Raw genomic sequence first — 287,045 nt, 5'->3', positions numbered from 1 at the left:
TGATGGATTTTCTGATTGCAAAAATATTTCTATATTTCCTGTAGGTGATATTAATGGTCCGATTAGGTAACTATGTCTGTTTTCTCACCTTTTTTTGGTAAAAATAGTCAGATATATTTTTTAAGTTTGGAGAGCAAATAAAACCTGATAATGTATTTTTCAGTATTTATCAAGTTATAATATCAACAAAGAAGCTAGCAGAAGATAGCTTTAAAACATTAGCACTATATGATCAGAAAGAATCTTTAAGGAAGAAAATGCCTTATTTCCTCGCTGCAACTTTTCCCGCCTCGCACATCACTGCCAATTCGCATAGGATTGTGATAATCAAGGAGGGAGAGGAAGAAATCAATAGCATAAATGCTAGCTTGTTAACAATTGGCACGTACCATTTATACACCAGAGCTGTTATTTTGGCAAAGGTTTGAAACTTTTATTTCAACCTATAGTTCAATAAAATATTTTTTGTTTTCTTTTTATGATTTCTTAATGATTATGTCAACTTTTTAGCTATCTTTGTGCGACAGGGACGTTCTGATAGATGACTTTAAAATTTTGCGCTGCTAAAAGCGAATATTTTGATTTTTTTTTTATATTACAACAGGACGTAAATTGCATTTGTTCTTATAACTTTAAGAAAAATAACTTGGAAACAAGGTGGTGGCATCAGTTATTTATCCCTGTTTTTGGTTACTAGGGACCCCTAAGCTAGACCAAGCCATCTGTTTCTATTTTAAGCTCCACACAAAAGCAACAACAAAACAAATTTCAGAGCTTTTTAACAAACTAGTGGTTATTATTGTGATATGTTATATACATTAACACAATTAATGCAAGGAAGTAATTTTTTTAAGCAAACCACCTGATTAAAATAATAGAAACTCTACAGTAGTTTGTGTATAATACAAATACTGCTCAATTCTTAATTAACAATTAAATTGCGTTATTCAGGATATCTCACCTCATTTTGGTACTTCTACATATTTTGGAAAGTCTCAACATGTAGTGATAGGTATTTATATTATAAATAATTCTAAAAAAGACACATTTAATGGAGAATATTGGAAAAGCGGAGTAGTGAACCTTAATACAAAATTTTTATTTTTTAGAGCGAAAAAGTTTAAAAAATCCAAGTTTTAAACCAAATGGTTCCTATGAAAAAAAAATTATTGTGGATTTAGTTGAAGGTCCGCAAGAGACTATGTAAGTCAATTCTAAGTTGTAATGTTTAAAAATTATTTACTTATACAATAATAATTGTTTATTTACAATAGATCATATCAAGTTGTTGTTATGAAGATCAATAAAACAACAGTTGTAAGAAGGTCCACCTCTTCTTACACAGTGTTTAAATCATACTTAGATGCTGGATATAACGAACCATACATTACTGCTGAATTTAATATGTCTATGTTTAACAAGCTTAAAACATTTGAAATTGGTAAGTTTAATTTCTTTTGTAATGATATGGCAAATAGATAATGTAATGATATGGTTAATTTTATGCCACTATTTATGCTCAATATTTCGAAAAGGAAACATTCTAAGTAGGTGCATTGGTAATTTCTAATTTTCCTCTCAAATATTTTTCCCTTTCTGCTTGTTCAAGAGCATGTAGAAATATTTTAACTCAATTTTAGTCCAAAAAGAAAGCATATAAATTTATGTATAAGTGAAACAAATCTTAAAAGATAGGGTCCCTGTCCATACTGTGACACGTCTACTGCAGAAACTTAGAAAGTACAAATTTATCTTGTTTTTTGTTTTCACTTGCAAGTAAAAGTGTTTTTTATGGAATTTCTCTTTAAAATTATTTTCTAATATAATTTTTTTTACACTAATTTTTTAACCGAAATTTTAGTTGTGGAATTAGCCATATACATTGAGTGATGTAATTTGTGTTCAAACATATAGGTGATGATCTCTATTATACTTCTCAAAGTAATACTCGCAAAAGACGCTCAATCGATGAGCCTCATTACAAAAATATACCACTAGTTGCAAATGAAACGTATGCTTTTTATCAAAGAGTAATTCTCCCAGGGGTGAGTGCATTTGATCAAATAGCACTTTCTTGTAAAACTTGTCACTCATGTCTTTATAATAATACGCTGTATGTTACAAAGATGATTTTACTGTAAAATAACTGTTTTACAGGATACATGCTAATAACAATTTAAGGATATTGAAATGCATGGCTTGTATATCATGTATAAAATTTTGTAAATAATAGTGATGATAATGATATAAGAACTATTGTTACATAACAACGTCAACAAAGCAGGACATTAATCCTTTGTCAGATTATTAAAGCCATAGCATTGCACTAAAAACTGGAGGGCAAATAACTTAAAATGGTTAAAATAACTGATATGTCGTTCTACATGAATTTTTAGGGGACATCTGAGACCAAAATTAATCAAATTTTCCAAAGCAGTGCTAACCCACTTAATTTGGAACTGACAATCATCAAAAAATAATAAAACCATTTCTTTCGACGTTATCAAAATCCATTTTTATGTTTTCCTTTGAATGCAGTTAATATTTCAATAAGCTAACTAGTTGTCACCATCTTATATAGAATAAATATATCACTAAAAATTTATTACAGGGTAATTACTATACAAGTCCTTGGTCACAAGCGTTCATTGCATCAGATCGCCCAGGTATGCACTACTAATTACGAACTGTCTTTAACAAACCTAATTACACTTAAAGATGGTAATATGATAAAATCTTGTTCATTCAACAGCTCCAACCAATGCTCCTAAAGTAGAGAATCAATCAAGTAATACATCGTTAATTGTTGGTATCATTTGTGGTCTTATTGTGATTGCTCTTGTGGTGGTATTGTTTATTATAATCAGAAGGTAAACAATTAAGTTGTCTTTTTAATTCTATTATAAACGACTTACATAGAGTGATGTTTTAATGAGGCTAACCAGTACAGCAGTAGATACAAAAGATAAACAAATCTCTGATATCCTTGAAGTGTGATTTTATAAGAGAAATGTTTTTTTTTTAAATATTTATTTTTAAAGCAAAAAAATTTTTGTTGATACAATGAGAGATGAAAAAACCTGCACATAGAAAAATGATAGGTCTATAAATTCAACATAAAGTTGGAAAAATACTATCCAATTAGTCTGTAAAAATGTTAAACAATAATTAATTTTTAGTTAAGCTCTTTCTCACTGATCTGATTTGCCTTTACAGCACTTGCAGTTGTGGCTGACAAGAAGTTCATTCAATCTAACTTTTCTTAACTTATAGATGTGCAATTTTTTTAAATTACCTCAATTTTCAATCTTTGTCATGCTTTTTACTGGGTCAGGAGTGGTGACAGTTTGCCATACTATTTTTGAAACTAAACTCTCATTTTTTCCTCTAGTGAATTATTTGATGATTCAGTTGAGGATGAATGTTTTACGTAAATCTAAATTTATTTACTTATACTAATTTATTTTTAAATATCTCTTGATAAATATAAATAAAATTTGTTACTTGTCAAAAAAGGAGACAAGCACTTTCACCTTTAGACAAAACTTTAAATGTTCTTTAAAATTGTAAGTAGAAAGGCCTTGTTTGGACTTGATTTCCTTTTTTTAAAATACATTTTTACTTGCCCTTGCTTTTGCTTACCCTTATAAAACTATATAAAACTGCACTGCAGTTTCATATATCAACTGTATAAAAGCTGTTGTATAAAGCCTAAACATTGCCACTGTAAAAGTCAAACCTCCAAGAGATATTGATACTAGCGTTGATTCACTTGATAATTGTTTCGAATAAAAACAATGCCTTGTTGGGGGCATTTTACCAGGATTAACATTGGTGGCAAAAGTAACCTTGCTTTCTTGTGGTTCAGCTAGTTTAGCATGACTTTATAATGTAGTAGTGGCAGCCTTTAGAGGTCGTAAGAAGATTAAAAGAATTCAGAAACCATGGGTTGACCAAGATAAGAATGTCAAATTATTTTTCTCAGAATCACTATTATAAAGTAACTAACTGTTTTCCGTGGAAAAATCCACTGATTCCTCATTTAATTCATGTAACAGATATACCTCCATCAAAAAACAAACAATACAGTGTGAATCTTAAATCTGCATTATTATATAAATGACCAAAAAAATTGAAGATGTCAAAAATATGCTGTATAATGTGACATTTCAAATCTAAATCTACTAAGATTACTTGCCCTGACCCTCTGACAATGCAAAAACTATTAGGAAAGAAGTTTACCAAAGCATTTCAAACTACATCTCACCCATAGAATTTAAATCATTCATACAAAAAAAGCTGATGAATGTCAAACACAAATCTTTGTCAATGTATATATTAAAGTTAGTTTATTACAAACCCTACCAAAGTTGACACAAAATGTGGAAAATAAACACTAAATTGTGCCTCTGCAAGAAATTTTTATTTAGGTGTAAAAATGGATTGCAAGGTTAAAATTTAAAATCTCACATAGTTTTCTGTCACGAATGTTCACATAAAATATATATAAGAATTAAGAGCTTGTATAGTGTGACACTAAACTACGTAAACTACGTAAATTTTCCCCATAATGTCAAAAACCTCTGTCAAGTTAGAATTAAAAAAAAGCACAAGTTACCATGTATATGTACAGTACTCCCTCAAAAAAGTTTATATAAACTTTTCTTAAATTACACGAAATGTCATAAACAAAAACATTTGAGTCAGAACATCTAGAACAACAAAAATTAGTACACTTAAGCTACCAGAATTACTACATGTTAAATAAAAATCGTTTTGTCATGTTGCATGCAACCGATGTAAGTTTAGTTACACAAAATGTGAAAAATGTTATTTGCATAAAAAAGTAGCTAATAGGTGGTCAGTTAAATATAAACTAGGTAGCTAGGTATAAAGAACATGGCTACATATTTATAAATGCCTAGCTAGCTAGTGGTTGTTGATGTGATTGTTGGCTTTATGATGCTAGCTAACAAACATGTGTCGCATCAATATTATCATCAAAACTAAAAAAAAGCATAAACAAACTTTACAGAAGCCTTTCTATACTTTATTTTTACACCTGTATTATATATATTTATGCTCCTTTTTAAATGTTTTAGTAAAAATTTATTTTGAAGGAAAGAGTAGACAATGCCTAAAAGAACAGCCATCTTTTTTGCAAACACAATTTTCGTTACTTTGTGTTTTAACAAACTTTTTACGTTTGTTTTGATCGTCAGTGGAAACTTGGAATTTTCAGCAAATAAAATTGCTTTATTTTGATCACGTGGTTTGATTCATCCAATTAAATTTTTTATTTTGATCACATGATTTTTAAACACAAACAAACAAACACAATCACAAACTTGCGGCATTTCTTGACAAAGAAGACATATTTTTTTCGGCGACATCAAAGAAAAATAAGCACATCCACTCTGCTTGTCACAGAGACACGGAACTGGCATATTATTATATACATTTCTAAATTGCTGAACAATTTAGAAATGGAGCACTCATTGGGTACATAGGAAGTGCAGCTGTATTGAAGGAAGGTTAAGAGCTGACTTTCAGTTTGTATGCAAGTGTTGCGAAGGTAAGATTATGAACAATAAAGTATTTCCAGCTTTAATGATGTACAACGGTTGCTCATTAGAGATAGTTGTACTTCTGTTATTTAGATATTATGTTGAGTAGTCAACGGGGTGTTGGAAGAAGTGTTCTTGCAGGATAGGTTTTGCTTGTAAAACGTTCAGAGAGTTAATTCCTTTATTGACTAGCAAAGTCTTGTCAATAGACGGCTTGCGTTGTGACGTCATTTGTTTACATTTCTCGGACCTTGTGGAAGCTGGCAGGATAAAAAACAGCGAGCGCCTGCGCACGTATAGAGCTTTTCTAATTCATAGGCCACCAAATTCACATCTTCCAAGGTTTACAAAAAGATACGTTCGCCGAAATTAACCGGCCTGTTGGTCGTTGCTGCTGAAATAACTAGGACGCCATGTGGTCAGATTCAAGTTTTTTTCTTTCGCTTGATAAAGATGAGAAAACTTCTTATATAAAAAAGCTCACCCTAGCCAATGATGAGGTATTACCAGATCCTTATACCTTAAAAAGAGACTGGCAAAACGATCCAAAGTTTTCACCAGATATAACATTATCCATATGTACTTAGTGAAAAGTCCTAGTAGTGGTATCACTCACGAGTCAATGAAGGCTTTTAAATCATTGGATTCATACAACTTTTTTTTATGTGGTCATGTACAAGACGTCTATTATCATAACATTGATGCAAAAAGCGAATTTTGTTACATTAAAACAGAGGTTTGTTTGCCTTTGCTATATTGTTAGCTTTTTATTTTTTATGACTGCTCCCCTTAATGCTTTACTTGCATTTTAAAGGTTTTACCAAGTCAAAGACAAGGCAAAAAACAAAAACTATATGAAGTATGGGTTGCATTACATAAGAAGGGTGGCTGGGTCCTTACTGCAAACTGCACATGCATGGCTGGGTAAGCAGGTTATTAAACATTGTGTATATACCTTATTAGGCAACCTAGCTCTAATACACTACATTTTGTTTAGACTTGGTTCAGCATGCAGCCATGTTGGGGCTCTATTATTTAAGCTGCAAGCCGGTGCATTATTAGGAATAAACAAAATTGCATGTACAAGTAAACTTTGCGCTTGGAAACGCTCTAGACGATTCGCAGAACCAGCTCTTATGACTGAGATAGACTTCAGCAGACCAAAGCAGAAGCAAACAGTACCCAAAGAAAAAAAAGTTGTGTCGGATAGAATGAAGAAGCCTTTTTCTTTCAGGGATCCCACACATTTAAATAATGAGTTTCATAAGCAAAAATTAAAAGAACTTTATACAGTAAATCCAGATGCTGCAATTCTTACTAGCCTATACGACAATGATCCAGAAGATTTTACAGTTACCAATAGTGAAACTGACACTGCTGACGAAACCGAATTATATAGCATTCCTGAACCTTTAACAAGCCTTTTTAAGCCACAATTAATTAATAATAATCCTGAAGAAATTCAATCAGAGTGAAGAGAGCTTTATTACGAAAACAAAAATGGCTACTGTGACAGTCAGTACAAAAATTTAACGAAATTTACAAGAGAACAGCGCTTGTCAACAGCATGGCAAATTCATAGAGCAGGTAGAATCACAGCATCTGTCTCAAAAAGAGCATATAGTTTAAACCTAAATAATGAAAATTCTAAAAAAAAATTTACAGAATAAATCATGCAATATTCTACAAATATAACTGTAAGAGTACAACAATACGGTATTGACATGGAAGCAACTGCTAGAAAAAAATTTGTTGAGGTGTTCACAAAAAATCATGAAAACGTTATTGTAAAAGAAACTGGTTTACATGTGTCAGAAGAATACCCATTTATGGGAGCATCACCTGATGCTCTTGTTTTGTGTAAATGTCACAGCTTAGGTGTTTTAGAAATAAAATGTCCTTAGAAATACAGCTCAGGTTTGGATGATGTTGAGTGTGATAAAACATTCCCTATTGATTCGGATGGCAACATGAAAACAAATCATCAGTATTATTTCCAAATCCAACAGCAAATGATTGTTACAAACACAAAATTTGGTTACTTTTTTGTGTGGAGTGATAAAAATTATAAACTATCCAATGTTCCTCAAGACACAAAAATTTTGTAAAAAATTAATATCAAAAATTGAGCACGTTTTTTTCACAATGATTTTGTCAGAAATTGTGACACGAAGCATGGATCAAGAAAGTAACAAGACAGAAAAGCTGTATTGTATTTGCAAAAGACCAAGCTTCCTACCAATGATTGCATGCGATGGCAAAAATTGTGCAATAGAATGGTATCATTATTGCTGTGTAAATTTACTCCGTGCACCTTCTGGAAAATGGTTTTGCGAAACATGCAAAAACAAAAAAACATTACAATAAAGAACCTATTGTGCAACAACACTTTTGTTAATGTTTACTAACACACATATAACTGACATAACAGAATCTATTAAGTCAATTTGCGATATTGGAATAATTGACTGCAGGATACGAAACTTTCGAAGTCTTCCAATAACACGTTCTACATGTATACGAACATTGGAAATTTTCCGGGATATCGCCACATCACTTGCACTCATTTGTGCTTTCCCACATGCAAATTTAGGTATTTTCAAGTAAGCACCCCTAGTAGCAAGATCTTGTGCTATCGTAAAACCACAATCAGCCAGTATACAATCGACATGCTGCAACTTATCAAGAAATCCACTTTGTGTTGTTATTTCCTTATCAGAAATTCGACCACCATAACCACGTGACAAAAAGCTAACAGCCCCAGCTGGTGTTATTCTGATAAGATATTTCATTGTGCAAGTATTTTTGTAGTTGGACCATGTTTGTGCACGTGCATTATATTATATGGTCGTTCAGCAAAAATTTCAGTGCAGTCAATTATGCATGTACAATTCTGAAAATTTTTTTTAAAGCTGTTTGGCAAATGACGTCGCAAGGCTTCTCTATCAGGCCATATTATTAAATGGCATGTCTCTCTAGATGTGATAGGGACCCATCTACGATATATTCGAGAAGCTACTGTCTCGCTCAAGCCAAAACGATAAGCTAAATCTTTGTTTAATAGACCCAGTTTTAGCTTCATAAGCACCAGCAACAAATGATCATTATGAGAAAGTTTCTCGCTAAAATATCTCACTTTTCTAACAAAAAATGACAGAAACCATTCAAATAAAGCAGGCGTGGTAATCCCAGTATAAAAATTCAACATATTTTCAGCAACCACAGTATCATAAGAAAATTTGGTGCTTGAAGCATTTTCTAAAGGTTGAACCACATCATTCTTAAGTTCTAATAATTCCACCCTAGCTGCAGATAACTCTTTTTTAATGCCTTCTTTTTCCTTTTGGAGACTAAAAATTTCTTGCTGCAATTTTTCCAATGTAACTTCAGTCTGTGAAGATTTTGTACACAGCTCTGCATCATTTTCAACATTGTCTACACCTGTATCAAAGTCAGCATCAGTGTCAGTGTGACTAGATGTAGAAGACATCCTTCTTTTTTGTACTCACTCAAATCTGTGTAGCTTTTGCTGCTGAAACACTTCTTTTTTGTATCCGAACTTTGATGGCACGTTATCTGGATGGTGTGGGTCTTTAGATTTTTCTCCTGGAATATAAAAAAAATTTGCTAAGACTTTTTTGTGGCTCATTTAGTTATTATAGATACTAAATAGCTAGCTAGGTTAGCTAACATTAAAGAGTTTAATTTTATATATCTAGCAGCTACATCTAAATAACTAGCTGGCTATATGGATAACATTACTTTTGTTGTTAAAAATTATGTTTTATATAAAAAGGTATTTTTATTTACCAGATATAAAATGCTCACTGCAAATTCTTGAGTTATCTATTTGTTTTCTGTCCATTTTTCTCTCTTTATTGCTTGTACCCAAAGTTGACGTAGTTTCTTGCTTTCTTCGTTGTGACTGAACGGTATGCGATAAAATTTTAATTTTCCACCTTTTTTTCTTTTATTGGAGCAGCCTACTGCACAACAAGAACCAGGCATTTCTTCAAATATAAGTACAAATAACAACCAGAACCTCTTGTTTTCACTGGTGCTACTATCCTGCCACCTAGTGCGCATGCGTTCGGTTCCGTAAACACGCAATCCATCTATTGAGCTTAAAGTTAGGTTGTATGAGGCCTGTGTAAAAAAGTGTCATGTTGTACGGTACATGGGCAGTGAAGCATGAAGATTGATCTGTAGTGTCAGTCTGAGAGACAGAAACAGTTCAGATGAGCTAAACACCAGGCTAGGTATCTGTATCATTAAAGGTGTTATCTAGATAAGAAGATTGAATTCATTGCAACACTTGAAAAGAATGGAGGGAATAATTGGTAAGAAAGTGTAGACTTAATAGGGGGCAAAGCCCCACCTAGAAAGAAAGGAGATAATAAGTACAGACATGATGCAGAGGAATGTAAGTTTAAATCTAACACAGTCTAGATCAGATTGGAAGAATGTTATTATTATACCCCATCCAACGTTAGGCTGAGAATGATGATGATGATGATGACTCTGATCTGGTAAAAAATATGTTATAAACAAATAATTCTAATTCTTGTATGCCTTATATCAAAGTAGAGCCGGGGATAGAAAAAAAACACTTAGATTTTTAATAGTATTTGAAAAAATGAATAATTTGCTTCTGCTATTTTTAGGTAGCAACTTTTAGCCTATCAACTTTATAGTTCTTATGTGAATCCTGACCACCTAAAACTTTTTTTCTGATTTATTTTTAAACATGTAGGACGGTGGAATGTTGATTGTTTATTTTATTGCAAATTGAAGAACTTCTCTAAAATTAAAACTAAATTGGTTTTGTTGTGTTTTATTTCGATTTACAACTTGTACACATTACAATTGTTTCAGATGGCGAAGGAAGTCTGATCAACAAACACCACAAGTATTGGATCATTTGCCTATGACTTGCTTTGATGAAGTGGCAGAAAATGCATACTCAACTATCAAAAACAATGAATCTGGTCCTAAGAAAGGTATTCATTGGTGGTTTTATAGTAGTTGTTTTACATGCTTCCTAGATGTAAGTGAAGAAAAATTGAATATGTTTTAGGCATAGTTGTGGAGTCAGAGTCTTATTACAATCTGCCGGCAAAGCCTAAGTTTTCACCAATACCAGTCGCTGATTTTTCATCATTTTATTTACAAAATAAAGATGATAAAAATTCAGATATTGTGAAGCAATTTAAAAGCGTTCCTCTTGGTCAAATACATGCATGTGAAGAAGCATTGCGTAACAAAGCCAAAAACAGATATCAAAATATTATTGCATATGATCATACAAGAGTGGAGCTTCCACCAATGAAAAATGAGAAATCAAATTACATTAATGCAAATTTCATTCAAGGTTACTCTGGAAAAGTTACGTATATTGCTGCTCAAGCACCTAAAAATGAAACGATATTTGACTTTTGGAGAATGATTCTTGATCAAAAACCTTCGGCAGTTATCATGTTGACCAATTTAAAGGAGGGTGATAAACCCAAGTGTGCGCAATATTGGCCAGAAAAAAAGAGTGAAAATTATCATGGAATCATAGTTGAAGTTACAGATAAGCAAGAATTTGCTGACTATGTTATTCGTAAAATGGCAGTGACGCATTCTGAAGTGCAACACAACTTCTTCCACATGCACTTTACATCGTGGCCTGATCATGGCTGCCCAGAATTCCCTACCATGTTGTTAAATTTTTGTCACCGTTTTAGAAATATTGTTTCATACGATGATCCATCACAAGTTGTTGTTCATTGTAGTGCTGGTGTTGGTCGAACTGGAACGTTTATTGTTATTGATGCGATGATCAAGTTAATTAAAGAGCAGCAAGTAGTAGACATCTACAACTATTTTGAAAACATTCGTCAAGATCGTTATCAAATGATTCAGACTGCTGATCAATATTTGTTTACCTATCATGCTATTTACGAAGTCATCAGTTGTGGGTATACAGGAGCTTCTGTAGCATCTTTTCCATTGTACTTGAAAGATTTGCTTACCAAAAAGACTTCTGCTGGAAAATTTTTAATGGAGGAAGAATTTCTCAGATTAAACAGCGTTACTCCTGTTTTTCCAGAAAGCTATTATGCCACTGCTGTGAAAAACAATAACGCTGATAAAAACAGAACAAATATTTTACCTCGTATGTTATTATGTTTTTGTTAACTTTACATTACTTCCTAACGTTGCATTATATGTTAATAAAGTTCTGTTTTGACATTTCATTCTTTGCTTTTGCTGCTAAAAGTTAATGTAAAAGCATTCGCAATAATGAAAAAAATATAATAATGTTTTTGTAATCTGTTAGTTTGGTTTCTATCTAATGTTACTTCCAAACAAGCAGATGCACTTTTAGGAGTGAATGCCATTTCTACAAACATTTTTTTAACAAACAGCAGGCAAAAAAGTTTATTTATAACAGACATATCTCCTTCGTTTTACAAAAAAAATATGGACCTTAAATCTGGACCACTCCTTTTCCAATTTTGCCTTATTCTTTTTATTTGCGTTATAAAAATCATAATAAAATTTTCTTCTCAATGTTATTATACATATTTCATCAACAAAATGAATTAAATCAGCGTTAGTTTACCTGTAATGAAAACGTCCTCGCACTAAATACTCAATATGAAAATGCAATTTAATGCCAGTTTTCTATTTTTTTTAGGTGAAAGTGCCTTGCTTCATACTTCAAGGTATATCAATGCTGTTTATATCAATGGATATAAAGCAAAAAATGCCTTGATAGCTACACAAGCTCCATTTGATGACACAGTGCAAGATTTATGGCAGATGGTGTTAGAGTGTAACGTTACCACAATAGTCATGCTTCATGAACTTAATGAGAATGGCTCTATTTACCCGAAGTACTGGCCAGCAGATAAGGAATTAAAGTTCAATAACTTAACAGTAGAACTGGTCACAGAGGTTGAAATAGGTGATATTTCTCAAAGACGTTTTGTTGTACAGGGGAAAAAGGTTAGATCAGTAATTTTTCTTAATTTCTTTTATACTCTTTTTTTTTAAGATGTTGAATATAAATAATCAATTGCATGTAACCTTTTTATTACCATTCAACAAAATATAATTTTGTTTTGTTGCAATAGGGGAAAGGCAATTTGTTTAGTTGTTCTACAGGCCTGACTCACCATATTTTTCCAAAAAATTATGGAGTGATAATCCATGACCTATTTTTATCAACCAAAGTTAATATTAAATATCTTTATTTGTGGTTGTTCTACATCCCATAATTTCCTTTTGTTTAATTATTTGTGTTTCACAAATACTTATAAAGTTTAATTAAACACTGCTTAACACTTCTTCCGAGATCATATTCCCTGCCTGTAGAATAACAAATTAATTTATCTTTGCCTATGTAGAACTTCTTGTAATGGTCTAGTGCTGGCCTGTGATGCTTGTAACACTAAAGAGCCTGATACTAATCCCTTTACTGCAATACTTTTATGAGTTTAATTTTTCTTTAGTTAAAAGCAACAGTTAATTTTTTGCATCTGAGAAATTGGAAAAATCATGATATTCCAAACACTAATGTAATTATTACTTTGATTGGAGAGGTTCTGAAATCACAACAGGCTTTTGGAAATGGAAAAATATTGGTAATATGCAGGTAAAAGTAGAAGCATACTGTATTGATGCAGTTTTTCAATATTTTCTTGTTGCAGTTTTTGGAGTTTTAAAATTGATGAAAGTATATCAAATTTTCCTTGTTTATCATAAGTTTATAATCTTGTTTAGTGATGGTGCAAGTCGCAGTGGGACGTTGATAGCTTGCATGAACGCATTAGATCAACTGAAAGTTGAACAAGATATTGATGTGTTCCAAACTGTACGAAGAATGAGATTGGTCAGACCAGAATTTGTTGAAAATCTTGTAAGTATAATACTTCGTAATGCGTATTAGACTACAAACTAATTTTCTAATAGTTTAGTTCTTATCTATCTAGAGGCAGTATCAGTTTATTTACACAGTGCTAAATCAGTATTTGGACTCATTTGCTACATATTCCAACTTCAACTGATATGTGATGATTATTCAAATTGTTCTTAATTTTGAATTTATTCGTTTTTAGTGTATTATTTTAATTTCTTATTTGTCTAAGTGAATATCAAAATTGGATAAGAGAAAAACTGGAGGTTTTTTTTTAGGGAAAAATACTGTTTTAAATAATATTTTAATGGTAACCCATTGTTTACTTATCAAGCTTAACAATGCCTGATTGCAGGAGTTTAACTAGTATTTGCATTCTTGTTTGTTGATCACAATAAGTTGGTTGAATTTTTTTTAGCAGTATGTTTTGTAGCATTGATGTTACCATAAGGCAGTAAAGCAAACTTCGATTCCATCACGTTAGAACAAGATAAAATCATTTTACTTCTATTTTATTTTAGTAATTATTTTTAATATGAACGTTGATGCTTCAGTATTCATTTTTGTGATGTCTATTTCCTATTCTGTAGCCAATGTTACTATATTTTTTACAGATAATAAATTTTTATGCAACTATTTTTATAAAATTTTATAATTTGTTCATATTTTAATTAATATATTGTAATTTCATTGGAAAAGATCTAATTTTTTTAAAAACCACAAGGATTGTCTTTATATTTGTGTGAATGCAGTTGATTTTTATTGTTTTATCTATATCTATCTGTATATCTGTTATTTTATATCCTTTTAATGATTTTTTTCTAGCATCTATAAATCCAGCATAATATTTTGTGCGAATGGCTACTTTTTTGTTATTTTTCCTACAATTTGACAAACTGCAAGGGGTTTACGTGTAGATCAAGTAAACACCATTAAAAATGGACTAAAGACACTTTCTATTTTACAATCTGCATAATGGCCCAGGAAAATTTAAAACAGAAAAATGAGTCGCGTTGACATAATCTAAATAAATACCGTTAAAGGTTTTGGATGTAACCCAAAAAATAAGTTTTAAATCCTCTATAAACATTGACAAGTTAAGAGTGTGTGGCTAATATCTTTAAAGTTTAGTCCTCCTGTCTATATTATGTCAGTAATTGGAGACTACTGGATTTCAAGAAACAACTTTGTGATTTTTTTATATTGTTTTTAGTAACAATTTATTCACTATACAGGCCTATCAATCAGGGGAGAGCAATTGCTCTTGCTCATGCAAAGGCTCTCCCAATTCTGAGAAATAAGAAACTAACTGAGCCATTAATTGCTCCCTCAATTCCTAAAACGTTTTTCTGGCTGAGCAATATCAATTCATCTCACATGGAAATCAATGTTATCTTTCTTATTATTTACAGTAAAAAAGAACCAAAATAGATAAATAAAAATAAAATAAAATAGATTAAAAAGACTTTGTGAAAATATGTGTTTATAAACTTATTCTATTTATTCAGCCCAATGTAAATTATTGTAACCTTGGGGGAGCGATTTATTGCTCGGGTGTTATTTTCTTATTGATAAGCCTGACTATCATTAAGCAGTTTACTACTTTCTATAATATTTACTGTTTATAGTTCAATATTTTGCTGTTTGTCAAAATTTGTAATTACTTTGATAAATTTTACTTTATTAAAATAATAAATACATAAATAAATTCGAGTTTCCTGATACAATTTTGGGGATCCAAAGTTTTAACCATATTAGCACCAGGGAAGGGGGAGAAATGGCACTTAAAGTGGCTGTCACCTCTTTGACTGAGCATAACATTCTTTTATCATGCAAGTGAGCACTAAAATTTTGTGAGTTTTCCTAATTTTGTAAGGGCTTGTTTTGAAATTTCAAAAAGTACTGACATGCATGTATGAGTGTTGTAAGATGTTGTATTGGTTATACAATTATTTGTTACATATATGTTGGTAACCAGCTGGTTACTAAGGTTTTGCTAAGGAGATATATGAATCCTATGGATAAAATACAAACCAGATTTGAAAGAAATATCGATCAAGCAAAATACTGTGATTTGTGATCCCAGTGACGTCATTATATTGTTTTCCTTACCCCAGACATCTTTAAATGCTACTAATGACATAAACATCAATATTCCTGGAAAAATTAATCTTTTTACTTTTAATTGTTAAATTTTGAAACATTAAAATTGATTTTTTATATGAAATCAACTTTTTGATATTCAGTCATTAAATCGCATCAGTAATCCCTTATTATTCAAATTTATTGTAAAATTAGGAATATGGCCTATGTTAGGAATGTGCGACGTTGTTTTTGATCCGTGTGATATCATAAAATTAATTTTTTTCATTAAATCTGTTTGTATTAATACTTCGTACAAGTATGCCAAATTTTATTATTTCTAGACTTGTTGCCTGCAGGCACTTTATGCTTGTGCTACACTAGACCAAAAAAGCTCGGTATTGATTGGGTTAACAAATCTACATTTTTTGCTATAGTGATCAAATAAGTTTGATTAATAGTAAAAAAGATTTTCGAATTTTAGTGTTTTTCCTTTTAAGCAGAAAATTTAAGAGGTGTGGATAAACACAAGTATATAAGGTCAGTAATCATGTGACTCAATTTGAATATATGCCCTGTACTATGGTGAATATGCATTGTACCTAAATTCAGTTGTTCTTTTAATCTGGAAAAGAACTTTTGTGACATTTCAATTCAATTTTGTTGATTGGTTTAAAGTACTTTCATTTTAACCATTAAAGGATTTTGATATCAAAAAGAATATTTTTAATTATACTTAATATTAAATGCTTTTTTAGTAGAAAAGTCTGGTGTAAACAAAGCATTACATGGACAAAAGTAAAGTATATATTTTATTATATTTTGTGTCTAAAGATCCTTGAACCGTAACAGTAGAAAGAAGAAGTTATCAAAAGACTGTACTTTCTCTTTGTTTTTTTTTTCTTTAAGATGTATTTGCCAATGTTTGTCATGTTCTCCTTTATTTTATCTTTTTTCAGGTAAATTACATATGGCAAATAAATTGGTTATAATAATAGCTAAGTATAAAGCCTATCTGCCATAAAAAAGTTGATTTCAATAAAAAAGATTCCTTGACAACTTTTCAAGCTCTTTCATGTGAAATCAACTTGTTTATTAACTACAGATAAACTATATGAAACTTAATGAGTCATGCCATTTAAATAAACTTCTATTTTTTAACCACAAATTATCTCATCAGTAGATTGGCAATTGCTTTGCATTTTTTAAATGACTTAACCTTAAATTATGATGTATTTTCCATGCATCATATTCCTAATTGCTTTTTAATGCATCAAAGTTTTACTTGTGTGTTGAAGTTTAATGAAGACACAACAATAAGAGTACCATAGGTTGATCAATGTATAGTTTTTTGTTTATGTAAAAAAACAAGGTTTTCTTACAGGCTATGTAAATAATTTTTGGTTGGGAATAAGATTTATTGTTTTGAAGACTCATTGCAAATTGATGAAGGTAGATATGCTTGTAGATTTAATATTTTGTCAAAGAGATACTTTCTTTAAAAACTTGTTTTCTTTTAGCTGTGAAGTTGTATACAATGTATGTTGTCACGGAGATTAATATGTATTATCAGACTGAAGGCATCATGCTGGTTTTTAACTTCCTTCTATGAGTATTTACAAGAACTAATGTTGTTGTTTGTGTTTGGCTGTTGTTGATACTGGGATAAGCATGGCATGTTATCAAAGAAAATCATGAGGTAATTATGTTTCCACAAGTGAACTTTTGACTTGGTTAAGAATAATAGTCTACAATGTTCTTTCTATTATACTTTTTAAAATGTATTGTATAGGAATTTAAATAACTTTTATGTTTGACAGTTATCCTCAGACATAAAATCTAGGTTGTTGTTGAAATTTTTTAATATTTTGTTTTACTGGAGTAGTGTTAATGTCTTAATTTTTTTACATTGAAAAGAATCGTAATAAAAAAAAAAACGAAAGTGATACTTGTCAGGTTTGTTTACATTATTATGTGTATTTAAGATAAGTATTCAGTTTAAGAACTGTCATGCCACTCAGTTAAGCAAGCTTTAATGTTTTTAAAAAGAATGTATAAAATATAAAGTTTTTTTTATCTGGCGATATTACTTGGTATACATTTTTATAAGATAAAATAATAACACACCATTATTAAAGTAAAATACCAAGCATAGATGGTAAAAAATCAAAAGATTAAAATATGAGAGAAGCTTTTCGTAAAAACTATTTACATCATCAGTCTCTATGTACAACTAATCTATTTTACCGTCTATGCTTGGTATTTTATTTTTATAAGAAATTGATGATTTTTTTCTTATAGCATAAATGTTTATGTGATGTGGTATAATCAATGAAACTTATGATTTTTAAAAGGAATTTTATATTTGAGATAAGAATTCGAAGCTTAAAACTCAGTTGCTTCTAACACATAATAAATTTGTTTTCTTGTTAAGTGCAAGCAACTACAATCTACAGTATTTCCATGCAGAATAAGTAAAGTGTATTGTTATTGAAATTCTTTCACTCGGAGAAAGCTTTTTAGAATGACTCGATATTTTATACTTCTTTTTTTTAAAATTTGAACTTCACTTCTCCAGCTGACCTATTTTTAAAACGAAATTAATTCAGGGATATAAGTGGCTGTTAAAAACTTTTGATTTTGGATAGTTATAAGATATTGTTGTCCTTTATAATGATCAAAAAGTTTTTAATAGCTTGATTTTAATTAATTGGATATTTTCAGTCTAGCCAATTATTAACACCCTGCACAACTTTTATCTTAGAAAGCCATTTAAAGTTTGTAGAACTGTGTTTTGAAACCATAACAATATAACATTTAAAATATATTTGTAAAGGTCAACTGATTAGCATTTTTCTTGTTGAACGCAAGGACAAGAAAAATGTTAATCAGTTGGCCTTGATGCGAAAGCTGATTAACCATTTCCTTTCTAAAAACAATATACTTTTTTATAACTTGTATAATACACTAACAACTTGTAATATGCACAAATAACTTGTAACATACACAAAGCTTACTCTACTTCAAACCATGTAGTTTGTTTTACATTGTGGTATTTTATGTTAGTTTCGTTGATACCACTTGATCAGAAAACAGCTCATTAATTTTTTTGAAGCATCCCCTGTATATTGAATGGTTTCTCTAGAATGTGTCTTCATCTTCAAATACACTGTATAAGTTATAAAAGTAGCCCTTATCAAATTATCCAACTACCTATGCATAAACTTTAATTAATCACGGTTGTAAAAACAGCATGGAAATCTCCTGTTGGCAGCTACTTTTTGGCTTTAAAATATAAAGAAATTTTGTTTTATGGCAAGGCTCGAAATTAAAAAAAGGCATTTTTAATTAATTTGGAAAAAAATGTACAAAAAACCTATACTTTAATACAGAGTTTGCAGTTTCACCTTACTTTTTTTACCGCAATGTAATATTTTGTCCCATACAATAACAAAAACTTGCCACTGAACACTGGTTTCACTTTTACGGATTTGAAAGGAACTTTAAAAGTTTAATCAAACATTCAACTAACACTCTTTTGGTAAAAACATGGAAAATAGCTTTCAACTTGCAGAACTGAATCACATCCATTGGGTAACGTATAAAAAAAGCTTACCAGTATTGATTTTGTATTCCTTTCTTTTCATAGCCCTCAGGTGTTCTTGATTCTTAATAGTTGTAGAATGGATCTTAAGATGTGCTGAAACAATATAAAATTAAGTTTAAACAGACATTGATGATTTGCATCTTTTTTTCTTCTAAACCTCCTTGTATAAATTTGCTGTTTTTTAGGTCAATAATGATTTTTGTTTTTAAGATTCTACTTTGTTGGAATTATGTTTTACTTCTATCAAACGGTAAGCAGAATTTTACTCACTGTTGTGGGACATTTTGAAAATTTTGTTCCACAAACTTCAACAAGAAGCAATTTCTGCTATCCAACGCACATGAATTTTCTTGTTTATAATCTGTCCGCATATGCCGATGACATGATCACGGGATGTGTAATCTATTAAAAGGCCTAGATACACTTGTATAATAACATTAGAATATTTTCTACAGTATAGTTATAATCACATTATAAACTTATTTTAAGAAATTATATTGGTATTAAGATATATTTAATAATATAATTATGATTATATTATAACTTTTTAAATAAAAACTGGGGTGATGACATCAGTATTTTTTTACCGCATGGGTAACTAGGTACAACCTGCGACCAGACCACATGATCTTATGCATTATTTTGATTAGCATTTCAGGTGCTATATAACAGAGGCAGCTGGTTTTTAGAAAACATTGTTGTATTTTAATGGATTTTTGTTGGCACTAGTAAAATAACTGTTCATTAAAACCTCATGACCCTGTACATTTGTATAAACAGATTTTCATACTATACACAATGGATGCAATAGGTAAATAAATTTTGGATAACGTTTTGGTGCACATGACAGGGCTTTTGCTGATGTTAGCAAAAATTTTAAAACCCTTAAATTTTTTTTAAGCATTCGGGAAAAGCATGTGATCATATATATTGGTCAGCGTTTTAAATTACACAATAGAGGCAACAAACTCCTAATTTTTTTGTTATTTGGACAGGTCATTGCTGATGTCATCAAAATTCAAATTTTCATTGTTATCCTACCCCAGTGGATATTTGATTATAGATTTTACACAAGTGCATTCCGGCCTTTAGGAAAAACAGGCGACAGGTGTGTCTGAGCTATTTATTATCCGCTTCTGTTCTTGTTACACGAAATTTTCAAACTTTCTCTAACATGCAAAGTAAATCGTAAAGAATTTTTTAAGAATAATGGCATATTAATTTAATATGAGATTATGAATTGACCAAAATATTAAAGTCAAAATAGTATTTTTCTTCAACTTTCAGAATAAATATCGAAAAATGCTTTTCATTATTAACTTCTCATGTGCACTTCAACATTTTAAAGAAAACAAGAATGTAGAACATTAAGGTCAACAGGAAAATCTAGTACTTACACATTAGTTTTGTTCTTGATTATTTACAACTGTAGTCCAGTAAGCAGTCAAATTGCCCAAAGTTATCAGTAGATAAATAGACAATGGAAGTCAGACAATTTAAGATTGCATTCTTTTTTTTGTGGCAATCTGCTGCAAAAATTTTAGTAAGAATCAAACAACTTTACTTACCCATCTACATATTAAATTCATTTTGTTGTTTTTATTGATTATTGTGCAAAATATTATACCATTTTGTGTTCTTTTTATACAGCATGTTTGGATCGTATTCCCCTGGGAATGTCTAATGGTTATATTAATTCCAACCAGATTACTGCGCATTCATCATTCAACGATGTTTATTTACCTTTCCATGGAAGATTATTTTCTTCAGTGGCATGGTGTGGGGAGAGTGGGACATATTTAGAAGAGTATAAATTACAATGGTTTCAGGTCTGTCTTTAACTGTTCACAAGTTAAGTTTATAATTTTGATGTCAACAAATTTGCAGAGTGGAGCTTTTAACCTACCAGGAGTAATTTAAAAGACAATATTCTCTTATCTTTATTCACATTCTTTGGGTCAGTAAATGGCATGTGATACTTTCAAACCAATTATAGGTTTATTTTTAAGGATAAGCATTATGATTTGAGGGAAAACATGTTGTTCACGCTGTCAGCTCTTCACAAATAGCGGTCGAATCTTCATTGTCTAATTTAAAAACCTGATATATTGTGTGGTTTTAGGTGCATATTTCCTAATATAGCTTAACTTTAATACAAATATTGTAGTTCTTGTTTAAGAGAGTTTGACTGTGAAACACTCGTGTTTTCCTTCAACTGAAAGTTGTACCACTTGACATTCCAAAACGGAAGAATATAAATATTTCTTTTTAAATCTACATGCATTCAGTGAGTTTTTTTTAAGCATCTGAAAACTAATTTGTCTCCTATTGGGTGACAATAGTACTGTACTAAGCTAGTTAAATGTTTTAGAAATAAAGAATAAGGTTTTTATTTTAGGTTCGTTTTACCCAAAACACAAGAATCAATGGGATGGCTATCCAAGGTGATCCAAATTATTACCAAAATTTTATCAGAAGATTTAAGCTTCAGTTTTCGACCAATGGAACTAATTGGCATAAATTTGACTATGGCAAGGTTAGCTATTTATTTTTCAAAATTATAATGAAAGATCATTGTTTAATTTAATACTTGAAAGACAACAGATAAGTTACAGTTATGGACTTAAAAGAATTATATCGTCAGTCTTACTTTTGTGGTATGTTAACTTTTGTTTGTATGTCAGAATCATATTTTAGGAATTTACAGCAAACGTTGATAACATTAATGTTGTATACAACTGGTTTACTACACCAATGATTGCTACATATGTTCGTTTGTATGCAACACTTATAGAGAGACATAATGATTCTATAGCTCAACCGTGTTTAAGAGTGGAATTTTTTGGGTGTTCAAAGAGCAGTAAGTTGGTCATCATTTTGTTATTTCTCTTTATGTGTAAAGGTTTAGCTTACTTTCTCATCTTCATGCATACCAGACTGGCAAAGTCCTGTATGTCTTTTATAAAACGTGCAGATATAACGATAGATTGAGGTCTTATTTGATCCAATAAATTCGTACACAGGTTGCAGTTATAGATATTATTTTATTGACAACATTAATGATCCATTTACATCGAAAAAAATCACAAATTTGTTAAACCCCAGCCTTTTGTGTAGAGCTTGAAATGCTGACCAAAATTATGCTTTTGCTGAACCGTTAAGGAGATATACCCCTATATCTTAAGAGAGTTGGATAATGTCATCAGCCTATTCATACACTAAACCTCATTGACCTTAAGGAATTTGCCTCTGGAACATTAAGTCTTTTAATTGCTTCAGCTGTCCTATTTCACATTTCCCTAATTTCTACCATTCCTCTTAGACACTTTTTTGCCACTGGGTATGTCAACTAGCATCATAAAGAATTCACAACTAACACAAAGTACTGGAGCTAACGCAACAGCAGCAAGATTATTTTATCCTGGAATAGGGTTGTATAAACAGTCAACCTTTCCAATGTATTTGCAAGTTGATTTTGTGACAATTAAAGCTGTGACTGGTATATCCATGGAAGGTGTATATCAAGCTTTTAAAAAGCATTTTGTTAAAACGTACAAATTGAGCTACTCAAATGATAGCATAAACTTTATCAGATCTAATCAGGTTAGTGTCAATTATCTAATCCTATTGGGTTTTGACCTATTAAAAATGCAGCTAAGTGTGTAAAAATTTCAATAACATGTTACTGCGCAGAATAAGAAACAGACTAGGAGTTTTGTTTATGGCTAGACTAAAGGGGCATACAGTGACTTCCTGTAACACTTTTTATTTTGTTAATTCACTTTAGGTTTTTAAGGAAAATACAGAGGTATCTGCAGTTTTTATTCCTTTATGGCAACCAACACTAATGAAAAATATGAGAATAACAGCAATTAGCTGTGCAGGACATTGTAGTATGAAGGTTGAAATTTATGGTTATGATTTAGGTATGAATTTTATTTTATGTTTGTACAACCCTTAAATGTTCTAATAATTATGGAATTTTCTTTTTGTTTTAATTTAGAATGTTCACAGATTATGAATTTGAGTATATCTGTGAATAATGGTGCATCTAGAACAAATATGAATATTGACAGTCCAACTACATGGTGTTTAAAAGGCATTTCAGATTATGTTAATGTTACGTTTAACAAACCAATAGTGATCTCTGGAATTGTTTTGCAAGGAGATTCAAATACAGATGGCTGGGTGAAAACCTACAAAGTACAATATGGTGTGCGTAAAAATCGATTCCTTGAGGTAATGGTTTGTGCTATAATACACTATTAAGAATAATCATATATGATTTGTCATATATTTATCAAACCTATGATATTTGGTCATTATGATTAATCTTATACAAATTTTTAAAAACTCGCACATGTTTAACTTATATGATTAATTAGAATTCAAAATACCAACTCCAGAAAGTGAGCAATACAAAAAATGAAACTTTTAGCGTATCTTTATATTCGTTGCTATAAGTTTTGAGGAATTTGCAAGTAAAAATATATCAAAACTATATAGGAATAGCAAATTTTATTTCAGAAATTATTGTATCAAATAAGCATGCTTATTGTTGTATATTTGTTGCTTTTCTCTAAACACATCTCACTAGCAAAACAAAGCTTTCTCTGCTTTATAGCCAGCATGCAACCTTTTTCTTTTGTTTTAATTTCTTTTTTGCCATAAACTACAATAACCATCACTGCAAGAACCGCCTTTTTGTCCAAGGTTGTTTATTTTTGGCTTTCCTCAGGTATGTCAGATATGATTAATTATATAGTGTATATGAAAGAAAGTTTGTGATTTTTTCTTAATTTCCATTTTAGTATCAATGCTAACCTTAATGAGGGCCAAATTCTGCTGCCAAACATGTTTCCTAATGCAGATGTCTGTGTTTTGATAGCTGCTACAAAATAATTATTTGACATATTTTAATGGTGGCTAAAAGAAACAGTAAAGAAAATTTTTCTTGAAAGGTTAATGAAAAAGGAATATTCAAAGCTTTCCATATTTAAGATTTTATATGTTATACTTTAGAATCTAATTGGTGTATCTGAACGAATATTTCCATTATCTGTAAACTGGTTAAATCCTCACGTCGTAACCAGTTACTTGTATATCATTGCGACATCTTGTAACCATAATAAATGCTGTTTGAGATTCCAATTGAAAGGATGTCAATTAGGTATAAGAAATTTTATTAGTGGGGGCTGTTAGCACATTTATACTTCAGTTTTTGATAAAAGCATGAAACTTTCGACAACATACTATTTATCACACATGAAAAGGATTTTCTGAGGAAGACACACTCAAATGTCATGTGATTGCTGACGTCAGCATTTTTTATCTTTGTAAGGAAAATTTTTTAAACTTAGACTTATAATATGCCAATTGATAGGATATTAAGTGGTGATTAATTTGGAATAGAAAACATGGGTTGAAAAAAGCCTGGAAACGAGTTATATACAATATAAGTCATGTTGTCGACAGATTTTTTTTGGGAAAAATATAACAAGAAAAAATTATTTTAGCAAAAATAAATCAATGCATGAACATTTAACATAGCTATAAAACTGTTAAACAATCTCCTCTACAGAAACATGACTCTGTGCAGTTTAAACTCAAGCTTTTGCAGTAACATTTGTTAGATGTACATTTCTTCTTGCAACAGTATTTGATTGGCTCTTTGCAACCATTCGATACTTTCCCGATGGTGATCCAGTATGGTGTAATACTGGAAAGCTGCAAAAATAAGAAATAAAATTAAAAAAAGAATCTTGTCTCTTTCCAGTGTTTATAAACTGCCTATTTTATTTAAAACTCTTTGAAAAGTGAATATAATAAGCAGAGTATATAAACAAGCATATAAAACATCATAATGTCATTTTAAGTCTTAAAATATTGTTTTTATACATGGCCAATGCTTCCGTTACTCCTATATTTTTTATGCAGTTTTTGTTTCCTTTACCAGCAAATACAGCAACAGTGTTCACATCCAGTAACAGCATACCAAAACTTGAAGTATTAACACTTTTTATGTGCTAACAGCCCCCACTAATAAAATGTTTAGTCTAGCAAAAACAAAAATTATCACAATTTTAACTTACGCTGCTGTAAGTAATGTAATTTTTTTTTATTTTATCTAATTTTCTGTAGATCTCAAAAAGCCTCATTCCATAAAAGCAAGTTTGTCTTCATCTACAATCACATTTACTTGGAAGGCATCGACTTCACAACCTCTCTCAGTCAAATATCATGTATGTATTTGGTATATGTTGTATGTAATTTCTGTTTCAAGACCAATATTGTTTAATGTATAAAATGGCAGAATTTATAATTTTTAATTGACTGAATTCAGATAAGTATTTATTGAATACGTCTTCTTGTAACTAGCTTTTGATTCCGAGTTGGTGTATGTCGGGAGAGTTAATTTTAGCAACAACAAAAAAGGAATTTGCAAACCAGCTAAAGAAACTTTTTTGCAAGAATTTAATTTTACAGATCTGTATCATTCCAAATATTTCTGTTCTAAAAAAAATCTGATATTTAAGTACAATAATTAAAGGTGGTGTATTGTTTTTTCAAAGGACTTTATGTATGGATTCTATATAGTTGATTTTTTTTCTTAGCTTGCAATATCAGCATCTAAGGATTATGAACATAAACACAACTTTTCTTTTCAAACTATCAACACTACCACATCTGCTTTAAGTTTCAACGTTTTTAATGTTAACGTTGCAGCAGCTCGTGTTCAGATTAATATTACAGCAGATATTCAAGGCGTTACAGAATCTGCCGCACCGTTCAACTTTTACATTCAACCAAAAAGTAAGTTAGTAAAAATTAGCAGATTAAAAACATCTTGAACATATAACTTATTTCATTATTTTGTTTTGTTTTGTTTATTTTGTAGTTGTTACTTTTCCTGCCTACCTAATTTTGCAATTTAGTTATGACAGAGAAAAATTTATATTTAAGATTGTTTCTTTTAATATTGGCTTTACTAGAACCACCACCACCTGGATTTACTAAGATTAATTGTTTAAATGAAACTAACAACATTACGAGTATCACATTATATCGCAACATTACGTGTATAACATTGACTTCTTCGTCAGATAGTAATGGACCAATCAGGTAAGTTAGTTACAACCTCATTACGTTACAAAACTAGTGTGTAGATTTATCAAGATTTGTATTGTATATAGATTTGTATATAGTCTTATATAGTCTTATATAGTCACCCTAATGTTTTCAGTATGCCTAATATAGCTTTTATTAACTAAATTAATCAATCTGTGTGCATATATGAGGAACTAAACAACTAGCTTAGTATTTTAATATTTGCGCTACCTATAATTCTTTCTTTTGACTCACAAAAAAGATTTGTTTCGTATTTTCAAAGTCATTTGCCATATTTGCTTTTTGGAACCCGCCTATGCAATTCATGGTACATCATTATGAAAAACTTAAGGTTAAGTGTTTTGATGGAAATCATGTTTGTTTATTTTTAAATGAATTTTGTATTTGTCTTTCGAACATTTGCTTACATTTTCAGTCACTGTTTTTGTTTTGTTTTAACCTGTGAGTTTTGGTTAAATTATTTTTTTATTATTGAGTTGGATACCAAATGACTTATTAACCGTTAGCTTATCTGTACGAGAAAATATAGACCTTTGTTACTCAAACCAGAGTTTGATCCATATGTCATAAACTCTTTCTATATTCTCCAATATAAACTGGCTATATGGTTAATAAGCCATTAAAATAACAGTATTTTGACTATAACGACTGATGATACAACATTGATTTGTGTAGCTATTACGAAATTGTGATATCAACTACGAGAAAGTCTAATCTACCAACTCAGCTAAAAAAACAAAAAGAATCAGAGTTAAAGAATCTTGATTATTTTCTTGCTGCTATGGTGTATGCTGATGATCTGTCACCAGATGGTATAAAATATTACTTTGTGGAAGGCAAAGAGTACGTTGATGGCTTAAATGCAAGAATATCAACCATGGAGAAGTATTACCTGTATGCTCGAGCTGTAATATATGGAAATGTGAGATTTGTTTTTTTTATATCAGCAGTGTTGCTTCGCATATTAACTATTGTAATTATTTTTTTAATAGGATATCTCAAAACATGGATTTGACAATATCAGCTACTTTGGAAATTTAACTCAAGTTACAATTGGTAATTTTCTCTTTATAATTTCACAGAGAAATTACTATGTAATTGCACCTTTAGATGTTTTATTAGGATCTTTAGCAATTAGTCTGAGAAGTTACTTTCTGATTTCTTGTATTATTTTTTCTCATTAATCAAAGTGTGCATAATAAAACAAATTGCCGCAATGAGAATGATATAGTTGCATCTGGCTTATAATTTTTTTATTGTTTCTTTTGTTTATATTTTGGGTTACCACCTGTTGTTTTGAAAATAAAAAAAGGCAAAAAAAACCGAATAGATGTATCAGGATTTAATTTTTGGTCAATATTTTTCTGGGATTCGCCCCCCCCCCCCCCCCCCCCCACCCCTCCCTCAATAAGTTTTCATTGGGAATTTCAAATTGAATCAAACTTGGCAACTTATAGTGCATCACACAAGAAATAAAATGGCAGCAATAAATTGCCCGAAAATTCGTTTTTTTCCGATTTTCAGTTAAAATCGGTAAAAATCGGGAATCGGATTAATCACGCATCAAAAACATGGAAAATTATTCTCCTTTATGAAACAAAGTTGTATTGTAAGTTTCAAGTTTTAAGGATAATCCTAACAAGAGTTATTATATTTGCTCCATTATAAGTGTTTAAAAGTAGCGATTTTTCATTCTGCTATTTGTGAAAATAGACATTTTATCCCTATTTAAGAAATGACGAGAACAAACATGTCAACATTTCTGAAAAATATTGGTATTAACTTAATATTAATATGGTATTGGTATTGAAAGAAAATCAATTTTTTTTCAGAACTTAACATTAAAACTTCAACATTTTCACCCTTGTTAAAATTAAAGCAAGCAAGTTTAAATGGTACAAGACATCACTACTGTTACTCATCTCAGATTTTCAATTCCGATGCACGAATTACGCTACATGTTTTATGTTTTTTAAATGCTTCTGTTGCTATCTCTTACTGCAATATGTCAATATCTGTTTAAGAACAATAGAGGGAAAAAGAAGAAAGTGACCATCCACTATTTTTGTGACTTGTGGCTTTGTGGTAGAGAAAGTTGCTTTGAGTGCAGAAGGTCTTGGGTCCAAATCGCGACAAAGTCATGCCAGAGTGATAAATTAATCCTTTCTGCTGAAAGTTAAGCATGGGAATGATCACAGGCGGTTGTCTAGTGGAGTTGCTGTTGTGCTTGCACACTTTCATGATATAAATAAGAGGATAGTTCATGAAGAACAAATGGAGACTATCCTGGGTTAATTATAAGAATAATAGACAAGTGACTTTTATAAAAAAATGCTTCTATAACAGCCACAGTCTAAATCTTGCACTTTTGCTGTCTTGACCAGTGTATTTATATTTCACTACAGCGAAATAATTTGTGTGCAGTAACTGAAAGCCATCGTCATTAACCAGATATTAGATAAATGTGTATCAGCATTGAAAATCCACCTTTTGTATTTCTTTATTGGTTTTTTTTTGCAACTACCATGCAAGCACATTACATTAAAGTTCAGTCAGTGAGTCAAATAATAAATTTTAAATATGATTTCAATTACCAGATGGTTAGCTATTCTAAAAAAATATGAATATGAAACTAATTTACTTAAAATCGAGTTTAACATTTTTTTTTAGAACGCGATTCCTTAAAGTTACTTGTGCCAGAGATATTTGTCAGAAACAAGACTTCAGTTAAGCTGGTCAAAGGACCGTCAAATTTAAGGTAGATATTTATGTTCTATTCTTCTTCCAATCTGTAAAAAATTCAGCATATTGCAGATAATATTTTGCATTTCAACGTTATTTTTCCTAACTAGAAGCAATGTACTTTCATTTTATGATTGTGATTTTAGGTATATGTATATTGTCATCATGAAAATTAACAGGACAGTATGGCAGGAAAAGGAACCATTGTTGTATAAACAAATTAACTTGAAGACATATGAAACAGCAGATTATGACGAACCATACATAGCTGGTGTATTCAACAAAAGACAGTTGCTTACTGTTGGTGATTTTGTGTTAGGTCAGTTAATATTTACCGTTATTAGACCTTCTTGAGTTTTAAATAATATTAAAATATAACTATAACCCAAAATCAAAAATAAGAATAGTCATTTGCTTCAAAAATTAAAGCAAACTGAAAACATCAATGACTTAAATTTTAAAACTAAAATGTTCCTGTCTGCCTCCATCTTTACCTTCCCACTCAACACTATGTCTTGAAATATATTGACAATATATTCACATTGTACTCTATACAAATTTTTAGGCCTAAACAAAAATGCGTGTTTGGGATTATTTTGAATTGGTATTTCAGCTTTGAGCTTAAGAATTTTCTGAAATTTTCTCTTATAGACTTACATAAGCCCCTTCAGACACAACCCATCTCTTCCTATTTAAATTTCAAAATAACTAATACTTGTATTAAAATTTATTATTGTTTTCTTGTGTTACTTTTGCATCAAAACATCTAGAAAGACAACATGTGCTTGATTTAGTTTGCTAGTTTTTAAAAACAAAAGTTTATGCGGAATAAAGTATACTGGAAGTGATTTTGTTTTTATTTCTTTACCTTTCGCATTTGGTAAATTCTGGGAAATTATTTTCTATGAAAATGTAGCTTCTTTATTGCTCAAACCTTGGGACAAATCAACAAAATATGTACAAACCAAGTTGGCTTTTGTTTGACAATGGCAGTGACAGTGTCGTTTTGGGGGACAAAAAACAGAAAACTTTCTTGAAGTGGAAAACAGCCTTTACTATAGCATCACCAATTTAAAAAGCTCCACAGCAAATTTAGGGAAGTTCTGTAGTGCTGCGAAATAGAAATCATAACAACAGCCAAAATACTACCTCATAACAAGCTATTTGAGCATTTTTATTTTGTTCTATTTGACTGCTTAATTTCCATTTTTAATTTAAACGTCTGCATTATGCCATTTTTAGTGTTTTTTTTTCTTTAATTTCGTGATCTAGCGATAGCTTACAAATTCTAAAATTTTTAGGAGATAATTCAACCTATACGGTATCCACAAGTCATGCTTGGAAAACGAATTTGGTAACGGAGTATAGAAATGGTCCTTTAGTTGATGGAGAAACGTATGCTGTATTTCAGCGAATACAAGTGAAGGTAATATGAATACTTTTTCATTAAAAATTTTAATTAATAAAAATATATCAAACTTTCTTGTTTGTATTGATTTTTAAACGAGAAGTTTACCTAAAAATTTAAGTCAAAATTTGAAGTTTCATTTCGCACTTTTAACAAGAAAAGCTAAAACTTTGCTTATCATTGAAAATTCAGTCAAAATCTCCAGCCCCTTAAATAAAAAAAGCTGCCTCAAACATGATTTATGACGTCAGTGTATTCAGATAGTTGTTCCTGTAAAAAGAAAACTGCAAGATTCAGTCCGAATAAACCAGGTGAGAACGCGGCTAATGTTCGAAGAAAACACAACATTCAGGAAGTGAATTATTTTTTTTTGAGATTTTATTGAAAAATATTTTTTGGGTAACTTCACCTTTATCATTATTATAAAACTGTTTATGCAGGATAGCCTCTGCAGTTCTATTGGTATTGCTATAAACGAGGGTCATGCGAAGAGGGTCCGTAGTGCAAGTAGACGACTGTCTAAGATATCAATCTTATTTCCATGCTGAACGCTAAGCAGAAAGGATATATTCACACTTTCATAGTTTCTGGCATGACTTAACAAAGACCTCCCACACAGTAGACCTGTAAACCTACAATTCAAAAGCCTAACAGAAAAATAAGCATAACAAACGCTAATTCAGTCTCAGTTTATTACTTTTTATTACTTCTTATTTCTAAACAAATTTCCTCTTTTAAATGTTTTTCTGCCACAATTGCCAACTTGGAATAAACAATGCACTTAGTAAGTAAGTGTACCCATAGGTAAATCTGTCAAGTAATTCATAATATTTCATCACCTCTTGTGAAGGGGGGTTAAGTCTTTTTTCTGAATTGGAATCTATTCAAATAAGGGAGATAGGGACCACTATGGATTACAGTGTTTTCTCCAAGGAACGAAAAAGCCATGTTATACTGGATTAATATCGTATTTGCACATCATAACCTAATTGTAAACAACTAAAAAGTTAAACTATTTTTGCTAACTGTTTATTCCCTATCACTTTCACTATTGTCACTTCCTCTGACTGTTATTATAATAACAATATCTACTTTACTAAGTACATTTAAGGTAAGCAAAGATGATGTTCTTGCTCCTTATTCCCTGTCACTTTTACTATCTATTGGGATCAATATTATTGAGATTGTTGAGAATTATTCCTTCAGTTGACAACTTTACTTGATATTGTAGGGACATGGTTTTGGAAGCACAAAGGCTGGTCAATCTCTTTTTAGTTAGAAAAAGCAACCAACATTGAACCTGAACGATTTTTTCTCTATCATTTATTTCTTCATGACATTCTGCTAACTTCTAAACAGTACTAAATACTTCATTTTGTATATTTGGGGAAAGTGCTCTGGGTACTGATGAAGTCCCATGCTGTTGATTTTTTTTTTAATTTGACTTGATTGAAGCATTGTTATGTGTTTTGAAAGGGTACTGTTAAGTCATTTAAAGCATTTTAACCTTCTCTTCTTTTGGTTTCACTACGCTGGTGATGCTGACAAAAGAACTTTATGATGGAACTTTCTGGTTACATAAACATTTTTAAGGTTATTGTTTGTTAGCCTCTAAATAGATTTACCAAAGAAAAGTTTTAAAGTCACAAGATTCATAGTTGACCATTACTTTCACCGTGGCGTTTAACTATCAGACATTAAAAAGATGAAAACAAATCATTTTTTATAGTGTCAGTTTGGGCTACTAATTTGTCTTTTCACTGTGCTAGTTATTTTCATGTAGAAATGGAACAATTTCGTTTTAAAAGGAAACTAATCAGCAACCAATTTTATCCTGCAGAATATGACTTTGATATGAATCTATTTATAAATTGTAAAACAAAAATATTGATTTACCTGAAAAATACTAACTCAATTTGGACATATAGAGAGATCAGCCTTTTTTTATTCTGAAATAGTAATATGAAAGTGTAAACCATTTTCATTTTGATCTATGGTGTTTGCAGCACTTGGGAAGCTAATGTGCAGGTTGCATTATACCAATACACCACTGTTTCTATAGTATAAGCTGAAACCAGTTTCGTTAGGCAATGGCCTCTCCCAGGTGTAAAGAGTTTAACAAGTGCAACACACTAGATTGTTTGGTTGGTACTTAACCTCTGTGCATCATTTGGTAATATCTCGTTGATACATGTTAGTAGAAAGGTGAGTTGCAAGGGAAATACACCTTGCCTTCCAAGTATGTTTCAAAGGCGTGGTATCCTTGCCTTGTTTACAACATGTGCTAGGAAGATTACATCGGATAGGGCAGTCGGCGGAGCAATTTCCCAGCAAGTAAGAGGTGGTGGGTTAAGTCCCACTCAATCTGTCATCCTTGCAGCACTTGGGCAGTTGATTCGCAGGTTTACTTATACTGATTTGTGCTTTTCATTGTTTCTTTTCTCACTTAAAATAACTGTGAAGAGTATTCACATTAACTTGATTGTTCTTGAATACAATTATAGTGCTCCATTATAAACAAACAAAACATTTGTTGATTGGGAGAAATTTGTGAAAAAAACCATGAAAATAAGAACAAAATGAGCCTTAATTTTAAAGTCGTGTTCTTACTACTAAAGGTGAATTGATTAACATAATGACACTTGTTTGCTCGTCCCAGGCCTCTTAATTTTTGGCTGTTGACCCCATAACTTGGGATCTGCCTTACAATTCACCTTCATAATATCTATGCGTTGATAAAGTTTGAATGCACGTCCCTCCACAGGTTTAAAATTACTGATGACAAAAAATGTCAAAAATTGCTATTACTTAAATATAACATCATAATTTATGCAACATAATTAAATCTAAAATTATTTAAACGTGAATATCTATAATAAAGAATATCGAGAACGAAAAAAGCTTTTTAAAAAATTTAAAAAGACTTGTTAACCAACTTTTTAAGCTCCATAATATAAGCCGAACATCATTTTATACCTCAGGTTCCCTTTAAAACAGCACACAGTTATTACTAAATATCTGTGTAATGGCACGCATTTATTGATGGATAGTTAGACACTTTTATATTTTATTTGCCTACCAACCCTATTTTAAGGACTCAAATGACTCCACCAAGTGAATTCCTGTTTTTTCTGATGGGTGAATTACCACGGATTTACAGGCTTAGCATGACAATCACTAACAATGTATGCAATTTCTACGCCCTATGCTGTTTACTGGCACCCCTGTTTGTATATTTTACCAGGAGCAATGTCAGCTCTAGGGGTGCCTTCCATACTTCATACTTGTCACATATTATTTAAACGTCATTTTTAAAAAACTCCTGCCCACACAACCCCCCCCCCCCTCCCATCCCTTCACAAATTCTAAAACTAGAGCCACAACCTTAGAATTACTTGTTATAGAGCAAAAAGCACAGGACCCATGTGTTGAAACCAGTCAATAATATATCCCATAAACTTCAAGTTTGGCAAAAACATTTAGCACAATAACATCCCTAACTATTAAATCCTGTGGTATGTTATTTTTCACAGTCATAAACTCCACCTTGAAACATCCGTCGTTATGTATGGCAGAATGAGTATGAAAGGAATCAGCTCACTACCAGACTGACTAAAACAGAAAAATATGCCTCTTGTTTTTTATTTGAACTATCCATCTTGTTCGAATTTTTCCTGAAAAGCATTGGAAACGAAAATAAGAGACAACACTTAAAATCTCCTTTAGTAAAAAACACTCTTGATGATGATTCTTGAGATTAACTGATAATAATTATGATCAACCCTTCTTGCGCTGCCTTTATGCGCCTGTTGAATCTTGAATTACCTTCTTAATATAATAAATATATTTCGGCTAAGCTAAATTGAGTAGTAAGAGCAGTCAGCCTCAGAATTTTTTTGGTTCTTGTAAAAAACGTGTAATAATTTTAATTAATATTTATTGAAACAATGCATAAACCTTTGTGTTTTAAAAACGAGATAAAGTTGAACATATTGGTCTTTATGTGCTCAACTCCATGATGATATATTTTTGCTAAAAGTATATCAGGAAAACGTTAACATGCGTTTATGCTCCAGGGTAGATTTTTTTGGGGTGTTTTTTTATTAAAGTCTATTAACTGTGAATCCGAAAATGCGTTGATGCCTTATTAATGGCAAATTTATCAGTATTTCTGATAGCATTTTATTGAGATTATTCAGCTCTGCAGTTTAAGAGTTATAGTGTGTTCAATTGATATAATAAAGGTGTACTCTTAAAAAAAGTTTACTTTGCGTATATAGAAATCGGATATTAATTATTAATTTGTTTTGACAATTTACTAAAGGTAATTGCAGAAATCATTGTTTTACTTTAGGATGTGTTGTCTTCTACAAGATGGTCTAGATTATTCGTTTACCATAGCAATTGTAGGTACTTTGTTTGTTGCAGGTCTGTTGTACAAAAAAGAATTCCGAAACAAAACAAAGAATGAATGACAATAGGCTTAATAATATAAGAAACATGTTAATATATGAAATAATTTCGTACTCTAATTTATGTGAGGTGTAATACCATGCCGACAGTACCTATGGATATGCAACTTTTCTTCTTGAATTGTTTTTCTCCCAGAACAACATATTTAATCTTTGGCTTTGACTTATAAGGCATTCACTAAAGTCAAGGAAGTGTCCTAGTCAATTACAGTGTGAAAAATTACTTGTTAGTTGAATGTTATAATACAAATATCAATTGCTTTTGTCTATCAGTTAGCGTTTACAAGTATGCATGAAATGCAAACTTTATTTTTAGCTCCAACAAATTACTCTCCTCCTTCTTCAAATCTCTTATTGATTATTGGCATTTCAGTGGGTGCGGTTACTGTATTAGTCATATTGGCAATAGTAGTTTTCGTTAGGTAATGGTTATTTTTAGCTTTTGCATTTAAAAAAGAAGATCAAAAAGTAAAGAGTCTTGTTTTTTTGCTTGATTTTATATGAGTTACTAGAATAGCATCACAATTCACTATTGGGAGAGTTCTGTGTAAGGGTTAGGTACAACATCCTGCATTTAGGCTATTGATTATTTTGTCTCATCTAATTTTAGGTTTAGGAAATATACTATTTCAAATATAGAAGAGATTGATAGTGATAGTAAAGGGAACAGTATTCAGAGTAAACATAAAAACGACATAGTTTTGAATTACCGGAATCTTGTAAAAAACGACCAAGACAAACTTCAAGAATGCTGTAAAGGTATTGAATTAAAAATTTTCTCATTAAATTAGGATGAAAGTCAGTATGTATGATGTGCTCTGTTTTTATTATTTTTAGAAGTTGATGTTGATGTCAAAAATTACATATATTACCAAGACATGGAAATAAAAGTTCAAGATTGCAATCACCAAAATCATGACAATGCTGATTTACAAAAGCATGGAGATTATTATGAAGGTATTAGGTTACATTTTTTTTAAGGTCGACATGTAGCATTTAGGGTCCATTTTTTTCAACTTAGGAAACAGTTACCACATGTACCAACAACACTTATCAGAGCTGATAAAAAGGACTGATATCTGGCCACAAACACTGCCACATTAGTTCGCCATTTTAAAAATGGACAGTTCAAAAATAAAATAATTATTTTGTTGTTATTTGCATAAATTATCTGAATACATTAGTTTGTAAACAAACATGGCCGAGTTGCGCACGAAAAAATGGATTTGTGGTACTTGTAGCCAGATATTTTGTGGAAAAAAATGGACCCTTACTATTATACTATTATTACTTTAAGAAGTCAAGAATGTTGACCAAAGTAACATTTATGAAAATGCGGTTATGGAAGTTGAATATGAAAGTTGTGAAGATTTTGTCAGCCATAGTCTAACCAATAAAGAATGTTACGAAGGTACTAGTCATTTTACATGTCTTAGGCTTGCATCCTTAGCAAAAGTAAAAATTTTGACTATTTATCATGCATCCTTAGCATAAGGTGTATTACATTTGTCTTTTCTAACTTTAACTTTCTGCGCTTTCTGTGTCACAACTTGGTTTAGCATTACCAACTGACAAGATATAGGTATTATGAAGTTTTTTAGCTCTGTTAAGACCAGATTTTTTGATATTGGATAATCCTTTTTTATTAAGGGACTTTCGCCACATTTAAAGAAGAACTTCACGCTTATTCCAAAAATGTATTACACACCTCCAAATACATTTTGAGGTGCAAAATATTATATGTTGGGATTGTTTGGATTTACTAAATTACTAAATTTTCTTGAAATAAGCCATTTAATTGCAATAAATTTTAGGAACATTTTAGACCAAGTCAACCTGTCTTCATATTTTAGGTTACACGGTTAAATTTAACCTTGTACATTGTTATATTATAGTTCTCAAAATAGGTTTGCTGCGAAACAGTGCCTACTGTAAACCTGTAGGTTAGATAAAAGTAATTTTGAGGTCTACAAATTAGTCTAAAAGAAAATCTGCAATATTTTGTCCATGTCTTTAACTAAAAATTTTCAGAACCCCTTTTTGTATGTAAGCAGGGCAAAACATGTATGGATTCCTTTTGACTCTTTTTGAAAAATCCGCTACTTGTTTTCCTGATCATGATTTACATTACATGCGAACAGACAAAATATGACTATTATTACAAGAATTTTCTGTTTCCAATAAAAAGTCTTGTTTTTTAAAAGTCACTCAACGATCACTTTAGAAGTGAAAAAGTCAGAAGTCAGAAAATTTAGCTATTTTAGCTAGCTACTGATGTAGCGTAATGTCACTCCATTAATCCATATACCATCTGATATACTATATCTGTGTTTTGTACAATATTTGCAATGATTGTTGATAAATTAAAGATATTATTTCGGTTTTTCTGTTCAGTATTCATATTATTGTGGAAATTTTATCATTTCTTAAACATAATAGTTTCGTAGGCGCCCACTAAACTATCAAGAAAAATGATTTTCCACAATAATATTGTTGATAAAGGTTGTTAGTGATGAATTTTTGACCTAAAAAATTAAGGGAGTGTTTATGTCCATTATATTTTTGTTTTTAGTACAAAAAGTGTGAAGATTTTGTTATTACCCATTCCTTAAAATCAATAAAATTAACATATTTTTTAGAAGTTGATATTGCTGATAAAAGTGATGTTTATTATCAACACATGAATATTCAAGATGGGGAGTATCAAGATCTTATAGCCAGTGATTTGAACAATCAAGAATATTATAAAGGTCTAAAATTATGTCTTTTGAAAATTGTTAATCTAATAATTTCCAAGATAGCACATGCACATGTTTGGATGCACAAACAATAGTATAAGCAATAGCAAAGCATTATTCATTATTATTATTAAACATATATTTGGCATCCATCAATATACGATAAAAAATCTACAAATCTATAAAGACTGAAGAAATGCTAGTGGCAAACAAATAGAGTAGGATCGGAAGGAACTAAGCTCAAATTAAAAAACAAAGTGCACAAGTAAGCGGAGATAAACTAAGAGAAGCAATGAGGGAAAACAAACAAAATGAGAAAATAGAAAATCTTCATTATGAAAAGTTGATTTCATTATGAAATGTCAACCTAATGTGACTATGAATTATGTTGCTATATTTTTCTTTTTTCTGATAATTTTTTTGTTTTATTAATTGTGTCTTTTTAAAGAAAACAACACAAAAAAGTTAAAAATTAAGGTGGCATTCTTCTTGACTTTAAATCATCAAGCTTCAGTGAAATCTCTCTATAGAGGACACCATCAGGACGTCATAGTGTCTGCTATAGGGAAGGTGTTCGCTACATAGATGTTTGCTTCAAATTGGCCTATATTGCCTCGAAACCCTGCTCTGCAGTGTTAATGTATAGTAAAGTCGACCGTAAAGTGTGCCATTGTTAGATTGTTTTTGGGAGACAAAGACGCCGAAAGACTATATATATTTCAACGATGCCATCTTTGATTTATAAAAATAAAACAAAATCAGACTTTACAAAAAAATTCAGATTCTGGTTTATCTTAGTGCAGACAGTTAATATTTTAAAATTGTAACAAATTGTATAGACAGACTTCTTACAAGACTTTTATATAACCTATTGTTGGGCATGTCTGCTATAGAGAAGTGAGATTTGAGAGAGGTGGTTAAAACAAATTGGGACATTGAAACGACGGCCAATGTAGAAAAGAATGCTACGCTGTGGTCATTAAAAAGAACAAAAACTATATAACAATCGTAAACGTGTGCAAAAAATTAAATTAAATAAATATAATGGAAATCTCATTGCGTTCTTGTTAAGAATCACAAGACTCTCCTTTATTTCGAGTATATAGTCATGTGGTTCTTTAAGAACAATAGAGGAGTCGTTAAAGTTAGCGAGGCGATCACACTCCATCATAATGTAGAGTGTTTTTGCCAGCCATGTTTTTAGTAAAAAAACCTGTAGAAATTTCGTTGTTTGTTCCTTAAACTGAATCGTGTAAAATCAGTAAATAGCCTTTATGTTTTTAGAATTTCATCTTGCTGAAAAACATGATAATTATTATCAAGACATGGGCATAAAAATTCAAGAAGCCCAGTATCAAGATCTTGTGGACAGTGATCTAAACAATCAAGAAAGTTATAAAGGTATTAAATTGAGTATATTTTTTGAAAACAAATGTCAATGTAATAATTCTGACTTAATATTTAAGAGAAACTTAACCCTTCAATTAAATTTTCTAATGGTAATACTGCAGTAAAAATACCATTTTCTCATCATCATTTAAAAACAAGAAGTGATAAAAAAGTTCTACTTAATTTCTATCAGTTATGTAATAGATGTACAATTATTAAATTCAAAATGGTGCAAAATGAGATGAAATGTGATGTTGTAGTTTATCTTTTTAATAAAAAAATTGGCACTTAGAAGTAAAAATGTGAAGATATGTTACGGCTATTTATAAAAAGTTTGGCATTTTCTGCACATAAATGCAAAGTCTGCAGTTAAATAACATGCAACATTGGAACAACAGCACATTTTTGTAGAGCCAGAAATTTCCATTATTTTTCACTGACAACCATTAAACTTTGAATCTGATTTCAGGCTACCTGCTACAGTAGCGTTGATAAACTTGAACACTTCTGGATAGAAATTTTTTTGTTTCATATGTATTCGGATTTCTCAAGCTGATCACGAGTTATGGCAAATAGACAGAATTTTAGCATTTTGACCTTGCTGTAATTCTAATTTGCCTCCGACAGAGTCTAAACTTTTTACTGAATATCATATGTGAAGTAAACAAACAGAAATGAAAATTTAACTGACCTTTTTTGCCGGCTTTTTTACCGGTAAAAAACTAACTATTAGGACTCGAATGTGCAGGGTGACATTTACCAGTAGGATTTAAAACAATCACATATATATTGTGAAGGTTATATATTTTTTCTGTATGTTAACGGTATGCGTTTTAAATTTACATTTAATGCTTATGATATCTTTAGAACTTGAAAATTGTAAAAATCGCGTGCATTATGAAGACATGACTCTAACAGCCCAGCATGAACCTATGGATAAGGTGGAGTTTTCAAAATTTTTTACCATGCAGTCAAACTGTGACTTCGAAGAGATTAAAAAACAAATAGATTTGTCAATAAAGAATTATGAGTATTTTTACTTCCAAGATGATGCTACAGCTGTGAATGAAGTAACTGAAATTCCATCGGATGATGGTCAAATTGGTTACAGTATATTTCAACATGTACAGACAGATAATTCACCTGATATGTGGAAAATTGTTTTCCAAAAGAAGTTTCAAATTGTTGTTCTTATCAAACCATATGATGTTTTACGATCACGGAAAATCCTTGATTTCTCAGTAGGAGAGTCAAGAAAACATGGAAATTATAATATATATTTGCATGAAACGAAGGTACTATCAGATCACACAATTGAAGAGGTAGAAATCCTCTATGGAAAGCTGAAACATAGATTTTGTTTATATGAAATTATGGCATTGCCGTTGAAGGAGTATATTGATGCGACAGAATATTTAATGAACATATGCAGATCCTTAAAGCAAACAGCTCTAACCTCAAGCAAAACAAAAATTTCTTTTATTGACATTTCTGGTTGTGGATTTGACATTATTCTGATTATTGTCATTCAAAATTTGATAAGAATGAAAAAAGAAGAAAACATTGATATTTATAACACCTTCAATATGATTATCCGTAAAGTTCCTTTATTGAATGTCTGCTTTGAACAGTATCTACTGATACATAAGGTGGTTTGGGAAATCATAACACATGGTAACAAATATGTGTTACTTAGAAAGTTGAAAGAAGAATGTAATAAAGGTAAGAAGGATATAAAAGGAAGATGTGTCATTGAAAAAGAATTTAAAGAGTTAATTGATTTACAAAAGTCAATCAAAACAACTCTTATTGCTTCCTCAAGTCCTTCTAATGTCTCAAAAAACCGTTTTCCAGAAATAGTTGCATGTAAGTATTTAAGTATTTGACATTATTTTTGTTTCGTTTTTTATATTCAATTTGAAACCACAAAAAGTTCTGTATTACTGGTTTAAAAAATATATTACTTTCTTTAGGTGACAGAAAACGTGTTATTCTATCACAAAGATCAGATTACATAAATGCTGTGTATGTTGATAGTTATGAAAAAAGGAATGCTTTTATTGCAACACAAGCTCCATTAAAAGAAACCGTTCTGGATTTTTGGAACATGGTTGCAAAGGAGAATGTCACAAGCATTGTAATGTTGTATAATTTCAACGAAGGAAAGGATGCCGAGTATCCTGTGATTTGGTTAGTTCCAAATGATAATCTCGAAGGAATCTCAGTTAAATTGGTTTCTGAAGCATCACATGGTGTTATATTACTCAGATATTTTCTTTTAACACTAAAACAAGTATGTAATTTTCTTTTCGGTAAAACTTTCAGTTTTAATTTTGAATGCTGCTCAATGTAAAACCTCTTAAGAAATGCTATTTTAGCAAAAAGAATTTTTCTTAATTTTTACAAGAAAATTTTATTTAATATTGTATCTATCTCTAAAAGGTCATTCTTTACTTTAATTTGCGCAAGTAATTTATAAAAATAAAATTTAATTTTTGCAAGAACTACATTTCGTTAATTTGGCGGAAAATAAGTTTCATTACCTTATTCCTCTTTACAGCCCGTTGTAAAAAAAAAACACATAGATATTTTGCAAACAAAACTTGGGGAGAAAAAATTAAAGCTGCAGCATATGGATATCGTTGTATATTACTTTAAGTCAACAAATAATATCGAATTTCTTTGAGTACTTTTACTTTTTTATTTTCTTTATTTTTTTTTTTTTGGGGGGGGGGGAGTGGGAGAGGGGGGCTATATAAAAGGAGGGGGTTGAATAACTTTTTAAGTCGCTGGAGGAGGGCTAAATACAGGGAGCAGGCTAAAAAGAGGAATAAAGGTAATTAATTTCTCAAATAGCAAGTTTCCTAATAGTTTTCGCAGTAGCCAATTTTTGCAAAATTGCTGAAAATTCACAAAACTTCCCATGAAAATTAATTTCCTTAAGGTAATTTGAGGCACACAAAAATAAAAGTTGTTGCACTGATAAATGTAAATTGGCTGGCTGTAAGTAATGGCGAGTATGGTATTGACTTTGAAGTTTAACTTTCCACAGATAATATACTTTGAAGTATTTCTTGAACTTATGCATGAGAATGTTAGTAAATACTGCCAGTAAAATATAACATTAACTTACTAATGACAAGCTACTAACCACAACTATCTTAAAAAGATGAATCACTATTTATTTATTTTGCATGGCCCTTCTTGTGTGGATATAAATTTATTTTTTAAAACGATGCAAACCATCAACAAAAACCTGAAGAAATCATATTTGGTGACGTTTATAAAGTAATTCCGAAATAAAATTTCCAATTTTTTTTTTTTTTTTTTGGGGGGGGGGGGGTGATTTTGCATGCTGTAAGAACTCTAAGATGTTACATGAATTGGATTTTGACTCTTGGCTTAAACTCACATATCAGAAAGATTCAAGCTAATGCAAGTTAGGGTGAATACTGTATGTTAAAGTTAATATAAATTACTAGATTGAAACTAGGATTTTGAGACAGCTAATAATATTACCAACTTATCAAAACATTAATTGTATTTTTTAGGTTATTAACTAATAATAGTAATATGCTAATAAAGAAAGGAAAAATTTAACAAAGGCCTTATTATTAAAGGTATAGTAATAGGTTTAGCATTTAATGTGATTATTAATTCACATGAACATGTGAGTCAAAGAATAACAGTAAGTATTAGAAAACTTATTTATGCTTTACAATCTTAGAAAGAATTGTTGAGACAAGTGGCTTTTTGTCATTTTTTAAATATAGACAAGCTGTCAAATACTTGATATTTAGCACAGGCGGATAGCTAAATCTGCTAGTCACATTTTTTGGCACTGCTGTACAACAAAATAATCCACATCAGGGCGTACAAGGCCTCGTCTTAACATCTATATTATAATACCCGTATACGTCTGTCTGTCTGTCACGCAAAATGGTAGCTTAGCTGCGTACATAGCGAGATGCACGCAATGCTGTATAAAAAATACGGGAAAACCCATGGATTTTTCCACGGTCTAACGACTAGTATTTTCACACTGTTGTATGTTACACTGGTTGTACATTGTAAAATTTCCCTTTACCCCAACCCATGTAAGTTTGATGGCAATTACACACTCATATGAACATTTCGTTTTATGTGTTAATTATAATTTAGACAGGTTAGAAAATTGTATATTGTTTACATGTATGATATATCTAACAGAACGTGATATTCACTATTACACTTATTACAGCTTTTTGCAAAAATAAGAAAAAAACCTTGTCATTGTACTGTATCAAACATGTAACATTCTGTTGACTAGAATATGCATTGATAAAAGTATTGTCACTTGGGACATGTTTTTTCTCTTAATATTTTGTATCCTGTGTAATGAACGAGATACTAATTAAAGAATTCTATTTTCTTGAGTTTGTGCTAAAAGACACAGAGTCATCAGTCTGTATAAACACCTAGCAATCTTTATTTTCACTTTAAATTTCGGGATGTCTAATTTGTGTCATACAAAAATTATTCAGTAGAAATTTAAATGTTGCACAAATTATAATAATCCTATTATTTGTATGTCAACTAGGTAAAACGTTACGTCAACATTTTCCAACTTACAAATTGGTCTCTTACCAAACTTCCAAGCGTTAAAAATGTTATATCGCTAATTGGTGAACTTGAAAAGTCTCAGGAAAGACTTGGTGGTGGTACCGTCGTAGTAACATGCAGGTATAGTGCTTTTGCTTAACAAATTGCATGTCCTTCTTTTTTGCTGAAAAATCTTGCAAATCTTTTATTTCCTCTTTTTTAATATAACTATTGTATTTCTAAACTAGACATCATTCATCTTATTTTGCTGTAATGTTTATTTTGTTATATTTACAAATTTCAACAATGTATCACAACATTCACAAAAGTCACGCATTGTCATTTTATATTACTTTTGTGTATAGTGATGGTGCATACCGAACTGGAACATTTATCGCTTGCAAGAATGCACTGGATCAATTGAAATTGGAGAAAGGTGTTGATGTGTTCAATATATTAAGATGTATAAGGCAAAGCCGACCAGAATTTGTGCTGAATAAGGTATGAAATAATAAAAGTACTTTTAAAACTTTAAGAATTGATTGCGTGAAACAGTCGTAAATAGTTTTCAATAAATCTGATAAGACGTAGGCAAATGGAGCGTTATCTTATAAAGAAAAAGGGGAAAAAATAAGACAATTACTTTAGTTGTTGAGTTATAATTGTTTATGCTTTGTACAATATGGTTTGACGTAAATAGTCTAAATGACGAAAACGTGCAGGATGATCTGCTACTTATATATAAATGTTTAAAATGAAAAAACAATGCTTAAGATCTCACACTGAAGTGTTTAAAGGTAATAAATTTTACCTGTATGTGTTTGTGCAAATAATTTTTTTAAGGTGAAGATATAATTTGGGTTTTTATGTATTCAGTATTCATATTAATATTGGAGATTTATCATTTCTTAAGCATAATAGTTTAGTAGGCGATGTTTTGGAAGATACTTCTCCCATTACCAGGCAAAGTATAATGATGTTGGACATGTATTTGTTTATATTCTCTATAAATGGATGTCCAACATAATTTTACCTTGCCAGATGATGGAAAAAGGATCTCCTGAATTGTTACCTAGTAAACTATCATATTTAAGATATAATAAACTCTCAACAATAATATTAATTTTTAATTTGTTTGTTTTAGCATCAATATGGCTTTATTTATGAAGTTGTTAGCACAATGTTTTGAAGAGAGTGTTCGTACCAAAAAAGCGACATAATTTTCATAAAATGTTGTATGTTCACGACTCACAAGAAACATAGGTGTTTATATACGTGAGAAAAAGCACGATATTTTTTGTTTCAAATTTTAAGTAATGTTTTAGATAATATTTTGTGATTCGTTTGCGTTGTCAAATTTTACTGAGTAATTATCATAGGAGCATAGTTTCCTACGTGGTTAACTACGGACAAGTATACCTATCTCTAGTTGTAACACTTTTTTTTCCACAGCCTATTATTTTATTGGGAAAGGGTTCAGTTTTTTCTTCAAGCAACGCTGTTGAACATTTCTTCATGAACTAAATATAAGTTCATGTGATATTTAAATTTTACCCCAGAATTTTTTAATCATTCTTTATCACCATTTTTTAGTACATTTACCTTTTCATTATTCTGTAAACTATTGGAAGGAAATTGTATTATTACTTCAAGTTTATCTTAATACATAAAGATTATCTAATGTTCAACTTGAAAAATTGTAAAATCTAGTGGTGTTGGCATCACTGTTTTAAGAATGTAGTTATTAAATATACGTATACGCTTTAGTAAGTTCTAATAGGAAAACGATTTTTAGATCATTTTATAATAGAATTACTTACACATAACATTTTTATGAACTATAATTTTTTACGAGATGCTAGAATTTTTATTTAAAAGTTTGTTTCTTTTTGACCATTGTTGATATGTAATTAAGATGCAACACCCCTTAGTTTTTGTTACACAAGCACTTTTTCGCATTGTAATAAATAGTATGATGGAAATGATATTTCTTCACTTTTAGTGCAAGGTTGTGGTTGCTCTAGTTAAAAATTTTCATTTGCCCTCAAAGATATAACTACAATGCAATGGCTTCACCAATCTTACTTAACTCATTGACGTCAGTCTAATGCATTCACATTGTGCCGCAATGTCAGAAAAATTAACAAATAGGACATATATTTTTCGGCTACATCGAAGGAAAAAATATATCCCCTTTGCTTGTCAAAAACATACGGATAGATAGAATGTATTGCACTTTATATCTCATTACATTGTATACCATCTTGCTTTATTTGTTAAAAAAAATGTGCTACAAAAATTTGTCTTACTGTTAATTGTAAAAATTTATGTAATGCTTAGGGTAGATAGAATTAAGATTTAACATATTTATTTTACAGTATGTATATTAATATTGAAACGTATTATCTTAAATATCAAAATATTTTCAAGATTTTGGTATAACTCGTGAATTACAGGTATTTTGTTTTATTTATCTCATTTTACCGTAAACATGCTCGGATACAATATTCTACAACAAGAATATTATTTAATATGTTTCACTACTGTCAATAACTATACATGCCTTGTTCTTACATATCGCGTTTTTGAATTTTGTTTTATTTGCGTTTTTTAGAGTCATGAAGAATTGTTTCTGTAATATGTGGTTAGTATTATTTTGTTAGTTGCATCACCCTATTTATCACCTGATTCTTAGAAGACCTTTATATTACAACTATTTTTAAATTATTTTGTACATAGTTGTCAAAATGTTTAATAAATTTTTTTGTCAGTATGTGAAGATCGCACCTCTCTTGGCATATGGAATGGTCTAATCAAATCCATCATATAGTACTTATTATAAACCATAAGACTATATTCTGGTAGAGCATGGTATGGAGGTAGAGGGAGTAATGTGGGAGATAACAAACAAATGTAGTTTCAGGTATTATTTAGATTTATTCATTTTGTGGTATTACATCTGGTATTTCATCTGGTATTTTGTTAAAGCCGTGTAAAGCTGTGTAAAATAAGGTTTTTTTTTATTGAAGATAGTGATAGCTAACTAGCTGACTTTCTATCTTAGGTGTATTTTGATAAAAGAACAAGTATTAATAGAATTGCTATCCAAGGTAATATCAAAAAAATTAAACTTTTCATTTTTCAAGACTTTGGTCGGTTTAAGCTAAAAAATATTAAAAAAACATTTCAGCGTAAGCATTCTGGTCAAGAATGGAAGAAAAAATCATTTGCAACTGCTGTGCATGCTTTGTTTGGAACATAAAATTTGTTAACTGTTGACAGTATAGATGTTTCATTCTGTCTAACAAAAATTAAATCACTTTTAAAAGTTCTTGGTAATCGAAATTAGGTTTGATGTGATGAAATATAGGAAATCCTTTTTCCCTTTTATTTTAGCTATTTTTGGCATTCTGTCTTGATGAAATGAAGTCTTTTTTTCCTTTTATTTCAGCTATTTTTGGCATTCTCTCTTTTTTTCATAAGTTCATTAAGAAATGCTGAAGGTAAATAAAAAAAGGCTAATAAATTATAATATATCATAAAGACTTGCAGCCCATTGAAAACAATATTTCAGCTTATCGTAAATTTAATCTGGTTTTTTATTTTATGATCTTAAAAATATTGAACCTATTAACATACATAGCATCAATGTTTGTGAATTCATATTATAATTTTTCCCTTTAATTCTTTTAGTTTCGTAATTACAAAAAACTACACTGCAAATTTAAGTAAAGGGAGAACTATGCATGTGACGCACTGAAAAGATCTCATAAAAGTGAACTTTATGAGTAGCACCTATTTAAGTTAAAAGGCTAAGAAGAATCTTTTTAATGCTTTTTAATGTGAAAGTCATAGAAGAATTTGTTCGTTTTTCATAATTTTATTTAAATAACATCTAATTATTGTTGGTGAGTTTACTTGCAACAATATATAAGCCAAATTAAGACTCCACTTATATGTATATGTGATGCTAATGCTGTTCCTGTTCAATGTTTGAACCATTAAAATGACAAACAGATAAAATATTTAATAAATTTACAGGAAAAAAATCATGCAATTATTGGGTTTTGTAGTTTCTTTTTGAGATTTTAAGAAAAACTGCCAAACATCTTACTAATGTTTTATTATGATACTGAGAAATGCTATTTTAAACTCTTTTTTTATTTCGTTTAGAATTCACATCACATTGTTCATGAACTTGTTGGCACATTGTTTGGAAGACTATTGGCATAGTTGCATAATCATATTATATTTTATATGCAGAACTTCAAAATGACAAGAAACGCAACTGATTTATATATGTGACAGAAAACATTGTAATCTTTTGTTAACATTTGGTATAATTTTACATGACATATTTTGATTTCAACTTCATATTAATTTTACCATCCAGTCTTTCTGACTAAATTTTTACTTAGTTGTCCTGTGCCAAAAGTAATTAATAAAAAATCTCAAAAAATAATGTAAACGTTGAAATTCTGGAAAACCTGAAAATTAATTATATACCTTTCCCATTTTTGTATCTAAACACTGTTGTTATAAAAGTTAGTTTTAAATAATTTTTTAAATAATTCCATTTTTTTTATTTTTTTATTTCGTTTAAAATTCACATCACATTGTTCATGATATTGTTGGCACATTGTTTGGAAGACTATTGGCATAGTTGCATAATCATATTATATTTTATATGCAGAACTTCAAAATGACAAGAAACGCAACTGATTTATATATGTAACAGAAAACATTGTAATCTTTTGTTAACATTTGGTATGATTTTACATGACATTTTTTGATTCCACCTTCATATTAATTTTACTATCCAATCTTTCTGACTAAATTTTTACTTAGTTGTCCTGTGCCAAAAGTAATTAATAAAAAATCTCAAAAAATAATGTAAACGTTGAAATTGTGGAAAACCTGAAAATTAATTATATACCTTTCCCATTTTTATATCTAAAGACTGTTGTTATAAAAGTTAGTTTTAAATAATTTTTAAATAATTCCATTTTCTTAAATTTTTTTTATTAACCTTATTTTCAAGGTATGTCATCCTGGAAATCTATTTTCAAAATTTGAATTTTGATAATCACCGAAATTAATGCTCTACAAAATGTGAAAATTTCACAGAATGTGTCAACTGAAGAATTTAGTCTTCTTAAGCAGTGTGTTGATATGAAATAAAATAACATTTTTTGTTATTTGAAATACTATTTCTCTTATTTATTTATTGTATTTTCTATTGCATTTATTTGTTATTTAAACCCCAGCACATAGTCATTAAATTTTAAGCACGCTTTGTTTTATATTGTAATAAATTGAATTTATTTTATTGAGTAATAGAAGTTAATAGAATTACCCAGTTACAGTGCAGCTACTTTTTGATGCATGGTATCACTGACAATTTTTTATTTTCAGTCCTGGAGCTGACTTGTTTATGTTTTTTGTTACTGTTTTTTGTTTTGGTTCTTGTTTTTGCACTGAATGAATTGGACAACCCCTAAAAGGAAGTTAACACATTATTATAATGACACCTTTATATATTTAGCATTTCAAGTAACTGTTTTTTAATAAGGCTTTATGGGTAGCTATTTTTCAACCAATTAGTCACCATTAGAACCCCAATCGTATTAATCACAAAAGTGAAAAAATGTGCGTAAATTGTCGTAAACTACAATCTTGTAATATGATTGGTTAATTAAAAAAATCAGCTATTTGTTGTGTGTTTTTAAACTAATTTTAGTTAAGTAATTTAAGTACGCAATTTGGTAATTTCTCCCATACTATTTTTCTTTATCATTGAGTGTTGATTTTTTACAAATAATATGCATACTATCAATATTTCAATTCCATTTTTTCTATGTAGTTTGAAACAGCTATAAAAAACATATTTTGATGTATACTACTTTTAGTTAATGGTATGCATGTAAAAATCACAAAATATTTATGCTTTATGCATTGTTTTTCAGCCTATGGCTAACTGTTTTACACATATTTTGCCTGACTGTAATGTATTCAATTGACATTCCTCTGGACAGAAGAAAAATTTCCAAATAGGGAGAAGTTGGTCAATCCTTAACTAGACCAGTTTTTTGGAATTAAAAACAATAGACAATTTAATGCATTAAAATATTCAGGAAGAGGTTGTTTCTCCTTTACTTTTTCTTTTTCTAAGAACAGACCTGAACACAAGTATTTAAACTTCCACTATAATAATTTTGTAATCATCGGTATGTTTTTATACATCGTTCATAACCAATCTGTTTTATTTATTTTTTCAAAAAGATATGCGAAACATGTTACGTTGTATTATGCAGTATGGTGATAGACAATATAAAATAAACCCTTTTTGTCTATATTATAGTATGTATATTAATATCAAGATGTGGTGCAACATTTAAAAGACATTCAAACGATTTTTGGTGTTATTACAGGTAAGTTTTCTAACATTGTTTTTTTATATCATATCGCCACGCGTTATGATACAACAAAGAATGTAATTTTATATTGTGGAACATTCGATATATTTATGTGATTTCAACATTAACTTTTGACCACTTAGCATGATTACGACCTTCATGCTTTATGTCTTTTACTTCATTCGCTTCGTTTTAGAGAGATGAAGGACTTTGTATTAACAGTTGTATTCTTTTGGAGTCACATTGGCGCTGTATTATGTGGTTTGTACTATTTGTGTTCTATATTTACAGTAGTTAAATTGTTCATATAAACAAAAAAAGATTGCTTAAAGGAGAACTAACGATTAATAACAGCTTGCGTCGTAAGTCTGCGGGAATGTAAACAAACACATTTTAAATGAAAGAAGCGAAGAAATGCTAAACTGTGCCTCCTGTGATTGTCTAAGAATAACGTTATTTATCGTGTTCTAAAATAAATATCTTTTGCAGAATAAAATAGTGTTTCACCGTTTCACATAAATATAGGTTTTAAGTTTCAGACATGAATTATTACTTGAAAAAAGTATGTATTAGCTACGTGTATTCGAATTTATTATGAATTTTTTATTGTTTTATTTTTGTATCAAAATATTTTGAAAGACCACAGGTGCTTCATTTAATTCATTAAACTTCAAATAATTATGTTCAATAAAGTGTACTGGAAGTAATTTTGTCATAGCAAAACATAACAAAAACGGTCTCAAAGTTTTTCTCTTTGTGTATCTACTTTCTCAATTTTGGAAAATTAATTATTGTTATGATTTTGTTCTACTGGAATTTAGCTTGTCTTCTTTATTGCTCAGACCTCACAATAGATTTTAATCACTCTGAGAAGACCAAGAAGTGAGTGAATCTTTACAAATCCTGTTAAGCTATGCACGCCGTGATATGTTACAAATAAACAAAATATGCACGCAACAAGTTGACTTTCGTTCGATAATGGCGGCGACCGTTGATGTTTTGGGGGGACAAAATTTGAACCGAAAAAATAAAATAATAAAAAAAATTGATGCCATGTTGTTTCCATGATATGTAAGGAATGTTTTTATTACAAAAAAACATATATGCAACTTTTTTCGTTAGTTCTCTTTTAATATTTAAACATATAGAGATAATATACGTTTCTTTTAAAGTGTGGTTTCCTTTGTGTATTCCTCATGCTGAAACTACATGCAATGTTTTCTAACTCTCCATTTCCAATTGTTATTATTCGGCTAATATTCTCACAGACACGTCACGCAACTTGTTGGATAAAAAGGAAATAAAATAATATTGACACGCCGTTACGAGAACATATTACAACCATTGGCAATTAGTAATTTTTTTAGGCAATTGTAACAACTATATAAGAAGTTGCTTTTATTGATAAGTTCTTCCTGTATGCCTGATGATCGTGAAGACGTAAAAAAATTTGGTTGTATACTTGGTTGTATTGTTTTCAAACCAACCAAAGCTTATGATTGTATAAGTTATGCCACCTGTTGCCTTCATTATGTAGATCCTTGAACGCTGATCAAAAAATGTATAGAATTATGTGCTTTTGACGAACTGTTGAAGAGAGATATTGAATTTTACCCGTCCGTTTCAAACTGGATGGGTTAATCTAATTTTGGTCCCTGGTGATTCCTAGTCTCCCACGCAGGAGATGACGTCAGTTATTTCCCCACATTTCCAAGCTATTTGGCCTCAAAGTTAAAAAATGCCCTGCAATGGCTTCACTAATAATAGTTGAATGTTATTGACGTCAAACCAATGTATTAAATTCAACATATATCTAATTTGTTGGCAAACAAATAATACATAAAAAATCCACTTTGCCTGTCACAGACAGACAGGACTAATGTATTATTATAATAAGCTAGTTGTCTACCTGTGACAAAAATTCACATATAGACACTGAAGTATTAAGAATCCCTGTGGTGATTTCAATAAAAGCCTGGATTCTTTTTCTCATAATATAAACAACTTTTTACTTTTTGCTAACATTTGTGAATTTTTGTAATTTATCTAAACTTCGTACCCATGACTTGCATAAGTAAATTTTTTAATTATATAATTATAACATTCCCTGTGATTTTAAAACTTGACATTATAAATTAGAATACAATCGGCAAATTCTTAGCCAATGAAATTATTTCATTTTATCGCATAACATGTTCCAGCTGATTAAGATTGTAAAAAAAGTTTTTTAAAGTACAGAACATTAGGCACTTTTAAAAACTGGAGAATTACTATAATAGACTAGTTATCTAACCAATGGAAAAATCCGATGAGACTGAAGTCTCAAAAATCTATTTGTTAATTTGATCTTTATAACAACATTACTGTCGGTAACTTTTCCCGTGAATTTATTGATAACAAGGAAAAAAAGAAGTTAAAGAACAATAAATGTTAATTACCCGTGTATATAATATATTTTTCAATTAAACAAAGGATTTTTTAAATAAAAATAAAAGTTTATCAAATGTGACATTTTAAATGCTTGTCAAACGCAGACATAGAGTGTATAAGATATTACTTTGCATGCAATTAGTAGTATTTACTTGGAAAGGTAAAAAATAACAAAATCATCAAGACGTTTAAAAAAATTTTTACTGTTTATTTTTGTCAGTTTGTAAAGACCGTACCCCTCTTGGCATGTGGAATGGCTTGATAAAATCAAATCAAATTTCTGCTGAATCATCATATAGTCGGGATTATAATCCAGCTCAAGCAAGAATATATTCTTCTAAAGCATGGTGTGGAGGTACAGGGAGTAGGATAGGAGATTATAAAACAAAGTGGTTTCAGGTACCTTTCAAATTGATTTATATTTAATATTACGTTTTACCATTCTTGATAATGTGGTGGAAAACCTTGCAACATAAAAGGTATTTTAAGAAAAAAGTCGCATTGATTAACTTCCACCTATTTTAGGTCCATTTTAATACAAGGACAACAGTTAATGGAATTGCTATTCGAGGTGATCCAGGTGGTTCTAGTAATTACGTAACAAAATTTAAACTTCAATACTCAATTGATGGAAACACTTTTCAAGACTTTGGCGATGTGGGTTTTTTTTTTTCAAAATAAAGCCTTTTCATAGTGATTTAATATTAATCTTTTAATCATCTGGGACAAACATGCTTTCTTGTTAGGAATTTGCAGGAAACAGTGACAATAAAAATGTGGTGTACAACTGGTTTACTACATCGATGAGTGCTACACATGTTCGTTTGTATGCAACACAGATATTTAGAAGTTGGGATGATCAAGCTCATCCATGCATGCGAATAGAACTTTATGGTTGTTTACAAAACAGTAAGTAAACTTGATATTAAAAGCCAGAGTGTGTATAGATGGGTTGTTCTTGTATAAATTGCCTTTTCTCCAAATTTTAAAAAACTATGTATATTTGAATTTTTGTATTAATTTCATCTAATAATAAAATATTGCATCTAAACTAATAAAACTGCAAATTAACTATTCACATCTAAAATGTTTTGGTTTTTACGTCATACACTCTTTTTTTCTGTATATTCTCTGATCTTATTATGCTCGTTTGCACAATTATAACTTTTTGTAAAATACAAGTAAAGTTGTTTGTCGATTCGTCAAGGTTTTAAGTATGTTAAGTATGATTCAAAACTTGCTAAGCAAAGATTTAATTGAGATTATGGTTCTGTGGAATTAAGGTTACTTCTTATATTTTGGTCTTACTGGATCTTGTTAAATGTCAAAGCTGAACGAAGCAAAGATGTAATTGACATTATAATTCTGTGGAATTAAGGTTACTTCTTATATTTTGGTGTTACTGGATCTTGTTAAATGTCAAAGCTGAACGAAGCAAAGATTTAATTGACATTATAATTCTGTGGAATTAAGGTTACTTCTTATATTTTGGTCTTACTGGATCTTGTTAAATGTCAAAGCTGAACAAAGTGGAAAATTTTAGACTCAACATAAAATAATTTAAACATTTCATTGTTTCTAAACTTCGACTTATCAAATAAATATGGTTGTTAAAGTCATGTCATAATAAAAAGTGTGATGGGTGTAATTTATTTATTTAGACATTCATTTACCACTCGGTATGGCACGCACTATCATAACAAATTCGCAATTATCAAGAAGTACAGGTTATAATAAAGAAAATGCAAGATTATTTCATCCTGGAACTGGGATGTATAGACCGGATAACAATCCAGTGTACTTGCAAATTGATTTTTTTAAACAAAAAACTATCACTGGTATATCCATACAGGGTTCATTTGGAAATGGTATAAGTAACCAGAACTTTGTGAAAAAATACAAACTGAGTTATTCATATTATGGTACACAGTTTAGCCAATTAAATCAGGTTTGTATTAGTAAAACGTGAATTAACTTTCTGATGCATGTCATGAGGTAATTTTTAGTTCGGTTGGGTTAAATCAATTATTCTCACCTAATATTGAAATTTGTTCAGTATTTCTGGGTGCTACAGATGTTTCCTTGCTTCTTTAAAGTTTTTGTTGCCCACGTTAGCACATTGTAGAAATTTAAGCTAACTAGAAGTTAACATGGAAAATATGAGAATAACCAACCAATGAAAATTTGTTTCTTAAAAAATTCATGCCAGCCAAAACAACCTAATATAGTCTTCTAGTGGCTAAGCTAAATAAATTATTGAAAGCTATACTGGTCTGTCATTATTTAATCTATCAAGCAATCGATCAACCAACAGGAGCACTTGAAGTACACATAAACCTCAATCTATTTTTAATTTTGCAGAATAAATCGAAAGTTTCAATGGCAAATGCATAAAAATTCATATGATGATGCGTTCTTACTTTAATAATCATGTATTAAACAAACTCGCACTAATCAACTCATATAACTTATAGAAGATTGCAAGCCCTACGTCTTTTCCAATAATTTTATATTGCAGAATTAATGTGATGTTAGTTTATATTTAGGTTAATATTTAAATTACCGTGCTACCTTATTTAACTGATTGTGACCACCCATTTCGTTGCCAGATTTTTTTCCTAAAGAATCCAAGTCTTTTAGACAACTAACTGTACTTACACTTTCCCATCATATAATATGACCTACTTTTTATGCAACATTTATCAAGTGTTTTTTTTTGGCAGACTTTTCCCCAAAAAATCCTCATTATTGACCTGTTTTCGAGTAGTCCGTCAGGTATGTATATTTTTCTGCTTATCAACAAAGGACTTAAATTGCCTATGTTCTTTTAAAACCAACTGTTATTGTCCTTCGAAGTTTGCAATATAGCATTGTTTAACCAGTCCAACTAATTTTCGAGATTTTTAATAGAAGTAGGTATATTTTCACAAGATTTTTTTTATGATAAAGCCATCGTAAAAGCAAATACGCTTGGTTTTTATGATGTTGAAGCAAGTGAAAAGGCTGTTCTCTGGGTGATTTTTTTCATATTTTCTTTTCTGTACAAAAATTGAGAGAAAAAATGAGGTTTTCAAAGTAATAATTGTTTTCATGCAGTGGTAAATCAGTTTTGTTGGCCTCGCAGATTTTTTGCTGTGGTGTTTTTTTTACATTTGTTAAATTTGATTCAATAACACTTGTTGACTTTAAGCACACAATAAACAAAACACAAATAATAATATTTTCTTGCGTTAAACTTTTCAACACACATCGTTTAGACATTTTTGATGTTCAGAAATTTAAATTTCACCCACTTGTCTCCAACATAACAAGAATATAAATAGCTTGGTCGAGTAAAATGCAACCACACGTGGGTATATTATGGAAGGGCGAAGCTAAGGAAAAAACACAATACAGTATTATCACAATACAATTATAAACCAGAAAACTAATGGTCAGGGTAAGTTTTAAAAATTTATTTACATTAAAACTTGTTTTGGTTTATTTTAAGGAAATTCAAGTAGATGCTAGTTTTGGCGAGGAAATAGTCTTTAACACGTTATCACAACTCACGTTCATCAAAAGTCTCAGGATTCGGCCAACATCTTGTGAAGGAAATTGTGGTATGAAAGTCGAAGTTTATGGTTATGATGCAGGTAAAAATAAAACAGCAGGAATTGCAATAGGGTCCCCTTCAGTTTGTAAGTGACCTCTACTGTACACAAGGAAATAAAAGTGTTTAGTTAAAATAGAATCATTGTATGGTGTAATAATAAATTTTTGTGCTTTGTAGCAGAATAAAGATTTCGTAGCACGATAATAAATTCGACTGGAAAATTTATGTTGCTCCTTTTCGTAAATATTGTAAAAGTAATTTAAGCAAAGTTAATCATATCAAGTGTTGCAAATATTTAATAATTTGATTATTGTGTTGTATGTAATTTTTAATAATATAAATGTTAACACGCCTGCTGAAATTTTAGAAACTCCTTAATTGTTATATTAAATCCCTATATTAACTAATATTTTTTATTATGCTACCCTCTTAACTAAACTTAGAACTGCTGGCATTATTTAAGAAAAGAAATATTGGTTGTAGTTAGTGGTGCTGTCCACGTTAAATTTTTTGAATCAATCGTAAACCAGCAAGTTTTATTAGCCTATAAAACATTTTGTGTAGATATTAAAATTTTGCGTCAATTTTATTTTGAGAAATAACAGTACAATAGCTAAGTGAGAACAACTTTTATATGAACAATTTTTTCTTTAGTATGTTCAAACACTCTGACACAAATGACTATAACTGGTGCATCTGGAAAGAATATTACTATTGACAGTCCAACTGCATGGTGTAAAACACAAGCTTCAACTTACCTTTATGTTGCATTCAAAAGTAAAATAGTGGTTTCTGGTATAATTTTACAAGGAGATTCGAATAATAACGGCTGGGTAAAGACCTACAAGATACAACATGGATCTCCAGCGCACCTTCGCCAGGTTAAAATTGATTTTTTTTTCATTTCAATCTACTGGATATCTTTTTTTTTAAATTCTAGTTACAATGAATTACAAATATAAAGGAGCTATAGAAACACCAAAAAAAAGTCAATATAGATACATTTTAGAATGACAGAAAAATATATGGAATTTTATGTCAGAATATCAATTAAGCTCAAGATGTGATTTCAACAATTCTCTCCTCCACGCAAAAGTTAAAGTTCAAATTGTTATTTAATCTCAAAATTATCTCTAGGGACTGATAATATGAGATAAGCCATCCTTGATTAGCCATTTTTGTTAATAAATTCAATTATTTTGTGAATTTATGTATACGACCCAGCCAGCAAACAGGCTGGCTCAACACAGGTTTTTTTTCATATAATTACATCACAATAGGACTGGCCTTGGTAGCCACGAGGAAACTGCAGAAACACCTTTCCTTAAATAAAATAAAGGTGACGGGAAATGGTGTGTCTCCTAAGTCCAAATTCCAAGGCCTGTATGGAATACAATTGATTGGATTTTAACTTAGCTACATTTGCAGCAGTACAAAGTGAGAAAAAAACTTCGAAAAAGTTTTGCTGCTCAATGATTTGGTCCAAATGTTGCTTCAGATGATTATATAATGCTGAATTGTTGTTACTGAAAAGTTGTCAAAACTTTGTTATAAGAGGGTTTTGGGGGAACAAAAGAATTTAGACAAAAAATTTCTTATGCTGTCCCCCAAGGTACAATAAGTGGAAAATTAGGTTTGGAGTTTTTGATGAGCTATCTTTCATATGAGAAGAATATGCTTCTATAAAATCACTACCGTTTGATTGTCTTATGACGTAACAAAAACAATCTTAAACATTGTGCAGATGGTAATCTTTATTGCGCTGTATCTAAAAATTTAAGATAAATAACTAATTTTTTTACTGTGGTACCAATCCTGGCGTAAGAAATGAAGACAGTTTCAAAAATTACAGTAACAACAATGATGATGAACGTAATTGAGACATGGATAATGAGGAATGCATATAACCAGTTAAACGAAGAAATATAAAGGCAGTTCTGTTCCGCTTATTGATTACGCAAATTATATGTAAAAGAAAAGATAATTTACTTTTCAAAGAATTTAGAAATAATGCTCGAGAGCTATGTGAAACAATAAATGAATCAAATACTTTATTTGCTACAGCTATTAATTTAATGAGTCACGCGTTGTCTCAAATGACAAACTGGTTGAGAAAAAGCAAGTAATAGTCAATCATTCTTCACACTATCATGTCCACTTTAAGAAATTCTCCCCGGAGTATCCACCCCCTGCTTATTCGACCCCTGCCCCTACAATTAAGCACAAAAAGGTACACTTACTCTCAGTTTGACTTTTAATTGGAGCTTAATATTTTGTGACTGTTTTGTTTTTGTTATTTAAGAATTTGAAGTGTTTTTTCTGTTCTTTATTTACATAGAAAACTGTTACTCTTAAAATGTAACTAAATATTAGTAATGATTTTATTTCTTTTCTTTTTATACAAACATTAACCAATATTGTCAAATCATTCTAAGTTTAAAGAAGAAAAAAATTATAGAGAGAAAAGGAGAAGATATTTCGAGGTTATAAAAGCTTTATTTAAGGACAACATCTAACTCATGATTTTGCAATAAAATATACCTGAAAATATTATAATTGTCCAGCCTAAACTAAAAAGATCTTTTGTCCTGATTGCTGACACCTACACAATGATTTCGTCAATGACTTGACTGGTGGCCAATTTGTTCTATTCAGTTTTTTTGAAATAATAACCCACAATTATTTTTTAGTCTAGCCTGCTGTTAAACAGAACTTAAATGTATGTATTAAACATTTTTGAAACAAAACAAGACAAAGTGGAACAGAAGGTCAAAATTTGAGTTAGTATACAAACAGCATAGTCCACAGCATAATCTTAATGTAAACATAGTTATCATGTAAATATCTTTGCACATAGGTTTTTAATATTTCACGAACAGCAAGTTTGGGAATACACTGGGTCACGAAAATGTTTGTTGAAGGTTTCTTTTGACCTATTGCACTCAATTTTAGCAATTATTTCTTCATCCCTGTAACTATTGTTACTCTCGCAAAAATTAAGTGTAATTAATAACGTACACAATGGAACACAATGTCGACTTAAATCGCTTTTTCTTGTCAGGATTTTCCATCTAGCTTTTACAATTTTATACTTTCTTCTTGGGTCAAAGTGATTTTTTGTAAGAATTCTAACTCATCTTCTGAATAATTCAAGGAACTGTTCCTTCCAAAAATTTAGCAGGGAAATTAGAGACTGTTGATGTGTCAGCTTTTTCAGGAATTTTCCAAAGTATAATGAAATCCCTTTCAACAGGCAAAAGTTGATATGAAGGTGGGGAACCTACAAATTGCGCACCAAATCCTGTCACTTCAGAATCAGAAGAAGTAGTGTTAGGTATCACATGTGCATATCCAATATTTTTGTTGAGTGCTTGTAGATCTGCTTGTAGCTTTTTGATAGCGTGTATGTTGTTTAAAACATTGTAATTTAGTCTAGCTTCATAAATTGTAGGTGATATACCTTTTTTCATAACACTGCTATGGGGAACAGTTTTCATAACTGGGTATTTAACTGTCTCTTTATTTCTTGGAACATTTCTTAAAACACTAGTGCAGGTTTTTTCTGTTGGAACTCGTTTTAAATTATTGAGGGAATATTTAGCTAATTCTAGCCATGAGGGATGACATGATTGCAGTAGCCACTCATGCCTGCTGGACAGTTGCATTTTGCATCGTCCACCTCACCATTTCGTCGATTTAAATTACTTCCACAACTCTATGGACTTTTTTCATACTATTATTATTATTATTAATTATTATTATTATTATTATTCTGAATAGTTATACAGGGTATAACCACTTCAGTGTTAAGACACTGTTATTAATGTGGGTCCTGTGTTCGTAATGTATACATTAACTATACACCTACCCAATTTCCCTCACATGGCATGGGTTGACCCGTAGCTGTAGTAAAGACACTTGGTAAGCATGCCCGCGATGTGAACCGAACCACGGACCTTATGATTACGAAGCGAACTCCATAACCACAAGGCCACGCACCACACTAGCCCGATAATGAGCCTTAGCTAAAAATATTTCAATGTCTGAGGTGCAAATAAACTTTCCGAAGAAATGTATCTTTCCTCCTTAAATTTGAGCCCTCTTTCTAATGTCTTTTGTATGTGTAATTTCTTTAATTTACCACATTTGCCGACATGTTGATCAATTTCTCGTCTAGTAAATAATGGCAAAAAATCCAGGGATTTACCCCAACATAATTCTTCTTCAGCGTTTAATTTTACTTCAACATCAACATCTATGTTTTGTAACAACAATTTATGAATATTTTGATTCGTAGGCGTTCAGAGATATTTCTAATTTTGTCAGGCTTCTTGATAACTTGCAGAGTTTGCAAATCCACCTCGCTTGCCGCCATCTTGTTTACAATTCTGTCCATACGGACCTCATTTTGAAACCAAGATAACGACTACATCATTGAATTAGAGAAAGCCGTATTGCTACACGAGTGCCATTAATACAACCAAAAACTTGCACCATTTCAATTTTCAGTTTGACGTAAGAAAATTGTTTCTGCATTTCATTTACATTTGCTGGCAGCGTGATATAGTTTAGTTGACAAGAGGTTGCCTATGGTTGTTTTTAACACTGTACGTTGATCGATATCAAAGCTGTATGCAATCATCCACAGAGATCTTGTGTCCTTTAAAGATGTGGTGTTACAATAACTTTTTTTGCAAGATCCTAAACTACAAGGCGAAACATAAGATTAAAACCTAAATAAGGTTATGTCGAAACATAAGTCAAAATAACATTCAATTATAATACAGAGCTCGATAGTAGAATAAACAAATCAATCATAAAAGCATAGAAAAATATCATTCATATTTTGCCCTTGAATAGGATTCTGCTGTCATTTAATTATTTGATTATAAATTTAGTTTACATTATTTATCCTTATTGCTGGCAATAAAAAAAGAGAGAAAATGTTTATTTTAGAATTTAATTGGTGTCTCTGAACGAATATCTCCATTATCTGTAAATTGGTTAAATCCTTACATTGTCACAAATCATTTGTATATCATTCCAACATCGTGCAGCCATGACAGATGCTGCATGAGACTCCAACTAAAAGGCTGTCAAATAGGTATGATTATGATTAAGAACTCGTTTGTGCAAAAAATATTTCTTTAAATAGATCTTTTAATGCACAAAAATTATTTTAGTTCTTGCAAAGCCTCATTCAATAAAAGCAAGTTTATCTTCATCCGAAATCAGATTTACATGGAAAGCACCAGTGTCTCATCCTCTTTCAGTCTCCAAATACCATGTATGTATTTCAATAAATATTATCTTGCAGAGTGCCTAATTATGCCTAATTATTAGCCATGGGATTTTGAAAGTTTGAATGATGAATTGTTAAATAATGTAAGCCGGTCATTCTAAAACTACCTACTCTATTCGGAGAAAATTTCGCGAGAGAAACTTTCGCGAGTCAAAAAACTCGCGAAATTTTTTGGATAAATTTTCGCGAATCTACAAATTAAAAAATTTTCGCAAGATCAACTTTCGCGAAATCTGAAATTGGAAAGTTTTGGCGAGATAAACTTTCGCGATTCGTGATTTTTTATGTTCTTATAAAAAATGACCTATATTTCTTATGATAGAAAAGTGCTTTTTAACGATGTAATTTTCTTTTTAATGTTATGTAAAAACTTTTATTTACAAATTGGGTTCTATGACAAATTCACAAAACAGATCAAACACATTAGGCTCGTCTTCTTCTAGCTCCCACGCATCGTCGTCATCGTCTTCTTCGCCAGTAACTCGGTTATAAGCCATACATACATTTGAAACATCATCGCTTTTGCTTATTTCTAAGTTTATTCCAATCTCGTTCCCATCACCAGTTGTGCCAAGTGTGGACGAGACAAGAAATTTTCTCGAATCGACAATTTAGAAAGTTTGTACTGAATAAATTTTCGCGAATGGCCAGACAAAGTTTCGCGAAAAAAACCAAAAAATGCGAAATTCGCGAAAGATTCTCTCGCGAAAGTTTCTCCTAATAAAGTATTTTAAATGCACTGTGGTGGCCTTAAATTATTTATTCTTTTTAGATTAAAATTACAGCTTCAAAGGATTTTCCACATACGCATAGTTTGTTCTTCAACACAATTTATACTACTACGTACATATTGAGTTATATACTAGAATATGTAACCTTTGCTGCAGCTCGTGTTCGAATTGTTATTACAGCAGATATTCATGATATAACAAAATCTTCTGAACCGTTTGACTTTTATGTGCAACCAAAAGGTAAGTTGCATTGATTAATAAATAACTCTTCTCACTTAGATTTGTTGTTTTCACTTACTCTGTTATTTTCTGCAGGTTCCTTGTATTAGGGGCTGATCGCATAAAGAGCAATGGTGTAAAATTAATAAATACATAACTCTTAAGACAAATAAGGAATTTTAAATTTTAATATAATATAGTTGTATAACGTGGTTTGTAAAAATTTAAAATTACTATTGACCGCTATTATGCGACTGTTAAAAAAACGCCAGCTAACGTAACCAACAGGCCTGGTTAGATAGGACAGCTCTCTTTATGTGTTTAGCTCCTTATAGCAGTTTTTTCTTGGATGGTTCTAGAATCTCATGAAAAGAAAAAAGGTAAAAGTGCTAGAATATCGTTGAATTTAGATTTTATTATTTTGTTTAGCGATTTAAGATATTGTCTGATTACTTATTAGTGCAAATAAGAATCATTAAAAACACTTGAAAGTTCTAATAATTTAAAGAGATGAAGCAGGGAAATGAAGTAACAAAATACAGTCTTTTTTGTTCATCTTTTAAATATTGATAATCATACATCTCTGTGCAATGAAAACGTTTTAGAAATATACATTTAACATTTTATTATAGTTTTAATCAATGTCCATGTCCGTCAAGGTGTAGTAAAAGCAATTCTTTCTCTCAACTCAAAAAAACGTTAACAAACTGACCCCAGCACCAAATTTGTAGGTTCCAAAATTGTATTAGTCTCAGCATTTTGGCCACATTATAAGTATTCACATTTTAAGGGCATATTTTACACAATGATCAGCAATTAACTCAGAAGTAGACTTTTTAGCAAAATTCGAATCCTGTTAAAACCTTTGATTGGTATTCTTGATAACGAAAAGTTTGTTTCTGTTTTGAATGAAGAAAATTGTTCTGTCACTAGATCCGCCACCACCTGGGCTAGCTACAAGTAGTAATGGAGAAAACACAACGATTGTCACATTAACTTCTTCATCAGATATTCACGGACCAATAAGGTTAGTAGTAATGTTGTATATACGTTGCAATGAATAAAGGGTGTAGCAATATTTGATACTTCCTGGAATAATTTAAATTAACATTTTAATTGCAGTAAAAGAGCACTGTATTTAAATGAAAATGTAGTTTGCTATTTTGTAGCTATCACACAATGCCAGTTTTAATTTTCTTTTTTTTTTTTTTGCTTAAAAAAATCTCTCTTGAATATTTAAAAACATTTTGATGGAGATTTAAAAAAATACTGTACAATCCGAGATTGCGTCTGCAAATACGTTTGATATTGAGCAAACAGCCATCTATCTTACTCCATAAATGTTTCTAATTTTTGAAGAATATTTTAGATTATATACCTGGTTACAAAAAAATTTTCTGTGTTATTTTTTCTTGTTTTTTTTTTGTTTTTTTTTGTTCAATGCGTGTGTGTAACCTTATTCAGTTCTGAAGAAAAAAACATTTAGATCACTTTTTATACAGATTATACTTCTAAACATTTGTTTAAAAAAAGACCACATTTATTTGTGTAGCTATTACGAAATTGTGATATCAACTACGAGAAAGTCAAATCTACCAACTCTGATAAACAATCAAAAAGAATCAGAGTTAAAGAATCTGGATTATTTTCTTGCTGCTACAGTTAAGGACCTTCCAGCAGATGGTATTAAATATTATTTTGTGGAAGGCCAGGAAAATATTGATGGTTTAAATGCAAAAATATCAGTTATTGGAAAATATTATATTTATGCTAGAGCTGTTATAAATGGAAAGGTAAATTTATATATGTTGTTTTATTATTATTATTATTGAAATTATTTACCCAGGATAGCCTCTTCAGTTCCTATTGATACTATCAACGAGAGTTTTATGGAGGGGTCCCAGTTCATCTAAAACTCACATTTCAACTACGGAAGTCGTGAAAGCACAGAAATATCTCAACTAGACAACTGCTTAAGATATCAACCCTATTCTCATGCTGAGCGCTAAGCAGAAAGGATAGATTCACATTTTTCTAGTCTCTGGCATTACTTGACCGGGGTTTAAACCAAGACCTCTCGCACTGGAAGCGAACGTTCTACCATGAGGCTACCAGTTGGTGAAAGTACTAGCGTATTTAAATCGTATATTCATTTACAACAGGACATTACAAAGTATGGTTTCCAAAACATCAATTATAATGGAGTTTTATCTCAAAATGTTGTTATTGGTAGGTTTTATTTTTTTAATTATTTTATAACCCTTACTTTGGACTGAAAACCTTGCCACTTTTAAAAAAAATTGGGTTAATTGCATGTCAAAACTTACTAAATGTTTTAAGTTTCAAGCTCAAAGCAAAATCCTAAGGGAAGTTATTGTGTTTTACTGATTGTGAGGATTGTATAGAAATTTAAAGAGGTAGTTTCCAGTAATGGCTGATATCTTAGGCTCAAGCAGGTGTCTAATAGATAAATATGTAAACTCGGTAAATATCATAGCTATGCAACTTAGCAGTAACATTTGGTTTTATTGATTTTTTTTTCTAATTATTAGAACGCAATGCATTAAAGACGCTTGTTCCTGAAGTTTTGAACCGGACGAAGACATCTGTTGCATTAGTAAAAGGACCTTTAAATTTGAAGTAAATTTTATTTTTATTTTTAGTTGATTTAACTCCACACGGTTCCCGACAAAATATATTGGGATAAGGTGGCAAATTTCGACGTTTGTTTCCACAAGTCGATATGTAGCTGTTTTATACTAGGTTCACGCAATTTAAACTTGTCAAATTTCACTTGTCAATGCTTACGGCGGACTTAAGAGATTATTTGATTAGATCCAAACTCCTTATATATGCTTGTTGTTGCTGACGTCAGCATGACTATTTGTCTCAAATTGTGAGACCCTGGCGTGGATTATGTATTAGAAAGTGAGTGTAGAGTACTCGCTGTTGCATCTGAACAAGTAGCACCAGCGCAGCCTAGTGGCTGCAGAAAATTTAAAATTGATACATTTCATCAATTCCTTATAATGATCAAATTAGTGCCATTGTCTTATATTTTAGTGAGTGTTTCTATCTTGTTAGTAAAATGATAAAAAAATTCTTTAAATAAGATTTTTCTTTAAAAAAAAGTTAAAATCTAAATTTGTATGTTTATAAATGTTCAAAATCCTTTTCTATCCAGTTGTACTTTTTTTATCAGAATTGTTGAAACTTGGTTTCTTTCTTTTTCTACAAAGTATTTAAAAAGCTGTGGTGAAATAAAACAGTGGAATATTGGCAAGGTACTGTGAAACTAGGAGCATGGCTATGGTAGACTAACAATACTAGAAAAATATCTTAAGGGTTAGGGTCAGGGTTAGTTTTTTCCTCTACCTTTCACCCGTAAAATCTTTCTTTTTCTTTATTCTTGAAAATTTTGCATTAAGATGTTGGCGAATAGTGTACACATCTTAAATTTGACCCTTCAGAAATAGTTTTTATTGCACAGTGTAACGGATGTTTAAAATACGTGAATGGAGCTGTAATAATAAAAGATTACTTGTTTATTCACGTTTATTTTGTTTTGAAGAAAAATATTTTTTCGTTGCAACATGAATATTTCAACTTTCGGGCAAAAATCATCTTGATATATTCTTAGCACGGTTGATTGGAAGATTTGAGAATGTAATGGTAGGATACATGTTTATATAAGTTACCAAAGAATAAAGAAACAAACGTTTGCTTATATTCCATTTAGGATGCAAGTAAAATTTCAAGTGAGCATATTCTTAAGGATACTTTTCGTTTGATTTTATCTTGAATAGTCTTACAGAGTAGATTCTTATAAAATAAAAACGCGTGCCAATGTTTACAAAATTTTCAAAACTTTGCGAATTTTGTTGCATGAACACATTTTGCAGTTAAAAAAACAGGACCATATCAGGAATGATGATTATTATTGTAATTCATACAAATATTTGAAAGCACAAATTCGAAAAGGCACTGAAATTAATTAGTTTTTTTAATTATAGTCTCTTATTATATAAAAAAGATGGTTCACTAATTTTGCCAGGTTAAATGGATTATTTGACTTCTGCAATCTGTTATATACATATGTGTAATTTTTTCCTATTGAAAAGATACGTCTCAGAGAAACTCTTCAATTAGTAAGAAAAAAATAGCAATGTATAATGAAAGGGAATAAGCCCTCCAAAACGATAGTAATCTGTGTAACCTGTTACCAACACATTTCTTTAAACTGCTTTATTGTGGAAAGTCATTCTAGTCCACTTTTATCTATTTTAATTCACTTTTTAGATATCATTATATTATAATGATGAAAGTTAACAAAACAACCTGGCAGAAAAAAGAACCAAAATTTTACCAGCAGAACGACTTGAAGACATATGAAACTGCTGATTATAATCAGCCTTACATAGCTGGTGTATTTAACAAAACACAATTACTCAATGTTAGTGAGTTTGTGCTAGGTAATGTGAATAACTTGTCACTGTTGTGATTGAACCTTTGAAGGGGACTGTATTAGTTTTGTGTGTGTTAGAAAAAGGATTTCAAGTAAATGTAGTATAGCCTACGACTCTTTTGTATGCCAAGTTAATTAATTGTGAAGAATTTTATCAATTATATATTCTTAAATTCTTTTATCTGAAAAAAGAAACGATTTCCCTGGAAAATGTACAACTCAAAAATCAAAATCATGACTACTTTTATCAAAGGAAGCATCTTTCGAAAAGTTCAATAATTTTAACTCTATTTCTCGTACATCATGTTGCGGTTTTTCGTATATATAAACCTTCTCGTAGCATGTGAATATTATTGCTTATTATGTACCAAACATGGGAGTGAGTAAAAGAGAGTAAAAACACAAAACACTAAACATAACATCTTACGTTATCAAAATGCTAGAATTATATCAAAAAATTTACATGTTTGCTTAACGCAACGAAAAGAATTAGCATTTTGTGTTTTATGCTCCTCATCACATCCATATTGAATTACAATAAGCAATGTCTAACATAATAAGACACATTGATTTAGGTAATAATATTACATACACATTACCGTCAAAGTCTGGTAGAAGAAGAAGAAGATCCATAATAGAGTATAGAAATGGACCCTTAGTTGGAGGTGAAACATATGCTGTATTTCAAAGGCTTAATGTACAGGTACTGTGAGCTATATATAGGAATTTTTCCATGTAATCATTGATGAATTGATAATGAAAAGACGTGAGAAGTATGTATTTTTCTTCGCTAGGATGATTTGTATTCTACATTATGGTCAAAAGAGTTTGTTGCTCCCAAAGATGGTAAGTTTTGTTTTAATGTTTTAATGCTGTGATTGAAGTGTGCAAAATTAACTACATTCAATCTAAATAACTAAAGTTATCCGAGACCTGGCATTACACGCTGAATGTAGCCCTACAGGATAACTATATTTGCACTCTTTTGGTTGGTCACTGTCTGTTCTACGAAAATTTGTAACCTTAAATATTAGTCAATCGGTTTAAATAATGTATAAATGACAGACAAAAATTCCATTGGATAAACCATGCTTGTCATATAGCTGTGATTAACCTACTTTTATCTGAACATATAGAATAGGTACTTTTTGTTAAAAATAGTGGGATCAAAGGTTGTGCTCATGGTGAAAAAATTTCAGAGTAACTGAACTTTTCATTATGTTTTAGGCCAAATGTTATTTAAGCTTTACCAACATGCAGCACAATTTATCGTGAATCTTAGTTTTAAACATATATCACAATAAAGGCCTTCCAAAAATCAAGAATTGTGTGACTTCTAGCTAAAATGAGAAATAAAGAAAAATGACATGTAGCGTAGTATGTTAGCTAGGGTAATTCCTGGATTTTAGGTCCATTTCTAGGTTCATTTAAGAAGAAGAAAATAAAAGATATTGAAATATCATTATATTTTCAAAAGTATACTGATAGTTTGTATTTACGTGGAAAAAATGTTAGCTGTAGATCCAATTAAACTATAAAAATATAAGATTTAAATTAAAAAATGTATACAGATGGGCAGGTAGACGCACAGAACATACTGGGAATATTACAATTAGGTAGAGCGATTTCGAAAATCCTTATCTATATAGTTTATGTAGTTAACTTTCTATTTTTCTATCTCAACACATGATCTACCAAAAAGGTATTCAACAGTTAAAAAATAAGCTCACACACACGTGCAGCTCTTTTGAAATTTCCGTTTTTAAAACTTTCGATTTTTCATGTCAAATATGTATTTACTTTTCAAATTTAGTTATGTTAGCTAGATATGGTAAAGGTGACCCTACAAGGTGTACTGCATTACCAAGCTGCATGTGGAGTGTTTTTTATTATGGGGGACTGAAGAAGAATTTAAAAGTGCTTAAAACGAGTCAGTAGGACTAACATTTAACCAACGATCATGTTTAGATGGTCTAATGAGCACTTTTAAGTTTTCAGATTCGCTGCTTACATATCAGTTCGATATATGTATTGTTATCCTAGATACACAGGCTGCACCGAAGCCTGGAAAACAAAATCCAACATCATCCAATATTGGGTTAATAGCAGGCATTGCAGCTGCTGGTGTTATTGTCTTAATTGCAATTATTGTTGTCATCATCTTCATAAAAAGGTATTTTCGTTATTTAACTTATTTTAAAACAGGACACACACACACACAAAAAAGTAGAATCTTTCAGTCTTGTTTAGTTTTGGGAGTCTTTACAACAACATACATAATGTATTAGGATAGTATTACCAATACATATATTGGTGTCTTTAATCATTTTATGAAATAACGTGAATTTGACATCAAAATTTTGTTGATAGATGTATTTGAATTGTAGGGTACGTACAAGTGTGTAAATGATTACAACCTGAAAATGGTTTGGAAAGTTAAATATAATTGTAAACATTTAGTGTTTTAGTTATTTTGTAACCTGTGTGTTGATGAAATTTTCATGTTATACACAGTGTATCTTATAACCAGTCAATTATCCATTATTATTTTTTTATGTGAATCACAATCTCACTCTTCATTCAGATAATTCCTAAAACACAGAAAGTAGAGATGTTTTTATTGCAGCCTTTGATTACCAGAAAACAGGCTAATTTAAAATCTAAAAAAAATTTTTGTTGTATAATCGATGCATTCCGGTGCTTGCAGAAAAAAGACAGAGGATGATATTCTATCGAATTTATCCTGGCGTTATTTTAGTTTTAAAATTTTGGTTTAGACGGCGTAAACCCTTGAAGCGTTCTGGTGACGATCGCGATTCTGCAACTTCCATAAAGCTGAAAAGTCAAGATGAGTTTAAAATGCAAGAAAACAATTATGACGAGATTAATGCAGGTTTGTTGCAACTTTTTTTGTCATTTATTGCTAAAAATCTATTTGACTTTGTATCTATCTTTCTTTCCTTTTGAAGGACCGTCAAACGAATCTTACTACAATATTCCTTTGAAACCTAAATTTCCGCCACTTTCCATTCAAGAATTTTTGTCATTTTATTTGGAACAAAAAGATAATGTTAGCTCAGACATTGTGAAACAATACAAAAGTGTTCCAATGGAGCGTTTGCATGACTGCGAAGTTGGTTTGATGTCTCAAAATAAAGATAAAAATCGTTACTTGAACGTCACTGCATATGACCATACTCGTGTTGTCTTGCAGGAAATTACTGGTGAAGAGACTAGTGATTACATTAATGCAAACTATATTCAGAACTACTCTGGAGAAGTTGAATATATTGCAGCTCAAGGACCGAAAAAAGAAACAATTTTTGATTTTTGGCGCATGGTGCTTGGTGAAAAACCTGCAGCTGTTATCATGCTTACAAATATAGTAGAGGATGGTAAGCCAAAATGTGCGCAGTATTGGCCAAAGAATAACGGGAAGCGAGTTTATAATGGTATTGAAGTGGAAGTGATGGAAGTACAAGTATATGCTGACTATGTAATTCGTAAAATGAAAGTGAGTTACGAATATAACAAACATCAATTTATGCATTTGCACTTCACTTCCTGGCCTGACCATGGCTGTCCAGAATACCCCACATTGCTGCTAAATTTCTGCTATAGAGTGAGACAACTCATTCCATATGAAAGTGGAAAGCAACTTCTTGTGCATTGTAGTGCTGGTGTTGGCAGAACTGGATCATATATTATCATTGACGCGATGCTGCATTTGATGAAAACAAAACATCTCGTTGACATATACAACTACTTTGAAAGTATTCGACAAAATCGCGTCCAAATGGTGCAAACAGTTGAGCAGTACAAATTCGTTCACAGTGCGATTTACGAAGCCTTGTGTTGTGGTTATACTGGTGTAGCCGCATCAATATTCCCAGAGACTTTCCGAAATTTAATATCAAAGAAGCAAGGCGGAAAGTTTCTTTTGGAAATAGAATTTGAGCGTTTAAATAGCGTAAATATACCTTTTGGTGAAGGTAACTTCAAAACGGCAATGTTGGAAGAAAATGCCAGTAAGAACAGATACCCAGATATATTAGCAGGTGGGCATTTTGATATTTGCTGTTTGTTACTTAGTACGCTACCGTAAATTACCGATTGAGTGTCCTCAATGTACTTTTGGCACGTATTTGGTTACAGGGTGATGATAGAGTTGTTTTTTGCAAATTAAAGATAGCGTAATAAAAATAACAAATAACAGAATACCAAAGTAATAATGCCAGCGCATTGTGCCTAACCCTTCTTTCCCATTACCTTCTACTTTACATTTTGATTTAAAAATCGCACGAAATGCTATTGTAAAAGTTCAAAAATAACACGTTTGGTTTGCCAATTTATCAAATAAACACGCAGGGTCACGCCCGCCAGGTGTTTGATTATTGGACGCCTAATCGGTGATTTATGGCATTCTAGATTAATGCTAACCACCCTATACGGAAGATAGCATTTGCATGGGATTGTCATTTTTAAGATATTATTGACGAGTGACAACATGAAAAGTTGAAAGCCTTATATTTCTAATGAGAGATGTGCTGCTGTAGATTTCAAGATAGTCCCTAAATTTCCGTTTGTGCCAGCAGAGTTCTCTAAGATTGTGTTTGTTATGGGCAAAATTGACTTCCCTTGCTTTCATAAGATTTTCTTTATAAACAACTTAACTTTTGATCTGGTACTAACTTGATATGCTGAAAATTTATGTTAAATTTGATAAAAAATTTGCTTAATAGTTGCTTAGGAGAGAATGGAAAAAATTTAAGATTATCAAAACCCTGGTCAATAATTACCAATTTTCATCAACAATGTTTGATTTAATATCAACCTTTTACTTAATATCCAAACTGCGTAATTATTCGGTTCAGTATCAGGAAATAGGTGCTGTTCCATAAGTGAGTATCACATCTTATATATATATAAGGATTGTCAACATCAATGTAAGCCCGGTAATGCATTTTCGACACCGCAGCCAGAACATAAATAGTTGCTTGTATGTGATGTTGTTTATACTTGCTTAGAAATCTTGGAGATTTTAGTACAGTTACTGATAAACTGGTTGCTTACAAAACAGCATAACGATTTTCTAGGTGACTTCTTACGTGTATTCTTACCACAAACACCAAATTCTACCGATTATATCAATGCTGTTTTTGTAAACGGTTATAAAAAGAAAGATGGTATCATAGCTACACAGGCCCCGTTAGTTGGAACATTGAATGACTTCTGGGTTGTTGTTATGGAGCGCGATGTGACTACTATTGTTATGTTGAATAGCACAGACGAGAACTATCATAACTTTCCATCATTCTGTCCAGTCCAAGGCTCCGAAGACTTTGGTGCTGTTACAGTGAGGGTAGAATCAAACGCGCGAGTTGGAAATATCAACATGCAGTCTTTCATTGTATCCGATAACACGGTTTGTATTCTTTCGTCTCTATTGTACTTTGTTTTGCCAGGAGAAATTTTCGCGAATCAGGTGTTTACAAATATTTGCGGGAATTAATTTTCGCAAATAAAAGGAAAGAAATGCACAAACTACTGGCAAGACCAAAAATGTAACAGTGTGAATAGTGCGAGTGTAATTGATGATGATTAAAGGGAAGTGTTATTTATTTATTTTAGAGGGTGTTATTTCCCCATCTCTACTCCATTTAACCAGTTTATGCGGACAATATTTTATACCCTAATCCTAGAAATGCGTTGCGGCAAGGCTGCTGAATAAAATTTCCTGATGCCAGTATCGATATTGAAGACCAGACTGACTTTCTATTATTTAAAAAGTCCTGTACAAAATCTAAGAATGTTTTAATATTAAAAATATTTGTAGAGTAATAAAAATTGGATTTTTTCACAAAAACATGAACGATGAATTTTCCTTTAAAAACTTTTCAGAAGTACTACACAGTAGACCCAAAAGATAAATCAGTAAATTTTCTTCTGCTTACATTGAATTGTTAGCTATGGAAATAAAAGCAATCATTTGTCAGAGCATAGTGTCTTTGCTGGAATATTAAAACAAATATTTTCCACAGATTATAATTTGCCACCTAACCCATGCTTCATCTATTTTTTGAGTTTAGACAGAGCGCAAAGTTAATAAGTTGCAACTGAACTGGCCGAATCATGATATTCCTGATTCCAACTCGTTATTAACTTTAATTGGAGAAGTCTTGAAGTCGCAACAATTTTATGGAGATGGGACTATTTTGGTTACGTGCAGGTTTGTTTGTTTATTTGTTTTTGTGCTTCATGTTTGTTTGTTTGAAACATTGAAAACATGTTCATCAATTTTAAAAATTTTTGTGGCCTTCTTGTTTTCATGTTCCATCATGTTTTTTGTTGTATGTACTTTAAGTTTGAAAACTTTCGCTGGCAGAAACTTTCAGTCAAATTCGCAACAATCATGTCGTGAAATTTTTCATATACTTTGACTCGCAAGTCTATGTATGGGAAAAAGTATTCGCGAACTGTAATGTTTCCGAAAAAAAAATGCAATTTTTATTTCTTTCCAAGGAGACAAATTGATTACGCAATTCTTTTAAAACTTTTATAGTTATAAATTGTTAATTTCAATGTTATGCTTAGATAATCAAGGAATGCGTTTTGTGATTAGTGAAAATTAATGCTCGCAAAATGTATTTAAAAGTTCGCAAATCTTTTAATATTGCTTTTTTTCTAGAATGTTCGCAAAATGCAAATTTTTCGTGAATTTTTTAATTTGCAAACATTTCCGCCCGAAACATTTTTTTCCCTTAAAGTATAATAACTCCATTATAAAGAAGGGCTAGACTTTTAGTCTTGCATAAACTGCCTTTTTGGAATTGTTTCCAACGACAAATCATGACATAGCGCTGTCGTGAAAAAAATAAGCACAGTTCATTATTTACCAAACATGTCTTATGATTCTGACTGTGTTCGCTGGATAATAATTGTTGTATTGAAAGACGTCATAATATGTATTTCAGTGATGGTGCCAATCGCAGTGGAACTTTCATAGCGTGTATGAACGCATTAGATCAATTGAAAGTTGAACAACATATTGATGTGTTCCAAACTGTTCGAAGAATGAGGTTGGTCAGACCAGAATTTGTCGAAAACTTAGTAAGCATTTTTTATTTTTCTTATACTAAATTTAATAACAACATCTGGAAGGCCCAATGGATAAAAAATAGAAAACGCAAGCAGTGTTTCCAGTAAGGATTTTTATGAATATTATCAGCAATCGTGAGAAACAATTGTGAGCTTTGTGAGCTCTCTACTGCTTTCATTCTTCAAGTGGATTTTATCATTTTTTTCACAGGGCGTGTACAATAATCTTAATATTTCGTCACATCTTTTGTGAAGTCCCTTACTGCTTCTTTTGGCCCTTCCAAGAGTATTTATCCGCTGCAATCTCTGTCTTTTTTCCAACAATGTACAAGTGCGAAAATACACCTTTTCCGAATTAGTTTTCTTTGATTTACCGCTGCTATTTCTCGACTTTTTTAAACAAAATGAATGTGATTTTTGAAATCCTCACCTAAAACTTATATTTACAAACAAGCTGGTAAAAATTTTGTTCTTGTTGACCTCTGCTTGAAACAGAAGCTTATTAGTATAAATCGAAAATTAAAAAGACTTTGACCGTAACATTACACCACCAAAACAGCATTTAACCCTAACCCTAACAAACATTAAATTCTAAAAATTTTAAAAACATGCAATTCGAGAAACGTGTATTAAACACGATTTTTCCTGCAAATAAAATCTTCGTCTTTTGCGAGAAGACTTTACGCTATTTGACGCCATAATTTGTTTTTTGGTGTAGTTGTTAAAAAAACAATGTTATCCTTCCACTACCACTGTTGAACGCATTGTTCAAAATACGCAAAAGCAGCAGTATAAGTATTGGATTAATAATTGTAATAAATTTGACACTTTCCATGGCAATGTACACCAAGAACTTTTATTGAAGTTTGCGTGGAAATCTTTTAGAGTTCGAAAAAAAGAGTCGCCATCCTGTGTGATAGCTACTGCGCATGTACAATAATTCTCCTTAAAACACAATTTAAATATTGATTGTAAATTGATTGCGATTTCTTTTCTGTTCCACCTTTAAGGAAAGAAAAACAGCTCTTGCCGAAAGTTGGCAGCTATATTATATTATAAATTGAACGAGTTTAAGTATTACAGATGTAAAGATAATTGGATACTAATTACATTACCTTTGTCTTTCTTTCAGCGACAATATCAACTTATTTACACAGTATTAAATACGTATTTGGATTCGTTTTCAACATATTCAAATTTTAATTGACTGTAAAGAAGATATTATGATTGCCCTGTTGCCTTATTTAACTTGACATATCTATATATCAGCAATATCAATGTGGACAGAAATTATTATTAATGTGGACACAAATTATTGTCTTAGTGTTTCGAGAAGGTATTGTATTAATGTCTCTGCCCAGCAAGGCATTTTTCCACCCTGGGCTAGGATATATTTTTAAATATTATTTTTAAAGTAATTTATGTAAAGTTTTGAACTTTTTATTTTTTTCAAATGCATTCGTAACAAACATTTTGTAGGAATTTGAATTGATTGTATTTTTTTAAATCCTTTTAAAAAAAATTACCATTCAATGTTACTTCAGGAAGATTTTTCGAAAAAAACTTTTGCGGCTTTTGCAGTTTCTTGAAAATTCGTAAAATTTTATTTCCGCAAAAACTAAGGTTAGTCGCAAGCCACAAAAGTGTTTCAAATACAAATGGTTTCACGGAATTTCGCCAACACAAAATTCTTAAAAACTAGTGGAAATTAGAGGGAAAATTTTATAGAACCACAAACTGCAAAATTATTACGGTAAAAATTAACCGCAGAAGTTTTTCCCCGCAAATTTGTTTTCTTTGAAATATTATTAACCGTGCTATCCAAAATGATCATTTCCTATTCACGAACTTTTAACAAAATCATAACGTCTGGTAAATTTGAATTTGTAAAATCTCTTGTATTGGCCTGGCCTACACTTTGACAAAACAGATAATAAAAAATTGGCTGGAATTTTTGTCTTCTTTCCATGTCTGGTTCTTGTCATAGTAAAGGGTTAAAGATTTACTAATAATTTTCTTTGAAAGCTGTAACTTTTTTACATTATTTAAAATACTTTATATTAAGTTTTATTTTTTAACAATTTTTAATTTTTTTATACACTCTACAGTTCCATATTTTGTAAAGTAATTATTTAATATTAATAGTTAAAAAATTTTTTCTGTAACGTAAATAAATATTTTTTCTAACTTTGGAGTTTTTTATGTCTTTTTGTGTGTTAAAATTTACGGAAATGAAAATACATACTTGTCTATGGCATCGCATGTTTGAGGTGGCAGTAACCCTTTTTTTAGCTGCCCAAACAACTCCATTAAGTATAAAAAGTTTCTTTACTATTCCTTGATAATATGTACCGTATGAGTTAATCTTCTAATGTTCATGTCATATTAGTATTCGTTTTGCAAATATTTATTGCAAAAACCAGAAATTTGACCTTAAAGATTGTGTTTTCCCCCACTTCAGTCACTTCTCAATTGCAATATTAAAATATTTTTCAATTTAAACGTAGCTCGGATTTAATCCGATTTTGGCCTTATCAGGTTGCTCAGGGGTGCGCTAGTTATATGACAGGGCCGAGCAGTCGGGGTAATTAATGTCTTTAATATTTTTAAAGTAATTTTTATATAGTTTTTAACTACTTATTTTTTTTCAAATACATTCTTAACAAGCATTTTAAATTGGCTGAGCGACAGGGTTTCACAGCCGCTATGCCCCTGTTTATGTTTCCAGCGACTTAATTTCAGATTAAGCAATAAATCTCACGTCAAAACTTTAAAATTAACTGATGTTGATATATACAAAAAATTTCCCTAGAGTCCCCTATTAACACAGATTGACGGAGGAGGAGGAAGAGTCTTCAAAAAAAAGTATTGACGCCAGTTGTGAAAAATCCCTTATTAAATGTCTGGCGGGTTTTACATCTATTTTTGTTTTTCTTCAAATAACTACGTAGATAACTAATTGAATTCTTTTCTCCACGAAAGAAGTAGTCTATCTCGATTTTTTTTTTCACGTCGTGAAGATCCGGCCTTAAATCCTTACGTAAAACCTCCCAATTTATCCTCCCTCTCTCCTACCAAAAAAGGGTTATCAAAAAAAGAAGAAAAACATGAAATCTTGAATTGTCAATCACTGTATTCATCGATTTTGTACTACTGCTGTATTATCTTTGTCAGCTTGTTCATTTATATAAATGTTCAGAGAACAAAGAACGTTAATTTGAGATTGGGAATAATCTTGAATAATCAATGCTTACAGCGTTATTAAAAAGTCTCTTGCTAAAACGATCTCTTTTAACTTCCACAAAGAAAAGAATAAAATACGGAAAACGTGTGTGATATATAAAATGCTTTTGTTGTGTAGACTAGCGCAGTGTGGCTTTGTGTAGTGTATATGTCAACAAAGGGATTTCGCAGTAGAAAAAAAGTGTTATGTCTTCAATATGAGCGTCTAACAGTTATTGATTTCTCCTTTTTTTTAAATCTTTTTATGGATGATATCATCCTTTTAAAAAATTTTCATTTGCATTTTACAAATAAGATTCGTAAAATCAAGAATTTTACATATTATCCAAATTATGATGTCAATGCAGCGCATGACAATTTATTTAAAGGGTATTTTTGTATGCGATATGAAAAACAAAGCAGATTAACATTGTGGCCATAAAGATATAGACTTCCTCGAAAGCAACAGGGCAGCTAACAATACTCCAACTGTCTCATATTTTGAGTTTTTCAAACAAGGCTAAAATAAATCCACTGAACACTACTCGCGAATGATTATCAACTATCTCTTCAGTTTGATGCCTCTACATTTTTCGTTCATTTCTGCTTAATTTCAACAGTCGCTAATTTAATTTTACAACCACCCCCACCAAAAGTATATTTTAGAACCCTCAGAATAGAACTATAATGGTTTTATCATGTTCGAAAAGAAGTTCTTTACCTTCAGTTGATCGAATATTTACATTGTCCAAAAACGTGGTTTCTACATAAACACGTCGTATTTTGATTTCGTGACTTAAAGACTTAGATCTACTCAATTCCTCTGTTTTAGCCTAGCAGGTATAAATGGCTTATAAATTGAAAACAGCAACCTCGGTTATTTGCATGGACCTCACTGCGTTCAATTAATGACGTCACAACCTGGGCCGCTATTTCCCGTAGCGCCTGACTAAACGGTTGATAAGTCATCCATTCTGATATTAAAGTGTCTTGACTATGCACAGCTGTGACGTTTATTCGTGAGGTTTGCTTATACAAATTATTTTTTGAGTGCCGTGGAGATTATGGAGGTTTTATAACAAATACCCTTGGGAAGTTCCGTCAATTATTAAAAAATCAATTAATATTTAGAAAGATAATAGATACTCATTTAATGTTTGATTTGGGAGTTCAAATCTGTTAATTAAATGCCCATTGGAAATAATTAATTTTATATATATATTAATAGCAGTGGGGAATATGGCCAAAAATAATGCTGTGAAGAAATATATGTCGAACTTCGGTAGAAATAGAGACTCTTTATAATTTTTTTGTGAAGCTATAAGAGATGGAAATCCTCAAGATTATAATATTAACATATTCTGTCGCAGCCTTAATTATAGCAGTCCAAAGTGGAGTGATTAAAGTTTCTAACGTTGCTTTAATAAAAGACCAACATCTGCCAGTAACTCACCTTACTAAACAGTTGGAACTGGAAAAAGACGAGTCTGAAAAATCAGAAGTTAAAAAGTTTCAACTAATGATGTACTTACCAAACACGCAAGAGAAAAATTACTGCAAAGCAACTTTAAAAGCAATTCAAAAAAATGTTAAGCTGGAGGGTATCGAAAAGATTCATTTGTTTCGACATAATAAATCCTGCATAGGCAATCAGTATTTACCTCTATCTTCAAAAATTCAACTCCATCAAATTTACGATGATGAAGTTAACATGACTTTTATTTATATCATGAAGTTTATCGCTAAAGAATGTGAAAATAAGAATGTAATTCTTGCAAAGGCGAATATATATTTTACCAATGACATCAATGTTTTTGTCCACGCTGGTATCCATAAAGGTGAAGTGCACATTTTAAAGAGTGAACATCTGGTCATAAATCACCAAACAGATGGATATTACGGGACAAACTACGCATTTATCTTCAAAGGACAGTGGGATCTCACGGACGATTATCCTCGGCATTTAGAAGGATCAATCTTCGAGTTAGATTCACGAAAACTTGATAATGAAGAAGTACTAAAAAAGATGTTTGAGATAAATTTGGGAATGATCTTACATTCATCTGATGTCAAAGCTATTTGCTTGCATTGAAACAAAAGCTTTTTGATTTCCACAGGAAGCATAGCATAAAGGGGTTTAGTCGATAATCGTGAATATCATTTCGCAGAATGAATGTTCGAGATATTTAACATTTCAAAACAAAATAAATTTTTCTTCTATGGAATAATGGCAAAATAAAAACTTTTTCAAAAATATTTTTTAAGAAGGTCCGTTTTTAACGCGAACTATTTTATCTTGTAATCTATTTTATTAAAGCGAGTTGCTTTGAAAAATTTTGTTTGTAAAACATTTTATAGGTTGTACAAACTTAAAATGTAAATAAAAATAATTTTTAAGGTATGATAATTTGAGTTGTTGCGGTCATGTTATTTCGATATTACTTTAGACGTGAATGCATTTGTGCAAAGCGTCTTTTATATATCAAGTACCCTTAGCTGTTTTAGAGATCTGACTTAAATGGAGTTTTCGTAAAAATCTTAAAAAAAAGCAAGCTGAACATAATACAACACAATCATAATTTTTTTGTTACCTGAATGCCAAAAATGGCTTAAAAATTTAAAAGTTTCTGCGCCTTCGACAAAAATGGCATAGTGAAGCGTACAGAAAATAATGCTGGCGTCAAAATTTAATTTTATTTCTACAATATTTGGAATATTAAGGAAAAAAATACATGTTAAAAACGATAAACAAAATGTTGATTTTGTGTCATGTTACCATTTTAGACCAAATTTTTCATAATTTTACACTCAGAACATTGTTTCTCTAAACTGGGTAAACAAACTAAAGCTATGTTCTTTCATGTATATTTTTCCTGTAGTTGCGATAGACAGTGGTAACAAAGTGATGCGAAGTCCCTCATATTTTTGTATATTAACCCAGCGTGTGCTTATTAACCTATGGTTATTTCATTGTACAAGGATTTGACCGTAGTATAAAAACTTTGGTATGTTAATCATTTAATAAAAGAACAAAGTGGTATTTCCAACCATATTCGCATACCAGATTGCAAAAGTTTGAACATACCTATTTCACGCTCGCACGCCAATATTTAAGAAACAGATTGAATCTTACCCCTGGATTTTATTTTTCGCTTTTTGAGGGAGCATAGTTTAAAATTTTTAATTTGTCATAACTTTCCTCCAAGGTCATAAGGAGTATTCAGTCCAAATAAGAAACAAAGGAGTCTATGAAACTTTTTGAATATTCTCCAGTTTTACGGTTTAAGAAATCGTTTGTTGACATGTCCCCACGTTGTAGACCTTACTTATTAGCTATTTAAACTCGAAGAATGTTTTTACATGTTGATCATCCTGTGCATCCTATCCTGTTCATCATTTCTCTATCATGATTTTCATTCCCGGTGAGGTTATTTATTACTTCGTGAAATTACTAGAGACGTTTTATATTGGCTAAAATCAATCTTCGCGAATTGTTTTCTTAGTAAATTTGCTTTCTTATATTTGGTAAAAATAAGACCAGCTTAAATAAATTGGTTAAAAAAATTAGAATTACGAAAAAGCCCGTAATTTCGAGAAACATAAACCTTCACATGGTTCAATCGCGAAATATAAAAAAACCTGACTATATCAGCATGTATGTTCTTTTGACGTCGCGAACATAAGTCGCCGCGAAAATATGTCGTCGCGAAAATTTACCAACATAAGGTACAAACATAATTGTAATCCTTTGGTGTGAAATAAAAAAAAATTGCGTAATAATAATTTGTTAGGTGCTGTTCGGACAATATCTAAGTAGATATTGTAGAAAAAACCGATTTAGAACTATTTGATAAATTATACATCAAGTGTAATAAAAATAGAATTCTTAACAGAATAGTTAATAATGTATTGTTTCAAAAATTATTTAAAAAAATTTTACCACAAGTAAAAAAAATAATTTAGTTTAGCTACGAATAAAATCAAAACGTTTTAATTTTATTCAACAATAGTTTAGGAAGGATAAAAAATACAGACATGCGATTGGCTTCAAATTTAGCAACTTGTTAAATTTTCATGCTCTAAATTTTCACTTTTAAATAGAATGAGTGAGGCTTTGATGCAACAAACTCAACAGACGAGGACACCCTCGTCCCCAGGCTTTGTTGATTCTCTCATATCAAAAAGGAAAAAAAACCGGGAGCGGGGGTGCAGACGAGGAATAATTTATTGAAAAACTCATAGTGCATTTATCCCTTTTGTGTATTTATCTCTCAAATTAATTATGACTTGCAAGTTGAAGATATTAGAATTGTCAGGGTTGTGCATTTGTTGCCAATACAAAACTAAATATATTTTTTTGCTTTAATCAATCACCAACCAATCAAATTTTATTTATATTTTAATCGGTTCGGACGACACCGTTGGGTCATTTATCTTTTTGTATATAAGTATAAAAAATTAATTTTATTTTTATATGTATTTTAATATACTGAAATCATAAAATTAATTAATTTAAAAAATATATATCAACGCTTCTAATTAACTAAAGGTTAGTTTATTTCAATTTTGGCATCTGATTGTATTTATATTATTACATTTATATATGTATATATATATTTATATATATATTTATATATATATTTATATATATATTTATATATATATTTATATATATATTTATATATATATATTTATATATATTTATATATATTTTGTATTTTTTGTTTGTTTGTTAGCTTTTTGAATTATAATTTCTTAATTTGAGCAATAATATCTAAAAGCATCAAGTTTCAAACTCATTTACTTTAAATTTTGTGTAAGAGGAATTCTAACACAGCTTTATTTTTGTTCTTAAGAAAGACAATCAATTTCTTTGTCTTTGAAGTGCCACCCAGAAATCAATGTGACTGGTAGTTTCCTTTAGCATTTGACTTGTTTTTCCGGCCTATGAACAGGAGAATATCCTTACAAGTTTTTTCATCAAAATTTAAATTAATTTAATCAGATGAAATATATTTTGTTATTAAATTTTTTGCCGGTCCAAAAATGTTTTCATAAAATATAAAAGTTAAGTTTAAAATCAGGAAAAGCTTTTCATATATAATATCATCATCAGTGCTATACAAATGTGAAATTGTTTGCACAAGTAAAAGTAATAAAAAGAGAGAAAAATCAATGAAAATGCAGTAATCGTCATAGAAACAACGGTGTCAAGGATGCACACGTTATCATTGTACCAGTGGTAATTAAATTCTACTTAAGTTACTCGATTTCTAAAAAGCTGCAATAATTTTGTCTCGAGCTTATTGTTAAATAAAGGCTTTTTAAGAACAATTAGGGACGCTTTCAAGCTTTTTCGTTCTCTGTTGTTTGTCCGTGCAAACATTGCTTATAGCACTTTTGCTGATTTTTAAACTTGTTTTTAACTTTTATGAAATAAATATATTTTGTTTAAAATGTTTTTTTGTAATCATTTATGGCATAATTTCCCGATCACAATCTGGTTTCGGTTGCCTTATTTGATATTTAAGTTTGTAGTAAATATGTAATATGCGTTGTAGGAAATAATACACAATAACATCCACATTGTATGTGTCACACACAGACAAAATTAGCGTATTATCACACGGAATAAAATATAGGACGTTTTTGATCAATGTAGCAAAAGTTGGAACTTCATGGAAGATTATTTTGCAAAAAAGACTATCATCACAGCACAATTAATCGATAATGTTGACTCATCTAGAAATTTTAAGTTAGTACTTAGCAATATTCATAATTTTCATACCTTTTTGGACATCTTGACATAGGTTATTTCGTTAAAGTAAAAGTAAACTCTTTCCTTTCTACCAGCGAAACAATTAAACAAGTTTAAATTTTTCCGCAGCAAAAGGTTTTCGGTACAAAATAATACTTAGTCTGTGATATTGCTGATTTGCTTCGATCATTTATTTGCTGAGTGAAAATATCATTCGCTCATCAGAGAAACAATGACTTTAAGCGCCAGAACTTCAAATTAGTTACAAAGATCGAGCTTTTGCTCTAAAATTTGAACAAGAAAAAGGAAACGCAATTTCAGCCAGTCAGAGAAAAATATAAGCTTTGTTTTGCACTAAAGACTTGACAAATAATTAAATATTGTACCTATTTCTCGGTAGAAATTTTAAATATAGCATATGTGCGAATTAGCCTGCAGCCTGAGGCTAGTGTGCATAAATATCTAGCACTCTGTTGATTAGCGTCAGAATGTGTTTCTTTTCACATAAAACAGGCATATTATTATGTAGTCTTTTTTAAATATTCCAAACAGCATACATTTCGTGCAGATTAGCCACTCACAGTGCGGAAACCTCAAACACAAGTCCAAACAGCATACATTTCGTGCAGATTAGCCACTCACGGTGCGAAAACCTCAAACACAAGAGAAATATCTCTACAACTATATAACCCTTTGTGAAATAAAATAATCACTGTTCGATAACCAAATGTATTTTCTTTATTTAGTACATTATGCTCTTCCTGTTGTTGTGCAGCGTTGCACTTATCAAAGTATCAAATGCTAGCATAGGTACGTGGTACATTTACACGAATTTTTTTATAAAAAACTTGTTTATACAAAACCGAGTAGACTAGGAGCTCCAAAATTATTAGTAACTATAGCAGTTTTTTTACTCAAGAAAAAATGATAGTGTTGCATAGGTAAGTAAGTAAGAAAGTAACGGGAGGTTAAACGTCCTTGGAGATTCCATCCTAACAGCCGCTTCCTATTGTAAATTTGTAACATTACCGCCAGAGATACGTACAGCATTACTCTAATTTGCTTGCCACACAAGCTGGTTCGCCGTCAGTAGATGGCTCCAAACGGGCTGACAACACTACATTTAAAGTGCGCTAGATCCTTATGATTACAAGTCGAGTGTGCTACCACTGTTACCACTGTTTGTCATAACTTAATTTTTCCCTAGTTTATCTGGAGTTAATTTCCACAATTCACTGTCTTTTTCCAGATCTTATTCGTATGTTTTTCAGTATTCTTACCTATTTTACCCTTTAATTTACCATTTTAGTCTTTTCTACCTTTATACTGTTTATGTTTTAACAGGACAAAAACTGATAACAGTTTCTTTATATATAAGTTTTTTATCCTGTATAAATTTTCGCAAATAAATAAATAAATAAACTACCCTGGTTTAATCCGGAAGCAATGTAATAGACTGAATTATACGAAAGCTGACTTAATATATCCCCCATCCCCCTCTCCTCTCCCCCTAGCTATAAACCTGAGTTTACCAAACCTTGAAGCTTTTCTATAATGCATTCTTTAATCTTTAGGAAATCAAAAAGAAGCTACAGAGACAATATATATAAAGATTCTGGCTGACACAAGTGAAATACTGGTTGCATGGAATGATACAGTATTTAATAATGGGCGCAAGTTTTCGTCATTCGAATCAGTTGAAATATCTTATCAAGACGCGGAAGACGACGATGCTGTGCAGACCAAATTGGTGATACCTCGAGAAGATCATGGAACTAAAATTTCTGTTGATACTTCTAAAGTTTACATATTTTTCATAAGATATATGACTCCTAGTTCCAAAAGATGCTTTCCAATACTGGTTGTGTCAGAAATTGGAAACAGTAAGTAACTTTTTTTTGTGAATCGGTTAAGCTGAATGAACAGGGAAATTTGTGAATTACATTTTTAAAAACTTTGTATCTGTATTATTATGAAAACAATTTAGTTATTGTAACAAATGATTCCACCACTACCAGTTTTTTTTTTACAACTCCTACTCCCGAAATGCTGCTCCAAACGCCTTAAAAATTGGTGGCTTTTTCTATTTTACTATTTGGGAACTTTCTATAACAACAATTTTTGAAACACATATATTTGGATTACTTTTTGCATAGTCCAAAAAGGTATTATTATAAAAAGGTGATAACATTTAGCAAACAAAATTCAGGGGCAAAGGAATTTCAGAAGAACAATGATTTCATAGTAAAATTGCTAAAGTAAGCAGATTTTATCCCAACAAATCAATTTCTTTTATGGTATAATACATTCCTGTCAAGTTTTTCCAAAACATACCTCAAATGTTAACTCCAGCAAAAAAATAAGTTCTCAAGATTTTTGACTTGTCGTGATGCTAATTAATGTATGACATCATGTATTAGAAAAAAATAGGTATTTTTTATTTCAAGGTATATGGTGATGTGAATATGTCTTCAACTATCCAGTTTGATATTTTGAACATATTTACATAAATATTAATATTTAGTTACCCTTATTATCATTCATAGCATCAAATTGATAATGTCATAATTCCCAATACTTAGCTAAACAAAAGAAATAAAACTCCAGCAAAAGATAACTACGATACCTCATTATTGCACAGTTTTTATTGCACACTTTTTTTATATCATATATATGACTATTCTTTTCTTTTCCAGTCTTACATAAATTACCAAAATTGGTTAAAAAAAATTAAGCAACCCTTAAGCAACCTTAGATCTAGACATTGACTAAAAATATTAAGAGACGGCATCTTATTGTCATAAACGTATTTTAGATAAGCGCCGTGATATTGGAGTGTATGATCTTCTTATAAAGGCAAAGCCAAACGTAGTAAGTTATAACCTTCATTTATTGTTGAAATATTCTCATATAACAAACACACACGCGCGCATCCCATCTCTTCAGTTTCCATCAAGAAATTAAAAAAGTTGGTGTATTTTTTGCGCATGTTTTAAACTTAAGACTTACCTCACACTTGAAAATAAGTTGATTTCGTATGAAAAAACGTGAAAAGTTGTGCAGGAAATGTTTATTTTTTTTGAAGAATCTTTATTGGATCTCAAGATTTTTAACTTAAGTGTATTAATTACCTTTTTACGGCTACACGGCTTAACAAATACAATCCCTCGTGTTTCTTCTGCTTCCTATCCAAAACAAACTTTCGATTTTACTGCCATGTTTTATAATTTGCAGACCAGAGTTAAAAAAAGCATACAGAAAATATATACATGTATACATGTATATATATATGTAGCAAATCATAAAAACGTAATTATTTATTACCAAGTTGTCTACTTTGGTGCAATAAAGTGGGTATAATTTTTTGTACTTTGACCTCCTGGGTGGTTTTGTTATTACACAAATTGAAATAAAATGTGAGAAGATAGAGCGCAACATCAATTTACTTGACCCTTTAACATTTTTACATGGCTGGAATGCATGACAAGATATTTATCTTAGCTTGTAAAAACATATAAAAACAAATAAAATTAATAAATTGCCTCTGGAAGACAAAAAGTTTAACAAGGTATCTACAAACCTCTTTCCCAATAGCCACAGCTCATTGAGACCGTCCACTAGGCATGCTTCCTTTGCTAGAACTTCACGTTGTACTCAACAAAGGAACCGCTAGGCGTATTCGAAATGATGTAGTCGAACTTTACGGCTTTTAGTTTTTTAGTTTCTTGTATTTTAATACTTATTAATTTTTTTAAAGATTTTGATTATTATTACTCTTTTAAGCCTGTGGATAAATCCATCCGGTCCGCCTGCCTCCTATATATCTCATTTCGTGTTTCTGTAACACAAATTTCGTTGCGCTTAAACAGACAGACGGAATACGACTACTATTACAGGGAATTTTAAAATTTAACTAACTACTTACTTTTTATTGTCTTGTAGGACTGGGGATACCATGGGGACAGAGTTAATCAAGGGGAAACAGTTTACACTGGGATAGCTTCAGGATTAGACGATCAAGAGTTATTATCGGTATTTAGTTACCACAAAAGGTACAAAGCCTTTTTAGTGGGTATGAAACGGACTACAGCTGGATCCCCTGTACTGTGGGATATGCTCCATAAAGAATGCAGCACATTTCAAGCATGTTATTCCAACCAATGGAAAAAAGAAAATCCTATCAAATCGATAAATAACTTTTTAGAGTTATATGGAGAAGGTAAAATTATGCTTACTCCATATAATAATAGTAAGAATGATTTTTAACGTACACCTTAAGTAGTAACAGCTTATAAATAAATTTCTCCAATCCTTCTACCTAAACGGCGAAGAAATTGTCGCAAAATCTAACCATTGTTATTTTAGACAAAAAATAAACAAGAAATATACATGGCGGTAAAAGATGACTAAATTAAAAATAATAAAATAATATATGCATTAATTTATATACTATATATATACTATCGCTGGGAGAGAGAGGGGGGGGGGGGGTAATCGGGGACAAAATAATTTGTTTAAAAAAAAAAATTTCACCGACAAATCTTTCTCTGGTAAGGTTTAGTTGTAGTTTATTTTCCTTTGTTAGGTGTGAGAATTTTAATGATACAATTTTTTTTATTCGAATATAGCTTTTATCAATTATAATTAACAAAAATATTCCTAATACTTATTTTCTTATTTTTAATAGATGTTCCCGATAAGCAACATTACAAAGATGGCAAAGTATTTGGTTTTGCAGCTGGTAAGAAATCTTTTTTTTGTTAGGAGAAGTGGGAAAAAGGAAAGCTATGCCGTCCTTAAGTCCTTATCTATTATATTTCCTAATAGATTGAAAAAAGGTATGTTCTTAAAAAATGTAAGTTAATAGGTATCAAACATACGATGGCCCCTATGGCTCACTTCTCTTCTCAATAAAAACACTTCTCTTCCTAGTCAAAACACTTCTCTTCTGTATAAAAACACTCCTCTTCTGTAAAAAACTTCTCTACTTTGATACCCAAAGTTCTCTTCCGTTCGAAACACTTCTCTTCCAAGTGCGAAACACTTCTCTTCCATAAGCTCAAAAATTTCCCAGACTGAATCTGGTCCTTAATATATGAATTTATCCAGATCTTGTGTATGAATAAATGACACACCCCGGGCCCTGCGCATAGGAAATTTTGGACCCAGTAAAGTTTGCATAAATTCTTACGGGGGCATATTAACGTTTCTACAAAATTAGATTTTTCGCGGGAAAAAACTTTGCGAAATTTCAAGCTATATTCTTATAAGGTCCCAGAAGCGTAATACGAGATTGCTTTTTTTTTATCTAGTTTCCACTAACTTTGAACTTTTATAATTGCGATTCGGCGAAACTAGAAATTGACCCTACTTTATCCGGGAATAAACATTGATTGTGATGTCTGTTAGGCACAGAACTCGTGGTTTACAAAAACCAAGATATTTTTTTTGCAGCAACAAACATTGTGATCTTTGTTGGGAAAAGAACTCGTGGTTTTCAAAAAACAAGATATATTTCTAAAATCCAAGCATTTTACATTGTTACACGTGTTGTATTACATATATCTTTCTACTGCACAAATCAAGGCGATATAATAATCAATAGCTTCATAAGCTGTATCTGGCTTAAGTTTGGAGAAACCCTCCATTGGAAGAACTGTTTCCGCAAATTCAATAAATTCAGGCTCATTATCGTGATCTGGTACAGATAGTTCGCTAAACTCTTCTAGCTCATTAAGATCTAAAGTTTTTTTTAAAAGACTCGCAACCATATAATTCTGGAACAAAGTACAATGTATCAGGCCTTTCACAGGAAGCAGTAGCACCTTCGCATGGGGCTAACAGATGTTGATTCCAATAAATCGCAAATTCATTAAGGTCCTTTCTGATCAAATCAATAAAGCAGTAGCGTACACATTCAGCAATGAGTGCATCACCAGCAGGGACTGGTCCCGTGTAATAAACCTCACAAAAGGTTAAAACTACGGACCAATGATGTAAAATTGCGGACCAGATTTTAAAATTCAAGTTGTAAAGAGGTACATGCAGAGAAGTGTTAAGTGCAGAAGAGAAGTGTCAAAATACTGAAGAGAAGTGTCAAAATACAGAAGAGAAATGTTTCGTTGTATAAAAGAGAAGTGTTTTTGATTTGGAAGAGAAGTGAGCCATAAGGGCCATCGTACAAACATTTACGACAATGCCATTAGCAAATATAGTTAAACAAAAAAGAAAGACATTTGATTTTTTACTTTCAAATAAAATGTATTATGCTGATCTTTACTTTAAATAAACGTTCCATTGATAAATAATACATCATAAAATCTCTAAAAAGTGTGCAGCTTAAATATTCTTGTTAATTTTCTAACTTTCCAGTTCCCGTTCCATATAATAGTGTTTCATACAAAGCCCTCGGTCGTTCTTGATGACTCGTATCTGTTTTAGTAGCTCGTGGTCGCTCGTGGTCGCTCGTGTTTCGTATATGTGGCTCGTATTTAGCTCGTGCTAGATCGTATAAACTTTATGTGGCTCGTAGTCGCTTGAAAGTTTGATTTAACGAGAACTACAAGTACTTAAATTGAAATGAAGCTAAACTAGCAAAAACTCATCGAAAACTACATGATATGACAGGTTTAAAGTTAGTAAACAAACATTTTACAAAAAATTTAACCTGCATTTATGAAACGTTGACTGCATAAACTGTGTATTTTCCGTCAAATCATATTGGCTACCCTGAAAAATGCGGAGATGTAATTGGTTTAAAGAAGTCACGTGACATTTGCCGCACGGGAGAATGTGTGTTTTCAAACAATCGCACTTTTTTTGTAAGAAACCTAAATTTCAATTAGGCTGAGCGTGCTTTAACACTTTATTGCCTCCAATTATCCTTATTTTCTTCCAAAAGTAGAAATTTACGGATGGTGATAAAGATTTTATAGAACCGGAAGTATATTACTTCACGCAAAATGGTACTACAGGTAGCGAGACGCACGCAATGCGGTTTAAAAAAACAGACGAACCCGTGGATTTTTCATGGGTCACCGACTAGTTTGTATAAATTTATGGTGATTAGAATTGGGTCTGGCAAAGACTTTTTATGACTGAAAATTTTAATATTTCATACCCACGGTAATCTCTGTCGCTTATTAGTACATCTTCTCCCGCAACAAGATAGGCGACGTGCGACCTAACGTTTTTAGATGTTCCACCGAATATCAATAAAAAGTGTGGTCTAAAAACTTGAATGCAATGAAAAGGCTTTATCAAAAAATAAAATTAGGTTAAAAAACAAAATAATTCATTGAAAAATAAAAAGGTCTGTGTTTTATCGAGTTTTGCCAAAAATAATGGACGGATATGATTCGCATATCCGTCCATTAATGTTCCCTCGCTGAGCGGGCGAAAACTACATAAGTATATAGATTACACAATTACACAATGCGTCAGTTTTAAAAATACCAAATTTTAGCATAACGACTCTAAAAAATCTTACAATTGCGCTCAAATTTTTATTATTGCTAACCTTTATTTAGACAATAGAATTCGATATGGTACGTATTCAAGGAAAGGAGGAGCTTATTTATATTTTGGATTTGGAATACATAGATCCCCGTATGTTGGTTTTTGGGGTGACAAAAATGATGACAGCACTCCGTTTTATGGTTACTTTTTAGGTAGGAAATTATTAAAAAATTGGGTATTTTAACCCGTGGAAGAATCCACAAATTTATTATGCTTCTTATCACAAAAAGTTTGTTGATAATTTCTTTAAGAAAACTGAAATAGAAACGTTTTGACAAAACCCGTAAGAGGATCAACCTAAAAATATGTTCTTATCACAAAATGATTTGTTGTCAATTTTCTTTAAAAGAAACAAACAATCAATTAAAACTTTTGAACGAAATGGACAACAACAACAACAACATTAATACCTGTGACTTTACCCGCACAGTAATTTATAAAAAAAGCACTCCTTACGATAATTTTAAATTGCCATGCAATAAAATTCCCAACTAATAATATTATTTTATCACGTGAATTATTCTAGCCAATTAAAATTGGACACAAAACGTTTATAAATTACAGAACATTTTTAGTGGGGATTTATTATAGACGTTTGTAAAAAAATTGTAAAAAATACAATGCACTTTTGTAACAGACAGTATTATTATTAAACAAAAATTGCAACACTCCAGATCTTAATTTTTTCTGACACTATATACCGTCTTTTTTAGGACAACGAGAAACAGATTTCATAGTATCAACATCTAACGAATGCATATTTACAGTGTGTGGTATAGGATTTCAAATGCTTGTGCATGAATGCAAGATTTCACATGTGCCTTGGAATGAAATATTTTGCCCACCTGAGATGACTGATATGACATGCATCGAAAAAGAATGCCCATGTAAGTACACTTTTACACATTATAATCATTATAAAATCAGTCCTTTATGGAAATCCACTCTACTCACGCCTGCAAAAGAAAACATGTGACAATACTCTTTGATATCTAGATGACCTGTAGACAGCGATTTTTTCCAATGACAATAAATTATTTAATTATTTTAAAATTTTAAAATTTTAACCAGAAGCAATTTTAAGTGAGAGAGAAAGGAATTTAACGAAAATAGAAATCAAAGAATGTCAAAGCCTGCGTTTTTGAATGAATAAAATGAAACATATTGTACCTGAAATATTATACCTGATCCAAACAGAAAAAATGTACACCTGTGCAGAAAAAAGAGAAAAGTAGGCAAGGAGGGACTTGAAAATATCAAACCACAAATATTATATATTGTGGATTAAGTTTTTGTGGATAATTTTCAACTTCTAAAAAATGTATTAAACAAACACATACATTAAAACCATAACCCCTAGCAATACACCTTACAATACACCCGAAGTTCATAAATTATAATAATTATGACGTCATCCAAAATTTTATAATGGTTTTGTGCTCTTCAAATAAGGATATTCAAATAGAATTTTAAATTATCATGACAAAAAAATGAAGTTCTTAGGGCAATATAATATTCTAGTTGGATTATATTTAGATTTGAAGAAAATAATTCGATATATTTATATATACTTTATATATACTTCTATTGTTCTTAAATTAAAATAATATATATGGTCAGACCTTTTTAACCAACTGTTAAGGAAATATTAGGATTTAAAGCTTTTTTGATGACGTCATAAACCCGGAGGTTCCACACCAGGCGGGTTTGCGTTGTAGACTAGTTATCCGTTTTACCACGCTATTTAAACCGTGTTCACACAATGCGGATAGAGAACTAATTTCGTGCTGCATAGCGTGTCTGTCCTTAGGAAACTGAATCTATCCGATATGCGAGACGGAATGATTCCCTTCCCATGCAAAAAAGTGAAATAATTTCGCTCCGACCCTGGAACAGCATCGTGTGAACAAAACCATTGAAAACAAGGGCGAAATTAAAAAAGTAAACAAACATGTCAAGTTTGTAATAGAAGTATTAGGTGATTGACTTTTTATGTCAGTTTTTTCCTGCTTACCTGGTATCTATCTGCAACGTCTGTACATGGCCTTAGTCTTGTTTTGCATACTATCGTCAATGGAATTCGTTTTTCTTGGTTAAAAATGCAGAACCATTCAGTATTACCACACATACCAAGATTAAGGGTATTAATACAAACGTTTTACTGATTGGTGAAAAATACTGCCCGTCCAGCTTTTTCTGTGTTTTGTGTTATAATTTCTTTCACTCTAAACTTACGCACTTCCAGGAGGTTTGGATGAATTTTTTTTTATTCTTCAGTCAGCAGTAAATGCATTTTTTTGTTTACTAAATTTATGAAACTCAACCTAAAAAATTTCTTATTTGTTTATTTATTTTTTATCTATCTGAAGTTCGAAGTTTGGATTGCGTTTCATCCTGATAAAAGTTGTTATGCTATCTGTTTGGTTACTGAAATAATTGTTTATTATTATTATAGTTGACACCCCTCAGAATTTTCGTATTGAAGCCCGTGAGCCAACATCTATTCACCTTAAGTGGGATGCTTATGATCTGAGCGGTTTGCATGCACCAGAAAATTTCATATTCAAAATAAAAGTATATGGCATTAACGATGTGCATCTTCAGACTCATGATAGAACAAGAGATTACACTGGAATAATCATTTACAACCTCAATCCGTTCTCAAACTATACTTTTAGTATAGAAGGATTTTCTACCATGGGAAATGTTAAAGGGAATTCAACATCGATTTCCTCAAGCACTAAAGAAGGAGGTGAGTTAATTAGTTTTTTTTTTGTTAATTATGAACAAATGTTAAAAATTACTAAATTTTTGTCTTATAATTGTTTAATTTATCGAACTTCCTCTGTGTATAATCGCTCGAATGAATCTTTTCCCCTAAAAATAGGTTTTTAAAATTACATATTATTAATTACCCTTCTACATGCGTCAACAATTCTTCTCTTCTTTCCCACATTAACTTTCTATGATTGTCATTTGCGGTCATAACTTGTTTAAAAGATCCTGGATCTTTGAGCTTGTATGCAGAAACTGATTTTTGACATTAGCTATATTCTTTTTTGAGTTTATTTATTTTTTGATAAAGAGATGGAAAAGAAAAACACGAAAATCAATGTGGAAATATTGTTTACAAATAAAGTTTGCAAAATGAAATTGGTCTGAAAACAGATCTGGAAATTGTCTGCTTATATTTGTTTGAATGGTATATCATAACTCAAAATAAATTTCGTTTTTGTTTGATGTTTTTGCGGTAATTCTTTTAGTTCCAAATGGCGCTGCATCATTTACCACAGCAGAGTCAATTAATTCGTCATGCATGGAACTAAGATGGGACCACATTCCAGAAGTTAATGTTTTGGGTAACCTGCGAGGTTATGAACTAACATATTACATTACAACGGACTCTTTAAATAAGGTGGATGTTGAGACGGGATTGGTTACAGAGTATATGGTTTGTGGTTTAGATCCTTTCACCGAATACGGATTTAAATTACGAGCAAGAAATAGTGATTATCTTTCAGATAAACACGACTACATTCAAAATAGAACAGCAGAATCAGGTATGTAACTGCGCCCGTAGATTTATGAATAAGAAACGCTTTTGCAACAAGAACAATTCTTTTAAACTTGTCAGGCCGGAACCTTTCAGGCCTAACATCAATACCAACGTGCTCTCTGATAAAATGTTTGAACGCTATAACACAATCACCGAATTGCATTACCATCGAGATCACATAGTGTGTGGTGTTGGCCTAGAAAACAATGCATACGGGTCGAAAAAAAATATCAAATTACATCCAATACAACACATTTGAATAAATAATCAAAATAAAACATGGAAAAATATGAATGTCTGATAAAGCGATCTGATTACCACTCTTTGTCTAAAATATGTCTTTGTTGTTAATTTTTTGGAATCTATATCCCCTCTTTTTGTAGCACCTGAGAGCTGCAACTGCATTGAGACCCTTTTGCAGGACCCTCAATGATACCAGTTCCTTAAGGACCCGAAGCGGCTATAATGGTCAAATATTGTTATTTAAAATAAACACTTCGGGGGAAAATCTGAATATTTTGCCACTTTCTGCTTTGTAATAATTTCTTGATTTCATTTAAAGTTCGAGAAGGATGAAAGGGTATAGATAAATATAAAAGACTAACATAATATGTTTATTTTATTAGTTCCTCTGAAGTTTGAAAGAGATGTATGGGGAAGCGAGACTGGTTCATATTCTCTCAAAGTTGAATGGCAAGAGTTAAAAAATACAAGACAATGGCTTGGTTACCCTTACCGATATCATATATACTATCGTCGTGCTGGAGTGTCTGAATTTACAAAAGAAGTAGTTGTCAATGCAAGTACATTTGAAGTTGAAATTGATGGTTTGGAAGGATACAGAGAGTATGAAGTAGCTGTAGCTGCTGCTACAACAATTGGTGTTGGACCATACAGTGACGTTGAGGTGATAAAAACTGGTGAAGCACGTAAGGATGGAAATAAATATTTGTCCTTAATAAATGAACGTTGGTGCCAGTTTTTTCAACAGTTTTATTTGTTTTTAGCGCCGACGGGACCACCCCAAAATGTTACAGGCGCGTATAATGACTCTCGCAGTATTCACGTGAACTGGACTGAGCTGATTGAGGAAGATAGACGAGGAATAATAACTAAATATCTTGTTGTTTGTACCACACTTGATCTTGTAGAAATGGAACGTCGAAACGTGTCAAGTGACGACATTCGAACAACCATATTTGGAGGACTCGAAATCTACACACCATATTTAGCTACCGTGGCTGGATACACTGTTGCTGGACTTGGACCATTTAGTGGGCCAATCACTATATGGACAGATGCTGAAGGTATAATATTTTTTAGCGTTTCTTCTTTATCTATATCTACAATGTAAAGTTGACATTTCATAATATAATTCATAACGGGAAGGGGCTTTAACTTTTTACTTGATTCTGTATTGTTTGTGGTGAAATGCAAATATCTGTTATAGGCCACGCAATACAATATTCACCAGTTTGCGTTGCCTAAAAGTAAAATACATATCGAAATGCTTTTATTTTTATTAATACCTTACCACACCTTTTAGCACCATTCAGAGGACCTTACAATCTTACTGGTTACAACACAAGTTCCACATCGATATACATTGAATGGGATGACATATCTGAAATGGAATGGGCTGGTGTTATTGGGCATTTTCGTCTAACTATTCAATCGCTTGAAGATCCAAAGGATAAAAATATAACAAACATTACACGTAAAGGGTTGGTTAACATTTTTGCCAACTGATTCATGTTTTTTTAATCCTCTTTAAATTTAGTCGACTGATAAAATTGCGAAAACCGTTTTCTTTCAGTGCGAAGACAGGGAGTTCAGATACTTAGTAAATCATGCCAGACACTACCTTAGGCTATTGCTTAATTAATCGATTGTTATACTCTATTGGCTTTCGTAGCTCAATCAGGAGCTATTAGTGCTCCCGGTTCTTCTTTATAAGACCCTTATTACCAACAGTACCAATATACACTGAAAAGTCTGGGTAAATCATTGTTTTTAAAAAAGTACAGATAGAAGGTAGGATATCTGAAATTAAAGAAATAAAATACAACTTTCCCGAATTAGTTTTCTTTGATGTACCGCTGCTATTTCTCAACTTTTTTTAAACAAAATGAATGTGATTTTTGAAATTCTGACCTGAAACTTGATAAAGGGAACATCTTCAGATTCATGCAAGAACCAAACAACCTGTTACAACAGAGTTTTAAAATTGTGTTAATTGATCTTTGCTCAAAATTGAGTTTTTTTTAATACAATACATTCGATCAATATCTTCAACTTATTTTTTAGGAGCGAAAATTTTTTTACCTACGAAGCAAAAGATTTGATATATTTTACCGTCTATCAGATTGAAGTCGTCTGTTTCAACACTAAAGGAGTATCGCCTGTTTCAAATATTACTGTTATTACAGAAGAATCGTGTAAGAGGACAGTATTTAATTCTCATTCTATTATTTCTAATATATTACTTTTGTTTCAAAGTGTTACTTTGTAATCTATTTAGGGTCAGTCATCCCTCCTCCAAGTATTCATGCTGTTGCAACAGGTTTTAACAATGTAAGCATTTCATGGGAATATCCTGATGAGAAAAAAATCCCTGGAACCATAAGGGGCTACACAATAAGATTGCTGCCAATATATACCGTGGAAGACCTAACCATTGGAACATATTCAACACGGCAACGGAGATCGACCTCCAATGAACTGTGTGCTGATGGACAATATTGTGCTGGCTTACAGCTGCAAATGTAGGTTCTTGTTCTTTTTTGTTAACACTAATTGTGTATTATATTTGACAAGTGATAATAATCGCTATAACACAAACATAAAGACCAAAATGAATTCAATTATTTTTTTTCTTTGAAATACTGATTAAAATTTCAATTAACTTGTTTATTTGAAGACAGTTAAAGAAGAAGACCACAAATTAAGGACAATTTGTTGTAATAGATTATCTGAATATATGCTTTGTATTTTACGTAGGGATAACATTACAGTTTCCGGTTCTGGTACGGTTAGCTTTAATACCAGTGGACTTAGAGGGTATACACATTATAATATCAGTATTTCTGTAGACACCAAGTTTGTTGGCTTAGCTAGTTCACCTATACAAATTTTCACGCCTGAAGGAAGTATGTATAACCAACATTTGTTTCTAAACAATATTTTTTATGTTATATTTTTAAATTATTTCAGTTCAAGATAAATATAAGAGGTTGAAATTTTATGTAAATAATTGCTTTTTTCTAGCACCTTCAATGTCGGCGTTCAATTTCACCTGCGAAGGAGTGAGTTACAGTTCTCTCTTATTACAATGGAAACACTCTCCTCCTGCCTATCTGGAAGGTATTCGAACAAAGTATATGATTTATTACCAATTTGAGAATAAAATAGTGAATGAAACCCATGAGCCATATAAAAGAAGAATGGAGTTGTTTTTCTTAAAGGCGAACACAGAATATACAGTATGGATGACTGCTTTTACCAGTGCTGGAGAAGGAGCGTCTACTGAAAAGTTGAACTGTTCCACATTCGAAACTGGTAGGTATAAAAATGTTTGCTAGGGTGCGTGAAATTAGCAAAAAAGATAGGGAAAAAAGATCTTAAAACACACTGACCAACCGTTTAAACTTATACCTTCTTATATAATCTACATATAACTTCTTATGTTACTCTTTTAATTTTAATTTAGAACCAACTGCAGCTCCAACCAACGTAACTGCAACAAGTTTTCACTATCCATATGCGAGTTTAATTCAATGGGAACACATACCAGATGATCAATGGCAAGGATCTAAACAGGGCTACACTGTCTTTTATGAGAAGTTATCCACTGGTGAAGTCGATGTTGGGGATGGATGGATAAAAACTACAAGAGTCGATGTCCCTTTAACAACTTCTTATTTTCTCGAAGGTTTAGAATTGTATAGTGTTTACAGAGTACGCGTAGCTGCAAGAAGTAAATCAGGTGTTGGGTTCAAAAGCGATCCAGTTCAACTTGGTGCGTTACAAATGTATTAAAAAAGGGTTCATTTGATTATCTGAATAAAGTTTATTGACTTTTACAATTTATTATATTTAGAAACATGCCATGTTCCACAAGCAAAGTTGATACTCAATTACATGATATATCCACCCTATGTTGATTATCCAAAAGGTAACAGTTTACGTCCAGAGGGTATTTTAATGGATTTAACTGAACAAATGCTGCTAACATGTGCTCACACTTGCATTTCATTCAATGAAAGTGTTTACATCTCTTACAATCGCGTTGATTTGGATTCATTCAGCGATATAAAGAATTTTACTATAAACGGTACTGGATTGCAAGTTCCCAGAATGGATACCGGCAAATTTACTCCTGATTATTCTCTTGTTACAACCACAACCAGTCCAGGATTTATTCTTCTTGAAACCCCTGACAGCCCCGTACAGGCAGCTACGAAAGTTGAAGATGGTTTACTTGATGGAGTCTTTTCAACATTGCCTATTTGTGCCCTTTATTTTGTCATAAACTGGTTGTTCGGTGCAATGTTTTGGTTTTGCGTGAGTATATATTCCCATAGTTCTTTAAAGTTACTCTGATTCAAGGCTTAAGGCGCCTCTAATAACGTAGCTACTACTATATATATATATACGTCAAATTCCATATCATGTATTTTACTCTTAACTTTCTCAATAACCCTACCTTCACCTGTTCTTATAGCTCTGTAAATCTGTGATAGAGTCATTGTATAACCTCTCACAACGTCTCTTCAGGTTGTTCATAACGTGACATTTGTAACAAAATAAGATTATTCATTAGCATATTCGTACGAACTAACGACTTTGTCATTGTGTGTAGCTGACTCTGTAGTTGCAATGCGAACGTCTTTTTTTATATGAGCTCTTCCAGATTAACTATCGTAACAGTTTAGCAAAAAATATCGTGTAAGATAAAGTAGAAAAAAATAATTACAAAAATCCCATTCCGTTAGTTACAAATTCAGTTAACTATTCTATAAAAATGTCACAAAGTAACACACAACAAATATGTTTTCAGATACATTTTTCTAAATGTAGGTTCTACAAGATAAGAATAAAATCTAAATATATTCGGCATGGAAAATTACTACAATAACTTTAAACAATGCTAAAAATTAATTACATCTTTCATCCATCGGTTCTCACAGTTGCTGTGTCAACATCTAAACTATGCGAGTGTGGCAGAAATACGTGGCGTACAATATCAACATTTCGATTACTTTTTTTGTCTTAGCGCATTTTTTATAAAATACGCAATACAATTGCGTATGGCTAATCGGTCGAAAAAAAATACAAGTTAACAATATTTTAAAAATTTTGTCAAGTTATCATAAGTCGTCTTTAGTTTTTTGTTAATGTATAATAAAAAATTATAAACCCGTTTCTCATGTTTTATTTTGCCACAACGCAAATTTTTGAAATTTCTGCTGAATGGTACATAAAGTACCAACAGAAAAGTGTTGCAAGAAGGCGAAAAAAGCAACAGACAGTGTGTCGCTTTATATACACAGAAAACTGTCTTAGAAAGAGGATGATTTGAGCTATCTAAAACATCGTTAACCTTCTTAGGTCTTACTTTGGCACTAACAGCGCTTATAAATTTGGAAAGTTAATTATTTTTTGAGCTTTTTCAATTCACATTCTAACAGTTAAAATACGTCTTTCCTCAATTGACCAACCAAATGCTTTTAAATCGTTCTTTCGAACTAATGTTTTCTGTATTGTTCTTCTCTACAATTTTCTGTTCTGTGAATACTTCGTCGGTTCTCAAATCCTACTTTCCACCATACGCGCTCCACCAACATCAACTTTTATACGATATTATGGTTATCTATTCATTTATTAAAAACTATTCACATAGGAACCAACAAAGGTAGAACATCGAGGCCGTGGAATGTCGTTGGCCGGCATATTTGAAGGATTGTATTTGGCTATCATGACAAGCACTACTGTTGGGTAAGTTCAGTTCTATTTGAAAATATATCTTTTCACAATTAGAATCTATTTCAGTTTCTACGCTTAATATTGTTCATTACGACCTCACTGAAACGACTTTACAATTTTAGACCAAATCAATTTCTTTATTATGACAGACACAATGTATAGGTTAATTTAGGCTTAAATCATATTTAGGTACGGTGACAAGATACCTGAAACCACATCCGGACGTATATACATCGTTTTTTGGACACTTCTGGGTTTGGTGTTAACTGGAATCGTAACTGGCAGTCTTTCATCAGCTTTGTCAGTTGCGTCCATTAATTCAATGAAGCAACAGCTTCCTGATGACAAGGTTCGATTATTTCAGCCTATAGATGCTTTTAAATTTTACTGTTAAATACTTAGTAAATCGTGTAGAAGAAGTATAATCGTTAGTGAATGTTCTCCTTTAACTTTTTATATTCTGTCGTTTGGCTTTGTTGTTTGTTTTCTCGTTTTTATTATTGTTGTAGGCGTTCCCAATATTGTTGCTTTCTAATTGTTAATTTTCTATTGATTAATTAAGGTATGTTAAAATCGTCAATGTGTCTTACAATGTAATCAAGGACTTTTCATGTACTATTTAGGTGTTGGCATTGTATGGCTCCGCAGAGTACACATATGGCAAGAAAAAAATGAAGAAGTTCGATACAAGTAGCTGTTTTTCTTTTCTTTTTTCTTTCATAAAGTTTCGTTTATTATTTACTTCGTTTATTGCTAGTATTACTTTTTTTTGTTAGACGTGACATACTACTCATACGAAGAGCTGTTTGAACCACTGAGAAATAAAAGTGTTAAATTTGCATTGCTTGATCGATATGTTGCTGAAATACTGAAAACCAATTTATCTGAGTATGGATTGATTGTTAATAAAGCATTTGATGTACCAACTGATTTTGGCGTGGCTGCGTTTGGTGAAATGGAGAAATTAAAAGTTTGTGGAGTAAAATTTGCAAAGGAAAACACGGATATTACATCTAAAGCTATCTCTAAACTTCTAGAGGTAAATGAGATTGAAAATTAGTATTCAAATTTTGTCACACGCCAAATACTTCTGTTTAAGTAACGTGTGTGTTGTTATAGGAGCTGGCGAAGGCGAAATCTGGTAAGAATTCATCAAGTTCTTCATCAAGTTCCTCTACCTCGGCAACTACTGAGGGGAGTGTTGACTTGATTAGTTTTCAAGCGCCGCTGTATCAAAAAACATTTAAAATCGTGTTGATTATATGGGCGGTATTTATTATGATCGGTTTGATATATGAAATTTTCAGAAGAAGACGTGTTAATTTCATCAAGAACAAAATCCACACGGAAAGAGGTATGTTGCTGTTTCGCAAAAACTTTATTTGCACTTGCCGTTATAAATTTTAATTCTTTTTTACGAGCGTAAAATGCTGCGCAAACATAATTGTTTATTAATAAAATTGTGAATTAATATATCGTGTTTCCATCACAAAAACCATCGCTTCTCCGCCATAAAAAACATTTTAATTTTCATTTTATTCCGTAGAGCTAAATCTGCTACGGCTAGCAGATTTGCAAAGTTTGGTTAGAGAAAGCAGAAAAGAGTTTCAGGAGATGATTACTAGTGTTGAAGATAAAATTGAAAAGTTAAATTACAAACATGGGAAACAATTGCTAAAGATGCGAACAGAAATATCGAAAAGGTATGGCGTTAACTTTAAATATATAAAACCCAGTGAACTCGGCGTACCGTTGGAAAAGATTCTGGAGTACAAGGAGGATCTCAAAAATAAACCAAAAGACCCCTTCTCGGTGAAGTTTCGAAAGTTCCGAGTGAGCGTGGCAAGTGCCTTTGTGACAATCATCAGATTTTTTAGAGGTAAGAATTTTTCGTGATGACTCAATCCAGTTACCTGATAAAGGTGAAGCGTTATTTATATGTATTGTAAATATTTAAATGAAATTAATGTAATATAATATAAAAAAATCTAAAATAAGTTGGTATATGTATATGCATATACGAGGTACAGTTTAAAGATAACAGAAACAAAATAATTTCAATAGTTCAGTTTCGAACATCTTACAAACCACAAAGAGTTTAAAAAAGATATTCGTAAAGCGTTTATTCTTATCTTATTTGTGGAAGGATCACAGTAAAAAGTCACCAAATTCTGGCCCAGTGACTGATACTTTGCACCCATCACAATTTTTTTGGACTTTGTTTCTTTGCTGAGTAACCTATTTTCTGTCCATTTTTGCTTTTTCTTTTTTTAGTGCATTAAAAAGCAAAACGTCTATAAAAACAGATTACCGATGTTGTATATTTTTAGTTTGTAGTTTGAGTTTTGAAAAAATGTGGTCCCCGATATGCACTCCTTTGAAAAATCCACAACGCATTTTTTGATGCACAAGTTTCGTCAAATTTTAAAGTAATTATTTTGACTTATTATTAGTTATCTATTACAATTTTAATTGATAATATGCATTTGACGACTTTTATTGCACATTTGTAATATAAATAACCAGCGTCAATATAAAATTGACGGCAGTTCTTTTTCTTTTTGTGTTCACATATTATTCCGGATAAATTCAAGTTTCTTGTTTTTCGGTTCATATCTACAGTAGACGTCCGTTAATTCGAACACGCAAGGGACTAAATTATTTGTTCGAATTAACGAATATTTGGATTATCGGAAGTTCAGAAAAAACAAGAAATTTAATAAACGTTTAAAGGTTTTATGCTAATACAACTTTATTACAACTTTACTACAACTTTTTATAAAAATCTTTTTAACGTTGTTTGTTTGGCGATAGGCAAGGCATCCAAATTCCTTGTAAACTTCATTTGATTGGAAATGCCAATTTAATTGATAAATTGAAAGAAATTTTGCCACCATTGATGCAAAAATAATGAATAAAAATAAAAACGTTTTTTTATTTTCTCTTAAGATTTTATTTATCGATACTCGATACACAAAATCTCGAATTAACGAGCATAATGCAGCTTTGGGACTAAAAAATTGTTCGAATTAGCGAAATGTTCGAATTAGCGGAGTTCGAATTAAGCAGCTCAAAATATAAGACTTTATTAAACCAAACTCCAGGGACTTGGCAATTTGTTCGAAATAACGGAAAGTTCGAATTAAGCGGCATTCGAATTAACGGACGTCTACTGTAGATCTAAAGTTGCTTAATGGTCGCGATTAAATTTTGGACAAAATACGAAGAAAGTCACTGTTTTGAAGCCAAGAAACAACGGCTTAATTAAAAAGAACGAAGAAAAAAATTTTTTCTAACTTCTCTTTCTTCGTCGAAGAAGTCATTGCAGTTTTATTTTCTTGGAAGTTCTAATTATTTCTTTTCAAATGTTTTTTTTTTATTTTAAAGACTTGCTTATACCCACAATTGTACAGAACTGAAGTTGCTTGATAATTTTTCAAATCGCGTTCAGTTGCTTATAGACGAGTTGCTTATATATAAAAAACGTGTGCATAAATGTTATTCAACATTTCCTGGTATTTTTGGAACTCGATTTTGGGCATGGCATATTACAAATTTACATTTGAACAAATGGAAGAACAAACAATGAAAATCCTTGATAAAACAACTTTCTTATTGGTAATTTTTTCAGAAATTAAGAAAAGAATAATTTAAAATCTACCATATTCAAAATTGAAAAGAGCTGTAAAAGGCATGGTTGCTGTATTTCAAATGCTTCTTGTTGCATTCAAAAGCATTCGTTTGGTTTCTGACAAAACCATCATCGCTTGGGAATGGTTATTGTAGTGTGGAAAGAAAGTACATGTCAGGCCCCCTAAAGCTAGAAGTCGCAGTTACTTAAAGATTTGCGTGACAAGGTAAGGTTTACTTGGAATAAAATTGCAAAGATTTTTTGTATGTGGAGATGGAGATTATATCGACATGCTAATGACTTCTATTTGGTAAATTAAAGTGGATTTTTTGACATAAATGGTAAAGATTTAGATTAAATCTTATGAGAATGTAATTAAAATCACGTGCAACAGCTTAGCAGACATTTCTTATGGGTTACTTGAGTAGACCTAGATACGTGATCAGAGAAAACGAGTACGAGAGCAGTTGATACGGATCGATTTAAGAAACAACGCATATGGGAAGTGTATGGTCACACACGGAGAATGTACTCTGTGCCGTAGCCTAAATCTCTATGGCATCATGGCCATCACCGACCGACACGTTGGGGTTTAGCCATTTATGGGTATGTAGATAGTAGTACAGACGTGTGATTTTTTGCAGTAACATTTTTACTACATAATTGATAGCAAAAACGTAAAACAACAGCCATAACTTAATTGGTTTGCGGCTCAATAAAATAAGGCTTTGTATGGAACCATACTAATTAAATTGGGAAGCAATTAATAAAATAGTACCATGAAAACGTGAGCAAATAAAAAATAGATTTCCCTAGCACGAAAGAAAATACAAAAGTTGCTCACGTCAAAAAATCTTTTCGTTTTAATTCAAATTTACAAATGATTTGACTTTGCTTTGTGTACTTAAGCTTTACTCCCACTCCACGTGCTATTATGTTGTTAGCCAACGCTCCCAAAAGCTTAATACCCTAGAGTTACTGTGGGAACATAATGCGGTAAAAGCATTAAATCCTAAACGTGTTACGTTAAGCTTTACAACTCCTTAACTTACTGGGAAAAAAGAACGAAAAGTTATTAATTCTTAGCTTGGTTCTCACTGAGCGCCTTTTCTTAACATCCCCTTACCCTTTTTAGCACCTAACACTGAAGTATTAAGCGTTCAGTCTCTTTTCGGATTTTTTTAAGGCTAAATCGACACGGGTTATTCTGTCCTTAATATGTCGTATTTCGTGTGTCCATGTGCAGACACAAAACGACACAAAACGGGTATTATTATTATACTAGTCGGTGGCCCCTGGAAAATCCACGGCTTCGCGCGTCCTTTATACTTACTCGTCGCAACAAAGTGGATAGAAATACATGGCATTTGATATTCGTGTTTCCGTAACATCATTCTCTTACTCATCGGGGGTCCGTGCAGAGACAGACAGGGGGAATACGGGTATTATTAAAGAGACTAGCCATTGAACCCGGCGTCGAAACGCCTGGTTACATCACAAGTAACTGTGTGATCTGCAGTTGAACTCCCAGTTGAGCGCTTAATAAGAACCGCAAACTGTGTCGAACATTCAGGCTGAGCGCTTTAGTACAGTACATTACAGTGTTTCGGGTTAATGTATTTTTCAAAATATAACTTTACTGCAACTTTAACCGAAATAAAAATAGTTTACAACCCATTGCGCCCAGTCAAATATTATTTTATTTTGCAGAAGTTTTGGTAAGCATTACCAAATTAATCGCGGCACTAGACTGAGTGCTTAGTACAGGTAAAACGAGTCGCACATACTGCATTACAGCTTTAGTTTAAAAAACATTGTGTTAAAACGCTGGGTTAAGCAAGTAAGTAACTGTGTTACCGAGATTGAACCCCCGGATAAGTGATTAATAAGAACCGTCAACTGTGCCACACATTCAATTAAAGCGCACACAACTGTATGGTGTTTCTAGTGTATATTTTTTAATATATTTTTTTCAAAAAATAAAATTCCACAACTTAAACTGAACTAAAAACATCGTTTACAATTCGTTGATACCCCGTCATAGCAAAAACCTTTTATTTTTCGGAGAATGTTTCCAGTGAAAATTCGAAAACGAATGTTACTTCAAGCAATGCGCTTAGTTACAGGTAAAACAATGTCGCATATCCATATAAATGTAATACCCTTTTCCGCGAGAAATTTTATGGAAACTTAAAACAGCTCGCTGTTAACACCGGACTGAGCGCTTATTCCAGGTAAACCGTGTCACACATGCGTTTGACGTAATACCCTTTTTTTAAGATGCCATTTGCCTAAAGGAAACCGCCTATTTCTACCACATTTTAAAAGATATCCTACTGAAGGGCATGTAATGTTTGTTTACTATAGATACAATAGATATATAATGTTAGATATATTAAACAAACTCCTTATCACCTTCTTCAATGCCTTAACAGATGTTAATACAAATAGAAGACAAGTCATTTCAGGAGCATTTTTCTTGTTGAAATAAATCACCGTTTACTTGTAATAAATTCTGCTGCAGTATTTTTCCGTACGACTGTACAAATTATTCGGTCTGCAAGACGAGTTATGATGACAGCATCTGAAAAATAACAAAAACTTAAGTCATATATACAAAAAATAAAATTGGTGTGAGGAAGTTAATGGGCAGATTACACGCTACAGTAAGCATGCTAGTCCTGTACACGAACAGTCTAAATATTCAACAAATTGCGCAATTACGATCATTCAACTGGGCTCACTAAAGCTAGAGATAACGACTTGTTAGATGGAAGGATTCGAGACAAGTTCATTGGCTAAATTAATTATCTTATACAAACTGCTGTGTTATATAATTGTCTTACTTGTTGCAATCATTGGTGCAGAATATTGATTTTTTTCTAATGCAACTCCATCTTCCGTTGTTTCTGTCAAAGGAGCGTTTCCCATAAAGATATTGAAAGGTGTTTCTTATGGTGCATCTAGGGAATTCTAAAGAAAAACAAATAACAAGTGTTGAAAAAAAGATATCACTAAGTCTCAGATAAAAGAAAGACCTGATAAAGTTTACAACAGTGAATACATCGATAACACATTATTTCTCTTTTTTTACAAAAAAAAAAAAATATTAAATATGTTTTAAAACAGAAAACTTACTGCGGCATTTGCAGGTTGCGCAACCAAATTTGTCCAATATGTTTCCATGTTGACAATAAATTGCGCACACTGGTCCACCTATACAAATTACAAAGAAAGACTAACAGCAGGATTGAATACAGAACACTCGTTTATTCAAGCACGCAAGAGACAGGAACACTACGCCTGTGACTTCCGTTATTGTAATTTACAAACGAAAGAACCTTCTGGGTGTATTAGCCTTGCAGCTATATAAGGCGTAAAAATTCAGATAGCTAAGAGTAGGAAGCCAGATTTATTCAAAATTTCAGGTTTTTTAAATATCGAGAGTCAAATCTAATGCAGATGACGTCATACTGATTACGACAGTAGTTTCGACATTTTTCTTACAATAGATTTCAAACTCGATTTACTTACATGAACAAATGCGACGACCATAATGTGGATAGTTTCTGCACACTAAACCCTTTTCACAAACGCCAGCGTAGCCACCGCATGTTTCTCCTTTTTGTTTAGCACATACGTCACAACAGCCACAATTATCTTTTACGATACCTCCTAAAATATTTCGCAGAATTTATTCCAAAGCTTATTAGTGCTACCTACCATTACTGAATTTTAAGGCTAAAAGATTCATTTAAAGATTGAGCAAAAGCAGAGCTTAAAAAACTTTTAATTAAAAGGGATTTTTCGTTTTGTCTTAAGACCAAGGTTTCTGCTTTAGAATTGAACTCCCATGCACTCATCCAACTGTCTTTGATCTATTTTTGTTGTTGTTGTTGTTAACTTTACAGTTTATTCCTGCTTTAATGAACAAACCTCTTCATCAAAATAGAAATAAATTTTATAGATTGTTTAGCTCTTTAAATTTAATTTTTTTCACGGGATAGTCTTCTCTATAATAATAGCCGTATTCTGTATGTAAACTGTGTTTTTATTTCACGTAAGTGCGGGATAAAGTTATTTTTTGAAAAATATATTATGTCCAAACCAGTAAAATGGTGTGTACACTTCACTGCATAAGTGCACTAGAGCGCTCCACCCGAATGTATGTCACAGTTTACCGCTTTATTAAGTGCTTTATTAAGCACTCAACGTGAAATTAAACACCTTGTCGCACAGTTACTTGTAGTTTAACCCAGCGTTTTGACGCCGGGTACCCCGGCTAGTTAAAAATAATACGCATATTTCGTGTGTCTGTAGCAGGCAAAGTAGTTTGTTTTTTCAGAACTATATGCAGTGATCTGTGACATTTGTTAATCGATTATTTAATTCTACTTCCGTTGTAAAAGGGCGAAGTTCAATTCCACTAATTTATTGATGCGCCACTGCCTTACGTAAATCCACAGAGTTTATTAGTCGCAATGAAGCACAAACAAGAAGGTCCTTAAAAAGGTATAACGGGCGAGGGATGGAGTGGGGCAAATTGTTCGCGTTAGTTTTCAAATTGACTGATGATAGTCAGTTAAGCAATAAAAGCTAGGCACTAAACAACGCTATCATCTTTTCTATTCTATTTCTATTTGTATGCCTAATATTGAGAAAAACTTTGTTTTATTTATAATTTTAATATACCAACGTCACGAGTAATTAACGTTTATTGTCCCCTCAAGGTATTTGCCTTGTGATAAATAACGAAGAAAATTATGGGCAAAGTTATTAAAGGTTTCTTTTAAGGTTAAATGTCGTTTAACCCAACTGTTGTAGAGATAGAGATAAAAATAAACATTTGTTGTGCAACAGCTCTTGCATTGCTTTGTTGTTCAACATGTATTTCCAATGACGTCGTCACGGCGACTGGTACAACTGTTGCTCAGCACTTAATGTTAATAGAAACCGGCCTTAACAATACCAGTGTTATCATAACCGTTGTCTATTTCGGTTTAAAAGTTTTTCGCGCCAAATTTATAATGGGAAGAACAATAAATTTCAGTAAGTGGATTTTTTGTTTGTTGTCTATTTTATTCTGGCGCTTTGATTAACAAATATAAATAATTACTGACATCGGAATTTATTACAAGAATTGCTAGATCTTTAACAGTTTTAACTGGAATTACTACATGTTTGTTTTTTTAAAGGAATTAAGAATAAAATTGCTTTTAATATGTTCTTCTATCCACAGCCTCTCATTTTTACCTCATATTGGACAACTCAAATGCGCTAATTATTGTCACATGTGCTTTAAGAAACAGCGCAAAACAAAACTTCGATAGTTTTATCAGTTGAAAGATTCGGTTGTGGCTCAACAAACACTTTAAAGTGTTCTTAAATTTTTTCCAAATCCCAAGTAATTTCTTTTATAAACTAGATTCTAATAATCAAAACTGTAGTTTTTAATACTTTATTTTCTACATCTAATTTACACAATGCATTTAAAAAAAAATATCAGGCTCTGTGTGTTGCCATACCAAAGAAGATAGCTTTCGTTTTAACTCAGAATGTCTTATTAGAAACGTAAATAAACAGATATACTTTTAATTTTTACTACCTTTACAGTTTGTCGGTCTTCCACAATATCGCAATTCACAACGACATCTTGATGATGCAGTAGTTTGTTTTATATTCCACAACACCACCACAACAACAAACAAACAAACCAAAGGTGAACGAAAAGAACCCATCCTTACCAGCGAAGTATTAGAAATGTAAGTTGGTCACTGCTTTGTTTTATTTAATGCTATTATCGCGTTTTTAAGAGGCCATGAATTGGTAAGACACATGATGAATATACCAACACACGTGGATCAATTTCATTTTAAAACTGCTTAACCATGCATAATGTAGTTTAAGTAATTTAATCTATAATTTTATTGCTTCAATACACCAATACACTGAAAGTTCTATAGTGTCATCTAACGAGATGGAAAAGTTAACAAAATTAGGGTAGCTACCCGGGAATTGAAGATGAAAAATATAAAAATACTAGTCGTTAGCCCGTGGAAAAATCCACGGTTTCGCCTGACCTTTTTATACCGCATTGCGTGCGTCAACAGACGGACGGACGGACGGACGGACGGACGGACGGACGGACGGACGGACGGACGGACGGACGGACGGACGGACGGGCGGGTAGGCAGGCAGGCAGGCAGGCAGGCAGGCAGGCAGGCAGGCAGGCAGGCAGGCAGGCAGGCAGGCAGGCAGGCAGGCAGACAGGACGAACGAGCTTGCATTTTACGTTATAATGTGCTGAAACGCAGGTACAGCATTCATAGTAATCATGACAATGATGGCGGTAAGGGTGTGACATTGAAAGCGGTAAGGGTGTGACATTGAAAGCGGTAAAGGTGTGACAATGATGGCGGTAAGAGTGTGACATTAAAAGCGGTAAAGGTGTGACAATGATGGCGGTAAGGGTGTGACATTGAAAGCGGTAAAGGTGTGACAATGATGGTGGTAAGGGTGTGACATTGATAGCGGTAAAGGTGTGACATTGGTGGCGGTAAGGGTGTGACATTGATAGCGGTAAAGGTGTGACAATGATGGTGGTAAGGGTGTGACATTGATAGCGGTAAAGGTGTGACAATGATGGCGGTAAGGGTGTGACATTGATAGCGGTAAAGGTGTGACAATGATGGTGGTGGGGTGTAACAATGATGGTGGTGGGGTCTGACGATGACGCCGGTGGGGGTGTGACTATGACGGCGGTTGGGGTGTGACGATGATGGTGGTGGGGGCTGGGAAGACCTTGATATTGGTAGCGGTAGTAGATGATAATTGATAATGTTTGATAGTAATGGGAATGGTATAGACGACAATGTTTGATGCAATGTTTATGGCCATGGCAGCTAAAAGTACACTCGATAGAGATAAAAGCAAATCACATCTATCAGCTATACAAAATTTGTTGATACTACGACATCCAAAGTCGTAGGTAAAGAAAACTATTTAAAGGCAAAAAATTGGTTTTACTTTATTGTTTTTGATTGTGATTTTGATTTATGACAAAAGTTAAAAATGGAAGCAGTGATTGATATAAACATCAAAAAGAAACATCCTTGTATTTACTGAAAAGCTTTTGGAGTTACGCTGCACCCCATGATAAAATTGATAAAATAAGAAACAATAGAAATTACACACTAGAATGACTCTAGAGACATGGATTGAATGGTCCTTTTCAACACTGGTTTGGCACGGTCAACGAAATCGTTAGAAGAAGTATTGACACAATACAACATATATTGGTTTATTGATATAATACATCTAGGGATTGAAAGCACGACTTAATAATAGTGACTCAAATAAAATCAATTCATGCTTTTGCATCAACTAGTTCTAAGCTTGTTCTTGGTAAACACTTTCAGGGCGAATATTTTTGGAACTTTGTCTTTAAAGGCATGGGTCACGCGATATTCGATTGAAATAGATAAAATGAATTGTAATTCTCAACCATTGCAGTACTTTCAGGCGCAGATTTAGACTAGGTCAACCCTGTCACGCGACCTAGTAAAAAAATGCCGAAGATCGAAATCGAATTCTATCAAATTTGCCCGGAATGTAAATATCGAAATATTCGGCCTTGTTTTCTCATAACGCGAATCGGATCAACCTATGTTGACCTGACCTGGGTTAGCCAGTCTTGCTCTAGGTTATCCCGCGAGGCTTTCACCGTGGACTAGAATCAACCTATGTGGACCTGACCTATTTTTAGTCAGAAATTTTGAAGCCAGCAAGTCTTGGCTCTAGGTTATCCCGTGAGGCTGTCACTGTGGACTAGAATTAACCGTGGGCCTCACCTATTTTTAGTCAGACAGTCTTGAACAAACCTGTGAAAATAGTTTCTATGTATTGATATGGCTTGTAGGAGTTTTGGTATAAATATCAGTAGGGCAAGCGGAAGATTCTTTCTGTTCTCAACATGGCTTGTGAGAGCTTGAGAGAGCGTGTGAAGTTAGTTATTAAAAACGAGGATTTTGATGAGCTACCTCAAATTTACGCTGAATTAATTAAAAAAGGTTAAATGTAATTCTGTTTTGCCATCTAAAACAACTTACTTTTGATTTTATCCGAAGAAATTGCCATGGAGAATGCTACCTGGTTGCCTACCTATGTAAAATCAAAGAAGGATAGTTGTGCAATTACGCTGAAGTGAGTTGTTTATGTTTATCTTTTGTTGTTTCTATAATAGCTATGCGTTTTTGTTACTCTGACCACTAACTATGTCGTAGTAACTTTATTGATGTAGCTAGCTAGGGACCTAAATACTATGTTTTTAAAATTCATGTACTTTATCAGGTAAGAATTATTTTATAAGTGGAAAAAGTGTGCTTGCTAGCTAGCTAGCTATCCCAATTTTTCTTTTTGATTGGTGCTGACTTTCACTAGCTATGAAGCTAGCAAGCTACACAAAATAGTGCTCTGATTAGAGTGCTTTTTTCGCCAGCAACAAAAAACCTTTGTCCTGTTTTGTGAAATTTTTTCATGAGGGGCTGGACACTCAACTCCTGTTCTTTTAGGAAAAGGAGGACTAAAATAACTTCATTTAGATAAAAAGATATTCCTGACACGATTTTTTAATATCCCTTGCAGAGAAGTTGTCAAAAATTTATTGTTGCTTGCACCAAATAGTCAGGGTGAACTGATGTTCAACTTTTTGGATTTGTCACACAACAACGACCAATTATTTTCTTCAAAATGAAAAACTGGAACTAATCAGACTCTCCAAAAAGAAATTTAAATTCAAGAAATTGGATAATAAACAATAAAATTTGTTGAATTAAATATTAATTGATTTCGACAAAATGCATCCTGTATATATCGTCTACAGGTTTTAAAGGTGTTAATTATGGTTAAACTGTGAGAATTAGTATACTCAACGATTTGTTTTCCCCATTCTCCCTTTTCAAGGTCTACTCCAAATTTTAGAATCTTCCAGGCTACGATGGATATCTTCATGCCGCAGGGCTTCTTGTTATCTATTTGAAGTGTTTCTGTGGTGCTTGGGCGTTTATGAGAATTTTTTGTTTCTAAGGTCTAAAACGTGTGCATACGAGGTTGTTTTTTGTCCCCGTATCATGACCTGTTAAGAAAATTTCCTAGATCCACCCCTGACTTTAATATTATCGAAGTGTGTCTTTCAAAATATGATTAACCAAAGTCTAAAACATGATTTTTTTTGGGGGGGAAACACATGTCGTATGTTTAAATCGAATAGCTTTTGCATGAAATAAAAGACATTTGCAAGAAACTTCAAAGAAAAATAGATAACAATATTACATTAAAATTTTTAAACAAAAACTATTTGTACTATACTAAACAGGGGCGATTGATTAGTTATCCTTGATACGTATAGCATAAATGCAAAACAAGATAAGGTATGCCCACGGCAAGGTATTGTTTAACGATTGAGTAATTAAGCTTCCATTATTACATCTTGCAGGAGTAACTGTTGGTATTGGTGTTGTTGTTGTATTTCTGTTGCACATATTGAATCCGCAGCACGTTGCCTGAATATTTAAAAATTAAAAGTTAAATAGGAAAAAGCCCTTAAAAGTCAGTACAGTGAACTTTTAGGCAAATTTGTAAATTAAAGCGATCATGGTCGCAGCTTCCCGGGTTTGAACGTCATCGCTCAATATGCTAAAATTTCCACTACATTAAAAATGGCAGCCTTTTTTTATTTTATACCTTGTCTGTCTGATTATATTTGAATGTTTACTTGCATAAATTTCTAAAGCTGCTGTAACACAGGTGTTGCAACCAGAAAAAGGTTGTGCCTTTTTCTGAATACTAAGCGCTGGAAGCTGTGGCTATGAACAGCTTAATGAAAGTAACTTTTAATTGGGTCTAAATGTGAGTACAAAGGGGTGCGTTGCTACCAGTGAGATTTTTTGTCAGTGCATTGGTATTTTTGTTTAGTCGGGTCTGCGCGTATGGAAAATTGCTTTCATATTTCAAATATTCTAGCAATCATTTTCAATTCGAAACTATCAAATCATTTATACATACACAATAACTAAAATTAAGGCTATTTGATGGAAAGCTATAATTTGACTGACTTGACTTAAAACAAGATTGTATGTTAAAATTTTGAAGTATTTCATGCTAAAGTTTCATTGAATGGTAATTTAAACTTACCGTGCAGTTTTTACCAATGAAATCAGAATTTGTTTTACAGATATCACAATTCTTTTTAGCTATGCCACATCCCTTGAAAGAGGTGGAATTGATTGATGTGTCCGTAACGCTTGCATTATAACAAATATTTTCGGTTGAATTACAATCTTTAACTGTATAGCTGTCTGCAGCACCAAAAGCACATTTTAATCCTGGTTCTAAAATAAGAGAAATGGAATGAAAAAGTCAGGACAAAATGTTTTATAGCCAAAAGTTAATATATGAGAGTTGGCTCTGCCAAAAACAATGCTACGCATTATGGTAAAGTGCAATTCGTCGAAAGGCAGATATTCTATTTTGCATGCTTTAAATATTCCGTAAAGGGGACCTGTTAAAAATTGCGCCTAACGAAATTTAAACGCTGCTTTTGAAGCGAAAACTGCAATTCTGATGAGGCCCGAGTAGATATAAGCGCCAGAGGTGTTTGCATAACAAGCCAATTAGCATGACGTAAGGGTTTTTAACCCAACCGCTAAAAGGTATGTTAGCCAAAAGCTTCTGAAAACTTATGAAGTTAACGAAAACGAAAAGAAGAGATCTTATAATGAGAGAGTAAAATGCAGGTCGAGCATGGATCTTTTACGCCCTTATTCATATCAGCAACGGCCGGTATGGCACGCGAATGTAAGAGGTTTTATGCTCGTCTTGCTGAAATGGTGGCAAAAAAGTAACATTATTTCCTTATTTCTGCGTGGATTAGGCGGAAGATCTGCTTCGTTTTTCTTTCATCAATTTGTATTTGTTTACTTGGCAACAAAACACTGTTCTACAATGAGAAGTTGAAAGATTCCATTTCTTCCAACGCTCTAGTTAGTGAGGTACCATCATGTTTCTAATGATGTTACATTCTAAATCTATTCGATTTAGTCACAGTCTGTTATTCTTAGCCTTTCGTACATGAGCGTTTGTGAAATATCAAGCGTCAACATGCAAAGTGGTCGCCTTTTATCCCTCTTCAGAAAAGATGGAATAACTGACACAGTACGACAGGCACAAACTCTCGTGCACCCTCGGAAAATTCGTTTTTGAAGACTTAGCTCTTAAACGGTGTGAAAGTAAAAAAGTACAACCACGAAGGTTAGAAATAGTGATTTTTGGTTTATATGAAAATAGGTGATTTTGTTTTTAATGAACTACTAAAGAAATATACTATTTTGTATTGGTAGTGGCAAGATAATTTACATTCTGGATTTTTGCTATTTTGTGGCAAGATAATTTACATTCTGGATTTTTGCTATTTTGTGGCAAGATAATTTGCATTCTAGATTTTTGCTATTTTGTGGCAAAAGTCGTACTCTAGTTCTTAGTTCTAGGCCAAAATCATTCTTACTTTGTTCTTATTTTTTGTAAAATCTTAGCCTCATGTTCCTATAAAATTGTTCTCATAAAAAAAGCATGCATATCTTCCAGGTGAATAAAATTTAGTAGGTAGCTACGCAAACAAGAATTTTACTGTGGTACGAGCTACTTTTTTGTAGCTATATAACCTTATAAATAAACTTTTTTTGTAAATATATAGCAACAAATGAAAATGAAAGGATATTTTAGAAAAGAGTTTCTAGAAGATAATGTATATTCTAGTAAATTTTATGAGAGATATTAAGATTTATCAAACATTAAAACAGGTCTATCCGTTGTACCATAAAATTTTATTGACCATAATTTTCGTCGTAACTCTTTCTTATCTTTTTCAGGGACATCGTTTACACAACTATCGAAGTTAGTTAATACGAACAATTTTCGCATGACTTAAGAAGCATTACTTTATCGCAGGACGAATATTGTAAAGATTGGCAAGAAAGACTTTTAGCAAATATTATTCAGAAATAAAGAAACAGTTTTGCTTTTTTTCCCTAATTCTAGAGGAGCACGAAAAACAACTTTTCGATGTAAATTCGGAACTAGACAATAAAAAGCAAAACTGAGACACCATTTTAGTACTAAATTGGACTAGATTTAAATAATGTGATTTTTATGCGATAAGTTTAATGGCCTGCCAATGTTCAGACTCGAGAGACGGACTTGAAAAAAAGTGTTCGGTATTTTTTTCCTAGTTTATTATTTTATGACAAGATAAAACAATTCGATATTAAATTTATCTGACTGAAATATAAACTTTTATATACGTTTAATCGCATTGTAGGAAATATAGACAGTCAGTACTCTCAACATGGGTAATAGATATTAGATGCGAAAGGTGAATGCAAACTATTCATAATTTATCCAACCTGAACAAGTTAAAGACACCAGAGTCATAAAAAAAGTAATTAAAAAAAATTGTACCTGCAAAAATTAAGTAAATTCAGATGAGGAAGTTATAATGACGAAGACTAAGATCATCTTTATCAAAAATAAAGTTGTCATAAGCAAGTCCTTACCAGCGCAGAAACCAGCGCTGTTTACAGCACCGTCTCCGTATGGTTCCTTCCTTTGGCAGTGTAAGCCCGTATCACACTCATGCCCTCCAAATGGGCCACCACACCGCTCTCCTTTGAGTTTGGCACACACATCGCAACAATTGCATGCATCCTTTACTAAACCGCCTATGACAAAAAATATTATGCAATATGCAGCATTGTGATGTTAGCTAGCTTGTTAAAGTTTTCATCAGTCGAAGCCTTTGTTTTTCCTGTTGCTTTTAACCACAATTGAAAAATTGTTGTATCGCTTTTATGTAAAAATAAAAATTTGTTAAATTTTTCTGATACTAAACCATGATGCTGGCTGGAAACTTTATTTTCACGAAACAGGTTTTTTTAATTTAAACTGATTGAGGAAGGAACATTGTTTTTTATGACGGTCGCATTTGTAGTTTCAAATTTTTCGAGGAGTTTCTCTTAAAAATGTTAAATAAAGTACTCTTGCATACCTTCACAACAAGGCTTTGGACATTCCCTTCGGTTGCAAAGTGGACATGACAGACCATGTAAAATGTCAACTTGTAACGTTAAAAAAAATATAAAAATATACACACACTTGTGGATCAACATACTTTTGTGCGGTTTATTTTTTGTTAATTATTTAAACGTCTTTTTTAGAACGTTTCTAATCAGATTCTGTTCAATGAAATAATTGATTTGTTTTAAAACACCCTTCTCCGCAATGATTTCAACAGCGCTCCATTCATAAAACTTAAAATATTTTTCTTAGTTATCCTTTGGGGCTATAAGCTACAATGAGTATGAAATATGTTGGCACATGGCCGCAAAGTTTGACAACATTGTCAGAACTAATAATTTCGTCTGCTCTATATTAGATTTACACAATTTGAATTTGTCAACCGTAGGACTTAGGATATTAGATCATTTGATTAAATCCAAACCGATAAGCTATGCCAATTACTGACATGACACTTTTTTCCCGATGTTTCGCCATTTTGTGGGACCTAACGTCGACCATTCTGTAATTTCAGAATGTTAGAAAAAAAGTCTCTTTTTATTTTTTATAGTTGATAAATTACAAACCTGAGCTACTTAAAAATTTGTCATCCCAGCAGTCGGGTTATATTGGTTGATCGCTTATTAATGAGAATATAGTATTGAATAATAATATTACTGGTTTGCTGCCTAATGCCAGAGTCGCTATCACTTACTTGACGGTCGCCTACATCAATATAAAAAGGCAAGAACCCCTGGAAACGAGATTGGTTACGACCACGAACCATAGAGAGCAGACTGTTAATACACCTTATAACTTTTCACCGCAACTTGATTAATTGTCGGATTAAAGATGAACGATTTATAGATGTGGTTGTTAATAGTGCTTCTATTTTTGGCTATGATGTAACCAGAAACAAAAGAGAGGTCTCAATCATCTTACGTTGAAAAATTAACTTTTTTTTGCTCTAACTGCAGCTTGACACCTGTTTGCTGGGATGAAGAGTTTAATTAAGTCATTTAAAAATAGGGGAAGATTGTTCAAAGCCGAATCTCCTTTAGCGACTCTTTTTTTATGTCGCCGTCTCGATGTAAGAAAAGATACAAGATGTCTTGGGGACGAGGTTAGTCAAAGCTTTTTTTGTGACCAAACATAGTACCACAAGATACTTGTTATTTGGTTCAAATTATCTACAACTCTATGCATGTAGATCGGATGCACTTTTTTCAGGTTTTTACAAGCATTGCCAACAGCATAAGACTTATCGTCCGGTAATTCACAAAATTCAGGTAATCGAGATTAGTAGCCATTGTAGAAAGCTTGTGTAAACTGTCTCTTTACCAATTCAGACGTCATAATATATAAGTATGCACTCAGCTAACAAGATGTTCCTTCCTCATATCAAATATTCTATCGACCTATTGTCGGCGTATTTTCTAGGCCAGGAAATATAAAAACACTTTTTTAAAAATTTGCAATTAAAATAAACATGGGTATGATTTTCAATGTAAACAAACTATAATCTATACTAATCCTTTGGAATTTCTACGCCTTTCAGAGTTGCTATGTTTACGAGTTCCATATGACAAGAGTGGTTAGTGACTATATATGTGTGCACGATATCCATTCAAAACCAAATTCTCTAAACTAACAAATCTATATTCCAAAGTCCATTTTTTTAAAGTTCGTATAAAAAATTAGTAAAAAAGGCTTTCTTTTTCTTTAACTTTGCGTCAGGATACTGGTCTTGTATGGGTTTCTGTGTGTACTTTCTGTGAGAATATTTTGACAGGAAAATTTTATTACATAAGATTTTGTGCGATGTGTTTTTTAAAACCATGCCAAATTAAACCGGTATTGTTTCCATTACCAAACAAAATAATCTTTTCAACTTGCTGCAATAATCCAAGATAAAAAACTTTTCAAATATTTTCGTTTTCTCTATTTCTTTATTTAATTATTATTCTAGTCGCCAGCCCGTCCTTTTTTCTATCACATTTCGTGTGCCTATAGGACGCCTATAAAATTGCGCCGAGACAGAATGCGGGTAATTAATATAACAAAAGAAAAGAAAGAATCGAAGATAAGATTGAATAAACTTTTTGCAACTAACTACACGCTTTTTATTTTTTATTTTATAAGAATATGCTTTATAAAAATACCAGTCTGTGATTTCAGGTTAAAAACCATAGGTGTATTGTTAAAAAAAATAGAGAAACAAAAATAATGACCCAGCTTGGTTATATTTCCATATTATTATAAAAAAACGTGAAAAGGCTTGTTTCCATTTGACTGCATTTGCACGAGCAGACTTTGACAAAATATCAAGTTATTGGAAACTAGCCTTGTCAATCTTTTCGGCATTCACCTTTCTCGGACCTAAACCAGATAATTCCCTTTTTTTCTCTAACAAGTCCTTAACTTAAAGTGTCAGCTTTCTATCTACTTTCAATCTGCATTTATATTCATTTTTTAAGTAAGTGGTACTTAACGACTCTTGTTTCTTTTATCCGTTTTTTTTTACCTAAGTAGATTTTTTATTTTATAACGCCATGATTTTGTTAAAATATTGATTGTGTGATCATGCTCGCATGAACTTGTCGCCAACATGAGCTTGTCGCAAACATGAACTTGTGGCAAACATGAACTTGTCGCAAGCATGAACTTGTCGCCAACATGAACTTGTCGCAAACATAAACTTGTCGCAAACATAAACTTGTCGCCAACATGAACTTGTCGCAAACATGAACTTGTCGCAAACATTATTTTCTCGCAAACATTATTTTGTCACAAACATTATTTTGTCGCAAACATAAACTTGTCGCAAACATAAACTTGTCGCAAACATGAACTTGTCGCAAACATGAACTTGTCGCAAACATGAACTTGTCGCCAACATGAACTTGTCGCCAACATGAACTTGTCGCCAACATGAACTTGTCGCAAACATAAACTTGTCGCCAACTTGAACTTGTCGCAAACATGAACTTGTCGCAAACATTATTTTCTCGCAAACATTATTTTGTCGCAAGCATGAACTTGTCGCCAACATGAACTTGTCGCAAACATAAACTTGTCGCCAACATGAACTTGTCGCAAACATGAACTTGTCGCAAACATTATTTTCTCGCAAACATTATTTTGTCACAAACATTATTTTGTCGCAAACATAAACTTGTCGCAAACATAAACTTGTCGCAAACATGAACTTGTCGCAAACATGAACTTGTCGCCAACATGAACTTGTCGCCAACATGAACTTGTCGCCAACATGAACTTGTCGCAAACATAAACTTGTCGCCAACTTGAACTTGTCGCAAACATGAACTTGTCGCAAACATTATTTTCTCGCAAACATTATTTTGTCACAAACATTATTTTGTCGCAAACATAAACTTGTCGCAAACATAAACTTGTCGCAAAATTAAGCTTGTCGCAAACATGAGCTTTTTTTTCAATCACAAATATGTATTGTGTGAAAACACCATTTTCCTGTTATGACAGATATTTCCTTTTTTTAAAACTGGAAAAACAACTTTCAAAAAAAACGACCGCCGTGTAAGAATCTATTTTCATCGTGTACATTTGTTGCTAGTAGTTACTCCATCTTGACGCGAATCTAAAAACTAATTTTTCAAGCATTCTGTCCTTAACTTTGTTTTACTTTAGAAGACTATGATGGGTTTATATCCACCGTGTTTTACAAACTTTAAGAAGTATATTTTGATATTGTCCTTTTACGCTCCAGCATCGAGTTTAATTAATTCTCTAAAAAAATTAAGAATTATAACTTGCGAATTCAAACAGGCTTCGAGTTTTAAAAAGACTAGATTTAAATATATTTCCCATACATACAGAGTCATCGAATCTGTCCTTAGTTTTAGGGGCAAGACAATAAATAATAATTCTCAAATCGTCACTCATGGTTGATTTCTGCCTCAACTTTGCTAAGTGTATTATTTAATTTATTTATAGCTTTACAATATTTTTGCATCTTAAATATTGTCCGCTCGGATGGTTTAGAAAAAGGTTTTTTTCTAATCAGGAAATAAGTTGTTGACCTAAAAGTTTCGGAGCAAGTATAAAAGTCATTTATGTTAACAAGAAAAAGAATAGGTTAAAGAATTGAACCTTGTGGCAGCTCACATGCTTATGTTATTCTATCTACTTACTACCAACGAAATACATTGTTTTCTGTTGGTAGTCTTTAAGGTAGTAGAGTATTGGAACTAGAGATATATCAAAATGATCTCCCTCTTTCCAACTTATTTGATCACAGGCAGAATGCAATATTAACATGATTTTTTGATACAAATCGACGTCCTGAAAACAGATGGGTGGTTGATGCAAGAAACATCACAAAAAAAGGAACCATTTTTGGACAAAATAAACTTAAATAAAATGGTTTATAATAGACAATTTTTGGCACATATATACACCGTACCAATGTGTACAATTCTTCGAAATATATAATTGCGAAGCAGTTATAACAGTTGAACAGTAAAAAACGGGTTCAAAGATTCTCTGTGGTCTGCACCACTTTTTGATTAATCACAGGAGTACGAAAACACTCTGTTGATCAGCCCCTTAAGTGCGCGAAGTGTCTTTTTTGAAAGCCAAATTATTTGTTCTTCTCTTTAATAATAGCCGTATTTTGTCTGTCCCTGCGCATATCCCCCGTTGAGTTAAAAAAACGTGCTACGGTAAAACGAATATCAAATGCAATATATTTCTATCCACTTTGTTGCGACGGGTGAATTTAAAGGACGGGTGAACCCGTGGATTTTTGTCTGTCTGTCAACCTAAACCGGATCATGCTAAACTACGCACGAAATATTCAAGCTACAAATAACTAGTGTGATATAGTTTTATTGACATTGTTGTGACTGGCAAAATACTGTGGATTTTCCACAGACTAACGACAAGATACATATATTATCACTTTCCAATAAAAGCCGGTCTAATTATAACCGGTCGAACATTTTAATTATTAAAATTGTTTAGCCTTTATTGGTACTGCTATTAACGACGGTCCTGCGAAGGGGGTACTAGTGCATTTGAAGCTCCCATTTGAGCTACGAAAATCATGTAAACACAGCAATCGCTCAACTATACAACTGCCTGAGATATCAATCCTATTCTCATGCTAAACGATAAGCAGAAGGGATACAGTCACCACTTTTATAGTCACAGGCATGACTAGACAGGGGTTTAAACGGAGCAGCAAATAATAAAATAGGCTCTACATAAAAAACCGGAAAATATTTCTGCATGTAGATTTATTTCGTTCACTCTTGTCAAAAGCATTAGCTTCTAGTTTACATTAGGCTTCTGAAAAAAAATGTTTTGTGAAATTTTTACTTTACACATAATTATTCTTAATAACTTGGAATTTCTATTAGATAATGTTAGTCTATTTCCATATTACTCTTTAGATTCATCGTTAATTTTTTAAAAGAAATTCCTATACCTTTTATATTCTGTTTTTATTGCTGAGAGATTTTCAAGAAGTGTCTATACGACTTCTATTTCATTTAGATGGTTTAGTCATCTATGGATTTAAAACACATTTTGGTTTTCTTTTTACACATTTTGGTTTTCTTTGCTGGCAGCACTGTATTTTTTACAAATGGTGTTAACCCTATTCGGTCCGGGGTTTTTCGAACATACTATGACCGGGGGGGGGGGGGGGGGCGGATTCCGCCCCCCCCCTCAATAACTTTTCATAAGGTTGTTCAAATTGAATCAAACTTGGCACACTTATAGTACGTCATAAAAGGAACAAAATAGCGCCAAAAAAAATTTGCTTGCGTCAGCACATTTTCTGTGACGTCATCAAAAGCTTAAAAATTGTTAAAAATGCCACTATCTGCTTAAAATATAATTACTTTTGTTCTAGAGCGAATTTTTACATTCTGTTTGAAGTTTCTGAAAGCTAAATAAAAGTTATTTAACATATCTTCCGGTTTTTACATGGATCTGATAAAAAAGTGCCAAAAATTGCCCGAAAATCCGTTTTTTTCCGATTTTCGGGTAAAATCCGACAAAATCGGGAAATCGAATTAGTCACGTGTTCAAATTAATCAAAATGATTTTTCTTAATGAAACAAAGTTGTGTTGCAAGTTTCAAGTTCTAAGGATAATCCTAACAGGAGTTATTATATTTTCTCCATTATAAGGATTTCATAGAGATTTTTAGGGGTAGTTTCGAGTAATGGCCAATATCAAAGCCTCTGAAAGGTATGGGACCTAAAAAATTTGCATGCAGGTGTCTGATAGATAAATGTTGAAACTCAGTAAGTATCATAGCCATATAACAAAGCAATCAGGAGTTATTAAAAAAAAACCGGACCGAATAGGGTTAAAATGAATTCATATTCATCACTGTGCAAGTTACAAGAAAATTGAAAAAATTTAAATTTCTTTATGGATGTGTTATTTCTGTTGCATTGGTAAATAGTTGCTTTTTGCAAGATACATCTAGTGCTAACTATGCTGTTATAACAACAGTCTGTAAACAGATAAAGGAGCTAATGTGCCGGTCTAAATGTCAAGTAAAAATGTTGGTTTCCAGGCTAGTCTTGGTTACTATTTAAATCTTTCTTGATGTCTGTTAACTCTACTATGTTTATAGATTGTTGTCAATCTCGTCCCTAGAGATTCCTTTTCGCATTCTGATGGCGCGGTCAGAAAGCGAATAAGAATGCTTGGGTACGAGGTTGTATTGTTGTTTCAAACCACGTTTTTGTTTCACCTGAGCCTGGATGTACTTTTTTACCTTTAAATGTTCTTATTTTGTGTTCTACGAAAATATACGGTCAGATTTAACGATGATGATGATGATGATGATGAATATTTTTAGGATTGCAAAAAAAAGATGATGTTAAAATATTGTCTCATAGTAAAGCCTGCAAGTATACTAATATAAAGAAAATTCGGAAACACTGTTTCTCAGTAATTCTAGACTTAATTATTTTATTCTTATAATCTATGAAAGAATTTAGACTGAGTACGTTGTTAATATGTTCTTAATTTCTGGCAAAATCTCAGCCTGGACGTTGTTATTATTAACTAGGTTTTATAGTTAATCGTGTATCAAAATGTATTAGTCCGAATGTAATGTTTTCATGGAGCAGCTAAAATAAACTTTTCCAATTTTTTATATATAAATGACAATTTTTTTTCAATAAAATTTTACACTTTCCAATATTTTCTACTATTTATATTTAACAACTTTTTATCTATGCACTAGAGTTGCAAGTATTATGTTTCTAAGGGTGTGTTACTATTTGTGAGTTGCCAGGACGATGTTCCGGGTGTACATACAGTTTCATGTCGGGCTACATCCGGCGTGAAGCCAGTATAATAAAAAACGTCGCAAAACCGCGACTACCTCTCAGGTAAACATTCCTCCCCCGCCCCCCTCCCAAGCAAGAATAAAAATTAAATAATCATTACTATCCGAGGGTCAAGGTTTGCCTACCGCAAAATAAATAAAGATGGGGTAAAAAATATATGTCACCATAGTCTCTATGATGGATTTCATTATTTAACTGTACATAAACAGGAAGCTTTCGGTAAGATTGCTTCAAAAAGTGCTTTTGGTTTTGATAATTGTTTTTAGTTCACCAAAAAAACTTTAGTGAAAAAATGTGGTATCATAATGGTTTAAATTAACGACCAACACTTTCTCTAAGCAACCCTTACGAATAGAAGCTCCCATGTAATTATTTTAAAGTATCCATACTATAACAAAGTAAACTAGCATGACTTTGTTGAATCGTTTATAACCTTCTTTGTAGCGACTTTGTTAATTGAGCTGTTTAGGGACAGTGTTGCTTTCAGAACGAAACACCTTATTTAAGCATCAAGCTTACTTTACTAAACAAGGCCAAAGTCGACTTTACTGGACAAGACAATCCAAATATGGTGGATTTTAAATCAAAAAATCAACGTTAAAGCATTGAATTGCCAACAATTCTTGGTTGAAAAGGGAAGCTGTGGATAGCTTTTAAAAATGTCTAAAGTAGTTTGATCTCCTCCAATGTTCAATTGAAAAAGTAATAATTACAATTTTGAGTTAATTTAGTAATTTTAGGTTTATGTCAAAAACAAAATTGCGTTATTTTTATTAAAAAATATGACAGATTACATACAAGACAAACACACTGACATTTTACGCAGCTGGTATTTGGTAAACAAATCAGAGTAAACAAACAACAAGTTTTGTTAAATCCACACTGACATAGAGAGATCCTTAATGTTAATAAGTCGTTATAACTAACTGCATTATTGCGGTTATCACAAATAGGTTCACCCTTAGCTGGCTCTTTCTGAATTGATGTGAAAAGCTTCTTCACTGGATGTTTAAACACTTGTTTATTGCGCCATTTTGTACTCCACTTGTTGTTATTTTTTCCTGTTTCTAATCTGAATACAAACGTTTCTTTCAAGTTAAGCCAAACTTCGACGGGCGAAGATTTAAACAAGGCCTTTGTTAAGTTAAGATTCTTCAAAAGACTTGCATTGTTCATTGACCTGTCATACACTATTAAAAAAATTGGGTGCCTTCGGCGAAGTTTCAGTTTATATAAACGCTTACAAATATAGTTTCTTACAAATATATATTCTCCCAATCTTAAACTCGCAAGGGACCAAAATCATTCTTCGAGATAGAAAGATGTCCAGGATTAAGATACAGGCAATTCCCTTTTATGTTCTTTTTATTACTTGTGTAATAATATCTCTCTTTTCACGAGAACAATAGACTTTGAAAATTGACAAGATCTTTCACACCAGGTTCGAATTACAATTCAAAATAAACAACGGCTGACTGAGAGTTTGTATAAAAAAGCGGGATAGAAGTTCATTGGATAAACAACACAAGTAGACAATACAAGGTGTAAATCATCAAAAGTGGCATAAAATATTTTGTTGAATTTTGTAGAAATGTATACTTTTCTTTGGGCTTGTTTCATCTATTTGTTTGTTTGGTGTGCAGCTGACAAGGTACGGTGCATTTTTGTATGTTGAGGCTGAAATTTTTCGTTGAAAGCGAAATTTAAGGATACTTAGAGTTTAATTGTTTGATGTCAGAGTGTAGAATTATCTTATCTGGAAGTTTCTATAAAATTTTGTTTAAATTGTTTCATCAAATAAACAAAATCTTAAATGTTTTAAATGGTTACAAAGTGAAAATCATACGACGACGTGTAATGTATGGTTGAAAAGAATATTTTATCCTTCATTGTTTGAGTCTCTAAAAGTAGCTAGCAAAAATTATGTTATGTAACTCCATCATTACATTTTAAGAAGCCTCTTGAATGTCATCTTATTTTGGTTTAGGATCCAATTACACATGATCTGACTGGAAATGGTGAGCTTATTTGTTTATTTGTTTATTTGTGTATATCGAACATGAGGAACACACATTTCTCATATTATTTCAAGTTACTTTTTCTTTTAGAATCAATATGTGACAAAAGCTATTTTATCTCCAACTATGTCAATAAAAGTAAGAAGATTATATGATTCGCCCTGTTTTAAATAGCGCCAATTTTGCGCCTTTCGTTGTGAATTCTTACAGGCGATGCAGCTTATCATTTTATTCGATTTGTATAGCCTTGATCAAGTTAGCTAACAGCTTTGATGATTGCATTGAACCATATGAAGTGTTTTTAATTTTCCTAGTTTTACGCCTTTCTTAGGGCGCTTTAGATATAACATAACTTATATTTTTGGTATTTTTACTTTAAATGCAAAATGGAGAGTGTAATTCATTTGGCTAGCTTTGCAAATCATTAATGATGAAAAAATGTTAACCAATTTTAGGGCAATGTTTTCTTTATTCAAGACACAACTTAACTAGAGGAATTCTAAACTGTTTTTTAAAAATAGATAGATACAGAAATAAGTTGGTGTTAAGGGTCATCTAGTAACAACGACATAAAACTCAACTAATAAGCCCACCCGCAGATAATACCAATCGCGTTAAGTCCAACCTTGTCACTAACTAACATTTTCTATCTCACATATGAGCCTTTCTGTGGATAAATACTCTTAGTATCAACTCACTTTTTTTAAAAAAAATGTATTAGATCAAGAAATAACTTGAGTTCGGACTGTTTAATGATATGCGTCTAAATATGTTTTATTCATTTTGTCTTCGAATAAAAAGGAGGTGGAAGAAAAAACATTCAAACCAAAAGATTTTTAAGAAAGAATAAATACTGATCTGATTTGAAATTGTGTGCTTTAGAGTGTCATCAAGTCCACTTACGTATAAGCTTGCTTGTTCCCCTTTTTTTCATCCAATAAATGTGTCCAACCTCGTTCCCAGGGTTTGCTTTTTTAATGAATTTTATAGCAGCGAATAATTAGCTACTCCGTAATAACGGCTCAAGGGTCACAAGACCTTCGGACGAGGTTGGGATGCGTCCACAGTTTTTTTATCTTTTTTTTATTTTATTTTTTTTAATTTAGCACTATTCTCACTTTCGGTTCTATTCACGTTTAACATTCTGTTTTAAACTTTAGTAGTTATTTGTTAACCGGGTATTCAACAAAAGCGTAACCGAAATGTTTTTCCACAAGTAAAGTAGCTATGCAAAATTAAATATAATTTGTGCTCTTCTTTAGGTCTCCCTTTTACGATGAATTTGTTCCATAAACTTGGAAATTGTTTTCCTTACAATGGAACAGGAGCAAATTCCAATCTGCTCAAGGCTATGTACATACAACAAGAAGCAACGAAGTTATTCTATTTTTACGTGGAAGTTGTTCGATTGATGGAATTCACTTATCCAGGTAAAAATCTCAACATGGATTCAAGTTTTAAAGCCATATGGGGCCGGTTAACTCAATCAGTAGAACATTCGTCTGGCAATCACACGTTTCTAGGTGACAGTCCGATTACCTTTTACTCATCTCATGAATACCGCATATTGTGCAGTAGGATTTGTAAAATGACGATAAGCGTGGTCTAGCACTATTAAAAAGAAGATATAGGTGCCATAAAGGCTCCGCTGATATTGATAAAGCCACCTGTTTACTCTTTCATTGTTGGTAATGAATTGCCATTAATGAAATAAAACCATCAGTATCAATCTTAAGGCAATTTTTTCTTAATTTAAAACGCAACTGGAAGAAAAATAGACAGATAGTGATACTGTCGAGTGTTCGTACTACAGACAAAATACACAATGTATAAATTCTGTTTAACGTCACTCAGATCTCAAATGGTACAAGAGTTGGTAAACTATTCTGCCAAACTCGTTTAATACATTTTAAACGTTGTAACTCCGACTGAATTCACGTACTTATTGTTTTGTAACTAAAAGCTTCCAACACAAGCCTTAATGAGGCACTGTCGAGCACTTAAACGTTCCTGAAATGCGGTATGGAAGTTGAGAGCTAGAAAACTAGAATAATATATTGTTTCGTTGATCTTGTGTTTTTTATTATTTCAGGTGAATTCTACTGGGGAAATATATTGATAGTGAATGATAATAACAGTACCCGTACAAATTATTACAATTTTTATAATGAAAAGGTATTTCTTCATATTTTGATGTAGCTACTGTAATGATAAATCTTCGCGTTAACTGATTGTTTAGTTGAGTAATCTATTAGAGCTTTAATAGGAGCTAAAAATTCACTGAAAGCTTCTTAGCAGAACCTTTGATTGCAAAGTCGTAGAAGCTGAAAGAATTATCCTGGTATTAAATCGTTCGGAAACAAAAAAAATATTATTATATAACCGTCTTATGGAGTAAAACCTCACGCTGATTTAACTTTTGTTTTGCTTTAACTTGTGATCAATTTCATGTTAATTTCAATAATTCAAATCGTCCGCAAACATTTTTATTTGTTTGTTTTAAGTTTAATTACTGTATATGATTGGTTAAAAAATATTCGAAAAATGGTTGAAGCGGCAACACGTTATTGAATACTGGAAGCACATAACGTTAAGGCAACAAACAAAAATCAATCGGATGTATAAAGAAAAAACAGATATTGTATGGCATATCCATTCTCGTTAAGGATATATCGCTTTCCCCCTAGTGGATAAATCTTCATATTCAACGAGTGATCATGTAATATCTGCTTATTACTAAGATGCAAATCTGAAATATCTCGAGCATTCAAAGTGACTTTAACTAGCACACCAAATATTATTTTATTTGTCAGAAAATTCGTTTTGAGAAGAATTAGAAAATTAAAAAAAGTATATTCTTTTGAAATTTTTTCTTGTAAGGAAGGTCAAAATACATGACAGGCGTTGCCATAACAAAATCAAAACAAAAATATGATAAACTTGCCAGAAATGTTGTATGGCAAACAATAAATATTGTAACTATGGCACGTCAAAATGACTTAAAAACGAACTTACAATACAACAAACAATATATGTCGTACGGCGAATAATAAATAAAAGTGTCAAACGCCGTACGAACAATAAATATAAGACGAATAATAATGTCGTGCGACGAATTATAAATCTTGCAGTTAGCCGCCATTATCTTAAGTCTAAAGTTTAATAAACCATTTTTTTTTCTTTCTGTTATAGAAAAACTCATTCTCGTTGCTCATACCGGCCGTTATTGACTTCACATACAATATCACACTCCTATCTGTTCCGTATAGTACCTCTCCACTGAGAATATCATTGAAAGCTCCGTGTAAGGAATTTTATTCGATGCATTGTGATGTAATCTCAATTTTTGTTTAGGGTGTTTGTTAGATACAAATTTCTTTCCTTTGTCCCAACCTCCAAGAATTTTTATGTTTCCAGTATTTTTCCAATATGTTTTCTATTTGGAATACTTCTGATAATAACTGCAGCATTTTATTCTTTATCAGTTTGGACTAGAAAAGTTTGCCACATTTATTTTTAAAGATACTGTTCCATTTTTCTATGGTTTTATATGTAGTAGTAGCACTTCTTGTGTTGAAGTATTTATATATCAAATTTTTGATTAAAATTGTTGAGATATATACACAATCTACGCCTGTGGGTATAATTTAACCATTTATGCCCTCTTTAAATTTTTTTCGTTTATTTTCCCGTGTATTTTAATTAGCGGACGAATTTATGGCTCAGGGAGAGCCCCAATTCTGTCCCCAGGTACTATTAAGCTTTTTCATAGTTGAACTGAACCTGTCTAAATATAAAAAAACCTATCAAGCACAGGGAAAGAGGTTTTACCTTAAAGGTTCTAAGTTTCTAGGTTTTCTAGTTAATTGGGGAGTCTATCCTAAACATTTGAAAGACAAAAAATATGAATTGGCATACATAAATAAATATAATTGGAAAGCACCAAATAAAAGATATTAACCCAAAACAAGGTGGTAGCTGGATTGTTTCTGGTTAAGTTAACTAGAAACCAAAATATAGTACTTTAAAAATGTTAGAAAAAAATGCCGATTTAAATAAAAATCATTCGAGACATTAATTGTGTCTTTTCAGGCACTATTGAGACCAAATCTTATATAATCCCCAATTATGCGAGCAGGACTAGGAATTATTTTTTAGCCTGTCCTTTAAACACGAAAATTTTTTTTCAGCTAAATGTGGAAATTTTCTCCTCAAGGTTATCACCAACAGTAAGTAATTTTTAATCTGGTCACCTTTCGGATTTTATGCTATTTTGAATTTAACGTTGCCACCACTATTGAAAGGGTTAAAATTAGCAATATTTTAATTAGTTTTCGTTTTGTCTTAGAAATCCAGAATGAAAAAATGTTTAGAAATTGTCTAAACGATCCAGGTACGTCATTGTTAATTTTGTCGTCGTTACTTTTCGTTGTTGTTGTCGTCGTTGTTATTTTTTGTCGTTGTCGTTATTTTTTATCGTCGTCGTTGTTTTTATTCACCTTTACTACGGCCGACACTAAAGCAAATTGATGTTTAAAAAAATTCTAAATAAAATACTGGTATTCTTTTAGGATTTGCGGAAAGAGCAACAATGGCTAATGAGGTTTGCCAAATGCATCCCGGAAACCAAGAAAAACAAATCGGATTTGTAAAGAAATACATCATCAACAAAAACTGTGAATTATATGCCGACACTCCTTCGCAGGAGGAAAAAGATTCTGAAATAACGCCTCTTATTATAATGTCTGTTGTGTCAGGTGTATCACTGCTAGTTATATTCGTTGGTGTTATAACATATTATCTGCGGTGGAGGGCAAAGAAAGTTCCAGAGGAACCAGTACTTCCCCACAGAAGTAATTACGATCATCTTCTTCATTTAAAGGACATTAAACTACATGTATATAATCAATAGATCAAACATTTACGCCTGAAATTGACGAAAAGGCGTACCAAATTTTAGTGATTAGTTGAGATGCGACGTCATCAAAGAGTAGTAGTTCAAACAGAATGTACAAATGAGTCAAAGAAACATGTTTAAAAAGTTTGTAAACAAACGGTGATAGCTATCCACCAGGTTTCATTTATTTAAGAAAGAGAAAAAAATGTTGTCTGCTCAGCTAGACAAATCAGATAATCATAAAATTTAAGTTAGAAAGCTTTAAAATTATGAATATATATTATCTCATTTTATATTATTTTTATTTATTTATGACTGTCTTTTATTTTAACATTAAAAATTGAAAAACTTTAAATAAACATTCTGCCTTTATTAGGTATAGCACCTTTTCATTTACAATTATCGAGATATTCTTGATGAGTTCTTTTCTTAAACATATCAAAAAATACCATTTGACAACAGTGAACACAAATCTCAACAAACCATTTTAATTGATCTTTTTGTTATAAGTGTAAATACAGCTTTAAAAAAAGTTTTTGGATCTGATTGTAACTTAATTCCTTCTAAAAAACTACTTTGAATCACTGAATCTTGCTATTTCTGTAATTTATGTTACAATTTATTAGAAAAAAAAGATTTATTTTTTAAATAACTGTTTTAAAGATTCCTTGTCAGGTTACGTAGACTTAAGCCTTGGTTAACTTTTCAAATTTTCTGCTGATATTTTTGGTTCCTTTATATCCATCAATACCTTTTAATGTAATATTTTGCAATTTTGTGATGAAACAAAAAATCTTTTAGGAGTAGACAATTCTATATATATGTCCATATACAGTACAAAATAGTTTGTCTTTTACACGTGTGTTGTAATTATTTACAAATGGTAAGAAAACTAATGTAAAAATTATGAATAAAATTACAGATGGAAAAAATCCTGTAAGGCTTGGTTTTAAGTTAGTTCAGTCAAGCCTGTTATATTTGGTGGCTATTTCCTCTTCGTGATATCTTGTTAAGCAATCATTTCCTTATCGCCATATTAAGGATGCCATACTCCTTTTTAAATTTAACTCTTTTTCTTCTGATACCACTTATGTGTAATAAGTCTCTGTAATACAATCATTAAATTGTTTTATTCTCTATATTCTCATTACCATATGTGGTCTGGCAATGGAAAAGATTCTTCGTCGTTCCTGTCTACTTTGATACCGTTATAGCCTCCAAGTTTTGCATTCAAGTATCTTTTCACTAGTACAACAGCTAATGTAGTTCCTACAATAATACCAGCGACAGAACAACCAATTGCGACAGCCACTGCTGAATGACCCTTTGTTCGTTTGTCAAGAAAGTTACGAAGAGTACTGGATTTCTAAGAAAAGGAATTAAAAAAAAAATTAATATCCCTACATAGTTGCAAGTTTACAAACCGGTTAAAAAATAAGAAACTTACTTCCTTGTCATAATTTGGGTTTTCAACAATCACGCTTTTTTCTTGCTCAAACGAGTCATCAATTGTACTGTTGCGACAAAATGTGCCGTGTTTACCACAAATACCTGTATGAAGAAAATAAGACGAACTTGAAGATTAAATACTCGTGAAAACTTTAAAAACAGTTAAGACTTTACAACAATAATCGAAGAGTGGAAACTACACGGTAAAGTTTCGTTACTACAATATTTTTAGAAGCACTCTTTTAGTTGTTTAGAAGTTGAACATCTCCTTCCTTTAGACACAATGTTAAAAATCATCACCCAGGGAAAATTAAATCGTCGGATGACGACCTTGCTATGTCCAAAAGACGTTGTTTGCCTTTCATTGGGGCTATTATTCCCGGATCATGTGTCTTTTATAAAATTTAATTTTTTGGTTCTAATTTTTAGTTTCAATTAGTGAGATATATCGTCGGTAAAACTGCACTCCATCAACATCGGGTTTGATGGACCTAAGGCAGATTCTAAGATGATTGCAATAGACAATAACAAATCCATTAGCATCTTTTTTATGTTGCTTCATTAAGAAACAAATCTTACCAGTATCGTAATAGCAGTAAAAAATTCTTGTATTCCAGGAATCTAACTCAACTCCATATGGAACGAATTTACTATGTGCGTTTGTATTCCCTCTATCTTCATCATCCCATTGCACGTACTCTGATGTCACTTTTGCTCCCTTCACTTGCTGACACTCTGCCGATCTGTAAGCCAAAAGGTAAAACTGATTGTTTAATGGCAATTCAATAGGTTTGGATTTAAGGCCTTTATTATTGCAACAAAAATATATCAAAGTGTCTTTTTCATAAACTCCTTCTGGTACAACTCCTTGCACCATATTTCCACCATCGAGTTCTTCGATATTTTCGTCATCCCAGAATACCCAACCTACATATAAGGATAAATTAGAATCATATTTTTTTGTCTATTTACGCAAGCACCAATAGCTATTCGTTATTTTACTTGCTGCAAACGCGCATATCAATTCTATCGCACGATTTCATAAGCTTTCTAGACTTCTTTTCAAAGCGAAGATCGAACATAAAATTGAAAATTGAAATTAATGTCATTTCCGAAGCAATATAGAGCTGTTTAAAATCTATCTATATGATGGAAAGTTAATTTATTTTTAATTACCTTCATGAAGTCCTTCTGGACATTCACTACCGTATTTAAATATGCAGTATTGACCGTCTGGCCACTGTAAGTCAACTTCATCAAATACGCTGTCTTCTTTTATACAAAATTCTTGGCGAACGCCATGTCTGTTAACAGAACCAGATAAGTGATACGATCCAGATTTTTTATTGTTGCTATGTTCATCTTCTGTATCTTGGTAGCGAACACCTTCTTTCCAATAATTAGGACACCCTGTTATTGGTCTTGGTAGGCCGTATGAGCCGGATGGCCAACTCAAGCCGTCTATGAATAAAAGAAAAACGTATATAAAAGATATTTCGTTGAATATTTATTCGATTTTCACTTTTTCTCTCTCTATTTTTTTGTCAAGTGAAGAAATCTATTCGGTTTCATGTTTATGGCACCTTTCACTTATGATCATTCGCGCAAAGTGAAGTCAATCAGTGCAAATTGGAGACTTTATAGATGAACAGTTTGACTACATGTATATGTTTATTGCAATAAGGAAATGCAAGACCGAATGTGTTATGTGAACCAAATCAATTAGCCGCTCTCTAACATTTTATTATTTTGAATATAACACCACATCTAGGCAATATAAACTTTGTAGAGTTCCCTAAAATACGCTTCGAGGCAGAGCAACAAAGGACAATTGATTTATGTTGTACCTGCGTAATATTTAAATCTTGTTGTCAACATGATGAGAAGATAGCTGATCACATTTATTTGCATTCTTTGTGTAATATCATAATGAATGTATGTGTGTGTAAAAGAATGTCCATGCACTTTAACATCTGTCACGATCACCACCACCTATATTTCATTGTCATCATGAAGATATATGAAGATTAATTTAAAACATTGCACTCCGTTCTTGAATCAAGCGACTTTCAAAGTTACACTTACTGATATTGTTAAGTTTTAACATGGTTTATGATTTTGCCAGTGATTGATAAAGGTTGAGTTGCGAATACGGTTATTTGCGGCATTTCATGCTCAATATGTTTCTTGTTTCTGCAAACTCTAGTTATGCTGCGTGCACGAAGCTAACAGCTTGAATGCTATAAAACGTCGTATGTTATGATACGCGGAAAACAAATCACTATAATCAAAATGCCACAGGATTTTGGCAAAAAGAAAAGATATTTTTTGGTTTTTATCATGATTGTCACTTTAGTTGCAATAGTGGTGTTTATTTTGAAGAAGATTTTAGCATACCGGGAAGAATATTTAAAACGGTTGCAATTAGAAAACGAAGAACGACATGCTGAAACTGCAATACTTGAAGAACAAGAAGATCAAAAAATACGAGATGAAACAAACGAAAAAAACATGCATGTAGATTTATGCCAATATAATTTGTACCAACAATTTAATCCTGAACGTTTGTGGAGCACTCTTGTTATACCGGATATAGCTCGCCTCAAAACATTGGGGCATGCTACTGATCACTCTGCAAAAGTTGAAATCATGCTGTACTACCAATCTTTTGTCAAATTATTCACACTTAAGATTATTTCTATAAAGAATTTACATTGCTATAAAGGAAATGATAGTAATTTAGTGAAAATAAAAGTCTTACTTTGCCAACCAAATGGCAGTATAAGAAATACGGAAGTCAGTAAAACTTATGAAATAAATGATGAGATTAGTATAGACGAAAGGTTTACATTTAAAATGCTAGAACATCAATGTCGAGAAAGTTTTCTTTATTTATGTTTGTGGAATATTGATGCATTTTATCAAGAAACGCTGCTAGGAGCAATTTCCATTGATATGAGTTTGTATAATCACGCTATAAAAACAACAATAATAGAAGATTTTCTTCCTGTCAGAAAGGTATTGATTAGTTTTTCAAAAATAAAGACATACATTGACTTCGTGTGCTTAGAAAGATTAATGTCTGCATTTGCAGATTCAACTGGTTCTTTTTTTTTGATTGGATGTCCCTACTCTCCAGTGGAGTTTTAGAAGTATCGTTCGTAGAGAAAGGATGTTGTGTGGGTAAAGGGATGACCTAAGAAACAAGGGCTTCATCAGACAGGCTTTGTTTCTTATACCGCTTTGGTTTTTTATTCCTATTTTTAGGATACAAATGTTTATGGATATCTCCTGGTCTCTTTATGTCATCTTCCCTTAGTTGAACGTTTAATATGCGTGGTAATGAGTGGCAAAGAATTGCAAGAGGATAAAAAAAATACATCCATTCTTAACAACCGGATAAGTAAGTGTATTCAAAACCAGATTTTAAATTGCAGCATTTTTATTATTATTTAGCCAGGATAGCCTCTTCAGATTTTATAGGAACTGTTATCAACGAGGGTCCTGCGAAGGGGTACCTAGTGCATTTAAAGCTCCCATTTGAGTTAAGGAAGGCGTGCAGGCACAACAACCGTTTCTAGACAACTGCATAAGATATCAATCCTATTCTCAAGCTGGATGTTAAGCAGAAAGGCTAGATTCACAATTTTATAATCTCTGGAATAACTCGGTAGGGGTTTCAACCTAAGACCTTCCGCACTGGAGGCGAACGCTCTATTGCAATGCCATGAATTGGCATAGTGAGTGTGATGCAACTCCGACCATAGCCTTTCTTATACGTTTTTGACATTGTAATATCAAATTAGGCCTAAATTAGACGATCTAGGGTGTTTCCAGAGTGGGAAAACAGCCTTAAAAGATAACCATCTAAAGCTAACAATGCTGTGAGTTAGCTAAGCATTATCAAAATTTTGTGTAAGAAAGAGATATAACTATTATTATTTTAACCTACTCTGAAATAAAATATAAACTGATGTACTTTGTTATTTATATCAACAATTTGAATTTATCCCTTTAAGGAAAAGTTAGGAAAGCTGTCTAAAACAGCATTTTCGTTATGCAGACCAAAGAAAACTATTCCCTGCACTGTAAAAAGACTTTAGAAAAAATTACTTTGCCACGCTCGTGCTTAACTTTATTTCTATCCGTCCATCAGTATACTCCATCTTACCTGAATTTTCGTTTCTTTAGATCCTTATGTTAAAATCTCTTTACTGAACGATGGAAAGTTAATTCGAAAATATAAATCCAACATTATACAGGATACGTGTAATCCTTTTTTCAATGAAATGATTGAATTTTACATTCCAACAGACCAATTGCAAACAGCTGATATCTTGCTCATGGTGATGCACAAAGACTCGAATAAATTAAGCAAAGTGATTGGTAAACTCTTGTTAGGTAGCCATTCATGTGGAACTTTTCATCAACACTGGAGCGAAGCTATTGAAAATACAGAACAATCTGTTGCAAAATGGCATCCTTTAACGAGATGAGCTATCGTGGTGATTAGGTTTTTTGCATTGTTGTTTGCACGTTTTTTCATGTTGACGATTTTTATTTGTTTTTTTTTTAACTTGTTATGTTTGTTATTATTATTATTGTTGTATTTTTTTAATGTTCATGCTTTTGTTGGTTCTGATGCTTTGAAAAATTTATCTGAAAGTATAAATCCAAAACTTTGTAACTGTCATTGTTATTCTTTATTTGTGATTGCTCTTGTTGTTTCATTTGTTTTTTATTTTTTGCTGTGTCGTTACTATGTTGTTGATGTTTTTGTAAAATCATAATAATCTATGCTTCTATATTTTTGTATCATAAGTAAATAAAGAAAAGAACACAGACAGACACCGTTTATTTGTTGCCATGCCGAGGTCTTCTCTACACCTAAGTATGTTGACAAGTAAAACTAATCATGATACATTTTCAAACGTATTATTGCAATTCCCTCTCTCCGTGGGACTTTAAACAGTCTTTCAGAAAAAATTAAAGAACTAAGCTTTAAAAGACATACTTTTATGTGGAACTTGACCCCTGTGGAGTTCTTTCAGACATGCTGTATCAGACATGCTGTGTCAGAGGGGTGTGACTTGTATAAAAATTAAACCAGATATACAAATAAACAAAAATTGAAACAGATTAGTGTCTTAATTACATGAGTCCAGTTAGCTAGACCGGAATTAGCGCGCCTTATAGGGGCTGATAAAATAGTAATATAAAAATAGGAACATTTAAACTGAGTTTTTTATATTATTTTAGACGAGATCTCGGCAGTTCGAGCTGGCAGATTTTTTTTTCATGTCCAATTTTTTTGCCTTTTAGTCAAATTGGTTTGCAAACCAATGCAATTGACAAAACGATCAATGGTCGAGAGGTTTTTCAGATTCATATTGCGCTAGCAGACCTCCTTTGAAAACAATATGCGATTTTGGAATTTGGAAACGATCTTGGAAAGTTGGACATTAAACCCTCAATTCTCGGTAGCGAAGCATACAAAAAAGTGTTGTAAAGAAAAGGCTGTTTTGAGAGATTGTCATCTATCCTTGCACGTTTTTGTATTTATTTGGGCACTATTATTAAATCTTGAACCCTAGGACTTGTACTGTGTTATAATTCGCGAATTTCATCGCCTTGGATTTGACATTAGAACTTCATAAGATTTTGCTACAAAACAAGGCTAAGATGCCTAAAATATGATGATCTCATGTAAACAGAATCCAAAACGACCCAAGAAAAGCCGCAAAGCTCTCTAAAGAGCCTTTACAATTTAGCACTTTTTATAGGGCTTCGCTACTGAGAACAGGAAATCCAAAGCCCAACTTGAACTACCGCGAAAAAACATTAAAAATGGTATCCTAGTATTGAAATTGAGTATACTCTTGATTTATTCCGACTTATTACTGTGGAAAGTTTATCATTTCTTGAACATGATAGTTTAGTAGGCGACGTTTCGGGAGATCCTTCTCCCATCATCGGCAAAGTAAAATGATGTTGAGCATGTATTTATATAATTGCAGATGATCGAAATTCATAAAAATTAACCAATCAGAAACGAGCTGAAAATTACAGTTAATTACGGTAATTAACATTTTCGGACCTTGATATAGGTATTTACTTCTTCTGTAGGGCTGGTAACCAAATCTCAGGAAGTTGATACAAGATGCTGTTTATGTGTTTGTTACGTTCTACACTGTTGATTGTTTTCTTTAATCTTCCTGGCCGTTGTTCTTGATTCTCTGTCAATGATTTTCTTCTCATCCCAATTAAACTGATGACTTCTGCTCCAGCTGTGGTCCGCAATTTCGTTTTTCTTCACATCTCCGTTTCTCACTGCGCACATATGTTCTTGTACTCGTTGCTTAAACTTTTTTTTTGTTTCGCCTATGTACACTGCATTACAATCTTTACACGGGATTTCGTAAACAATATTTGCTTTGTTCTTCCAGGTTTATTTTGTCTTTTGGGTTAGACAAAGTGCTTCTTAGGGTGTCTTTAGAGTTAAGAATGCATTTGATCTTATGGTGCCTTAAAACTCGACGAAGGATCTCGCTGGTACCTGGTATGAAGGGTAGGAATGCTGATGCGATAAATTCCTCTGATGTTTCCTTGTTGTCTCCGCTGCATCTTCTCTTCATTTTATTTTCTACTTGCGTGATGACTTTATGACTGTATCCATTTGCGATTAATGCATTTCTTACACGTCGAATTTCTATTTTCCTCTCCTGTTTGTTACTGACTAACAGCATCTCGTATCAACTTCCTGAGATTTGGTTACCAGCCCTACAGAAGAAGTAGATACCTACATCTAGGTCCGATAATGTTAATTAACCGTAATTAACTGTAATTATCAGCTCGTTTCTGATTGGTTAATTTTTATGAATTTCGATCCTCTGCAATTATATAAATACATGCGCAACATCATTTTACTTTGCCCGATGATGGGAGAAGGATCTCCCGAGACGTCGCCTACTAAACTATCATGTTCAAGAAATGATAAACTTTCCACAGTAATTATGAATACTGAACAGACAAACCGAAATAATATCTTCAATAATATTCCAACTTCTTTGACAGAAAGCTGAATTTCCTATAGTTTTGTGAGTGGATGGATTTCCTATTTTTTTTAAAAAAAACAGAACGGAAGAAAGACGTGTATAAAACAAACAAGTTTTTATTGATGTTCTCATTTGCTTAAGAGAAAATTTTTATTGTTTTTGTTTGTTGGACCAAATATTTAAAGAAAAACAAACTCTTTTTAAACACAAACAGTCTTTTTAAAAAGGGTGTTATTTTTTCTTAATTCGACAAGTATTTGTATCTAAATACTTCTTTGCAAATTGGATGCTAAACCGGTAAGACTTTTCTTCGTATATTTAGATTCTTCTGTGTAAGGTTCGTGCAACAGTGGGGAAAAAGGAATTAATAATTAAAAATTGAAAATATAACTTCAAGTTTCACGACATTGATCGTTTCGTGTACAAATATTGTTTTTATCTATCAACATGTGGTCGTGACAAAAACGCATTGCATCGATTATAAGTTGTTGAAACATATAAGGTCAAGGAAGTAGAAACAAACGTAATGAGTATGTGAGAATATAATATATTCACGGATTCAAAGGGGACTTTAAACGAAGTTGGGAATGTATGCTTTAACATTTAATTAAAAAGAAGTAACTAAGACAACCTCGACCCCCTGGCTTTTTGTCTCTTTTTTTATCGGGACGGCGTGTCTTATATCAAAAAGAAAAAAATTAAAAGATTTTAAAAGACAAAAATTCTCTGACTGACGGCTTTTTTAAAAAATCGTAAGAGAAAAGCCCTGCATAACACATGAATCAGTTATTGGGCTAAATAACAATATGTTTTTTTGTAGACAGAATATGTAGGAGTCTTTTAAAAAACTAATTTTAGAGTTGTTAAGTCGTGGTAGTCTTCCTTTTCTATTCTCCTCAGAAATATTTTAATTTAGTGCCGCATGTATTTATAAAGAGGGTCGCGTATTAAGAAGAAAATTCTAAATTCAGGCCGTCATTTTAGAGAGCATATTATTGTATCAAATTGTTGTGTTTCTTATACAAGCTTTCCTTGTAAGTCGAATTTCAATCTGTTTTATTATAGTTTATTAACCTATTTTTGCGGAACGAAATGTCACAAATTCTTATTTCAACGAAATTTTCGTTCCTAAGTTGAAGTCGGTTGAACCTTGCGCTACCACATTTTTCAGCTTCGGATGGAACGTATTCCAATCATGCGTTATGTTAACGAATGACTCTTGCTATCATAAAGAGACAAAGAGAAATTACAACTGCAAAAATGTCTATTTAATCATTACCATCTTTTTATGTACTGGCTACTTAGTTAATCAAGCGGACAGTGGCCATGCTAAATAAAAGTGTTTGCACTTAACTATTTTGTCTTACTGCAACTGAGGAAAAAATAGAAAAGAATGAGAATTCCAGTAATTTAAGCGCTGGGTAGATATTGCACGCTGCAACTAATAAAAGAATAGCTTTCTTTCAGCAAATAATTGCAAATAACCAATCAAGAAAATGGACCACTGTTGATTGAAAAATCGTAAGTTCTTGGCAGCTAACGCGCTCAGAAAAACATTGGTTTACAAAAATCTTTTACCCGCTTCTTCACGAGTTTCACAAGCTTTATCAACCTCGTCCCCAGGGGCTTTTGCTTTTTTTACGGTTGAACCGTCAAGGCATAGGCAACAAACCTTGGGGACGAAGATGCAGTGGAGGTAGATATTTTCGCGTTTCGATAAAAAATGCATTTCGCAGGTATTAATTTTCGTGCATGATAGAAAGCAAAGATTTTCGAAAAAAAGGAGATCATAGATTGCATGAAGCAGTTATAGATTTTGTGCCTTGTTCAGGGGAAAAGTTTTATTTGTGTCTGTAAAATTACAGCCTGCAATTACGACCTGGATTTACCCCGACCCGCGCAGGTGTTCGCGGAGTTGCGCCGCAGCATGACAAGCTGCAAGCAGCAAGGAAAAACATCATAAATGGGGAAGCCCTCAAATAAAGATCTTAGAGAGATGTTTTAAGACTACTTATTTTTTTTAATTTGCAACTCTCTATCATTGTTACATCCCACATAACATTGTCTGTAGTACACTCAGTATGAAATAAAACAAAGGGAGGGATAGTAGTGTACCGTTTACATCACCCTCTTTCTTGCACTTAAAGAATACTACAAATCGATTTCTTTCCGTTTGTTCTGTGCAACATATAATACCTTAATTTAGTGTTAAAAACAATGAACATGTATGTCATTCACTGTGCGGTAGAGAATATAAACAAAAGACTACAAATACAGTCAGGGGCAGCCTCCATACTTACCATGAGAAATGTACTATTTCTGAACACGCCACAAAAGTGGTCTTCACACAACAATCAAAATTCAGAATAAAATTTGCAACCAAAAAACAAAATCATATATAAGGGAGCAAAAGTAACTTCCCCATCATCATTTACTTCAGAGTATTCAGATTAAATAAACTACTTTCATCTTCAATAAGAGCTCTGACAAAAAGCAACAAATATGATATTTTTGATGTCATTATGCTACTCCTTGGCAAAATAGTCCAGATTTTAGTAGCATCATCTGTATATTTTGTGTTTTAAGGTACTATTTGTTGCTCAATATCAATCTATCTATCTATCAAGTTGCTAGAACATGATGTATAGTTACTGTGAAATCCATCAACATAATTAAATCTAAAATTCTTTAAATGTGAAAATCTTGAGAATGAAAAAAGTTTTTTTAAATATCTAAAAAGACTTGATAACCAACTTTTTATGTTCTATAAATATATGTCCAACATTATTTTATACCTCAGGTTTATATGGTGCACCTATACGTTTCAGCTGATTAACAAATTTGTCTGTAACTGAATTCTCATTAGGATTTTTTCCCTTTTCTAGGACTCTCCATCTAAGCCATGTCCCCTCCTGGAAATAATAGACAGGGCATATCCCTCAATATTTGTGAGGCTAGCCATGTAAAATATGCACATCTATCTATCTATCTATCTCCAAATTGCATAGTTCTTATTCCACCTTCTGAAAAATGCTTGGAATTTGTCAGGTCGGGGTGTCATAAGAAAGCCTAAGTTTGAAAAGGAAAAGGGACAATTTAATTTCACCTGCCAAACTTAAAACACCAATTTCCATGACTTCTCCAGACCAAATCATAAAAACCCTTCAAAATCACCGGTTGGAAAATAAAGAATTAAAGAAAGAGTTAAAGAAAATGCAAGATGAGATTTCCACTTGTGCAGTTCCAGGCCAAAAAAGTCCTGGTGATGATTTCATAAAAATTATGTCAACAACTAATTGCAAAATACCACCATTCATGATCTTTTTTGGGAAGAGCAGCAGAAATATTTGTTATCATCGAAAACTGATGTTTGCTATCATCCTATAATCATTCGTTACTGCTTGGGTTTAGCCGCAAATCTCCCGCCTTTTATGATGACATTTGTGTTCACGATAAAAAAGACATTTGTTTCTTGGTACTTCCTAGTAGACGTCGTTTGAGGAGGAAAAATGTGGCATAGAAGTTGTTGGTGTCACAAGTGAAGGAGCATCTCCAAACCAACGAATGTACCATATGCACCTAAACATGACCCATCTAGCTGACATTAATGCAAAAGTGGACGTAACATACCGCACTTTGAATGTCATGGAGGATGAGGAACAATACATCTTCTTTATCTCAGATTCATCACACTTAATTAAAACAGCCCACAATTGCCTGAGTCTCTTCCAGGAAGATGTACCAAAAGTATGTGGAATGATGGAAGTTATATCACCTGGAACCATATTTCAAAGTTATTCCTTGGTGATTTAGACTGTGGATTAAATCTTGTTCCCAAAATAACAAATGACCACATCAAGCTCACTCCATATTCCTTCATGAATGTACGTCTGGCAGCACAAGTGTTAAGCGTATCAGTCTTTAATGCTTTTCAATTGTATGGACCACCAGAACCTAACGCAACTGCCAAATATTGTAATATGTTCGACCCATTTTTTGACTGTCTCAACATCAAGAATACCAAAGAAGCAACAATTAAATGTAAACCATTTCTTAAACCGTACACATCTGTTGATGATGAAAGATTCTTATGGTTGACCGAAACATTTCTAGGATATTTCAAAACATGGAAGGATTCAATTGCTGATAGGTCTGGTAATTTCACAGATAATGTTTATGTCATGGCAAACCTACCAAGGAATCAAAATCACTGTCTATTCTACTGTTGAATTAATCCAGTATTTAATTAATAATGGAGTTCCATATCTACTGACAGAAAGATTTTGTCAAGATTCCCTTGAAAACTACTTTGGTCATCAACATGCAATTGGTCATAGGAAAGATAACCCATCAATCCGTGATTTTGGTTATAATGACAACACAATTAGAACACAAAAGATTTTCCGACCCATAGCTGGTAACTGTCATGAAATTGATATTGAAACTGTGCCATGCTGTAAGAGCAATTAAACACAATTGGAAGAAAGAAGAAACTAAAAATGGTTATTTTTATAGCCGCACATTTATAAAAAACATTAAATTGGCTTAATAAGCAAGAATAAGCATTGTATTTTAAATGATAACAGATAATATCAATTTAAAGCCTTTATCTGCTTAACACAAACATTAATATAAAATATTTTGAAATACCTTATAACCTAAATACACTACCTGGACCTTTTTGTAGATTTCCATAGTTATTTATTAACCATGTGCCAAAATAATATTGTTTTAAAATTTGTTGCTATAAAAATAGCAGTTGCGACAGGTTTATAGTCACTGCTCTGGACTGTTAGTGTCAATATCCATTTGAAAGATTGCTTGAAGATTTCTTGATTTCAGTGCGTAGAGATCAAGGTTTTTTCTGTTTTGATGCAATTTTGTGCAGCTCACATTTATCTTTTACAAATGAAAAAACACAAACACGAACATAAAGAATGATGAGATGCTCAAGTAATTTCATGTTATTTTTTTGTAATTACAAAGCACAACGGGGTTCTCAAGCTGGTCTGAAATAATTTTCTTACTATCAATTGTATGGTGAAAATTAGCAGTTGCAGCATGAACTTCAAGTTATGCACAACAACAAATTCTGAAAACATCATTGGTTACTGACCATAATCCTCCTCTGTCTTTGATAATTACTAAATCAGAATTTTTATCTTCTTCCACAAGACACGACTTTCCTACTAATACGATGTCCAAACTTTGAACTCCAAGCATACTTCTTGATTTTTTTTATGTCCTGATGCGACGATATAGGGTACTAAATACATAACCACTTAGATATTGAATTATAATAATTTTCTTTGGGTGAAAAATTCACATGGAAAGAAAATTCTACAATGTTTTCTTTTACAGTTGAATTAGTGAGATGAGTAAGTACGTGATTAGCCACTTCAACCCAAGAAGAAAGAGCTTTGATTTGATAAATTTCTGAAAACAATATTTTCAGACACAGATTTGTAGAAGGCCGGATAAAACTTTTCAGCATTGTCTTTAAAACTACCGGAATCACCAGACTATCTCTTTTTCTTAGTACACACTCTATCTTTGTCTACACTACTAAACCTTGGTTCCATTTGGGTAGCAACAACATAAAAATTCATAATTAAGCCAGTATCAGTAGTCTTTAATACTAAATTGATCGTAATTTTTTATCTGTATGAATAATAATAAGGCCATGTGTTTGTAAAAGTTTATAAAAGTATGCAAATATACAAAAATATGCATTTTTTTATTCTTTTGTGTATATGTCACTTTTTCCTCATAAAAATATATCTATTGTTGTTATAGCGAAAGCCCTCCTAACAAAAATAAATAAAACATTTTTAAACCCTATTTTGTCCACTATTTTGGTGCCAAAATTAAATGGGCCCAAATTCGGTATACTGATGTCTAACTGACCTGAGTCAGGCATGGGTCTAAATTCCCCATCTCCTTTTTCCTCTCTTAGAAAGCAAAATTAAACATCAATAAAATATGATTCTAGCTTCTTATCGTCTGAATTGATGTCATATATATATTTGAATATGATCACAATTTTTTTTGTCTTAATCATTATTATATTATATTTTTATTTTATCTGTTTGTTGTAGATGATTATAAAATAATGGATTCCAAAATAACTGGACGTTTGATACTAGTGGTGTTTGTGTGTGCTGCGGGATCGTCATTGCAGTTTGGTTATAACTTGTCTGTTATAAATGCCCCTGGCCCAGTAAGTATGCCTATTCTTTATTATATATTTTATAATAATTCAGAGTGTTTATGACAAGCGCAGCGGATATGAACATTTTCCTTTGAAGTTGCCAAAATTTTCTTTGAAGTCACACAAAAAAGTATGTCTTAATTACCTAGACATTGCCGCATGAATTATTTAGACTCACGTCATATTAGCGAAGCCATTACATTGCACTGAACAATGTTCAAGCCTTATATCTTGGAAAAGGCTGGAAATAACTGACACATGGGTAACTAGGGGCCACCGAGGACAAAATTGGGTAAGCTGGGTCATACCACCTGTTTCGGGTTGACTACATCATTGAAATACCTTTAAACTCCAATATTTTCTCAACTGTTCCTCAAAAGTACCTAATCCTATACATTTTCGTGATCAAAATTATTTTTGACATTTGAACATTTGTCTTTGCTGTTGTCAGAAAAAGTTTTTTACCCTTAAACATTGTTTGAAGGTATACAGTCCTATACATTATCTTGATTGGCCTTTCATGTTCTACACATCAGAAGCAACAGCAAAATAAATTTCTGAAAACCCTTTGGGTATCCACAGGCTTTATTGACTAGTGTCTATATGTATAGTATATAATGTCAGTTCCACGTAACATAAATCTCAACGTCAGTAAATTAACTTTCAATCCAAGTCAACCTATGTGTAATACTTTTCAGCACTTGGCATTCACCATAGTACTTGCCAACAAACTTTTCAAATATATGTGTCATTTAGGTAATTATTTGCTGTGGACATTGTAAGCTATTAAGGTGCATTAAAGCTTCTATTTGAGCTAAGAAAGTTGTGCAATCACTTAACTAGACAGCTGCCTCTCAATCCTATTCTCATACTGAATATTAAGTAGAAAGGATTAATTCACACAAGTCTCTGACATGACTCGGCCAGAGTTTAAACTCAGACCTTCTGTACAGGAGACGAATGTTCTACCACAAAACCATCTGTCAGGGAACCGAAACCAAAAACATGTTAGATACAAAAAATAAGAAATGGTTTTGAACCAATTTGCTTCCTGCAGCACAAACCAAAGCAATATATTGCCAGCAATATTATAATATACAGACGTTGTCACTGTTAGCAATATTGTAATATACAATAGAATTTTTTTAAGAATTCTATTAACAATATATTGCAATAAGTTAATTTCAACTACTAAAATGTTTCAGAAAAAAATATATTTTCTTAAAACCTAATGTCTATATATTATACATATATATAGACATGTAGTATGAATGATGTTGTTAAAAGTACCTGGACAAACCATTAAATTTTTTTTCTGTTACCTACTAGAAAAGTATGTGGCATAATTAAATAGTGGTTATCTGTTATATTTTTGTAGCAATTAACCATTTAGCATCTACAGTGCTTGAAACATAGAAACATTTGCAAGTCATATCTAGTCCTATGTTATGCTTATCTCTAATTTTATTATTCTAACGTGAGTAGACAATACAAAGTTTAAGCAATAATTATAAATTCAATTTGTAAAGGTGTCAGTGTATGAACGGCAGCTAGTAAAATGGTGCAAGGCTTTGAAGGTTGCGACGATATTCCTTAAAGGGTTCTTATTAAAAAGATCCTCTAACAATAAATCGTGTCATGCATCTATAAACGTAAATATCTTGAGAATAATCCTTTTTAAAAAAATTTCATAAAAAAACTTTCTTAGCTTTATGTGATATAAGTTTAACATCATTTATGACTTTGAATTCCCTCAAACATGAAGTATGCCACCTTTTTAATGGGCATTAAACCCTTTTCTTTCTACGCTTTTGGGGACGCCTCAGTACTAACAATGAGCAGAATTTTGAGCATAATGTCATATTTGTAAAATCCAAGAAATTTGTAATCAAACAAATTAAATATGTTTGAAATTTTAATTTCCTGTTTGTAAAATGTGTATTACTGTAACCATAGCAACTATATGTTTTCATGAAATTATGGCATACAAATATAAAGAAATATTACCATAGAAAATGTATTAAAGTTTTAAAACACCAGTTATTTATATCATCTAACTTTCATATGTTTAAACAGTTGTGAAGATAAAGAGTAAAATAATATTAGTTTGTTTAAATATTTTTATAATTTTATATGGGCTTGGATTCGATAATTTCTACTTGTATATTTTTTGTGTTAACATAAAAGATATTCAAGACACAGATATGTAAAATGATTTGAAGGAAGTGTTTCCAATCTGTGGTTTTGTGGAGATGTTTTTAAGCAGACATATTTTTTTATCCTTTTTTAAAAGTTATATATGTCTTATATAAGGGAAATTCCTTTTTAACTCAACACTTAGTTTAGTTTATGTTTGTAGCCTGGATACCCAGGATAATTTTTATTACCACCGCGAAATCGGAATAGCTAAGGTGAAAAAAATTACGCCAGGTTGTAAAGGAATTTTCTGCAGTCAGAATACTGATCGCACTTTTTGATTGGTTATTTCTATCGTTCTTTGCTGACGTGATCATTATCCTTCTTTATTGTTTTGAGCGGGAATGGCCTCAGTCACTCACCCGAATGAGCAAAATAAATTTCAATTTTATTCAAGTAGGTAAGATGTGGCCACGCTGGCTTTGTATTCATGGTTTAATTCGAAGTTCGCTCTGTGAAATTATTTTGTGTTAATTGATGGATTTGAATTAGAGATTTGCTTTGACACTTTCGTTTACATCAGAGCTTTTGTATGAGAAAAACTGTCTTTAATATCTAATAAATTTAGTTATTCAATCAGTCTAAACCACTTTGGTTTTTATTTAACCGCAGTTGTTGTGGCTATTCATTTGGAACTTTTTTGTTGTTGTTGCAAATATCTTTTAGGCTCTTTTTTAAGACACACGAATTTTAAATGGTTACCCGTTGGGCTTAATAAAAAAATACATGAATCTAGAAAATAGATAAATCAAATCAAAAAATCAAATTAAAAGTTTTAAAGGGTTAGTTTAAAATGTTGCTAAAAGTGATATAAAGAGATTTTTTTTCTAGAAAATAAAACGCACTGCACAAGATTTTTTTAGCTAGCATGAACACAGAGAATCAAAAATCTGAAATAACTCGAAATAGCCGTATGTTCAAGAACAATTTCGCGCAAAATACACCAATATTTTAGAAGAAGAAGAAGGGGTGCAGTAGTTCTAAACCGAAACTCTGCTGTTTTGCCATTGATTTTGTATTTAATTTTTTCAGTGTAGACTAAGACTGGAAATTTGCCATTTCCAGATTGGGGAATGCATATCCCGGTTTGCTTTAATCAAACATCGAATGAGGACTTTTGATTTCCCAAAACAACACAAAAAAAAAACACAAAAATATTTTTCTTGTCTAAGTTTTTAAATAAATGGCTACGACACGATATTAAACAGTTTTTTAACAAAACATTCGTTAGTCGTGTAAATTAGGGAAAAAGGGAGCTTTCCAAAAACTTGTAAATGCTGCAAAATACAAATGTTTTGTCTCTTGCAACATTCCGTGTCTCATTAAGACATGGCTGTCATACCTTGAGTTCAATAATTTTCCCAAATTTTATTCATATTCGCGAAAATAAATTAAAAAAAAAATTTTCTCTCGAATTTTTCATTTTTTGGAGTTGATATGAGCAATTTAATTCATGCTACCTTATCGTAATAAATAGGCCTGAAATAAATTAAATTTGCCAAATACTAAATTCGTGAAATTATTCGTAAAAAAACTTAAAATGGTTCATTTGTGAAAAAAGACATAACTGATTTGCAAAAATTAACCTTCGTAAAATGTATTTTTTGGACCTTGAAGAAAGAAAGAAAGGAAAGAAAATATATAAGAACTTTATATTCTTTGTTGACTTAACACTATACACGACGATAATACTGCATCAGCATGGAGCCTGTACTAAAATTTGATAGGAGGAAATTAAAGTTGTTGACAAAAATCACTTCAGACAAGGACTCCTACAAATATTTAGAGAAGTGGCGTTACATTTGTAATATTTCAAGAGTCATTTTTGGTTCCGTTTACCCCTAGTGGACTCATTACAGCCAGGCCGAAATCTGTCCACAAGAGATGTTGAAATAAAGTTCTTTAACAATTTTAAACAATTTCAATTTTTGATAATCCGCAATAATAAATTTCTACAAAATTAATCCCGTGAAATTGCAAAATATTCGCTTCATTTTTTAAATTTTTTTTCTAGAATCCTGAAATATAGGTCCCAGCATTAAAGAAATTCAATGTAAGGAAAGCTCTAAAAATATATAATTTGCCTTAATAACGAATCAAAGTTTATAGTTTGACATAAAGGGAGGCAGAACAAAAGAGCCTCGTTTTTTGTGGTTTACAAAATCATAAGGAGTAATTTGTGAATGATTTAATTAGTCATCTTAACACGAGGTTCCGTGAAACACATAGAGAGTTCTAGCAATAGCTTAATTACAGTTTTATCAGTAGATCTTCTTCTATGCTATCTAAAAAATAGTATAAATGTTATTGATTTTATTGCAGAGCTCATGTATATGCTGTTTTCCCAAGCTATTATGTATTTGAGTTTTAAAAATTATGTATGAACTTCTGCAAGCCGACTTTGATGACGATGACACTTCAACGAAAAACAACTTCAAAGGAAGGAATAGGACAGGCTCAAACTTGAAATCATGTCTTTGCGCATTAGTTATTAGTTCTGGTATGCTTCAATTTGGATTTAATTTAGCCAGTGTGAACAATGTTAATCTTGTAAGTAGATATAGCTATTGTTAACTTTACTTGAAACTGCTTTCGTTGTTTATGAGCTGTACTGAGAATAAAAAAGATAAATAGCTCTCTATCGAGCTTTGTCATTCAATAAATTTTAAATAGAGAAATATTGTCTTTTTCACTTTATTTTAAATGAGATGAAGATTGGTAAATTAAAATGTCGCTGAATATTGTCATTCCTAATTTTAATGTAAATAAACAAATTGAAGCAAGTTTATACTCTTAATTTTGAAGGAATAAGCTTTACGATAACACTTTGCTAAAAGTATTAAAAAAAAGTCATTAATCAGTTCTTTTAAACTAGCATACAAACTTTTTTAAAAGACATGGCCTTCTATTTAAACAAAACTCGTTTATTAGATATCAATGCAAACCATCATCTCTTCCTGCTGAAAGTTGTCACAGTTTGAATGTCAAGTTCGTTTTTTAAACTGGTCCGTTCTGACCGATGAAAAACACTAATTTATCTGCTAATTTTTCTTACTTACTGTCAATAGAGAAAGCTGAACTGATGTCCACTTTTTAGTCAATAATCTTTTCACATGCTTACATAATCTCATAACTAACTTGCTCATAACTAACTTGCTCATTTACAGTGTTGTTGTACTTTTTTTCGATACTTGAAAAATGATTTATATAGACTTCAAAGGTTGCCATTAACAACGACGTCGTACTTTTACAAGCATTAGACGGGTATAATGATGCCACAGTTGCTTTTTTGTGTTTTGTTCTCCTCCCTAACGTTTTAAACATGATCCATTCTCGTCACGTAAGCTTTTTGGGTGGTAGGGAAAGTAACGAAAGAGCACACATTTTTGCTAGCGCATCGGGGGAAATAAGCATAAAAAAACTGGAGAAAGGCTAAAACAATGGAATGTAAATTTTGAAATAAGAAAAAGTTTTGCAAACGATTTAGTGTGTACAATTTACTTGATAAAAGCAAAAGATGACTTTGAAACGAAAGACATTCAAAAAAAAAGTTTTACTTTGTTATAGCTGTTTATAATACATTGACTAAAGTGGAATATGAATGGAAGCTGCTGTGTTATGGCAAAAACGAAGTGTTTTTACTGAGGTTTTATCAACTAGGTTCAAAGTGCGAATAACATTCTCAGAAAATTTGCGACATTGACTAATTCGATGGTTCCATTTAAATGCCTAACTAAAGCATATGGTTTCTTTCTTTCAGGTGGTCAAGGATTTCTTCAAAGATGTTGATCATTTTGAAAGTTTTATATGGCCCATGGCCGTTGCTATCTTTGCCATTGGTGGAATGATTGGATCTTATTTTGGTTCGCATGCTGCCAAAAGATTTGGACGGTAATAATGACTTTTTTGGGATTAAAGCTAGCTGGAGATAATCTCAAATTGCGGACTTGTGTTGTTTCAATAACTCTTTTGAGACTAAATATTCACATACGTTTATTATATATAGCTTTTGCAGAAAAAATATTTTGTTGTTATATGTTCCAGCGTCCGACCTCAACATCTAACAATATCCAACGAAAGCTTCGTAAATATCAGACTTTTATAAACTGACTCAATCAGACTTTTATGCACTGACTTATCTGTTTTCTTTTTAGGAAATATTCGTTGCTGATAAATAATTCTTTGGTGATATGTGGCGGCATACTTCTCTTCTGTAGCAAAGAAGCTAACTCTGTTGCATTGTTGATTATTGGTAGAATTCTTGTCGGTTTAAATGCTGGTAAGCTGTTTTGCTTTAGAATTTATGTGGACGTAGACGACGTATATTCTCTGGAGCAGTATCAACCTTTCTCGTTGGGGTGGAAATACCCATATGGAAGGCCGGAACTGTTGGACCAAACCAAAAAATATTACCATTGTTAGGTTGATACTCAATAAAACGTGTTTTTCTTTGCCTTCCTAAACTAAACTACATTTTGTTTTGTTGTACGTGTTTGTCGTGCATTTTCCAACGGAATGGTTTATAAATATGATTTTCGACAAGTAATTATTATATTTGACACTTTTTGTTACATTTTGCTCACCTAGGTGTCAACACCACCATCGCACCCATGTATCTTTCTGAAATTGCTCCCGTTCATTTACGTGGTGCTTTCGGCACTATGAACCAATTTGGTATCGTTTCTGGAATTTTGATTGCTAATATACTCGGCCTACAGCAGGTTCGCTTATTTTTTATTTTTTTTTTTTGTTTCCGTCTTTATTTATTTGTTATCTTTGTTTTTATATTTTAGTTGCTGGGAACGTCTTCAGGCTGGCCTGTTCTGTTTCTAATTACGGCGATAATTGGTGCTTTGCAGCTTATCTTTTTACCCTTCTGTCCTGAAAGTCCTCGCTACTTGCTTGCTATTAAGAAAGACGAACACACGGCAACTAAGAGTATGTTATCACTTTCGTGTGCAAGTCTTGAAAAATATATATTTAAAAAGAGTTTGTTTTTCTCGCTAACTTGAGTAGCTAATTAAAGAATTGTTATACGATTACTTTTTTTCTTGTACGTTATAGATTTAATGTCGCTGCGTGGAACAGACGATGTTTCTGAAGAAATCGAAGAAATAAGGGTTCGTTGTTAGTTTAACGCTAGCCTGTAATACAATGGGTTTTGCAGTTTACAGACAAAAACAGCCATCATTTCTCTACCAGAAATCTAAGCAGGTCGCCTTTGTCGGTAAAGACTGATATTATACCTTATTGGGAAGGAATTTTCGAGGAGAAAATTTTCGTGAGAATAATTTTTTGCGAATTTTGCCCTAATTCGCGAAAACTTATTTTGCAAAATTTACCAATAGTTTCTGATTTTCGAAAATTTCTTTCACGAAATAAATTAAAAGTGCCCATTCGCGAATAATAATTCTCTGAAAATTTAATTTTTTTCAAAGAAATTTTGTATAATCAGAAGCAACTTAAAAAATCAAAACCAACAACTCGAAGTATACTAACATCTGATTTTTTAAAATGTCCACTCTTAATCGATGCTTTATTGGCGAGACATGTAACTGTAGGAAAATCATAAAAGTTGTATAGTAACAACTAATTGTATTTCTCTTTAAACATTTTCTTTTTTTAGGTGGAAGCAGCTCGCGAATCTGAAATAGAAAAAGTCGGCGTCATCGATCTGTTCTCCAATTCCGATTACCATAAACCACTTCTTATTAGCATTGTCATGCAGTTATCCCAACAGCTGTCTGGTATCGGAGGGGTATGACTTTACAAAGAACTTCTAAACGACGATTTTAACTTTTGCCGGTTTAAGAATCTTTTTATACTTCCGCCAGACGTCGATGCAAATGGTCGGCAACGTTTTCTTTGTGTAAAGAATACAAAAAGCCAACAAAAGACGATTTTAAACTTAAATTTTTCCTATTTGTGCCTTTTTTAATTTGTGACCAATCTGTTTTTAGATCCTGTACTATTCAACAGAATTGTTTAAGAGTGTTGGTTTAGCGGAGAAGTACAGCCAAATAGCCACCTGTGGTGTGGGTACTCTCAGTGTTATCATGACTATCATTGTGGTACGATTGACTTTATTCTAAACACCTTAATGGTACTTCCTAAGGGTAGATAATTTCGCGTGTTGAAAAGAGTTACATTTTGGTGGTATTAATTTCGGCGAATGACTTAAAAATGTTATCAAGTATTTTTGGAAATGACCCTTTATGATTTTAGAATTTTTTTTTTTTACTTTTTGTGAATAAAATTGGAAAAACACGAAAAAGGCAAATCTTTGTTGGACAGTAATAAGCGTTTAGGTTGTACCTGGAAAGGAAATGTATAGATATATATATTCTACCAACAACCCTTTTTGATGTGGCAATAACGTGCTGTTTTCTTATTTACAACTCTTTCAATTACCAGTCTACTCTTTAGAAAAACGAAGTAAGCAAAGGCGAGAAGTATAAGGACTACCCGTTGACTCCACGGTATTTTGGTTTAAAGTCTCTTTAGTTAATATAATGATTTTTCATATTTAGGTGTTTTTAGTGGAAAAGAGTGGTCGTCGTATATTGATGCTGATTGGTTTAGGTGGAATGACTGTGTTGTTTGTCGTTATCACCATAGCATTAAAATACGCGGTAATAATTTGTAACCTTGCCTTACAGTTCAGTGGGACGTAAATTTAATTAAACCGATTTGTCATCCGTGACTGAACAATAACAAGCTTCACTGGATGTAATGAAAATGGTACCTTAACAGTGCTATAAAACAAGCGAAAAATTTTTTTTAATTGTTCCCACGATACTAGTGGTTGCAACAAAATTTTAAATACCACCTGCATAATTTTCATACCCCTTAGCATAATTAAATAATGGCTATATCCACGCCTGTTGTGATCTGTACTGAAAAAAATAAGGTTCCCGCAGGGTCCTGGGATTGCGAAATTTTACTGGGAATTTAATAATGCGGAGGGAGATCAAAGTTTGGATATTAAAACCGCGAGTGTTTGTGCTGTACTATATAAGTTATCCCGATCCTGCATAGGGTGTTAATGTTATGTCTCTTGTTGTTTTTACAATTGCTTTGTTTCTTATTAACTATTATTTACTTTTTGTTTTATTTTTAGGCTACAGAAAGATGGGCGCAAGTTTTAAGCATTGTGGCCACCTTGTTAAGTGTTGCATTCTTTCAAATTGGACCAGGTAGGAGACGTAACAAATATTTTTCGTCTTGTCGACTTTTTGCGACATTTGCAATACCTTCTTAAGGTTGCAGTGTGGACGAATACCCCTTTGATTTAAATCAACGTACTGTTATAGGACCTATACCTTGGTTTATCGTTGCTGAGCTGTTTACTCAGTCCAGCATATCTGCTGCTGTCAGTATAGCTGGTCCAACTAACTGGCTTGGTAATTTTGTGGTGGGTCTCCTATTTCCAATTATCAAGGTAGGTTTCGGTTCACTAAGCGACATGTGTTTTTCTGTTTTAAAATATGTTTAAGAAATTCTGAAAAAAATTGTCAGTCAGTTAAATGAAAATTTTCATTTTTTTTATTTGCGAAATTTTTAATTTTGGTGATGTAGTACTCAAGTTTGTGATAAAGTTTATACGCGGTAAAACGCTGCCTGGTTTAATTATTTTTTCAAGCATTTCTATTTTACTAATCATGCCGAGTCGGGAAGCAGAAATTTGTTTAAAACAACGGATGAATATTGCGTATTCGTTTCGTCTCCTTGTGGTTCCATTATTTTCACATTTTCTTTGTTTTTTTTTTAGAAAAACATTCATCCGTACACGTTTCTACCGTTTATAGTTTTGTTAATAATTTTCTTCATTTTCACATCCTTCGTTGTTCCAGAGACTAAAGGACTGACTGTATCAGAAATAAATGAAAAACTTCGTGATGAAGAGCCGAAATTGTCACAAGAAATACAGGGTTTGTTGGATAAATAAAAATTTCGACACAGACATGGGGTACTAATCTTTTACTGACATACATAATATCATTTAATTTTTTCACGACCACATTCTTTTCTAAACTGGTAAAAATAACTAATTCACACGAAAGATTAAAACTTACGGCACTAACAAGTTTTTAGGATTCTTCAAGATGATTTTATATTCAAGAGACAATATAACAAATGATTTAGTGGCGTAGGACTTGAGTTTATTTTCCCTGCTTATTGTTCTATCTTGTATCTTTTTTTTTCTAGATATTTTTTTTTGTTTTACAGATTTGCCCACTTATACGAAATCTAACGAAGACTAAATGAGATATCACAGAGAATGTACATACGTGAAATATTTGCTAGAAAATAGACATCTAAGACTTTAATAGAAATCACAAAGTACGAGATTTTTTACATTATATTCATTGTATGTTACTTTAAATCAAGATGGTTTTTAGATTTAGTTTGAAATTTCGCGAGTTCAAGAATGACAGAAATGTGAAAAGTGTTGTCACCCCAATTCGACCGAGTTTCTTTTACCCCTTCATCGTTCTTACTTTTTGCTCGTGCAAACACCAGTCTGATTGTTATTAAATTTTCGATAATCTGAGGACCGGAATACATACAAAGGACTAGTATATAAATAAATTTTTTATATAATAATAGAGATAAAAGATATTAGTATTAATTTTTATTATAAAGATAGTACTGAAACGTCTAATACGTTACAAAATCTGTTTCTCCGTTAATACTACAAAGTAGAATTCATTGAATTGTACAATTCCGTGAAGCCAAAGATATAATTTAAAATGGAAAAATGTTTTTTTCAAACTCTGGCGTCGTCATTTCCTTTTTTCAATGATTGTGATTACTCGAAAAATTTCATTGATTTTTTTTGGTTTCTGGAAAAGAGCCCCCTCAAAAAAAGTGAATTTCTTCAAAATCCTATTAAATATGTTTAGCAGCTGTCTGTGGCGACTGGTAAAGCAGTTTTACCGCATTGTATACTTGATTTTGTTCTACATCACACGTCCGTATTGTCGTCTATATACCGTCGTGTCGTCGGCGTATTGTTGTCGACATCTACTCGGTTATTTCTATTACGTAAAGGTTAAACAAGACAGGGCCTAATATACTGCCTTTGGGCGCGCCAAATATAACTAAAAATGTCAGAAAAGTTCCCAACGTGTAATTGATCAGAATTAAAAGAAACATTCTCATTGAGCTACGGTCTGAAAATATTATAAATTCAGTAAATCAGAAGTTTTTTTTGAATACACTCGTTACTTTAAATTAGGCAAAGCTTTTGGATCTTAACAGTGTACAGTGACAACACTAAGCGTTATCAATATTATTAGACGAGAAATCTAACTTTGAAATTGTGCATCGTGTGCAATAAAAACAAGTCTTACAAATGTCAAATATTTTTTTTCTGACAATACGTTGTAAAACATTGTAATACTCTTTGTAAAACATAAAAGCAATATACACTACGTTTTTCGTAAGCAAATTAAGTTTTGACCCGGCATTTAGTTGCATAAAACGTTGAAAATGGAAAAAAAATAAAGGCTCTGCCAAAAATTACCAGTTTAATTTAATTATTTAGGGAAAATCAGGTAAAAAAAACTATTTCATGAATGAATGATGAAATGATTACCTTAAGCAGCATAAAAAGAAGTTATTATTGTATCTTGACACACGTGAAAAGAAGTTACACAAAATGTCAAAATCAATTTACGACTATGGTAATGCACTTTTAAAACCGCTACCAAATTTGCTCCTTGTATCAATATTGTTTTAAAGTCCCCAAAAATGTTGCGAATTTGAGTGTTTATAAAATAACGTGTACGTATCTATCTTATTTGTTTTCGAAAATAAACTTTTGCAAAACACGCAGAAATTCTTTAATAACCGATATTTAAATTTAGTTTTTAATGAAAGGATTTTTGTTCGCTTGTCAGCTTCAAAAAACGACCTGGGGCATTTAATACTGATGCTATTTTGGAGGCGTTAAACAGAGAAGGATTTATTAAAATATATTAATCCTAATTAAGCGTCTCCAAAAAAGTCCTTATAAGAAGTCCTTTCCATTGGCAGCTTTCCAGTTAAAAAGTTACACAGAAGTTGTTTTCGAGCCAACCTTACGATACACAATTGCTATTTACGCAAGCTTTTATTCACGTGCAAAAAAACATTTGCCGTGCTATAAGTCATTTTTAACCGAGTCTGTATTTTTTTCTTCTTTTCTTTGTGAGTCAGCTATATCCTTTAACTCAAAGTCTAACCTCTCTTTAGCTCTGAAGACCTAAAATGAAAATAAATTTGGTGGAGTAATAATCCTCAACCGTCAAAAAATTTTATGTAACATATATGGAAATGCAAATAATTTACCTTCGATTGGAGGTAAAACGAACCTCCGGCCTTCTTATCATTAATTTCAAATAAGTATTTATAGCTCTAAAAGAATAAAAAGACGTATCAGTGAAGGATTTCTACGAAGTTTCCTCAAAAAATTATTTTTCACCTTTTCTAGTGTTTTAAATAATTTCTACAAAGTTTCTTTAACAAATTATCTTTTTACCTTTTCAACAACCTCTGGTGTGACATCTTTTATATTTAATATCATTTTGGCTTCCTGAAATAATAACATGACTCATTATATACCATGTATTTTATATCCCTTGGTTCTTATCACAATCAATGCAATCATGCATTTGGAAAGGGGTCAATGCAATGGAAATAAGAGCCCCTAACTAATGTTGGTTATTTATAAATTTTCGTTACACTTTTTTATATAGACTTAATTTTAGATAGACTTACTTTTTTATTAAATTCGAATCACATTGATGAAAGTTTTGAGAAGAACAATGTTAGCATGATTTATAGCACTGAATTTTCATTAAAACATGTTTAAAAAAAAGAACTGAATATCAAAAAAATAAACTATGGACACTTGAGCTTCGTTATATCCTAAAAATTCTATCATTTTTTTAACTTTTGACCCTCCCTTTTTTTAAATCAAAAAACGTCGATTAATTATGTTCCCTGAGATATAATAATAAAAAACACGGGGGTCGATTATTTTGTGTTTATCTTTAAAATTATCTTTAAAACTTTAGAGTTATACAGCTAACTCTTCATTCAATTAGAACAACCTCAGGAACAAAAAATCTGTTTTATAGAGTTCAAATTATAGGAAGTTGGAGCCTCTTTTTTGTATTCGATTCACTGTAGAATACTGCAACATGATGCAGTAAATGCAGAAAAATATCCCAACTATGAAGGGTATTTGAATGATGGAAAAAATTTTCATAGGAAAAAATATTTGTAATTTTTTTTCATTTTCTTTTATTTTACAGGAAGAAATCTTCTAAGAAATAATTTTTAAAATTGACTAATGATAAGAATATTGGCAGCAAGCGAGATGACAGGAGTAGAAAACTACTAAGAAACCAAAGTGCAGTGTTTGTGTGAATGTATTTAATGAGCATGTTTAAAGAAAATAATCTTCCTACATTCACCTCGGTGATATCTTCTTGTTAACATCCTATATAATCACTTTATGCGGACAATACTAAATTTTTATGAATGACGGACTTTGCTGTATTAACAAGAAGAATTTTTTTGAATCTGTATTCACAAATCCACTTGTATGATAAATTAACAATACTAATAAATTTTCTGATTGCCCCTTATGTGATTAGTGTTAATAAAAAAATATTTAGTACCTCAACAGTGATGCCACTGACTGCTGTATGCGGTGCCTTTTTTGCACCCTCAGTTGCAGAACGGGCAGCTTTCTGAGCACCAGCTTCATAAAAGATACCAAACAAAAACACTCAGAATCTTCATACGAAAACCTTATCATAGATGTAAATATAAAAAAAAACGAACCTTGAAATTCCTGTTTGAGGGCTTGTGTAAATGCTTTTCCAACAATTTGTCCACCAAGGACGATAATTTGAGCAAGAAATTTAGCCTGAAAAAACAATAGGCAGTATTGTGCTAAAAGCATCTACATAGTCTACATAGTCTTACGAATACAAATGATAAAAAATGAACCTTGTATATTTTTGTAAGGCTTTTGCACACAGAAAACTGTCTTGACTTGCAATTTAATAATAAAAAACATACCATTATCAGAACATGTTTATGCAAATACACAGATTTTACCAATTAATCCTGTTATGAAATAGCCAGCTATTTTATAATTCTAATAAAAATAAAATAAAATTAGCTAAATAGAAATAAACAGGCCAGAAAAATTTTTGAAAGTTAAAAATTCAATGCAACAGTAAGTACAAAACACACATGCACCATACACACATCCATAACAACATAAATTTGGCCATACTAACTAAATCATCATTCTCATCATTCATGGCTAACGTCCGTTTTCCATGCTAGCATGGGTTGGACGGGGTATATTAATGACCCTCTTCCTATCTGATCTAGACTGTGTTAGATCTAAACTCAACTTCCTCTGTATCAAGTCTGTCCTTATAACCTCCTGCCAAGTCTTTCTCGGTCTGCCTATGGAGACATTTAGCTAACTACTTTAAAGGTAAAAACTTTTGCAAACAATCACAAACAATCATGAAACTTCTGTAATAGAAGAGATTGATAAAAACTTTTGGAAATTTTCAAGAATTTGTTATTTCACACTTTTTAAAGAAAATATGTGTATACAAATGCAAATGAAGTAGAAAACAAATATACCATTGAAAAAAAAATCATTTTTTCAATGGGCCTAACTTTCACAAATAGGCCAAAACAGAGTATAAAAACAGAGACCTTCAGCTTTAATTCTTGACTCAACATTGAAGGAAAATCCTTGCAACAAGAAACAAGGACTATATATTTCTTTACAAAAACCTGATCATAAAGGGAAGGAATTTTCATTTAAAGAAATTTTTATGGTGACCGAAAGCACCAAACATTTTTATAGTTAACTTTTTGGATTCAAGATTTTTTTATATAATTCACAAGCATAAATTGATGGAGATTGGTGCAGTGTGATTTTAATAATTATTAAATTTCTATGCTATATAATTTAGAAAGGTGACTAAACAGACACCTAAAAAATGAAATAATTATTGTTTCTTTATTAAATTGCAGCATTTTCTTAAACACCAAAAAAGAACTCTGGTGAAACAAGTCAGGGGGGATCTAGCGCTGGTGCCATGGTGCCATGGCACCACTTAAAATTTCTAAAGTGACCTCCTTATGGACAAAGAGACCAAATAGCTTTCCCTAAATTATATGTTCAAAGGAGCACTCTGACAGCGGTATACACATTATTCGGTGCGTTTTTACATATATTTTTCTCCAACACATACCTTATTACATAAAATTAACAAGTCAAGAAATTAACGCAAATTTAATTAACAGTCATGAAATTAACACAGTTGAATAAAATTATTTTGAAAAAGGCATTTAATTAACGCGGTTGAGCAAAATTGCATTTAATAAACGCAAATGTAAGAATATGCTACATGATATGATACATAAGCCAATGAAATTTGAGAACATTGGAAACACCTTGCTGGCTTGCCGGCAAAATGTAATTTGGCATCAGCCGGCTCTCAGTGGTGTCCCTGGCACTGGTTGTCTCGTGCTAAATTTTGGATTTAAATGCTAAGGTCTTGCTGAAGAAATTTTCGTCCGGTGCTAAAACTTAAAATGTACGGCCGACGATGTTGCGGAAGAAACAGCCAAGATGAAATGTAAATATTTAGCTTTGTTTGTGCGCTCTCTTCCCTACTTGAGTTTGACAGCTGAAGGAAGTGAAGTGTTGCAGGTTTTGATATCTATCTACATTTCAGGAATCCTAATTAAGTTTTATAAATGCTTTTGGTTTCGATGCTATATTCGACACTCGTTTTCTGGCTTGTAAGTATTTCATTTTTAAATTCTGCTCTCTATTTTTTGAGTTGTAGGAAGGACTTTCTTGCTGAAGTGAAAAGACATTTTCCTTCCTTCACCCAATGATATTTCCATACCAATAATTATCGACACCAGTAGAAAGGAAAATCTTGTCTCTGCCCACAAAAAAATGGTCGCAAAGATTGATCAAGCTGTTGAAAAGAGTGGAAAGTTTTCACTGGATAAATTCAAGGTACTTTAGCAAAAAGTTGTAAAATTTCGACATTTTTAATAGGGATCAAGCTTCAAAATTTCAATGAGTTTTTCTTACATCTTCTAGCGGAATTAACTGTGACTAATTTGATAAACAATGCTGCTTTTATTTACGATCTTCAATTTCGCATTTTCGTATAAAAAATTCAAAAACATTGATTTTATTTTTTAGCCGAAACGGCAAAACTTGAGTACAGTGGTATCAAATATCCATCTACAGCCGACACTGAAGAAACTCAATTCCGTCCAAGATTTCATGTAATATTTAAGATGTAATTGTAAAACTTAATTTGAATAAAAAAACAAGAAAATTTGATGATTGTAATTCTTGTTCAAAGTTGTACAAAAAAAAGTAAAATTTACGTGACTTGAAGTAAGAATGAGAAGTTAGGTGATTTATCAACGATTCGTTCAGGGGTTTTGATTTTTAAGCTGTTTTGACCACCAGAGGGCGTTAAAAAGGGTGGTTGTCTCGTTGGGCGGCTCAAAACGCTCTCTATATCCCCTCCTCGAGACTATTTTGCACTAGTCAAAAAAAAATACTGAATCCGCCCCTGCAGGTCAAGTAAAAAGACAGTCAAAAAAGAAAAAAACAATTATGACATTAGCGTATAATTGTATTATAACTCTAGCTACAGATGATTTTTACTGTGATTGTCCAACCAGTTTTAAGGCTGTGCACTTTTGTATCAACAGATCTTAGGTCAGTGTCCTAAGATTTGGCAGAAAATAGCTAGCTAGCTAGCTAGCTAGCTAGCTACACAAAAGAACGATTTTATAATATTTCACAACTTGTTTTCGAATTAATTAATAAAAAAAAAGAAACATCAACAGCTGCTATTAATTAAATGAAACAATGTACACCAGGAACGTTTGTGTTGTAGAGCTGTACCAGTCTGGCTACAATTTTAAAAACAAACAAAAATTAACAAAATGCTATGAAAATCATTGCACTCACATGCTTCGTGCAAAATTTTGTTACGTCATTAAATACAGGCCACAAAATAGTCACTTGGTTTTGTTCGTGAAGATGCCTGTAATTAACCGTTAAATTTATAAAAAGCCACCTGCACTAATATTATTTAACCAGTCATGGTCGTTTTTATTTATGATACCGATGTATTTCTGCAAGGAATATTTGTTCTTGATAAAACATATATTATTATTTTTCAATTTATATTCTCCATTTTATTTTGCATAGATTCGTCTAAAAAGCATGCACAAGGAAAATTATTATAAAGACAACAATATTATTTCCGCATACGGCTTGTCATACATATTTATTGTCTCACGACGACTCGGACCCGGTGAAGCTGACGTCAGCAATCTTGGTCATCTGACAAAAAATGGCTGCACGCAAATTTCTTTTCTGTTTTTGTTTCTCTGTCTCAGTTTTAGGATTATTTTAGCAGTAATCTCATTGTCTGTTTATGGTTGTAACTACATTAGATTTTTGATCATCTTCTACCCCTGTCTAGGAAAAGTGGAAAGCATATAGCCATTACCCAGTGTGATGGGAAAATGTCTGCCATGTGGGAGGTGGGGAGCAGACTATAGCTAGCTAGCTATAGCTATGATTATTATGTCTATTTTTTTTCATTTCATTCGATATTTCGTAAATAAGTCTACATTATTGATGCTTATAATAAACTCTTTATCATTCATCCCCAGTCTTTTGGGTGATGCATAGCAACTTCGTGTGCATTTTGCCAAAATCTATAGATGACTTGCTAGAATCTTTGTTTACATTTTATTTCGGCAGGCAAATAGTTTTTTAACCAATCAGATCTTCTAAAAAGAATTATTAGCCAATTAAATTGCTTTATTTTGCCTGCCAAAAAATAAAAACAAAAAAATTATCAAGATAGCAAGTCATCTATATTTAAGATTGTGAAGTCCTGTTTGACTAGTTGACCATGTCGTTGGGGGCCTGCCTTTTGGTATTTTAAAAGGCATCTCTGCGTACTGCATTGCTTTTCGTGCGGGAACATTGAAGTTCATTTGCTGGATCTTGCAACCATCTTAACCGTCTTTTGCGTATTTTGTCACTCCATTTCTTTGCTCTTGTGTTGTTGTACGTCTATGTTATAAGTAAAATATATTCACCAGGGAAGACTGCTGATCAAGGAAACCTCTTAACCCTATAACACCTGAGAATGGGGACAGAAAGTACCAGCTTGTATGACTATACATAAACTTTTGTTGGGGATTTTCAAAGTTATATTTTAATTTCAAGATCAAAAGATGCCTCTACGTAAAAAAAGTTTGGAATAGACTGGTCTACCACTTACTGCCTGAATTATTTTGCCTGTCACTTTGTGTAGGAAGTGATAAACTTGTCAATTGCTATAGCGTAACCGTCCTAATTACGTGATTATCTAAACAAACAGCTCTGACGACGATCTGGCAACTCTGCTTGCCATATAACTTCATGTTTTTAACTATCAGCCATCCCTAAAAACAACTTTGCAAAAATGCTATTGAGCAAGGCAGGCGTTTGCGCAGAGCCGAGCAAAAAAGAAACTGTCAAAAACATCCTATTTCCGTGATTTGCATCTTAATTCTGTGATGTGTGTTTTCCAATGTGAGATCGACTGGAATTATTTCTAAAGTCTATTTTATTATTACAATGGTTGCAATACTTGGTGACTTGTCTCAGATGCTTGAAACATTGTCATGTACTTTTCTCTGATGCTCAAAAAACAGACATGACATTTGAAAAACTTGTTATGCGAATTACCAAAGGGAATCTGTGGAGGAGAGCACACGTGGTAATAATTCTTTTTTTCTTATAAATATTCTCCAGCCTGTCTAGTTTCATAATAATATAGTTTGTTTGGTATATATTTAATGAGTAATTACAAAGATAACAATAGATTAAAATGTCATACCCCCACCACACAAAAATTTTCCCATGTGTGATCTACCCCAGAGATGTTTGGGCTGTCTATTCTGTAAAGTGCATTATTTTTCTGTGATGTGAATAGGTGATGTATAATTAAAACTATATAAATGGTTGTTGCTTTTAAATATATCCAACATGGCTAAACCAAATTTTTTGAAAGTCATCATACTTGGAGATGGAGCAGTGGGAAAAAGTGCGTTAATGAACAGATTTGTTAATAATAAATTTGATAGCCAATCGTTTCATACAATTGGTGTAGAGTTTTTGAATAAAGAAGTAAAAGTTAATGGAGAAATGTATACTTTGCAAATATGGGATACTGCTGGACAGGAAAGGTTTAAAAGTCTCAGAACACCCTTCTACAGGTATGAAAAAATATTCTTGTATTATCATGACACATAAGAAAACTATTATTTTGATACATTTTATTGTCAGAATACGCACAGTAAAATAAAAATAATGCTTATGGTATATATTACATTGATAAGGATTTAAGCATAAAAAAAAATTAGTTAATAATTTAATTCTTCTGTCTAATGATTTAAAATAAACTTTTATAGCATAAATTTTTTTGGAAAAATAGGATTTAAAAAAAATTTCCTTTACTATAAAGTAGTAGTTTTGGTTGTTGTTGTTGTTGTTGTTGTTTTTCATGAAAATCATGCAGCAAATTTGTCATAAAAAATTCAATATTTGCAATTTCCGTATGGATGTCTGCGTAAACAAAGTTATAACTTTGTTAACTATTTCTTTAATCCTACTTGTTAAAAGTTATGAAAAGAGAAATTTAAAATGTAAAGAAAAAGTGTTTTGCTTGTTTTTGCCCACTTTTAGAAACCTGGTTCCCTATAAACAGAGGCAAGAATTTACCTAGATATTAAATTATTCACATAAATTCAAAGAATTTCTGTAGATTGTCTACCTAGAAATTCCTGTTGCATTCTAATTTATCTGATGAATTCTATAGGCACCTTTAAAGTTGTTATTTTGTTTAAACTGTAATATTAATTTTATGGATAATCCTGGAAATGCTCTAGAATTCATTCTGGTGACACCACGATATCCTGAAAAGTTATCGAAACTCCAAACTTTTGATTACTTGTTTCTATAACAATTCTCTGTTCTCGTTGCCTTGCCTTTTAATTTTTTTTGTAAATTTGTTGCAAAAGTCTTTTGGTTTTTTAGGGGCTCAGACATTTGTCTCCTGGTGTACTCTGTGGATGATGAACAAAGTTTTTACAATTTGGATACTTGGAAAAGAGAATTTCTGTATTATGCAGATGTGAAGGATGCCGATTTATTTCCATTTGTAGTTTTAGGCAATAAAATAGACTTGCCGAATCATGAAGTTCCTCCCGAACAAGTATCAGCCTGGTGCCATGACAATGGAAAAATGCAATGCTTTGAAACTAGTGCAAAAGACTCAATAAATGTAGAACAAGCGTTTGTAGCCTCGGTAGAAAGATGGTTGCAACAAGAGCAAACTTTTGATAAGCAAATGAAACCAGGTGCTAATTATAATAATCAAATCAATCTGAAAAAGCAAGGCGATCAAAGAAAATCAAATGACGACAAGCTTTGTTGTTGATGTTGCTGCTGGCAAGAAATTAATATAGCTTTATATATTTTGTTGAATTTATCTTCATAACTATTTACACATTGTCACAGAGGAAAAAATATTTTGGGTAAAAATACTTTTTTATTGTGATTAATGATGCACAAGACGAATTTGCTACGTTTAAAATAATTTTAAAAAAGGCAAAAATGGATGCAAATGTAATGTGAAATAACCTCATATAGTATTGTATAGTCAGGGTTGCCATGCCTTCTCAAACCTCCTTATTTCTACTTAATTTTGAAAAGTCTTATCAAAACTCCCCATATCTCTTCTAAAAGTATATTTTTGAACAACTTTCTCAAATCTCCTAAATTTTACAATCTATCCCATCTTTTTATTTTTAAAATTGCTACAAAGTCACAGCAATAATTAGGCTCATATTAACTATAAAAAATTTTTTTGTTACCATAAAATTGTACTGGTAATTTTTTTCATGGTTAGATAAATGGTTATCTCCATAATGGTATGCTAGCATTTATTGGTAACTTGGAAACAGGGTGTGCTCTAAGCAATCGAATTTTTATGAATTTTCTGTCATACTTCTGTGTATACCTGACGCGCACTTTAAAATAAGGAAACTTTTATAACGTATTTTTGTGCAAAGCTATTGCTTGTCTGTTCTTGTTGTTTTTTTTATGTATTTAATACTGTTAATTTGATGTTGCTGTTCGAATTTTTTTTGTGTATTTCACACATGTATAATTGTAGATGCTATCAATCAAAATAAATTGTAACAGATGGAATTTTTTATGGTAGTTCAATCGAGTTTTACAAGAAACGTCTGGTAGAAACAACTGTTTAATGTTGCTGTTTTCTGTTAAAAGAAATAGCAATACTGAAATCTTTCTTTTGGCCCTGATTTTATAGAAGACATCAGTCAACACTTCAATTTCGTAGTTCTTATTTTTGATATTTTTAAGTACGACTAATGTTCAAATTAATACTTACTGTGTCTGTGTCTGTTTATGAAATTTCAATTTTTACGACAGAAAAATTCTTCGGAACTTTTTATTAAAGGAAATTAGAATCTTTGTGATTTAAAAAAAAAACATTAAAGGCTTTTTTAATTGCAGATCTTTTGATGATGAGGTATAAGCTAACTGCCTTTTGCTAGTTTCTTTGTTGCAATTTGAAAACAATCATTTTGTTTAGATTTTTTCTAACATTGTCCCTTTCAGTTAGCAATTTTTGGCGCGTTTTTCATACGACAGTCTTTCATGAATAGTTACAGACAACGCCGTAGCAGATAATTCCGTTATTGTTTCGTAAAGTCCCTGATAAAACTATTTTGACGACGATAACCCGAGAAAAAAAATTATATTTTAATTGATACAAATTTTCTCTAAACCTCTCAAGTCTGCTTTTTGTATTACTTGTTCTTATAAAAGTACAGTATATTTTCGTTCCAAATTTTCTAGAGTTCGTAATTTCCAATATTTTGTATACTCATTATTAACATTTTTTATTTTCTGTCGCAACACTCAGCTAAATCTGTAAAAATATAGAATAAAAAATTTATACATGTGAAAGCGTGACATCTTCTTAGTTTCTAAGGTTTTTTAGAGAATTCGGGAAGCCACCAAAGTTCTTGCTCTGATAAAAGAATTTTAGGCATGAGATTGTTAAATACTCGAAGAGATAACAATAAGTACGACACTTAATTAACTATCTATGGACATGGCTGTTTTCACAGCTATAGGTAGGTAACTTTTATGATGCTGCATGAATTGGTTAAGGTTGTTAATAGTAGCAGTGTGGAAAACCTAAGACCTCGGTGACGCTGGGTGGATTTCAGACAGGTGTCCTTAATGGGGCAGTGGACTTCGTGCTTCAAGTTTCCTGCCTAATCCACTTAAGCAAGAAATGAACTGCATAGAAATCCGAAAAGTACTTTTTTCGGTTGCTATTAAAGCATAATTTTCACAGGGTTTTAACTTGGCGATTCAAAAATTGGATTTTTGCCAATCTTTTAAGAAGTGGAGTTTTTCGAGCTTTTTATTTAACAAAGTCAAGAAATAGGACAACGACTTTTCAAGCTGACTGCGCTCCCCCGCAACTGCGCGCTTGTTTTACTAAGCTTTCATATTTTCTAAAAGTGTTTTATACAGAACAACATCATGACGTGGTGTGACTGTACAACATATTTGTCACGCATGAAAGCGGATAATTAGATAAAATTTGTTCGAATGTCATCTTTTGTCTAAATATCTACATAACTATAACGAGCAGGAAATTATATTTACAATACTACAATCAAATAATTACATGCACGTTATAGTAATTCAGAAGGTTTTGCCAACCAGTTTCAACTACCCTCTCTCACAAAAACCATAGCCCTCCTATGACACACATTCAGTCAAATTAAGCTGCAACTCATCGATATATTTGATAGCTCGTAGCAATACACCAAGCTTTGAAGTGTTTTTTACGGAGCAGAGTGTCACGTGGTTTGGGATAGCATTCGAAAGGCTTTGAAACATGTCATTTATTTCTTTAGTCCGTTTTGATTGCTTCTCATTGACTTTCAGTCGATATCTTTCTAATATAGGATCCATGTATTTCGCATTTTTGTTTGAACTAGTGCAACTTAAGTAGCCAACACATGGAAATAAAATCCGAGTCTTATTCGAAGCGCCGGTTTTTATTTTTAACTTGTTAGCTTTTGGCTTTTTTCTCTGTAACGAACTTCTTTGTTTTCTGTCTACAGTTGGATAGTGTATCTGTGTTTGACTTCGCCGAAAGTGATGTCTGTTTCTTCTGTCAACCATTTCTACTTGATCGTAGTCGTGTATTTTAATTTCGGCGCCAACCCTTGATAACTCAGAACGGTTTGCAATGCCTTTAACGTCTTATAACGAATAAAAAGAGTTTAAGAAATAGTCCCTCCCTCTTTCGTCTTCTGGACTCATTTCAAATTTCTTAACCTTTCAATTTTCACACTATTTTCTTTCAAACTTTGTGTTTTGATTTCTCTTTTAATCAAATGTGTAAAAGACTTGATAAATTAGTATTTAAGCGATTTCACCGAACAAACATCAACTACAATACTAAATCTTTTCTATCTTGCTTTTCAACTTTTGTTTACTTCAGATGAGTGGAGAATTTATAAAATAAAAAACTTCCTCTTTGATTCAGTTTCATGTTGTTACACGAACCGCAATCAAGCCACATGTAATTAAAAATATATTTTCTGTCACATGTAATTAAAAATATATTTTCTGTCGCTGATTTTAATAAAGCTCCCTTCGCAAAGGATTTATGAGAGAATTTTAATTTTGAAATATCACCAGTTTATTAGTGATTACAATCGGTTCTTAAGTCGGGTTTACACTTGATCGGATCAATTGACAAAAGGTAGGAAGCAATCCTACAAAGTATTCGATTCAACCAAATTCTTTTAAGTTGAAAACCGGCTTTAAACGTACATCAATAATCTCCCTCAGTTTTAAATATAAAACATTGGATGGACATATTTAGTTAAATACAACTGCTTCACTAATAAATTAGATTCATTCTATGTTGATTTATAAAATTTAAGAATGCTTGAGCACATATCTTGTTGGTATCTGCTGCATTAAAATAATCTAGTGGATCCTAAAATTTCAGGCTTCGCATAATTTCTCAAATATTCTTAAATGTCAATGCTCAGAATTATATTTTGCAATAAGTCATGACACAGCATTCATAAATCAAAACTAAATATTTCCAATAAAACAAGTTGGATAGGATTTTCTCGCGAAAGAGGACAAAGTTTTCAGTTTTCTTGCTTCATAAAAATGTCCCACTCGAATTTTTGGAGTTATTTTCACATCCGGTTCAAATTAGCTAGCATGTAGTCGCAACTAACCGCTGCCTTGGTAGGCATCTCAAAACTGCGCATTGCTGAGATCTTCTTACACAACTAGAACCATTTTCATGTATCCCACAGGAAAAGTGTGAGCTTACCTGTATCACTATTGCAATTAATTGAAACCTTATTCGAAAAAATAAAAACTTCTAAAAAGCAACATCACACTTAAGTTAATGATGCGTGGAAGAATCTGTGGCGAATCGTTTTGTGTACACGAATTGCGCGCTAATATAATGCTTTTTTGATTGTGTTGTTGAAATTGATAATTTTAGTAAATGACCTGCTGAAAATAATTGTTTTGGTTGGTGATATCGAATGTTCTGCCGATTCTGGCGTCAATGTCCTAGTAAAATCTAGTATTCTTGCGGTTCTCGGGAATCTTTAGTGATTCTGAAGGTGTGTTAAGTTTTAATATACTGGTAAAATAAAATTTTATGGTAACTCTGGTTATTAAATTGTTCAAGTGCATAGTCTTGTGTTTTACCAATTCATACCCTCGCAGCCGTGTTACGTACTTTGAACTCCAACACCTAATTCTAACAACCAAAGCAGTAATATTGTACTAATGTAACATTGTACCCTGGGAAGACACATTATTTTGCTTATTATCAAAATATAAACAAAATCAATGGTCAATATTGACTCAATAGGTTAACAAACAGTTTTTGACCACTCAATGTCCATTATATTTAGGACTTTACTTAGTGACTTTAATACCTCTATTTTCTTACCAAGTTAAAATTAAAAAATATTAAAAACGTGAATCATTACTACTTTAATGCGCTTTAATTGCAAGATCAACTTTTTATTTTATTTTAAAATGAAAAGTAATTTCACTGGAAAGTTTGATTTTACCAGAATATTTATCAGAACCCTCCAATTCACTAGTCATGGTCGTAATCGCCAGAAGCTGATTTCACCTGGACTTTGAGCAGGATCATTGGTTCCAACATTAGAATCACTAAAACATTTGATTTCATCAGGAAACTCACCAAAAAGAAAATTTATTACAAAATAAGCCGTTTTTATTACAAAACGCGTCGTCAGCTTATTCATTACTTAACGAGCCGATAATTTATTACAAAATGCGGTAAATTTATTATTATAAAAAAGTTAACGCATTTTGTATAAAAATACGTATAATGATGCCAATTTCTTGGTATTAATTGAGGAAGATGACTTAAGAATTCTTGACTTTTAAAAGAGTTTTAGATACGCCAACTGTTGGTATCTCGGATACCTTCCATCACAAACTTCTCCCTATCTTGAACACACTCATCGATCCCTTTCTGTAACTTTCAAGCCAATTTTCTCTTTGTCTTCTACTTTTCTCGAAAGTCCCTTGGGAAATGAAGACAACTGTTTGCAATCACCCTGTTATGTTTATTTTTTACTAGAATTAAGATTTCTTGCTGTCTAAAACTTGGTCAAAACCATGCTATAAGAAACAACAGTGCTCTATATTTCAAAATAGAGACTTATCTTATTTCTCTGATGTTTTACAGCTGTTTGCAAATCAATTCATATTGAGGTGAAACCTATACATTGAAAAGAAAAACAGTTAAGCTCATTTTCGGCATATCTAACGCACTATGAAGCTGCAGATTTATGCATCAGTGCTTCAAAAGTGTCTTCAAACGTTGCTCAAATAAAAATCCAGAAAATGAAAAGCATGAATAAATGCTTTTCCAAAAAATTTTAAAGTTTTATAGCTTAGTGCTAACAGCGTTATGGCTAGATATGTTGACCTCTTTGCTTTGTGTAGTATTGTTAACTCTTGGCGTCTCTGGTGGTGATTATCTAAAAGGAGCAACTCAAAAGGGACTTGATTACGGTACGTGTATTTTTTGCATGTTATTTTAAAACACTGTGCAAATCTGTTTTCCTGAACAGAGTCAGTACTTTTCAGGCTAGATGGATCGGAAATAACAAACGATTTCTTTGTTCTCAGCTTTTTTATGCAATGTTGTTGTAGATAAGTCATTCAATTGACGTTATTGCAAGTTATGATTGGGTGCTTCCACAACTCTTTCATTTTAGCGATTTTTTTTAAAAAATACTTTTTCTTTTTCTTTTCATGACATCTCTGTCGTCCTGAGACTAGTTTTCTGACTAGAAGTATATTTCTTCTAAAGAATAACCTTCACGAGCCTTTAAACTTTGGCTTGATTTTCGAAATCTTTTTAGTTACAATGTTGATTTCTAAGCTAACTCCATCTAGTGAGTCAGTGTCGATGCTGAACGTTATAGAAAGCTTCTTCCTTGATATAAAAGACAGATGAATTTCTTTGCGTAGATTGACCAATGATGTTTAAAAGGAATTTATAAGTCGTTTTAAATCCATATGTTTTGCTTCTATCAACTAATGTTTTATGCAAATTGCAATGATTTACGATGCGAGAGTTAATATCCCAACTTAATGATAAGAAAACAAACAAGATAAAAACAGAAAGATGTTCTAAAAATCAATCAGATCGTATGTATGCTAGAGCGTTCTTCTCGTGTGCTGTTCTTTGTTTTTAAGGAACAATCCCTTTATTAACATATACTTTTTGGATTTTCTAGCTCAAAAATTTAGTATATGTTTTTTTTTATAGTTCGACAACTTGGAATACCATTTCTTGAGAAAGAAATTGGTACACTTTCTATACCAGATGTTTTAGGAGAAACAAATACGCCGGTTGGAACCATATCATACGGATTGTCGAAGTAAGTTAACTTTTCTTAAAACATCAATCTATTATTTATATCACAAGAATCCCTTTATCCTACATAAGGCTGTGATAAGTCCAGCATCTAAGTGACATATTTGGTACGTGCGAACGTTAGACTATCTAGCATGTCCGAAGTACAAATATTTGCAATCTGCTTAACCAATTTCGTTCGTACGTTATTAGACTAGAAGTCTACTAAGCGAAAACTTACAATTCGCGGACCTAAATGACGTAATTAAATTTGTTTTAAACAAATGACAAGCAAACTCCTGTTTTTAAATTAGTTTTAAAAAAAATGGTTATTTTGGTGATGCTAAATCACATTTTGAATTTCTAATTGTACAAACTCCGCTGAGCATTAAATAAACGCAGACTTGGTTCGCTCGCGCGTGTAAACGGTTGTAATGGTGAGCCATCCTTTAGATTCTCAACTTTGCTTTTTGACATTAAATTCTTGCATTGTTGAAAGATAACTTGGACTGCATTTATATTGTAGGGTAATGTTAAAAGACGTGTCTATACCAAAATCCAACATGACGATAAACCAAAGGACAGGTTTGACAGTGACATGCAATGATGCAGCATTGGACGTCCATTCAAATTGGCGCTACAAAGAAAAAAGTTGGTAAGAAGTTAGTTATTCTGTCTTGTGACAAATCCATAGAATGCAGTTATAAACTGAACTTACTTAAAAGGAGTCTAATTTTATGTTGACAAATAGAGTTTTTTTATGTCATCGTTTAAATAATTTATTCTACCTAGTATGATAAAATTTTACTATGAGTAAAAAATAGAATCGAACCATTTAAAGGACACTATATTTTTTTTCTACCAGGCCACACATTAAAGATAGTGGAACAGTTAAAATTGAAATGAGAGAAATACATTTAGAAATTACATTTTATATAGGTGAGTAATGAATATAATTATAGCACAGCTCAACCTCGTTCCCAGCGTCTGTTGTCTCTAATTAAACGGGGGACGGCGGGACGAACATGTTCGTATCGCCGCCCCGAAGTTAGAAAATATGCATGATGCCCAGGGGACGAGGTTGAGCACAGCTAACTTGGATGAGACCTAAACATCTGGCAATAACCATGAAACATTCTTTCCCAACCAACTACAAAGAAACAGTTACTGTATACTATTGTAGTTTTCCCTCAAAAAATTATTTTTAATTTTTCCTTAAAAAATTTCTTAAAATTTTATTTAGATTCAACAAACGAAAAACAACCATTAGTAGAGACAAGAAAATGTTTGTTGCAAATTGGTAACTTAAAATTAAGATTTCACGGTGGTGCAAGGTGAGTACTTCATCAAAATTCTTAGACTCTTGCAGCCTGATTCTCTTTGCTCCAATGTAAAGACACCAATTACGCCGATGTAAAAACATTGAAGCAGAATAATACACCCCAGCACAGTTTTCGAGACAGGTGGTGTGAAATTACTTGCTTGTGTTTCTGTTGTCATGTTATTATCTCCATAAGGTAACAACATATTTGCCAAGGACGTTTTGAAGTCTTCATGAGAAGCTTACTTTCCCTGCCGTCCTTCACTGTTTTTGCTAACTAAACTTTGGAGTTTTACAAAAACAAGAAAGTGGGAAGGCCAAACCCCAACATTATATTGACAGCCCTGTTCAGCTATTATAAACATACTTTTTGCTCAGAAATGTTGGCTAAATTTGCATATCAAAACACAAGGCTACCTTAGATTTCGCGTTGTTATTGTTCTTTTAAAATTTGCGTACTGTGACTTTTTCTACACCTTAAGTTTTGTTTTTATTTTAGTTGGTTGTATAATCTATTCGCTAACACAATTGCTTCCGATTTGAAAGGAGTCATCGCAAAAGAGGTAAAGTTATATGAAAGTGTTTTTTTTCTGCAACGACAACCTCGTCCCCAGGTCTTACTAGACTTATTGGCCTATATTTGGCCTAAACAGATATAAAAAGCCTAACAAGTCTTGGGGACAAGGTTGATGCAAGGTTTAACAAAATCCAAAACCAGATCTGCTGATTTTTTTTCTCCTTCACTTTCAGGTTTGTAAAGCCGTTTCTAAAATGATTGACCAAGAAGGCGATAAACTTCTTCAAGAACTGCCAGAAGTTGTCAATTCGATAAAAACGCACATAGCTTTGTATAGCAAAGATGATAACAATAGCTATCAAGATAAAGTTGAACATAATTTGTAAATATAGTTTTTAATAGCATAAATAATGTTTTTAATTTACTTTTTTTTAATAGTTTTGACTATAAGCCTACTAAAGTTAAAAACAATCACAATTAGTTATGGGAATTTAACAGGTGGGGTGGCCGAGCGGTCTAAGGCGCTGGTTTAAGGCACCAGTCATTTCGATGGCGCGGGTTCGAATCCCGCCCCCATCAAATTTTACTTTATCTCTAAATTTGTACGTCCCTTTTTTTTTACCCATTATTTTCAGGGATGTGAAATATGGTAAACAAATTTAAAAAACAAACAGATATCACATTTTTCATGTAGTACTTTTACGTTGTAGCGAGATAGCTAGCTAGTCTCGAGCGAAAAATCATTAAATAACTATATAACTATCCTTATGAATAAAGCATTGTCAGTGCGAAGATAGTAAATATAAAATAAAGAAGGCCACACAAAAGAAGTTTATTTCGCAAAAAAAAAAAACAAGTTTTAAATAAAAAATAAAATGAAAAACTTTGCCCTGTGTGAGGATCGAACTCACGACCTTCAGATTATGAGACTGACGCGCTGCCTACTGCGCTAACAAGGCTGCCTTAGCGATGTTAATTAATAAATATATTTCAAAATATATAGTTTGGAAGCCTAACGGCCGATATACACAGAAGAATAATTAGAAGAATAACTTGAGTATATTAATATTCTTCCATTATTTCCCCGTGTATCTTGTAGAAGAATAAAAAGAAATTGAATATTTTTTCGCTATTCTTCGAATTAAAAACAAGCTGATTATAATCAAATCAGTTTGATCATATTCAGCGAAGAAAGAATATTCAAACAATGAGTTGTGTACAGCATTAGCATACTTCTATTGAACAATGACGTCATTGACTCTTTTTCTTTCGAAACTGCGCTTTTACCCACATGAAATGAGAAGCTGTGAAAGAAACTTCACTTATTGTTGAGTAAAGCCGTAGTAAACACAGCGTTTTTTAAAAAAAAAATGACGAGCAATGATAATCCAAACTCATAATCTACAAGTGGCAATAACACTGTAGAAAAAAAAAACCTTTTATAGTTAAAAAAATCTGATCCACTTTCAGCTGGATGAATAATAGCAACACTATCAGCTACACTAAAGCAATTTGGAAACCGCCAGCGTCGCCTTGTTTCATGTTCGTACTACTCTTCCCACTCTTCCCTGGTACTTTAAACTTTTAAGTAGATTTCTCTCAACTTATTTTATATCTCTGCACAAACAACAGGTATGGACTCCGAAATAGTTGTTTTATGGATCCCAAATTGAAACATTAGGCTTTCATGCAACTCGCCAGTGGCCAAGAAATGAAGATTAATAGCTAGATAGATTAATAATTTTTCTTCAAGTTTCTAGAAGAGGGTGAAAATGTCTGTTACTTATAGCATAATAGAGTTATAGCATAGCATTTTACCCCCCTTCAAACCCACGATGTAACCTCGTTCCCACGGTCCTCCAGGAGCTATACAGCCCTGGGCTCGAGGTTGCCAACAACACGCATTCCTATAATGGAACAATGAGGAACATGGATTCAAGGTTGCAAAAGCAAGTACTAAAAGTGCTGAATGCATTCTTGAATAACGTCGAAAACCATTTTTTACCATAAACTGTGCGCTTTTAACGAGGCCTTTTTTCTTTAACAAATTTTTAATAACGCTATTTCAAGTAGCAATGATAGTAATGCGAAGAGCAGCTTCTTCCTCGAAGTTATCCATAGTTGCACTCTGACTGTAACAATCTTCCGTGTATATGTTTGAGAAATAACGAAAGAATATGAAATTAGTAGGCAGGTGTTACAATATTATTTTGATATTTTTACGTGTATTTACCAAAAAAATATTAGAAGAATATTAAAAGAATATTTAAAAAGTGAATATTCTTCTGTGTATATTGGCCTTAACAATCTTTTTATAATTTTATTTTTTATTTTTTTATCTTTATTTCTGTTTGTTTGTTTTTACTTTTTTCTATTCTAATTTCCCCTTTTTTCCAAATACCTTTTTTTTTCAATACTGTAAAATAATTTTCTCTATCTTGCTTAGTGCTGATATTTGTCTGGTTTAAAATTGTCGCAAAGCGTGGCTGCGCGAAATCGACTTCGCGCGAATTTTGCACTGCGCGAAAATGGTTACCTTAAAGAAAAAATACAATGTTCCACCATAGTCTTAAGAAAAGAGAAACCAATAGAAAACGTTTGGTATTAAAAACAAAAAAAAATTAAGAAACATCGTACCGGGGCTTTTCAATAGTTTCTTATAAATCAGGGAATACAACAAAACACAGGGAAAACATCAAGTTAAAAAATTATTTTACATCATCATTTCTATTTACATTTAGAATCAATTTTTTTTTAAATATTTTTAAAATCTCTAAAAATTCATGTTTAAAAAGTAAAAAGCTATAAACTGTTTTGGGGATTATTCAAGTCTGTTATTAGCCCAGCTAATTAACGTGGCCACATCTTACCCTCTTAAATAGTAAATTTATCATGTTTGTTGGGTAGGAGAGACCATCCGCGCTCAAACAATTAAAGGATAAAGGATTACCCTACAATTATCACGTGATCAAAGAACAAGAAGTTACCAATAAAAAAGCACGCTAGGTATTCTGACCGCGCTATTTAGTGGGTCTCTCTTGGGTGAAATTTCAATATTTTTTACGGATTTCAAAATGAATATGATATTTTTATTTATTTGCAGTAAATAAGACTGAACTCATTGAAACGAGGCTGCATAAAAGGTGCGTAAATAAAAAATTGTTGTTGGGAAATATATCAAATTCTTACAATTTCTCCTAGCGGAAACATCATCTTTTCCGGCCAGTCGATGATTTTTACTCCGTATACGTGATCTTCAACTAAAATTCTCTTTTCAGAGCCAACACCTCGTACTATCAAAATAGCTGGTCCGAAAACACCAACAGGTTGAACTAAATCAGTATTTACTCGTTTACAATTGTAATCTAAACTTTTTCGTTTTATTACTTTCACAACCTCGCCCGGAACATCAAACACGTTCTTCACAATTTTGCAGCTTACAAGTACAGTATCTCCAGACAATGCGCGATTGTTACGTCTTAAACCGTTGATATGAACCTGCACACCATTCTCGATGTAAACAGAGCCATGAATAGTCCTATAGTTGTCTGTTTGTCTATACTCGATCTTACCCTTAAAAATATGATTACGCTGACTCAGCACATTGTCGTCTATGTAAGGCGAATACGGCGGTACCATCATATAATCAGATTCGCCATTGTTTTCTCGCGGGTGCGAAAAGCATTTTTCACGTTCACCGACACACCTTTTTCTTCTGCGCATTCGCCGTCTACATCGTCTAGGTGAATTTTTCTCAGTTGTATTATCCGACGGACTTGGAGAAGGTACCCTTTCTGCTTGTTGTCTTGCATGGGTGGTAACATACTCTTTAACACATGGATCATTTCGACGTCCTTTAAACCATTCTACTAAATCTGGATCTTGATCCTCCACTGTAATCGCTGCCAGTTTATTTTCTAACGCACCAATATCGCAGTCCGTTAAATGTTCACCGAATAACTTCGGCAACACGATAACTTCGTTTCCCACTGCTAAATTCTTTGAAACAGGATCTACTTGTTGGTGGTATTGTGAAGTTTGAACACAAACATCTTTTTCTGTGACCTCTACTCTTTGAACGTTTATTCTTTCTTCCAGTTGATCCCGGTTAGCTTCTAAAACATATAGCTGCTGCTTGATAAATTCTAATTTTCGAGGAAGCAACACTTCTGTTGAGTTTGTATTCATTAAACGAAAGCTGACTTCGAATTCATTCCCGACGAGTTGGATGAGGTAAGAGAACGAAGCGAGTGCATCTCCCAACTCTTTGGTTTCTTTGCACTTGGATAAGGCATCCTTTCTATAATACTCATGTACAAGAAAAACTTCTACGTCGGAAAAACGTGTTTTTAAAACATCGTACTCTTTTTTAAGCTCTCGTGTTTTTAATAAATCAATATTGCCCGTAGCCTTGATGTACTCTATATATTCATTCTCTCTAAACAAGTAGATGTTTTCAATTTGTGATTCAATTTGGCTAAAAGCCATGTGAAGATATGTTGGATCCGACGTGTCCTGATAATCTGATAAAATTTGCGCTTCCGTGGTGACATTTTTGATTCGATTTCTTAGGTGATTTTTGACTTCTAAGCTAGCACCAAAACTGTTCAAGAGATACGTACAGTATTCTTCAATAAAATGAATCTTTTGTTGCAGGTTTACAATGTTAGTCGCACGCGGTAAAAAACGATTGAGATGAGTGAAAGGAGAAATCGTGTTGCCATAAAAAAATTGAAAACGGTTTTCAAATCGATTTTGACAATAATTCATGCGATGCTGTTGGTGCCCAGCTGGGCCAAACATGCCACGGTAAACAGCGAACGGTGCATGGGGGTAGTGAAGTCTAGGGTTAAATGCATGAAAATGTCCGTGATAGAAGGGTCTATTAATCAGCTGATGCCTGGCATGAATAAAAGATCTTGGGGGTATAAAACGGATAGGTGGGACATGTGTGTTCGGATCACCAGAATATCCGAATTGATTATCATAAAATAATGGTGGTTCGTAGGCTGTCTGCATCAACGGAGAAGTGTTATCATCAAGGAAAGGAGACGACAGCAACGGAGGGTGGGATTGCTCACTTTTCAAATCTTGAGAAATCTGTGATGCAGAGCCATGCTGCTCATTCGATGGATCTATCTTATCAGTATCATTCAAAACTTTTTCTGTGGTTTCATCAAAATCATATGATTCACTAACAACACTTCCCTCAACGTTCTCAGCCGTCAACTTCTTTAAACTTACTAGAAACTCTTCGTAAGTATCGGCATACGTAAATGTTAAATTCTCGTTGCAAACTCGAAGAATAGTTTTCCAGCATGGCACGCATTGGCCAAACATACATAAAGCAATTGGATCACCAACCATAATGACCTGGAATCGTGCGCGAGTAATAGCTGTGTTTAGCAACTTTGGATTGCTTAAAAATCCCATGTCCTTCATCATGCTATCATCAAAAATGGTAGCCTCGCAGTGTGTACGCACAGTCGATATAATCAGTACGTCAAATTCGAGCCCTAAAAAGAAGAATTAATTTACTTAAAAGCTGTCCATCTATTTTACAAGCAACATTTTGCAATACCTGGTGAAACTGTCGTGATTCAATTTTAATGACCCGTTTCAGTTTGAGAACCCGTTTCCTCAAATCGAAAGTCCGTATAACTACCACTATTAAAAAAGTATTACCGCAAGTCGAAAAAGCGGATGAACAAAAGCCTTTTCGTCTGTAAGACTAACCTTGAATATTATTTACGCTCTCCACACGAACATGCGCCATTTTGTTTCGACGAAGTGTTTTGCGAACACGACGAACCTACGAATAAAAATAATGGAGCGTTCAGCTACGAACTTAATATTTGAAAATTTAGTTTTCATATAATCAAAAAAATGGTAATTTTGCACAAAAAGGGCGCATAAGAGGTCAATATTAATCATTCCATTTCACTCACTCAAACTGAGAAAACTCCCTGCTTTATTGCTGTACGCATCAAAATATCAAAAGCTCACCTGTCCTGGATAAAAAGAGACGACGCATATTGAAGACAAGTTAAACTGAACATCTTTGTCCGACCAAACTTTGACGATATTACGAATAAGAAGTAATATTTCAGTTGCTTCAGCTACATTCTCGTAAGATGGGTTTTCTTTTGATAAAGTTTCAACTCCTTTCACTCCATGAAATTCCACGGGAAATTTATTATGATCTGGCAAAATAAAAAAATAAAAATAATTACACAAAGAGAATAAAGTTAGGCATGCGAAAGCAAGCGAACAAAAAACGAACGAACGAACGAACGAACGAACGAACGAACGAACGAACGAACGAACGAACGAACGAACGAACGAACGAACGAACGAACGAACGAACGAACGAACGAACGAACGAACGAACGAACGAACGAACGAACGAACGAACGAACGAACGAACGAAACAAACGAACGAACGAACGCAAAAAAACAGGACAATGTTACATACCTGCTTTGATCTTATTACTCACTAAAGAATCTTCATAAAACATATGTGAAGCTAGTTCAACAATTTCTTTATAAGAGCGAAAGTTCTCCAACAACTTTAATTTGCATTCAGCATCAAAAGGGTACCGCTGGAACAATCGTTCTAACAAAGACGTTCCAAGGCCGAGATCTTTGGCAACTATGGATGACAACGCCTCACTCATCTGTAGAAATAGATAGGCAAAAACTAATTTTTTTAAAGGTGTGTTTATATGTACAGTAAATAGAAACAAAAAAGAAACAAAAAAAGAGGTTTTTTCCGCATATTGACCAAAAAAGGTTTATCATGAATTCAGCTATAGATAAAGGTTCTAATTTGCGAATTAAGATAATTATTTTTAGATTTTATTAAATGATCTATTAAGCGCCTGGTGTTTAAATAAACGCCCTATTTGAAAATCCGCCATCATTGGAAGAACTAACAAAATACGCTTTAGGATTTAAATCAAGGGGAAATTATGCATTAGAAAGACACATAATAACACGAGTTGTATGATTTTAACAAAACAGAACTTATAAGAACATATATATTTATTAAAATCAGGTAAATTTCAGTACTTTTGTTTCATTAGGACAATTTCATAAGAACGAGGGTAAACAAGAACAAAAATAACAATGACAAGATTGAGAAAGCGAATGCCCTGGGTCGTGTACAAAAAGAGTGTAGAGAATTTGCCACATGGTGAAAACAATGCTCGTTATGTTGGATAAATACTTGATTTATTAAAAACTATTAAAAACTGTTTCAACCCAGACAATAGCTACCACTTAATTTTTGTGATTGCTGTATTAGTATAAGAAGGAATAAAAAGGTATTGCCACTGATAAAATTGATCTCAAACCAGGTTTTAAAATGAAAGAAACGCACCTGCATATGATCACCTGCAAGCACAATTTTTGTAGTTTTCGTCGCCAACAAGAATGGAATGATAGCCTCTACTTCCATAGCTTGTGCGGCTTCATCAATAATAATGTGAGTGAAATATCCTTTCGGGAGTTCCATTTCAGACAACATGTATGAAGTAAACAGGGTTGATATAACAATAGCGTGCTTATCCAAATCTTCTTTACTGGGCATACAGAACAAACCAGTCGATTTATCTTGAGAACAATAAGCTAAAACTGTGTCGGATACTGCTTCAATATACCGATATTCCCAATTAACACGTAGTGGTATTAAACGAGGATCAATGTCATTTACATTTTGACGTAATGACTGAAAGGGGTGGAAATACTCTTCGATATAATGATCAGCAGCACTGTTCGAACGTGTGCAAATTAATACTCGATTTTCAGTTGCTTTATCTTTAATCAATCTCTCAACAACATTAGCTAATGTTCTCGTTTTACCTGCGCCAAAAGGCCCTAAGATTAAAACTGGCGCGTTTTGATTTGGATCAAGACATATGTTTACAGCTCTGCATTGTCCTTTACTTAACAAAGTATCAGTGGTGGATTCCGCGGATGATGGAAGGTTTATAGATGGTGCAACAATGGGAAATAACAGATCAACATCGACCTGATCTATAGTGTAATGCAAAGTCTGAAACGTGTCAACAAGACAAAAGCAGATGTCAACATCCACAGGTATAACAGATTCGTGAACAAGCGTCAACAGTTCCTTATTTAATTCCAGTACTAACTGGCTGTTTAAAATATTCTTTATAATTACTTCATAAACAATTATATCATTGTCCACTCTTCCATCTTTTTCAAAACAGTTCAACCGTACCAAGGCTTTACCTGTTTTTCCAACCAGTCTTACCAGATCTTCCAAGACATGCTCATCGAAAATTATTTCAGCAATCCAAGAATCTGTGTCTTTTGATTTGGGAGTTTTAATACAAACAGCTAAATCTTCCAAATGGAAAGTTATTCTGAAAAGAAAAACATTTAAAGGCATGAAAGCATTTACAACTTCTAAAGAAAGAAAATAAATCCAAGAATCTTAACTTCTGTACTCATGTAAGAAAAAAGAAACACTTTGCTTTGTCATAAGCATCAGTTTTAAACCCAAGTTTTACTTTATCTCTCCATGCACTTCATTTATAGTCAAAATTGTACTTAGTCTTATGCCTAACAGTGGCGGATTGAGCACAGAGAGTTCCTTACAATAATGAAATAACCTTGTCGGCTTTCAAGTTAAACACTTGAAACGTATTCAAAACTGTGTTTGGACAGACTAACTTTTTTTCCACCAATACAAAGATTCTAGACAGCTATTCATTGTGAAATTGTTTTTGTTATTTTTTTAATACACCTTCCCTGAATTACAAGTATAGTAATTTAAAATACTGTTGGTAGCATTTTTGTTGCAGTCAAAACCTTCTTAACCGTTGACTTCTTTTTTTCCAGCAGAGGCCAATTTGTACAATTAAGAAAAAAACTGTTGTAGTAGGTTATTTGTTTGCTGTATTTGCGAAAGGTATATTATTGATTTAAGAACATAAAATTATTTATTAAAAAATGTATTATTTACAAAGCAAAATGTTGAAATTGTCAGGCTTTTCTGTCTGTCACACAAAATGGTAACGCAAGTAGCGAGACATATGTAATGCGGTATAAAGAGGACAGGCAAAGCCTGTGGATATTTTCTGTTTGTTTTTGCCTGCATATAAAGATGTAGCTCTATTGAGGGATGTTTATAAAGAACAAGTATCTCTCTGTATATGAAGTTAATACATTTGTCTTCTGAGGCTTTCAACTTTATTTCCTTCCCCCTGTTTCAACGTTAAAAATAGTGAAAACATCTTTTGGAATCATCAACATTGAGGGCTTGATATGCTATCTGGTTCTCTGTATGTAAAATTATTGTCTCAACAATTTTATCCAAGATTGTATCTTTGTCTCACCTTTGTAAGTTTGCTCTACGTTCGTACTCTTCAATGTAAAGTAATGTATGTAACCTCATGCGGTAATTTTGTTTGGTAAGTTGAGCATCCAGATGTTTGAAAGCATCGAAAACAACGAGATTTTCAATATTGTGTGGAAGTGGATAATTTACGTTGTTTAATCCTAAAAATGTAACAAGGAGTCTCAGAAACATAACATTACAATATAGTAATAATTTGTTTTTAGTGTAAAAAAACTATTGTACCTGGGCTTACTGATCCATCAAAACAAATTACTTTGTGTTTTTCCAACCATGAAAGCTCATTGTTCTCATGCTTTGAAGGATTATATTTCATTGTCTATAAATAAAAAAAGTTTTATTTGCATCATGGCTTTATTGTATAAAAAATATACTTAACCGCCAAATCTGGGTAAATTTCGGATCATTCAAGGGAAGACGCTTTCTAGCTGTACATATTTTTTCTGTTACAAATTATTTGTAGTTCTGCAAATTACATTGATTCCACTTTATCTTCAAACAGGTTTGAACTTCTCTACTGCTATTGTTAATAATTAACCACTTTTTAAAATTTGAATTCAATTTTGAAACAGACCCTAGAATCAACTTAAGCAAATTTACAGCCATTTAAACAGACATATTCTGTTGTGTAAAAAAAAATTGAGTTAATATCAACTTACCTGCTGCAGACTTTCTTCTGTAGCAACTTGAACACCAAGTTTTCGGGTAACTTTCGGATAGCCACCAAAATCAAATATAACTTCTTGCCAGTAGTTGCCATATCTTTTAGCGCAAAACTTCAGGAGGATTTTAATTGACCTGAAATTTCTGTTTTTATTTTTCCATACTTTGCAGCCTGTAGGGAGTTTAATAAAGTCTTTTTGTGTGAAAAATACATATTCCATGGCGAACTCTGGATAATCATTTAAAAAATATATTCTTTCCAATCTTTTTTCTTGATTATCCTATGAAATAAGTTATAGGTATGTGTAGTTTGTGCTATTAAAATCAGTTTCATTATCTCTTAATTTACTACTAACCCGATGACATGTGATGGTGAACACCCAGTTCAATTCTTTATCTTTATCAACATGCATAATAAACATGTTTTCATTGCACAAAATGGAATATCCCCCAATAAGCTCAGCTAACTAAAAAAAAATCAATTTTAGGAAAAAATATATAAAAGTTCATTTTTTGAGGAAAATAGACTGATAACTTTAAAGAGATCTTTCCATGCAAAATTATTACTTTGTACAACAACACCAACTACCTTTCTATATAACAAAATAATAACAATTTGTTCCAAATTTGCAATGGAATAAAGTATTTGGAAATATACTTTTAAACTTACAGTTTCTTTGTCTCTTCCAGGTCTCCTCATCAACCAGAAAAATTATAATGGCACTTGCTGTATGCGTCAATACCAGAATTATTTACAGACCAAATCTGAGTATTATACTCTTGTTAAATAAATTATAAACATGAGCATAAATAATTCTTAGGTGAATATATATAAAGTTATTTTAAGAGAATCTATAAAGATTTTTCTTAAAATATTTAAAAAGTGCTACATTCTCAATTCGAGCAAGGAATAAATTTTATAGACCCAGCAAAGAAGACATCTGAATGGTCTCAATCTATAAAAAGTTAGAATATCAGCGCAAATATTCTGTTTTTTGTGCTTTGTTAAATCAAACTAGACTTTTGCTACCTGATTTAACTGAATTAATTTGAACGGAAAACATTCTCGTTGTTAGAGCTCTTTGAGAAGTTTTATCTTAAAAGGCTCTGAACGCCTCAGTGCCATCTTTCTAGAGGCCTGCATAAAAGATTATACCTAAGCTATCACATAAATTAAATAACTTTGAGTTAACAAAACCTAAATCTTGTTTTCACAGCACATTTCTAGCCCTCTGACATCTAGAAGAACACAAAAAAGTCTTAGAACAAGGTTGAATATATATAAATAATATTAATAACTCAAGTTCTAAGTCTGTTGTGGAAATTAACTTTCACAAGTTCTGAGTATCATACTTTGCAATAATTTCTGGGGTTATTTTTTCATTTCCGACCTATTCAACCCTGTCCACAGGGTATTGTGGCCCCTGAATCATTTTTAATTTATCAAAAATGCAACTACCCTTGTAATGGGATTTACTCACTTTATGCTTTTTTGTGTATTTATCAAACTATAACATCATTATATATATACATTACATTGAGTCTGATTTAATTGATAATGAAGCTTTTCTTTTATTTCATTATTTAATTTAAAACACTGAAGAAAATTGAGTTAAATGTTTATGAGTTCATGTTTTTTTAGATAATAAAGACTAGTTCTTTTTAAAATAGCTTTTCACCCCAAGTGAGTACGTCTGGTCTTGGCTTCAGGTCGTTACATCACAGACATATATCTCATTTGCTCGCGAATTTAAAAGCTGTAATGGCAATTGTTGAAGCACACTCTTGGGTATAATTATAATATTTTTATTTTCAAATATCTATACAGAAATTTTTCTTTCATCGATTTATAATATGAACTCATTCACATTTCTTTGTTTTTGCATGGAAGAATCCCTTTAATACAATAATTTTAAATATATTTTTTCCTGTGAAAAGAATATTAAAAATAATTTTTTGAGGAAAATGGTTGGTCAATAATTTTAATACAGTATTAAATTTATATAATTTGCTTTCCTAACCCTATTAAAAAATTTGTTTGGTAAATATAAACAAAAAAATTACCACACTGTTCCTACTATAATTTTCATCGGTTGCATCCAGTCTTTTTACAATATCCAACCTGAGATTTTCTAAAGAAGGCCCACTGTCTTCACTATATGGTTCAGATTTTGTCTCCATGTTTAATCTACACAGAAGTCAAAAAATAGTTTTTTATGTGGCTAGAATAAAAAAACATTCTTGGTAGTTGGCATTAATTTATTATAAAGACATACCTTGTTTTCCATTCAGCTAACTCACTCTCAGAATGAGCATGTAAACATGAATCTCCAAAAATACACGGTTGTGGCATAATACATAGCATCAGCTGACTTTCCACAGCAGTATCAGGTGGTTTCCTGTGTTTCCAATTATGCTCCATTATTCAGAGGTAAATGGAAATTGGTAAGTCACAGAATTGTATGAAAAACAGCTGAAACAAAAAAAATGGATATTTTTGATCACGGTGGACTGTTGTTTACATTTTCTTAATTAGGTCATCCCTAATTCACATTTACCCCAGACTTACAGGGGTCAGGCTCTATACATCCAGCAAATCACCATTAAAGTTAAGAAGCATCTCTACTAAATTCAAAAAGCAGGGTTTTTTTTCTTATATTACAGTTTTTTTCTACCTGGCTATGTGGATAGCTAGCTAGGTAGCTAAAAATAACTTGTTGCTAATTTACCAACACCAATATTTTTAGCTATACATAGGTGGGAAGATTTTCTACTCTGGTAAGTTGGTAAAACCTGTAGGGCAGATGTCACAAATACATGGCTTTAGGTTTGTTTCAGCTCTAAAAACATGATCATCGATGGGTCAGGGATAAAATAATCAAAAATTCGAAAAAACTGTATTTAGGGGCCGTCAACAAACAATTTTCTTATTCGTTAACAGCAAATTCTAGATTATGGGGGATTTTTGCTGTGGAAACATTTTCTAACTTGTTGAATTTTTTTCATTTTGCCTGAAAGAAATAAAAAAGGTGAGAAAGTGAAATTTGTCTCCATTTTTTTATTTTTAACGGACAATCCATTACCCCCTCCCCCCTAGCAGCCAATTTTCCATTAACGGAGACGAAAAATGTTTGTCAACGGCCCCTTAACCATCTAGCTAGCTATGCTAAATAGTATAAACACTGATATTTATTTGTACATTTCATTTAAAATGGACTTACTCAAGCCATTTTTAACTAGTTCCAGGATGCTGCGCACTCAAACAAAGCACGATAAAATAAAGGTGAATGATGGAAAAAAGGAAAAAGCAACAAGCATATGCCAACGCTTGTTGGTTTTTTCCATATATGGCATATTATGGCATATTATGGCAAGCATATGCCATAATATGCCAATAGAAAAGGTTTAGCTACTAGCTAGCTAGCTAGCTAAATAGTCTAAATAAAACCATGTTTATATTAAAAAAACACTAAGCAGAGTACAAGATGTTTACCCAAAAGATACATAATTACACGCTTTTACCTAACATTGTGCAAAACAAGTGAAGCGGTAGTAGAGCAGGAACTGAAATCGAAACAACATAAGAAGCTAAAAAATATTTTAAAAATGTCATGTAAACTGAACACAAAATCTTAATACCGTATTCCGGGTTTTTTACTTTTTAGATTGTCAGAAAGAGAAAATGCACCCTGGGGACGAGGTTGGTATTGTCTCTCTTTGGTTCCAATTTCACATTTTTTAGAATGCATTGTTTTTTAAGTAAGAAACATTTTTTAGTCAGTTTGGATTTTGAATTTAATAGATAGTTCTTATCGATTGCGCACATAAAAGTTTTAACTTTAAACACAAATTTCTTATCTTTTGTAATGGCACTTCAGTAAGGATTTATTTTAAGGATCAAATAGTGAAGATACTGTTGTTCTTAAGAACAACAGTATCTTCAACAGTATATATACAACTCGACCATGATATGTCAAATAGAGGTTTTGCTATGTAAAATATGTTAACACTTTGTAGGGGTTCTGAAAATTTGTTCTAAAGTTAATGCAGCATAGCTTCGAGGTATAATTTATTTGTTCTTATTCGTACGGTTGTTAACTTTGTCATTAAAATACCCAGGTTTCTTGGTCATCTTTTCTAGAGAAGAACTTTCTCTTTAGAAATTATTTTTACAATCTACCGGCACAGTAATGGAGTCAAGCTTTCTTTACCCTTTAAATAGTTGAATTGTAAAAAACTTTTTTACAAAAAGATTGTACTACACTCTTTATTTTTACTCAAAAAGTAGAATTTAATGTTTTACGTTTTATTTAATGTTTTTTTTGAACTTCAGCGGCCATTTTTGTATAATGGTTGATATGTTTACTGCGTTCATCTCCGCGGGAAACAACGTTACTTGTTTCATTTCCACAGCGTGTTTTCTGAGATAACTTCACGGCTTGTAGTATTATTCAGAAGTGCTCAGGTTTTCAATGCCTAAAACCTTTTCGCAATGAAAAATGGAAAAGAATTATGGATGAAAATGTATTGATAATTAATGGTTTGTTTTATTGGAATAAATTATTTTTTATAATTTATGAAAAGTTTACGTCAGTCACGGCTATTATAAGAGAAATACTTGATTTTGATTGGCTGAATGTTTTTGTTGGTATAAATTTACTTTTTTCTAGCTTAATTTCCATGCACAGAACTTTGGATAGTATAGGTCGCATTATTACACTGTTCTGATTTTGTATTTAAAGTGCTATCGTAAAGATTTCTCTAGCTATCGAAGACGATATTTGCCGCGCACTTCTGAACATGTAATTACGCTTAGAACGAGAAAAAGTTTCTTCAACTTTCAGGAAAAATTATTACTCCTTTAACAATGACGATCCAACTCTTTTTTCTTTAGATGATTGAAATTAGAATTGATAAAATTTATGTTTAACAATGTTAATGTAAAATCCAAAGACAAAATGCACAGCGAAAAAGTGATCCCGTTAGCCATATTGACTGTTATTGCAGTATTGTTACTAGGTGTAACTGGAAGCGATATCCACAATGCTCTTAAAAGCAAAACATATCAAATGGGACGATATCCAAAACCATTTCATAAATCGTTGCAACAGCAACGGCCGTACCAACATGTTATTTTGTTTAAAAATAGCGCCGGCGCGAAGAACACGAAAGTGACTATTCATAAAAGAACGTTCACTCCAATCATGCAACATCAGATCCGTGCAACATCAGATCCGATGGACTGGAATCGCAGGAAGTACTTAGTGTCTCCATTACACCATTCGGAAAACAAAAAGAGTAAAATTATAAATGATACTAATACATATTTTAGGAGTTCTAAAGTTCCAAAAGTAACCAAAAGACTAGACACTCGAAAAAGTTTTGTAATTTCTGCGATAAAAACTGAAAAAGCTTCGAAGAAATCAGGTATTCGAAATGAAACTCATAAAATACCTTTGATGAAACTAAATGTTTCGGAAATAACTGGGAAAAGAAAAGATGAAATTGTTGGGAAATACTATTACGAGCCAATCGATAACGATTATTTTCCTTTTGGCGATAATAAAAGAACGTTTTTATCGGTAGGTAGCAAAAAAGTTATTATTATTTTTTTTTCACACGTGTAAGTTTATATTAACGAACGCGTAACCACAGTGCTATCGGTCGATAATAATGTATCGACGCTGTCTAAAAATAATTGTTTTTTGTATGTTATTATAAAACTGTACATTTTACATCTTTTTGTACTGCGTACTAACTTTGTACCAATCCGTATCATATTATCATTTCATTACATACTAGATATCTAAGTGATAAACATTCTTGCAGGTTGGTGATAAGCAATCCAAAATTGCCGCTCTTCCGAAAGAAGGAAATAAAAATTTCCTGCAAGATAAAGTAATCCAGGGAGCCAATAACAAGGAGATTGTTTATTCAAATAACCAATTGGATGAAAGTAAACCAATGGAGGTACATTGCTGTGAATTTAGTATATACTATTACCACTTTCTTTACCATTGCTGAACGTTAGAAAATTTTACCATTATCTTTAGCTCTACCTTACTGAAAACAACGGAGAAGTGAAGATAGCTGATGGCTCTGCAACTCAGAAGATTCTTGAACATCAACACTACAACCAACAACTTGAAGATTATGTTGCAAATTTGCGACAAAAAAAGGTGGGCCATCCCAGCCAACATAAACTGCAGGTTATATTCATTCATTTATACCTGCAAAATTATAATGATATGTGCGTCCTGAAAATGTTTTTTGCCATACCTTATCGCGATCAAACTTTGTCGGGCCAAAGGAATTGAATTTATTCACGATGGGAGTCAAAACAGACGAATAATTACAGCTGACCAAAATTTAGGCCCACAAAGCATTGAGTGGGAAGATATGCCATAAGATGTCGCGGCGAACAAATTAGTGGTTAGACAATGTCAAACATATTGTCTTTAAACAAAACAGAACCTAATTAAGTATATTTTTGAAGCAATCGTGAGATTAGAAAATATCGTGTGTCCGTTTCCTACTGCAACTTACTTTATCACTTTAGTTTCAAGAAAAGGACAGAAAAGAATATGTCAATGAAATTTTGGGGGCACAAGCAGAAAACGAAGAAAAAGCTAGAGCAGCAGATACAGGTTATAATCCGTCTCAACCTGAAGGTGTTGTTCATTTTGCAGACCCGAATGGACAAGATCAGAGAAATAATCCTGCTCAAAGCGTTCCATTTCAACCCGATGTTGATCACCATGAGGATGCTATAAACCACGTAAGAATATATCTATATAAATTGCCTAGAATTTCCTTTGCGGAATATTATTTTTGCGATCTAGAAAAGTCTTGATTTTTTCTGTGAAATATTATAATAATCAAGTCATTGTAGTGGGAAATAGCGCGAGTTCAAACTCACTTGCAGGACCTTATCGATATCAAAGAAACTGGAGAACGACCTAAATACAAGGCTGAGCTGATGGCGAAGCGGAAACCAATGTCCTCAGATTTCCACCTTTATGTTAAAAGTAGCTAGTTTTAACGAATAAAATTTTAAAATGAGTTTTTCGAAAGACTTTCTCGTGATTTATTTGGATCATGCATTACATCGATCCATCTAGTGTTAGCACAGAGCAGAAAACGAGGGGAGAATTGAGGAAAAATTACAAAAAAAGCGGAAGTCTTTCACTAAAATAGAAAGGGCTGGAATGCATGTTGAATGACGTGATTAAACGCCTTTAAATGATTTCAACACATAGCTATAAAAAAAATCACAACTCTCGGGAGATAGGGTGAAGATTTTTAACTGTCCATCATCTTAATAAAACAAATTTATAAAAATGAAAAAATAAGAAAAAAATCAAAGCAAATAAACAGCCGAAGATAATATTATCACAAATAACGCAATTGTTATTTCTTTATTCTTTATTTCCAGGAAAAAATGCAAGAGCCGCATCTACATGAGATCCATAAAATTCCTCTTCAAGAACAAGGCCTAAATGAAGGAGATAATAAGTACAATGACGGCCGGCCGGAAGAACTGACGTACAGACAAAATTGGGCCAACCAAGTACGAGATTTACAGCAAGATTCCTTATATTTTCATACGTATAGCACATATAAATGCGAAACTGAGATTTTTACTTGTGCAATTATAGGAAAACCAACATCCAGATCAAGAAAATCATGATCCAGTTCTTTCAGAAAAGATACACAACTTCCATCGACTTATGGATAAATTGCATAGAGCAGTCTTAACAGGACGTAAAGAAGAACCGCAAGAGGTAATTTTTTAAACGTACTTTTTATCAACTATCTTAAAACTATCGTAAAATAACCTGTCATCGTTAATTATTCCCGTATTACGTTCAGATAAGTCACAGAGATAAGGGAGAATGGCAACAAAATCAAGCTTTGTTTCATCCAGAAGAAGAACGGTACAATCAAGGAGATGTCCCTCCAGATTACGAAAATAACCACCTAAATGAACGAAAGGAGGAGAGTGAACAGGCAAACATGGAAGAGAGAGAAAGAGAACGTGCAGCCATGGAGCATGAAAACGTTGGCATGCAACAGGAAGGTGGTGGAACTGCAAGCCAGGAAACCGGACAACGTTATCAGACTGCCTTTAAACTAACAAAGGCAATTATCAATAGCGCGAGAGAAGTCGACAGTCCTAGCTATCCCGGTTATGATATTAACGTCAACGGTCAGAACCTTATTCCTGAAGTATTTGAAGCTTTTAGCAAGACGAACAATGATTTGAAACAAAGATATGATGCACTGCAGAGGTGGGCATTAAACACTGCATCCCAAGCTCCAGAAAGTGAACTTCGACAGCAAATTCGAAACTTGAACGAACTTTCCGACATGGTAAGATTGGTAAATAATCTCGAAAAAGACATGTTGAAAACTATTCTTAAGCGTAGAAAGAAGATTCGAGATGATCAGTTGGGATACAAACATGAAGTAATTCCGGACGGCAAAGATAATTTCAAAAATCCTCATCAACGCTTCCATAATCCAAACGATGTTCAAGATCTTCTACAGTATATTTATGATACGTATATTGAGAACAGAACAGCTGATGAAATCCCAGTTGTATTGCAGGCCTTTCAAAAATCTGTCACAGACATAGTCGCTAGGAAAAATATGACTAAAACAATTGATTCGAAAATGGGAAACGTGCGCAATATAACAAGAGATTCTGCTCTTATATCAAAATCAATTGAAATGTTAAATAAAGAAGGAAGCGAAGAAAAAAATGCTGAGATTCCTTATTCATTGGATGATGACCCAACAGGTGACTATGATTACGAAGACAAAACGTCACGACAGGGTTTTTTCCTAGACCATAAGAAAGATGAATCTCAGGATCATTCCCTTAGGGGAGAAAAAAGCGATCGAAAATTGAACAAATTTTTGGATCGCAGAAATGAAATGAATTCCCCTCTAATAACTGTAAAACTGTTAAAGGCCTTAGACTTGTTTTTGGACAGCATCGAAATTGGGAGAAAAATTAAACGTTTCCGATCTAAAGTTGAACAAGCTGCAAATGCTGCTAATGGATCTGTCGTCTTAACCAGCAGTATGAGACATTCGTTGGGAGAATTGAACAAAGAAATTAATGAAACACTTTCAAAGTCTGTTCATTTCAGTAAAGGAAAACTCCAGGATAAGCATGATGAGACAGAAAAACGACCAATGGTAGCGTATGGACCAATTGCAACAAGTGGGCAGAACTGCACAAATAATCCTACGTCTGTATACGATACACCTTGCAGAAAAAGTCCTGACGATAGTGACAATAATGAGGAGAAACCAAAACCTAACTTTAAACTTTCTGAAGAATACAATGGCCGCCCTTATAATGAAAATGGCATCTACTTCGATCAACATAAAGAAGATGGAAAGGATCTAGTAATGGAAAAGGAATGGTATAATCATACCTTTAATCCTTTGAATGACACACAACACCTGTCACTTTCTAACTTTACTCCTACAGTAAATGACTCAATTGGACCCGTTGTCTATTTGGATTCTCCTCATTCTCCTTACCAGCATATTCATGATCTTCATGAAGAAGCACATCATCACGATTATACACAAAGCTCTTGGAATCCTGGAAACATTACAAAACTGAATAAAGAGGCATTAAAAGGACAGAAATATTATAACAAGAGCATACCATACGACAAATTATTTGCTAATGATTCCTACCATTCGTGGAATCCAGCTAATATGACGGAACTGAATAAGGAAGCCGTTAAAGGTGACAAATACTATCATGATCAATACGTGAATGAATCAAACAACTTTGATCAGGAAGTTCAAAAAATCATTGATAGTGCCATTACCGAAGCAAAAAATGTTTCAGAAATTGATAAATATTATTACAAACACGAGACGGATACAAATGACCACTTTGAGAAGGAAAGTCCTGTTGAAAAAAATATCTATCCAACGGTGGTCATGAATAGTCTTGATAACGCACTTGACAAAGGTGATAAACATGTCAACAAAGCATTGGATAATCATAATATAGACAAAGAAACGGTTAATATTACGAATAAATATTTAGACCAGGAAGATAGATACATCAATAATATGTTTTACGAAGAAAACAATGTCAGTAGTGGAAGCTTTCGCAACAATGGAAGTAACACACAACAGAAAAGCTATTTCCATAGGGATATAAATTCAGAGAAAAAGGACCAAACACCGGCTAAAAATTCATCGGCATTAAAAAGTGCATATGACAATAAACCTTTTCAATTCAAAGAGAGTGAAGGCATGATACAAGGCGACTGGGACAAAAGAGACATGGATTTTCACCAAAAAGCTAACAGCACAAAACTAGATGATTCTGATGTTAGTCAGATAGAAAATTTAAGGAAATTGGTCAAACACTTGCAGGATCAAAACACAGGAGCTGAGAATTTATCTTCGAATGAGACTGAGATGCTTAGCACTACTATTAAGCAGGAAAATGAAACCACACCACAAAAGACTGAAGTGAAAGACAGCGTTGAAGCAACGAAAACTAGAGTAGGAGCAGCAGGAGCTGCTATAGTTGAACCAACAATTAACAAAGATGTTTTGATGAGCTTCTATGACCAGAGTCATATCAATGACAAAAATAATGCACTTCAGTTAAAACAAAACACCAGTAGCGACGACACAAATAAAAGTGACGAAGGATATGATTACATCAAGGAACAGGAAGCCAGCAGAGAGGAACAGCAGAAAAATGTACCTGCGGAACCATACTCGGCCATTTCTAAGACGGTGGAGTCATTCGATAAGAGCAACTTCAAGGAGCTTGAACGAGCCATTAATGAAATAAAAAAAAGCAAGAAGAGCTTGAGTCTTGTTCATGAAGTTGTAAATGATGAGAAAACAAACCACGATGTTGAACCAGAGCAGGATAAAAATGGTGATAAAAGAAGTATGAGAGCCAATGAAGATTATAAAAAAGCTCATGATATGATCCAAGAAATAAATGAAATATCCTACGTTGACGACGACGATGAACCAGCGTATCATAGAAATGCAGTACCTGGAAAAAGGCATTCTAAGAAAGCTAAAATTGGAAGAAGAAAAAGGAAATCCAAACATCATAAGCATAAAGCAGTCGTGCAGAAAAGAAGTGTAGGTAGTATTCTGAAAAGAAGTAGGATTGGAAAAGGTTTTAAAATAATGCTGAATAATAAAAAATATAAAAGACATCACGTTCACCATAGATACCACAAAACAAAACGAGCTAGAAAGAAGGCAAAAATTTCAAAGGGCACAAAGAAGAATGAAATTGAAGGAAAAACAGTTCAGAAATCGTTTCTTGACAAACTAACAAAGTCGCAACAAAAATTAGTTTGGCATATTCTCAAGAGAGCATACATCAAGAAAAAAGACAACATAACTCGTGTATCTCAACCAGAAATTATTGCAGGTAATGCAACTGACCCCAACTCTCAGGGGAATAAATCGGAGGAGAGCTTAGATGCTATATTAAAAACATTCCTTAGCGATAATCCTGACAATCTAGAAGGAATAAAAATAAACAAAACTAAAACCATAGAAGGGGATACTAAAAGTAACGTGGATGCAAGCAGCTCGAGTGCATCAAACAAAGATAGCAAAAAAGAGCCAAAGAATCCATATGCAACAATAGAAGAGACTCATGGACCAAAAGATTTTTCATCGACGCATGGATACCCTGCTTTGACAAATCCACAGGGATTACCTATACATCCTCATGATGTTTATGGCATCCAGGTCGGACGACTTGTACCAAATGAAGATAATCCAACAGCACAGGATGGACAAAACATTACACGACAAAACGTTAATCATGAAATCTCCAACAATTACTCAGAGAATAGCACTGTAGAGTCATACGAAGAAGGGAACAAGGAGCAATTCTTTTTTAAAGACGGACCAAGTCAATTGAAGAAAGATAGAAAATTTAAACAAAAAAGTAACTGGAAAACTTCAGAAAACGAAACAGAACTGAGTGAAGATGAAAGTTCACCTGTTTCTCACAATTTACCTGTGATAATGAACCATCTTGACAAAGTTGCTTCTCACAATGGAAATGCAACTGTTCCCATGATTGAAAATAAGGAAACCATTACTAACGAGTTACCAGTAGAAGCAGATGAATCCAATATTGCTGGTTGCAGAAGTCAGAATACAGTTATCACAGATGGGGATGACATTTTTAATCTTCCAGCTGAGAAATGTTCAAACCAAAAACAGAAGAATCCTGTTGAAAGTGAAAAACACCATGAAGGAAAGAAGACAAGTTTAAATAACTGCACACAAAATTTTATAACAATAAAGAAGAATGGCTTTGATTATAAAATACCAACTTTAAAATGTACAAAAATAAACAAGACGGAACCTTTAACTGGAGAGGTCTTACATGTCACTGATTTCCTGGCTGGTAACTACACAACCCCGGAACAAGAAATAACTGCTGATGGGTTTGCCCAACAGGTCAACAAACCTGACTGTGATCCTATCTACAAAACCGTTGTAGATGGGGATACAGCTTATAAAATAAACGTCGGTTGCAAGAAAAATGTGGAACAAGTTTTCAATGCTGCGAAGAATCTTGATGGCAAAAAAGTAATACTAAAAAACGACACAAAACCTGCTAACAAAACAGTCGATGTTATAAGGATAGCCACTCCTGTTCAGAACGAAAAAGTTATTTATAAGGGTAAAAATTTAATGATGACACAAGATGATAAAGGGAGCGAAAAGATTGTAATTAAAGGTCCTAACAAAACAATTGAAATCAGTTATCCTCCTGAGGATGACATTAATGGATTTATCACGTTAAAACAAGGAAGAAGATTATACAAAATACCTTACAAAAATCATACAGATATTGACGCACCAGAAACTCTTCTTGGAAAATCAGCAGTTTCCTGGCTTCCTGATTATCTCAGATCAGAAACAAACAACACTGAAACATTTAAGGTTCGCGACACTGCAATTACAAAGGAAACTCACAAAAATGGTGCCAAAGTAATCAAAATGGAAAAAGAAAAAGCGAGTTTATCAATTTATTATCCTCCAAAGAACAGCTCCTTCAGGTACAACGACAGTGGTTATATGGTTTTACAGGAAAATGGAAAGACCTATAACATCCCATTAGACGGATCGAAAACATTAAAAGCAATTGCAAATAAAACCCATTTTAACAGCAAGGCGTTCAATATGGAAAGATTACAACAGCAGCAGAAAATACAACAACAATCCACTCAACAAGAAAACATACCGGAGTTGGAATATCTCGAACATACATCACCAATAAATATCAGTACAACAAACACAACATTTGCAGTACCAGCAACAGTGAAGCAGGTAGATTTATTCAATGGGCAAGAAGGACAGTCAACAATGAAGCTGACAACTGGTGATGTTCTGAACAACATTCATCTGGTAGTACCTGTTGATGCAGGGCATCTAACATCTATTGGTGAGTCAGGGGGTCCTGCTACCACGGTGAATGAACCAAACAGGGAACTGACAAATATCAAAGAAAGAAGGTATTAATTTATTTTATATTTAATATTCTTATAATTAATATATATATATATATATATTGCATTATAAGTAATTTGCATTGTGCTTATCTAAGTTTCTCAAAGTCTCAAAACGATTTATTGAGATCGAAACTTGTCAAATTTTTGCTTTATATCTTGTACGTAAACCTGTTGTGTCCATACCTGTCTAAAAATAAATTAGGCTTTCTTCATGTAGACGAATGTGAGAAAATGAGGCTGCGAATTGCCGAAAAATAAACACAATATAAAGAAAAATGGCAAGGCTGAAAATGATTGCTAAATTTTCTGTTTCTTATAAGGCATGTATTACTTTTTAGATTCAGGGAAGATAACTTCCGTTATCGACCAAAAGCTTACAAAGCGGATAAATTTAGACATCAAAAACATTTGATTGAAGATCCTGGAATGCGATATAGAAATGAAGATGAACGTGAAGATGGTGATCAGTTTCCACCAAGATTACCACCTTTGGGTTTTGGACGGATTGGTGAACCTGATACGCATCATTTAGAAGTTTTTCCAACCATAGCAAACAGAGGTGTAGACCTGCAAGAATTCGCCGCTCGCCCACAAGAAGATGATGACGAACGTCATGGCGGCAACATGCACGACGACGATCGTCGCGATGATGATTCACGTGAGGATGAACGGCATGAAGATGACAAACATAATGAAGATGATAATGCTAAAGAGTTCCATCACGAACCACGTCCAGATGACGATGAACATGATGACGACCATGGAGAAAGAGAAGGTGACCATGAAGAGGGTCATGCTCACGAAGGAGATGGAGAGGAACATGGGCGCGAACATGAGGACGATCGTGAGCACGGACATGAGGACGAGTACGGGCATGGACACGAAGATGAGCACGAGCATGAAGAGGATCACCACGATGATGAGCATCATGGACACGATGAGGACGAGGAGTTTATGCATAACCATGCAAGAATGGATGATGACGAAAACGAGAAGAGACTGGTTGATGAAGATGAGGGAGAGAGAAGACCCCCAGACACAGAGAGGGAGCCTGAAGATGATCCCTTACATGGAGATGATCAAAGATTCTTTCCATTAAAGGAATCCTTTGCAAATGGAGGTGGTGAAATCGAAAAGCCAGTGCCTTCGTTAATTATTCCACCACAATTGGTTGCAGGGGGAGCAAATCTTCAAAATAACTTGCTCAGTCCATTTGCTCCTAGTAACCCCGCAAACGAAGGAGGCAGTGTATTTGTTACGGGTACAAAAGTTGGTGACAGTGAAAATGTGAGGGTAACTCCAGTTGCCAGTTCACTTAATCCAGACATCAATGATCGTGAACGCTTACGAGATTTCAGCACCTATGCAATTGGAAGAAGTATAAAAAGTTCAAAGAAGAAGACACATGGCATTGATCCAAAAAAGATTAATCAATTTGTCAATCAGATTATAAAAGACACAAGGAGTAAATCAGTTGTCCCAGATGTTCGACAATTCCCTTATTACGCAAAAATACCAGGTTTGGCGCTAAAACAACTTGGTCATGCCTTTAACAGTCTCCAAAGAAATGCTATTCACCACTACATGCGTGCTAATACTGATAAACTTGATAGAAATGACAAGAAGGACCTTAAACGATTAGGATATACTGACGCTGAGTTATCTCACGTTAACAAGCAAGTGATTGGTAAAAAAAGAAGTCCAAACGCTATTGAGAACAATGTTGGAATTGTTGTTAATGGCAAAAAAATGGGAAATGTCCGCTTGATACCCCATTTCCAGTAAATTCGTATCCGTGAAAAAACACACTAAATAACATTCGTGTTGGGTATTAACAGCTTTCTTTTTGTTGACAAGACCATAGAAAGACTACAAAGAAAAATATTTTGATAAAAATAAACTTTTTTTTTCTATATTTGGAAATTTACAATCATAAATTACCGTATTTGCATAATTAATTTTTTATGCGCGAATGTTTGAAAGATAAGCGAGGAAATTTTCAAGCACAGGATAAACAGCTTGTGGAAAGTTCGATTCGTGAGTTTAAAAAAATCTGCTGTTTGCTTATTTTATTTTTTATTTTTTTTTGTTTTATATATATTTGTTTTGTTTTTTCACAATTAATTAATATGGATTCACCTTATCGTCCACCGCGAAGAAAAAAATTTTAAAATGTTTTTAAAATTAATAATATTGAACAACAACGTGAAACAAAAGCGTACGTAATGTATTGACACAATTAATTTCCTCGCCTTTAGTACACTAAGGTATTATATTATTATTTATAAGACCGCCGATTAATACTTTTTATATCCCTATGTTATTGAGAATCGATAAATTTGTACATATGAATTTCTAAAGATGAAATTAATAATTAGTAAAATTTAATTTAATTAAATCTTGGCATCAAATCTTAGACGTCTTTACATTCCCTGAGTTTAAAAATCGACTTAGCTACGTTATGCTAAATACTCTTTTACCATGCATAAAGGCATGGCGCCTCTAACAAGAGAATTAAAAAAAATCACAATATTATTCTATAAAAAATTGTCGTAAAACAGCGCATGCGCCTTGTTTTGTTGACCAATTCAAGACAAATTTTTTAGTTGAAATGTGTATGTTGATGTCGGGAATGTTATACAGAATGTATAAAAAAATTAACAAGCCCTAGAGACTATGTTGCCATGGTAGGTGCTATTTGTGACCCACTTACATCAAAAACATTCTTTGATTTGATGCCTACCTAATACCAAAGTAAATACATAAATAAATATTGAGAATCAAGAACAAAAAGAAGCTGCTACGATGAATATAAACGTTCTACTCGAAAAAAAACACAAAAAGGAGTTAAAATGGGAAGATTAAATTGTTCCTTATATCACATTGCTAAAAACTTATAGATTTTAGTAGATTTTACTTGAAAAGTGGTAATTATACAAAACTCATGTACATTGTCATCTAACTTTAATTCGTGTTAACAAGCCAGTTTACGTCAGCATATAAGAGTGGTTGTATCTTTGACATACTTTCAAAAGATTTGATCAACTTTACGCTAGCTATTAAGGACCACTTACTTAGGGTGATTAAGCACCTTTTTTTTAATTTGTTTAATATCTTTTTCTGGTCCGGAATTACTAACGATAGATAAACTTTAAAATCGAAAGTCCAAACAAGAACCAATATAAATCTATTGAATTTCATTTTCGAGTTAGGACGAGACCCAAACAATTTGATGCCCAGGTCACTAAAGGATATGGCCCAAGGTAAATGTGCCCAAACGTTTATATTTTTAGGCGCATTCTAAACACCACTTATTATCGTTACTAAGCAACTATTGTGTATTTAGCTTGCGAGAAAGTCATTTTTGTTTTTGTCATAAAAATAACTAACTAAACGTGCACAAACGAGAATCGGTCAACAAAGGATATGTTTTGATTAAGTTTAAAGCAAAAAAAGGCATAGATGTACGTTAAATGCAAAGTTATAGGGAAAAAATCGTATCAATTTTTTTGTGATGTCAGAATAAATTATGCTCAGGTTAAAAAAAAAGTTTATATGATAAGAGAGATGTTTTTTATCAACAGAATTGAGATTAATCACAAGAATTAGAGATTATTTACAGATTGTGTTTCTTTTATAAAAGCAAAGCAAACAAACTAACGTTAGAAATGGTTTTAAAACGATTTGTTTACATAAATCTATGACGAGCGAAAGACGGAAAAGCGGATGAGAAAAATATTTACATTTAAAATTGAAAGAAGGGAAGTAATGCTTGTTGTGTGTGGATGATTCAGTTGTAATTTTTATTGTTTTTTTGAAGTGCTGACGTTAACTGGTTGACATTTTGAAAAGAAGCATAAAGTACCTCGGTCTGGATCTATATATTCGTGATAAGGTGTACCACTTTGTCAAATTCAAGTATATTTTTGTGTGACTTTTCTTTAGATAAAAATAGATACGTTATAGAGAACTATTTAGTTGGAAGTAGATTTTACACACGAAAGAAAAGTCGAATTAACGATTTGATGTTTAAAATGACGAATTTAAAATCATTAGAGGATGTATGCACTGTTTTTTTGATTCCCGACGTTAACTGCACGTGTGATAATAAAGACATATCAGCCGCATTGGGTACAAAGTTTACATTCTGTTCTCCCTCTGTGCCACCATCTACAGAATTTGTGGATAGCCAAGATATAATAGCAAGAACCTTAGCAATAGCAACAATAATAGCTTCTTTAATAGGCATTCAGGGTAATTCCTTGGTTCTCATCGTAGCTTGGAAAGGAAGATTTACTTTAATAAGATACCAAAAGTTATTAGTTGGTTTAGCAATATGCGATCTTCTGTTTGCAGTTTTCCAAATGATACTGACACCGTATTTTTGGACACAAAAATGGCAGTATGGACAAGTATTGTGTAAAACATTCCGGAGTGGTGTTGATCTAGGCGCGTTTATTGGTTTGGGATTCATAGTAATAATTAGCGTAGAGAGACACTCGGGTATATCAAATCCAATGTTTAACTCCAAGAAGGTCATTATCATATTGACATGTTTTAATATCATATTCGGCATGATTAACGCAATTCCTTTGTTAGTTTTTTATGACGTTAATGAACACGACCGTTGCTTACCGGAATGGCCGAGTAAAAAGGGTCAATTGGGCTATTCATGGTACAGTTTAATTGTGCTCAATCTATTACCTATATCTGTAGTGACAGTTTTGTATATTAACATCATACGTATTGTGAGAAAGGGTTTACTGGATGCGACGATTCAGGTTTCAATGGAACCCAAACTCCTTGTTAGAAGATTAAAGGAAACGAAACGAATAATGAAAATTGTCGCCGCGCTGTTGTTGGCGTTTATTTGTTTCGTTTTCCCACACAGTGTGATATCCCTGTACTTTTTATTGAGAGAAAAGATTGATAACAAAACCTATGAAGCTCTCTCCATCGTGGGTCTGATTTCACATCCATTTCATGTAGCTATTAATCCTGTTTTATATAGTGTATTCGATTCACGATGGAGAAATGAAATCAAATTGTTATTTAAAGTGAAATCAACATCAAGACCAAGCATGGTTGGAAGCCCTTTCACTATGCGAACACAAGAAATGCCACGGAGGACTGGTACCAATTGTTTAGTCACGCAAGATGACGGTGGTGATTCTATAAGCATGACATCTTAAATAATGTGAATTTAGAAATGTGACGCTCATAAATAGCAATGACAAGCTTCCAGTTCAATGAACCTTTAATAGCAGTGAATATGTAAGAGGAAAATTATTGCTAAAAAACAATTGATTGGAAAGATAATACTACAGTCATCAAGGTTTATCACAAGAGTATTTGTCGAAACCTCTCCATTTGTCAGGATTTATACGATGTAGCCAAACAATGGTATTTTTAGCTAAGTTATGTCACCCTTGATCTGCAGCAAACTAGAGAATTAAAAACATTTTTTTACCAGTAGCTAACAAGAATGTAGAATATTAAAAATAAATAGAATATAGAAACTTATTTAACACAACCTTCTGCTAACCTGCTTTAAGCGCACGGCCTAGACCTTTTAACACGCCACCTTCTTTACAATCCTCGTGCCCAGGCTTTGATAGGCGCAAAAAATTTGGGGCTTCAGGTAGGCGCAAAAAATTTGCTATCTTGAAATAAGCCCTGGTGACAAAGATGCTTCTAGAATTGTTTTAGATTTTAATTGCCTCTGTTTAAAACCGAGATATAATTTTTGGGGTCCGCTGGTTATATCGATACTTAGCATAGTCAATTAATTAATTAAATGTTAATTAACATTGTCTCAGTTAATTATCTCTTTTTTTTACCTAAAGAAAGTGATAGGAGTTTAATCGATTATTCACGACCATAATTTTTGTAATGGTCATGGCCTGAAATTCGTCTGAGTCACTGAATATCCAACTAGTTTTGTATAGGAAAGTGGTTCTTATTCTAAAATTTTTACGCAGTCACTTCTGTGGTACGACGACAGTTCATCAACGGTCGTGAAAGTTTGCAACCTCGTTTCCAGCGCCTGTTGTCTCTTTTTTTATACCCGACTTTGAAAAGGATACAAGACACCCTGGGACGAGGTTGGAGAGTTTGGTGTCAGCTGTTTAATCTACACAAGTCATATCCAAATAGCGTGGGTTGAGCTTTAATATAAATAGTAGTCTTGAATATTTATTAGGAATAAAATTTATACGACTTAAAAAAGTAAAATTAAAAAAAAAGAATTTAAACATTGTTATGATTGTCATGCGACGGAAACAATGTGAGATTATCACAGTTTAAGGACGAATTTCTCAGATAAAATGATGTATTGTTTTAACACAAAATATAGATTTTAAATCATCCTAGTTAAAATGGCTGCTACCTTATTCGGTCTATCCTTTTTAATTTTTATTTTTAATGTGACAGCTGCTAATGGTTTATCACAGTTCACTTAGATGACTAACCATCTTAAGTTATTTGGTTAGATTCGAAATCTTCAACCATAATAATTTTTGCTAACGTCAGCATATACAATTTGTTTAAATTTTCAGACCTTCAAAAGCCACTAGCCAGGGAAGGCCTGGCCCAGTGATCTGTGTAGGTTTTCTTTATTCTTCTATGATAAAAGAAAACTAAACACATTAGAAAATTGTTAAGGAGCCATGTTTCATCGCAAAAAGATACTGAGTGGTGGTCTTAATGAGATTAAAATGGTTCTTATAGGTTCCAACTTTGTTCCTAGGGCTTGTTAGGATTTTTCCAGTTAGGCCATCTAAATATAAACGAAAAGCCCGATGATTTCCACCATCAGCATGGATAATAAATATGGGAGTAAAATATGTCCTATAGTGCGAGACTATCCAGATAGAACAAAAACGCGACGCATGTTATCTGCAACCAAAGTTTAACAAGTTTAAAAACAAAAGAAACAATAAAATAAAGCCAGTGTAAATATCCTTCGTTCTGAGGACGAAATTGATTTGAATTAGCTCTTCTAAAGATTTTGTAAACATCTGTGCTAGAGAAAGTTTAAGCCTGACTGTATGATCACTGAAATAGACATTTTTAACGAGGGTCTCGACGTCAAAGGTGTTTAGAACATTCCTATAGATATAGCTGTGAACCTGATATTGGAGTTGAATAGGGTCTACTTTCACAATATCAAACAACTCTATTTGTATTGTTATGTCCAACTAAAAGGATAGAAAACCTATCCACATCGTTGCTTAAAATGAAATTAAAGAAATCAAAAAGATAAAGAGATTTTCTTCTTTGTTCTATAATTGCAATAAAATTTTCTTGCATTGCGTTTGGATCTGTTCTCATAGTTTTAAGTCTTGTATTTTTGCCTTCCATTTTCAAGTTAATCTTTATTCTCTGCCTCAACGTTCCTGTATACTAGGTTCTTATAAAAAACGTGTACCCAAATAAACCCTGATTATATAAAGCCAAACGCCAGCCTTTCTAATTCAATTTATTTCACGCCGGCAAAAAATTGGCACATGAACTACTTTATCGATAAAAAGAAAGTCGGCAAAAAGTAACTAAATTTTGGCTAGGTGAATAATACTTTTGCTGACCAAAATTTTTTCCGACTTTTTTATTCCCAAACTAAACGTTTTTGCCAACACTTTTTTTTCCGACTTTTTTTCAACTACCTGCCGTTTTTTCATTCTTGTTGCTAGTTTTTATCAGTTTTATGAATTATTCTTTATTAGAATTGGCAAAAAGTGACTAAATTCAAAAATTTAGTTGCCAAAAAGTGACTAAATTTTGTCCATGTGACTAATATTTTTGCCGACTTTTTGTTTTTACCGACTAATTTTTTTACCGACTTTTTTTACCGATAAAATACCATTTGCCTGCTCTACGTCGGCAACAAAATATAAATTGCCGACGTGAAAGACAATTTATATTTTGTTTTGTGATCGTATGCTCCCATACACGAATAACAGTTAAATTTAAGGACTAAAACTAAAATAAAAGCCTTGTCTACGAATACAAGCTAACCTAAATCAAGAATTATATGTTTAGAATTATATGTTATTGTATATATATACGTGATCCGATTTTTATCAGTTTAAGGAAAAACATATATGTACGTGATCCAGAGTCAACGTGCTAAGGTATTATACATCCCAGTTATAATGTAGTTGTAAAAAGCAATTATAAAATAGTATATAAGTATGCAATACACAATTCTTGAAAATAAACTTTAAAATAAACTACTCTATGACTTACCGCCTGCATTTTATTAGCCTGCAATTTGCGTTTGGGATCTGGAAATATAAACACTATCGTGTCACGATGAAATATGTCTAGCCATGGGTATATCTATGGTCTAGCTAGGTAGCTATTATATGATGGGGGTTAAGTGTAGCTAGGGACAAATGATTTATACAGAATTTATGTATATATTTATACAATTGAAGGCTGGAAAAATATTTTGTAAATCTTCTGGTGGATTAGGGAACAGATAATATATTATTAAGTATACTATAATATAAAATACACTGGAATTCTCACCAGCAAGGCAACCCTAAAAGAATTTCCCCACAGCCAAAGGACCTTCAGTTTAACCAGAATTTAAAAGTGCTTTTAGTCATAGCGACTACAATTTGGCCAAGAAACGTAGAACACTGGAAGGTCGTGAAGATCAGATTATTTATAATCTGTATTCTTTTTAGTTGAAAACGAACAAAACTATCACAAGCATGTACGTCCAGTCTAGCTGCGCTGTCTTTATCTATCTCCATCAAAGCTATTTTAGAGATCCTGCCTCGCGTAGTCTGTAAAATTCGACGACAAGTCCAAGCAAAAATAAACTTAAGCGTCACAATTAACCTTTCACTTGGTTTAATCGCTTCACGCTTGATGGAACTTTTTGTGATTGCTAGAGCAACTAATCTGAGTAACTGTTTAAATTTTGTTCCAAATGGCAATGGTAGGTGTCATTCTACAAAAATATTCTTGCTCTTGCAGTCGCATATCGTGAACCAAAAGATTGAACGCGCCTTTCGTTTTCCGATCCTGAAAAGGTTTTCTGACCCATATTTTCTTTTTATATTTGTTATTTCTTTTCTTTTTTAAGTGACACAACAATAATAAATACAAAGTTCTTCGGCTCAACTTTTAAAGAAACCCGCCATATTTGTTTACTTTTTTTTTCTTCCGCGTTTTTTTCATTTCAATGAAAATTAAATTTTTCTGTTCCCGTCTGTCTTTTTCCCGTTCCCGTTCCCGTTAAAAAACTTCGAAGTGGAAATCCGTCTTAAAGCTTCGCATGAGGAAAAAGGCTTCTATATTAAGGGGTCCTCTGCGTATATATTTAACAAAATACCACTAATGAATAGCTGAGTCAGCAGATACATATTTCCATCTTTAAGTAAATGAAAATATTAAATGACCCAGCAATTACAACGGTATGCGTTATCATAACAGAATGCTAAGAAAAGTAATAACTGAGTGATTAAATAATTGCTGGCTGAAGAGTTACTGGCTCATAATCAAAAATGGCGCCAATTTGAATATAAGTCGTTTGATCTGTTAGCGTTGTTGTCGATTAAATCTATTAAATAGTGCGAAGTACTTACAAACGACCGCCCTATAATATTTTTAGTCGCATCTTACTATCTAGCATGTCCTACTATCATAAGTCATATCTATACAACCATCCACAAAATATACTGAGACGAGGTGGCAAAATTTTGAAGTTTGTCCCCACGAGTCATTATGTGGGTCATTCTATACTAGGTTCACGCAATTAAAACTTGTCAAAGTAGACATATCAAAACGTTTACAGCGGATTTTTGGTTATTTGGTTAGATCCAACGTCTTAAAATGTGGCAATTGTTACTGGCGTCAGTGTGGCCATTATTCCCAAATTCGAAATTTGTGGGCGTGGATTCTTCCGTAAACCGGACGTGTTAGAAAGTGCGACTAGCGTAATTTATGGCGTTGTCTGGTAGAGCACGGACTATAAACAACCATTAAATACTCTAGGACTCCCCACCTAAGCCATGGTCCCTCCTGGAAATAATATACAGGGTATATACCTAATCCAAGCATCTGTAGAAGCAGCGGTTTCGCACCTCACAGGCTTCAAGAGTTGATGCGTTTAGCCAACTTTGTAAAATGGCCGAAAAAGTGCCATTACCTCGATATTTCCGTGAGGAGTTGTAGAAACCTATGGTGTGCATCCAAAAATGTGAAAATAAACAGAGGAAACAAAAATTCGTTATATACCCTAACTCTCACCCTAACCCTAATAAATTATAAAGGAAATGGCTTTTTAACCCCTGTATTAGAATATTTCTGAAATAATACAAAACATAGGTTAGCTGCAAGGAAAATTGGAACTGGAATAAAAATTTTTAAATGACTGATTGAAAATGATTATAGTTATGCAGTGAATAAATCTTTTAGAAAAACAGATTTCCACTGGGATTTAGAATAAGGCTTTACATGTTCACTAAATGACATGACCACTAGATGACGTACTAAATTTTTGGGTGGGCCATGATGTTAGCCAGTTTTTACCTTATAGTAACTTACCTTAGGTGATAATTCGACTTACAAGTAAGAACGGAATGACAGTCATCCCATGAGCACCCTTTGGAACATTGGAAAAGAGGTTGGGAATGTTGATAGTGATTTTTAGAATTAAATATAGTCGGATTGACCAAGGATTCCTAGCCCTTTTTTTTAAGAAAACATATCAACGGAAAACAAATGAAAAACAGTATAAAACCATTTGTTTTTTATTTATTTATTTTACTACAAAATAGGAAATGATGATGTTCTAAATTTATCGGTATTTCTAACAGTAGAATCGTGATAAATCTTTTTTTTTGACGTTTTCAATGTAATATGATATGTTATCAATTAAACGTGACAACTGTCCCATTTAGTGGATAGATATGAGCACATCTTGAGAATGAAAATACAACTTGTTGTGAAGATATAAGAGCAACAAACGTTTTTACCACAAATCTTTTTATGTAAAAACAAACCACTGCTAGAAGAAACAATCGGAGAAGTGCGAGAAATAATATCTAAATCAAATTTTTTAACATGAAAAATTTGAATAGTCTTTTATGTTTGTGGTTCGTAATCTTTGTAAATAATATAGCTCAAACAAAAGGGGAATTTGTGTTAAACAATCTTCAAGATTTTTGTAACGCGTTTGAAATCCGTGGTGATAATTGCACGTGTACAAACGAAGAAATTCGTAAGACGTTAGCCGTGTTTCCAAAAGTATGCGAGAGAACGGAGAAACTGTCGAAAAATCAATCTAGCAACCGCACTGAAATACAAGTTATACACGAAGGGAAATATTCAAAGCTATATGCCGCCATTGTATCTCTGATATCCGTGTTTGGAATTACTGGGAATCTATTGGTTATAATAGTGGCTGTTAAAAACAGAAAGACAGCTATAACTTATCAAAAGCTTATAGGACAATTAGCTTTTTGGGATCTAACATTCGCATGTTTGCAGTTAGCAACAGTTCTGCATTTGTTTTGGACAAATACATGGATCTACGGTGAAGGGATGTGTAAGTTTCTTCATAGTTCCCTAACTGTTGGATCCCTCTTGGCTGTTGGCTTGATATTGATAATAACGATAGAGAGATATTTAGCCATTACTCATCCATTTGTTTGGAGAAATGGCACAAAAAATCTAGGCTATATCCTATCTGTTATAAACGCTATCGCTGCTACTGCAAGTGTGATACCACGCGCCATGTATCTCCAGCTTACAGACGATTTAAGTTGTTACGAATCCTGGCCTCTTCATCGCAGTGCTTTTATTTATCAAATGTACCTTCTTGTTGTTTATTTTGCCATTCCAATTATCGCCATATTTTGTTTGCATGTTCATATTATGTATACTTTACGGAACGAAAGATTCACAACGCAATCTCAACTCGACATTCGAGTAAAAAGTATGAATCGCCGAATTATGTATGTCTTGATAAGCGTAGTTATAGCCTTTGTAATTCTCGTCCTACCAAACCGAAGTATTATGCTATATTTTGCTGCTGTGAAGAATGAAGTATATGGCGACGCATACACAATACTCGCTTTCATTGCGCTTCTGCCCTACTCCTTTCATGTAGCGGTAAACCCAATTTTGTATAGTGCGGTCGATAAAGCCTGGCGCAAACAGACGATTGAAATGATAAAACAAGTCTTTCGTACAAAAGCTCAAAGTAAACGCAAAAGCACGATGTCAACACACGCATCACAAAGCTGTACGATGGAGGGTAAGTTGCGTACCTACAGTGTTAAAGATTCCATGCTCAGAACTGGTTCGCCGCACCTACCGCGATCAAGAGGAAACTCTGATGCCTATGGAAGCAGTCCTGGTACGAATAGCTTATATTCACAGGTAATTGGAAGTAGTCCGGCTTATGATCGCAAAGAGTATACAGAATCGCTTCTTAACAGTGATTTTTTACATCCGTCCATGTATACGAGCAGCTGTGACAGAGAAACAATGCTATAGAAAATATGCGGTATACACGACTGCCATAATTGTCCCCTAGGTTTCTTGACCCCTGAGACGTTGAGAAATTCTAAGCAAATTTTCAAAGTTAAAAATTGATGAATTTTAAAATACAATTAACAAGGACGAAAGGAGCGCAAAACTGGACTTCTGTAGTATTCAGTGTTGTTTTGTGTAACAGAACTGAACTTTATCGATTTATTGAGTTAGTCTAAATGTAAAAATACTTCAAATAACATGCATGTTTTAAATTCTCAGACTAACAAAAAGAAAGAGAACGTTGATCGATTAAACAGAAATATAATGACGACCACAAAAAAAACCCATTTCCTCGCAACTAAAACTTCAAAGAAACGCCAAACTGTTCAATTTTAGAAATCAACAATTAAGAATGGGTGTAAATAATATAGTAAAAGAAAACCATAAATTTTGTTAAAAGAAAACCTTTACATTGTTGTAAAACCTCTATTTCCGTGAGAAAAAAATGGTAGCCGAAATCCCGATTATGTAAACGATGCACGATATAGGAAAGCCGAAAACAGCAAAATAACGAAAGTGGACGTTTTGACAGCCGAACAGCTACAAAAAACTCTTAGGAGCTGAGCACGACTCGACAAGAATCATTTGTCATTTTTTTTGTGAAAACATAATGCGGATCTATGTGTAATTCTATTCTCATTCTGCTGGGATACTAAATTTCAGAGCACTGAGTGCGATTCTATTGCATTGCATTTTACACGTATTTTGTATACGTAAATATTACTCTCCCTCGCGGCGCTTATATTTCTGCATTCTAAGACGGCTTAAAATTAGAATGACGGTATTACATTTTATTACAAATAGTAAAAGAATCAGTGTTTACCTGTTTAAAATAAATTAGAACAGAAAGAACATGTATACCATTCAAACATGAAATACACTAACAAACCCTGGGAACGAAGTTGTCCAGATTATTTAATCCAATTTTTAATTCTTTGTTAGAATAAAATGGCAGGATTGTTCTCAAACACATCATCGAATCCCAAGAAATGTAAATAAGAACTGCTTTACTTCATAGAAAAAACAAACTATATTTTAAATGCAATATAAACGGAAAAATTCCACTCAATTTTTTCAAAGTCATGTATGCAAATAATTTGTGCATACCTCTCCATAGCGAACGCTATCAGGACCTCAGAGGCTCATTCTAGGGTTTAGTAAAATTGACCTAGAAATGTGCAAAAAGGGGGGGGGGGGGGGGGTGATTTGGAAGAAGAAAGTGCATAAAGGCATACATTGTGGTTTTAGGCAATGTCTAATAAGTCGTAACGTCATTAACAGGCGAAATGTAAATTTTTGAAAAATCGCAAGTTCAAAATCCGACAAGACGGTTTCTTTATACGCTAAAACTTGAAAAAGTGGACAAACAAGACATGGAAGCAAACGCAAGAACTATTTTACAAATAAATATATATACAATATTTACAATTAACAAAACATAACTTGATTGATTTAAAGCTACCACGTCGTTGATTCTCAGCCATTTAAAATCTGCTCAACAAAGATAACTATTGTGCTCCAAGAAAACCTCAAAAGGAAGATAAACTTCAGTGAACCAGATGGTACCTTGAGGAAAATAATTTTTGAGGGTATTGAGCGAGATCTTGCGAAAATTAGTTTCACGACAATTATCGGGAAACTCGCTATTATTAATTTTCGCGAAATTGGGATTTTTCATCTTTTTTAAAACAAAATTCACACATAATTTAGGCTTGAAGCGTGGCACTAATAAAAAAAAGAATTATTCTTAAACAGTCAAAATTCAACAACACACTGGATATTAAGGATCAAACAATAACAGTATAAACAACCGTTCGTCTAATCTCTATACAAAAACTCCGAAAAATCAACTCGGATTTGCATAGCTGCATTATCACACAACTTAGACCCCTTTATCGATACTCATATCGGTAGATACCTTCAACCCTAGTTGAAATCCACATAATAGTTACACGCCATCAAGCATAAAGAACACCTTCCATATGTTAGGTTACATGAATAATGTACGAAAACAGCTGTATCTATACAGCCACCTCGTCTTCTTCTAACTGTCGAGTTTTATGCGCGCTGCGTTCGATTTCCGGTACAGTCTTCACGAAGATGACACGATTGTATGCTTTTAAACGGCGAAATAAATGAACATATACTTTACATTGCACATACATGAAGACAACACCGCCAACAAAACCAATTGCAACAACTATCAATTTAGTCCAAAACGGCCATCTTAGATTACCGTCTCTAACCTCTTCAGCAGTACGGTCGATCAACACCCATAAAGACCAAATGATGCAAGTAACCGCAATAATATGAAATGCTACGGAACATACAATCTTTCGACGTTCGCTATGTGATAACTCCAAAGTTTGCCACTAAAAATAAAGCCACTAATTCAAATGTGAACAGCAAATACAGAGGTATTTTATCATCAACCTTTTCAAACGCTTTTAAATAAAATTTGGTCAATTTAAATTCCAAAGAAAACACGTAATAGATTCACTTAGTTCAGGTCGGAGTGGCCATAGATATAAAACTTCATAATTTTAAATGAATTAGGTGAATTCAGGAGGTATTGGGGTTAATAAGTAATAACAAAATATATGGATGCCACTATAAACAATTTTGAAAGATTTTAGGAACCAATATTTTAGGTCCAAATTTCAGGTTATTTAGATCCAGTCACCCTTTAATAATAACATTTCAACAGACACTTTCCAAAACATCTTTATTGCACCAAAACGTTTTCTTCATAATCTACATAAAATGTGCCACTATTTGAAATCCTCACGAAATATCTGTCTCAACTTTTCAAAATGATACTGCAAAAGGTACAAGCTGTTTTGTTGAACCAACTAAAAAAATTTGATTAGGTTTAGCTCAGAACAGCTGCTGCACAGCTGACCTTGCTGAGCATGCCTTGGCTCAAATATAAGAAACCAAAAGTCGAGTCTTAGTAATTCCTACAAGAATCATTTTGGCTTGAATCTTGTAAAACAGTGTGTCAAGCTGAGCGAACTAAGGTGTGCTAAAAAATGTGTTGATTTTGCCTTAGCAAAGCACAGTTTATAAAATGGACCTTGACCTTATTATTAGAAGTCGGAAATCAGAAGGGTTTCCAGCATGACATTGTTGTCATTAAAATAATACTGCCTAAAGCCAAGTTGAGCTGTACATGACAATCAAAATCTAGTGATATTAAACTCAAAACTCTCTATAACTCAACTACTTTTCCTCTCTCTCATAAGACAGATTTCTCACAATATGAAAACCTAGTGTTTACCTTATTGAATGGTTTCACTGTTGAATCAATTTTATAACTGTATTGACATAATTCACATGTTTTTGCATCCGTAGCTTTTATCCATTTTTGCACACAGCCTTGATGAACGTACAAGAGCGAACCGGAGCAAAAACACGGTGAGATTAATTCATCGTCTTTCTCCGTTTCGCAATGACATATCTTACAAATGTTGTTTCCACTTGAAATAACAGAATTTGATGATTGACTTCTCTCCTGGATGGGAGACTCTAGCATTTTAATATCCGATTTCTACAAGGTAAAAGAGAGTATGCTTATTGTACTCTACGAAAAAATGTACATGCTACAATAAATACCCTTCCACAAAAATGTATATTTCTTAAAATGTAAGTAAATATACTCCTCAATAAAAAACTCAGGTAGAAAAATAAAAAATTAAATAAACACCCAGAGGAGCAATTTTAACATAAGTTTTTACATAAAAGAACTATTTTAATTGGGATGAATTTTTGGAGAAACTCATATTATTCTAGTCTATTTTGTGAAACAGAATATTTCAGACTCCTTAATTCCCATACATAAAGTCATTTATACTAAAAGTTATGGATTGATGTTTTTTTTAAAAAAAAATGGTGGTTTCCATAAGAACACAATTTGTTTGCGAATTAAGCAACAGTGAAAATTAAGTTCTGCAAAATTTAATTTTTTAACTTGCAAAAATTAATTCCCACAAAAATTAGTTCCCTGAAGGCATCTTCTTTACAAAAAAAAATTCCACAAAAATAATGTATCTTTTTTCGTATTTTCTAAATAAAAGTTACACACAAACCAACCCCATTCACTGAACAAATAACAATGTAAAAAATGAAAACATGGAAAATGGTAGCAAAACTAGCAAAAGATAAAATGTTTACCTTATTATCTTCTTGTGGTATTTTCTCCAGCAAACCAGTTATTGGGGAAACTACAACTTGATGCAATGGCATGTTCCAACTATCAATATTATTGTCTTCAGTCATGTATATAAACTTAAAGATAAAATTATATAGAGTACACTTTTGCAAAATCTACTTTTATATTAGTATGTTTTGCACAGTTTTATTAGTTTACCTTGCTAGGGTGCCATTTTAATAATGGTTTTTAGATAAAATAAGTTATGTGATTTTTCATACTGACAATTTTTTCTACGTGTCAAACATGAGTAAACATCAACCAAATATACACCCATGTCTTTCAAGAAAATCAGCATGTTGTTTGATAAGCAACCAAAGTGCTTAAAGCTGACATTTGAGTAAAAGGTTAGGCAACTGCTTAAGAAACTTTCCAGGATAAAAATGTGTAAAGTTAAGAAACCAAATATTAAACCTAGATTGCATGAAGAAACCTACAAAACAGTTCTTTACAATAATAATTTTTTAAGTGCAAAAATACAAGTTAAGCTAAATCTAAAAATTTAAAATAATACGTTTAGAGCCTTAATTTTTGGCCTTAGGGACTGAGGTTTAAGGAATAAAGGAGTTTAAAAAATGGTTTTCAGTCAGAATTATATATGATGTATATATTTTATTAGGAAAGAGAAGCGACAGAGGTCCACATCAGCTTATGATGACTTTTATTGTAAAACCTACTTTATCAAATAAATTAGGAAATGAATCTAATGTGATGAATCTAATGTGATTTTAAAAAATACTAGGCCTTTTATAAAAATAAACAAAAAGATGATGCCTTATGTAAACACTTACCCATCGAGTGCTAAGAAAAAGAAAGTGTTTGGTTGGTCCCGTAATTAATTGTTAACCAACTGGTTTTAGTTTTTCTAAGACACCAAAACAACATGAAAAGTTACATAAATCATGAAAGTGTCAGAACTTTTTGCTATGCCACAAAAAAACTTTTCTTCTCTTTTTTGTTAATGATTTTTTCTAGGTTTTTGAAATGAAAAAATTCTAAACTCTTTCATATTGCTTATTTACAGGTGGAATTAAGCTGAAATTGTGGTAATACCGTATATATACTTGCAAACAAAATATAATAGGATTTAGGAACTTATTGCTTTATGTTACATTATCCACAAATTTTTTAAAATTCCTGGTATATATAGGTATATAATATATTTCTTTTTAATTTTAAAACTAAAAAGTTGCATTCAGATGCGTTGCGAAGTTCTGTATATGTCTGCCCGTCCTAGTAACAAGCAAGAAAAGAAGGACCACATAAGCAAATTAGATATTTTGGTTAATTTATAGATTTTTTAATGATCTAAGTATGATCTACGAATTGTAAAAATATTTTTTTAATTTTAAAATTCAAGAATGAAAATGCACTGGATCTAAAAATGAAGTTCCTAAGATAATTTTATTATATCAAGCTCTTGGAAATGTTTCTAAAAAGAGAATAGCTTGGGAAATGGATTCCAGTGCCTTTTATTTATATTCTTAAAACATCTATAAATTAAGTATAAATATGAATTAGCCAATGTTTTCCTTTTTCTGCCCCCAAGCATGTAGTGTAGAAAAATATTGAAATTTTGTTTCAGCCAGATTAACAGATAAATAACAATTCTGGAGAACCAATAGTTAGCCTATATAATAGGATAGTTAGTTAATATTTAAATTACATGATACCTACAGCATAATTAGCCGCTTATACTGCTAATTATAAGGTATATATAAGGTACCTGCTGCTGGGCTGCTTATCATACATTGGTTGTCTGTGTGTGTTAGCTAACAAGTGGGTTTTAATGAAAAAGTAAATAACTTCGTTTCATAGCCATCTTTACTAAAATTGGTACCTGCCAAATGTTATCATAATTTGCACACATATCTACCAGGTTAGTGGTTTAATTTGTGGTTATGGTCCACAAGAGGATTTATACACGACATACCAGGCAAAGCGGAGTTAGCCGGAACCCTTAAAGTCCACATAAAGTCGGGTGTTAATATCAAGTTGACTAGAAAAAGTAAGTGTAAGACACTGTTGACCGACTTTGGGCACTCTCTCCTACTAAGGACATGTACTGAATTACTGACCTGATAGAGAAAAGGTATTATAATGAAAGTTCATAAAAAAATAGAAATATATTAAAAAGTTTTAATATTTGCTATTTTGCGCGGGCTTCACACTTTCCGTCTTTTCATCCTCGCTAACACTAAATATAAAAACCCGAAAAAAGTGAAAGAGTGGGGTGAAGAATAATCGTATTTATTATCCAGTTTTAACGTTATAACACGTGCAACAACTCCCGTCTTTCTCACAAGTCTATTAACCACCAGAGCTGTAACAAATTAAAGAGAAAGCACACCCACCTACCCCCTAAAAAGTTGTAAAAAATGATAAGGTAATAATTGCCTTACTTTACAATTTGGCCAGATATGCTTTACATTTGTATTTTTACACTCATGTATTTACGAACTTTCACAACTCTAATAACTAAGACGAATACAACCATAACTACTACACTACTAAATACTGCGTTATTATTGTCCCGCATGGAGTTTAAAAAATGAATAAGGTTATTTTCGGTTGAGCAAAGCGAATTAGGAAATAACACTAGGTGACGATGTTTCGAATGGTTTAAATCATCCAAACATACAACCCGTATCCAGTGCTCTTCAACGCTTATAATATTAGTCGTCCCGGCAGAATAATATAAGAGCCCTAGGAAGGAGGGTGCTTTTTCCAAGGACACATAATTAACATCTGGACAAGGGTAAGAGAGTAAGGGTAACCACACTCCCTTGTAGTTATTCGTCAATTTACGTTTGGGTTTTGCTCTGGAAAATTAATTTCTGCTCATTGGGTCGAATTAAATTTGGAGTCTGCTCCCTGAGAAGAAATTCGCGCTTGCGTCTATCTTAACGTTTTTATAAAAGAAACTCAACTTTTAGAGAAAGCTTTTACATTGTTTTTACGCATTTTGCGTAGATAGATGTGAAAAGATATTTTTAAGAATCTGACACACCCAGGGCAACAAACCATCGCGGGACCATAGATAGAATTTGGCCCTGCTTGGGTACTTTCGGCCTACTTAGGCTATTAATTGAAATGATTATCTTGGAGCAAACGTCACACTGTGGGCGGAATTCTACTAGAAGTCGACCGATTATGTGTCTATTCAATCCTTTAACATCTTGGGAAGTTTGGATTTATAAGAAGAGCAATTCGTCTGTGTCTCTGAAAAAAATAAATTTTGTAACCTGGACATCTTATCGGTAAAAATGTCGGTAAAAGAGGAGTCAGTAAATATTTTTGTCGGTAAAAAAATACTCATTGCAGAAAGTGTAATCACCTGTATTACAAACTAATTATTGGAAAGTTAATGGCAATCTCGTCCTCAGGGTTTGTTCGGTTTTTTATATTTGTACGTAACGTCCATGATGCAAATATAAAAAAACATAATTAGCCCTGGAGCGAGGTTGAATATGAAATATAATTTTTTTTTAGAAAAGTAGGGGCTATTTGAGATAAAAAATGGATAATTTAAATAATCATAAAAGTAAGGGAATTTAACAAATTCTCCTTTTTTATAGAAAATCCATCTAAAGATGGTATATTAAACATATCATTATTTGATTATTTTGGTGAGTTTTTTAGTTATAATAAAAAAAGTTCAAATTGACATAAAAAAATTTTAGTTGGTAAAAAATACTATTCATTGAGTAAAATTTAATTACTTTTTACCGACCTTTTCTCTCAATAAGTTCAATAAGTTCATTTTCGTCCCCAGAGCTCTAAGCTCAATGCGATGAGTTAACCAGGAAGTTTAGTTGCAAATATGTTTGAACAGCCGCCGCCTTCATAAAAAAATACTAAATCTCCAGTAAAGGCAAACGCAGAGATTATTTGCAGGTAATTCTATTCTTGTGTTAGTTGATGTTTGTCACATTCATGTGATATCACTAGTCGGTATTTTTTGTACTAATCACGCCGTTATTTCTTTGTGAATGAATTAATTATATTGGAAATATTCTAACCGCAATGTTTGTTTTCTGTGACACAGATATCTTTTTTTAACGTGAGTACTCATCAGATCATCTCGAAAAGGACAGATCGATGCCATAAGCGATACACAAGAGGCTGTAAACTTGGTTAAGACTCTTTGGTTTACTGTGCAGTGGGGCTCATATGCCAGAAGTTGTTTTTTTTAGTTCTAAAAATCTTGATGCACTTAGGGAATCTTGTTTTATCTCGAGACGCGGTATATAAACGACGAGCGAACTCATGGATTTATCCACGGCCATCAACTAGTCACTATAATAATAGCCGTATTTTGTTTATCTGCCCGCGAAAAAATGTTGTTTAATGGGCACACGAAATAACGTGTAATTTAACGACGGACGACCCCATGAATTTTTCCCCGGATTAACGACTAGCCTATATCATAATGCCTGTATACGTCTGTCTGTCGCGCAAAATATGGTAACTGCAGTAGCGAGACACCAGGAACCGAGTAAACAAAACGGGCCACCGACTAGTTCTATTTATTATCCTGAAATCTAATTGTGGTTCTAGTTTATGCCTAATATATTATTGTGAAAAAAAATAATATGTGCAACTGTTGCCAAAAATCCATGAAAAGATAAGACGAAATTTTTTCTTTTGCAAACAATATACAACACAAGGTTGGCGCGTTTCTATAGTGATAACGTCGAGCGAAAACGTCACACGAAGAGTACTCGCGAGTTCATAGATTTGTTTCATTAATGAATATACTTCACAAATTACTGCTTTAAACACACAAACTTCTCAAGTATTTTATGAAGATTTTCTTGAGAAAAAACGCTGTCGCTTTCGGCTTTTGTAGCCATCTTAAGTGTGTGTGTCGTTAAAGATTGCTTTCATGTGACGTCATATGTTAGTCAAGCGTAAAGCAAAATGGCTGCTAATGCAATGAGGCCGATATCACATACTATATAAAGGTTACAGATAGTTGCTCCTTGCGATTGGTTTTTATGTTTGGGTGATTAGAACTGTCGACTTCAATCTTGATAATTTTATTTTCGTAATAGTCTTGTTTCATAATTTCATTCATTGCTATATTTATTTACCAAATAAGAAAAAGATGTCAAAAAATGTCTACGGTAAAATAGTAAGAAAAAAGAGTAGGCACAAAAACAACCTCGATTCCAGGTCCTCCGAGCTAGCCACACATCTATAAAAAGGAAAAAAACGCATGGGAACAAAATTGCTTCCAAAAAACATTAACTTTTACAAACGTAATAAATAAAATCGAAATCAGGTTAAAAATAATAATATTAACTATGTTACAGAGACTTCCCTTTTGTGAATATTTGTAATAAAAAATTTATGTGTAAAAACTCGTTCTTAAAACACCAGGGAGTAAAATAACAATAGCGAAACATCTTGGAGACCTATTTTTTTATTATACTACTACACAAGATGAAATTAAACGTCTTTGATGTTATGATCTCATACGCAGATGTTTTTGCAATCCAACGTTTAAAATTTCTTAAGTTTACACGAGTGTAAATTATAGCGATAAATACATAAATATATTAAAAGAAAAAAAAAACAATGAAAAAGATTTGCTTGGAAATAACAAAAGAAAGTGATCTGAAATGAAATAAAGAAAAAGAAAGAAAGAAAGTAAAGAAAGAAAAATTTTCTTGCAGACTACCAATAACAAAAAGTTGGATAAACATTTTTAAAACAAATATGATAATTTTATCTCTCTTAAAGTTAAACGAATAGTTTGTGGATAAGTAAACAAAAATTCAAGTGCTACAGTTAAGTGCAGAAGAAGAAGAAGAAGAAGAAGAAGAAGAAGAAGAAGAAGAAAAGAAGAAGAAGAAAAAAAAAGTAAAATAGAAGAAGAAGAAGAAGAAGAAGAAGAAGAAGAAGAAGAAGAAAAAGAAGAAGAAGAAGAAGAAGAAGAAGAAGAAGAAGAAGAAGAAGAAGAAGAAGAAGAAGAAGAAGAAGAAGAAGAAGAAGAAGAAGAAGAAGAAGAAGAAGAAGAAGAAGAAGAAGAAGAAGAAGAAGAAGAAGAAGAAGAAGAAGAAGAAGAAGCAAAGAAATGTAAACGCATCTAACTAGTTAATTATTCACCAATTGAAAGAATGATCAAGATAAACAGAAAACAAAAATGCAACAGCCCAAAAGTCAAAGTACCCAAAATAGAAATAAACGAATGTAAAATGAAAACTAAGGACCAGAAAAAATTGGAAAACGAAATGTTCAAGCAAGCTAAAGATGCACAAATTTTGTTAGAGAAACTTTTATTACAAAGTAAGGGAGCTTATAAAATTTTATGTTAATTTTTTTATGTATTAATTTGTGCAACATTTACTTTGTATATTACACGGTTTTGCACAGGACTTTTTTTCCCTGTTGAAATTTAAATTGCTTTTTCGTTATAGCTGTCGAAATATTTTAGCGGCATTTTTTATATGTGTTAATATGTTAACCTTTTACAACTTTTAAAGAAATAATTGTAAAAATTAAAAAAATAAACAATTTTTAAACTAAAACAAATGGTACATAATTTTTGCAGTTTATCAGTGTACCAAAAAGAATCCGAAATAAAGACTGGATAAATTTTTGCCAAATTAGTAAACAAAACTTCTAAATTCATTATAAATTAACAAAATTTTTATTTGTTATAAAGTTTAAAAAGAAGTGAGAATTTTGTTTCTATAAAACACTTAAAATATATTTTCATGCAGGAATTCGAATACAATTACATTGTCACCGTTTATGATATATTATATTGCTTGAGAAAAAAAAAAACACTGCAGATCTATGGAGCGCCAGAAACTCTTCAAGAACACAACACTCTCCACCATGGATATTTAAATGACTGCTAGCAATTTTTTACCCCTTTTTTAATTGCCCTGTGCTGTCTTTTTGTGTAAAAGATAGCTCGATAAAAAACTACTGAAGTTTGGCGAAAAATAACTGTAAAATAACTGTCATTTTTTAAATAACCTTTCATCCATAAAGAAGTGCGAAAGAGTGTTTTTAACAACCATGGTGGAAAACAGTAACTTTTTCAGTGGACACTGATTTTGTAATGTACAATATATGTTAGTTCTTTCGCGGTTTTCCGCCTTGTTTTATGAAGGCTTTAATATTAACACGTGTTGTTTCTAGGGACCTCTGCTTTCCACTTTCTTCTATTTATGTATGTTATTATTTAAACACAGTTAGAGCTTTGATTGTATTATGCTAAAAACACGACAAAAATTTCAACTATTCACTCGAATCGTCTTATTAAAAATCATGGCCCAGTAATTTCACCTTCATGGATTCATAGCAGTAACTAGCTACGCAGTACTTAAGGATTTTAAAAACCCTATGAGAAATTAAAATCCCCTGTGAAAATTGATCTTTTTTAGGTGAAAGCGATGAGGAGTATAGAGAAGGTAGAACACGTTCAAATTCATTAAACGCGACGATGGAGAACTTGTTGTTGACAAGGCATAAAGCTGAGTTGAATATGAAACCAAGAGGGAGTGTTCCAAATATAGCAAATATATCACGTAGGTTTTTCTGCAAAGGTAGTAGAGAGAACAGTCCTCGTCAGCCTTCGTCGCCAGTCTCCTCGCCGGATACGGTTCGATCAACGCGATCAATTATGAATCCAATGAAATACATACGCAAACATGCCGAGGCTGATATTAATACCTCGGACGTTAAATCTCCAAAATATAAAAAAAAGATTGCAGATTCCGTGGAGGAGAATGCGTCATGCACTAGTTTTAAACCAGTAGGAAGTGACGAAATTATTCGAATGGACGAAAATGAACAAGCATGGAAAGAAAAGTTAATTTGACGTCCAAAATAAATTTAATCGTTATCTACTATTATCTTGCCATTTTATTGGAATTGTACATGTTTCTTAAAATCAATTCTAAGCTTAGAGTTACACACAATGAGTAGCGTAGCGTACTATTCAAAATTTTATGCTACGATTACATTGCTAAAATTTTAGCAATATTGTCGGTCAAACCTCGTTGAAATATCAAAACGCCTCAGAAAATTTTGCTAAATGTTGTCCACAATAGAACTCTCCTAAAGTAAAAGTTGAGTCTAGTTGCAACAACATTTTGGATTTTAACTGTAATTCTGTTTTAAAACTTGAATTAAGTAAGGAGGTCGGTGGGGGAAGAACATAGCATCACAACACAGCATCATAGACAAGCGTTCAATTTCATTTATTTGTCGTTGGCCCCTAAATTTTCTGTAGGAATTTCAAAAGAAGCGATTGCTAAAAAAAAAGCCCTACGATCCCTTTCTGTACTCGAGATAGAAGGTATATTTTATTGTGAGTAGATTTCTTCATTAATTTTGTATATCTTAAGAGTTTATATCTGATATTATGTAAAGTAGGTATTTGACAGAAATAAAAATAAAAACTGCTATTAACAGTGTTTTGACAAAACCGAACTAATCCAAGATAAATTTTTTATAAGCAACTTCACGTTTGACCTGGTAGGTACTTGATTTGCTAAAAACATGTCTTTCAATTGATAGAAAGGTTAACAGACAATAGTTGCTCAGAAAATAAAACAGTTTAGAAAAACTGAGTTGTTGCTTCCAATATCACAGTTGCTTTTAAACTCCATTGCTTGTCAAAAAGTACGTGCACACGACTTCCAGTAATTTCCAATGGAGCCAGCTGCAAATATTGAAAACAAGGCAGCAAATCAAATAATTAAAATACATCTGATTAATCCTTGGAGAAAAGAAAGATTAATCTTGAACATCTCACTGGGTGTAAAGAAAAAACAACAAAAGTAATTTTAGTTATAGTTAGGTAGTAAATTTCACCATTTTTTCTTTTGTTGATACTAACTTCTATTCTTTCCTTTCAACCTACAAAATGGCTCACGAATTGGGGTCTTTGTTTTATTTGAATCTTCCAGGCAACCTCAACAACAGGCTTTCTTTCTTGTCTCGCCTAGGAATTTTGATGAAATAAGCTCAAAGCCCTGTAGTCGAGGTTGTATTGCTTTAAGAAAAAACCCGTTTTAACAGTTTAAGCGACATATGACAGATATTAAACTGTAAAGTTCTATCTATTCTAAAAATTATGTTATTCTATGACAATTCATCGTTTCAATTAACGTAAGCGAACAGTGGAGAGTCGTGCATCTTAAGCATGAGAAGTATAAAGAAGGCGAAGTCTAACATCTGGACTTAATAGGAAGAAGCTGGTTGTGTATAATAAGTTTATTTTTAATCCCAGGATAATATTTTAAAAAGATACTAATAAATATACAACCGAACTTAAAACAATTAGTTGTGTGACCTTGGAGGAAAGAATACGGAAGGAGAAACAACTTCATTTCTGTATGCTTTAAATGTATTGAATTTTCTATTGTTTTTAATTTCAAAAGAATCAGTGCGTGAGGTGCTCGACCGAGTCTTTTTCGCAAAAAAATGATCAAATTCCATATTCTCCTTTAATAGGGGCTAACTTTTTTCTTTTAAAATCTGACTGTAACACGCTGCAGGCACGTGATATTTGTATGGAAAGTGTGCCTAATATAAGTCGGTAAACATTGCTGTTAAAAACTTCAACAATACGTTTGGAAATAAGCGTTTAACCATGATATAAACCTATTTTTGCAGGCTTGAGTATACCACTTTGATCATGAAAAACAATATAGAAAGATATGCGCCGGACGAGTGCCGACAAAATGTGTGCTGGAATAATGTTTATTCTAACTAAAGAAATAACTTCTTATAACAGAACGTCGTTTTAAAACGAGATATAAACTTTTTCTTTTTGTTTACAAAAGTGTCGAGCACGTGCTTCTTCGCTAATTATGTTAACATAAGAACAAAAGAAATTTTACCAATTTCAATGTGGCTTCTTGTTTTGGTATTATCATCAAATTCATCATCAAATTATCTAATTGTTTTTATAACCAATCATAGTTGCGAATTGTTATTCACGAATAATTTAGTCACACAACCGCCAAAATTTCAAATTAAGTTTCTATACAGACACCTGCTAGAACCTCACGCAGTGTTTCAATAGAATTAAAAGAGTTGTTTCTCCTTCTGTATTCTTTCCTCCAAGGTGTGACATAGCGTTTCTTCTACGGAAAGAGATCGCCAGGAAGTTGTTTAATGTCCATAAAATCGTTAAGTGATGATTTGTCAGCAAATAAAATCCTACTCTTTATGACGTCATTCAACCACAATTTAATAATTTTCCAACATGCATAAAAAATAAAAGGATAATTTATTATGAATGCTACACCAAGTCTTTCGGGATAATATTCTTTCAAGTATTGCAGAAAAGTTTGGACATATTGGAAATCCATATTTCGCATACTGAAACCATTTAAATCAAACACGAGATCGAAACTTTTAAACTCATTCTCATCAGCTTGTTTACAAAGTTCTTCAAGTTGATAAATGACAAATTTGAACAGACTTTCATAGTTTCCGTGGTTTTTGTCATGTTTACGAACGAAAACCAACATGATGGGACGTCCGCATCGGTCCCGTGTATTACTCACAATAACAGACCGTCCTTGACTCTCTTCGTTTATTATATCCGCATCATGAGGAGAAATATTTTTGCTATCACATTCCAATTTCCAGTCGAAATATACATTTAATTTTCCAACTGCTTTCTCAACATTTGAATTTGCTTTTAAAAATCTTATCAAAAGATTTTCATCACACCAACTTCTTTTCCAAAGTGGATTTTTAGAAAAGTCTTCATCGATATTAGTTTTTAATTTTTTTAAATCTTCTTCGTCATAACATGGACGTTTAATGCCATATTTTTTACTTAAACGCTTTTCCATGTCATTAAAACTTGTAGTAAACTGAGCCGCCATTTTGATTTTTACACGCGTTATCAAAACAAACAAAACAGCACCAACATGTTAATAAAACAAAATAACAATTAAGACGTTTTTAAATAATTTTATGTTGTATGAGCATTACAAAGCATTTTAATAACAAAGCAATTTAATTTCATCCCCGGGTCTTTTTTCTTTCTATCACCATGACCGGTGTCGAGGTTGTTGTTGTTATATTTTGACGATGATGTCATCATTAGAATATGCTTTAATCCTGCGACATGGTTTCCAGCTGTGTTACCCAAAGAAACCAGAACGTAAGAGAGATAGAGTCAACCTCGATCACAGGGCTCTTTGTATCAAAGGGAAATAAGCACTGGGTCAAGGTATAGAGTAAATAACGAACTTACCTTCTGCGAAAAAACAAGTTGGTTTCATATAAAAATGCTTAAAATTTTGTCTTTGAATTTTTTTATCTTTTGAAATTCTCGATCAGTTCTCAAGATTTTTGCTGTTGTTATATATTGACGATGATGATTAGAATATGCTTTTATCCTGCGACGACATGATTTCATATGTTTTCACCTATCCGGTTTGATATTTTAAACATTTTTACATAAATATTAAAACTTAGTTACCCTGATTATTATTCAGACCAGGGTTCTCCAAGATACCTACAATTGTTTTTAAGCGTTTGTCATAATTCCGTATAATTGGCTAAACTTTCAGGACTTTTTTCTCAAACCAAGATGGATTTTTTAAAATAACAAAAAGATTTATAGACAACTTTTTAAGCTTTTTCATATGAAACCAACTTACTTTTTGCTGACCTTTAACTGACCTGTTTATTTGAAATTAAAACCAAAAAAAAAAAAAAAAAATCAGAAACATTTCATAGGGACCACTTTCTGTGCGATGTAGTGTTTTGATATTGCACTTAAAAACTTTAAACAACAGACAACAGAAAAAAATGATAAAACTCGAAATATTTGTCAAAAAATAAGCATGGCCAATTGAACTTTGCCAGATGAATGTAAAAGCATTGACTCCAAATAAATTTGAATAATGATATCTCGAATTAAACTGTGGTACTTTCTTCTTCAAATCAATATGGTAAAATTACTAATTTTTTTCTAAATTTACTGAAAATTTCCATTATCAATGATCCAATCGTCCGAGGCGACGATTTTTAAAAGGTAATAAGCCGTTTTATTGCGCTCTCTTGAGATCCAAGAGGGTCGTAACGTTATAATAAAATTTTAAACAAATGTCAAATATATTAATAGTTAATTTGTGCAAATAAGGTCTTTTGATTCCTACTTCTAAAATTCTCAACAGGTTCACGTTATCTGAACAACATTGGACCGTTTCAGTTTTTGACTGCTAAAAGTTCACATAAGTAGAGCTTCTTATGGTGTAAACTTACCTTGCGCAACAACTTCACTTGACCTTTGGATAATGTATGGCGAATGAGTATCCGCTTTCACTGGCATCTTAATAAACGACCTTAGAAGGTAAATAGGTTTTCTTTATCTTAAATCATTCGCAGAGACAACGTTCTGTTCTCAAAATAATAACTCATCGTCAACTTTTTTAACTTCCAAGGTTGTAGAGACTTCGAGAAAAGTTAGGCAATGATATCTGAAGAAGAACGTGGAAAAGGTTTCAAGCAGTTGGACTTGAGTAATGACGTGTTGTCAATCCAAAAAAACTCTGGCGCAATGGAGTATCAAAATTGAAACACAAGCCAACAGGAAGAAAGGAATTCTGCCAACTGCCAGTTCTGTTTACGATCTTTTAGGATTGGCTGCACCATTTATACTTCAGGGAAGACTTATTCTTCAACAATTGTGAATGGAGAAAAAAGGATGGGGCGAACCCCTGTGTCGTTGTGAAAACGATGGGTACGTGATCTATCAAGGTTTGAATCTATCAAATTTAAACTATGTGTCAAACCAAAGAATTTTGGAACAAATATCAGCTTCTCGATTCACCACTTTTCTGCTGCTTCTAGCACTGCATACGGTCAAGCGAGCTTTCTGCGAGCAGAAAGCGAAAAGAAAGTAACTGTATTGGAAGGTCGAGAGTAGCACCCATCAAACCGACAACAATTCATCGCCTTGAGTTTACCACAGCAACTGTGTCAACTAAAGTTTCATCTTTAGTGAAGAAGGAGTTAGAAATCAAGCATATCCCGGAATATATTCTGGACCGAAAGTGAAGTCGTGTTGGGTTACGTGAAGAATGAGAGAAACGATCTCAAACGAGTCCAATTCAAACACGAAAACTCTTAACCAACTCAATGGTGATTTTTAAAAAGCGAAAATAATTCTGCCGATGATGAGATAAGATTTATCACTATCGACACGTCACCAGAATTTCTAAAGAAGCCCTTGGTAACTAGCGAAAGCATCAAAACGAACTTCCAAATCGACGCATCGGATCCTGAAGTGAAAAAAATTCAATCGAATTACCACCTCACCGCAAAATTTCTATCGACACTAACTGCAACAACATCGTCATCAGAAAGACATATCAATGTTAGTGATTTTGCAAGGCAGAACAATTTTTTTTCGGATTAGCTCAAGAGAAAGCATTCGGTGAAGATATTTAGCCATCAGTGGCAAACAAAGCAAGCAAAAGTCGTCCATCTATAGCTACACTGAATCCCTTCATGGACATTGATGTTATAATCTGGGTGGTAGTAGGTGGTAGACTAAAAATGAATCAGATTATTTCCATAGTTCATCCAGTGATAGTTCTAAAGAAGGGAATCTTCTTACCACTTATTGCAAGATAATGTCATGAAGCCCCTCCCTCGCTTCAGCCAGCCACTTTGGAGGAGCATAAGAACGCCACATATGGACCATTCGTGTGATTTTAAATTCAATTCTGATTACACACCGTACAAGTCCCTATGGGCTACGTTACAAGCGCTCTATATCGAAACTTGCTGAAGTTGATGATGATGATGATTCTTCATCGAAGAACCCACTAATATAGCTTTCTTTGATTTCTTCTTATATATTGACTGTATGTAGTAGTGCATGTTTCTAGATGCGCAAAAGGCATCTCAAGGAAGTTATGATGTTACTGTCGTGAGTAGCCAACAGATTGAAGGGAACATGCACTAACCTTCGAGGTGGTCCTGGCAGAATATAATTAAGATAACTGGTTCTGTTTTCAAGTTCTTGCTCCCCTTGGGAGTATCATCTTTGTGCCGTAGTATTTTCAGTTCTGTGTTGGATCATTCGTATACAGTCACAAAAGTAATTGATAGCTTGAAGGAAAGAATACAGATTCGTATACGTATCCTTTCCAACAATTTTATAATAATTTGTGTGTATTGTTTTTTGTCTTTAGTCCTACGTGCTTTTCTATTGCGCACATTTCGTCGTTTACTAGTTTTATGAGACCTCCTTATATGTTTCACTGCAGAAATAACAATAACTGCAGTTATTTGGTACTTTAGGTTTCTGTTTGTGTTCTTGGTTCTTTGTTCTTATCACTTAGCTTCTTGTATTTATTTAGTCTATGTCTATGTTGAATATAGAGTAAATTAAGTATGTCTGTTTCCCCGTTTAGATATCCGACCCACTATAGGAACATATGCTAAAGGATACTTACAACCTAAAAATTAAAAATTTAAACCTGTTCTTTTTTGGCATAAATGCAGGTGACTAGTATTTTCACCTACTAATAATTTATGCCGACTTCTTTTACCGACAAGGTAAGCATGTTGAAGCTGGAATCATACAAAACAATATGCTTTAAAAAATTAAAAACCTTAAAAAAGCAGGTGCGGCATATGTTGGCCATGCTGGCTAACATATGCCACACCTGAAAAAATTTGTGAGCCAATACCCAAGGAAATCTTACTTGAAAAAAAATAAATACTCTAACATTTTACTCGTTCTAAAGGACTACAGCAAAAATGTCGCACATTAAGGGACAATGTTGTGATGAACAAGAGAAAAAACTTACCGTGAAGTACAAAATCAAACAACTGGCTTATCCTACAGAAAATTTACAAGATATAAGACGTACAATAAACGAATTGCTCTCTCGAAATCCAAAGTGGAAAAAAGAATGGGTAGACGACGCTACTTTGATTAGATTTTTAGCAGCAAATAAAAATGTCAGAGAAGCCGAGAAAAAACTTGTGTCGTATTTTAATTGGAGGTTGGAACAGGCTGTTGATGATATTACTACGGAAGACGAAGACGTGCAACGCGAGGATGCATTGAAGAAGGCCGCTATTTTAGAAATTCTTGATTACTGCGGTCACCCAATTATGATAATGTTCATTCGAAGACATGATAAACATCACAACAATTATCAAAGCGCGTTCAAATTTTTGATCGAAAAATTGGAAACCCTAGGCAAACTAGCTGACCGTTGTTTGGATAAAAAGTTTACGTTGATATTCGACATGAAGGACTTCACAATGAGAAATATGGATTATCAATTCGTGAAAACCTTTCTTCGTTATCTCACTGATTATTACCCCGACAGGCTGTATGCGGCCTTGATTGTTAACTCTCCCGGCATCGTGGAGGGTTGCTGGAAAATCATAAAAGTCTGGTTGAATGATACCATGAGAAGTCGTTTCATTTTCGGTGGTAAGGAATTGATCTCTGATTTTTTAGACGCAGAAAAACTTCCAGTAGCATTGTTCGACTAATATACAAAAAAGAAGTTTACGAGGAGAAATTTGACTATAAATGTATTTTCAGTTTAATTAAGAAACTTAATAACGGTGGCTTGGTAACCAAGTATTTTTTTCAGAAATGTATAAGAAATGGCGTCCATTTGATTTGAAGCGCTTATATGACAAATAGAGCTAAAATGAATTTACTTATTTCTTTAAAAAATAAACGCAATCAAGACACAATGGAATTTTTTTAAAATATTAATCTCGTTCCCAGAGCTTCTTTTTCACTCCCTAAAATGCACGCTGGCGCGAAAAAAGGACATGGGAATGAGATTGTTTATAATATATGAATTGCATATTTTTAAATAATCGAAACAGTTTATTTGGCAGGCTTGTCTACTGCAAGCAAATTGCTGACCATCAAAAGAACACCATATGACACCACTCTTAGAAACAATATCCTTGCTACACTGCCTTCCCGATCTTTCAAGTTACACATTTGTTAAAATTTTGATTACTTCCCCTCTCACACTCCCTGCTCAAATGCTACTTTTAAAACATTTTTTGGACAAAAATACTGTTTCCTATTTAAAAGACAATTCAATGAATCTTTTTAAATCATAAAGCACAGATTACATCTGTATTGATAATCAACGGAACATTTGACACGCCTGCAAGCGGTTATATCAGTAGGAATGAAATATTTCCATAATGTAAATTCACGTTAAAGATCGTCTAGAATCGCTTTCCGAAATTAAATTACACAAGAATGTGTTGCATAGCCATAATCAAAGTTAAGTCAACCGACTGTCGTGTTTTTTATTTTTCAAAATATTTTTAACGGGTGCTGGAAAGTGAAGGCGCTTACTTGAAAAACATGACAGCTGTACCGTTGCTTCTCAAACTCTAAAAATAGCTCTGGACTTCCAGGATTTACTGCAATATCCTTAAAAATTATTTTCGACGCTAGAAAAACGGAGAAAAACAGATGGTAGAACATGTGGTTTCATTCACACATTGTTTTTCGCAAATTTTAAAGCTTAAAGGACCTCTAGTAACTCGTTTTTTATGCTATCCATATCTGTGGGGGGCCAATCTGAAGTAAAATATTTCCTAAAGCCAACCTCGTTCTCAGCGTCAAAATATCAAAATGGAAAAATGGCCCGCGTTAAAAGATTTTTTCAAATTAGAAATAACTTATTGAGGTTTAGGCGGGGTAAGGTGAGTAATTTTAAGGGTCGGTGACAAAATTTACCACCAGCTAACCTTTGCCGACCAATAATTTTTAGGCATTAAAAACAAGGCAGTTATTTCCAGTAATGAGTTTTTTTAAGAAAAAAACATTGAATATTGAGTTCTGATTGGTTAATTTTTACAGCGAAACATTTCGCCGCTAAAAAGTAGACACTTTCTACTTTAAAGCGAAACAAATTTTACGAAGCAAACTTAAAACACACAAAACTGCGCATATTTGATATATTTAGCCGTACAATTCACTTCGTGAACCCCCCCCCCCCCATTTACAAGAATTTTCAGAAGCTGCTCCCTTATCACCTTATAAATACCTATGACAAAGTAGCTATTTCTAATCGAACATGAAACTCACACGAAAATTAGTACTAAATGGTAACTAAAACAACTTCAGTGGATATGTCATTTCAGTGAATACTCAAAATGCAATTCACACTGTACAATAAATAAAAAAATAAGATAAATTTTATTTAGAAATTCACTATTCCCGCGGTATTTTCTTCTTTTGCGATGCAAAAACATCTAATTCATGACTTGGTAAATGTTTTGAATGGATACATCGAGGAACAAGTAAAATCATTCGAAGCAGTTGAATGTCGCCATATTGAGTTGATATATTTATCCGCTATTGACTGATTCAATGAAAGAGTTGTACAGGCAATTGCTTCGTATCCATAAAATCATTTAATAATGCCTCGTCAGCAAATAAAATCTTACTCCTGATGACGTCATTCAACCACAATTTAATAATTTTCCAACATCCATAAAAAATCAAAGGATAATTTATTATGAATGCTACACCAAGTCTTTCGGGATAATATTCTTTCAAGTATTGCAGAAAGGTTTGGACATATTGGAAATCCATATTTCGCATACTAAAACCATTTAAATCAAACACGAGATCGAAACTTTTAAACTCATTCTCATCAGCTTGCTTACAAAGTTCTTCGAGTTGATAAATGACAAACTTGAACAGACTTTCATAACTACTGTGGTTTTTGTCATGTTTGCGAGCGAAAACCAACATGATGGGACGTCCGCAGTAATCTCGAATGCTATTGACAATCATCGATCTACCTCGACTTTCTTCCCTGATAATTTCATCATCTCCCTCGAGGATAATATCTACCTTAAACTCTTCTCTCCACTTACAGTACGCGAGAATCTTTTCGTAGGCTACAGTGACATGTATATGGGCTTTAAGAAATCGAATCAAAACGCTCTCGTTCACCCAATCCATTCTCCAGTTCGGATATTCAGGCAATTCATTCGTAACCAAGGCTTCCAATTGATGGAGATCCTCTTGGTTGTAGACGGGACGTTTTATTCCGTATTTAGAACAGAAATGTCGATCATTTTCCGCCATTTATGATTTCTACTTTCCTTCCTTAAAAGTCCCCATTCAGTCAAAAAAAATCAGAGATTTTAAAAGTTGTTTTAGTAATATTTATCAATATAAAAACCGCAAAAACGATAGCAATGGATGAATAATTTATGTATTCCATTGCAATCCTTTCCAAGCCCTTTTTTGTGGTGTTTCGATAAACGAATTGCTTTTTCTTGTTGGATGTTTACCCATGTCTCACTTACTTCAGAATTACCCTCGATTATCTCCGCTATGAATGCTGCACAACATTTTTAGTGCTGCTTCATATAAGCTTTCATCACGCTAGCATCCATACTGTCTTTGTTGTGCAAGCAGCTGTTTAATTTTCTTTCTAATTGCTTTGCAGCAGAGCTGTTTGGTTCTAGAGTAAATAATTTATCGAGATCATTACGAGATAGCTCATAGTAACCATTCTCTAAATAAGCACTAGCTCGCCTGTATAAACACTTTACATTGTTGGCATCTAAACTCAAACTTTTGTTGCAGTTGATTATAACGCGGTCAAATTGATTCAGGTGTAGTTGACAAGCTGCTAAATTCGAATAGCATGTAGTTTTTATGGCCAGGAGATCAGGCGAAAGATCGTTTATATCGGATGTAATAGGAATCACATCTCGCAACGCCTTGATGTAGTACTCGCCAGCTGAACGATAGTCGTGCACCTAAAACAAGTAATGTTCATGTAAAGGCGTAACCAGTAGGGTGGCCTAGATTTAAAGCTTTATAACTTTAGGGGATTTTAGAAGAATTTAGGTTTTAAGGTGAAATTTGAGGAAAAAAACGCTAAAAAACGTATAAAAACCTTTCCATATGAAATTACTAATAGTCAAGCCTTTCCTTTTTTGAATACCGAAGATGCTTTTCATTTCAAATTGCAGTAAATATGTAACTATTATAATTCATCAGTCCTGTTGCAAGATAAGCAAATGTTCAATTCTTCATCACACAAAACGTAACATCAAAAAGTTACTATTGGATTTTAGAAGAAATACTTATTTTGGGTCCAAATTTTAGGTTATTTGGGCGGTTTTAGGTGTGGACACCCCGTACCACGGTAACAGCCAATTTATCCCAAACAGCAACAGATTTACCCACTTTATGTACAAAATTTGAAATGTTATTGTTACCCAAATATTAATCACAAAAAATTAACTTCTAAAAATATCGAAACAAAAAGGAAATAAAAATTCAAAGGAAATGACACATAACAAAAACATCACAACTTTTTATGCATTTTACACCTTTGACAAGTTAATACGATAGAATAAGCAGGGTGGTGCCTGGTAGTATGTGCGCATGCTCACACTTGACTTCTGTTTTTTGACAATAAATACAATTCTTAGTTATTTTTCTACTGGTCTCATGCATCATATCAGAGGTTTATCGCCTCAAAATATGGCTACAAATCCCTACCCTTAATTCCGTAAAAAAGACTGGGCCGAACGTGGTTTGTGACGTTGCAAAGTGCATAAGTTCAATGTTATGTAGCGGCTGGTTTGTTGAGCTACGAATTTTTGTTACCGTTGATAATTTTGATAAAATATACCCTCTAAACTAGCAATTCAATTTTCTTTTATTATAAGTGTGCTATTATAATTTTTTAACTGACGTATTAATTTTTTTTTTCTTACCCATGTAACCGAGCAGTCAAATGAAAGTTTCTTGTATTTAGTGATAAATTTTATACAAGTGCAAATGAGGACAACGCAATATCGCATCTCCTCGTTGATCATGAATTTTTTTTTCCGAATTCATACAAAAAAAATTCACAGCAAAAGAGGAGACTTTGTGGAGAATTTTCAGATCATTTTTAGTTCTGCCTAAAGGCCTAAAAATATATATTTTTAATAAAGCAATAATCTATGATCTAATAAAACTTTAAAGTGTAAAGTTCCTTAATTTATTGCTAAGTAAAGATTTTCTATAAAAAGAAGATTTTTAAAAAATAAATAAATAATGAAGATACCCTGTCACCGTGACAATATAGCTATTAAGGCAGACATGAAATATTAAGCATTCAGTTTGGGACATTATGAACAACTTAATCAAAAGAGAAAAACTTCCACCGAAGAAACTTAAAAATGGATGCTCACCATGAAGGTAAAAATATTTAAATGCCAGCCAGCATGATTTTAGGATAATAAGACTTTTTATATAGACTTGGCACTCTCTTTCGGTTAATTAGTGGTCAGAAACAGAGTTAACATACATATATATATATAGGTCTATGGATATATATATATATATATATCCATAGACCTTTCTATAATATTGGGATAGAAATATGCTTATTATATGCTGAAGTTGTTCCTTCATATTGAAAGCATTGTTTTTGTTCACATAAAACCTCTTCTTTATAAGAATATGTACAGTGTACATATCATGTACAAGGGTGGTCACGGCTATAAAAATTTACTATTTCAGAAGAACTTAGAAGGTTTTGAAAATAAATTTTAAAAGAAAACACTAAATAAATATTTAAAAACCATTACAAATTTTAGATTTCGAAAGAAAAAAATAAAGGTAAAATGAAGTTACTAACAACTGGCTGATCCATTTTTTAAATGTAATAATAGAAAAAAATAATAAGAAAAAAGCATGTTCAAATAACTAATTTTAGTAGATTTTAGAAGGAATCAATATTTTTTATTAAAATTTTGGCTTATTTAGATTTCAGGTACTGTCCTCCACTTTTTAGGTTATTAGGAGATTTTGGGTGTGATCACCCCCTATAACTAAAACACTAAAAATATTACTATAGTATTACTTCACCTCCCAGGTTTCAAAACTACTAAAAAATTCCAGTAAATAAACAATTTTGCAATACAGCTTTAAATTACTGGAAAACAAAAAAAGCAATAGGTTGTGGTGATACATACCTTGAATTTTTCTGTCCCTAATTCTTTATTCCTTTTTGCATCGTCTATTCTTTCTTGAGGATTTCTTTTCCAAGCATCCATTTTTAAATTTGTTTTATTCTTTAGACAATAAATATTTTAAAATATCAAGCAATTGCAATCAGTTTTTACTCTATTTTACTAGGGTACAAGAACAAGCAACATTTTCATATTCCTCGTGGCACCATAGTTTAGTGGTTATAGCTCTCGCACCTTGTGCGGAAGCCAAGGGTTTGATTCTCTTTAATGGCGCTCAATATGGGCGAGTAAATGTTAGCACAGCTCCAGGTTAACCCAAGCCATGTGAGGAAAATTAGGGAGATGGCACGCTGTATGGGCCTTTGGATGTTGCAGGGGGTAGACCCTATTTGGGTCTACATAGCTCAAAATGAGCATTAAATATTCTAGGATTCTCCATCTAAGCCATGGCCCCTCCTGGTAATAATGGGAGGGTATATCCTTCCAAATTTGTGAGGCTAGCCATGTAAAATATGCACATCTCTCTCTATCTCTCTCTCCTACCTGTACCCTAAATATACACAACTTTTTGTGTACATTTTAATTTTAATTTTTTTATTGTTTATTCACATGTAAAGGGACATGCAGATCCCAAATTATGAAGTCAGAAAGAAACATGATAAAGTTTAAATAATAACAATATATACAGTTTATGAAAAGCCAACATGACATATAATGTAAGCAGAATAATTAAATGTCAAAATCTTTATATTAAAAAAGTTCAACATCACTTCGTTTTGTTTCATACTTTTAAATAAAATTTCTTGTTGCTGCAGAGCAGCCTTCGCTTAACATACCTTATTCCAGGAAATTAGGAATTAATTTCGAAATTCTGCATTGATTACATTATTAATGTGTGACATAATATACAGGACGTTAAAAAAGTTACTACTTAACTTACAATCTGTAATCAAAGTTTAAAAATCTTTTTTCTATCTATACAAAGCTCCTCCCACACACATACTTTGAAAATTAGCATAGTCCTTGCATTGTATTACGGCAAATACTCGTTATGTTTTAAGGAAAACAAAAGAAACTGGTTGTAAATGCACCCATTCTTAAAGTAAAGATAAAGATATTTCCTGATTTGCATTGTTTTAATTTTTTTTAAAGTCAGTCCCTTTTTAAATGCATTTGTGTTAATTCCCTTTGCCCTAAATTTTGTTATCGTAATTTTCCTCATTATATTTCCTGAAATAATGTGGCTAGCAAGTACAGCGTATGAGAAAAGTGAGACTTGATACCTTAGGTGAGACACCAGACTGTCATAGTTGGAACCACCCCTCACCCTTTACAAAGGTGGTGTGGGTTTGGATTTTTTTAAACTTTGCAAAAATAGGGAAGTTAAAAATTTCCCAGTAAAAGTGGGGTCAAGCAAAATAGGGGGTTGTAGTAAATAGGGTGGGGTTGCTCTATATTCCAGAGTAAGTTATTGCTTCTTAGATTAACTACTTTAACAAAGACAGATCATTATTATCTCTCATTTCTGGATTTGAACCCAAGACTTCTGGGTTCTCGGTATGACGCTTTAGCTAAAAGGTTTAATTTGGTGGATTTTATATTAATCCATTTGAAAACCAGTTCGACAGCAGGCGAATTATGTCGCTAAATGCAAAATGATTTATTGATGGGAAATACAAAAGTTTTTTGGAACTTATCTGCTGCCTTTTTTGTGCGGATCTTAAAACGCTGATGAAAATAATGTATAAAGTTATGTTACAAACTCTTAAAAGGAGATATAAGCATAGAGCTTCAAAGCTGCTCAAAAAAATGTACATTTATATAATCATATGCTTTATGTTTCGACGAATAGTTACATAGATTATTTGGTGCCCAAAGCTTTTAAGATAACGTCATCAACTGGGTTCATTTGAAAACAGGTTTGGATCGGATTTGGTAATGGTGTTAGTTGCAAGACAAATCAGGAAATCAGGTTAATAACTTATCCAAACTTGATTCCTCTGAACTAAAAAAATTTGTGTTGAGAGTTTTAAGTTCTAAGAATAAACCCTAATAAATTTCCCCATTATAAGGTTTTTATAAGAATTTTTAAGGTGTAGTTCCGAGAAATAGTCAAGGGCTCTAAAAATTTCACATTTCACAGGTTTTCTTTCTTTTAAAAGTTACATTTATTAATATATCTAAAATTATATATTTCTGCCTGTGAAAAACTATTAGAAAAAATAATTTGAGGTTGGCATTTGTAAAAAAATTTGATAAACTCGGTAAACCAAGCTTGTGGTAATTCTCAAAATTATCAACGTTAGAAAACTAGGCAGACTTATCTATATGCATTAGAGATCTTGCTGAAAGTTCTATTTTTAGTCACATTTAATGGCTATGAAAGGCAGACAACGTAGACAAATGGAATTAGCAAGAACATAATTTAATTTGCAAAAAATTTTTCTCACTATCAATTTGCTGTAACTATTTAACAATGGTTTTTGATAGGTTCCATATATATTTTAACAACAAAAACGCTTTCTGTTCTCTTTGAATATGAGTTCAAATTAATAGGGTTTTGCATTACACAACCGTTAGATGCTGTCGACAAACAGTTTTCGTCTCCGTTAATGGCAAATTGGCCGCTAGACTCGGACCCCCTCCCCTTAACGGCAAGCCCATTTCCCCTACGTTAGTTTTTGTCTCCGTTAACGGCAAATTTGCCGTTAAATAGAATTTTGCCCCCCTCCGCGCTTTACGGAACAATCTTTGTGGAGACTTATACGAACATGAGATACATTTTTTTAACAACCAATTCTAGATTATGGTGGATTTTTACTGTGGAAACATTTTCTAATTTGTTGAATTTTTTTCATTTTCCCTAAAAGAAACAAAAAAGGTGAGAAAGTGAAAACGAGGGTGCTGATAAGCCGCATACGCCGTAAAAAGAGTTCGGTGTTGCCCGAAAAAACCCGCATAATCCCGAACATACCCGAAAAAAAAAATTCACCATAAATGACTCTCGAAGAATTATTTAAAAAGTATAAAAATTAAAATGAACTAACTATATGGTAGCTAAGTTCTTAAAAGAACTGTTTTTTATGGTTTTTGATAAGATTTACTTGATAAATAACTTATATATAAACTTTATTACCTCCTTTCTCTTCAAGCGCGTTCTTTCAACTCACGTCCCCCATGTTTATGTTACAAGGTGTTGCATTTCGAGAATGTTCCGGGCAAGTTCAGACGTGTTCGGGAAAAGCGGGCAGTTTCAGCGGACAACCCGTCAATTTAATTCGAAAAGTCGCCCAAACTCGCCCTTATATATGCGGGGCGTTTGCGGCTTATCGGCACCCTCTTAAGTGAAATTCGTTTCCATTTTTATATTTTTAACGGACAATGCATGCTCCCCCCTAATGGCAAATTTGCCGTTAACGGACCGAAAACTGTTTGTCAACTGCCCCTTACAGGATGACGATAATGCTTGACCTCAAATAGAGAAGTTACTCTTAAAAGAAGAAAGGTGGGGTTCCTAATAATAATAATAATAATAATGCAGTTTTCCATTATTCTAGACCCAAAATAACAACACTGAGTCACGTCAAAGCTCATCGACGACTGACAACGTCCCACTTTTCTTGCATGCCAGTTATTAAAAAAGCTAGCTGTCTAGCTAGCTAGCTAGCTAGCTAGCTAATCTAGTCCCATGGCCACATAGTCATAAACATAATATAATAGGAAAACTATAATTACATTCCTCTATTACAAATACAACCTTAAAGTTCCTGGAATTACATGATACGTCCAGCAAAACCATTGTCAATATCATCACTGTGCATATCCACATATGCGTTGTTGTTGCTGTACGTTGGTGTGTTTGCCATGTTTGATATATTTCGGATAATTTTTGTATACAATGTCACTCCCCCGTAGCCCGTAGATAAAATATTTTAAATGTTCTAAAAACATCTTTTTGTACTCAAACTCAAAAACATCTTTTTGTTCTATTCTGCTGCAGCACTGCAGAAAAAAATTAATTTATAATAATTAATTTACACTACACACAAATGAAAAGAATACAAGGGTAACATTATAAAGACAATACCCTTTGTGAAGTGTGGTTACCTGGAGGATTCCCGTTTCGGTTGCACTGGAACTTATTGACTAATCATGTCGAGGTTGCCATGCTTAAATTTTGGCTGGGCTCAAAAAAGAACAAGCAGTAGCTTAGCCTAGTGAGTAATTTCCCCACCCTGACTGTTTTGATTTCCTGGTGGTAAGAAAAATTATTTTAGGTCTTCTGGCTAGCTGCAGCCCCGTGTATTGAAAAAATATGTCTAATAATTATGTTTGTCATATAAAAATATCTCAGACCTGGTAAAGTCTCAAAATGAGCTAGCTAGCTAAATAAATAATGGGAAAAACGTAAGTTCAAAACGTTTAGCAGCAGGCATACTGAGTCATAGCTACAAATGTATCTTAGATCACCTGCAAAATGTAGTTTTTGTACATGTGCACTGACTGGTAGATAAAAAATCGGGACCATATTCGGTAAAATGGCTATTTATAAAATGAGAGAATTGCCTTGTTTGGTGATCGCTTGTAGTACATATTTACTACATTGCCTTTTCATGTATCCTTGTCCCCGTATAAAGTAATGAAATTTACTTGGGCAGAGGCTGTTATGATTATAGGTAATAGGTGTGATCATGATTGCATTTTTGTTTACACTAAACCCCTGATTTTTAAATTGACTCATTCTTGTATATCTAACACCAAACCATAAAAGAACAAACAAATTTTTTTGAGTAAAATGAATGCCATATTTGGATTTATTAGCAAATATATATATAATAAAATAATATATAAGATTGGAAATTTGGAATATCATATGACTAAAAAACAGCATTCATTGCAATTTTAAGTTTTTATTTTTTTAAGAGTTTGAACGTGATTTTAAACTGCAGTGAACCATTTCACTGCAGTTGATTTGCGTGTCCATTTTTCATAAAATATCAAAAGTGTGGCTACTAATGAAGACAGTACTTAGTGTATAAACTTTAACAGTTTCATGTTTCCATAAATTTTGATACCGAATTCAGATATGGTTTTTATTTTTGTTGAAAACAATCAGAAAATTTCAAGCGAGAATAGACTAATGTATTCAATGATATACATCCCACAATTAATGGAATTTTTTGTTTTTTAAAATTGTGAGAATTTACCTTTTCACCTTTATTTAATTGTACAACAGATGTGTGCAGTGTGTATCAACATAAGGTTGTATTTAGTGCTTAGGTTTAAAAGCTTTCATTGTTAATGGTACCTAGTTTGTTTTTAAGCTGTTGACGTTTATTTTAAGCCACAGTTTCTAAGCTGTCCAGGTTCCACACGTATAAGCTAGGCAACAAGTAAGATCTGTCCTCAGTTTTGCAAATAGAGCTTCTGTCAAAGACTACATTGTTGATTTTCTTGTATGGATCTGCTTTCCTGAAACTGTGTTCGTGTCAGGCATTTTTAAAGCTTGACTTCAATGACTTTTGTGATATACAACTCCACTGAAAAATCTATCATGCCTTTAAACAGTACATCATAAGGGTTGCCCTAACCTTCAATTTGCAAATTACAATTGTACAATTTAAAATTTATTGCATATTTGGTGCAGCAACATCAATACACTATGTAACACAAGGAAACTTTAAAAGATAAAAATGCATCACCAAGTGAAGTGATTATTCACAAATGAATGTCTGAAATAATATTTGGCAGATTTCAGTGTCTTGGGAAACTTCCTTGAGAAATCTCACAAAGCAAATATTTTGGAGGCAAATAGCTGAGAAAGAATAGTATGAAGATATATTTGTTTATCGTATTTATATGTAATGAAATTCTAAGTACTGCTCAATGTCATTATTTCATATCAAATTTGTGTTACTGTTTTGAAATAAATTTGAATGAATGGCCAGCGATCGAGGCATGGTCGAATTTAAGTGGAAACTAATTTAATAAAAATGCCATCAATCGATTTTGATCGATTCGACCACATTTGTTTGAGTGGAAACCCGAGTGTCAGTCAATAGGACATATACTATAAGTTGTTCTAGTGGCATAAGTAAGGGGTCATCTACAAAATTCGTAGCAATTCGTATAAAAAAAATTCGTATATGCTATACGAATTTTCTTTTGCCATACAGTAATTAAATTCGTATGAAATTTTTCTAAATTCGTATAAAATTCGTATGAGTTTTAAATTAAATTCGTATGAGTTTTAAATTAAATTCGTATGAGTTTTAAATTAAATTCGTATGAGTTTTAAATTAAATTCGTATGAGTTAAATTCGTACGAGTTTAACAAAAAATTCGTATGAGATTTTAATTAGATGCGTATAGTTTTAAAAAAAAGAAAATCGTTTGACATTGTATTAAATTCGTATATGAGTTTCAAAATAAAATATTTTTTAGATCGCATTTTAAAAGTTTAAAAACGAAAAACGGCGATAGAAATGTTTTTTTAGATTGCATTTTAAAAGTTTTAAAACGAAAAACGGCGATAGAAATGTTTTTTTTAGATCGCATGTTAAAAGTTGAAAAACGAAAAACGGCGATAGAAATGTTTTTTTTAGATCGCATTTTCAAAAGTTTAAAAACGAAAAACGGCGATAGAAATGTTTTTTTAGATCGCATGTTAAAAGTTGAAAAACGAAAAACGGCGATAGAAATATTTTTTTAGATCGCATTTAAAAAGTTTAAAAACGAAAAACGGCGATAGAAATGTTTTTTTAGATCGCATTTTCAAAAGTTTTAAAACGAAAAACGGCGATAGAAATGTTTTTTTTTAGATCGCACGTTAAAAGTTGAAAAACGAAAAACGGCGATAGAAATGTTTTTTTAGATCGCATGTTAAAAGTTGAAAAACGAAAAACGGCGATAGAAATGTTTTTTTAGATCGCATTTTAAAAAGTTTAAAAACGAAACACGGCGATAGAAATGTTTTTTTAGATCGCATTTTAAAAGTTGAAAAACGAAAAACGGCGATAGAAATGTTTTTTTAGATCGCATTTTTAAAGTTTAAAAACGAAAAACGGCGATAGAAGTGTTTTTTTTAGATCGCATTTTCAAAAGTTTAAAAACGAAAAACGGCGATAGAAATGTTTTTTTAGATCGCATGTTAAAAGTTGAAAAACGAAAAACAGCGATAGAAATGTTTTTTTAGATCGCATTTTCAAAAGTTTAAAAACGAAAAACGGCGATAGAAATGTTTTTTTAGATCGCATGTTAAAAGTTGAAAAACGAAAAACGGCGATAGAAATATTTTTTTAGATCGCATTTAAAAAGTTTAAAAACGAAAAACGGCGATAGAAATGTTTTTTTAGATCGCATTTTCAAAAGTTTTAAAACGAAAAACGGCGATAGAAATGTTTTTTTTTAGATCGCACGTTAAAAGTTGAAAAACGAAAAACGGCGATAGAAATGTTTTTTTAGATCGCATGTTAAAAGTTGAAAAACGAAAAACGGCGATAGAAATGTTTTTTTAGATCGCATTTTAAAAAGTTTAAAAACGAAACACGGCGATAGAAATGTTTTTTTAGATCGCATTTTTAAAGTTTAAAAACGAAAAACGGCGATAGAAGTGTTTTTTTAGATCGCATTTTAAAAAGTTAAAAAACGAAACACGGCGATAGAAATGTTTTTTTAGATCGCATTTTAAAAGTTTAAAAACGAAAAATGGCGATAAAAGTGTTTTTTTTAGATCGCATTTTAAAAGTGTAAAAACGAAATATAATTCGTATGAAAATTCGTATAAAAGAGAATATAATTCGAATGACAATTCGTATGAAAGAGAATATAATTCGTATGACAATTCGTATGAAAATCGTATAAAAGAGAATATAATTCGTATGACAATTCGTATGAAAATCGTATAAAATTCGTATTAGATTTTTTAAAAATCGTATAACTATTTAACACTATACGAATTGTATACGATTTTTATACGAATTAAAAGCAATTAAATTCGTATATATTCGTATAAAATATCATACGAAATTTGTAGACGACCCCTAAATGTAAGATGTTTATAGTGCCGTTGCAAGTATTGTTTTGCCATCGCAAATCAAATTCACAGGTAAATTCTGAATTCTCTGATTAATTTTGATAGTGTGTACAGCAGAAGAAAAAACTAGGAAATTAAGGTCTCTAAATTTTTTACCAATCAATATCATCAAAAAGTATATAAAAAATTAATTCTTATCATAATTATCGTGCATCAGTGTGATAAGCTGAATATACATAAACATATTTCCTAAACAAAATTGTTGTCCCCATTTACTGTTTGTTTATGCGTCAAGACTTGCTGCATTCAGACATATATTTGTAGAGTTGTAACAAGTAAATTGAGAGGCCTAAAATTAGCAGACAAGCACCATTGTGGCATCATTTTTTATTTTAATCAGTTCAGGAAACACATTGATAAATTTTAAATGCATCTCAGGGAGCAATTTAATGACTGACTTTAATTTGTGTTTTTATTATTATTTTTACTTTTTTTTGTGTGTTTTATTTCCCTGCATTGTATGAGCAATTATTGGCTAGTAATAATTGAAAAAAATAGTTAATAAGGTGATATTGGCTTTTAAAAACACTTTTTTAATATCCAAAGATTTAAAAAACAAGATTTGCAATTTGTGACCTTTTAATTTCTTAATTCAATTATTACATATAAATTTACCAACTGAAATGTTATTTGCTGTAAATATGACATCATAAATTATGCATAAAAAATTAAGAAAACATATATAACATAAATCTTGTTTTCTTTAGGAGTTTCACAATTTTTTTTATTTTAGGACACCCATTTGTCCATGTACCAGGCAATTGTTCTACCTATAATATGAAAACAAAAGTAGTTAGGTGGAAATTCCTTGACTTAACGAGGTCAGTTAATTTTGTCATGGTATAAATAGGCGGTTTTGATGAATATGATTGTTTCCATAGCAACCATGTTGATGCACAGAAACTAGATAGCCAGCTCTGTAAGATACAACATATAAATTAATAAAATTTTATTGTTTTTTGTGGATAGTTTTGTTCAGATGATTCTCAATATGATTTTTTGTGTTTTTTGTATATATTCTATTTTTTTTTATTTTTATTAACAGGCATTTGTTGAAACTTGCAGGAGTACTTAAAAATCATTAGCTTTTTGTTTTTGTCTCTGTATTTTTCATTTTTTATATTTTTCATTTATAAATCAATTTAAATTGTGGAAATAACTAAAGAATTTTAGAAAGTTTTCATACTCAAATTTTGTATAATGTCAGAAACCACTATTGTACGGTCTTTTCTTTTACATAGTTCAAGTTGATGGATTTGTTGCATAGGAATATGATTTCAGATCTAACACAATTTGGAAGAAAGTCATTATACCACTTTCATCTCATGGTAGCATGGCAAACAAATATCAGCTAAAAGTGATGTGTGTGTGCTGATGCTATTTATTATCGAATACTATAGTTGATAAGGCCCATAGAAAAATCCACTCAGGCAAAAGATCAATGGAAAAATAGGTTTACTTAGATATTTTGCTGATGTCAGCAGTGCGTATTCAAAAACAATTGGGGAAATTTAGTTTATTTGTTCCCCGTAATGTGTAGAGGTTGAAACGCTGATTGAAATAATGCACAGGACTATATGTTTTCTACAAAAGGCTAGGGAGATATAAAGGTTGAAAAAAATTTGGCAAGAGCTGTCAAAACACAAGACATTTAAAAGTTTAAAGGTTTTGTGATGATGTTTTCAACCCATCCAATCTGAAACGGATTTGGGGACCAAGGTGTGGGAAACGTACCTAAATTGGTCCCAGATATACACGCAATGAAAAATGAGTGACGTTTCCAAGTTATTTGGCCTCAATGTTTTAAGTGCATTGTAATGGCTTCTTTAATTTTGCCTGTTACAGACACACACACTCTCCGTATTATCATATAGATACACCTTTTGATATTCTTGGGGCAACTCATTCTCTCATTGAGTGTTTTTTCACCTAAAAGAGCAATAAATCAATAAATTGAAATGCATAGCCCAATGTGAAACTCATTAAAAATTGTCAATTTTAGGCAAATTCACAAATATTTACTCTACACTGTTAATGTTTTTTGTGTTAAAACTGCAATTACATCCAGACAATAGTAATTTCGATAGTTACAGGCCTATCAATAAGGGGAGAACGATTGCTCTTGCTCCTGCAAATGCTCCTCCAATTCCACAAAATTTTGTCTGGTTGAGCAATATAAATTCATCATAAATTCATTCTTATTGTTTGCATTAAAAAGAACTAAAATATATAAAAAAGATTTTGTAGTAAAATATGCATTTATAAACTTATTCTATTTATTCAGATTGCTCGCCCAATGTAAATTATTGTAACTTTGGTTGAGTGTTTTATTGCTTGAGTGTTATTTTTTTATTTATAGGCTTGAGTTATATGGTTTCCATGTACTGTGAGTTAGAGATTTCCACTCTGGGCAGGTGTAAATAAAAGTATTGCTTAAAACAGCAGATTTAATTTTTTTTAGGACAAAAGTATCATATTAAGATGAGCAACCAGAATGAAAATGGATCTGCTCCATTAATGGTGGGTTTTTCAAAAACAAAATTATATCCAGCACCAACAGGTTATGACTATGGAGCTACAGACAACTCCTACGCAATGACTGGTACGAATCCACCATATCCTTCAACAGGTAAAAGAAAGTGTTCTGTTTTGGTTAAAATATACTTTTAATTATATTCTGCCTCATACATACCTCAATTCTCTTTCTCTGCCACATTTGTTTGTTGTCAATCGAATAAGCACTTATTCTTAGTGCCTAGTCTGAAATCTTGAAAATATTATTGACAAGGTGATACATTATAATATGGAAATTTGTTAGCATAAAAAAGACTTCACAATTATGTGAAAGAGAAGCGTCAAGCGACAACCCCTAATCCTGTTTATTTATTAGTATATTTAAATTCATGTTTCTGCTTGTAAAAAACTATTAGAGAAAATCATTTGAAGTTGACAATTCCGAAAAGATCAAAAGAACTCGGTAAACTAAGCTTGTGGCAATTTTCAAAATTAACAATGATAGAAAATTAGAGAGATTTTTCTTATGCATTAGAGATCTTAAAGATAAGAAGGGTTGATTTCCTAATCTTATAACCAAGGTATAGTACGTCATTTCTGATTTGGAATAATTAAAATCAAAATGAAATTGATCACAAACATCGCATAAATTAGCAAAAACTTTTGTTACGTTAATAGTAGTAGCAGTATATTATTCCATAAATTCCTTGCAATAATCTTCCTTTTGAATTTTCGGATGTAAACAACACCTTCCTTACAATCAATGTCTTACTTTATGACTATCCAGTTATTTTTGACGGCAAAACTCTAATCCTGAACCAACTTCTATTTTCGGCTATATTCACAGAGGGCCAGTGATATTATCTAACTCTTTGTTTTACATGACAAAAGGTACATCTTATAAACATTTTGCACATTGTACAACATAACTACTACCTCCTATTTTAACCAAGACACCAGAAAAGTCATTGTTACAAGTGAAATACATTTAAATTTTATCAAATCAGAAATAATAACAAATTTAGACCAATTGCTTGTTGAATTTTCATCTAATGCTGAATTGCCTAAATATTGTTATTATTATTTTTGCTTCAGCCTTTGAAAACACAGATCCTACTCTCAACCCAGGATATTCACAACCTGTAGCATATGATTATAATCCGAATCCATCCTATCAAGCACCAAATCCACCTTATCCAGCTAACCCAATGCCTTCAGCAGTGGTATCTCCACCACAAAGTCATATAGGTTTTGAGGGTGTGGCACCAGAAGATGATCAGCCAAGGGAACATGTTAGAAGTCCAAAAAGACCAGAGGCTGTTACAAAATACTCCAGAGCAAGTAAACGTGTAGATATGCGAGAACAAGAGGTAACTGTTGGAAATGTAATGTACATAGATGATAGTGTACATGTTACGTTAATGCAAAACTCCAAAAAATTTACCAATTACATGCTGTGCCACAAATTAACTTTTAAGTGAAAGAAAAAAGGTTATAAATCGTAAAACCGACAATGGTAACTACTATAATAACAAATCAATTATTATATTTCACTTTAAGTATCTGTATATGTTCCTAGCAACATTTTTACAGAATTTTCATGAATGTATGCAGTGGGAATAAGTAGTTTTTAGATCACATTAAGAGTAAGATCTTTAAAAATATTTTGTGTACTATAGTAGGAACAGCATTTTATAACCTTGTTTAAACTTCTTGGAACTTAAGAAATTAACAAACAATATTTTTTTATGTTTTGTTTCTTTTTTCCACAACGCTACCAAAATTTAATGATGAATTTTATTGTGATGAGATAGTGCTAAATATAATAAATATACATACTGGAAACATTCGATAACAAAATGTTATGTGAAAACACCTAATTTTTATTACTCTACAAATATTTTTAATATCACAATATTTTTAGTTTTTTCTTATCATGGTAGCTCTTAAATTAAAAATTGAATAAGAGTCAGTGTGGTCGTCAAAATTAACACTGCCGTCACAACCTTTTATTCAACAGCTGTGCCTGAATTAGGAATTATATGTTGGTTGGCCAGCTTAAACATTTTAAATATAGTGTGCCCTTATATTTATGAAATACTTGTTACAAAGTTTTACGTATAGGTTACCTTACCCTGACTGTGCTGGTTGGTAAGGGATCGTCTCAAAATGTTTGTATGTTTTTTTCGTATAATTATACAAACGCTACAAAGTACTTCGTTTTATTAAACGAATGTCATACGAAGTGCTTCGTTTAAAATAAAAAATGTAAACGAAGTTTATACGAACATTTTTAATATATGATACGAACTTAAACAAAGTTTTTTTATCATACAAAATGAAACAAGATGCAGGCGCTGCATAAACTATCTCACTATTAAAAATACACAACTATGAAACATCCACAATGCGACCCAATTCTACAATTTCTGCTAACAAAAATACAGCCTATCATCCATGGTTAAAAGTCGCGCGATTGAAACGTTTATGGTCTTAAACGGCATTTAGGTGACAAAAATCAAAATTTTAATGTCACCATGTTCAGCATACGTTTTTTGTTAACTTTGCCAAATTTTGTCGAAAATAAAGTAGTTTTAATTTCGGACCAATTTTGGCCTAAAATGACATTTAGGTGACAAAAATCAAAATTTTAATGTCACCATCATGTTCAGCATACGTTTTTTGTTAACTTTGCCAAATTTTGTCTAAAATAAAGTAGTTTTAATTTTTGGACCAATTTTGGCCTAAAATGACATTTAGGTGACAAAAATCAAAATTATGATGTCACTATTATGTTCAGCATACCTTTTTTGTTAACTGTGTCAAATTTTGTCGAAAACAAATACCAATTTTGGCCTGAAACGTCATTTAGATGACTTCCAAGTACTTATAGAGTTTAGGTACGAAGTTTAAATCTGTGACGTTGCAATTGACCATTTGGGACATTTAGTTAGTTACGAGTTGGAAACCTATCCTCGCAGGCGAGATAGTAAAAATAAAAAAAAAAAAAAATAGTTACCAAGATGAGATTCGAACACACGACTACTCTCGTGTCGGTGCTCTGAGAGCCAAAAATTTCCATTTTGGGACGGACAGCTGTATTTGAATACTCCTCGCAGGCGAGATAGTAATGATACGAACTTTGAATGAAATAAATTGCTATACAATCTTGAAACGAACTTCAAAAGTGCCGGCGTAATTGCGCATAATTATTTCAATACGAAACCAGAAACAAAAGAATTAAACGAATTTTTTTTAAAATAAGAAAAGAAATGATACAAACTTTACAAAAACCCAGAAAAAAAAGAAGTAAAATCTACAAGGTTGACTTCTTTGAAAAGACTAGCAAAATTGCATATTCATAGGTTTAATCTACACAATCTAACCGCTTATGATTTGTAAACGATATACGGTGATCTTTTCGTTTTCTACGATCCCGTTTTAATGATTTTTTAACGATCTACGGCAATCTTTTTATTTTCTACGATGCCGTTTTATGATTTTTAAACGATCTATGGCGATCTTTTCGTTTTCTACGATGCCGTTTTTATGATTTTTAAACGATATACGCCAATCTATTCGTTTTCTACAATCCTGTTTTCATGATTTTTAAACGATCTACGGCGATCTCTTCGTTTTTTACGACGCCGTTTTTATGATTTTTGAACGATCTACGGCGATCTTTTCCTTTTCTACGATCCTGTTTTCATGATTTTTAAACGATCTCCGGCGATCTCTTAGCTTCTACAATGCCGTTTTCATGATTTTTAAACGATCTACGGCGATCTTTTCGCTTTCTACGATGTCATGGAGATGATCCCTAAAGATCTTAGATAATAAATCCAATTAAAATAAACGAAGTTCGTCTAACGAAACGAACTTTATAATTGTTGAAAAATTTCAATATAAAGACTATAGATAATAGTCCAATTATAATAAACAAGCTTCGTATTAGCAAATTATTTTTTATTAAAAAATGATACGAACTACATACAAAGTTTATTTTAAATAATACGAACTTTATACGAACTTGTAATTTTGATGATACGAAAAAGTTCGTATTAAAAATAAAATGATACGAAAGATTTAATAAATTGATACAAAGTTTTTGATACGAATTATACGAACATTTTGAGATGGTCCCTAAAAAAGCTTTCACGACGGCGTTTGCAACACGGCATAACTTTTACCCAAAGAGCAACCAAAATTATGGCTATAAATGTAGACAAATAACATTACCGGATAATCATTAAAACATAGCTACATACATACAGACTCGAAAATCAAGTTACAGTAAATCCAAAATCTCGAATCACTCTGCCAAAAAAGCAGCAGGAAATGAATTTCAATCTAGCGGTTTTAATATAAGCATTCATTGGCACAATTAGCAACTAGCAAAACAGTGTCAAATTTGTGTGTGGAACTTTCTTCTGACTTTGGTTAAAAAACGTTTAAAAATTCTGTATATGGTTATTTAAATGTTTTGTTTTGAAAAATTGAAACAATGGAATTTAAGTCAAATGTTTTCTTTTTTTAACAAAAATAATCCTGGTTCCTACAAACCAAAACAAAATAACTATCAGTTAATAAAACTGTTTCATCTATCTCTTCCAAGAAATTATTATTATTATTATTATTCCAAATATTTCTGAAGGATATAGCCATATAGAAACACTGAATTAGCATATTGACCTTGCAAGCTATATTAATGGCCATTGGTAATATTTCTCGGTATAGATAGACAAAACAGTTTATATTATATTAATATAAACAATCTTTTTAGGGAAAAATTTTGAAGACAACTTTTCGAGATGGGAAGAGGGTTGTTGGTTAGTATATTATTTTACAAAAATGGTGCATAAAATTGTTTTCTGTGTGATCAATTCAACATAATAATTATGTATCAGGGGAAAAAATTTGTTTAAAACGTTAAAAAGTTTTTAAGCAATTTTACATACAAACTTTTACAAATGGTACATTTCAGAATTGATTTTAGAAATATAATTACCAGAATCCATGAAAGACTCTGCTCCAGTCAAAATATTAGCTAAATATAAATATGCAAAGGATAGAATTTTCTTGTAACAAATCATAGTAAAAAAAATTTGATCATATTGAAGTTCTTTGACCTTTGATCTTATGTAACACACAAAGTTATTTTTCAAGAACTTAGTTAAAAAATTATTTTACTTGATTGCAAAAATTATTCTTAGCATCAATTTGTCAACATATAAAACCAATAAAAGATATAGGAAGTTCAGATAATTGCAAACATTTGACACACACCATTTGTATAAACTGCAATATTCCTAAGCATAGTGTGGATTCATCATCCTTAATATATATTTTGTCAAGTAAATATTGCTTAGAGCTTAAAAAAAAATTATCAGTTTTAATTTTATCATGTTTGTCACAAAATTTAGATTATGTACTTGCCTATGAACCAAATGAAAGTGATGAAGCAAGGCGAAAAAACCGTGCTGGTAAACGTGAATTATTTGAGAAGAATCTAAAGCGAATCGGACTAGAGCTGGAAAGGGAGGATATTGAGGTTTGTTGTTAAAGTATTATATTCTAAGCCAGGGCTCTAGAAACGTGTAGTGATAATTATAAAGTTATACAGAAGGCTTTGCCTGAAGTCTTGATTTTGCATTATCAATTGACACAATCAACGTATCTTTCGGTTAATTAATTTGCAGTAAAGAAGTATTTAAATAAGAGCACCTGACATTCGTTTAAGCTAACATAGCTTGTTATTGTTGTAATTTTAGAATTCAGCTGATGGAAAAACAGTGTTTGTTAAGATTCATATACCATGGAATTTGATGTGCAAAGGTGCAGAGGAGCTGAGAATGAAAATGCCCCTTAAGGTGGAAATTTATTTTATATGTAAATTTTAAAAGTGCTTGAATCTTTTACTTTTATGTTCCAAGAAAAAGTTTCAGCCTATTAGTACCTTGCGGTCCCATAAATGCTACAAAGTAAATCATATATGTTTCAGTTTGCACCATCATATAATACTCTTTAAAAAAATTTAGATACTTACGAGTCATGATCTATGCGAAACTCTAATCACAAATCTTTCTCCTATAGACTAGTACGATCATGAAGTTAAAAAAAGACTTGTGCATGTATAGATATAAAGTGTGAAAGTTTCTTTTTGTATTTTCTTCAATTTATGATATCCAATTTTATCTTGGCAGTCAAAAGTGCAGTGTGAAGTCATTGCATGTGTACTATTTATTCAAACTAGTTGAATGCCCTATAAAAAAATCTACTTCATTAGGGAAAAGTTGTAAAGATAATGTAGGTATAAAAATATGTTTTAACACCAGCAAAGTCCAGTCCATATAAAAAACGGATTTTTTTTTCACACGTTTCTTACACTGTTCCTACTATTACTGTACCTAAAGGATTTTTACTGACATCATTAACCCAGCATATTTAAAACACTTGAGAATTCTCTCAATTGGGGTTCTCAGTGGTCCCTAGTTACCCACGGAAGTCAATTATTTCCTCTAATTTCCAAAACAGTGATGTCAGTCTATTTTATGGTAATGACGTCAAAACAATATGTCTAGTTGGATTGGGCTATATCAACTTGTCCTGTTATGAACAGTTAGAACATAATAATATATATATGATTTTCACTGGTCTTCTATAATTTAGCAGTCAAAACTAGAAGGTAAGGAAAAGGTTTTTTTTTGTCTGTCTGTCTGTCTTTCTGTCCTGGGAGATCAATAATGCTTGTAAAAGATGACGTGACGATACTCTTGACTTACTCTATAGTAATGGTAGATAGGTGTCCTTATTTGTTTGATCAGACCATCTCTTATTAGGCCTTCCAATTCAATAAAATAAATGTTTTAATTTTCTCATGTGTTGAAATTGGAGTAAACCTTTAGTACTTATGATATCACACAAGTGTTATCAGACAGAATCCATCACATGTTGGGTTTTTTCCATAACATGACCTGATTTTGATTTCTATCTCTTTAGTGTTGTAGCAGCCTGTTGCTATTGTCAAATTGTTATTTGTAAAATAGTTTAATAGTTTTATAAAATTGGCTCGTAGTTAATGTAGTTTTGCATTTGTTTTAGTTGAAGGTTGAAATTCCATCAAAAGTGGTTATATACAAACGAGTACAAAACAGTTATTTTATATTGAACAGATATTTTGATGTTGAAGATATTGTCATAGTAAAGGTAGACAGATTTTTGGAAAGATTTAAGAGTAGTACACAAATAGAAGTTGAGTAGTTTTGCAGATGCGATAAATAAATATCTTTGGTAGCTGATGCTTTCTCAACAACCAGTCCAAAAAAGAATTAATGTCAAAACGCAATTTTGGCTAAAATGAGAGTTTAAATGAGTTAAAATTTAATAGAATTGTCACAATTTATATTCTCTTGATGCCTGTTAATGCTCCTTTACTGTTATTATAGTTCAAGTGGGGTTTAATTCCTTTTTTTTTTTAAAAAAAAAGTAAAAATCACTCAGTTTAACTAAATGAAGGGTTCTAAAATTCCTCTTCTTCTTTTTTTTAAAGAAAGTTTCAATTAAAAATTTTTTTAAATTAGTTTTTGTCTTTAGGCAGGTTTTTTAATTTGCTCTATCTAATTAATTATAGTTTTTCCCTCCTGTTGTAAAGCTATGAAATGAAGAATAAGTTGATTGTTAGCAATGCCTTGAAAAATCAAACCAAATCAAAAATCATTTCACGTTGATTCTTATTTAAGCATTGCAGAATTGTGCAGACTAGGATGTAATTGGCACAATCGTTTTGTTATTAACTAAAAAAATTTTTTGTTGTTCTTTCCGTTCATAGATATGTTCCTACACATTCAGTTTTAACAAACATGTTATATACAGTAATGAAATGTATAGTTTATTTTATTGGTGTAAAAGGGAACCCGAGGTATAAAATGATGTTGAACTTATATTATAGAGCTTAAAAAGTTGGTTGGTCGTTTTCAAGATTTTCACATCAAGAATTTCAGATTTAATTATGTTGCATAAATTATGATGTTATATTTAAGAAATAACAAATTTTGATATTTTTTGTCATCAGTAATTTTAGACCAGTTAAAGGATTGATTTAAACTTTATAGATGCATAGATATTTTTAGGATAAATTGATTAACATAAATTTTTTTGCCAAAATAATACTTGTTTGCTTGTCCTAGGCCTCTTAATTTTTTTACTGATAACCCAATAAATGGGATTAAATCAAGACCTGCTATACTTAATATGATGCTGATTTAAAAATGTAAAAAATAACATACTGACCTGTCAATAAAAAGTCTTGAAGAACCTCCACCTTCTAGTACTTTTTTTAGGCTTAGCTACTAAGAATTAGAAGTCCAACATGCCCTAGCATGTTAAAAATGTTATTCTAATATAGCAACCGTATATTCTTTAGTCTGTTTAAAATTGGAATCCTTCATATTATTATTTCATTGCTTGTGCAACATTTCTTTACTAAATTCTTCAGGAAGAAGATCTAGATGCTCGAACATTTTCTGAAAAGTTGACAGAAGCCATTTGTTGTTGCTGCACGAATCCATTTGAATTGGATGAGCATGACATACCTGAGCTATTAAATTGTTACACTTGTGAGTTTCGCAGAGATAGAATGGATAAGTAAGTTTCATTATAGTGTTTAAAGCAGGAATATGCTACTCAATGTTTTTTTTGTAAGTCAAGAAGTTACAAATATTTATACACGTAATAAATTGTGGCATGTGTTTACAGCCAGGACTGTTGTGTAATGAATGATCACTTAATTGATCTTGGATGATTGTAGTATTTTCATTTAAATACTTTAAATATTTTTATAAAATTTAATATTTACCGTATTTTCCGGTATATAACCGGCACATCGTATAACCCGCAGGTCAGCTTTTTTAGGGAGTTATAAACTAGATGCTATCAGATAGCCCACTCCTTCGTATAACCCGCATAAAATTTCAATCAACCTGTTTTACTTACCTGCACCTTTGCATAACCTGCATCGTGTTAAAAAAAAGAATTAGCGTATTTTTACTTACCCTAATCATTTTATAAACATGTGCATGTGTTCTGTTTTTTCATGCTGGAGACAAGTGGGGGACGTTTAAACTCGTGAACCCCAAACACGAGAACCGAGTGTATGAACTAGCGACTCTCTCAGTCTTAACTTCCTTGTCTCTGATTGCCGAAATAATAATGAATTAAAATTAATTTGACAAGTGGATCTTCTGCTAATGCCGACAGTACTAAATCAGACAACGCTGTTTTCTTTTTATTTGTAGACATAAGTTTCAGCCAATAATAACTCTTGCTCCCTGCGATTAAACAAACAAACAAAAAAAACCATTCTATCAGGTTATAAACCTAAAGTAAAATCTCTGTTTTTTATGTATATTTAAGTTTTTATGGCATAAAAATAAACAACATAATAATTATCACGGATTGTCTGTAACAGCGATGTACGGAACGTTCTTCTCTATTTATATCTCAGCAATCACACTGTGTATGATAAAATGAATGGTGGCAATAAGGAGGAGATAGTTGCGTGTGTCTAATTAATTGTATATTATATTTATTTTTGATATTTTTAGCGGCGACCTGTTGCTCGAAGGTAGCGAAGATAAAAAAGAATATTATTATCTATACTTTAATTTTAACATTTTTCAATATTTTTAACAGGAATTAATAATTAAGTCCTGGTCACTAGGTAGTGAAATACCTGTCAATTAAATCTAAAAATGATACCTGCTATATTGCTCTATTACCAGAAGCAAATCATTTCAATGTGCTCAATGTGATTGTAAATATATAAATAGATTAGAATTACATTCAACGCAAAAGAAAAATGATCTCCAGAATTGTGTTTCAGAGAGAGCTCGTAATATTAGCCATGGCAAGCAATAGAAAGGTAAAGAAAGCAATTTCACTGTGCGAAAAAAAATTAGATCACGTAGTTGAAGTAAGATTATGTAGATATAGGATTGCGCATGCAGTTATATTTATGTACGCATTTTATCCCGTTGGTACTATTTTCTTCATTGAATGTATAAACTTTAAATCTCACAATAAATGACAGAAAATATAAAACTTATCACATAACCCGCACCACATTATAACTCGCACCAACGGTGGAAGTCGTAAGAATCAACTTATACCCCGCGGGTTATATACCGGAAAATACGGTACGATTTGATACACATTGCATTATCAACATTTGTAATTTAATACAAATATTGTTATATGTTTGGAAACATGTTACTTTAATATCAATTTCTCTTTGTTTAGGTACATATTTCCTGAGAACAAGGAAGATTTTTTTTCAAGTGCACAAAGAAGTCGAGTTGTATGTTTAATTTTCATGTGTCAAACTCTATTAAAATACATGGAAATTTAAAAAGCTTTTTTATGGCTTTTTTTCATTAACTAGTAAAATTTTCTAAGAACAGTGTTTTAATTAATCCTGTTGTATTTGCAATTTAAACTGATACTGACTACTGAACAGCTAGATTGGCATTGTTAAACCCAGACATTATCCATGACCTCTTGCATAGTTTTTTTTGTCTACAAATCCTTATTAAAATTTAAACTCAGATTATCAAAATTTAATTATTATTCAAAATCAATTGAATTTAGGTACATCGTATATTAATGAGGTGCCGGTATGATGATCGTAAACACCACCAAATGGGTAAGAGATACATTTTTCGATATATATGTTACTTTGTCTTCTCTCATCAATGGCCACTTGATAACTATTTTGTTATAATAAGTATTATCTTCACGAGTACCTGTTAAAAATTAGTGGATGGGATTTGCATCTTTTAGAGCTTTATCATTGATTTAACAATGTGAAGAAGTTATTTCCACTATATGAAATTGCTTTTTGTAGGCATCAACAGATTAATAGCAAACGGGTCCTACACAGCTGCATACCCACTGCATGATGTAATTCTTTGTTCTTCTTTTTTATTATATTATTCTGCGAGTGCATATAAAATATTTCATTGTGTTTTTATGTTCTAACATACAGCATTATAATGGTAATTTATTTGTAGGGTCCTCACCTAATGGAACATTCATTATTAACTCACAAGCAAGATAATGACAGACAGGTAGATTTAGTCATTATATTTTGTCAAAACTGTTCGCATTAATAAATGTCTTGCTTTAACAAGGGTTTGTGTGGTATTTATAATGTCAGTGGCTTGTGGAAAACTCCATGGGTTTGCCCATCCTTTTTATACAGCATTGCGTGCGTCTCCCTAATTGCAGGACCATTTTCCATGACAGACAATTAGACTTATACAGGTATTATTATATAGATGTATATAAATACGTGAGTATCCTACTGTACTCCAACATCCCCTTTTTGTTTGCTGCTTTAAAATGTAAAAAAAGAATCTTTTCCATGTATATTTTTTTTACATTTAGCTATTGTATTATCACTGGGGAAGACCTGGTCGATGGTTCAAAGAACAACCTTTAGATTTAATAAGGTAAGATTACTACATTTCCTTTCTTAATACATCATTTTGTGTTTTTTATATATCCTTGGTAATAATTAAATTAGGGTGGCAGTAACCCTTTTAAAAATCAGAAATTTTTGTTTTATATAATTAGTTACGAAAGGTTTTTTTTCAGACTATATATCCATATTTTTTCTGTTATAACACACTAGCCACAATTTTATAGCTAAAATACTATTATCTTTCACTGAAAATATTCGGCCTCAACAATTCATCTTTGAATTAAAATTCATGTATAATTAGTTAGTTCTATCCAACCAGTTCGATCCAACTATAGTTTAGGTCTACGCACTTGCGAAATTGTACAGAAAGAAACGACGTAATTATTAAAGAGAAACGTTAATGGAGAATTGAGGTCAAAAAACAACCTTGGCTTAAAATGAGCGTCTTATCTTCCTGAATATATTGGTGCACATAAAAATTCTTAAATTTTTATATATAGCCATGTGGAAGTCCCATGAAATGCCACATGTGATGGTGTCACTTTAAAAAAACACCCAGTCCGGTCTGTGAACAGTTGGCGCTAGGAAGGGCATCCAGCTGTAAAACAATGCCAAAACTTTTTATTAATGGCCGTAAGAACAGTTGATCAGACAAACTTCGTAAACGGGGCTGGAGCTCTAAGGAGTGAAGATGTCACCCACAGTAGGACAGATGTGAGGTGTGAGCATCGTCGGACCGTTACCCAGCTATCACATCACAAGGTAGATAACACTAGGTTGAGGATGGCTAGTGTAAATGTTGGTACTCTGAGAGGTAGAGCAGGTGAAGTAGTTGAAATGTTAGAACGTAGATCTGTTGATATGTGTTGTGTTCAGGAAGTCAGGTGGAGAGGAGCTTTAGTGATATTTGTGGAGGGTAGGAGGGCAAAGTATAAGTTTTTTGGATTGGTAATAGCATAGTCTATAGAAATAAACTCTGGTCTGGAAGCGCATTGTTTTTTACCATTGTTCTGTGAAATAACTCGTGCAAATTTTCAAAATACATCACGTGATCAAAGTGAATGCACAAAGATCAAAAATGGCGGACGAGAAAGGGTTTGTTTGGGGTGAAACGCTAGATGTTTTGTTACAGTTTCTTGATGAAGATATGTTAGATGAAAATTTCGATACAGATATTGATAACGCAGTTGTCCAGGTAATATAAACCTATTTAGGGGGATAAAAATAAAAACAATAGTGAACATTATGCTGTCTTTTTCAATTTCTCTTTAGGTAACAACTTTGTGACTAACAATATTTGTGACAGTGAAATTACAAATAATTTAATGGAGCAGATGATAAGACTCTTCCTTAGAGTTCGGGCTTTTTCACTAGCAAAAGATGTGGCAAATAAACATAAATTGTCCACAAAGACTAAAAAATCGAAGAGTTTACGCAAAAGTATTGCAAAAGCCACAAATAAACCTGATGTTATTGATTAAGTAGTTTTTTATTGTGTGATGACTTTCTAAACATTTTCTGTATATATTTGATACTGTATATATGAAATAAAAGAACCTACAACAAATATTTGAGTTACTTTTTTGCCTTTCGTTTTTGTAAGGGCTCGTCGTCAACTTTACGCTACAAGACACTTGTTTTTGTTTATGTCGGCCTTTAGTATTTCCAGTAACAGGCACTACTGATCTCTGCATCCGAATTGTGTTGGAGTTGTAACCAAACTGGTAAAGGCTTGGATTGTCGTTTCTACAACCTAAACTTCTGTGTCTGCCAAAATACTCCTCCAACACATCTTGATTAAATCGTTCTGTCAAAGCGAATGGCATTCCCTGTTCAAGCAGGTATTTTGTAGCTTTAATAACAGAGTAAACTGTCATTTGTAAACCCTTGTAGATCTGCCAAGAGATAAACATACTATCGCAAGCATTTTGACTGAAATTTCCTTGCCTATTAATAATACTACTTTTCCAATCACCTAAATATTTCAAAAAAGCACTCTCCAGCCACAAAAGTCTTTCGTCATTAACATTTCGGTATGGTTATAAAATTGGTTTCCTTCAAGTTGATTGTGAACATTTAAACAATCGAAAAATTTATCCATGTGCATACAAAATGTAGCAGTACCATGTGTTTCAGGTGGGCAGTATGCCTTTAAAACATTTGCAACACTAGCACTTAAAATTTGTGCAGCTAGGTGGACACTCATGACTGAATATGGGTTAAGCTGAACATGTTCAAGACTTAATTTGGGCATGTTTTCATCATTAACAACTTTGACAAAATGATACCAAATTATTTGTAAACCATTGTTCCACAAGCTGCGAGTTCCTCTACCATCACCTAAATACAAACTATGTAAAAATCACACTATTAGCTGTTGTTTACATTAAATTTAAAAAATACGAAGACATGACTGCAAAAAAATATATATGTGAAAAGGTATAGGTAGGGAAGGTATGGAAGTATTTAATACACTCTTTTAAGAGGTTAAGTATGTTTTTATATAAATTCTCAAAGTTTGAAACTCACCAGAATGAAATACACAATTTCTTGCAGTTTTCATTAAATGCGGTGCATCTGCAAAAAAACAGATATATCTGTGGGGTGCAAAAACATTTATTGATCGATGAACAACATCGCAATCCAATTTGTCATCCATAGCACTATGCATCCTATAGAATTTTCGATTTGGGGATGCCATCTGACACAGCAGCTATAACTGAAAGCTTACAAGTCAATTCTAAGATGGATCACTGCTTCCCAGAATGTTGGCATAAGTTGGTAGGATGTGATGCTTTTTGTAGCAAAGTAGGCTAATGCAAACTTGAGATCACATGCTAAACCTCTTACATAAAACACAAAAGCATGTGTCAACAATTGATCTCTGGTGTCAAATGTAGAGAAGTTACGTTCCGGATCACCAAGATAAACGTAACCAATAAGTTCTCCAGAATGCTTATCAAAAACCAGGTTTTCCTGAATTTTTATTTTGTCAAAAGATAGCACTATATATCTTTGCTACCCAGTGAGTGGTTGAACTGTTTTGATTAATTCTTGCACAACATCAGGATTAAATCCAGCTTTTGGGTGAATCGCATTTTTGTAGTTGCGTAAAGTCCTTCTACTAGGTAATACTAATACCTGGGAATCCCTGAGTTCATCATACGCTGATGCTGATTTCGAGGCAAGTGAAAGGCAAAATCGTATGATCATTGGATGGTATTTTTGACCATGAACCTTTCCACTAAACGATTTCACTTGTTGTTCCCAAAATGTTTTGATGAATGGAGACACTTTGTCCGAATTTTCGTTCATTATTGCTTTAATATCAGTACTTAAATCTTCATCAAGTGAAACACCAAGTGACTCAATTTCTTTCTTCATTTTTTCAATTTGTTTCTTTAATTATTTACACTCCTTCCTTTGTTGCTGCAGAGCTAGCTTTACCTTATTAGGGTGAGTTGAACATAAAGGAGCATTTAATTTTGTTGGTATGTTAATGTTACACAACTTTCTCTTTGCATCACTATGAAATTTTTTGACAAATATGTCACAAGACATACAACACAATTTATCACAACCTTCCTTTAAAATACAACAATCTTTAGATCTTTTATATACCTTTAATTGTACTGGATTGTCACTTTTAAAATCCACATCACACAGGATTGAATGTAGCAACAATTCATTGGATTCAACATCTACACCATTACATAATTTGTAAGTTGTGATTTCTTTAATTAAATTTGATATAGTCACTTTCCTTACTGACTTTTGTAAAGGTAGTGATTTTCTGGAAGTATCCATCCAAATATTATTAAAGTGAAACCCATACTTTCATCGACAATAACTTCATATTTTGGTATGGTAAATTGTGGCGTAAAATATTTAAATACACTTTTATGCTCTAAAAATATAGTTTGCCAGCCATTCATTTTTAACCTATCCACTTTCATGTTGAAATCAACTAAACTTTTGTAAACTAAATGTTCACTTTTCTTCATTGGAATTGGACTTTTAATGATAGCTCTTTTTTCAGGTGACTTTAAATTTTTCGTGTGACTTTTTAGGAAGATTGATTGTTGGTAAGGCTCCTAACTTTAAGTGTTTTTGCCAGATTCTAAAAAAAAATTAATATATACATGAGAGAAAAAGAAAGAGAGAGAGAGAGAGCTAAACCTAGCTAGCTAGTTTTGTTTTCATTGTTTGTTGATTAATAAGCACAAAACTAAAAACAAGACCCGATAATCCAATACGATATTTAAACGACCGCAATTGCGTTTGAATACAAATCTTACAGACTCGTAAAAAATCAATAATACTGCTGGTCTGTAATATAAACTTTTACTCACTGGTTCTTTCAATGTCTTCTGTGGCGAAGTGTTTCTCACATATATAAACCCTTCCTGATTCCATCCTTTCCTTTAAAGTTTTATCAACTGCACGATACGTAGATAATTTTTCTAACAATTTCTTTCTCCAGTCTTGATCAAAATCATTCTTTCTTTTCGGTATTTGAAATATACCAAGGTCACTGTAGTTGGCTCGTCTTGTGGTACCACAGTCAGGAAATGCACAATTAGCCCCTGGCATTTTTGCAGTTAATTCACAGTCAAATTTGATTTGATTTTAAAGATAATTGATTGATGTCACCATATATACTTAATTACAACAACTTTATTGATAGTTTAGATGAAGCGATTAGGTCGCTAGCTAATTGCTTTCTGTTGTGAACTGTCGCTTAGCGTGCGTGCATCTACTTTGGTCACGTGACCATTTGAACTTTATACAAAGAGTTAAAACAATACGCTTCCAGACCAGAGTTTTTTTCTATAGACTATGGTAATAGTGATGGATATGGAGGAGTTGGCATATTCGTTGTAGAGAAGTGGGTAGAAAAAGTAATAAATATTCTGCATGTTAATAGTCATATTATAGTGATAAAGTTTTTTATAGGTAATAGGATTGTCACTTTTCTGTCAGTTTATGCTCCACAGTGTGGACTCAGTGAGGAAGATAAAGATAAGTTTTATGATGAGTTAATAGCAGTAACATCAAAGTTTGGAGTCATTGAACTTGTCATGGTGGGCGGCAACTTTAATGGTCATGTTGGGAAGTCATCTGAAGGTTATAGAGGTGTGCATGGAGGCTATGGATTTGGGAGCAGAAACAAGGAAGGGGAGAGATTGCTTGAGTTTGGAATGGCAACGGACATGGTGGTTTGCAACACATCATTCAGTAAGAGACAGAGTAGGCTGATAACATATGAGTCAGGTGGCTGTTATATTGTTATATTAGATAAAGAGTGTGTTTCCCAGCATAGGTTGCTGGTTTGTAATATTATCTTGAGGAGTGTTAAAGAAGCCAAGGGAAAGTACAGGCTCCGTCGTAAAGTCTGGAAGCTAAAGGAAGAGATTGTAGCAAGACAATTTAGTGCAAAAGTTCAGCAGTTAGCCCACAATGGTCAGATAGTGACAATGTTGAAAGTACTTGGACTACTTTGAAGAATTGCCTTCTAAAAGCTTCTGATGATACCTGTGGTTGGACGAAAGGACCAGCTAGACATAGACAGACCTGGTGGTGGAATAATGACGTTGACCAGTGTATAAGGGAAAAGAGGAAACTTTGGAAAGAGTGGAAGTCAGGTGGTAGTAAAAATATTTATTTAGAAGCTACGCGTCGTGCTCGTACAGCAGTGTATAAGGCAAAATCAGAAGCAGAGAGAAACAGATTTGCAGATGTGTTAAGAAGGGAAGACCAGCGCAATGAGGTATTCAAGATAGCAAAGCAAATAAAGAAGACTAATCAAGAAGTTGTAGGTGAGAAGTGTATACGTAATGATGAAGGTGTTTTGGCTAGCACAGAGGAGAAGAAAAGGGTAGCTTGGAAGAATTATTATCAGAGGTTGCTTGACACTGAGTTTGATTGGGATGAAGATAATTTGTCTAATGCTGATGTTGTAGAAGGGCTAGCTATGCTGATCAAAACAGAATGGGTAGTGGAGGCTATTGGGAAATTGAAGATTGACAAGGCTGCAGGAGTATCAGGTATTGTTGCAGAGATGGTAAAAGCATCTGGATATATTGGAGTTGAGCTTATTACAAGTCTTTCTAATCAGATTATAAAGGATTGTGCTATTCCGAGTGAGTGGTAGTCGAGTGTAATGGTGAATTGCTTCAAGGGCAAGGGTGATGCATTAGAAAGAGGTAACTATAGAGGTTTGAAGTTGGTTGATCAAGTAATTGAAGTTATTGAAAGAGTGATTGATAAGTTACTTAGAGAAAGAATTGATATCGATAAGGTGCAATTTGGTTTTGTTCCAGGGCGTGGCAGTACAGATGCAATATTTTTACTCAGACAGCTTCAGGAAAAGTATTTAGGAAAGAGAAAGAATCTCTATTTTGCCTTTGTAGATTTAGAGAAAGCTTTTGATAGAGTGCCACATAAGGTTATTTGATGGGCTATGAGAAAATAATTAGGTGTGGATAAGTGGCTAGTTATGATGGTACAGTCTATGTACAGCAATGCTGCATAAGTAAAATTTTCCATGAGATTCACAGAAAGTAATAGCTTAGTGCATAGAAACTTAAAGTTGTACTAGAGTTATTATTCTAAGAAAAAAAACAGATGTCGTTTTCTTAAGAAAGTATTACTTTTCTTATTTAGAAAATATTTTGGTGAAAAGATTGGTTTATATTTTGCTTGGTTAGGTACATCTTTTTTCCAACAATTTTATTTGTATATTTTTATAATTTTGTGATATGATGAAGCTGGAAAATGTCAGATTTGATTTTGCCATGTTTCAAGAGTTTTTTCATCCATGTTAGGTATCATTTAATTGAATCCTAGCCTATTTATTTTATTATTGTATAGACATAGCATGTCCATACAATAATAAAATTAAACTTTGATTAGGCATGGTGTCTGGGATACTTAGGTATTATTTTTACGGTAAGAGAGACTGAAAGAGTCTTGGAATCTTGGAGCTTTATATTTTTCAGTATTTTAGTTATGGTTTGACTCTCTGAGCTGGAACATATATTATAAATATATCTTTTTTTATCAGGTTTTTATACATCAATGTTAATACCTGCTGCAATAATGGGATTAACTGTCATTATATATGGCTTGGCTACCATGAATGACTATGAACCAATGTATGTGCCATGTATTTTTTTGTGATATCACTTTGGCGGTATTACATAAACATAATCAGAGTAATGATTCTTATATGCAATTATTTTTAATTGTTATTAATTTCTACTACTTCCCATTTCTTTTTTTCACCTCAGAAAAGATTTATGTGACCGTAAGATAAATCTTCCGATGTGTCCAAAATGTGATAACAAATGTGCATACACTGAGCTGAATGATAGCTGCTTGTATTCCAAGGTAAATTTTGTAAAAAATTGTAACAAAGAGGTACGTTTGAAGTTGTATTTTAAAAAAGCTTTCTGCTTGAATTTATGGCCCTGCTTAAATAAATTTGCCCAGTTTCGATGAATGATGTTTCATGAGTCCCTTCTTTAGTAAAGGGTGCTTTAACTATAACTATATACTAAACTATATGTATATACTAATATAGTTATTTATATCTGCTGTGTATTATGATGTTAACCCTATTTAGGTAAGCTGGCTTTGTTAGGCAGCTGATGTTTTTTCCATCACACAAGGGGAGCTGGTCCAGTTAGGCAGAAAAAAATCACAAAGTTTGTTTATATAATTTAGAGGGAACTTTAAAGTAAATTTAAATTACAAAGATTCTTCAAAAAATGTAATCCATGAAATTACTAATGAAGAAATCTTTATCTTGTGACAACAACACGAAAGCATCACAATTAAATTGTATGCTGATGTTATTCATCTGGAGTGTTTTTATATATTTTATATCCATGCATATAACCTTATTTTCATGCAATATAATGTTTATGAAATTGCATTAATATGTCGACAGAAAAAGTTTATTCTTCAATATTTTTTGCATTTCTTTGCACAAAAACAAGCTTTTAGCTATTAAAATTAACCTTGCACAAATTTAAAGTTAACATGACTTGCATGTTCATATATAACAAATTTCATCTGGCCTTGCTGAGATCTTAGTAGAAACAACTGAGATCTTGGCTTGCTTCTTATATGAACACGCCTTTATAACGCGAACACGCTTTATTTTCTACAACAAAACAATCCGACATCTCTGCTAAGCGATTCCGCTTGCTTTACCAGGCCAGGTCGCTTCCATGTGAGCAGCCCTTTAGACAACATGACATATATTTAAAAATTTTGGTTGTTACTGTGTTATTTTTACTTTACCAATTTTTTTTATTTGTGTACAGGTAACATACATCATTGACAATCCTTTCACCATTGTGTTTGCTGTGTTTATGTCATTCTGGGGTAAGTACTATATATAAGTAAGCACTATATATGTTGCTTTCCTTCCAAGGTTACTCTTACTTTTGATGTTTTGTTTTAGCAACTTTTTTCCTTGAGTTTTGGAAACGCAAAGAAGCAGTAATTCAATATGATTGGGATATGATGGGCTTTGAAGATGAAGAGGTAGCTATGTCATCATTAATTCATTCATTCACTCTTTCATTCAGTCAGTGCTCGGTCATTCAATTACCCGGTCATTTATATATTACTTCTCATTCATTTTCCACTTCATAGTTTTGCCACACAAAAAAATGCATATATATTTTAATGTTCATTTTGAGAGTTTCGCACCAGACTAATTAGATTTGGGTTTGTGATTTGTGGCCACAAGTTTACAATGCCAATCTTTTTAAATGTCACCGTGATGTTTACAACATATTTTAATACTTGCTGAGTTGTACAAGTGACGCTAACTCTTCTTGTAGGAACAGCCTCGTCCTGAATTTGAGGCTGCTGTCAAAACAATGAGGTTAAATCCAATCACCCAGGTCAGTATATTTTTTACTTGTGTAATGCTAATTTAACGAAATTTTAAATTTTAAAAGACGATATAATAAGTAAATTTCTCTTTTTAGTTAGAAGAACCGTATATTTCCAACAAGAATGTATGTCCACGTTATACTGTGGCAATAAATTGTGTTCTGTTTATGGTGAGTATAACCTGTCAATTGTTATACATAATTACCCTAAACCAGAAGAATGACATTCCCTGCTTCAGTCTTTTAAAGCAGCCATCTAAAGTGCACTGAAAAATAATCCAATAAAAAAATAGAAGTTTTGTAACTGCACCTGTGTACACAATATATTTCCAATGCTTTCAAGCAAAGTATATGATTGCATCTTTTAGTTTAACATATCCTCTTTCTTGTACAATTTCCTAGTTTTGGCTTTTTTTTTTATTTGTATAAATTTTAATCAAAATATCATTACATCACTATAACATGGTCTTTGCAAATATGTATTTACAACCTAAACAAAAATTTCTGAGTTGTAATTGTATGTAACGCTTATATTCAGATCATTCTCGTTATCATCGCCATTTTATCTGTGGTTGTGTATCGTATTGCAGTGTATGCAGCGATTGCAGCCACATCTAGTATAGACATTGGTTGGATTGGTTTAATTGCAACCTCCACTGCAGCTATCATCAACTTAATCGCCATTATGCTTCTAAATAAAGTAAAGTACTTGTTTTGTAACCTTTATAGTTAGACGTATTAAATCTATCTCAAAACTGCATTTACATTATTTAATGACGGACAGCCTGCAATAAATGTTGTGCTCTTTTCTTAGATATATGAAAAATTAGCATACTGGCTGACGCATTGGGGTATGTCCTTTAAAAAATACTCTTGGCTTCTTATTGCCCTGTGTTGGATAAGAAAGAGCGTAGCTAAGTAAACTTTTTGTTGAAGAACATTATTTTCTTTTATTTAGAAATGCCAAAAACTCAAACAATGTTTGATGACTTGTTCACTTTTAAAATGTATTTATTTCAATTCATCAATTTCTACGGCTCACTGTTCTACATAGCCTTCTTCAAACTTGAGTGAGTATATATTATTAGTATATTCTATAGCAAATGTTGCTTTTTCTTCTACCTGTTTTCTTTTACTTTAAATGTGACTCATTGGACTGCAATATTTCAGGTTGTTAACAACTATTTCTTTTTTATTTAAGTCCTGGAACACCAAGTAAATATAATCGCATCTTTGGATTCCGAAGAGAGGAGGTATAATTACAAATTTGTATTCGTCTGTCCGTCCGTTCGATTTTTGAAGTCACATGATTTTTTAATGCAATTAATTCCTCCAAATGGTTATCTTGTCGACTAAATATACTGATACCCGACTCTTTATGAGGCTTAAAGTTAAAAGCATTAATAAATAGTATGGGGGAACTATTTGGAATTTCTTACAAGCCAATTTTTTTTGAGTTTAGTGCAATCCTGCTGGCTGTTTATTTGAGCTTGGTCTACAATTATTTGTCATCATGGTGGGAAAACAAGTTTTTAACAATTTCATCGAAATTGTGGTCCCGTAAGTCTAACACTACTCGTTAAGAATTATAGAAACGCTATGATGGATTTTTATTTTGATACATTATTTCTGAATGTTGAAACAAATGCTATTTGTCATCACCTGCTCACAAATTGCGATATATTTAGCGATATGGTATGGTATTGTGCATGTGTATAAGTAAAATCTAAAATTTTGTGCAACCGCAATGTCATTTTATCGAATTTTGAAACGACATGTCAGGTCCATTTTAAAACTACCATAGAAAAAGATGGGTTGCCATGACTCCTCAAAACTTATTTATTATAAAAAGTCTCCTCGAAACTTCTCAAATCTCCATTAGAAGTAGCAACTCTTTCCTCAAATCTTAATTTAAATTTTACAACCTGTCATTTGTACAGCAACAATATGTTTTTGCTTGTGGCGTCAACTTTAAAGTTTTAACAAAATATAAAAATCTCTTTAAATCTCCCTAATTTCTTTTATGAACACTGTTAAGCCCTTAAATCTCCTTAAATTTGATTCTATAAAAAGGGTGGCAACCCTGGGAGAACGACTTGAATTTCCCTTTATATCCATATTACATTAAGTTTATCATGCAGCTAAACATAATTTCATACTTTTCTTACAGAAAACTTAAAAATTGGTGGCGTAAACGTGACAATTTGATCGAAGAGCAGGAGAAGTTATCGCAATGGGAACAAGATTACGATCTAGTTGAGCAAAACCCACAAGGATTGTTTTACGAATACTTGGAGATGGGTAAGCATGTAGTCAGAATTACTGTTTGTTAATAAACATGTTCTTCTTGCTTCAGCATCTTTAATCAGGACTTTCGTGTATATTGTAAGATGAATGTGCATGTCAAATAAACGTCCATTCTTGGAGTAACAAGATGTAGCTCCTGTAGAATCTATATATTGTCATTAAAAACCCACACCTGAAGCATATCAGCAATGGTGACTTTGCATTTAAGACCTTATATTATGACTTTTGTAAACATTTTGAGGAAACAAATTCTGCAAACAAAATATTTTTAAAATACCGTGTTTAAGTGTTTTCTAAATTAATAATTTGATCTAAAAATAAGGAATTAGAAGACAGTTTTTACTGCGTAATTATTCTCGAATTCAAATTTTCTTTTTTTTTTTTTTGGATATAAAAAAAACGAACACCTAACTTATGCTAAAATTTGCGCAAAGCATGGTTTCTCGAAATTGAATCCGCGCAAATTTTAGACATCGTGAAAAAGCTTAACTAAACGGCAAAATAAAATGTACGACTCGTGTTTTAAAATAAGAAATAAGCTTCATAATTCGCTAGGCACAAGAGCAGCGACAATAACTGTCCGGAAACAGGTTAGAGGAAGGTGCGCACATCGTTGTTAAGTTACAGCACTAATTAGAGCCCAGTCCGAAAGTGCAAAACAAATAGAGATTGAATTTAAGTTATATTTTATCGAAATTAACTGTATGACCATTTTTATCTGAATCTTGATAGGGAAAGGTTTAATGGAAATTGGGAGTTATACTTTGCAGATTTTCTCTCTGTAAAAACGGTAGAATATAATGTCTAAATGTCAGACTTTTCCACCTCCACCTGTTTCTTATTTTAGTTGTCCAGTTTGGCTTCATTACTGTTTTCATCGCAGCCTTTCCGTTGGGTCCTCTGTTTGCACTTTTGAATAATCTCATTGAGATCCGAGTAGATGCTTACAAATTCGTCACAATATTTCGTCGTCCAATGGCGCAACGAACTGAAGATATCGGTATATGGTTCGAAATTTTGTCTGGCGTGGCGAAAATATCCGTAGTTGTTAACGTAATTTGCTTCTCTCCTGTTTTTATTATTTTTTTATTTTAAATAAAATTGATACCAATCTATTCATTTTCTTCTTTCTTCTTCATTCAGGCTTTTGTCATTGGCTTTGTGTCAGAGTTTGTGCCTCGCCTTTACTATGAAATATCGCAATCCGATAATTCCGATATGGTTGGCTTTTTGAACAGTACTCTTTCTTGTTTTGATGTTCACGATTTCGCGGATGGTAAAGCACCAAATGATCCGTTCACACTTCGGAACGGTAGCTGTGGATTCGGGAAATCCACTTGCAGGTGAGTAAGCACCTTTTTTCCACGAAATATGATCATGTTCAGATTGTAACGGGTTTTTACGTTTTCAGCCGATGTATGATCGATAGTTCACATTTATATTTAGGTATCGTGGCCATTATGAACCCCCGTACAGATATTACAACGGCAGTGTAATTCGAAATGAAGACGCGTATGAACACGCCCCTGCGCATTGGCACCTTATCGCCGGAAAATTGTTTTTTGTTATTGTTTTCGAGGTAGGTGACGTTTGTGTTGTTGTTGTCATTTTTGTTGTTTATATTTTTTTGTAAGAAAATTGTCGAATTAATAAGATTTTTGTGTTCACAATAAGTACAAGTGTTTTTATTTTGACCCCCTTCCCTCCATTCTATACCTGCATACTTAGGCGTGTACCCTTTTAGAAATAGGTAGATCTTGTATTTTGATTTTTGCTCTATTCTCTGTAATTTTTGTGGGTGGTAGCTGTATTAGAAAAAGTTTTTTTAAAAAAGGGTGTTTGTTGCAAAATTTACTGTATATTTGTCGTGGTATGTTCTGTGGTTAGCAAAGGTTTCGTTGTGACGTTAAAAGTAACCTTTTGGCGCTGGATACGTCCTTTTCAAAGTCGTTGAGCAGCGAAAGGATAATTAATTAGCATAACTGGATTGTTGTTGTGTTCTAATGAGTTAGTCATTTTTTTAATAGCATTTTGTCTTCGCCATCTCCGGATTCATTGCATGGATTATCCCAGACGTTCCAGCTCGGTTGGCTCAGCGAATAAAACGTGAAAATTATTTGGGAAAGCAAGCAATCAACGAATCATCTCGCGACGATCAATCTGATACCGGCTCAATAAATTTCCGGGCGCCGAATATGTAATATTAAGGGACCGTACACACTATATACAATTATTGTATAACGTTTTTATATCTATTTGGATATTTTTGCAGAGTTTAATAAGTGCTTTTGCACGGGACATTTTTTTGTGATGATGTATTCATGAAAATATAAAGGTTAAATTCTTATGACATTAGGCTTAATAAAAGCGTTTGAACGGTAGATTTTAGATGAAACAGTTTTACAGAATGCATAGTTTGAATAAGCAACTTTTGTTCGGTTTGCGCTGGAGTCTTGGTTACTGTATGTTAAATTTTATATATAAGTTGCTGAAACTTTGTACCAAAGATATGGTTGATATTTTCTATCATTTGATTCAATTGAACAATGTGTAAATTTAAGTGATTTATATTTATTAAGAAATTGTTATTCTTTCGAAAGTATAACATACATAATTTATTATTCAAGTCGACCTCGTTCCCAAGAACGTTTGCTTGTTTATATTGCGTGGGAAAGATGCGAGAGGCCCTGGGAATGAGGTTGTATTTAAACGAGTTTTTTTCTTTAGATCCTTTTTTCTGCTTAATGACGTTTTTTGTTATTCTGTGAGTTGAAAATCAGAAATACATTAAGAATTCCTTTAATTCTTCTTGAAATGTTTTCCCTAGCCTTTCAAGTTCGGCTTAAAGTATTAGCAGGAGTAATAGATTTGCTATAATACGCACAGTCAACAAGCTATTGAAACTAGAGCGAGTGTCGTTCTATGTATGGTCTAGACAAGGTGGTTTTGAATGTGAATTTGTTTTCCGTGTTTGTAACAATGTTTCAATTGACAATACACATCCCAAATGTCGGAGTACGTTTAAAGTCATTTTCAGTTATTTTCTTTCTCTCCAGTCTGATTTTATTCTCAATAAAAGATAAATAACTCTGCTGGGGGTGAATAATAACTTTATAATTTTTTAACAAACAGCTTATTCTTTAACGTACGTGTTTCGTCTTTGATTTTCCTTCCTGCCCTTGTCATTAGGGGAATGGTAAGCAGCATTTTATGACAGGTAATAACTTTTGCTATTTGATACCAGCGTTGACATCAGCAAAAAGCGCTATCTAATCCCAATTTAAACTCCATTTTGGGAAAATTTATCATGTCATAAATAATAGAAATATAACTTTGGCGGATTAACATTTGTGGTATTTATCGTGCTACCCATTTTGCTGCGACAATTCTATTTCAACCCAGTTTGTTGTGTCACGACGGGTTTTTTATTTTGCCTGGTCTGTAAATTTAGTATTGTCCAAAATCTGGTCCTTGTTTTAAACAAATTAAATTTTGCGTTGAGCTCTTCATCGTAGATACTAAAATTTGTGTTCAGAAGTATTACGAGAACTTTAAACTTGTGAAAACTTTATGCTTTAACGAAATATGTTTCCTTTTTTTATAATGGAACTGCAAATCTCCCAATGTAATTTAAACATATTTCATAAGGGTAAAATACGTACAACTTTCTCGGGTTGACGAAACAATCGTTCAATGTAATTTCATTCTTGCGTATCGACCAATCAGATTTCAGGATTCGGCCGGACCCCTTCGCTCTCTGGGCTTCTTATAATTCTGTGAAGTTACAGCCGCCATGATATGAAAGATTTGTAATGTTTACTAGAATACGGATGGAGTTCTTGATGCTTTGTAACTATAATAATTACATTCTGCTACCATAGAAGTATGGTTGAAAAAATGTCGAGTGACCTTGGTACTCCATCTCGTGCTTCAAATGCACTTTTGAGGCGTGCTCAGGCAATAAAAGATTGGCTGGCAAGTGATACTGCTAAAGAGAAACCAGTGCGTTTACCTGTACAATTTACAATAAAATTCGATAAAGGAACTGTATTTCTATCAGCTGTAGCAAGTGGCGATTTAGAAGAGACAGAAAGATTATTAAAGGAAGGCGTAGACATAGATTATACCAATATTGACGGCCTTACTGCACTTCACCAGGTAGCTAGATATAATATATATACCTCAAGATTTTTGTGCATTTTACTAGACCTTGATAGATAAGTTCAGTCACTTCTTGTGCTAAATTTTAACAAGTGACATCCACATCGAGCAAAGTTGAAGAGAGTATTACTACGCACGTTGAATTAAAATAATAAGAGTTGGGTTTACACACATTTAAATTAATGTTTGATTACTTGAAACAGCTAATACAGGTTTTCCTAAATGCAGAAAAATTGTGATTCTGTGTTGAGTGCTTCACGCATACAATATTAATTTAAGACCATCTATTTTACATTTATGCTCAGTCTCCTTTGTTTGACTGAACTGACTGGGAGACTCCAGCATTTTAGACTTTCTGTATTGAAGTGTCACACAAAGAAAATTACTAACAAAATCTCCTGAAACTAGACAAGTTCCCCTTTTTCCAACAATTGTATGTGAAATAGAATTCGACTCTGTGCATATAAATAAAAGGTATATATGTCAAATGTCGTAAGTGGTTTAGTTCTGCCTGGAGGTACTGTGCAGAGTCTGCAAGGTGCTTCTTCAATGCAACACAACAGACACTTAGTTGTTTACATTTTTCATGATACTTTTTCATAAGAACCAGAAAATTTTTCTTCTGCGTATGTTGTTCTAATTTTTTTATTGCTTTGTTCTTGTACAATATTTCAAGTATTTTTTTTTTTACTCTAGCTGATATCAGTCACAACAACTAATTCATGAAATATTTTTGCGTTTAAAATATATTTGCCATGATTTCACATTTTCTAGCAAAGAAAGAAAATCAGTAACATTTTGGCCTTGTCTTTCTGTTTACTGTGTTCAGTGGTCAGGACTTACGTGAATGAATATATCATAAGTTATTCATTTTCAATCAATAATAAAGCCTCAACAATGTTTCTGTGAGAAGAAATGACTGAAAAAGGCATCTTTTTCTTGGCTGAGTCTTATAGAGACCATAAAACTGTGAATTGATCCTTTTTGCTCAGCATTCAGCTTGAAAATAGAATTGATATCTTTGGAGATTGTGGAGCAGTTTTTGGACCTGGATGGCTTTTAGTACTCAGGACTCTTGTTGATAGAGTACAAGTAGGAACTTAAGTTATTATCCTGGGAAAATAAAAAAAAGTTGTTAGAGCCAATAGGACTTACCACCAAGAATGTGAACATTAACAAAAGTCTATGAACCATACAATAAAGAAATGTTTTGCATCAACAAACACCCACGCAAAGACCCACACTTCCAACAAATATAGTTATCTTCTTTAGTAAGAGCTTTCCCTTAATTTCTCAAGCTCAGTGTTTAATGCACTTTAAGACAAGCATAACTAAGAATAAAATTTTGGGAAGAAAATGTTTCGGCAAAAAAAACATTCTGACAATTTTTTATTTCAGTGGAAAAATTTTGGGAAAGATTTATAAATCAAAAATTGTGTTTTTGAATGAATTTTAACCAAGTAATTATTACAGGAAATGACACAAAAAGAATGCTAGAAGCTTTTAAAGAGTACAAGTATTCAATCAAGATCTAAAAAAAGGTCTTCTGGATCCAATTTTGTAGATAGAGCCTCAGCCATATGTGAAAATATTGAAAATAATAAGCTGTCAAGCACTTCAGTGTTTGATGTCACATAAAACTCAGTGAAACATGTATAACTTTTTTCTAAATCAGGACTTATTTAACAGCTTGCATTCTGGAATTTTGTAAGAATAGCTTATTTTGTTTTGTTTTAATTTTAGATTTTTTTAACAGAATTTTGTTTACATATTTGTTATCACATTTTGGATTTTTTATAATGCTGATGCATCCAACACTAATTTACTGCCTTCCTCACAGAACGCTCACTACAATCTGTCATAAACCTTATTTTTCCTATTTCCTAATTTTTCCTTTTTTAAGTCACTGCCATTTATATATTATACATTCAGATTATTTCTGTAAGATGAAGAAAGACCAAAACAAAACTGGAAAATATTTATATATACATTTAAACTGAAGTAAGTTAATAGACATGGATTAGGTTTAGGGTCTTTTACAAATCAAAGCTGTATGCACAGGTGTATACAGAGATGTTTTTCATTAATTTATTTTTTGCTGTTTCTGTAAACAACAAAGACAGACTAAATTTGTTTAAATATCAAAGAATATCAACCATGCTTAGAAATTTTATTATTCACACCCTATTTGTAATCGGTTGTTTTTCCTCATTTTAGGCCTGTATCGATGAAAATGATGATATGGTTAAATTACTCCTTAATAAAGGAGCAAATATTGAAGCTTGTGACAATGAAGGATGGACCCCATTGCATGCTGCAGCTAGTGCTGGAAACATCGACATAGCTCAGTATGTATCTGATTAATTTATTTATTCACTATTGATAACTATTATTTTCACATTTTCTACTTTTTGTGCATAATTAAGAAAGTTCTAGGAACTGAAACAATCTATGAGCCAAGAGAGAGGTGTTAGTTTAATTCTAGCTCTAAACTAAGCAAAATTTTCTTTCTTAACATTTTAATGTGATAGCTAAGACCATTTATATTTAAAAGTTTGTTCCTCTTCATTTTTAAGCATCAAATAGGAATATGAGGGAATGGATATCATGCTAAATAATGTTTTTTGCTTTTTTCTTCTTTTTTCACCTTGTGCAAGTTATATTGGAAATAAATGGATGAATGTTTTATCTTCATTGCCTTGTTCATTGATGACCAAACTTGGCAGAAAATATGGAGAATCAACCTTTTTGTTCAATGATAGAGTTAATGAGAAAAAAGGAATGTTGCAGAATGGACAAATGTCAGAAAATATTTTTATTATTTAGCTACAACTCTCATGGAAAAATTGACTTAGGTTGACAGACGAGAATATTTCATTTTTATTAGCTTCAACAACTTCAACAAACTTTTCTTGTTTAAATACTTATCAAGTTAATCTTCACTTTTGACAAACAGTAGTAGTGCCTGTATGTTACAAAAAAGATTGATTAGCCGAGCAGTAATGTGACCACGCTAACTTCTGATTTGTAATTGTCACATGCACACAGTTTCCCATTGAGCGATTTTTTTAACAAATTCCCTGCATGTTTCAAGCCAATTATAAAATATAAAATTAAGGCAAAGTTCATTAGATGGTTTGAAATCTACAGTAGCATTTCATTTTTGTGTGTTGTAGAATTCTTATTGACAATGGAGCTGATCTTAGTGCAGTCAACAATGAAGGTGAAGTTCCCCTTGATCTTGCAGAGGAAGAAGAAATGGAAGAATTTCTTTCAGAAGAAATTGATGCACAAGGTTTGTTATAGTTTTTAATATTTGCACTCTTGTTTAGATATAACTGATTATAGAATTATTTTTATATGAACATAAACTGTTGCAGGTGTTGAGGTAGAAGATGCACGAAATGAAGAAGAACGTAAAATGATCGAAGATGCAAACGGTTGGATAAATAATAAAGAAGTAGATGAAATTTTAGATTGGCAAGGTAAATGTTCTTTTACTTCTAATTAGGTTTGCTATTTTTAATGGTGTTCTGCGAAAATACATTCAAACATCATCAATGTAACATTGTGTAAGTATTTTCACTCATATTTTATTTTTTCAGGTGCAACCGCACTTCATGTGGCAGCTGCAAAAGGATATAATAAAGTTATTAGGTAAGATCCATATCAACTAGTTAAAGTATAAAGATAAAACGTAGAAAACACAATGTGGTAATTTCTATGACAAAACAAAAAATTGGCAATGTTATATTTAGTTTTTTAGAGAAATTATTTTTTTGACCTTTTCCTTTTTCAGTCTGTTACTTCAAATTGGAAACATAGATGTCAATGTTCGTGACAATGACGGCTGGACTCCGTTGCATGCTGCGGTTCACTGGGGCTCAAAAACAGCATGTGAATTGCTAACTGAAGCTGGTGCAGACTTTGAACTTAAAAACAGTAATGTAAGAGAAATTTTAATACACTTATAGTTCACAAGCAAAAAATTTTTTATTGTCTTTTCTTTGTTTTTGCAATAAATTACACAAATTTTGAAGACATATGTGGTATTAAGACATATTAAGCTGTTTGTGCAAGCTTTTTTTATAATTTACATTGATGGTTTTTTTCTTCCTATACAATTACTACACACAAAAGACTTGTTTAAACAACAAATTGCATATGTGTACAATTTTACACCTTTCAGGCCTGTCATTAGAAAAAATAAATAAGCAAATTGAGTATGTAATCATTCTTCTTCACAAAAATGAAGAAAGTAATAATTTTATTTTCTAGGGTCAAACACCATGTGACTTATCAGAGCCCGAATTTTTAAAAACTGCAGAAAACTGTCGAAAACTTTCGAAAGAATTAGCTAAGGTATGTTCATTTTTGTTATTAAATTACTTACCATACATGTGTACCTCTACCCCCTTCACAATGTTGCTTCTACTGTGTAAGTTAATCACAGTTTAAAATAAGCTGCGAAAAGGAAAGTAAGAGATTAGCTAGATAGCTAGTTTATATTTAGTGTAAATTTTACTACATAGGAAAAAGAAGTAACTCAAACCACAAAAGTGGTTCCTGGTAGGCGGGCTCGAAACCTAGCGTATTCAAGGCAGTGAAATATATGGTTGCAGTACATTAGCCTTGCAAGACATTTACATTAACCTTGCAAGACGTTTGGATTATGTTTGTTCTCTTTGTTAGTTAGAGAATTTTTTTTAAGGTAGCACAGTTGTAAAATATTTTTATAACATGATAGAATTTCTCAGATGACCTTCCATATTAAAAATGTTGATGCATCTTTGCACATTTTATGCACCAAACATATTCCACACAGTAAGGCGCTCTTCTTGTCCTAGTGACATTAAAGATTGCAAGTGTTTTGTTTCAAAGAAGCGATACAACATGAAATGAAAATTAGCAACATTAATTTATTGAATCAAATATTTCACTGCCTTTTGTCAGATGGTGCCACGCCATTTGAATAAACTTGCTATCTTAAATGTTTTTCTAGCATGGGAAGTTATGCTTAATAATTAACTTATATTAAGTAGATGAGGCGTATTCTCTGTATATTATATGTACATGCAAGCTTCAAGTTGCTGCATATGGCAAATGTATTATAATTATCTGTTGCCCTTTCTTTGTAACAGAGCCACAATGCCCAACCAGTATTCTTTTACTAATTTGACTGGAGTTTTGTGGGCTTTTTTTGACTTGGTAAAAATAAGTTATACATAGTATATAAAATGCACTTGTGAACTTTAAAGGAAAGATGTTGAACAAATTGCCATCTACACAAATGTGTTTTGTTTTTTCAAAAAATGGATGAAAAAATGTGGTCAAGCGTAGACCATATAGCCAGCAAATGTTCGATACATAAAAAAACTCTCACTTGGTCAGCATAATATTTTCAAGTTTTTTGTAGGAATTTAGTTATTGTATACAACATGAAAACTATAAAGCACGATTTATAAGTTCTTATTGAATAAGCAGCTCCTTCCCTGGAAAAAGTGTGCCATTTGGTAGCCAATGAAACCTGTATAATAAATTTTTAATTAATGTCCTCACCCTCCAATAAGAATTCCATCTAGAAACTCAAACTTTTAATAAGTTTTCAGAACTTGCTTCACATTTTGTACTAAAAGTAAATAAACTAACAGCTTTGAGATACATTCTCATAAATTTCACCCTTTCTTCTTAAATAAGTGCCCTGTCGAATAAGCACCTAGTCTAAAAGCTCAAAACATCTATAAGAAAACAAGAGCTTAATTTTGAATTACTGTTTTACCTTTTATTTTAAATAGTAGTTTAGATTGGTAAGGTGTAGAAAGCCTGCATTGTACTAGGCCAGAATGTGTCATAGCAGCTTTGGGTACCATCTTTAAAACTGTCAATCATTTTTGACTTCCTTTTGATCCCCTTTTTGCAAAACACGTCTGTTTGTATATTTTATTCTGTCTATTTTTTGTTTCTTTAAACCTATTATGTTATGAAGCATTGTTCTTGATATTTTCTTTAGAAACCAAATTTCACAAAAAATAAAAGGTATGCTGTAATCTTGTTCAGAATTATTCTTGCTTAATTCACTTCCATCTAAGTAAATACCATTTAATCTGTTTGAACAAACAAGATCAGTCTTCTTTATGTAAAAGGATTACTCTGCCTTTTTATTTACGACCTAAAGTAATTTTCCTATTTGCTTACCCTGATAAACAAAAAGACAATCAATAAAATATCTTTTGATATAATTGTTTGGTGTCATCATCATTTGCTACAAAAAAAATTTTTTTTTGTAGTTTTTTTATCTGCACATAATACGATGTACCTCAACAAGTGAATGATTGATAAAATAATAGTTATAATTAGTTACAAGGTTCATTTACCTCCCAATTTAGGCAAATATAATGTTGCATTTAAAATGTTTAAACATCAGGTTCACAAATAAGTTAATAAATAAATACACCTATCTGAACCAATGCAAAAAGGTTCAGTTATGCTATAATTTAACTGTATATATTTTGGGTAGTCTTTCGAATTGCTGTTCCTTTTCATTTTTTTTCTATTTTGACCAACTGAACACCAAGAATGAATTAGCATTTGTATTTGTAACTTGTAAAAATTTGTAACTAAAATCTTAATTTTCACAGTCATACTGTGAATAAATGCAACAGTGGTAGTGGTAATCTATTCATATCAGATTGAGTATTTTGAAACAAAGGAAAAATCCTTGATCCTGACAATTGTGCCAACATAGCAGTATTTCCTGAGGTCAAATGAAATTGGAAGTTAATCACCAAAATGAAAACATATATAAATCCAATCTTTAAAAAAAGTATGAAATCTACTAAAGGCACATTGCAACATTTGTTGTCGACCAATATGGTAAAAAAATTATCTTGCTAAAATAAAATTTATATTTTATCAGGATTTGTAACTTGTAAAGAATTGTAATAAAAATGCTTGTTTTCAGTTTCTGATTACTTTACGAATCCCAAATGTCTTATACTTTAAAATTTTTATTTTAGGATGGATATTACAATAGACATGAACGAGTATGTTTATTATGGCTTATTTGTTTTTGTACTGTTCACATAGTGGACTTCGCAATCCTGTCATTTTCTCTTCAAGCTCTAATATTTTTTCAAAATCAATAATGTCATCTCAGTTGAGAAACGTATATTTTGAGATAGAAAATAAATGTTGACGTTTTTTTCCATTTTTCAGCAATTCCATGATTGCCAAGGAGATTAATGAGATGTTAAAGAAAACTCCCGTCCGTCCAATCGTGAAAGGCAGTCGTGCAAATTTTAATAACAATGGAAAAAATACCGAAAAAATAACTAATGACAATAAAGTTTCAAAAAACAAATCAGAAAAAAGAACTGGTTCAGGTGAATCTGACCACGACTCTGATTCTGAGAATAGGCCAGCTTCGACTAAAAATATTTCTTCGAAGCGTTCGTCCACGGCACCATCAACGACATCCAGTAGAACTAGCTTGCAGAGTAACCCACTGCGCACGTCGAGCGCTTTAAATCGTGACGAAAAGAAAGACAATAAACAGGAGGTGACAATTACCTCAGTTACTTCAAAATTTCAAAATCGATTTAAGGAGACAGAAAAAGAGGAACCTAAGAAGGCAGAGCCAGCGTCGCGCACTACCTTCACAGCACGAACCAGACCTACCTCGGGTAAAACAGAGCCACCAAAATCGGAAGAGAAGAAACCAGAAGAGTCCAGAACAAGTAGGTTCGGAGCTCTGCGCGCAACAACAACTTCATCTTCGATTACAGTCACAAAAGACGACAAAGAAGACGACACTGCACGAAATCGACTGCGTGGAAAAATCAAACTCGACGAGAATGACACCGACTCGAGATTTCGAAAAAATAAAACAACGAATGTAAGTCGTTAATTCTTTTTTGACTTCTTTTTTCTCTTACTTTTTGTCATACAGCTGTGTTGCATGTATATGTGTGTTGTGGGGTTTTCGTTTTATGAATGCTGTGCCGTGGGTTTACTTGCTCGTCTTTGTTACGAATATTTGTTCGCATTTGATTACGTCATTGAAATCGTCAATATTCTTTAAAACGCGCTAATTTCTCCCTATTTTTTTCTCCCTATGTTTAACGTGTTTTAGCTGACGTGTGCAGAATAAATGAGCAGTCTTTAAAAGTACGTAGCTCACAAGTGCATTTTAAAAATATTATTTACTTGCCAAATTTGTAAAATCTTATTGTTTCCAGAAGCATGTAACAAGACTGAAGTGTCGAAGTAAAACTCTTAGCGGGGATCATAATTCCAATTAGCAGTACAAAAACAACAATTAGCCTTCGTAATCTTTATCGGTAGGAGTGCTTCCGTTTCCTGATTTAAGTAAAATAAGATTTCGTGTGTTTTAGAAGACTGAGAAAGTGTATTGTAGCGTTTGTTTGTGCTGTTTGTTTTTCGTTGTGATCTTGCTTCGAGTGACGGTCTGTTGAAGGATGTTTGTTTTAAACTTTTTTTTACGGAATCAGGCGAAGTTTTTTATATCTTTTATTGATTTATTTTAATTGAAGAAGTCATCAGCTATTTCCGTTCATCGTGACAACGCTGTTTGTATTACATGGAGTTTTGAGTAGAGATATAATATTCACGCTCATAGTTAAAGCGAGTTGGGGTTGTTAAAATTGTACATGTTGGCGGAGAACAGATTGAATTATTTAGTACGAAGATTTACAAGTTGAGAAGTGTTTTTTATTAAATTTTAAAGGCGTAAAGAAGAACTCAACTAGCATGCATATTCGTATTTGAAATCTGATGAAGAAATGAAATGCTTTGATTTTTTACGTTGAAAAAAGTTTTAAGGCTTCATTTGAATTTTCACATGAATAAACTGTTTCAGTTTTAATTCATCCGTGGTTGTCTTTACTAAACAAATAACCTGTTTATGCAGCAGAATTTCAAGTTGTAATTACTGTTATTGTCTCTTCTGTGTTTTGGTGTTGGTCGGACAATTAAAGAAGACAATTCTTTGAAGTCAACGACGCGAATCGTTTATACATAACCGTTTTAAACTTGCAAAACACAAGAGCGTTGACTGTTGTTTCTAACTTTTTATCGTTGCGTGACATAAGTAATATGTCCTATTCGTCGCCAAGGACGCGATCTTTTTTTGATACAAGAGCTCGCAACGAGAAACTACGAAAAATTCAAGCGGGTGGAGGAGGCATGGTTCAAACGCTTTCACGAAGTTACAATCGCTCCCGTTATCAGGTAAAAGTCGGCTAGTGTTGACTTAATCTCAGAGGGTTGTGATTTTGTGGACCTGTATGTGTTGTACTCGTATAAGGGAATCATGAAAGTTAATTTAATTGTTTCTTGTTTACAGGGAATTAAGAGTGAATTCAAACTTGTTCAATAACATAAAACGTCTTTATAAAAATTGTAATTCGATCATCTATTTTTAATGTTAGCTATCATAATAGACTTTTATTGTTCCTATTATATGAACAACAACAAAAGAAATTGATTTAATTGAACTTTCTACGGTGAATGATGAGCAAAGAGAATTTGTTGTCCAAAAAAAGGGATGGTTAGAGAAATAAAAACTGCGTTGATGTGATCTTTAAAAACTTGATGAGAATTTGTTTTTGTATGGCGAGAAGATTGCGTTGTTTTCTTCTTGTTAACTTGCTAAATTAAAAGAAAAACACGACAACTTCTGTCTGTTTAAAATTTTGTGTTGTTATTAAACATAATTGCCGAATTACTCGACACAATAACAATAAAGGCGCGGCATTGTATTCTTGTTATTGTTCTGTGAATTACCACAGTTTTGTTGGAAACTTGCAGAGAGCATTTGTGAAATAGAGAAACTTTTAATGTTTACGAGTTAAAGATGTTACAAAATCGCTATCGACGAAGACAGAGGGTAGGGTAATGTATCTATTTCAAAAAACAGAAAATATGATTTTTACTTTTATTACTCGTTTGTGTAATATGTGTTGATGTTGTTCTCGAAAAAGTTAGTTTGATCTGCAGGTTCTTAGTCGACAGAAAACTGTAGTTTTGGAGTGTTTTTTTTACAGATAGAAAGACGTATAGAGAGTGTCGTGGATTTATTTGCATTTGTCTTGATGACTCGTTGTCAGTTGCTCAGGCCTTACTTATCCAGTCTCTCGATGTAGCTGAATTTTATGGATACGCGGAAATGATGTATACATATACATCACATAGCACTATACATTAAACAATTTCTCGACTTTTATATTAAAAAATATATAACAGAAAAAAAAATGATAATAATAATTTTTTTACCCAACTTGCACTTTTTCTGTCCAGACCTCAGCTAAATGCGTTAATCATAGCACCCTCATTTTCCGCACCATGCACACACATATACAAATCATACATAAATGCACTAGCCTAAACATATCTAAACTTTGTGCTAAAATAATTTGTTACCGTGCAGGAACCAAGTTCTCCTCGCTCCTCGCTGTTTGGTTCTTCTCGTGTGGGAGGAGGAGGGGGTAGTGACTGGAGAACGCGTCTGGCAGAAAGATCTAAAGATGCTGATAATGACGATGTCACGTCTGCGAGTGCTCGAACTAAAAATATTAGCAAGAGCAGTGAGGCTAGTTCGGAGGGTAGTCAAGAAAGCGATTATAGTCGCTCTCCGAGCGAAAGCGAAAGCAATCGTATCTCGCCGCACTCGCGCAGAGTGGCTCATCGAAATTTAAGAGAAACTCGTCGTCCGACAGGTGTAGCTTATATGCCAGACCAGAAGCAAGATGAGGTAACAGAGAACTTAAATGTATCTATTTTTGTGTATCACGTGAGTTTGTTGGGAACTGTAGTGATGTGATAGGACGACGTAGTAATATATAAATGTCCACGTAGATATGTGAATGTTTATAAAAATGTTATGCTAATGCTTATGCTTCGTTGCGATCTAACCAAATGGAAAAAAATTTAAAAATGTGTCTCTGTTAGGACGAAAATGACTCAACCGAACCTGATAATAAACGAAGCGACACGACTGAACGAACGCGTGGAAGAGTCTCAACCGAAGATGAAAATTCTCGCATGGTAAGAATAACACGTTTTTGTTTGTAAGCAACTCCATTATTGATTTCAGCCTAGCTGCCAAGCAAAATATTTAAATTTTTAATGTTTTTGCTACTTTTTTAACACTTGCTATTTTTGTGACTTTTGGATGTTAGATATTACAGTGTAGTGAGTACACACCGCCAAGTGAAAAAGGTTTTCATATAATACTGTCTTGTATTAACCTTTCAGAGCATCGCGGAAAGACTGCGCAAAAAGAATGCTGAGCTCCTGTCATCGACTGATCGTACGTCAGAACGAAGCTCTTTTTCCGACAGAACGTCTGCTATTTCCGATCGATATAGCACTTCGTCGAGTATTCGAGATCGAACGTCAAATAGGAACTCAACCTCTAGTGTAAGTCTTTGTAATAGCAAAATCGTCACCATGCTCTAATTGAGCATATAACGTTTTTAAAGCTAATTCACGAAATTGATAATAATTGATGCGTTATTTTCTTTCAGTCCGACACGGGTGATACTAAAGACAGCCAACGTAAATTAGATCAAGCACTCAAAGATGTGCAGGAATACAAGCAAAAATACGAGAAAATAAAACAAGTAAGTACAGTGTGGACGTTTATACTGTGCACTTCTTCAGTAACGAACTCTCAAGAAGGAATGAATAGATTCATGTTTTCCTTCATTACATCGGAAAACCACGTAGCTTTTAACAATTCGGTGTTTGGCTGGACAATTATTTGAGAAGTATTTTGTTTGAAGGGGTGCCGATGCAACATGAATCTAAAGTAAATGGTTTCTTCTTTAGGAAAAGGAAGCGCTAGAAAGACAATTAGAGCAGTACAAAGAAGACATCGACGTAAGCTCTATTTTCCAATGTGTAATTTGTTTGATCGCGGATGGAGATGTTTTTATGTTAAACTTTCTTTTAGAAAATGCAAGAACTAAAGAATGATAATCTACGCCTTAAGGATGAAAATGGCGCCCTAATAAGAGTTATAAGCAAGTTATCTCGGACCCCGGCTTCTTAATACCTTTTTTAGTAGGGAGTAATTTAATACGTTGAACAGACTGTTTTTGTACTACGAAGAAGCCGCTGTGTCGCTACAGAAGATTTTTATGACCTCGGCAATGGATTGAAGACAGCGTGAACTAGGGAAGCTGCGCACTCGACGATTTGTCACATGCACGTTTTTTGTTTGTTTGTTATGCGAAACTGTTCTATCGCAATGTTTTGAGCTCAACATTTTTATCACTTTTTGCATGACGTTTTAGCGTTGTTTTTTTTTTTTTTTTTCTTAATTTATAGTATTTTTGTCATATGCAAACATCCTTAATTGATTGTTTGTGCGTTCAGTGCAAAATTCATTTTTAATAAACTCACTATCCAGGGGATTTTTCAAAAAAAAGATTGTTTTGCATTGATTGGTTTAGGCTTAAATATTGATTTCAAACAAATCCTATTTTTTTCTTATTGTAATTTTTGGTGTCTCGGCACTTGTAAATATAATCTTTTTCATGGACGTTACCGTCATTTTTTGGGGTTGACGCTGTCCTTATCTGGAGAAACAAACATGTGTGCAGGAATAGTAACCCCCGGTAACATCAGTTTATAATCTCAAAATAAATAATATTGTTATATTTTTCTATTGTTGATGATCTATGTCTACATCTAAAAAAATGAAACTTTTTTTGCTTAGATACCTAGCAACTTCGTTTCCATTGACTGTAAATCTTGTGTTCCAAGATTACAAAACTGACCTGGGAACGAGGTTGAAAAAAGTTTCGGTTCGAATCTACCGGATAAATTTTTAGATATATTGAATTGTAATACGTATATCAGTGTGATTATGAGAGACTGGGTCTAGTCTATCATAAATAGCTTACCTGAGTACGAGTGTTGTTTTTATTAGATTATTTGCACTTGTGTTTCACAGAATGGAAAAGTCTAATTTGTATGAGTGATCTTAAACCAACGTGTACATACTCTTCATCCCCATGCCTTGTCCATTGTAAAAAAGCATGTTCCAAATACACTTCTGCAGGAGATACCCTCTTGTTCATATTGTTAAGGCGCGCTAAACTAAACAAAAGGTTAAAAAACGAAACAGCGATCGCCTAGTAGGACAAAATTTTTGCGATTGAACGGGAGAATACACGGCCCTAAATTTTCAATAAAAACGGACGGGGACCCCGGCTTGTACAGGGACAGTGCATAGTTAAGATTCCACAAAGATTTTGATCGCCTTCTATTGACGTGTTATTATCGTTGTGGGCCACCCAAATGATTACCTGAGAAGTAGATGATTATTTTCCATCCCCCAGTGATTCATGAGTCATCTTGTTTACGAA

General features: G+C 32.4%; 24 protein-coding genes, 2 long non-coding RNA genes and 2 other non-coding genes across 50 annotated transcripts in view; 18 read left to right on the top strand and 10 right to left on the bottom strand.

Annotated features, from left to right (window-relative positions):
- Positions 1-15,181, top strand: part of LOC130655139 (receptor-type tyrosine-protein phosphatase U-like) — a 38,843-nt gene extending 23,662 nt beyond the window's left edge. The window contains exons 12-25 of the mRNA XM_057457848.1: positions 1-66; positions 164-422; positions 952-1,012; positions 1,110-1,203; positions 1,275-1,441; positions 1,915-2,045; positions 2,612-2,666; positions 2,753-2,870; positions 10,443-10,567; positions 10,645-11,727; positions 12,253-12,563; positions 13,070-13,212; positions 13,341-13,476; positions 13,550-15,181. The exon at positions 1-66 is cut by the window's left edge and continues 37 nt beyond it. Coding sequence (XP_057313831.1) covers positions 1-66; positions 164-422; positions 952-1,012; positions 1,110-1,203; positions 1,275-1,441; positions 1,915-2,045; positions 2,612-2,666; positions 2,753-2,870; positions 10,443-10,567; positions 10,645-11,727; positions 12,253-12,563; positions 13,070-13,212; positions 13,341-13,476; positions 13,550-13,624 — 2,824 coding nt within the window. The 3' untranslated portion in view covers positions 13,625-15,181. The remainder of the gene's footprint in view (positions 67-163; positions 423-951; positions 1,013-1,109; positions 1,204-1,274; positions 1,442-1,914; positions 2,046-2,611; positions 2,667-2,752; positions 2,871-10,442; positions 10,568-10,644; positions 11,728-12,252; positions 12,564-13,069; positions 13,213-13,340; positions 13,477-13,549) is intronic.
- On the bottom strand, positions 2,436-19,780 carry LOC130655143 (uncharacterized). Its single transcript, XR_008984575.1, has 3 exons — positions 19,433-19,780; positions 19,172-19,255; positions 2,436-2,767 (listed from the first exon to the last, which is right to left on the bottom strand). It is a non-coding gene; the product is annotated as an uncharacterized LOC130655143 (long non-coding RNA).
- LOC130655142 (uncharacterized) lies at positions 7,757-9,101 on the bottom strand. Its single transcript, XM_057457850.1, has one exon. It carries the CDS (start codon positions 9,055-9,057, stop codon positions 8,356-8,358), a length of 702 nt encoding a protein of 233 aa, XP_057313833.1. The 5' UTR covers positions 9,058-9,101; the 3' UTR covers positions 7,757-8,355.
- Positions 16,826-49,039, top strand: LOC130655137 (uncharacterized). Of its 11 annotated transcripts, XM_057457840.1 has the most exons (34): positions 16,832-17,007; positions 17,076-17,254; positions 19,373-19,412; positions 20,813-20,991; positions 21,561-21,698; positions 21,860-22,022; positions 22,485-22,765; positions 22,950-23,088; positions 23,166-23,401; positions 24,185-24,332; positions 25,304-25,404; positions 25,777-25,975; positions 26,155-26,284; positions 26,966-27,212; positions 27,283-27,346; positions 28,961-29,048; positions 29,179-29,351; positions 30,334-30,458; positions 34,795-34,846; positions 35,229-35,334; positions 35,523-35,671; positions 35,750-35,869; positions 36,210-36,323; positions 37,552-37,662; positions 38,935-39,051; positions 39,907-40,905; positions 41,013-41,332; positions 43,619-43,761; positions 43,986-44,121; positions 44,765-46,076; positions 46,235-46,264; positions 46,392-46,543; positions 46,685-46,730; positions 47,794-49,039. In XM_057457840.1, the coding sequence occupies exons 4-30, from the start codon at positions 20,839-20,841 to the stop codon at positions 44,807-44,809; spliced, it is 4,797 nt and encodes a 1,598-aa protein (XP_057313823.1). In that variant the 5' UTR covers positions 16,832-17,007; positions 17,076-17,254; positions 19,373-19,412; positions 20,813-20,838; the 3' UTR covers positions 44,810-46,076; positions 46,235-46,264; positions 46,392-46,543; positions 46,685-46,730; positions 47,794-49,039. The 11 variants fall into 11 exon arrangements, with proteins under 11 accessions (XP_057313830.1, XP_057313827.1, XP_057313828.1 ...); XM_057457844.1 differs by lacking the exon at positions 46,685-46,730 and having other exon boundaries at positions 16,829-17,007; positions 36,213-36,323; XM_057457838.1 differs by lacking the exon at positions 46,392-46,543.
- Positions 49,040-49,962: 923 nt separating this feature from the next.
- On the top strand, positions 49,963-75,386 carry LOC130655141 (tyrosine-protein phosphatase Lar-like). The gene is made up of 25 exons (XM_057457849.1): positions 49,963-50,051; positions 50,233-50,297; positions 52,687-52,865; positions 52,992-53,123; positions 53,213-53,375; positions 54,128-54,414; positions 55,957-56,101; positions 56,716-56,942; positions 61,018-61,165; positions 61,245-61,348; positions 62,136-62,334; positions 63,247-63,340; positions 63,866-64,106; positions 64,476-64,542; positions 64,866-64,953; positions 66,613-66,785; positions 67,354-67,481; positions 67,573-67,624; positions 68,822-68,951; positions 69,556-69,671; positions 69,748-70,836; positions 71,875-72,203; positions 72,868-73,007; positions 73,753-73,888; positions 75,009-75,386. Exons 2-25 carry the CDS (start codon positions 50,237-50,239, stop codon positions 75,081-75,083), a joined length of 4,503 nt encoding a protein of 1,500 aa, XP_057313832.1. The 5' UTR covers positions 49,963-50,051; positions 50,233-50,236; the 3' UTR covers positions 75,084-75,386.
- Positions 75,387-81,605: 6,219 nt separating this feature from the next.
- LOC130654910 (uncharacterized) lies at positions 81,606-102,463 on the top strand. Of its 2 annotated transcripts, none has more exons than XM_057457562.1 (25): positions 81,606-81,647; positions 83,603-83,666; positions 84,431-84,739; positions 85,672-85,727; positions 86,799-87,075; positions 87,544-87,597; positions 90,386-90,526; positions 91,088-91,261; positions 92,830-93,126; positions 93,638-93,934; positions 94,557-94,859; positions 94,938-95,237; positions 95,477-95,654; positions 96,238-96,368; positions 96,452-96,695; positions 96,931-97,079; positions 97,198-97,488; positions 97,640-97,948; positions 98,030-98,493; positions 99,833-99,927; positions 100,105-100,264; positions 100,539-100,605; positions 100,692-100,954; positions 101,035-101,269; positions 101,462-102,463. In XM_057457562.1, the coding sequence occupies exons 2-25, from the start codon at positions 83,609-83,611 to the stop codon at positions 101,809-101,811; spliced, it is 5,202 nt and encodes a 1,733-aa protein (XP_057313545.1). In that variant the 5' UTR covers positions 81,606-81,647; positions 83,603-83,608; the 3' UTR covers positions 101,812-102,463. The 2 variants fall into 2 exon arrangements, with proteins under 2 accessions (XP_057313545.1, XP_057313546.1); XM_057457563.1 differs by lacking the exon at positions 81,606-81,647 and adding an exon at positions 82,755-82,853.
- A 3,466-nt stretch (positions 102,464-105,929) lies between these two features.
- On the bottom strand, positions 105,930-109,284 carry LOC130654740 (antistasin-like). The gene is made up of 5 exons (XM_057457355.1): positions 109,152-109,284; positions 107,081-107,221; positions 106,685-106,762; positions 106,393-106,519; positions 105,930-106,130 (listed from the first exon to the last, which is right to left on the bottom strand). Exons 1-5 carry the CDS (start codon positions 109,282-109,284, stop codon positions 106,046-106,048), a joined length of 564 nt encoding a protein of 187 aa, XP_057313338.1. The 3' UTR covers positions 105,930-106,045.
- On the top strand, positions 109,209-115,850 carry LOC130654741 (uncharacterized). Its single transcript, XR_008984486.1, has 3 exons — positions 109,209-109,308; positions 111,673-111,748; positions 115,471-115,850. It is a non-coding gene; the product is annotated as an uncharacterized LOC130654741 (long non-coding RNA).
- On the bottom strand, positions 112,845-116,822 carry LOC130654738 (cysteine-rich motor neuron 1 protein-like). Its single transcript, XM_057457354.1, has 4 exons — positions 116,646-116,822; positions 116,155-116,319; positions 113,738-113,934; positions 112,845-113,106 (listed from the first exon to the last, which is right to left on the bottom strand). The coding sequence occupies exons 1-4, from the start codon at positions 116,764-116,766 to the stop codon at positions 112,930-112,932; spliced, it is 660 nt and encodes a 219-aa protein (XP_057313337.1). The 5' UTR covers positions 116,767-116,822; the 3' UTR covers positions 112,845-112,929.
- A 6,197-nt stretch (positions 116,823-123,019) lies between these two features.
- Positions 123,020-131,345, top strand: LOC130654737 (uncharacterized). Of its 2 annotated transcripts, none has more exons than XM_057457353.1 (9): positions 123,020-125,662; positions 125,999-126,029; positions 126,104-126,167; positions 127,292-127,459; positions 128,122-128,204; positions 129,222-129,333; positions 130,220-130,258; positions 130,378-130,422; positions 130,601-131,345. In XM_057457353.1, exons 2-9 carry the CDS (start codon positions 126,027-126,029, stop codon positions 130,939-130,941), a joined length of 855 nt encoding a protein of 284 aa, XP_057313336.1. In that variant the 5' UTR covers positions 123,020-125,662; positions 125,999-126,026; the 3' UTR covers positions 130,942-131,345. The 2 variants fall into 2 exon arrangements, with proteins under 2 accessions (XP_057313336.1, XP_057313335.1); XM_057457352.1 differs by having other exon boundaries at positions 126,120-126,167; positions 130,601-131,344.
- Positions 131,346-131,674: 329 nt separating this feature from the next.
- LOC130655775 (uncharacterized) lies at positions 131,675-134,622 on the bottom strand. Its single transcript, XM_057458573.1, has 5 exons — positions 134,223-134,622; positions 133,552-133,836; positions 132,955-133,302; positions 132,374-132,477; positions 131,675-132,292 (listed from the first exon to the last, which is right to left on the bottom strand). Exons 1-5 carry the CDS (start codon positions 134,284-134,286, stop codon positions 132,074-132,076), a joined length of 1,020 nt encoding a protein of 339 aa, XP_057314556.1. The 5' UTR covers positions 134,287-134,622; the 3' UTR covers positions 131,675-132,073.
- Positions 134,623-134,634: 12 nt separating this feature from the next.
- Positions 134,635-136,871, top strand: LOC130653878 (synaptotagmin-2-like). The gene is made up of 3 exons (XM_057456378.1): positions 134,635-135,513; positions 135,643-135,778; positions 136,567-136,871. Exons 1-3 carry the CDS (start codon positions 134,635-134,637, stop codon positions 136,869-136,871), a joined length of 1,320 nt encoding a protein of 439 aa, XP_057312361.1.
- An 8,629-nt stretch (positions 136,872-145,500) lies between these two features.
- On the top strand, positions 145,501-156,599 carry LOC130655771 (solute carrier family 2, facilitated glucose transporter member 3-like). 3 transcript variants are annotated; one of them, XM_057458570.1, is made up of 13 exons: positions 145,501-145,650; positions 151,598-151,728; positions 151,992-152,116; positions 152,425-152,558; positions 152,631-152,775; positions 152,902-152,957; positions 153,464-153,595; positions 153,798-153,908; positions 154,368-154,469; positions 154,958-155,033; positions 155,151-155,278; positions 155,609-155,768; positions 156,067-156,599. In XM_057458570.1, exons 1-13 carry the CDS (start codon positions 145,543-145,545, stop codon positions 156,099-156,101), a joined length of 1,443 nt encoding a protein of 480 aa, XP_057314553.1. In that variant the 5' UTR covers positions 145,501-145,542; the 3' UTR covers positions 156,102-156,599. The 3 variants fall into 3 exon arrangements, with proteins under 3 accessions (XP_057314553.1, XP_057314551.1, XP_057314552.1); XM_057458568.1 differs by lacking the exon at positions 145,501-145,650 and adding an exon at positions 149,358-150,387; XM_057458569.1 differs by lacking the exon at positions 145,501-145,650 and adding an exon at positions 149,358-150,387 and having other exon boundaries at positions 155,609-155,806.
- A 590-nt stretch (positions 156,600-157,189) lies between these two features.
- On the bottom strand, positions 157,190-257,395 carry LOC130655784 (mitochondrial import inner membrane translocase subunit tim16-like). Its single transcript, XM_057458582.1, has 7 exons — positions 257,386-257,395; positions 159,916-159,996; positions 159,676-159,760; positions 159,510-159,592; positions 158,363-158,416; positions 158,173-158,238; positions 157,190-158,086 (listed from the first exon to the last, which is right to left on the bottom strand). Exons 2-7 carry the CDS (start codon positions 159,916-159,918, stop codon positions 157,985-157,987), a joined length of 393 nt encoding a protein of 130 aa, XP_057314565.1. The 5' UTR covers positions 159,919-159,996; positions 257,386-257,395; the 3' UTR covers positions 157,190-157,984.
- LOC130655782 (ras-related protein Rab-9A-like) lies at positions 163,847-167,185 on the top strand. The gene is made up of 2 exons (XM_057458580.1): positions 163,847-165,189; positions 166,010-167,185. Exons 1-2 carry the CDS (start codon positions 164,960-164,962, stop codon positions 166,410-166,412), a joined length of 633 nt encoding a protein of 210 aa, XP_057314563.1. The 5' UTR covers positions 163,847-164,959; the 3' UTR covers positions 166,413-167,185.
- LOC130655777 (bactericidal permeability-increasing protein-like) lies at positions 171,898-175,238 on the top strand. The gene is made up of 7 exons (XM_057458576.1): positions 171,898-172,126; positions 172,890-173,001; positions 173,503-173,631; positions 173,842-173,915; positions 174,220-174,310; positions 174,797-174,860; positions 175,048-175,238. Exons 1-7 carry the CDS (start codon positions 171,973-171,975, stop codon positions 175,198-175,200), a joined length of 777 nt encoding a protein of 258 aa, XP_057314559.1. The 5' UTR covers positions 171,898-171,972; the 3' UTR covers positions 175,201-175,238.
- Trnal-aag (transfer RNA leucine (anticodon AAG)) lies at positions 175,312-175,393 on the top strand. The gene has a single exon. It is a non-coding gene; the product is annotated as a tRNA-Leu (tRNA).
- On the bottom strand, positions 175,701-175,773 carry Trnam-cau (transfer RNA methionine (anticodon CAU)). The gene has a single exon. It is a non-coding gene; the product is annotated as a tRNA-Met (tRNA).
- On the bottom strand, positions 177,510-188,496 carry LOC130655767 (probable helicase with zinc finger domain). 4 transcript variants are annotated; one of them, XM_057458561.1, is made up of 13 exons: positions 188,385-188,496; positions 187,139-187,335; positions 186,927-187,050; positions 185,219-185,329; positions 184,859-185,143; positions 184,425-184,518; positions 184,180-184,342; positions 183,071-183,204; positions 182,196-182,692; positions 181,290-181,491; positions 180,821-181,017; positions 180,551-180,626; positions 177,510-180,330 (listed from the first exon to the last, which is right to left on the bottom strand). In XM_057458561.1, exons 2-13 carry the CDS (start codon positions 187,282-187,284, stop codon positions 177,992-177,994), a joined length of 4,368 nt encoding a protein of 1,455 aa, XP_057314544.1. In that variant the 5' UTR covers positions 187,285-187,335; positions 188,385-188,496; the 3' UTR covers positions 177,510-177,991. The 4 variants fall into 4 exon arrangements, with proteins under 4 accessions (XP_057314544.1, XP_057314541.1, XP_057314543.1 ...); XM_057458558.1 differs by having other exon boundaries at positions 182,196-183,204; XM_057458560.1 differs by lacking the exon at positions 188,385-188,496 and having other exon boundaries at positions 182,196-183,204; positions 186,941-187,050; positions 187,139-187,279.
- LOC130655766 (uncharacterized) lies at positions 189,427-200,642 on the top strand. Of its 2 annotated transcripts, none has more exons than XM_057458556.1 (9): positions 189,427-189,510; positions 189,757-190,444; positions 190,692-190,832; positions 190,916-191,071; positions 191,422-191,640; positions 192,298-192,432; positions 192,521-192,646; positions 192,735-198,421; positions 198,757-200,642. In XM_057458556.1, the coding sequence occupies exons 2-9, from the start codon at positions 189,785-189,787 to the stop codon at positions 200,201-200,203; spliced, it is 8,571 nt and encodes a 2,856-aa protein (XP_057314539.1). In that variant the 5' UTR covers positions 189,427-189,510; positions 189,757-189,784; the 3' UTR covers positions 200,204-200,642. The 2 variants fall into 2 exon arrangements, with proteins under 2 accessions (XP_057314539.1, XP_057314540.1); XM_057458557.1 differs by having other exon boundaries at positions 189,434-189,510; positions 190,916-191,041; positions 198,757-200,641.
- On the top strand, positions 202,023-203,951 carry LOC130655774 (C-C chemokine receptor type 1-like). The gene has a single exon (XM_057458572.1). It carries the CDS (start codon positions 202,444-202,446, stop codon positions 203,608-203,610), a length of 1,167 nt encoding a protein of 388 aa, XP_057314555.1. The 5' UTR covers positions 202,023-202,443; the 3' UTR covers positions 203,611-203,951.
- Positions 208,983-211,594, top strand: LOC130655773 (galanin receptor type 1-like). Its single transcript, XM_057458571.1, has one exon. It carries the CDS (start codon positions 209,498-209,500, stop codon positions 210,932-210,934), a length of 1,437 nt encoding a protein of 478 aa, XP_057314554.1. The 5' UTR covers positions 208,983-209,497; the 3' UTR covers positions 210,935-211,594.
- On the bottom strand, positions 212,353-236,293 carry LOC130655776 (E3 ubiquitin-protein ligase MARCHF1-like). 2 transcript variants are annotated; one of them, XM_057458574.1, is made up of 4 exons: positions 236,187-236,293; positions 215,147-215,260; positions 214,254-214,523; positions 212,353-213,345 (listed from the first exon to the last, which is right to left on the bottom strand). In XM_057458574.1, exons 1-4 carry the CDS (start codon positions 236,265-236,267, stop codon positions 212,995-212,997), a joined length of 816 nt encoding a protein of 271 aa, XP_057314557.1. In that variant the 5' UTR covers positions 236,268-236,293; the 3' UTR covers positions 212,353-212,994. The 2 variants fall into 2 exon arrangements, with proteins under 2 accessions (XP_057314557.1, XP_057314558.1); XM_057458575.1 differs by lacking the exon at positions 236,187-236,293 and adding an exon at positions 216,910-217,106.
- On the top strand, positions 220,708-223,612 carry LOC130655783 (uncharacterized). The gene is made up of 2 exons (XM_057458581.1): positions 220,708-221,477; positions 222,587-223,612. Exons 1-2 carry the CDS (start codon positions 221,309-221,311, stop codon positions 223,021-223,023), a joined length of 606 nt encoding a protein of 201 aa, XP_057314564.1. The 5' UTR covers positions 220,708-221,308; the 3' UTR covers positions 223,024-223,612.
- Positions 224,409-226,120, bottom strand: LOC130655778 (uncharacterized). The gene is made up of 2 exons (XM_057458577.1): positions 225,287-226,120; positions 224,409-224,502 (listed from the first exon to the last, which is right to left on the bottom strand). Exon 1 carries the CDS (start codon positions 226,049-226,051, stop codon positions 225,299-225,301), a length of 753 nt encoding a protein of 250 aa, XP_057314560.1. The 5' UTR covers positions 226,052-226,120; the 3' UTR covers positions 224,409-224,502; positions 225,287-225,298.
- On the top strand, positions 229,895-231,628 carry LOC130655780 (uncharacterized). The gene has a single exon (XM_057458578.1). It carries the CDS (start codon positions 229,950-229,952, stop codon positions 230,697-230,699), a length of 750 nt encoding a protein of 249 aa, XP_057314561.1. The 5' UTR covers positions 229,895-229,949; the 3' UTR covers positions 230,700-231,628.
- LOC130655769 (anoctamin-4-like) lies at positions 235,334-272,293 on the top strand. Of its 3 annotated transcripts, none has more exons than XM_057458562.1 (29): positions 235,334-235,407; positions 246,740-246,907; positions 247,888-248,162; positions 251,576-251,621; positions 252,216-252,343; positions 252,564-252,662; positions 255,287-255,435; positions 257,089-257,146; positions 257,437-257,491; positions 257,693-257,748; positions 257,859-257,915; positions 258,235-258,299; positions 264,938-264,981; positions 265,338-265,428; positions 265,564-265,663; positions 266,605-266,665; positions 266,745-266,827; positions 267,130-267,192; positions 267,280-267,354; positions 267,722-267,883; positions 267,998-268,034; positions 268,142-268,253; positions 268,385-268,436; positions 268,646-268,743; positions 269,354-269,484; positions 270,338-270,543; positions 270,634-270,833; positions 270,937-271,069; positions 271,518-272,293. In XM_057458562.1, the coding sequence occupies exons 1-29, from the start codon at positions 235,389-235,391 to the stop codon at positions 271,689-271,691; spliced, it is 2,997 nt and encodes a 998-aa protein (XP_057314545.1). In that variant the 5' UTR covers positions 235,334-235,388; the 3' UTR covers positions 271,692-272,293. The 3 variants fall into 3 exon arrangements, with proteins under 3 accessions (XP_057314545.1, XP_057314546.1, XP_057314547.1); XM_057458563.1 differs by lacking the exon at positions 235,334-235,407 and adding an exon at positions 240,245-240,400; XM_057458564.1 differs by lacking the exon at positions 235,334-235,407 and adding an exon at positions 240,286-240,441.
- A 947-nt stretch (positions 272,294-273,240) lies between these two features.
- On the top strand, positions 273,241-286,665 carry LOC130655770 (protein phosphatase 1 regulatory subunit 12A-like). Of its 2 annotated transcripts, XM_057458566.1 has the most exons (16): positions 273,241-273,648; positions 275,869-275,999; positions 276,828-276,946; positions 277,032-277,136; positions 277,257-277,308; positions 277,451-277,598; positions 277,930-278,013; positions 279,662-279,687; positions 280,668-280,694; positions 280,867-281,545; positions 284,099-284,422; positions 284,620-284,715; positions 284,926-285,090; positions 285,198-285,293; positions 285,502-285,552; positions 285,626-286,665. In XM_057458566.1, exons 1-16 carry the CDS (start codon positions 273,376-273,378, stop codon positions 285,722-285,724), a joined length of 2,475 nt encoding a protein of 824 aa, XP_057314549.1. In that variant the 5' UTR covers positions 273,241-273,375; the 3' UTR covers positions 285,725-286,665. The 2 variants fall into 2 exon arrangements, with proteins under 2 accessions (XP_057314549.1, XP_057314550.1); XM_057458567.1 differs by lacking the exon at positions 284,099-284,422.
- Positions 286,666-287,045: the final 380 nt, after the last annotated feature.

The sequence above is a fragment of the Hydractinia symbiolongicarpus genome, chromosome 8, assembly GCF_029227915.1.
Source record: "Hydractinia symbiolongicarpus strain clone_291-10 chromosome 8, HSymV2.1, whole genome shotgun sequence".
Lineage (NCBI taxonomy): Eukaryota > Metazoa > Cnidaria > Hydrozoa > Anthoathecata > Hydractiniidae > Hydractinia > Hydractinia symbiolongicarpus.
Note: the sequence above shows the minus strand (reverse complement) of the source record. Positions and strands in the feature narration are given on the sequence as shown.

Coding starts and splice junctions, on each gene's coding strand:
- LOC130655774 (XM_057458572.1), top strand. CDS start 202,444: ATGTTTAAAATGACGAATTTAAAATCATTAGAGGATGTATGCACTGTT.
- LOC130655770 (XM_057458566.1), top strand. CDS start 273,376: ATGGTTGAAAAAATGTCGAGTGACCTTGGTACTCCATCTCGTGCTTCA. Junction 277,309..277,450: donor GGATATAATAAAGTTATTAG/GTAAGATCCATA, acceptor TTCCTTTTTCAG/TCTGTTACTTCAAATTGGAA. Junction 281,546..284,098: donor GAAAAAATAAAACAACGAAT/GTAAGTCGTTAA, acceptor GTTACCGTGCAG/GAACCAAGTTCTCCTCGCTC.
- LOC130654737 (XM_057457352.1), top strand. CDS start 125,603: ATGTATACTTTTCTTTGGGCTTGTTTCATCTATTTGTTTGTTTGGTGT. Junction 129,334..130,219: donor AATATCATTGAAAGCTCCGT/GTAAGGAATTTT, acceptor ATTTTTTTTCAG/CTAAATGTGGAAATTTTCTC. Junction 130,423..130,600: donor AAATTGTCTAAACGATCCAG/GTACGTCATTGT, acceptor GTATTCTTTTAG/GATTTGCGGAAAGAGCAACA.
- LOC130655778 (XM_057458577.1), bottom strand. CDS start 226,051: ATGGCGGCTCAGTTTACTACAAGTTTTAATGACATGGAAAAGCGTTTA.
- LOC130653878 (XM_057456378.1), top strand. CDS start 134,635: ATGATACGCGGAAAACAAATCACTATAATCAAAATGCCACAGGATTTT. Junction 135,514..135,642: donor TTGGATGTCCCTACTCTCCA/GTGGAGTTTTAG, acceptor TCCTATTTTTAG/GATACAAATGTTTATGGATA. Junction 135,779..136,566: donor CATTCTTAACAACCGGATAA/GTAAGTGTATTC, acceptor TCGTTTCTTTAG/ATCCTTATGTTAAAATCTCT.
- LOC130655777 (XM_057458576.1), top strand. CDS start 171,973: ATGCTTTTCCAAAAAATTTTAAAGTTTTATAGCTTAGTGCTAACAGCG. Junction 173,002..173,502: donor ATATCATACGGATTGTCGAA/GTAAGTTAACTT, acceptor TTTATATTGTAG/GGTAATGTTAAAAGACGTGT. Junction 173,632..173,841: donor CGCTACAAAGAAAAAAGTTG/GTAAGAAGTTAG, acceptor TTTTTCTACCAG/GCCACACATTAAAGATAGTG.
- LOC130655776 (XM_057458574.1), bottom strand. CDS start 236,267: ATGGATGCTTGGAAAAGAAATCCTCAAGAAAGAATAGACGATGCAAAA. Junction 215,261..236,186: donor TAGGGACAGAAAAATTCAAG/GTATGTATCACC, acceptor TTTATCTTTAAG/TTTATATACATGACTGAAGA. Junction 213,346..214,253: donor CAGTGAAACCATTCAATAAG/GTAAACACTAGG, acceptor CTTTATTTTTAG/TGGCAAACTTTGGAGTTATC.
- LOC130655142 (XM_057457850.1), bottom strand. CDS start 9,057: ATGTCTTCTACATCTAGTCACACTGACACTGATGCTGACTTTGATACA.
- LOC130655784 (XM_057458582.1), bottom strand. Junction 158,239..158,362: donor CACCAGAGGTTGTTGAAAAG/GTAAAAAGATAA, acceptor TTATTCTTTTAG/AGCTATAAATACTTATTTGA. Junction 158,087..158,172: donor CGTTTTACCTCCAATCGAAG/GTAAATTATTTG, acceptor TTTTCATTTTAG/GTCTTCAGAGCTAAAGAGAG.
- LOC130655137 (XM_057457839.1), top strand. CDS start 20,839: ATGTCTAATGGTTATATTAATTCCAACCAGATTACTGCGCATTCATCA. Junction 25,976..26,154: donor CTTTTACATTCAACCAAAAA/GTAAGTTAGTAA, acceptor TGGCTTTACTAG/AACCACCACCACCTGGATTT. Junction 34,847..35,228: donor ATTCGTTTACCATAGCAATT/GTAGGTACTTTG, acceptor CTTTATTTTTAG/CTCCAACAAATTACTCTCCT.
- LOC130654740 (XM_057457355.1), bottom strand. CDS start 109,284: ATGGGTTCTTTTCGTTCACCTTTGGTTTGTTTGTTTGTTGTTGTGGTG. Junction 107,222..109,151: donor AAGACCGACAAACTGTAAAG/GTAGTAAAAATT, acceptor GAAATATTTTAG/GAGGTATCGTAAAAGATAAT. Junction 106,131..106,392: donor TGCACCAATGATTGCAACAA/GTAAGACAATTA, acceptor GTTATTTTTCAG/ATGCTGTCATCATAACTCGT.
- LOC130655771 (XM_057458568.1), top strand. CDS start 150,214: ATGTATGAACTTCTGCAAGCCGACTTTGATGACGATGACACTTCAACG. Junction 150,388..151,597: donor GTGTGAACAATGTTAATCTT/GTAAGTAGATAT, acceptor TCTTTCTTTCAG/GTGGTCAAGGATTTCTTCAA. Junction 152,776..152,901: donor CGAACACACGGCAACTAAGA/GTATGTTATCAC, acceptor TGTACGTTATAG/ATTTAATGTCGCTGCGTGGA.
- LOC130655769 (XM_057458562.1), top strand. Junction 251,622..252,215: donor AGATGGGAAGAGGGTTGTTG/GTTAGTATATTA, acceptor CACAAAATTTAG/ATTATGTACTTGCCTATGAA. Junction 265,664..266,604: donor ATAGCTGCTTGTATTCCAAG/GTAAATTTTGTA, acceptor ATTTGTGTACAG/GTAACATACATCATTGACAA.
- LOC130655773 (XM_057458571.1), top strand. CDS start 209,498: ATGAAAAATTTGAATAGTCTTTTATGTTTGTGGTTCGTAATCTTTGTA.
- LOC130655782 (XM_057458580.1), top strand. CDS start 164,960: ATGGCTAAACCAAATTTTTTGAAAGTCATCATACTTGGAGATGGAGCA. Junction 165,190..166,009: donor CTCAGAACACCCTTCTACAG/GTATGAAAAAAT, acceptor TTGGTTTTTTAG/GGGCTCAGACATTTGTCTCC.
- LOC130655141 (XM_057457849.1), top strand. CDS start 50,237: ATGAAGGACTTTGTATTAACAGTTGTATTCTTTTGGAGTCACATTGGC. Junction 64,107..64,475: donor GAGCTGTTATAAATGGAAAG/GTAAATTTATAT, acceptor CATTTACAACAG/GACATTACAAAGTATGGTTT. Junction 66,786..67,353: donor TGTTAGTGAGTTTGTGCTAG/GTAATGTGAATA, acceptor ACATTGATTTAG/GTAATAATATTACATACACA.
- LOC130655775 (XM_057458573.1), bottom strand. CDS start 134,286: ATGCAAATAAATGTGATCAGCTATCTTCTCATCATGTTGACAACAAGA. Junction 133,303..133,551: donor TCCAGAAGGACTTCATGAAG/GTAATTAAAAAT, acceptor CCTTATATGTAG/GTTGGGTATTCTGGGATGAC. Junction 132,478..132,954: donor TTACTGCTATTACGATACTG/GTAAGATTTGTT, acceptor TTCTTCATACAG/GTATTTGTGGTAAACACGGC.
- LOC130655780 (XM_057458578.1), top strand. CDS start 229,950: ATGTCGCACATTAAGGGACAATGTTGTGATGAACAAGAGAAAAAACTT.
- LOC130655783 (XM_057458581.1), top strand. CDS start 221,309: ATGATCAAGATAAACAGAAAACAAAAATGCAACAGCCCAAAAGTCAAA. Junction 221,478..222,586: donor AGAGAAACTTTTATTACAAA/GTAAGGGAGCTT, acceptor GATCTTTTTTAG/GTGAAAGCGATGAGGAGTAT.
- LOC130654738 (XM_057457354.1), bottom strand. CDS start 116,766: ATGTTGATCCACAAGTGTGTGTATATTTTTATATTTTTTTTAACGTTA. Junction 116,320..116,645: donor TCCAAAGCCTTGTTGTGAAG/GTATGCAAGAGT, acceptor TTTTTGTCATAG/GCGGTTTAGTAAAGGATGCA. Junction 113,935..116,154: donor CAGCGCTGGTTTCTGCGCTG/GTAAGGACTTGC, acceptor CTCTTATTTTAG/AACCAGGATTAAAATGTGCT.
- LOC130655767 (XM_057458558.1), bottom strand. CDS start 187,284: ATGGAGCATAATTGGAAACACAGGAAACCACCTGATACTGCTGTGGAA. Junction 185,330..186,926: donor ATTATAGTAGGAACAGTGTG/GTAATTTTTTTG, acceptor ATTTTTTTTTAG/TTAGCTGAGCTTATTGGGGG. Junction 183,205..184,179: donor CGTAGAGCAAACTTACAAAG/GTGAGACAAAGA, acceptor TTTTCTTTTCAG/AATAACTTTCCATTTGGAAG.
- LOC130655766 (XM_057458556.1), top strand. CDS start 189,785: ATGTTTAACAATGTTAATGTAAAATCCAAAGACAAAATGCACAGCGAA. Junction 192,647..192,734: donor GTAAAGAAGAACCGCAAGAG/GTAATTTTTTAA, acceptor TATTACGTTCAG/ATAAGTCACAGAGATAAGGG. Junction 198,422..198,756: donor ACAAATATCAAAGAAAGAAG/GTATTAATTTAT, acceptor ATTACTTTTTAG/ATTCAGGGAAGATAACTTCC.
- LOC130654910 (XM_057457562.1), top strand. CDS start 83,609: ATGCTCTTCCTGTTGTTGTGCAGCGTTGCACTTATCAAAGTATCAAAT. Junction 93,127..93,637: donor CTCAAGCACTAAAGAAGGAG/GTGAGTTAATTA, acceptor TAATTCTTTTAG/TTCCAAATGGCGCTGCATCA. Junction 100,606..100,691: donor AATGAAGAAGTTCGATACAA/GTAGCTGTTTTT, acceptor TTTTTTTGTTAG/ACGTGACATACTACTCATAC.